This window comes from Rana temporaria, chromosome 1 (assembly GCF_905171775.1).
Source record: "Rana temporaria chromosome 1, aRanTem1.1, whole genome shotgun sequence".
NCBI classification, from domain to species: Eukaryota; Metazoa; Chordata; class Amphibia; order Anura; family Ranidae; genus Rana; species Rana temporaria.
Window position 1 is genome coordinate 501,635,544 of NC_053489.1, and position 288,358 is coordinate 501,923,901.

Consider the following 288,358-nt stretch of genomic DNA (forward strand, 5'->3'; position numbering starts at 1 on the left):
GTCTGTTGGCGCTAGTATGGAACTATCGCCACTATCTCGGCCTCCTCCCACCTGAGTCTCGATAGGAACTGGAGAGTGATGGGAACTGGGGGAAAGGCATAGGCCCTGCGGAACCTCCACTGATCTGTCAGGGCGTCCACCCCGAAGGCCTGGGGACAACGGCATCTTGTGTAGTACTTTTCCAGTTTGAAGTTGCACAGAGACGCAAACAGATCCACTTCCGGTACAATCCCCAGGGACAGAATCCAATTGAAGACTTTGTTGTGGAGAGACCACTCATTGGTGTCGAGTGATGTTCTTGAGGGAAAATCCGCCTGTAGGTTCTGAGCTCCGGGAAGATATACAGCTGTCAGATTTGTCAAATATGTCTGAGCCCATGACATGATTGGATCTACCTCCCTCAGTAGGGATAGACTGCGAGTGCCTCACTGCCTCCCTACCTCTTGATATACGATACTGCTGATGTGTTGTCCAGCCTTAGGAGAACTGAGGCCCCCTTTATCAAGTGAAGAAAGGCTTGTAGAGCACAAAAGGCTGCTCGGAGTTCTAGGATATTGGATACTATCCTTTGGGACGGGAAGTTCCACTTTCCCTGAGCTACTTCTTTCAGGCAGAGTGCTCCCCAGCCTCTGTTGCTGGCATCCGTTGCAATTGTGACCCAGGAGATGGGAGCTATGGAATGGCAGTTGGGAAGGCTTTCCCGCATAGACAGGGTTATCCGTATGAAATGATCCTGAGACCCCGGATTCCACTGCTGGAGAAAACCCTTCTGAAAAGGCTGCATCTCCCACTGTGCCCATTTCACCATGGGGGCTGTGGACACCATAGTACCTATTATCTTGAGACACTGCGAGGCTCTGAGGAGAGGAGAAGCCATTGCAAGACAAATTCTGTCCCGAATCACTGGAATTTTCTCCAGGGGCAAGAAGATGGTACTCTCTACTGTATTGAATTGAGCGCCGAGAAAAATCTGAGATTGTGTAGGCTCTAGATGACTCTTCTCTTTGTTCAACAGCCAACCAAACTCGGTCAGGATGGAGATGACCTGAGACCGATGTATTAACAGCTGCTCCCTGCTTTGAGAAAGTAATAGCAGATCTCCAGGTAGTGATGTAGCCAGATACCTCTGATTCTGATCAAAGCTACGACAGCCAGTAAGAGCTTTGAAAATACCCGAGGCGATGTTGTAAGCCCGAACGGGAGACATGTAAACTGGAGGTGAATACTGTCTACTGCAAACCGAAGATACTTTTGAAACTCTACAGCTATTGGGACATGGAAATAGGCATCCTTCAGGTCTATGGAGACAAGCCAGTCGCCTGGTTGAATCATCTGATGTATTGTGAGCAGTGACTCCATTTTGATTTTTTCCCTTTTGATAAATGTGTCAGGTCTATCACTGGCCTCCAGGAGCCGGTCTTTTTTAGAACCATGAACAAGGGTGAGTACATCCCTTGGAATCTTTCGGCAGTTGGTACTTGTATGGTGGCGCCCTGGGCCATGATAAAGTTTGTGTATGATAGAAGGATTTGTCTCTTCTCTTCTGAGCAGGGTAGGACTGTGAGTACGAACTGAAGTGTGGGTGGATTGACAAACGTCCAAGAATGACCCGAACAGACTGATTTGACAGTCCAGAAATCTTTTATCGAGGCTGCCCAGATGTGTCGGAACTGAAGTAACCGAGCTCCAACTTGTTCCGTCTGAGCCGACCCTATATCAAAAAGACTTGGGAGCCTCACATCCACCAGAAGAAGCTCCCTTTGTGGATTTTTGACCAGAAGGCTGGTTTCTTCTCCAGTTCTTTCTGAATTCACGACCAGGTTTGTAACGACAAGCATCTATTGTACGCTCCTGATCTTGTCTTGGTTGAGCTCTTCTCTGACCCAGAAGATGACGATCCTGGGGAAGGAACCCTGACTTACCACCTGTGGCACGGGTGATAGCACTGTCAAGCTTATTCCCGAAAAGGGAAGACCCTTGAAAGGGAATCCTGCACAATGCATGTTTAGAGGCAGGATCAGCTACCCAAGGGCGTAGCCACAAGGCCTGTTTAGTTGTTACAGAGAGCATGACACGTGCCACCAAGCGAATAATATCGAGAGAAGCTTCACCCAAAAAGACAGACGCCATTCTTCTTCTGGCGCGGCATGCTTCTGGCTAACTCTTCAGAGATGCTTGCCATGGAAGAATCTACTTCATCTGACCAGGCCTTCATTGCTTTGGACAGAGCTGCAAGGGCCAAGGCTGGCTTACAGGCCATGCCCACCGTAATATATATACGTTTGAGATCAGTATCTATTTTCTCTCTAATCCATCCTTGAAGGAAACTGTATCTTCCAAAGGGAGTGTAACGTGTTTTACCAACCTCATTGAGGCTGCACCAATCAGAGGGGCTGATTCAAGATGTTTTACATCCTCACTCTTGAATGGATACATTTTTGCCACTTTAGAAAGTAATGAGTTTTCCTTTCTACTCCAGCCCATTCATCTGTTTATGTGTATTCACAGTGACGGTTTGCCCCTTGACTATTTATCAATTTTCAGTTGTATTAAAAAAATGTCTGACACATCTAAAATTGAGTCATCTCATGATAACAACTCATTCTTTTTGAATCCGTGCAGCTACTGAAGCTGCTCGGATTGGTTTAGAAGAAAAAAACTATAAAAAAAATAGGTAGGGTTAAAACTCATTTAAATTGTAAATTCGTCCTTATTAATTCACTGTTCTATTTCAGGTAATCACTGTACAGTATGGATCTTGGGCCATTCTTATATTTTTTGGGTGCAGAAAAGAGCAGCCGCTAGAATTTATTCTGAGAATTTGGGCCTAGATCCTCCTTCTTTTTGCATTCATTGGCATGGACGTAGGGGTATGGTTTGGGAAGATTTCATTTTTGAGTTGGGCAGACTTTATGCCATTTTTCCTAATCCAGATATAGTTCACCTTGGTGGGAATGATATTAGGAAAATTAAGACATTTGAGTTAATTACCAATATGAAGGAGACATTTAAGCTCATTCGAGTAGCTTCTCCAAATACAGTTTTAGTGTTTTCAGAAATTATACCGAGATTGAGATGGTTAGAGTCTGTTATATTCAAGCCACTTTTGAAGGTGCGTAAAAGAGTAAATAAATCATTGTAAAAATTTCTCGTTTAGGATCTGTGAATCTCATTTCATCATCACAAGCTTGAAGGAGTATTGCAAGGTTTGTATAGACATTATGGAATACACCTATCAGACCTGGATTGGATATCTTTAACCTGGATATGAAAACATGCATAGAGTCAGATGTGGTTTGGGGGTGTTTTGACAGGAGGATTGCCATTGACAACCCTCCTGTCGGTTGGGAGATGTAAGGAAATGGTCAAAGATGAATGCTGAGTCAGCTTGAGTCTGAGTGGCTGGGCTGAGTATGGTTTATTTCTGAGTAATTTTGGTGAAAATATTATTTGATGTGAGTAAAGCTGTTTTAATTAAATATTTTGTTTAAACCAATAAAGTTTAATCCAATACGTGTTGGTTGTTTTTATCCTATTCATGATTGCTTGTCATTTTCTCTGTGCCTGCTATCCCATGGGGCTGCCTGCACGGGGAAGCATGGAACACAGTACTCTCACGGGTGTATGGTGTAGTACGCCAGTATAAATAAAGCCTTAAAGTTGGTACTAGTTTTATATATTGTGATGTTATATATTGTGATGTTATACAACATTACTTGAATTATACTTCTGAAGAACAATGAATAAAGGCCACCAATTTAACAAGGATGCTTCTCAGGCTTTTATTTCTGTTGGTGTGCCTGCTATAAAGATTTGTTACTTTTGTCTTGGTGACCATTGGTACTGGGTCTGAAAGTGATCGGAAATCTAAACTTTTAGGTTGCCGTGAGAACAAATATAGAGAATGGGAAATCTTTCAATGGGGACTTTTTCTCATAGTGTCTATATAGGAAAACAAATAAACGTTCTTGTTGTTACAAGCCACCTTACTGTCTTTTACCCAAATCCCACTAGTCTGTCCATCATTTGCTCAGAAACCCATACTGCCAATAAAAAAAACATCATCAGTGCCTAGCTTCAGTTCCATGTTATCTGGGCCAGCTCCCCAATAACATCTTTGCCTGATCTTGCACTTGCATTTTACAGGATTTGGCACCGTTTGCTACTGTTTCTACACTATTTTGCATGGCATCAACAAAAAAACCTGCATGCCCATCCCAAGATCTTGTGAGATTTGGAAAAATCTTGTGAGATCTTGCAGTTTACACCCAAGAATTCTCTGGAAGGCAATGTCGACACAAGTGCTTTGGAAAACCAGGAAGTCAAAAAAATTTAAGTGTAAGCACACACAAATTACTTTTAATCCACATATGCCAAACTGTTTTATAGAGTAGCATGCAGAGCTGTATGCACCTGCTCTTTTTTAGTTTTGGGGATTTTTCATATTTTGGAAAAAGGATTTTCCAAACTTCGGAAAGCTTTCCTCTTAGCTTCTGCTATGTTTTGTGAGTAAAGGTAAAGCTCCCCAATATGACAAGAAAAAATATAAAATATAACTGGAGTTTTAACCATTTCCTGCTCAATCAAAAATCAAAAATAAAGGGTTTAGCTTCAGATATAATTTATAGATAATATACTGGAAGGGAGAGAATAAGTGCTATCTCCTCCCCATATTTAACTTTTTTGAGATTTTACAGAGTCATCAGAAATTGTGGTTTTGACAACCTAGCTACCAGGAGCCATAATCTAAGCTACTTAGCCAGCATCTAAGTAGCGGGGACATGCACACATGACATTTTTAAGAAACTACATATGCTGTCATGTTGCCACAGACACAATATACTTTACATTATTTCTATGGATGGAAAACTGTCATGTGCGTATGTTTCCACCAGCATACAGACAGAATGATATACTGCCCAGGAGTGGCTGCATAGTTACTAAGTTGGTATACAGTAGATGTCACTAACTATTTCGACATGAGCAGACATGAGAGTGTACTATTAATATATATATATATATATATATATATATATATATATATATATATATATATATATATATATATATATATATATATATATATATATATATATATATATATGATTTATACATAGGAAATACTATTAAAGTATCAATAATAATAATAATGATAACAGTAAGATGTCTGTGTTGTGTAAAATATAAATATGAGCTTGATATGCAGGTTTTACTAGGTACTGGTGTACAATAAGTGCATTATTACAGCATTCTTTCCCCATTGTCTTTAATGTAATGCTTAATTGCACAAAGTCTCAATGTAATTTTTTTTTTTACTCTTTCCCATCCCTCTCCACAGTCCACAACATAATATGGTGGCCTGCTCTTTTTATTGAGCGAGTGGTTGTTCATTTTACCACTAACAAATGGCTGCTGCAGATGGTGAGAAAGTTGTTTTATGGGGTCAGAGGAGACATCAAGGATGATGAGGAAGCCTGCCGATGTCAAAGTAAATGCATATGTGGCAGAAATAATGGTATCACAAATCGATCATTATCTGTGGGCTTCCATCTTCAGCAAAGTGACCTGCTCCATTCTGCACTCTGACGTTGTGTTGGTTTGTTGTTACTAATGATGATGGGGATGGAAATTATGTGAATATGCATGAAGTCTACTACTTTTCTTGTATTTTTCTTCTCTGCAATTGCCAGTCTAACTAATGTTTAGATTCAGCTACTTTCTGGCATATTTTGTATAAACGTTTCAGCAAGCTTATGCAGTTGCTCTACATCAGAATTGAGATAAGGAATAGAATAATAGTCAACAGCACATTTTATTTACTAAAAAATGTGTTCTTTTTATGCAGACAGACCATGGGCATGATAATGGATCTGGACAGCAGCACTCATGTAAAATGTGTGCATTAAGTAAAATGGTACTGCTGACGCAAATTGCTCTGTATTCCTTTGTGTTACTAGAGCATGATTCACTTAGAAGGAAGTGCTTAAGTTTGTCCATTAATGGGCAGACACAGGTTATCTCTTGTGTGGATTATTCTGAGGGAATGCTAGTTATAATCCAGTTTTGTATTCTTTGGGAAAGCGTCATACAGCAGGAAAGATTCTGATATAAAACAGAGCACACCTGAATTTCTTAAAGGGTATTTCTACTTTTGCAATCAAATTAGAGAAAAGTCCACTATATGTTTCTTAGGAGAAGGTGTCAGGGCTGACTGCAAGGTTTCTTTAACAATGTCAGAAATAATCTGTCCTATGACTGTCACCATTAACATGCAATGAAAAATGCCCACCCTCTACACCTTTCACCGTTTGTTAGGACAGAGTGTTAAAATCTACCGTAATTACAGCAGATATTAAAGATCTGCCTGTACAGTACAGACAGGGTTATTTATGGCAGAGAATCAAACAAACAAAAGAATAGCATACTAAGTGCAGTCGAGTTAAAAGCTTTAATGGTAAAATCAAATGCAAATTGGCCAAATCACAACATTGAAAAACTTGTACTCAACACTTCCAACATGGGCTCCTCTCTGTGTTCACACATGTACTGTAGTCCTGAATAGCAATGCTGTCAGATGGAGGAATATCTGCAGCTAAAGGACAGATCAGAGCTCTGCACTTAGGGACACAGTTTGGTTTAAGGGATCTCCTGGGTGACATCACATGCAAGCAGAGCAGTGATCGTGGCTACACATTTTGAAGGACCTTCTTCTTTGTCAAGCCTACCTAGAGGGAATGATGTGATTGCTTTATACAGGAGAAGTGGAGGTGTGCATGCCACAATATTGCAACTGAACATTCTCAATGCTAACATGACAGAAGCTGGCAGACTACCATGTAAAAACATCTAACAAAAATAAATACTTTTTAATAGATGCACATGAAAAGGAAAAGCAGTGGAAAACTGAAAGGAACTGTCTAGCACACTTATGCCCCATACACCCGTTCGGAATTTCCAAAGGAAAAAGTCAGACGGACTTTTTCCATCGGAAATTCCGACCGTGTGTATGCCCCATCAGAGTTTACATAGAGAACACGTTCTCTTTTCCTCCGATTGAATTCTGATGTGAATTTGGTCAGACAAAGGGCCGTTCGTATGTACAGGGCATTACAGTATACTCGGCAGTAGCTAGTAGACTACATTATCTAGCAGACCCATTGAAAATATGTCTTGTTCAAAGATATAAAAACCTTGTTTGAATATCTATATTATGTATATTTAAACTTCAAAATATGCTTATAAATATCTAAAAACATAGGAATATGTCATTACTGTGTGTCAACACAAAACTTCAAATGTAAAACTTACATAAAAAACAGTAAAAGTACAGTGGCTAAGTGGCTAGCATATCTGTTTGGCAACACCAGGGCCAATGATTTAAATCCCAATCCCGATTCACCAACTGTAGTAAATGAACATAACAGTAATAATAACTTTCCCTACTGTTAATTTAAATGTATAATAATGATAGTAACTGTATACTGAGGGATTATTTATTCATGTAGATGTAGCTTCCTCCTAAGTAGGTGCTAGGATAGATAGATAATTGTTAGATTGTGTTTTTTTATGTGCATTTATTTATTGTGGATACATTTTACTTGGTAAGCAAACACGTATTCAGTAAAGTTGTAATCTGCTAGTTAGGTCTGTTCAGTGTTTTCAGCTGCTGCCAGTCTGGCCTATAGCTTCCACTGTATCCAGGAGGCTTGAGAAGTTCCTGGATAGTAGATATGAAGCTATGCAGATGGCAGCATGACTATGAATACAAATGGTAGATGGCTGCATGAATATGGATACAATCCCAGCCTGTCCAAGAGAAGCAGGCTCCGATGGTATGCTGGAAGACTGTATTTATTCAGTGAACACAGTGAGGCCTCGTACACACGACAGAGTTTCTCGGCAGAATTCGTCGAGAATCTCGGTGAAGAGCCGGATTCTGTCGAGAAACTCGGTCGTGTGTACATTTTTGGCCCGATGGAGCCGCCGAGGAACTCGTCGAGCAAATAGAGAGCAGGTTCTCTATTTTCTCGATGGCAGTGGATTTTGGCTCGACGAGTTCTTCATCGGGCTGTTTTTTAAACGAGAAACTCGGTCGTGTGTATGCTAAGAAACTTGTCAAAAACTTGACACTGGAGACCAACATAGGTAAAACTAGCGTTTGGATTGGAGATAGCACATTCGTGTCGCTTCCAACATTATTTAATCGTTTATTTGCAGCGCTTTACACAATTTTTCCTAAGGGCACAAAACTGCAATATACTAATTTTTTTTTTACGATATTCACACAGAGTTCCTTAAAATTAGGTGGAACCTTTTTCTTACTGGACTCAATATTTTTTTTTTTTTTTATTGTCACCTTATTTTGGTCGTGTGTTTTAAATCCTGCTTTTAATCACCTTATTTTTAAATTTTTAGAAAATGCTAATCCTTTTATTTTTTGTAATGTCAAGTTCCCCCCATAGAAACCTTATTGCTTTGTCTTATCTCATGTGTCCCTTTCAAATTACACCTTATATCCAATTTTTACAAAATAAGAACCTGCCTTCTCACTTGCAAAATTGAAATGTAAAAAAATACAAGGACAAGTATGAACTGTAAAAAAAAAATGTACCATTTATTTTGGTAATAAAAAAAAATTTGATATGCAAAAGTCAGCACTGGAGAGCTTGCTGCCATTTGTGCACAGCCAGGTGTGGCCTGATGTGACTGGTGATCAGTTGGAGGCCAAAATGGGGACTTGAGAGGTTCATTCAGGAAGTCACGCATCAAGGTCTTGGACTCCCCGAGGTCAGAAACTGGAGCAGGGCAGGCAGATGTCACCAGGTTGTGGTACTACAGCAGCCTGAACTCTGGTACACCACATGGAAGTAAGGGAGTCACTTTCTTGATTTCTTCAAGGCCTTCCTTGGTGGCTTCCCTGCAGCCTGCTCTTTCACCTTCTCTGCAGCCTTCTCAGCAGCCTTCCTCTTATGCCTGGCTGGAGGTGGTGCCACAGGGGTAGTACTCATGCCAGGAGGAGGAGTAGACGAAGGTGGTGGAGGATGAGTAGCCGACGGTGGTGGAGGAGGAGGTGGAGGAGAAGGAGGAGCAGTAGAAGGAGGAGGAGCAGTAGAAGGAGGAGTAGAAGGAGGAGGAGCAGTAGAAGGAGGAGGAGTAGAAGGAGGAGGAGTAGAAGGAGGAGGAGCAGTAGAAGGAGGAGCAGTAGAAGGAGGAGGAGCAGTAGAAGGAGGAGGAGCAGTAGAAGGAGGAGGAGTAGAAGGAGGAGGAGTAGAAGGAGGAGGAGCAGTAGAAGGAGGAGCAGTAGAAGGAGGAGGAGCAGTAGAAGGAGGAGGAGCAGTAGAAGGAGGAGGAGTAGAAGGAGGAGGAGCAGTAGAAGGAGGAGGAGTAGTAGAAGAAGAAGAGGAAGCAGAATGTTCAGATGGAGCAGGAGAAGAAGAGGAAGAAGAATGTTCAGATGGAGCAGGAGAAGAAGAGGAAGAAGAATGTTCAGAAGGAGCAGGAGAAGAAGAAGAAGAAGGTGGGGGAGCTTGAGAAGGAGCAGGAGAAGAAGAAGAAGAAGGTGGGGGAGCTTGAGAAGGAGCATGAGAAGAAGAAGAAGGTGGGGGAGCTTGAGAAGGAGCATGAGAAAAAGAAGAAGAAGAAGAAGAAGGTGGGGGAGCTTGAGAAGGAGCATGAGAAGAAGAAGAAGGTGGGGGAGCTTGTGAGTTATGTGGTGTGTGAGGATGGGGATGGCGGCAAATCACAGTGTCCTCTGTGAGAAGACCCCTCACCCCCTGATTTGCCAGGGTGATGAGTAGGCCCTCAAAGAGGAGGCGTTGGTCTAATGTCATTTCTGACATTTTGGCCAAAACAACTGTGACAAATCCCTCCTGAGCAGTGGGAGGCTGTTGCAGGGTTGCATGGGCATCCCGAATGAGGGCTAGTGAGGCGTCACGCACCCTTGTATCCCTCACCTGCCTTCTCGGACGCAGATGAAGAGGAGACACCTGGCATCTCGTGCTTGGCCCAGCAACCTCCTGCAACCCACTTGGGCCTGCCACCTCATCCGCTCCACTTGGGCCTGCCACCACGTTACTGCTACTTGGGCCTGCCAACACGTCCAAGATACTTGGGCCTGCAGCCTCCTCCAAGCCACTCACCCTGTCCTCCTCCTGCCTGGCATTTTCCTGATCCTCCTGCTGCCTGGTCTCGTCCTGTGTATGGAAAAAAAGTAAAGTTTTACTATTTTTTAAAATTTTTGGTTTATTTATTTAAGCTCCTGACTGTAGCATTTTTTTTGGTCACGACTTAGCTAAGCCAATCATTCTGACCCATGTTTTATGGTCAATCACACCACAAAAATTCATGGCCAATACTGACAAATTTTAGGAATAACACTTTTAGATTTAAATTTTTTTTACCTTTAATATCTTAATTTACATCTCTTTAACAACATTTGAACACCACATATTTGCACATTGAAAGTACTATATACCTGGCTCCAGCTGGGCAAATCTGGATCTTCATCCAGGATGGAAGGCTGCTGAGAGGGTTCTTCTGCAGAGGGAGCAGCAGGTTGGCTGGAGGGAAGGCTGGAGCTTCTGTGGCTTCTGGGGCGAAGGCTAGAAAGTGACTCCCTAACCTCCAGGTGTTCATCCAGGAAGCTCAGTTTGCTGTAGTACCACAACTTGGGTTGAAATACCCGCCCTGCTCCAGCTCCAGACCTCATCGAAGCCAAGACCTTGTTGCGTGCCTTCCTGTAGGTGCCTCTCAAGGTCCCAATTTTGACCTCCAACTGGTCAGTTGTCACATCAAACCCCACCTGTCTCCGCACAAGTGGGAGCAGGCTCTCCAGTGCAGTTTTGCGCAATTCTCTATTTCGAGAGATGGGGTCTTTGGTGGCCCACAGAACAGGAAGTTCTTGCCACCTATCAATAAAGATCTCCAAGAAGTCGGGTTGGTTAAAGCGATTCATCTTTTCCTGTCCAAAACCAAGGATAAAAAAATAATGTCACTACACAATCTAGAAAGTCAATTACTCTTTCTCACAAGCTAGCCCTTAAAGGGTCACTAATGGATAACTATATTTTTTGAGGAAATTACTGTTTACAGTGTCTAGAGACATACAAGTGCATACATATAATGTGCCTCTAGTTTCACTTTTGGTTTTAAATTTAGTTATTGTTTCTGTGAAGTAAAGAGACACACAGAACCAAAAAAAAATAAAAGCAGGGCATATTTTAATTTCAAAAATTATTAGCATTGTTTTGGTTGATTTTTAAACACACAGCTTAGACCACAGTGACAAGCTCCCCTGATAAATTTGAGAGGGAGCAGAACCAGGAAGTGATGATTTATGCAAATGATTACAGCTGCTTAAAAGCAAAAAGGGACAATGAGGACATGAAATCAATACTGATATAATGTAAAGTTAGTTATTTCTGCCCCAAACAATTTTGGCTTAGTGCTCCTTTAAATGTCTGTCTTTCCTGAATATGCCACTGCTGTCCCAAGTTCGAAGCATACCTACACGCTTGTCGTTCAAACGTCTTTCTTACGCAACCCGGTCGTATGGACGCTACATGTGTTCGAGCCTTATATACACTCCGCACACGACATCCGCCCATGCTTAAAAAAAATTGATGTTTCCCCCCCGCCCCTTATCTTCCGTCGCAAAAACGACAAGGTGGAATTGGCAAGAGATCATGTTGGGTCAGTTCCTAGGAAACAGATGACCAGTTGTGTCGAACTAATAAGCCAGATCTCATCCTCATTTGTGTATGAAACGTTAGTTAGATAAAAGCACTCCGATATAGTTTGGTCAAGACATAAAAGCGACCATTTGCATCATGTTTAAACCGACTTGTTTTTAGAAGACATCCTGATGAGAACCGAGATTGCCCACACAACAGTAGTTGGATCAAAATGCATAATCAAAGCGTTGTTTACGTACGACGGCACTATAGCGGACCATTACCTTCAAATTAAAAACTGGCTATGTTGTAATTTCTGAACCTAAGATGTAGGCCACAAAATCATTCAATCAAGAAAAACATGTAAAATGTAGTTACATACCGGTCTTTGACCCGATCGTTATCTCCGCCGTCTTCCACAAACTGTGAACGCCCCTTTTACTCACGTGGTAGCCCTTTATACACGCGCATGTGGGACTTTACGCACGTCTCCCCGCCCCTGACGTTCATGGTATCGTATTTTCCCCGCCCCTTTTCCATCTTTTTTTTGTTGGAAGCACATGTTGGAGAAGATGGCAGCACGGCGAATCAGGTGTAAGGCCTCCAACATGACCTTTGAGGAAATGGTGGAGATGGTCCTCATCCTCAAAGCAGAGGACTACGATGGGAGGCATGGGCCATATAAGTACCCTAATAAGGTCAAGGCCCAAATAATGGAGAAGGTGAGGAGGAGTCTCCATCAGAAATTTGGGGTGAAAAGGTCCAAGGAGCAGATCCGGAAAAGGTGGTGTGACCTTAAAAAACGGGAGCCGGAACAAATGAAGAGGATCAGGAGAGTGATTAGAAGAAGTAAGTTTGTTATATATTTTGTAAGATTTGTTCCGCGCCATGTGTTTTTGATTTCAGGTTGTACTGTAATATTTTTTTAGGCACAATAATTTGTCGTCAAACTGGACGTCCATTCGGAACGACTAAATATTGTGTTTAAAATCCTAGAAATTAGGACATTTTTTTAAAATTGTGGTGAGATCAATCGTGAAAATAATGTAGATGTGCTATTAAAACCACCAAACTTTTTTTATTAATTAAATATACAGTAAAAGGAGAGTCTGCTCAGCAGTCGGTGACACATGTGGACTCATTTGCATAATTGTTGTCCCCTTTAATAACCCATTTTGGGCTTCACACAGAGCTGAGGTGATCCAGTGTATACTTTGTTGGCTTACATGTTTAAAAGTAGACCAAAGCTACAAGATTTGTCAGGATCTTTGTGAATGCCTTCAATCCTGTGTTTTGCCCTGAGGGGTTTTTCAAAACATCAATAGTCCCAGAAATTGTCTAAAGTGAATCATATTCCTCTTTCAGGCCTATAAGCTAGAAAAAACCTGTTTCCATTTTCTTCATTCTCGTAGGGCGTCATGAAGCTTCGACACGGGAGCAAGAAGTCCAGCAAGCCACACCCCCGAGGGATGGTGATGATGCGCAGCCTGCCACCACATCAGGTAAAGTAACATATAACTAACCCAGCTTCAGGTAATGTAGATGTAGGCCTGCCTAATTTTAAAAAATGGTTTTGTCCCACATTTCAGGATCAGGTGGTGGCTTGGACAGGCATACAAAACAGATGGTTATATCTGAAATCTGGGCCTGCAGAGAAGAGGTGGAGGAGATTCATCTGGCCAACCGACAAATTAAAGAAAGAACAAGGAGGGTGGAAAATAAATTAAAAAATTTACTTGATGTTTTGGGGAGACTCTGAATCTAAAAAAAATACAAAAAAAAATTTTATATACCAGATTTTAATGTTTATTTAATAAAAAAAAAACCAAAAAAAAAATAAAACCAGATTTTCTACTTTATTTAATTAAAAAAAAACCAAAAAAATAATAAAACCAGATTTTCTACTTTATTTAATCAAAAAAAACCCAAAAAAATAATAAAACCAGATTTTCTACTTTATTTAATAAAAAAAAAAACCAAAAAAAAAAATAAAACCAGATTTTCTACTTTATTTAATAAAAAAAAAACCAAAAAAAAAATAAAAACAGATTTTATACTTTATTTAATAAAAAAAAAACCAAAAAAATAATAAAACCAGATTTTCTACTTTATTTAATCAAAAAAAAACCAAAAAAAATCCAAAAATGATTGTATATTGTATGAGAAAAATCACCCACAAAAATACAAAAATGATTGTATATTGTATGAGAAAAATCACCCACAAAAATACAAAAATGATTGTATATTGTATGAGAAAAATCACCCACAAAAATACAAAAATGATTGTATATTGTATGAGAAAAATCACCCACAAAAATGATTGTATATTGTATGAGAAAAATCAACCAAAAAAATACAAAAATGATTGTATATTGTATGAGAAAAATCACCCACAAAAATACAAAAATGATTGTATATTGTATGAGAAAAATCACCCACAAAAATGATTGTATATTGTATGAGAAAAATCACCCACAAAAATGATTGTATATTGTATGAGAAAAATCAACCAAAAAAATACAAAAATGATTGTATATTGTATGAGAAAAATCACCCACAAAAATACAAAAATGATTGTATATTGTATGAGAAAAATCACCCACAAAAATGATTGTATATTGTATGAGAAAAATCACCCACAAAAATACAAAAATGATTGTATATTGTATGAGAAAAATCACCCACAAAAATACAAAAATGATTGTATATTGTATGAGAAAAATCACCCACAAAAATACAAAAATGATTGTATATTGTATGAGAAAAATCACCCACAAAAATGATTGTATATTGTATGAGAAAAATCAACCAAAAAAATACAAAAATGATTGTATATTGTATGAGAAAAATCACCCACAAAAATACAAAAATGATTGTATATTGTATGAGAAAAATCACCCACAAAAATACAAAAATGATTGTATATTGTATGAGAAAAATCACCCACAAAAATGATTGTATATTGTATGAGAAAATATAACAAAAAATTTTGTAGGGTATTTATGAATAAATAAAAATAAAAAAATTTAGAAAATAAAGAGCTTTTGAACATCAAAAAAGTGTGTGGTGTTTTTCCTAAAATACGTAAAATTTTCTATGTGTTTGGTTTGGGGGTCACCTGGGAAATGTTTGCTAGTTGATAATGAAAATACACTTAGTTACACTTAGTAAAGAACTCCAAACAACACAAGCAAGACATAACAAGTTTAGAAAAAAAATTATGATTTATTTTTAAGAAAGCTACAATTAGGGCAAATTTGATTGAGATGGTATTGCCCCCCTACCCATGAAATAGTCCATGTATTTGTCCCGGACTTCACGGGCACTCTGGGGGGGCAGTCCTGTGTGGCCAGCTTCAAGGCCCGCCAAAGTTTCTGCAGGGGTCAAATGTTGTGCCTCGGGCCCAACCAGGGCCATATAATTTGGAAATTGTGGAGAATGCAGCAGGCAAAAATAATTGTATTCCACTTATATTCCGCCATGTGGAGAGAGGTGAGGAAAAGGCGGAACCGGCTGGCCATGATGCCGAAAGCGTTCTCAACCACTCTACGTGCTCGGCCCAGCCGGAAATTAAAGACACTCCTCTCTGGGGTGAGGGTGCGCTGAGGGAATGGCCTCATAAGATGGGGTCCCAGGGCAAACGCTTCATCAGCCAGGAAAACAAATGGCAGGCCTTCTACATTCTGGTCATCCGGTGGCAATGACAGATCATCATCCTGAAGGCGAAGCGCGAACTCCGTCTGCCTGAAGGCTCCCCCATCCGATACCCGTCCATTCATCCCGACATCCACAAAAAGGAATTCATACTGTGCTGACACCACCGCCATCAGCACAATACTGTTGAACCCCTTATAATTAAAGAACTGGGATCCTGAACGGGGTGGAGGCACGATGCGGACGTGCTTCCCGTCGATGGCTCCCCCGCAGTTGGGGAAGTTCCATCGGGTCTGGAAGTCCAAAGCCACAGACTGCCACTCCTGTGGTGTGGACGGAAGCTGGGGAAGAAAAAAATAAAAAATTAGCCACATAACCTTGCAAGCAGATTATACAAAGACATTATAAGCATTATAACATTTCTGGGAACTAGCATATTATATCTAAATATATTTAGCCAATTAACACATTAAACACCCCCTCTGATGGGCCAATGCCCAAGTTTGGGGGAGGGCTAGATGAGTTTGGGAGTACTAAAAAAAATTAATTTTGATTATTGGTGAACATAGACTTTACAACACATTTTGGAGGGGAGGGCTAGATGAGTTTGGGAGTCCTAAAATTAAAATCAAATAAAATTAAATATTGGTGAACATAGACTTTACAACACATTTTGGAGGGGAGGGCTAGATGAGTTTGGGAGTCCTAAAATTAAAATCAAATAAAATTAAATATTGGTGAACATAGACTTTACAACACATTTTGGAGGGGAGGGCTAGATGAGTTTGGGAGTCCTAAAATTAAAATCAAATAAAATTAAATATTGGTGAACATAGACTTTACAACACATTTTGGAGGGGAGGGCTAGATGAGTTTGGGAGTCCTAAAATTAAAATCAAATAAAATTAAATATTGGTGAACATAGACTTTACAACACATTTTGGAGGGGAGGGCTAGATGAGTTTGGGAGTCCTAAAATTAAAATAAAAAAAAAAAAAAATATTGGTGAACATAGACTTTACAACACATTTTGGAGGGGAGGGGGGGGACATTACAATGGATATAACACAATACATTGGGAAGTGACTAGACTAGGTAGGTTGGGGCCCAGGATAGCATGCTGGGGAGGTAAGTGATGGAAAATATGCATGTAGGCCAAAAAAGGGGCATCAAAGTTTACATCATGCATGGGGGCAAAGGGGACATTCACAGCATATTCCAGACATGGTAATTAGGGAAGGAGGAGATAACTACAAGACATTAGCATACATTATAGACATAAAATGTGATATTAAAGGAGAAAACTTACCCTCATATATTCCTCCTGCAGAACCTGGATGATGGCAGAGCAGGTGTCAGGAATGATGAGGCCCAGAGCCTGGGGGGAGATGCCCGTGGAGAACTTTAAGTCCTGAAGGCTTCTCCCAGTTGCCAGATAACGGAGGGTGGCAACTAGCCTCTGCTCAGCACTGATGGCTTCCCGCATAACGGTGTCCTGCCTGGTAATATAGGGGGACACCAAAGCCAACAGGTGCTGAAAGACGGGATCAGACATCCTCAGGAAATTCCTGTAATCAACAGGATTATTTTCCTGAAGCTCCCGCAGCAAAGGCATGTGAGAGAATTGGTTCCTACGGAGCAACCAATTCTTGGTCCATGAACGTGTCCTCCTCCTGTTCATGAACTCCTCATTGTCTAGGTCATAAACAAACAGACCTATAGACAGAAGATGCTTAGCACGAAGTCGGCGACGACTAGGTGCCTGCAACATGGCTACAAGGCTAGTTACGAACGACAAATCAGAATTGCACTAAACAGACCGCAGTGAAGAACAGCAAGACCTATGAAGAACGACCCTGACAATGAAAAACGCGGGGACAGGACCGCAATGTAAAACAATACGACCTGACCGCACGTCTCGATTGCCTAGATACGACCCACACAAGTACAAACTGAACGGCAGAGATCAATCTGAAAGCACAAAGACTGAAAAGCACGAATCGTCACTCACCAAACTTTTACTAACACGCGTAAACACGGAATCAGCAAAAGGAGCCCCAAGGGTGGCGCCAACAAAATCAAACCTCCCCTTTATAGTCGCGTCATACGTCGTGAGCGTCATCGCGCCGGAGAACGACCAGATTTTGGTATGTTACGTGTGTACGCAAAGCAAGCCTGCCGAGCTTCTCGACAAGTTCAACAAGGAACTCGTCGAGGAACTCGACGGGCTTTGCACGTCGAGTTTCTCTGTCGTGTGTACGAGGCCTGAGCTTTGGGTCTTGTCCCAGAGTGAAGGAATCCAGCCTGAGGGTGGGCATGCTGCCCTCTAAGGCACAGGCTGACATGTGGAGACCTCAGGTGGGTGACCTGAGGGAGGAGAGCAGAGACCCATATGCTTAGAAGGCATCCATCTGCCCTTGGGCCTTGTGAGTACAGATATTACTGGATCTTGGGAACCTCTAGCTATTCCTTTGGTGCCTAGTGATTATCAGATGTGGGTCTATTAAAGGGAACACGGCTGGTGTTCTGAAGAGCTCTGTCCAGATATTATCCACTAAAGAGAAGAGACGTTGCTGTACTTATTCTACTACTACTTAAAGCAGAAAGGAAAAGTCAGTCCTCAGTGCACATAATTCTCAGGCCTTGTACAGACGAGCAGACATGTCCGATGAAAACGGTCCGCGGACCGTTTTCATCGGACATGTCTGCTGGGAGGTTTTGGTCTGATGTGTGTACACACCATCAGACCAAAATCCCCACGGACAGAGAACGCAGTGACGTAAACGACACCGACGTTCTCTGACACGGAAGGTCAATGCTTCCACGCATGCGTCAAATCAATTTGACGCATGCGCGGGATTTTGGGCCAGCGGACATGTCCAATGAGACGTACTAACCATCAGACATGTCCGACGGACAGGCTTACAGCGGACAAGTTTCTTAGCATGCTAAGAAACTTTTGTCCGCTGGAAACCTGTCCGCTAGGCCGGAAAACTGTCCGGTAGGCCCTACACACGGTCGGACATGTCTGCGGAAACTTGTCCGACGGACCAGTTTCAGCGGACATGTTCGGTCGTGTGTACAAGGCCTCATTCTTGGAGTATCTTACCACTCACTACCCTTATCCCTATCCAAAAAACATCACCTAGACTGTTTTTTAGAGAAGAGTGAATGAGCCTGTTGTGTGCCTGGCACTGGGGCTGAAGTTGGGGAGACCTGGACAAGTAATTCCTGCGGCTCCTAAAGGAGTAGCGCTACATACATGTTCCTGAACCCAAAGTATTACAATATGGTGTTTACCTCTCATTCCTCTTTGAATCTCTTTGGTGCTAAAGGGTAAAAAAAATCCACTACGTATCACTTAATCTGGTAAACCTATCAGTAAATGATCCTCTTCTTCGTATCGATTCAATCTCCCAAATTTTGAGACCCTCTTTGGATTTACTGTGTTTTAAAGTAAATTTTCTAGGAACACTATGATCTATGTCTCCCTGTTGTATTAACCTTGCTTGCTGAACCTCCTACGTACTGTCCTAATTGTGCAAACTAAAAATAACAGGGCAAGGGGACAAGTAACATATAAAATATAGATGCGCTAATATTAACTTAAAAGGTGATAAAACGTACAAAGAAAACTAATCAGGGAGAACACTCCATAAACTGTGAATTACTAATATGTCCTTAATTAGTGCACAGTGATTAGCAGGATTCCATGCAGGGAAAAAAATCACTCTCTTCAATCTGAATGCTAATCCAGCCCTCCACTGCTGTGATCAGATGATACAGGCACTCACAGACAGGGATTGCATGAAAGAAAAGAGAAAAAACCTCATTGCGCAATATTCGATGACAGATCAAAAAATGTAATCAGAGCATTGACATATGCACTCACGAATCCCCGCTTTCAGTAAATCCCATGCTTTACTGAAAGTGGGGATTCGTGAGTGCATATGTCAATGCTTTGATTACATTTTTTGATCTGTCATCGAATATTGCGCAATGAGGTTTTTTCTCTTTTCTTTCATGCAATCCCTGTCTGTGAGTGCCTGTATCATCTGATCACAGCGGTGGAGGGCTGGATTAGCATTCAGATTGAAGAGAGTGATTTTTTTCCCTGCATGGAATCCTGCTAATCACTGTGCACTAATTAAGGACATATTAGTAATTCACAGTTTATGGAGTGTTCTCCCTGATTAGTTTTCTTTGTACGTTTTATCACCTTTTAAGTTAATATTAGCGCATCTATATTTTATATGTTTCACTGTTTGGATTTGGTATCACTCAAGATAGCAGCTATATTATTTGGTTTTTTATTTAGGTGCACGTGGAATTGATTATTTAATTAGCGCTGTAGTATATTTTTCACATTACAAGGGGACAAGTAAGTCAGTAGATCGCAAATCCAGAAAAGCAATTGTAATTTATAGCAGGAACAGCTGCCTAGCCCCTCATAAACAAAACCACAAAAAAAATTAAAAAAGGTAAGCTGTAGTTTTTAAATATTTGTCAAGCTATGCAATGTGAATGGGGACATGTAACAAATATAAAGTAAGTGTTATCCCAATTTGGCTGCAAAAATTTAATTACAGATGACTACAGATATTGATGGTTTTAAAATGTGTGCTCATCACACTCAAGAATCATTGGTTGTCGCTTTGCCTGAATTGAGTGGATGAAATAAATAAATAACAGCAACTGTTTCAATACACAGAGCTAAATACATTTCCTTATTATCATGTTTACTGTGTCAATGTTTTCATTGCGCTTCATACAGTGCAGTTTAAGTTTATTTAACATACTCGCATAACTGATAATTACATTTATAACCTCTTTGTTGCAAATCAATATTTGTATATTTACATATATTAGCACTGCATAAATATAAACAGTACAGAAACAGTAACAAGCATGTTTTCCTGATTTTGTTCACAAAGGTTTGCACATTATTGCTGTATTACAAAATATAAATATATGCAGTGCAAGGAAAAATGTCCTCTACCACCAAGGACAGCTGCCTGAACTTTTTTTCCAGCAATGACCAATCGTGCTTGCCTGTCCAAATGTACAGCGTAGGATGAAAAAATTAGATGTTGTCCATAAAAAAATGAACAGGAGGCATGTTGTTGCCTGGTAAAACCCAATGGGATTTAGTCAAAAGAATCTTGGTAACCAAAATGTGCTGTTCAACTTGGGAACTAAAATAGCTTATCATATTAATTACTAATTCTATTATGCAGTTGTTTCCTTTTATAAAGGCATTCAAATGTAGTTTCTGATCGCAAGCTAGGTGAAATTATTTCTAAATGAAATTGAAGCTTTTTGAAAAAAATGACTTTCACATAGTGTGTCTAAAAAAACTAAAACATGAAGGAATTGGAGGACCCTCAGCTGCACACATCCCTATGAACAATATTCAACTTTTTGGGGGCCACCTTAGACATTAATATGGTCAATGACATCACCCGTACTCCCTCATCCCTTATATTGGGACCAAGAGAATACATTGGGCCGGAGTCAAACAACATACCGTATTTATCGACGTATAAATCAGGGGAAAATACGGCGATCCCCGCTTTCTGAGCGCCACCGCCGACATATACTGAGTGCAGTACACTCGGGTACACTCGCTCCGCAAGCCGAGCATGGCCGAGCCCAGCCGAGTGTACCCGAGTGTACTGCACTCGGTATATGTCGGCTTTCTGAGCACCGCCGCCGACATATACCAAGTGCAGTACACTCGGCTGGGCTCGGCCAGACTCATCTCAGCCAGAGGAGCCTAGCGTGGCCGAGCCCAGCCGAGTGTACCCGAGTGTACTGCACTCGGTATATGTCGGCGGCGGCGTTCAAAAAACAGCACGGGAGAAGCGGGAAGAAGAGGGGAGGACACCACGAGGACACCATGAATGCTGCAGACGGACGCCGGACCGGACAAGGCCGCCGATGGACGCCGGGCAACTGTAAGTAACTGTATCTGTAAATTGTCAGTATTTCTTTTTTTCCCCTAGGATTCTCCTCTAGGTTTGGGGTGCGCGCTATACGCCGGTGCGCGCTATAGGGCGATAAATACGGTATTCAAACATGTCAGTGGGTGTATATGTGGGTGTACAGTATATATTTCTCTTTCAGCAATTTGGTAGTTATTGGGCACTGTAATTGACATCAGTCTGCATCAGTCTGCATCACTGGATAATGTGATTGACGGTTGGTTTACATTGTGGGACTTTTTTTTTATTAAAGGTCTGTGTTTTTTTACTATTAATTTTTTTTTTCGTGATTCAATTGGGCTACTATGTACCCCTTACTTATTTGTGTAGGAAGATAGCATTTGCAGGCCCTCTTATTTTTAAAGGGTGCTTCCAGATTCTGATAAGCCTCCCTGCCCACAGTCCTGTACAACCATCTGGACAGGATTGTGGGGAAGAGACCATTGTCCTCATTACCATGGGGAGAAGGTGCTTTGTCAAGGGGTCCCACCCGACAAATGACTCCCTGATGTTGAGGGCATGCTCTTATAAGGGTCTGGTATGAATTTTGGGAGGTACCTGTGCTTTTTTCTTGTTTATTTGCATGGAGTCCCATACCTAACTTGGAGGGTCTGGTATAGAATTTTTTTTTTTTGGGGGGGGGGGCACCATTTTACTTCTGGTCCTCATTAAATACATACCAGTCCTAAAGGGCCATACCAATTTTATTTTTTCAAACTATCCCCACTATCCCCAGAAAATAATCGGCTACTAAATTAACAAAAGGGTAAAATACTCATGTCCTAATGAAGCAAGTAAGTAAAAAGTCATATTGGCCAGCTGATCTGTACTTTGGTGGTACAGTATGAATGTACAATGCTTAGACGTATTAAGAATATTACATTTTTATTAAATATATTAGTTTAAAAAGGTCCCCCCAAAAAAGGGTCTAATGTACATTAAACAAAACACGGCAAAAAATAAAAAATAACAATAACATTTCTCTGATTAAGGCTAGAAAGGAGTGATGTAAATCAACCGAGGACAAGTGGATTGAATTCACATAATTCAAGTCATATTCTTAACATGTTTCGTGGGGGATCATTTCTTGAGGAGTATTAATCAGAGGAGGATTTGTTCTATGAAAAAAAAATATATACATAAAAATAAGAAATTTTCATATAGCACAACATAACAATAAATATAGATAACAGCATGGTACAGGGCATCCCAACGGACCAAAAAGACCAATAGATAAAACACCCTGCACCAGCTTAGTTAAATTAAATTAGTTAAAAACATGAATAGTGGTTACCATTTCTTCCTATCCACCAAAGGATTGTGAACAAAAAAGGGGGGCCACTATACTCACCGACAAGACCATAGAACCACCCAAGACACCTCAATGCCAACAATAAGTCAGATTGATGTATAACATCTTCTTCAGAGAAACTATTTCTGCATAGACGCAGATATTATGCAAAAGGTATACTCCTGATTAAAGGAGCGGGGTGGGAGCTTGATGCATGTAATAAAGTATTACCGCCATAAAGGACTACAGTATATCACCATTCTCATTGATTCTTGGTTAAGGATTAGTTTCCAGAGATAATGGGTCTCCCTAGAGGATTAGAGAGATCCTTGTGCACTTTGGGAAGTGCGTAAAAAGTAGCTAACCGGGGGAACTTAGGTATAAGAAAATTCTAGAGTCTTTTGGTCGATGAGTTCATCCACATAGGCACTGGTGCAAAGAATGCTGAGTTCATTTGTATAGATTGGAATCTGATCATTCCCAATAGGGCGGTACCACTGGCGGATTTTTAGAATATTAGGACACATCTTTATATATTGCGGGTGGGACATAATGACACCCTTATCTGATGGTTTAATAACAATATCAACCCGAGTTTGAAGAGATTTCAAAGCTCGGGATTGATCAGATGTAATATTCTGTTTGAGTCGTATCCATTGCTGCAATTTTAAATCCTTGATGGCAAGCTGGACAAACGCCCATACATTGGAACATGTCAAAAAAATCAGGAAAATGACAATATTTAGGTTGAAAACAAGTGCCCGAAGTAATGCCTCATATACACGATCGGTTTGTCTGATGGAAAACGGTCTGATGGACCGTTTTCATCAGACTAACCGATCGTGTGTGGGCCCCATCGTTTTTTTAACCATTGGTTAAAAAAATAGGAACTTGCTTTAAGATTATCTGATGGTTAACTAACCGATAGAAAAAAAACGATCATCTGTAGGCACGTCCATCGGTTAAAAATCCACGCATGCTCAGACTAAATTAGGGGACGGGAGCGCTCGTTCTGGTAAAACTAGCGTTTGTTATGGAGATAGCACATTTATCACACTGTAACAGACAGAAAAGTGCGAATCATCTTTTACTAACATGAAATCAGCAAAAGCAGCCCCAAGGGTGGCGCCATTGGATTTAAACTTCCCATTTATAGTGTCGTCGTACGTGGTTTACGTGACCGCGTTCTGACATGATCGTTTTTTTAACCAATGGTGTGTAGGCACGACTGATCATCAGTCAGCTGCATCGGATAACTGATGGAGAAATCCATCAGACCGGTTTCATCGGATGAACTGATCGTGTGTACAGGGCATAAGAGTATTATCGCCAGGGATTATCTCAGGCAGGGGAACCTCAATGTCAACAGTGTTCTCTTCATATAATAGTATTAAATCCCTCAATTGTCTGAACCCATCCATCGTGAAGTGTTTAATTTGTTCGGTAAGATCTATTTCTAACTTCTTCTGATTGTGTTCAGAGTCAAAAATACATTTGTAGGTTAGGTTGCAAGCGAATAAATATAAGTCCTTAATGGTTTCATAGACATTAATAGATTGTGCTGGACAGATCCCAAGACCGAGACGTAATACAGACACTTGTACAGGGCTAAGTGTAATGGTAGTAAGAATAATAATATTTAGCTCAGATTGGTCTGTAAGTTCTGTAGGTTCTGTGGGTTGGATGGTCGGAAGACAAAACTGCTCAGATTGCCTTGTTTCTTAGCCTCCTGTAGAGCCAGGTCTGGATCTAGAAAATCACCTATGGGTGTGGGTGGCATATTTAGGGCACTGATATTAGATGTAGCCTTGGACAAGATAGTCTGAAGTACAGGAGTTAAATTTAGTACTGGTAGCTTGTTCCCCTGGATGAGACAACGTCCGAAGACGTTTTTTTGTTTTTAGATTTAGAAGCTGAACACCCACCACTGTGCCGAGTACGCTTAAAGGCACGTGATGCTTGTGATCCTGAAGAACAATGGAGCGCCTGTGGAAGAGAAAACATAAATATTGACAAATCAGATTCCGTAGTTTAATCCATCTGCGACTGACTCAATGCGGTATGTTTCCTAAATTGACTCCTCCCACCATTTGTATTGGCCCACTTGTGTAACCTTGAAAGAAGGCCAAATGGTCCATATTGAATGTTTTATGTTTCTTAGCCTCAGTCCTTATTCATGGTTTCCAAGCGGCCTCTAATCTCCTTCCATTTGACACTAAAAGTAGATAAAGCAAAATAAGAGAATCAAATCCCTCTGTCAAGAAGATCATATCATTCATATCATATCATATACTGTTTAACCAGTAGCATCATAAACTTTTTACTACTAGTAGTCAGGACTTGTTCCCAGGATTTTTTAAACTCCTCAGTGGGATTCTCAATTGTAGGAAAGGTTTTAAGGCATAAACCTAAGGGATTGATATCTTCCCTAATATATTTTTGAAAGTAATCTATGTGCCAATGGAGGTGTGATTTGTGTTTTAGCAGGCCCTGAATTCGACCTAGATAGAGGGAGAGGTCACCATCATCTTTTTTACATGATTCAACACTTGACTGAATGTTGGACATAAAGCCGGTCCGGGTCGTACTATAAAGTTTCATAATGACCAAATGATCCGAAAACAGTGAATACCAGCACCGAATAGATAAATGATGGGGGAAAAAATACACACAAAAATTGTGCATATAATTGAAACAATTCGAATATATGTAAGTATTGATACTAGCAGACAAATAAAAACGTATCTGTTAAAAAAAATATGGATCATAGTAGCTCTGAAATATAGTATATGCTTCTGGGTGTGTGATCCACTCTATAATTCCAAATAGAAAATAATAAATTAACAAAAGGGTAAAGTACCTATGTCCTAATGAATCAAGCAAGTAATTAGGCAAATTGGGGGGCAGGACTGGACTTTAGTGGTAAGATTTAAACTTACAATGCTTAGACGTATTAAGAATACATTTTTATTAAATAGATTAGTTTAAAAAGGTACCCAAAAAAGGGGGCAAATGTACATCAAACAAAAAAAATACAATAGATTTCCTCTGATTAAGGCTTGAAAGGAGTGATGTAAATCAACCGAGGACAAGTGGATTTCAATCACATAATTCTAGTCATATTCTCAACATGTTTAGCGAGGGACCGCTTCTTCAGGAATATTAATCAGAGGAGTATTTGTTCTATAAAAAATATATACAAAAATAAGAAATTTTCATATAGCACAACATAACAATAACATTTATTTTTGTTTACAGCATAACAATAAATATAGATAACAGCATGGTACAGGACATCCCAACGGACCAAAAAGACCAATGTATAAAACACCCTGCATCAGCTTAGTTAAATGTAATTAGTTAATATCATGAATACTGGTTACCATTTCTTCCCATCCACCAAAGGATCGTGAACAAAAAATTGGGCCACACCCAAGACACCCAAGACACCTCAAGGCCACTAAGGCAATCCCTATATAACACAATTATTGTCCTAAATAGATATAGTCCATGTGACAAACACAGGACTACTACCAAAACCCCCACAACCCATAAAACTTTGTATGTGGGGAAGGAGTCAGAAAAGCAACAACAATAATAATGGTAATCATATATAGGGGCATAACATATGTACAGCAAAACATAATACACACCCAGAATAGTCTTGAAGATGTTAAATGGAGATGTGTGAATTAAAAATGAGGAGCTGAGAAGAAAAACCTTCAAATGACGAGCACTGAACTCATTGACAGACAACTGTAACAGACATTTCAGAGAAGAATATATAATATGTAAAAAATATCAGCCCATCAAAAGCTATGCATAAACATGTATGTATGTGTGTACATACATACATACACACATACGCGCAAGCACATTCACATATAGGGAAAAGCCATCAGCAATGCACTGACCTCATAATGACATAGCAGAATAGGAAAACTAAGTTCATTGCAAAGATTCCACAACTAAGCTGGGCACTATAAGGTGCATCAGATCATATAAAGAAACAATCAGCCAAAAAAGATGTCAAATAGTAACAGCTTAGCAGTCAGAATAAGCCCATGAATCTAAATCCAATTCAAAAGCCAGTAAAATGTCTCTGGGAAGACAAAAATATCTCCATTGTTTGTTTACATTTGCCTGCCAGTCAGGAATCTTCAGCTGACAGCTGCATGTGTTGGGTGGAGATGAATCACTGTTTTTTTTGGATGCCAGGGGGTACCAGATCCCTAACTACCAGGTGGAAACTGTCACAATTAGTAGTGGTAGTAATACCACTGCTAAATGTTTCACTTCACATTCCAGCTAGAGGTTTGCTTGACCAAAACACAATTTTTTTCACACTGAAGTCTTCATAGGCTGCACACAGTGCTGAGGTCTCCCTCAAATTATTTCCTGTTAGTCAAATGTTTTTAGCCTATAGCATTAGGCTATTTTCTCTATTGGTGAATGTTGGCGAATATTTTAGTTCCTGAAGATATGCTTGTTTTTAATATGTAGAATACGAGTCAGCAAGGGTCCCATTGTGGCACTAGGCATGGCAATCTCAACGAGACTCTCACAATGGTGCATAGATGCAATAGTGTGTGGGATCTCACAGTAAGTTTCAGCCGATCTTCTAAGAATTCCTCTGGGTTTTTGCCCTTGGGTCTCCTAGGAAAACCTAGTGTACTTCCAGATCTCTCAGTTTGTTAGCATATGTTTTTATGATCAGATGCAATGTCCCATAAAGTCATAATGGTCATAAAGGTCATAATGGTCATACAGTTTAAACAGTCTTTTAGAGTACTTATATGTTAATCTGTGTTGGAAACCTTCTTTCTGATTTTGTGAATATCACCCTTAAGGGTTTTCAGATGTGTTACGGGACATCTGCCACTGTCAGATTGCCTGCATAGACTGTGCAAGTGTTGGTTCTACTGTTTGGCCCTTTGCCCTCTTGGAAGGTCTTTGCCAACTGGAGAGGGAGACCGTTTAGCAGGACTAATGTCTGGATCAATTCATTCTGACTTATCTTTTATGCAGGGAAGGTATTCTTCTTCCTGAGTCTGGCTGCATGCAGTGGGTCACCTCTTGAGGGAAGGGGGCTAGGTGTCCTCCTGGGGATTTAAAAGAATCCCTGCTGATCTTCACCATAGTGTCTAGTCACCTGGGGTCTGGGTACTGTAGGCAGGCTGCCAAGCTGTAAATCATGACAGATGTTATTTTGGATCTGTTGTAGGTTTAACAGTGGCTACAGAGCTATGGTGTGGTTTACATGCTCATGCTGAGTACACCCTCCAAGTTCATTCAAATTTTCAAGTTATGGAAACAATTTTTTACAAAAGATATTTCAGAAGTCTGAATGGACATCTGACCATCATCTAATGTCTGCAGGTTGCTTTATACGTTATGCAATTTATATTTTATGTTTTAGTGTCATTTTTGTAATAGACTTAAAAAAATGTTTTCTAAATATGGCACAAAACAAAATGTACATTATTTTTTCCATCCTTAAATACCATTTAGCGGCTAGGAGAAACATTTTCCCAATGTAGTTTTGATACACCCATGTTATATCACACTGAGCTACTAATTATCCTTTAAAAATAAAGATGTTGCAATCAGCAGCAGTATTTTTCTGTTCAATGTTGCATTAGTGCTACAGGATGAATTGAAGTTTATATTATTTTTTAAACTTTGTGGAATAAACAATATTTTCAGTGTGGTTTTACCTTTCAACCTGCTTTGGTAATGTGTGTTCATGGCTAAATAATATTTAAAATGTAGGCCAAAACATAGTGAAATGTAGGCTTTAACCCTTGTGCTGCACAATCATTTTTCACACACATATTCAAATGCATATCTGAACTCAAGGCTTCAGTTTGTGAATTCTAAGTGAAATCATTATTATGATTCCAAAATTAGTTTCTTCACAGTTCAGGGCCGATCCTAGGGTCACAGGCGCCTGGGTGCAGAAATATTTCTGGCGCCCCCGCATAGGCGTGGTTATATTACTAACTTCTCCCCTTTACAAATGTTTCTATGGCAACAACTTCACCCCCCAACTTCAGCCCCACCACTTTGCTTTGACAATAACTTAGTCAACGGCTTTGACAAGTCAAAATAAATGTTTTATTTATTGACAATTCTGTGTCAAGTGCAAGTGTAAATCAAATAGTGTAGCAAAAAACAAAACTTGGACTATAAATATGAATTGAACAATATATAATTTTTGAACAGAAAATGAGGTAGCAGAAAATCTATAACTACAGATGCAAAACAATGCAAGATAGATTGATTCTGTACTTTTTACATTTTCAATAAATACAATCACTAAAGTGCAAATAACAGATTCATGCATACAATCACAAAACAGTGCAAATATCAATTAAATACAATTAAAGTGGCATCCTCCTTCTTAGCAATCAGCTATATACAGTGGGGCAGATCCACAGAACAATTACGTTGGCGTATCTATTGATACGCCGCGTAATTTCAAATTTTGCGCGTCGTATCTTTGTTTAGTATCCACAAAACAAGATACGACGGCATCTCGGCTAGATCCGACAGGCGTACATCTTAGTACGCCGTCGGATCTAAGCTGCAATTTTTCGGCGCCCGCTAGGTGGCGTTTCCGTTGAATTCCGCATTGAGTATGCAAATTAGCTAGTTACGGCGATCCACGAACGTCCGTCCGGCCGGCGCATTTTTTTACATTGTTTGCGTTCGGCTTTTTCCGGCGTATAGTTAAAGCTGCTGTTATGAGGCGTACTCAATGTTAAGTATGGCCATCGTTCCCACGTCGAAATTTGAAATTTTTACATTGTTTGCGTGTCGTTCGCGAATAGGGATTTGCGTAGAATGACGTCACCGTCAGAATCATTGGCTTGTTCCGGGTTAATTTCGAGCATGCGCACTGGGATACCCCCATGGAAGGCGCATGCGCAGTTAAAAAAAACGTTGTTTACGTCGGGTCACAACGTATTTACATAAAACACGACCCCCATTACATCCATTTAAATTCCGCACCCTTACGCCGCCAAAGATACACTACGCCGCCGTAACTTACGGCGCAAATTCTTTGTGGATTAGAAATAAAAAAATTAAGTTGCGGCGGCGTAGTGTATCTTAGATACGCTGCACCCGGCGGAAGATTACGCGCAGGTACGTGGATCTGCCCCAGTGTGTTTAAAGAGAAAACACAAAATGCATAAAAACTGCATGCAAAAAGGAGGGTTTAAAAACACAAAAAGCACTGCAAAACATGCCTGAAAAATGCATCAAGCACAGCAGCCTAGATGTAAATCTAGCCTTAGAGTGCTCTGATTAACCCCAAATAAAGTTCACTTGTTCTAGTAGGTCTTTCCTAACATTTTCTTAGTCGCATCCTACAGCAAAAGCCATGGTCCGCAGAGAGCTTCCAAAGCATCAGAGGGATCTCATTGTTAGAAGGTATCAGTCAGAAGAAGGGTACAAAATAATTTCCAAGGCATTAGATACACCATGGAACACAGTGAAGACAGTCATCATCAAGTGGAGAAAATATGGCACAACAGTGACATCACCAAGAACTGGACATCCCTCCAAAATTGATGAAAAGATGAGAAGAAACTGGCCAGGGAGGCTGCCAAGAGGCCTACAGCAACATTAAAGGAGCTGCAGGAATATCTGGCAAGTACTGGCTGTAAGGTGGTACATGTGGCAAGACGGAAGCCTTTTCTTATGAAGAAAAACATCCAAGCCCAGCTAAATATTGAAAAAACACATCTGCAGTCTCCCCAAAAATGTTGGTACATTATCTTCTAGTTGTGAGACACCACAAAAGGATGCATGCAGTGTGTACATATTGATTATTTTATCAAACAAAACAAACTCTTCGAGCCTTGGCAACAGCAACATTTCTAATCACATCATCTATATCCAAGTCTTCACAGAAGGATTTTTCAATGGATATAACGGATAAGTTGGTAAGTCTTGCCTGGGACATCGTGGAACGGAGATAATTTTTTATCAGCTTTAGTTTGGAAAATGAACATTCCCCAGCAGCTACGCTTGGTCAAGATATTCTCCACTAGATACTACAAGATGTCGGTGACTGTCATCTCCTGGGTTAGAAAAGGTCTAATGGTATCCAGTTCATCACAAAGATCTATTCCATTAATGTCAGAGTGGGATAACTGGCTGTCAGTTAATGTGTTTTGGAGATCCATGGAACACTTCAATATATCCTTTTTGTCCATCACAAGTTTTGGGATTTCATATAAAAATGCAAATGTGTCACAGTGGCTCTGAAGTGAATCTCTCATTTATGGACTGGATGGATGTGTCCAAAACGGCAAAGAAAAAATTCACTTTAAAATATTGTGTAGGGTCTGCAAGAGACTCATCTTCATATTCATAGTCAAAAATCGTCTTTCTCCGTCGAGGTCTAATTGTAAAGGCATCAGGAAATTTTGCTTCACAATCAAGCTTTTCAGCTATTTCTTTGGCATCAGATAGCACTTTCTTAAAGATTTCATCAGACCTGCATTCCATCAAGTGCTTGATCAACTTTTCCAGTTCCTGTACACAGCCTGATAGATTTGATGTTGCTTGCTGCAGTATTTTGCTGATTACATTAACCTTTGATAATAATTCATACCAAATGACAATGGAACAAATGAATTTGAATGATTTAATTTTCGTTGCCAAGGATTGAGCCTGATGTTTAGTGTTAATGTCCCTGTTGTCATCATCTGAGATGTCATACAGTGCACCAAATACCTCAGGTAGGAAATGTTGCAAGGGTTTAATTGCTGCAACTCTGCTTTCCCATCTGGTATTGGAGAGTGGTTTTAAAGTTAGATTTGTAACGTGCTCCTTGAGTACTTGCCACTGTTGGGTGGATGAGACAAAGAACACATAAAGTTCTTGAATGATGCCAAAAAAATCTATTGTCAGGTAAGAAATCTTTGCAGCGTCATTCACAACCAAGTTGAGAGTATGTGCACTGCATGGCACAAAAAAGGCTCTTGGATTGATATTGAGTATTTTTTCCTTTCATATTTGCGCCATTGTCATAGCCTTGGCCACATATATTCTCAATTGCAATGTGATTGTTCTTTAGGTAGGCCAGTAAAAAGGATGTCAGTCCTTCAGATGTTGTATTGTTTACTGGACAAAAATCAAGGAAAAGTTCTTGAATTTCAATTTTTTTGGCACTTTAATCTAGAACAACAAATCGGACAACAGTACTAATCTGCTCAATGTGGCTCATATCAGGAGTACAATCCAGGATAATGGAGAAATATTTGGACTCATTTAGGCTTCGTATAATTTTTTCTCTTATTTTTGTGCCAACTATGGCAATTATCTCATTCTGAATCTTGTAATCGAGATAATGTGGCATTTGTGAATGCTGTGAAATGGAGCACTGAATTCTCTGAATGTGTTCAGATATGATGGGATCAAATTTACCTATCATTTCAACCAATTTTAGGAAGTTACCATTATTGTTTTGAAACAAACGGGCATCACAGCCACGAAGCGCCAGATTTTGTCCTGCTAAATATTGGATAATGTAGATTATTCGCTGTATGACAGAATACCAGCATTTCTCTTCTTGTTTAATAATCTTTTGATTGATATAATCAATAGTTGTTCCCTTTTCCAGAGCTCTTGAAAGATCCATCCATTTCTTATAATTTGTGATATGGATTGTGGTTTTTTCATGTCGGCTTAAATGTCAGATGCTGCCAATCATTAAAGCCTTGTTTTGAGGCCAAAGCCATATTGTCACTGTTGAATATCCAGCAAGCAAAGCACTAGACTGAATTATTAGCTGTAGAATAGACCAACCAATTTCTTGGTATCTTCTCTCCATTATCCAGTACTCTTTGGTAGTAAGAGATAGAAAAGTTCCTGTTGGTATCATCTTTTGGAAAAGTAAAAGCTTTTTCTTGAACAGGACCAATTTTTATCAAAGTTATTCTGTGTTGGTCATCTATATTTTCAGGCCAGAAAGCAGGATCACTTGAGATTCAATGTGATGCTGTTGATGGCTCTTCAAGTTCCATTTCAGTTTCATCATCCATAAGTACAATAGACTCATTGTCTGACTCGGAGGAAACATCAGATATATCTTCCTCTTCAATGTCAAAATGCTCTGCTGCTGAAACAATGTAACCTGAAGTTACATCTCCAGTTGTTATTGGCTCAGTACAACACGCGGGATCCACGGGTACCAGATCATCTTCACATTCTGATTCTTCCAATTCTTTATTTTTATCTCCTTCTCCCGCATGTGAAATGTTTATGAGACTGGACCTTGTCAGGGACATGCCAATAGGCTCCGGCGTGCACGTGTGCGCACACATACTAATGACCAGAATCAGCATGAGTCATCTATTCATGTGCGCAGGCGCGCGCCAAATGCACATGTTTGGGCGCCAAATATGCGTGCGCATGCGCCTACTACATGCGCACGTGCGCAATGGTTGCACGCGCGTGCTCGTTAACACGCAATTGGCTCCACTCTGCCTTTAAAAAGCCTGCAGCTGCAGTGACACTTTGCTATCTGATCTGCAGCGTTGTATCTGTAAAACCTGTGACCTGTTGAACCTGTTACCCTAACCGACCCGGCTCTGTCTGACCATCCGAACCTCTCCAATCCGACCCTTGGCTTGCTCTGACTCCGCTCTGCTCTCCTGCCCACCGCTACCAGACCCTGCGCCTGAATCTGACCATGCTTGCATTAACCACCTGATTACCTGCTTGACCCGGCTTGTTGATCCTGACATCAGCTATTGTTCTGCATCTAACCTGGCTTGCTCCACCAGCTCCTGCTATCCAGTACCTGTGCTAGCTCCAGAGACGCTGTCTCCTGCACCAACCGTCCTGAAGGACCACTAACCATGCCGGACTGCTGTCATCACCATTCACTCCTACCTCGCCGCGCTCCCGAGCTTGCTGTCCCCACTCCAGCAGCTCCAGAGCCGGGGCTGTAAGAGAGGCCTCCTCCTGCACACTAGGCTCTGGCTACAAGGTACGTTCCACTACATAACAGACCTTAACTCTTGCTTGATGTTGATGCATCAGTGCAAAGGGAAAGGAGCTTGTGATAGAAGAAGTATTTTTTTTCAAAGCTTCTTCCTTTTTTTTTAGACGTTGCAGGTTTTGACATCCTGATAACTTTGTTTTTTGCTAGCCATCTAAGGGGAAAAGCAAATGTATACTGCACTGATCAGCCACAACATTAAAACCACTGACAGGTGAAGTGAATAGCATTGATTATATTATTACAATGACACCTGTCAAGGGGTGGGATATATTAGGCAACTACAATGGGGTCTAATAAATCCTGGAGGGGGACTCTCTAACAGAGGCCCTCTTTGTGACCAATGGAAAGTCTCTGATAGAAAAGACCTTTAAGATTCTGAGGCCACTTTGTAAAGGGTGTTATGGCCTGATGAGTCTAAAATTGAATTATTTGGCCTCAATACCAAACAATATGTCGGTCAGAAATCCAATACAACTCACCATGCAAATAACACCATTCCTATAGTAAACCATGGTATGGGGATGTTTCTCTGCAGCGAAAAATCTGCTGCCCACTGCCAGAAAGTTGTCAATGGGAAGAAGGTTTACCTTCCAACATGACAATGACACAAAGCACACAGCAAAAATAAGCACATAGTGGTTGAAGGAAAAAAAGGTGAGTGCCCTTGCATGGCCTAGTCAGAGCTAATACTTAAACGCCATTGAAAATCTGTGGAATGACTTTGAGACTGCAGCCCACAAACGGTCAGCATCAAATGTAACTGAACTTGAGCATGTCTTGCAGTGTAATAACGTCCTTACAGTATGTCTCCAACTTACAAGCCAACCTCAATGCTCTGTTTTATTGGGCAACTGTGTGGCAAAAAGAGGTTTAATGTTGATAAATGTAAAGTTATGCACTTGGGTCTAAGACTATGCATGCATCATACATACTAGGAGGAGATCAGCTGGGGGATCAATGATGAAGGATCTGGTATATCATAAGCTCAATAATAACATGCAATGCAGGGTGGATTTGATTTAAATCACTAGTAAAAAGGCTTGATTTAAATCATCTTGATCTAGGGGTGTCATTAACATTGTATTGACACCCGCATCGGTTTGCAGAAGGCAGTATGAACTGCCCTCTGGGGGAGAGATGTGATGAGGGACCCGGCACTGCAATCACGCTGGTTCCCGCATCGCTATAGTGTGAACCTGGGCTAAATGAGTTTACCTAAAATGTAAATATTGCAGAATATACAGCCTCATGCTACATAACTAAGCTCCATTTTATACCGAATAAACTAAATTATTAATGTATCTTAAATAGAAAACTATCTTTAGATCGATTTTTACTTCAATAGCATTTTATTAAAATAAATTTGATAAAAATAAATAAAAAATAAATCGATAAAAAAAAAAAGTTTTTTTTTTCATTTATTGATTTATATCCACCCTAATGCAATGCCAAGCAGCGGTTTCCAAATCAAGCAAAATCCTTTTTTGTATAAAGCCCCCGGCTAGATCAGCTGTGAGAACAGGTGAGTGAATGGTCTCACAGCCGCTACGTGCCCTGTTTCAGTATTACTGACGGCCACACTGTCCATAGAAAATTGCATATATGCGGTACTCAGTGTTGCCAACCCCTACGACTTTTTTAAAACCTAGAAAATGCACTGACAAGCTGTCATTTTTACTTACAACGTGAAATTTTACAGAAACTATTCAAAGCGATTGACATTTAAACAATATGTAAACTGTTTACAGTAAATATTAGCAACACATATACAGTAATAAATGATCTGTCTGACATTACAATTGAAAAGTCAGCTTGATAAAAAGTGGAGTGTGACAAAAATTATGAAAAACCTAGGAAAAATAGGTGGGGAAAGAAAATACATGCAAAGATTCATATAGCACAACGTGGAAAAATGTTAATATGGTCAGAACCTGGGCCTAGTCACTTTAGGCACTGCACTCCTATGCCACAATCCATTTACCAACACAATTCTCCTAATTACTGTACCACAACTGACAGCCTCAGACATACGCCTAGGGCTAGAGGATCCTTTTTTTAAACATTTTAATTTTCAATAACATTTGCACAAAGAATGAAATCACTTTGTCTGAGCCTACCTTACAGAAGAACTTTGTTAAAATCAGTAACTGTTGAGAGAATGAACACTTTGGTTAGGACTATGCAACATACAACATGGAGTATGGGAACGAGAGGGGGGGAGATAGAGAGATCTATGTAGTACGTGATCTGACACTACTGGGTCTGGGGAGTGCATGTGCGTTTTGATTGGCTGTGTTTTGATGGGCACAGCACAGTAGCTGTGTTTTGATGGGCACAGTGGCTGCATTTTAAATGGGCACAGTAGCTGCATTTAGATGGGCACAGTGGCTGAGTTTTAAATGGGCACAGTAGCTGCGTTTTAAATTGGCACAGTGGCTGTGTTTTTAATGGGCACAGTGGCTGCATTTTGATGCATTTTGATGGGCACAGTAGCTGCATTTTGATGGGAACAGTGGCTGCGTTTTGATGGGCACAGTGGCTGCATTTGATGGGCACAGTGGCTGTGTTTTTTGCGCGGGTTTAACCCCTTATGTTCCAGACCAAGCCTAAGAGCCTGGTATGCACCTGGAGGGAACCCACCTTATTTTTTTTTTGGGGGTCTGGAGTTCCCCTTCATGAACAGCGATCTGTCATTTACACATGTCAGTCCCACCCCCCCCTACAGTTAGAACACACCCAGGGAACATATTTAACCCCTCCCTCGCACCTAGTGTTAACCCCTTCCCTTCCAGTGGCATTTTTAGAGTAAGCAATGCATTTTTACAGCACTGATCGCTAGAAAAATGCCAATGGTTCCAAAAAAGTGTTCGATGTGTCCGCCATAATGTCACAGTACCGATAAAAATCGCTGATCGCCCCAATAACTAGTTAAAACAAAAAAATAAAATATTTTGTAGACGCTATAACTTTTGCCAAAACCAAACACTAAACGCTATTTGCGATTTTTTGGAACCAAAAAGATGTAGAATACGTATCGGCCTAAACTGAGGGTTTTTTTATTTTTTAGAATATATATTTTTGGGGATATTTATTAGAGCAAAAAGTAAAAATAATTTTGACATATGTGGGCGGGACTTACGCAAGTCCCGCCCACATATATAAACATCGTTCAAACCACACATGTGAGGTATTGACGCGTGCGTTAGAGCGAGAGCAATACTTTTACCACTAGACCTTCTTTGTAACTATAAACTGGTAACCTGGAAAAAAAAGAAAAAGGTCGCCTGTGGGGATATTCACGGAATTCATTTTGGCCCCATTGCAGGAGTGTTTCCAATAGTAAAGCGTGACATGTAAGGTATCTATTTACTCAGTGTAACATCATCTTTCACATTATCCCCAAAAATTGGGCTCACTTTTGTGTTTTGTTAATTTTTAACCACTTGAGCCCGGACCATATTTCTGGTCAATGACCGGGCAAGTTTTTGTGATTCGGCACGGCGTCGCTTTAACTGACAATTGCGCAGTCGTGCGACGTGGCTCCCAAACAAAATTGGCAACCTTTTTTTTCCCACAAATAGATTATTAAATGTGCGTGTTTACTTCTGTCTTTAACACCTCCCCTTCAGGCTGGAAAGCATCAGATCAGGGGAAACAAAAAAAAAAAAAGCTCTCATTCCATTGCAGCTTGGTTCCTACATGTGTGATGAACTGAGCATGCTCAAACACTTAGAAAAAAAATATCCTTTCTTTTTAAAAGGTGAAAAACACTCCTACACAGGGGGGCGGGTCCCAGGAGCGGGAACACGGCGGCCAAATCAAATTCAAACGCTGGGTCCGGGGACGAGAAGGCTGGCGGACCGAGAAGAAGACAGCAGAAGACACAAGATGCGGACGAGGAGGCTGGCGGACGGACGGAGAAGAAGACAGGACAAGACAACGGGCAAGATGCGGGACCAGAAGGCTGAAGGACGGACGGAGAAGATAGAAGAAGACGTCGGGCAAGATGTGGACAAGAAGACCCAAGAAAGAAGCAGCGGAAGAAACCCGAAGGAAAGAAGAAAAGAAGATTTTATTAAAAGATTTGTCAAAAACCGGCTACTGTCATTTTTAACACTTTGACATTTTTTATGGGGTGAAATGGTAGAGGTACAATGTACCCCATTACCATTTCACATAGGGGGGGGGGCCAGGATCTGGGGGTCCCCTTTGTTAAAGGGGTCTTCCAGATTCTGATAAGCCCCCCGCCCGCAGACCCCCACAACCACCGGGCAAGGGTTGTGGGGATGAGGCCCTTGTCCCCATCAACATGGGGACATCCTCCCCATGTTGAGGGCATGTGGCCTGGTGCGGTTCAGGAGAGGGGGGGGCCGCACTCTGTCCCCCCCTCTTTTATGCGGCCGGCCAGGTCAACGTGCTCGGATAAGGGTCTGGTGTGGATTTTTAGGGGGACTCCACGCCATTTTTTTTTCAATTTGGGGTGGAGTTCCCCTTAAAATCCACACCAGACCTGAAGGGTCTGGTATGGATATTTGGGGGGACCCCACGCCATTTTTTGGGGGGTTTTTACGGCGGGGTTCCCCTTAATATCCATTCCAGACCTGAAGGGCCTGGTAATTTAATTTGGGGGAACCCCTACACATTTTTTTGTTTGTTTTATGAATGAATCCCTTTAGAATTGTCAGAGCCGACAATTCATTATAGCCGCGTGTGAATTTTTAAATGACTTTTTTCCTTCTGAATGTCACTTTGTGCAGGGGGAGTTCTAAGTGCGGGAAAAATGCGCTATTTCACATGCTGACATTACACCCCCCCTAGGTACGAAATTTAAAGGAATATTTCACTTTTATTGTTTCACTTTAAGAAATATTAATTTCACTGCTCCCAAAAAAACGGCCGTTTTAAAAAATAAAAAAAGCATTGATACATGTTCCCTGGGACAGGACTGAGGTCCCCAAACACTTTTTAGGACAAAACTTGCAGATTAGCCTTTAAAATGAACACTTTTGATTTCTCCCATAGACTTCTATAGGGAGTTCGGCGCGGCTTTACATATTAGTTTCAATGCGCCGGCTGCTACGCTGGTTCATGCGCCCAATTAAGCCTCCACCCGGAGTACTAATTAACGCATGAACCAGCACAGCGCACAGAGCATAGTAAATCAGGCCCCAAGCGTCTACAATATTGAACTTTTTTTTTTACAATAGTAAAATTTTCTGTGATTCTGTGATTTTCTGTTTTCACTAGCTGTAAGCCATAATCATCAAAATTAAAGGAAAGAAAATATATCACATTGTGTGTAATGAATCTGTATAATATGAGTTTCACTTTCTGATTTGAATTACTGAATTAAAATAACTTTTTGATGACATTCACATTTTTTGAAGATGCACCTTTACAGTATTTTAAGGGTTGCAAGCCTACAATTAACACAGAAAGGCCTTGTACAAACACACCTTTATATGCATTTACAGGAAACTGCAGACAAATATAAAGGCCTGTCACAATTGTAAATGATATAATTCACACCTGTGTTTAACCATGCTTTTTCTTTATTGAATTTTGTACATCTAGGGCAAATTGCATACTTAAAATGCCAGTAAACATTTATACTTTCCAGATAATTTAAATAAACCAAATGTAGTAGGCTAGTGTGAATGTAGTCCAAAGTGTCTAAGTGCCAAGATATTTGTTTATCTGTGTACATGCATCTCTCACTGTCATAGAGACTGTGAGCTGTTCAAGGGTAGAAATGCATAGGTCATACATGCTCTATAGAGAAATGTGTAATGTATAATTAAAGGTTATAAGTAAATCAGTTATTCAAGATGGAAAATTTAAATTTGGGAACCGACAATTCCTTCATTGTAAAAAAGCTTTGTTAACACAGTACATACAGATTTAGCATTTCCACATTCAGCAGTTATACTATTCACCCTTTGTTAACACCACCCTTTTTTGTATTAAAATATGAAAAAAAAAAGAAGAGTATAAAAATAATGAAAAGAAAGGAACGCTGCTCATGGGAACAAAGCTCAAGGTCCAGTAAAGTCAGAAACACCATGAAAGAAATCACTTTGAGTCAGCACAGAAATATTGGTTTTGTCATGAGCTTATTTCATGCACCGTTCCTCTAAGGATTACAGTTAAGGTGGTAAAAGTGCACTAAATCTTTCTTCATCATTAGCAAAAAGAATGTCCATGAAAATATTAAATGAAAGTCATATACTGCTGTTTCCAATTAAAAGTTATTATGTGAAACAATCCACAACATTGGAAAGGTAATTAAGCAACTACTTTCACTGGGCTGATTGCTCTAAACTAACAAAGGTGAAACCTTATAGATTAATACAAGCTACTATACCATGGCTTTTCATCATGTTAAGTTGGTCTTATTTCATTTATTTTATGGTTTATTCTATTTTAGCTTTACTAATTGTATTCCATTGAGACATAATGTTCATGTTCATTATGCTTTTCTTAAAGCATAACTGCACTTAGCTCCACTACTAAACTTTACATGCTTGTCCCTGCCTTCCATCAGAAAAGTAAATAGTTTACTTATACTGAAGATCAACCCCCATTTCAGCAGCATAGCCTAGTTTGGGTTTTGCATCCTTCATTTACTAAATAAACAGATTATGGCCACCACTGGAAGGTGCTGTTTGTAGATGGAAGACCACTCTACACTGAGGTGTATTAGCAACCTGTCTCACAGAAGCATATTTATCTGAGCACAGCAGGGTGTACTCAAAGTCAGGAGGCTGCAGGCATTATCTGCTGAAAACACAAATTATTTTCAGTAAAGAAAATCATACTGACATTTTCGACATTGCTGGGACCAATACAAATGGATAACTTGAAAATATGGCTATATTTTAATGCGAAATATCTATTCTAGAAATCCACAGCAGAAAAGAAGACATGCAGAGAGGGCTGTAAGGAGGAGTTCTCTGTGTATAATCCCCCCCTCCTCAAGCTGCAAGTAATAACAAGATAGCAGCAGATATTCCCTCTAAGAGCATAAATCAGATACACTATCCTTCATTCAAACTTTAAATTGTGAAAGGCTTAATCATAGTTTAAATAACTAACACAAGAATCAGTTTTGTTAAAAGAATGGCCAACTTAAAACAACACGTGACATTTTAATGTCTCAAATATGCTGCTTAATTCGTGGTCAAGTGACACTATTGGGTTGATTTACTAAATTGGCTGCTCACTTTGCAAATTAAGTTGCATTTTGCTCAATGAACTTGGTGAAATTTCACTTTGCAGAGAATATCCAGTCACATGCATTGGAAATAATAAAAAAAAAAAAATATTGCACATAATTGGATGATAGAAATCACTAGCGCTTCATTAAATGTTCTAAGCTCTGGGGAAAATCACCTTTCAAAGTGAAACTTCCCAAAGTGATCAGCCTATTTGCCTTTAGTGAATAAACTCATTTGTCCCAAAACTGCTCTCTTTCTTCTTGAAGAGGAAGAGGGTTCTTTCTTTAAGCCATGGACACTTCCTATTTTTTGTCCTGTGTGGGGTCCTCTCAGGATGAAGTGGAGAGATGACATCAGAAAGAGGTGACTGGTTGTTTGGAATAGATTGCAGAATTGGATCCCTGGTTGTTATGCCTGGTATTGTTAAGGGATACAGACAGATGACTTAAGAGGGTATTATATAGGCTTCAGAAAGTTTTTTTTTTCTGTTTCCAACTGGTGAGTGGCTGAATGAGAGGTTAAAAGGAGGAATGGATAGGGGGGCCTGTCATGTCCAGCCTTAATTGTATGCATCATCATATTAACAATTCAGGAAATTTGATTAATTTTCTGTCTAGTACAAATATAATGTACTTTTTTTTTACTGTTTGCTGTGTTTGCAATTAGTACATTGGTGTCAACCCATGGCATTATTTTTCTCTGTAACAAATCACACTATATTGTTTGACTCAGCACAAGCTCACTAATACATATTTTTTCTTGTGTGAAAAGGGTCTATAAATGAACATCATAATAATTACTGTGAGATAGGACCTCTTTTGTAGGTTGGAGGGAGGGACAACAGAAGGCAGCTGTCAACCTCACATTGATTATGACAATGAAATCATTGGACACCTAACAATCTAGTTGCCATGTTCTATTGTATTTAGTTTTTGCAGAATCATCTAGTTATTCAAATTGCACTGTATGCTATTTCCTTTCGTTTATATTTTTGAATCTCCTTACCACAGCAAATTAAATTATCAAAGCCTATAAACATCCTACAGCTGTTGCAGGTTGTCAGTTAATAGTGGACTTAAAACAAATGTTGTTTTCTATTGGTAGCATGCCTATGTTTTTTTTTTTTGTTGCACATTATTTTTTAGAATAAATCATGCAATGCCAATCACACAGGTAATGCGTTTTAGGTGGAGAATGTACATTTTAAATGCATTAAGAAAAAAAAGTTTTTTTTTTTTTTTCAATATTTAGTGCATGCTTATGGTAGTTTTATGAAAACAAATAAAGCTGCGCTTATTGTTTAAACCCAAAACCAAATTCTCAAAGCTACACTCACAAAATACCTAATACCACCTAATATAGCAAATAAAATGTTGTGCTTTTGAGCTTAAATCTCGATAATAAATAACAACAAATACTGAAATATACAAAATACAAGCAAATGTTCTTTTACAAATATGTGCATAAGAAGGTGAGACAAATATTGCATAGGTGTCAGATAATAAATAATCATCACGAAATACAAAAAAAAATGGAAACAAATATACCTTTTTTAAATGTAGGGCATAAGAAGGTGACACCACCATATTATATGTTTCTACTTGTGAATATGAATAAGCGACCAGATGAAATCACTACCACCAATCGTAATAGCCTCTTACCAGACAGCGAGACCCCAAATTACAGGGAGTGCAGAATTATTAGGCAAATGAGTATTTTGACCACATCATCCTCTTTATGCATGTTGTCTTACTCCAAGCTGTATTGGCTCGGAAGCCTACTACCAATTAAGCATATTAGGTGATGTGCATCTCTGTAATGAGAAGGTGTGTGGTCTAATGACATCAACACCCTATATCAGGTGTGCATAATTATTAGTCAACTTCCTTTCCTTTGGCAAAATGGGTGAAAAGAAGGACTTGACAGGCTCAGAAAAGTCAAAAATAGTGAGATATCTTGCAGAGGGATGCAGCACTCTTAAAATTGCAAAGCTTCTGAAGCGTGATCATCGAACAATCAAGCGTTTCATTCAAAATCGTCAACAGGGTCGCAAGAAGCGTGTGGAAAAACCAAGGCGCAAAATAACTGCCCATGAACTGAGAAAAGTCAAGCGTGCAGCTGCCAAGATGCCACTTGCCACCAGTTTGGCCATATTTCAGAGCTGCAACATCACTGGAGTGCCCAAAAGCACAAGGTGTGCAATACTCAGAGACATGGCCAAGGTAAGAAAGGCTGAAAGACGACCACCACTGAACAAGACACACAAGCTGCAACGTCAAGACTGGGCCAAGAAATATCTCAAGACTGATTTTTCTAAGGTTTTATGGACTGATGAAATGAGAGTGAGTCTTGATGGGCCAGATGGATTGGCCCGTGGCTGGATTGGTAAAGGGCAGAGAGCTCCAGTCCGACTCAGACGCCAGCAAGGTGGAGGTGGAGTACTGGTTTGGGCTGGTATCATCAAAGATGAGCTTGTGGGGCCTTTTCGGGTTGAGGATGGAGTCAAGCTCAACTCCCAGTCCTACTGCCAGTTTCTGGAAGACACCTTCTTCAAGCAGTGGTACAGGAAGAAGTCTGCATCCTTCAAGAAAAACATGATTTTCATGCAGGACAATGCTCCAGCACACGCGCCCATATACTCCACAGCGTGGCTGGCAAGAAAGGGTATAAAAGAAGAAAAACTAATGACATGGCCTCCTTGTTCACCTGATCTGAACCCCATTGAGAACCTGTGGTCCATCATCAAATGTGAGATTTACAAGGAGGGAAAACAGTACACCTCTCTGAACAGTTTCTGGGAGGCTGTGGTTGCTGCTGCACGCAATGTTGATGGTGAACAGATCAAAACACTGACAGAATCCATGGATGGCAGGCTTTTGAGTGTCCATGCAAAGAAAGGTGGCTATATTGGTCACTGATTTGTTTTTGTTTTGTTTTTTGAATGTCAGAAATGTATATTTGTGAATGTTGAGATGTTATATTGGTTTCACTGGTAAAAAGAAATAATTGAAATGGGTCTATATTTTTTTTTTGTTAAATTGCCTAATAATTATGCACAGTAATAGTCACCTGCACACACAGATATCCCCCTAAAATAGCTAAAACTAAAAACAAACTAAAAACTACTTCCAAAAATATTCAGCTTTGATATTAATGAGTTTTTTGGGTTCATTGAGAACATGGTTGTTGTTCAATAATAAAATTAATCCTCAAAAATACAACTTGCCTAATAATTCTGCACTCCCTGTATAGGTAGTCACATATAGGCATATGTGTCAGCGGTCATCCCATCCACAGCTTCTAGAATCATATGGAAAGCCACAATAGCAGGTTTAAAGAATAGGCACTTTGGGAGATTCCAAGTACACCAGCAGAGTTTAGAGAGTTCACCGACACTCCACTCAGTATATTTGTTACATGTAAAAGATAAATGGTGATACCATAGCATGCACAAAGCCGTCTTGAGCAGGACATGTCTGCTTAGTGCTCCACACCTACTGGGACCTGGCAGCCTCTTCTCAGCGAGTCTCACTGAAATTCACTGTCGCCAGTCAGCTCAGCCTCTGCAACCCCCCTGGAACGATTTTTTGGGATGTATAGCAGCAAGAAAGCCAGGCAGAAGTCCAAGATGATTCAAGAAGCCCTGACTAGAGCCGCAGCTAAAATGGCGGCGCCGCCATCTTCCCGCTCTGCTCTGCTACACCCGTTGACACAATCACAGACCCTGGCAGCCACACAAGTCAGTGAGTCAGACTCCAAATTCAGGATGACCCCGATAGCCCTGCAGAACACCCTACACAGTTCTGACCTGCTCAGCCAATTTGAGTGGGTACTCCAGAAAGCCCTGTAGTATACCTCTAACACAAGCTCACACGTGAGATCTGTGAGGTGGACCACCACACCTCTATCCTTGAAGAGAGGGTAGAACTGCATGTCATATCCACCAACCATGAAGAAGAAATGGAGATCCTTATGCCTTGTACACACGATCGGTTTTCCCGGCGGTAAAAAGTCAGTCGGGAAAGTGTACAAATCCACAAAAAGTTGAACAAAGAAAAAAGGTGATGAGCGCAACCTCTAAGAACACTGTCTAAATGAGATATAAGGATCAATGCAGTGATCCAAATAAATAACCAAAAATGGTTTAAGTACCTAATGAATAAAGTGCAACAGTGCAATAAATTTAACTCAGAGGAGTGTGTATGGTCCGAAACCTTAATATCACAAAACCTCCTGGACATTTAACATGTGGGAGTGTCTGACGCACAGGACAGGTGCTGTCAATTATTTAAAAAGGTGATAACGCGCTCAAGAACAATAATTACATCAACCATAAAAACACAAAATTCCAAACATGACAGTGTAGTCAAACAGAGGTAACCAGTGAAGGTGGTAAAGAAAGATAAATGATCACTTGATAATGATCCAGTGTCTGTGGAACAATAACCTGAAAAGCAGTGACTGAAGTGAGTGGCAAGTAACAAAATAATTATATATATATAATGGTGGGATAAAAATGAAAACCCTAAACAGTGGTGGTAATAAGAAAGGAAAGTCCACATATATTGTATGTGTGTGAATCTTCAAATGGCCAATAAGTAGTACATAAAGAATGGTGTGCTATAGTAGATGATCTGGAACAATAAAGGAAAGCTCCCACCTGTCTCTCAGGACTCTCACCTCAATGAGATGGTAATAGGCTTGTACAGATCTCTGATATGTCAACCACAGGCTTCCATTCTAACCTCCTCCTTTTCCAACTCTATGTGCAATACAGTCTCCAGTTGGTACAGCTTTCCTGGTTTACGGTGATAGGTGCCTCTCCATAGGGGATAGTAAAATCTCAGAACATGCCACAATGGTGGAGGGGGGAGAGAAAGAAAAAGGATGCCTCCGATAGCGTATTACCAATAAATAAGGATGTTTATTAGCTAAAAATAGGACTCTTACATCAAGAAATAAAGGAATGAGCAAAGTAAACGAAAAAACAGCATCCCAGACGCCTTCTCATGTCAGTTCCTGTCACTTTCGGCATGCGTCAGCCTCACGTGCCCAACGTCATTACGTCACGCACCTCGTGACTTCATCAGGAAAACCTGATTGGTTGCCGAGGCCGTAATTATATAGTGTATTTTACAGAAATGGCGAGTCCGCCATTTTCTTAAAGACCGCTGTTAAATTCTTGACACCACCATGATATGGTAGTCCAAATGCAATTCACAGCTGCCATTTTTTGGAAGTCCAAGTGAGACATGAATATGCTATGGCTAAATGACTAGCGTGTATGCAACACACAAATCAAACGCTCCACATATGTGTGAACAGAATTAATACAATATCTCTATTATGTCACATATAGCCAGACCTCTTGGAGAAAGGGTATAAATATAAGAAATAAGAAGTCTATATGTTAAAATAAATAAAACTATGTGAGAAATTTATTTTGGTGTGCAGTGCTGGTGGATTGGTCCAGCAGTAATGCACATTATACATCCCTAACATGTAAAAACAACCTAAAAATAAACAATGAATAAAAGCTTAATGATACCAAAGTATCAATAAAGCAATGGTGACATATCCTAACGCCATAGACGGCTGTCGCAGACTGCAAGTGTCCGGAATATAATACATGAAAAAAACCAACATAGTAATGTATAGCATTAATAGGTAGAGTATGTGTAACCATGCAGTCACCATGACATAAAATAATTTCAAACCTTATGATAGAAGTTCAACTACAAGCCAAATCAAATACATTAAAGCGGGGGTTCACCCTATTGATAAAATAAAAAAAAAATTCCCTCTAGCATAAAATTCGGCATAGTAGCGCGAGCTACAGTATGCCTGTCTTTATTTTTTTATCCCCGTACTCACTGTGCACTCGTAGATAAAAGATTACGACTCCCAGCGGGGAATGGGCGTTTCTATGGAGAGAGAAGGTGATTGACGGCTGGCTCTGGCACGTCACGCTTCTCCGGAAATAGCCGAAATAGGACTTGGCGCTTCACGGCGCCTGCGCATAGTCTGTGCGCAGGCACCGTATAGCGCAGTGAAGAGCCGAGACCTGTTCCGGCTGTCTTCGGGGAGCGTGACGTGCCAGAGCCGGCCGTCAATCACCTTCCCTCTCCATAGGAACGCCCATTCCCTGCGGGGAGTCGTAATCTTCTATCTACGAGTGCACAGTGAGTACGGGGATAAAAAAATAAAGACAGGCATACTGTAGCTCGCGCTACTATGCCAAATTTTATGCTAAAAAGATGTTAGTAAGGGTGAACCACCGCTTTAATAATCTTAAATTAAACTCTCCATAAGGTCAGTGGGGTGCCATCTAGAGGTGAATGTAGGAATTAAAAAATTACTGAGAAAGCAATTTAAATGGAACTCCACATTCATTCTTCTTGGTGTGAGTGTTCTTAAAGTATGAATCCATCTTGATTCTTTTTGACGAATGGTTCTTCTCTTAAGGCTGCCTCTCCAACAACTTTTGTACTTTTTTATGCCCCAAAATTGGAGTTGTGTGGGATCCCTATTATGTTTTAATGCAAAATGTTGTGAAACATTGTGCTTGGGGAATCCTTTTACTCTATTTTGTATATGTTCTTGTACTCTAACTTTGAGTGCTCTTTTGGTTCTTCCTACATATTGTAGGTTACAGCTGCACTGTAAAACATATACAACTCCTTCTGTATGACACCCTATAAAGTCACGTATGTTATATAGTTGACCTGTGTTGGTGGAAGCAAATTCTGTTCTTTTGCCCTGGAATTTTTGGCATGTCGACAAGCATAGCAATTTCTACAAGGATAGAACCCTTTCCCATCAAAGAATGTTTAGCCAGGTTTAGGTGGTGTCCCACCAGTAGTGCGATTTCAAAGTAGCATCAATGTGAACCAGGGCAAAAAGCCATATAACACATGTACCTTGGTAAATACAAGTGTGCTTTTACACAGCCAGATGATTGACATGTCTTATGGAACACCATCAGAAAAAGGCCTGTTGTTTAACCCCTTTGTGCCTAAGGGTAAAACAAATCTAAAGACCTAAGCCCAATTTTTCAATTTTGACATGTGTTAGTAAAACCGTTGATATCATCAAAACTACTTTGTTATCAAAACAAAACTGTCCCAAAATAGTAAAAAATATATTATGTTTTAAATGTAACTGTATATTTATTGCTATTACCATAATCTATCACTAAAGAGCAACCCAAAATAAATTCTTCTAACCCTAATGATTGCATGACTATGCTCCTGGGGGCAAAGCAAAATGCATTGGGCGAGTGGCCTGACGGGACCCTGGGCTGAGATTGTCTTTTTCAACTTATTACTACTTGCATGGATGTGTGGCATTGGGGATTACTTCTCTCTTCTCTTCACCACGTATGTGTATGTTAGTTGTTGTTTGTACCTGTAGTAGAGCCCAGAAACAATAGTACGCATGTTGCTTTTTAATCCTGCCTAAAACACACCGACACTAACTGACACTGATACTAAATAAAATAAAAAATCCTGTCCAAAAAATACTGACCCTGACTTTTGTCCCTGACTTTGACCTTGACCTTTGACCCTGACCTTGACCAAAAGACTAACCCTGGCAATGACCTAGATCAAACCTTGATAATAATAATAATAATAAATTATTATTATTATTATTATTGCACACACACAGTTTTTTCTCTATCCCTGCAAGGACAGAGAGTGATACAATGTATCACTCTCGTCCATTAACAGAGACAGAAAACACAGGCGTGGGCCTCAAAGTGATCACTGTGATAGAGGCTAGATAGAGGCACAATCAGAGGCTATCACAGCTATCAGGTGACCAGGAATTGGACATTCTGGGTCCTGATTGTTAGAACGGAGCCCTGGGCATGTTGAGACCCCGCTCTTGGTGCTGGGAGTGCACCATGTGACCCACTCCCAACACAAAGGGAGATACGCGAATATTTGGCCACACAAAACAAAAGTCCAGACCAGTGGAGTCGCATATTTGCATACAGATAGTGTAAAGCGGTTAAAAAGATCAACATACGCACACACACACACACAAGAGAGGGGAGCATGGTAACGGCTTTTTCCTTATCCCTGCTCCCTGTCATATTCTTTCAATACCTACCTTTTTATATGCCGTCAAGCTGCTAACATGACATGCAGGGTCTTCTCTTGCTTTAGATCTTTGATGGGTGATCCTCATAGATGTAGGTACTGATGTGATGACCGTTTACATTTCCTTTTAAATAACTTTTTTTTTAATCCAGCAGGCATAGCAGAACCCATCACATTTGCCACACCAGGCATACATATTTAGCAACTAATTTAAATAACAAATGGCAAATGAACTTTGCATATGATCATTACTTTTTGCTTAGCCATAATGTTTATGATGTACTTCATTATATGATGAAACTGTTCTGAAAAGATCAGAGACCCAAGATGAAAAATAACAAAGGGAATATGTAGTTACAGCATTATGAATATCCCATTTTCAGTCACTGGTGAAATGTAAATTAATTAAAAGAATAATTAAAAAAGAAATCAAAGTATACATTTCCAAAGATACTGGGTATTAGGATCAAGAAAACCCAATAGCATGACCTCTCAATTGAGGATGGAAAAATGTACTGCAAGAGTCAAATGCTTTCAGACATAATTTCAAGTTTAGTAAAGAAAAAAGGTGAAAACATACTATCTTGCACCAAAGAAGACTTAATTAGACCATAGCATCCTCAAAAGACCACTATATGTCATTCTGAGTCAAGCAGTGTACATAGATGATATACAGTGTGATCAAACTAATGAAACAGTCTGTGAACTTTTACAACAGCCTAAGGCAACATCAAGATTTTGGAAAAAATATATGTTTTATTCTGCCAATTACAAATCAGTGTTTAAAAAGAGATTTAAGTTGAATCATCTCTTTGTATTTCTTTTTTGTTAATTATTAAAACAGGTGTTGAGATTGTTGTGCGCCCTTTTAAATAGGGGCATAATCTGTTGTTTGAAATGTTTAACTGATATTTTGCCAGTATTTGCACTGCTGGGAAACAGGAGAAATATGAAATAAAACACATTTTTAGTCTTTATCTAAAAAGCAATGCTAGCGGTATTTAATGCCTGAAAGACTTTATATCAAATGTGCTACCTTTTACATTATGAATGTTGTATTAGGGCAGTAATTAGGATGTGGCATATAAGCTGATTTGTTATAATCTAGTGATTTGTCAACTGCTAAAATATCGATATCAACATAATAAAAAAATCACAACTTTAATAATGTGCCTTTCTATGTTATGTGCAACTCAGTCATGTTCGGGAGTTAGTATTGATACTACACATTTTTTTGAATATCTTTTTTAACCATGTTGTTTTTATAATTCACAAAAAAATGCACATCTTACCTGTGTTTTGAACTAAGTCGAGTCAAGCCATAATTAGACACGATAGACACCTTCTGCTCTGACTCATCTTAAAGGAACACTAAAGGTTAATTTTTTATTAGATCAATTGATTGCTGTAAGCAAGAGCATTTAAATATCACTTACCTTGTTTTTCCTTTTGACCTCCAAAATACAGTAATCCAGGTTTGAAAATGCCATTTCCTGTCTCTCCTCTTCTTGCTTTCCACCAGCACCTGAGCCGTTTTGCATGGTGGAAAGCAGAATGTGCTCACCCCCTCCCTATGACTATAGCCCTGCGTGAAGATGCTCTCTTATCCCTCACAGGCATGGAGGCTAAGCCTAATGGGAACTGTAGTGGGAAATGGAGTAACTAATAGGGACTCCTTTCTACAATTGAGCTCAATATGCAAGAATGCTTTAAAAAAAACATCACAATTTTCATTCAGCATTACATTTATTTAGTCCAGTTATTTCTAAAACTGTAAAAATGTGTAAAAAGTATGTTTCATTAGACAATTGGCACAATGGCCTTCACTCTTGGTTCGGCAGATGTAATCTCCTAAAAATGTGTATCCTGCCAAAATTTCTCTATCAGTTTCAAGCCTTGCCAATTAAGATTCCCCTTACCTACTTTAGGCAGATCCACTACCTTTTTATTAAGTTAATTTGGGCCATTTATTATCTTTACCAAGAAATATGGTGGCCTAGCCCTTCCTAACATTCGGAAATACTACCAGGTGGCTCACCTTGGTAGAATTATAGACTGGTGTTGTCATCGATGCCTTAAATGATGGACACAACTAGAACAAGCCCAAACTGAAGTTCCGCTGCCGAAAGTACTGTGGTGCTATGCCCAATTGCCACCCTCTTTATAGTCACACCAACTAGTGGGCACGACGCTCCGCGTATGCTCCCAGGTCAAGATACAGGGTTACCTCTCGTCCTCCGATTCCCCTTTGTTCCAATCATGGGAAACCCACAGTTTTCCCCTGGTATGGAGGCCCACATGCTTCAGACTCTCTGCCAAATAGGACGGGTTTAGGCTTCCCACTTTCTTACAGGTGGACATTGGCCCTGCATAGAGGAGATAATGAGTGACGCTGGCCCCTTTAACCTTTTCTTTTGGACAGCATTCCAACTACGCCACTTTCTCACTACTCTACAGAGCCCTCAGAGATTTAACTGTCCCCTGACCACCTTTGAACACTACTGCTCTGATGAGGGCATCCTGTCACAAGTTATCTCTAAAGCATATGTCCTCCTGAACAGCCCAGACAAACAACCGCCCCTATGGTTCTTGAAAAAATGGGAGAAAAGGTTTAATTGTACATTTACCCCGGCTCAGGTACAACGTATTCTCAGATTTTCACTGAAATCTTCGATTTGCACGAAAATCCAAGAGACCAACTATAAATTGTTAACAAGGTGGTACCTTACCCACCACCTTTTACACAAATACTATCCTGCCACTTCTAATCACTGTTGGAGATGCCAGGGGGACAGAGGAACATTGATCCACGTATTTTGGTCATGCCCTAAATTGACCCACTTCTGCACGATAGTTAAAGAAATTTCCCGAAAATTCACAGACTATGAGATTCCTGTTGATCCGGCCTTTTTCCTGCTACATCTCTCCACGATTTTGGTCAAACTGTATAAAAAATCCATTGTTCACCACCTTCTGAATGCTGCAAAATCCTGCATCCTGCTCCAATGGAAGAAACTACCACCACCGTCCATTGTTAAATGACTTCATAAGGTGGAAGATGTTAAGAAAATGAAAGACCTAGTGCTCACTGCTCAACACCAGCAGGAGGGGCACTCTAGGACTTGGGGACTTTGGAACCAGTTTGGCGTCTCTGCGGAGGGTATGGCTCTCCTGGGAACATGATGTTACACTTAGGCATTGGAGCCCAATTAGCGTGCATTGGCCTGAATCCAATTCCATACTATCTCTCTCTCCCATCCCCTTCACAATCTTTCTGTTTATTTGTCCCCCCTTAATTTCCATGTCCTCCTTTTTCCTTGCACTTTTTTCTTGTACTCCAGAAAACTGGTCTTTTGAGAAAGATGGGGTCTTACATCAAAACATACTTGTTGTATCTTACATAACCCATAGACAGAAGTGAATAACATACAGTACTGGTCACTTTTTTTTTTCGTTTTTACTTTTTTCCTTGGATGTTTACTTCTCTGCACAATTTTATACATTCTATGGATGTTTCCCCAAGACCCTCTCTAGTAAAGTACATACAGTTAAACTGTTTGTGGTCACCTATGTTCATACTATGTCTTATGTTTTCAATGGCTGCATGTAGAGATGTAATGACTTGTTTTCGCCCATTGTGGGTGTTAATAAAAAATGATAAGTGAAAAAAAAAAGATGTTTCATTCAAATATAATAGAACTTCATGTAACTTCTTATTGAAGACTTCAGCACTTGGCTATAGGAGGAGGTATGGTGTTAATCATGGATATCTGTCATTCCTGGACGATTCCTTTAAACTGAAGACTAGAAACTGATCTCTACTATTGAGAAACTGAGCATATTTTCTCTGAAAATCAAATAGCTAATGATCGTATATGTAAACTACTAAATGTTCGATTCATCCGACAAAGACACTAGTGTGATTTTTTTTTTGCACATCTTGCAAATTACAATTTTAATTAGAACTTGTAATAAAGGTGTGGAATAGTAATGTGCTACGGGGACAATTATATATTAGGTGATAGACACAGTGCAGGTGCCAATTTTCAATAAACCTATTCTAATCTTAACTAACAATTTGTTTGCCTTGTTTCTAGAAATCCTGTTTTTTATCTTTGTTTTTGATTTTACAAGTTGCATAGTAACCACATAACCTAATTAATATCCATGAATCTAAAAACCTTATGAGTACATGCAAATCTTTTGTAACAAGACATTTATGATGCCGTTATTAACCACTTCCAGACCTGCGCACGACGATGTACGTCCTATTTTTAAAGACGGATATCTCGGTAACGGCAGCAGCTGCTGTCACAACCGAGGTATCCATCTTTAGTGTGCGCGGTCTGGAATCCAATAATGGCGGTCTCCGCGGCGGATTCACCGCGAGATCGCCGTTATCGGTGGCGGGAGAGGGCCCCCCCCCCTCCCGCCGCTCTCCCGCGCCCTCCGCCACTTACCGGAGCCGTCGGTAGCGGCGGAGGCGATCGGATGCTGTCGGCTGGTGAGCGGGGACGAGACTGAAGGAAAAATCTCCTTCGCCCGTCCCCATAGCTCGGCTGGGCGGAAGTGACGTCAAAACGTCAGTCCCGCCCAGCCTCTTAAAGAGACAAATTTTTTTTTTGGTCATTTGAAAAAATGACATTTTTTATTTTTTTTCTATTTTTTGCATTTAAGCCCAAATATGAGATCTGAGGTCTTTTTGACCCCAGAACTCATATTTAAGAGGACCTGTCATGCTTTTTTCTATTACAAGGGATGTTTACATTCCTTGTAATAGGAATAAAAGTGATAATTTTTTTTTTTTTTTTTTTCAGTGTTAAAAATTCTAAAATAAATAAAAATAAATGCGAAAAGCAAAAAAAAATTTTTTTAAAGCGCCCCGTCCCGACGAGATCGCGCGTAGAAGCGAACGCATACGCGAGTAGCGCCGACATATGAAAACGGTATTCAAACCACACAAGTGAGGTATCGCCGCGATCGTTAGAGCGAGAGCAATAATTTTAGCCTTAGGCCTACTCTGTAACTCAAAAAATGCAACCTGTAGAATTTTTTAAACGTCGCCTATCAAGATTTTTAAGGGTAAAAGTTTGACGCCATGCCACGAGCGGGCGCAATTTTTAAGCGTGACATGTTGGGCATCATTTTACTCGGCGTAACATTATCTTTCAAAATATATAAAACAATTGGGCCAAATTTATTGTTGTCTTATTTTTTAATTCAAAAAAGTGAATTTTTTCCAAAAAAAGTGCGCTTGTAAGACCGCTGCGCAAATACGGTGTGACAAAAAGTATTGGAATGACCACTATTTTATTCTCTAGGGTGTTAGAAAAAAAAATATATAATGTTTGGGGGTTTTAAGTAATTTTCTAGCAGAAAAAAATTTTTAGTCTTGCAAACACCGAATCTGAAAAACACCTAAGGTCTGGAAGTGGTTAATCACCCCATTTTGTGTTTAACTGTATATTTTACATATGAATGTGCTCTTTTGAGCAATTTTTAAGATGCCTGGTCACTGAAGAGCAATATTGCAGAATAAAATATAATGCAAGGTTTGAGGAATACGCACTTTCAACTAATGATTTGTATCTAAAAACAAAAGCCAGTCTAATAGTTTAAATAAATAGGGGGATCACAGGAGCCTTATAAGACAAGTTGTAGAATTAATTAAAGCACTAAAAATACTTTTATGGTGGTATTTCTAGAAATACCTGAGCCTAGGGATGCACTAGTCACTAGTTCACTAAAATGCCTCCATTAGATGAGACCCTTCCTACATTTGATCCCCTTCATCACATTCTCCACAGAGAACATACAGTACACGTGAGCCTCTAGACTGTACCTTTGCTCCATTTGTATGTATGTATATATATATATATATATATATATATATATATACACACACACTATATTTCCAAAATTATTTGGACGCCTGCCTTTACACACACATGAACTTTAATGGCATACCAGTCTTAGTCTGTAGGGTTCAATAGTAGGTTGGCCCACCCCCTTTGCAGCTATAACAGGTTCAACTCTTCTGGGAAGGCTGTCCACATGGTTTAGAAATGTGTGTATATAGGAATGTTTGACCATTTTTTCAGAAGTGCATTTGTGAGGTCAGGCACTGATGTGAACAAGAAGGCCTAGCTCGCTGTCTCCACCGTAATTCATCCCAGAGGTGTTCTATCGGGTTAAGATGAGGACTCAATGCAGGCCAGTCAAGTTCCTCCATCCCAAATTTGCTCATCCATGTCTTTATGGACCTTGCTTTGTGCACTGGTCCAAATCATTTGGTGGGGGGGGGGGTTATGGTGTGGGGTTGTTTTTCAGGGGTTAGGCTTGGCCCCTTAGTTTCAGTGAAGGGAACACTTAAGGCGTCAGCATACCAAGACATTTTGGCCAATTTTATGCTCCCAACTTTGTGTGAACATTTTGGCGATGGCTCCTTCCTGTTTCAATGTGATTGCTCACCAGTGCACAAACAAGGTCCATAAAGACATGGATGAGCAAGTTTGGGGTGGAGGAACTTGACTGGCCTGTATATAGTCCTGACCTCTAAACCTTTTGAACACTTTTGGGATGAATTGGAGCAGAGACTGTGAGCCAGGTCTACTCATCCATAAGTACACCCCTCACATTTTTGTAAAAAAATTATATTTTATATATATATATATATATATATATATATATATATATATATATATATATATATATATACATATACATATATATTATATATTTTCATGTAATCTGAAGAAATTTACAAATCTGAAGAAATTACACTTTGCTACAGTAGTGAGTGTACAGCTTATAATAGCTTATAACAGTGTCAATTTGCTGTCCCCTCAAAATAGCCAAACACACAGCCATTAATGTCTAAACTGCTGGCAACAAAAGTGAGCACACCCCAAAAATGTCCAAATTGGGCCCAATTAGCCATTTCCCTCCCCGGTGTCATGTGATTTATTAGTGTTGCAAAGTCTCAGGTGTGAATGGGGAGAAGGTGTGTTAAATTTAGTGTTATCCCTCTCACTCTCTGATACTGTTTGCTGGAAGTTCAACATGGCACCTCATGGCAAAGAATTCTCTGAGGATCTGAAAAAAAAAATTGCTGCTTTACATAAAGATGGGCTTGGCTATAAGAAGATTGTCAAAACCCTTAAACTGAGCTTCAGCATGGTGGCCAAGACCATACAGCAGTTTAACAGGACAGGTTCCACTCAGAACAGGCCTTGCCATGGTTGACCAAGGAAGTTTAGTGCACATGTTCAGCATTATATCCATAGGTTTTCTTTGGGAAATAGACATACAAGTGCTGCCAGCATTGCTGCATAGGTTGAAGGGGTAGGGGGTCAGTGCTCAGACCATACACCGCACACTGCATACAATTGGTCTGCATGGCTATCGTCCCAGCAGGAAGCCTCTTCTAAAGGTAATGCACAAATAGCCTGAAAACAGTTTACTGAAGACAATCAGACAGGGAATACTGGAACCATGCCCTGTGGTCTGATGAGACCAACGTATTTGGTTCAGATGGTGTCAAGCGTGTGTGGAGGAAACCAGGTGAGGAGTACAAAGAAATGTGTCTTGCCTACAGTCAAGCATGGTGGTGGGAGTGTCATGACCTGGGGCTGCATGAGTGCTGCCGGCACTCGGGATCTACAGTTCATTGAGGGAACCATAAATGCCAACATGTACTGTGATGTATTGAAGCAGAGCATGATGCCCTCCCTTCGAAGACTGGGCCACAGGGCAGTATTTCAACATGACAATGAGCCCAAACACACCTCAAAGATTACCACTGACTTGCTAAAGAAGCTGAGGGTAACGGTGATGTTCTGCCAAGCATGTCTCTAGACTTAAACCCTATTGAGCCTCTGTGGGACATCCTCAAATGGAAGGTGAAGGAGCGCAAGGTCTCTAACATCCATCAGCTCTGTGATGTCGTCATGGAGGAGTGGAAGAGGACTCCAGTGGAAACCTGTGAAGCTCTTGTGAACTTCATGCCCAAGAGGGTTAAGGCAGTGCTGTAAAATAATGGTGGCCATGCAAAATATTGACACTTTGGGCGCAATTTGGAAATTTTCACTTGGGTGTATTCACTTTTGTTGCCAGTGGCTTAGACTCTAATGGATGTGTGTTATTTTGAGGGGACAGCAAATTTACACTGTTATACAAGCTGTACACTCATTACATTACATTTTAGCAAATTGTAATTTTTTCAATGTTGTCACATAAAAAGATATATGTAGCACTACCCCCAGAGGAGCTGCTGGTTTGTTTTAGGTGGCACATTTTCCTCGTGGGTCTCCGAATTCCTAGGGGTATATGGTGCATATAGCAGTAGTAAAGGAATGTCCACGACAGGTGTCTTTTGCTGTGCTCTTTATTACCCAGCCGGGTAAAAACAATAAAACTTGTGGTGAAGAAGGTAGAGTTGGAAGGAGAAGAAACATAGCAGATTCAGGCGTAGTAATAGGGAAAACAATCCTGCTCCCACGTGTAACTCTTCTTGTGCCACTCCTGCTTGAGTGGGAATAGCGTAGCTGGACAGGCCTCTCTCACCGGCCTGGCAGCCAGGGTATCGCTCGAACCTTAAAGGATAAGTCTCTGCCACAGACCCTCCTGGAATGAACTGGAACCTTTAAGGGAAAAATATCTGCCACAGACCCTCCTGGAATGAACTCAGGGAAAAACCTCTGCCACAGGCCTTCCTGATTGTGATTGCAGAGATGACACTCCTTAATAGAAGTTGCTTTCAGATACCAACTGACAGGTGTCCAGCCTCTCAGTGTCTGGATACCTCGATCCCCGGTGGTTTGTCGAGACCCTATTGGATCGCCAGCCTCTCATTGGCTCTCCTCAGATGGTCTCCCCACCGAACAGCTATCTCGCTTGGGATATTCAAGTTTGGGAACCTAGTTGACCACTGGGCTCCCGGCCACAGCTCAATTGTCCTGGACCAACATGGTCCTGGAACCAGGAACACTGCTTGGCACGCACGCCCCAGCATGCACAGCGAGGCCCAGTCCTCCTGATTGGCTGCTGGGGAAAATCACCCAAATCTTTTTTTTTTTTTTTTACTCAATACATTTTTATTGAAAGGTATTATAGCGTACATATTTGATAATACAAGCATTTAACATTTTCCTTATATCAGCTGAGTAAAGACAGAGATAATAAGAACAATTCAGCATCCTAGACAATTCGGTGGAGCGCCTAGCCATGTATCCGTGTGGGAGTATACGGTACTTACAACAGATTGGTGGCCAGAGCGCTGGTCATGAGATTCAAACCAACAACATAGTAAAACAATTCACTCAAAAGGTGAAACAGTGTCATAAGCTCTTCTTTTGAGGGTGAGGAGAAGGCCTCTCCCCCTAAGCACCCCTTCCGGGAGCTATACTGTGCTCAGGGTAAGTACCCCCCCTCCCCTCTCCATTTGTCTCCGAAGCCCAAAGAGAGCTCAGAGAGAACTAAGGGTATTACCTGGTGCCATGCCGTGTGTCATTTAGACGTGTCATTCAAAGCGAAGAAGTAATCATGTTTTCTAAGTCCGAGGAACCTATCCAGTCAGTCCACAATTGCCATTTCCTGAGGTTTTGCGACTTATTACCGTGACGTAGTGCCAATGTTGTTTCATACGTGAAATGGGTATGTGTGGTATGGACAACATCACAAAGAGTGGGAGGTTCAGGGTCCTTCCACTTCCTAGTGATACTAAGGGGGGGAGCTAAGAGTATATGGATGATAATCATCCTCTCTGGGTTCGGGAAGTGAGTAACATTCAGTGATAGTAGTGCCAAGGACGGTTGTTTGTCAATATTCACCTTTGTGACGTCGCATAGGAGTTGAAACACTAAACACCAGTATGTGGTAAGTTTCGGGCAGCCCCAGAGTGTGTGTAGCAAGTCCCCCTTCATGCCGCAGTTCCGCCAACATGTATTGTCGAGTGAGGTGGCAAAATTGGATATCCTGTCAGGCGTCATATACCAGCGGTAGGTTATCTTAAAAGCAAGTTCCCACAAAGTGGAGCAGCATGTGGATTTATATGTGGAGCGGCAAGCCCTTTCCCACTGGTCTAGTGTGAATTCTTTTCCCAGGTCCCTTTCCCATCTAAATAGTGCAGTACAACTAGAAAAAGTAGTTTTGGAGCTGAGCAGATTGTAGAATATTGATATTCCCTTCATTTGGGACGTGGGAGATCTGTAATAGATCCATGCCTTTTGGGGAAGTGTACACGACCAAGTTGCAAGTGAGAGGAGACAGTGTCTGGTGTGTAGGTAAAGGAACAAGTCAGAGGCTGGGAGGTGGTATTGTGTCTGGAGATCTGAGAAGGGATAAAGGGTGTCCCCTGCAGTTAGGTTGGAAATGTGGGTCAGCCCCTTGGATTTCCAGCAGGTGAAACATGTGGAGACCATCAAAATCTGCAGAGTGTCTAGAGGGATAGGCAGTGTGGCGCGTATATCGTGAGTCACGGGCATCTGTGCGAATCGGGCCCAAACCTTAAGTGTCGCAAGTATTGTCGGGGACATATGAGAAGGGGTTTTAGCCCCCAGCACTGTTGCGAAGAGCCATGCGGAGAGGTTATGATGTGGGACCGAGGATTGTTCTATTCTACCCCATAATGTGAGGGGAGGGCAGGGTGAGAGCCATTCCTTAGTTTGTGATAGGATAGAGGCCATGTAATATTCTCGGAAGTTGACATAACCCACCCCCCCGGCCCGACAGCTTTTCACCAGTCGAGTGTGACTGCACCTAGCCCTTTTACCCTTCCAAACATAACGCGATAGTATCGATTGTAGTGACGCAAAGTATTTAAGGGGGATAGGTATGGGAATCGTCCGAAAGAGATACAATAGTTGGGGGAGGTGGAGCATCTTAAATGCCGCTAGACGGCCCAGCCACGAGAACTCAAAGGACGCCAGCCTGGTGAGATCTGCTTGCAATTTAGAGCGTATCGGAAGATAGTTAGAGGCGAATAGTGCTTTAGTAGAGGGAGTGAGTTGGATCCCAAGGTAAGTTATGCTATTGTCTGCCCAGACGTAGGGGAAATTAAGTTTAATCCGGGTCCTAGTGGCATCGTCCACTCCTAGGCCGAGGATGTAGGATTTAGTCTTGTTTGCTTTGTAGAAAGAGACATTACTGAACCAGGCAAGCGTCCTCTGGATCTCGGGCAGGGAACGATCAGGATCGGTGACCATGAGGATCACATCATCCGCAAATAAGCTGATTTTGTGTTCCTCTTCCGCAATATGTATACCGGAGATGCATTTGTTAGATCTAATAGTCTCTGCTAAGGGTTCCATCACAAGGTTGAAAATTAAAGGTGACAAAGGACACCCTTGTCTCGTTCCGTTCGTGATCTGAAAGGGTGTGGATAGGGCATCCGCTGAGAACACCCGAGCCGAGGGGTTGGAATACAGGGCCATTATGGCATCGTGGATGTTACCGACGAGACCAAATTTGGTCAATACTGCCGAGACGTATCCCCAGTGGACTCTATCAAACGCCTTCTCTGCGTCCAGGGATAGAAGCAGAGAAGGCGTTCCGGAGACCCCCACGTGGTGTATGATATTGACCATCCTGCGAGTGGCGTCTGACGCCTGGCGCCCCTTGGTAAAGCCCGATTGGTCCAGGGAGATAAGAGAGGGGAGAATGTTTTCTAGCCTGTTTGCTATAAGTTTGGCATATATTTTGAGGTCCACATTTAAGAGGGAGATAGGGCGAAAGTTTTTCGGGGAGACGGGGTCTTTGCCTGGCTTGGGTAGAGTTACCACCATAGCAGCAAGCATTTCAGCAGGGAAGGAGGCTGCGCTAGCAGCCAGATTAAAGGAGTGACTCATAGCGGGGGCTAGTATATTTTGAAAGTGTTTGTAGTATTCCCCTGTGAAGCCGTCCGGTCCCGGGGATTTGAAGGAGGGGAGGTTATTGATTGCTTTGAGTATTTCAGCCGTTGTGAAGGGGTCGTTCAATGTGGAGAGTTGCGCAGGCGTAACCAACGGGAGGTTAACATTGTCCAGAAACGTTTGGATCATGGCAGGAGAGGGCTGAGTAGTGGAGGGGTAGTTTTTGAGGTTGTACAGGTCCTCGTAGTACGTGCTAAAGGCATTCGCTATTAGTTGGGGCTTAATGAGTTTTTCATTAGAATGGGGGTGGCGTATGTAAGGGATCTTCGTTTTTTCCTATGTCCTTTGATTCGGAGGGACATGGCTTTGTTAGCCTTGTTCCCTGTTGAGTATGAAGTGGCTTTGAGCAACTTGTATGATTTCTCATGTTTTTCGAGAAGGATAGCTCGTAGGTCATGTCGTAAGGTAAATATTTTGGACTGCAGGGTCGGGGAGGGGTTAGTCTTGTTAAGGGCCTCTGCGGCGGTCAGGGCGGTGGTAAGGTCATCTATCTGTTGGGTCCTGTGACGTTTTGCTCTAGCCCCCATTTGGAGGAAGACCCCCCTCACTACAGCCTTGTGTGCAGACCACACCACCAGCGGATCAGATACGGAGGATTGGTTAAGTGAGAAGTACTCTTCTAAGCTTTGCTTGATGGGATTGGAGTAGCGAGGGGTATTGAGGAGGTAATTGTTGGCTCTCCAAATGTAGGAGATGGGATGGGAGGAATTGTCAGAAATAGTAAGGCTAATGGGGGCATGGTCTGACCAGGTGGTGGTGTGGATATCAGAGCCCGAAATTCTTTGCAACAACCAGTGATCAGCTAAAAAAAGGTCAATTCGCGAGTAGGTGTTGTGACGGGGCGACAAGAATGTGAAGTCCCTCTCGGTCGCATGACAACACCTCCACACGTCATACATATCATGAGAGGAAATAAATGCATCCAGAGTGGAAGCGCGCCTCTGGGGTCCGGCAGTGGAGTCCATTGCGTTATTAGGGACCTTATTAAAGTCCCCACAGACAAGCAGGTGTCCTGTTTGAAACTTTCGAACTGCCTTCCACGTTTTTCTGATAAAGGTCATTTGACCCTGATTCGGAACATACAGGGAAACCAGAGTGTAAGGGACGTTGTTGATCTCACAGTTCAAAAAAACGTAACGACCATCCGGGTCAGTGGTACATTGATGTAGTTGAAACTGGACAGAGTCCCTGATGGCGATCATCACTCCCCGTTGCTTTTTAGAAAAATGGGCGTGGAACACATGAGGGAACTGCTTGTGAGTACATTTGGGGGAAGCATTCAGGGCAAAGTGGGTCTCTTGGACGCATAGAATGTCACAGTTGTGGGCAAGTGCTGACTTCCATAAAGATGCCCCTTTCGCGGGGTGATTCAGACCCTTGGCATTCAGGGAGAGAATTTTGATCCCCATTTCCCGTGGTGAGAGAGTGTGTACAATAAAAAGAACTTACAGTTGCGGACGGGGTCAGCTCAGATCCGAGGAAAGTGGACGGTGAGGGCTGAGAGGATAGTGTTCGAGCAGGTCAGATTCCAGGGCAGTGCTGAAGAGCTAGAAGTCAGGAGACAAAGGCAAAGGTGAATACCTACAGCGATTCAAGTAAGGCAGTCTGTGCTTCCGGTGTAAGCGAGGTGGTCGCAGGTTTCAACGATGGGTGATCAATGCACAGTCGTCTGAGCTAGGGAGAACAGATACAGAAGTAGACACAAAAGGAAATATAAAAATAAAAATAAAAATAAAAATAAAAATGCAGATAAAACAGTAGAACGAGAGAACAATATGGACCCTCCAGGAGGGTTCAACCAAAAGTTCAGCAACAGACAGCTCTATTTGAGCAGCTGACTAAGTTCTGGGGAAAGTTCAGTGAGCGGTTGGTAAATCGCATGTCCAGACCGGACAGAAATGTTGCTCAGCGTGGCTGTCTCGGGTTGTGCAGCTTGGATTTCCCCTTGTCAGTTCCGAAAGTAAACGGATTGGGGAGCATGTTTTGTTCAGGTGTACCTTGTGGGGGTTCCGGCAGGATTCCCCAGGCATGTAGAAGCTTCATGCCCCCTTCCAGGGTAGAAATGGTATGAGGTATGCCGTTATGTGTAACAGTATGGTCGCCGGGTGTCGCCATTTGTAAATGATCTTGTGGTTGTGCAAGGCCTTAGTGACGGTCTTGAGCTGTCTCCTCATCTGGAGCGTGTACTGGGACAGGTCTGCATACAGCTGGATGTCTGAGTACGGTGCAGGAAGTGGGGAGAGCTCCCTCGCCTTCATTAGGATTTGTTCCTTAGCTTGAAAGAAATGTACTCTTAAGAGGACATCCCGGGGCACGTCAGCGTCAAGATGGCGGGGCTTAGGGAGCCTATGGATATGGTCAATAGTGAGTTCAATAGGTGTGAGGTCAGGGAGCATGCTGGAGAACATAGTGCTGGCAAAGACGTGCAGCTCTTTGGGTTGGACGGACTCAGGGACCCCGCGCATTTTAAGGTTGTTGCGTCTAGAGCGGTCCTCGAGGTCCGCAAGCTTCGCTTTGATCCAGAGATTGTCATCTTTTTGCTCAGAGTATGCGTCTACTAGCTCATTGACCGTTTCAGTACAGTCCGCCATCTTGTGTTCTATGAATTACACCCTGTTATCCATGTGCTTCATTTCTAGGGAAAATGTGTTAATCAGCGATGACAAGTTAGACATTAGGGAGGATTGCAGTGTCATAAGCATGTCCTTCATTGTGGTGTCCAGCACCGGTTGCCCTGTGGTTGGGAACTGAGCAATGGAGGATTGCAGGGAGGAGATGGCTGCGTCATTGTGTAGGCCCATACTCACTGTGACTGAGGCCTGTGAAGAATGATCCATCCGCATTTTCGACTTGGCTGGGCTCTGTGTCCCCGGCGTAGCAGGCGAGGTGTCAGGGGGAAAGGGATGCTGCAGCAAGAGGTTCCGATCTTGTGGATGGGCTGCAGGGAGATCTGTGTAGGCCAACATCTGCCGTGCTGAGGCTCCGTCGGCGCCATCTTGGGCTTTCCAGCGGGGCTGGAAGGAGAACGAATCCAGCTTCCGTGGGCCGCGTTCTTGCGACCGTTTGCGGGTCATCGTGCTGGCGGGACTCGGGGGAGACAAGTCCGGTATTGTGGTGCCTGAAATCGCGGCGGATTCACCCGGTAGTCACTGGATGCCCGGTCTGGATAGCGGAGCTCACCGATCAAGCGTCCATTCGCGTGCACGCGCAAGCCACGCCCCAAAATCACCCAAATCTTGACTCCACTGCTGCCACCTACTGTCCTGGGGTGGGAATAACACCATGGCATCAACAGAATGAGCCCACAGAACAGCCAAGTTGAGACAGAGACCTAAGTCTGAACACATTAACTGGATCAGAGTTTAATTAACACTCTGATCTCCCTCTAAATTTAGATAGCACCGGTACTTTGAAGTAACCAGGTGCTACATATATATATATATATATACAGTATATACAGTCTATATCTTTTCATGTGAAAACACTGAAGAAATTACACTTTTTTTAAATGTAAAGCAGTGAGTATACAGCTTGTATAACAGTGTAGGCCATGCAGTAGGAAAAGTGAATAGAATACTAGGATGTATCACTATCATTAGAAACTATTGTTTATAAGAGTAGTTGATGCTTGGAATAGACTTCCAGTAGAGGCAGAAAGTCATTCAACAGTGAGTAAAGTAAAGCATGTTATATATATATATATATATATATATATATATATATATATATATATATATATATATATATATATATATATATTTTTTTTTTTTTTTTTTTTTTTTTTTTACTTTACTCACTGTTGAATTACTTTCTGCCTCTACTGGAAATCTGTTCCAAACACTCTAATCTTATAAACAATAGTTTCTAATGATAGTGATACATTCTAACATTCTAATATTCTATTCACTTTTCCTACTGCATTGCTCTTTTTGCAGTCAGTTAAAATTAGTACTCCTGAATCTTTTTCCTCTGTAGCTCAGGCCAACACTGTACCTCCAAAACTGTTAGTCTATCAAAATAATTATTTTCCCTTAGGTGCATTATTTTACATTCCGAAGCTTTGAACTGCAGTTACAATAATTTGACCAATCTTTCGGCAATGCTAAATTATGTTCCATGTTACAGACACCTCCATGAATATCAACCCCTATTGCACACATATGTGTTATTAGCAAAAAGACATACTTTACCCAACCGCTGGCCTTCATTCTCAATTCTGCTGATTTATAAAGGTTCCCAGGTACGTACATCTAGGTAAAGCTATGTGTACTTAACATTTACCATTGCAGTTGGTGTTACTGTACTGATGTGCTGTCTTCACCTAACTCCTCCCACCAACAAGTGCAAAGCAGAAGGAAATGAAGCATGAAGGTTTTTTTTTTTCTCTTAAGGTAAAATACTTCAGATAAATGTTAAAATAAAGACATACCCCCAATCGCATTCTGCGATCCACCAATCAAAACCTACCGATCAAATACCCAAAGCCAGATACAAGTCCAAAGGAGATGCACTACCAACCACCATCCGACTGGAGTCGGACCACTTGGTCTTCAGGAGAAAGATTAAAACCCATCTCTTCTGAGGTCAAGGGGTTCCTTACCCATGAAATGGATACAGCGCCCAGAGGCGATTCAGTTCGCATGTGCTGCGCTTTACACGTTTCTCACTCACTCACTCACTCACATATAGCTGCACAGCAAGCAGAGAGGGTGGGGTGTAAAAATAAAGATTGCTGCATACTGGAGTTTCAACTTATATCAGGGATTTACTAGCAGTTCTGTTGGTTGATTCATACTTCATTAGAGGTTGATGGTGATAATAGAGTCTTCTTTTCGTCAGAGCACATGGATAGATGGTTACGTGTATATCCTTTTCTCACATGGCCTGTTGTGTTCTCACTCACTATGGGACTGCCCTCACTTCCTGCGTTATTCCTATGATTCCCCTAATGTCCTATCCACCTTGAATAGGGAATGAAAACTCAGCATTTGAATTAAGAAAGCTTTAACACAGTTGGATTGAAAACACAGATAACAACCTAATGAGAGCTACTTATGTTTTCCATATTTACAACTAAAACCCCTTAACCACCTCAATACTGGGCACTTTCACTCCCTTTCTGCCCAAGCCATTTTTTAGCTTTTAGCGCTGTCACACTTTGAATGACAATTGCGCAGTCATGCAACGCTGTACCCAAATGTAATTTCCCCCCCCACAAATAGAGCTTTCTTTTGGTAGTATTTGATCACCTCTGCAGTTTTTATTTCTTGCGCTATAAACAAAAGAAGAGTGACAAGTTTGAAAAAAAAAACACAATATTTTTTTACCTTTTGCTCTAATAAATATCATTTAAAAAAAAAAAAAAAATCCACAGTTTAGGCTGATATGTATTCTTCTACATATTTTTTGTAAAAAAAATCGCAATAAGCGTATATTTGTTGGTTTGTGCAAAAGTTATAGCGTCTACAACGATTTTTATCGTGGCTGCAATATTGCGGCGGACATATCGGACACGTTTGACACTATTTTGGGACCATTCACATTTATACAGCGATCTGTGCTATAAGCTTGAATTGATTATTGTATAAATGTGACTGGCAGGGAAGGGGTTAACACTGGGAGCGATCAAGGGGTTAAATATGTTCCCTAGGGAGTGATTCTAACTGTTAGGGGAGGGGACTCACAAGGGGAGGAGATCGATCAGTGTTACTCTGTACAAGGAACACACCATTGGTCACCTCTCACCTGACAGGACATGAATCTGTGTGTTTAAACACACAGATCCACGTCCTGCTCTGTTACTGGGCAATCACAGCCACCGGGCATGCGCATCGGGTTCCCAGTGACGCGGCGGGAGCATGAGTGCGCCGGCTGAGGAGAGCGTGCGCCCCCTAGTGGCACGGGGAGGCGAGGACATCATATGACGCCCGCCCAGAACGAGAGCATCACCGTCCGGCCGTCATATGATGGCTGGCGGTGGAGAAGCAGTTAAAATGTCGTACAATAACTTAGTTGTAAAAATAAATAATAATAGTATTAATATGTTTTGACCTTTCATGAATGCACAATTAAATAAAATTACATTATAAAATGTATTGTAAAATGTAGGCATTTTACTGTAGAAAGTAGTATATACTTGTGTATATGATTATAAACGTGCATGATATTAAATAGGTCTCATGCCACATACTTAATTTGTTCCTAACATGATTTGCATGCTTTTAAGGATGATTCTTAGTCCTATGAAAGAGATGAACAGAAAGATTATACTTTCCTTGGCTATATTTTTTTTCCAGCAATTCTTACACTTCTGGAAAACTTCATGGCTGATTATTATGACTATTTTTCAACACCCTTTGGGATGCTTCAGCTTAATAACCATAATATATTATTTACAATAATCATTACTAGACTTCCACAGTAGCAAGTCCTTATCGTCAGTTTTCTAGCTATTCATAACCTAAGAATGACCCTAAAAAAATTGTAATTTCCCTAATGCAACCAACAATATTTATATATTGTCTCTAAAGTCGGAGGATTATTAAATGTTGACTAATTATCGGATCTGCTCAGAGCATTAGTCTAACTTTCCCGTGCTGGCAGGAAGTGGAAACTGTCAAATGTTTTGGCAGTGCAGAGATCTTTACTGGTTTTTCTTAGCTGATTTAATGTCAGGCAAAAATAATATTCCACTATATAAGCAAGCCATGTTTTTAATATATACTGTATATGCACTTTCTTTATCGAATAAATCCAAGTTGTAGTAATCAGACAGTAAAGTTCCTTATGAAGGTATAATGTATGTCTATTGTCCAAAAAATATTTTGAAGTATTAGAAATGTGTTACAAATATAAACTTGGAATGCATGGCATATGTGCGCAAACACTGAGTGCATTGTATAGTACTTGTCTGATGGTTTTATCTATCAACAAAGTGAACCTGTTCAGAGGTAGCCTCTATTAGAAATAATTCACATAAGGATGAATTTTCTATGTAGAATGCTGAAAAAAAGGAAAAAAAAACAGTTTTTCTTGCTTGCATTTACCGCTTTATTGTATTTATGTACATTACTACATGTACTGTACACATATTTGTGTGTTTACATAGTTTTAATGCTTTTTCAAAAATGTTCATGCTACAATACTAGGATAGCAAGAGCACAAACACTTTATGTTACCTGCAAGAAGTTTTTTTAGCCAGGATCCTAGGACCAGGCTATACAAGGGGGTCATCTCCAACTGACAATGATGTGACTGTAATCTCAGAGTATCTCTCAGCCTTCCTTTGTTTACAGTGGCATGTGCTATGTAAGAGGCCAAGAAAACATGTTTTTTTTACATACTTTGGTGGCGTGGCATTTAAAACATTTCCTCCTTAATAGTCCTCGGATCTTGGCAACCTACAGTACGGTATATGCTCTATGGCAGAGACTCTCAATGATTAGTATTAGAGATCACATTACATAGGGGGGCCTAGGCAGTGTGGTCTTCACACATACAGTATTTGCACATTTTGCGTGACTAAAACTGCTTGCTTTTGAATGCAAGTTGGTAAACAGTGCAATTTTTTTTTAACTATCTGGTAGGTTTGCTGAAAAATCTGTTGTGTTTGTTCTGTGCAAAGCTCTTCCCTGTCCACCTTACTTTAAAAAGGTACTTTGACTGGAATAAATGTAATTTTTGTTAGCATTCAGATATGCAATCCATCACGTAACACTCAACTTCCTTTACAGACTTTTACCTATAATAAGACTTACCTATAGGTATTGTAAATATCTCCTAAACGTGCACTGCTTGGTAGATATTTACATTACATACAGCCAGGGACATCACTGGTGCATGCACGCTGAAGGAACGGCTACCCGCATGTGCGGGATTGATGTCATCGTGGCTCTGGCCAGTCACAAAGCGTGAGCCCGCAAACCCAGAAGCAAGATTGGTGAAGATAAGAGCCCCTGCAGTGCTGACAATGTGGTGCTGGAACAGCCTTGCTTTAAGGTAAGTTTCACATAATGTGCTTGTATGCGATGCATACTAGCACATTATGACTTTGCCTTGCAGGGGGAAAAATGTCCAGCGGCATACAACTGCTTTAACTTGCATGCAATAACTCTTCTCTTTAATAAAAGGGCCGATAAGCTTGCTTGTGCATGAGGCTGAAAATACTACATCTAAGGTCTGGTCTTGGGGATTGGGGGGTAGGTGGTGTTACATATGGGCTTTTCTTACTTCCTGAACTTAACATCCTTGAGCTTATTGCAGATAGACCAGGGTTAGAAAAGACCTTGAATCAGGAGAGCCTCTTTTCTTGGTGAGCCCAGGTCTGATGCCTTTATTAAACTATAATAAGGCTATTTCTCCTAGAAACATGAAGTCATTAGCAATCTACCTACCTAAACACTAATATTTAGACTAATACAAGTTCTTAAGCCACATGCCAAATAAGTGGTATACTGCAGGTTGACTTACAATCATTTTGCATCCACATTTGAATTCACTATTTTCTAAAATTTAGTATTATGTTGTTAGCAATCTAATGCCCTGTACACACGATCGGTTCATCCGATGAAAAGGGACCAATGGATTTTTCATCAGATATCCGATGAAGCTGACTTTCCTCAGTCTTGCCTACACACCATCAGTTAAAAATGCGATCGTGTCCAACGCGGTGACGTAAAACACAACGACGTGCAGAGAAAAATAAAGTTCAATGTTTCCGAGCATGCAATGGATTTCCCCACAGAGGATCGTTTTTTTTCTATCGTTTTTTTAACCATCAGAAGATTTTAAAACAGGTTCTATTTTTTTTCACCGATGGGAAAAAAACGATGGGGCCCACACACGATCGGTTCGTCCAATGAAAACGGACCGTTTTCATCAGACGAACTGATCGTGTGTACAGGGCATTAGAGTTACCTGGGTGTAGTCTGATGCTGTTCTCTGGTAACCCATAAAAAGCATAAAGTTCTGCATACTTAGTATAGGACTTACCATACATACCTTACCTTGGCACATGTGGTGAGATTACATAATCAGACCAAAATACAAACTACCTTAGTTTTTTGTGTTTTGGTCTTTATTGGAGTCCGTGTAAATATGTATTTGAAATGCATAACAGCCAAAAGGATTAAATACAATTAAAAAAATAAATAAACTTTAGTTAAAATTTGAACCTTTAATTTGGGGTCTCCCACATTACTTTATTTCAACCACTAGATACCATTATTTTTCTCAGTTGAATGACAGCCAGCATTACTCAACCCACTTCCTCTGAACCTATGCTAGTATGGATATGGCCTGTGACTGGACAGTGATGAAAAAGCAGCACAGTGATGAGCTCATTTATTTGCATTCTGATTTATCCTCCTATTGCTATGCTTCCTGAGAGCAAACTACAAATTTGTACATAGTTATATAGTCAGTCAGGTTGAATAAAGATACTAGTCCATCTACTGTAGCTTAACCAATCAAAAAAAAAAGGAAAAATAGGAAACTTCAATATACACAATCCTTTACAAACAATTGATCCAGAAAAAGGCAAAACAAATTAACTCATTGGCTCCTGTTGCTTCTGCTTCCGCTCCAACTCTGAGCTCTGCTGTACTGGGGACATAGGGAGGATGATAATAGTCCAATTCAGGTATTTAAACTGCTTGCATTGAAAAAATACATTTAACGATATGTCTTCTATAGCTCTTAAGGTGTTAGTTTTCAGTGCTAACCTTCATTGCCTGTCTAATTCCCAGAAGTAAATTTTAATGATATTGAGTTTTTTATTGACAAAATCTATAGTATCTTCCTTTAGTTCAGAATTTTGAATGATGTTTGACTGCTGTTTGCATGCTTTCTGTATGTAGTCATGTATGTTTATAATGTCTGCTCATTCTCTTTTAGGATTTGATGAGTGTTTGCCTTTTAAACAGTTAGGTTCTGTTATAGTGTTTTAGAGGGTTTAGTTCATGGATGTTCGCCTAAAATTGTTAATATATCTTTTCAAAGTCAGTTGGTTCTATGTCTAGGGGTCCAGGCTGATTTTTTGTCCTCACTCTTTTGTTTAGAGTAGGTTGTGTTTAGTCCTTCTTGCTCTAAATAGCTGCTTTCTAAATAAATACTTTATTAATAACATCAAAGCTAAACAATGGCTATAGAGTTCACCTGAGAGAATGCTCCTCTTAAATTTCACTATTTCCACTTTAGTTGGTTTCTATTAGGAAGGGTGGATGGCACATCTTGGTGTTTTTTTTTATATATATTTCTTTTGCATTGATGTATCCGGCTTTCTTGTGTTTGCAAGGCACAATAGAATGCCACATACTAGCAAAGCTGCAGTGTACTAGATTGATTGCCAAATGTTTTCTCTAAAAGTAGTTGCAGTATTCTACATATGTTAACTTGTACATCTGGACTCATCCATGGTGTCAGATCTCCCACCTATACAGACAGGGCAGTGCAAAGTTTTTCTGCCAGTGTGCTGAACATTTTTTTGTGAGATTGTAATTTACTGTATAGTGATATGGCTTTAGTATTAAAGTTAAATACTAGAACAGTGTGAGGTATCAATGATGGAATGGAAATACTGGCAGTTGACAGACCTGTTTAATAAATGAAAAAAGCGCAAATTAGATCAGTAAACTCCATGACTACTTTTGAGGAGTGGTGTGTTGACCTCTCGGAACCAGGCCATATGTTATCCCGGATGCACAGATTGGTTCAGAGTGCCCAAGATAAGATAATCCCATATTACATGCGTGAATGGGAAAGGGAGTTGGGCCTCAAATTTACAGCGGAACAATCAAATAGGTTGATGGAAACAACACACTAGTCCTCAATAAGTTCTTATATACAGGAGATGTCTTATAAGTTTCTGACTAGATGGTACCATACACCGACCCGTCTGGCCCAGATTTATCCATCAATGAATGCCAACTGCTGGAGGGGGTGCAATCAAAGAGGGTCATTTCTTCATATATGGTGGCAGTCTCCCAAGATCAGGAGATTTTGGGAGGAGATATCCCCGTGGATAAAAAAACTGACATTAAGACCTATTGAGCAATCCCCATTGCATTTCCTGTTTCATGAATGAATGAATGAATGAAAAATTTATATAGCGCGGCACATGCGAACTGAATCGCCTCATCTATAAAGTTCTCATCTGAATGCCATCATCTATAAAGTTCTATAAAAGAAGTGTCACACCACACTTGTTAAATGCAGAGAAGGCATTGATACCTAGATACTGGAAACAACCTAAAGTCCCCAATATAATGGAATGGAAAATGGAGGTAGGGAGGATAATGGAGGCAGAGAGATGGGTATATACGGTCAAGGACCAACAGGATAAATTTAAGGATGTATGGGCAGGGTGGATATATTACTCTCCTGAAATAGGGAAGGATTAGCTTGGGGTGGAGAGGCACAGGGGCGGGTGGAGAGGGAAGGGTGAGACTACGGATAACCTTTTTTTTTTTTTTTTTTTTGTGGGTGTTTTTTTTCTCCCCCCCCTCCCTTGGGGGCACCAGAGAGAGAGGAGATAGGGAGAGGGGAGATATTGCCCCCCCCTTCCTTCCTTCCTTACTTTTCACTGTTTTACTATGTAATTATTTTATATGGATATATATTTTTTCCCTTTTTTTTCCCCTTATTCCTCCTCTCTTTCACAACACTAATTTGGATCACTAAAGAGGAGGAATTAATTAATTAAATCAACATAGGAGGATAAACACAGAGGGTTCTCCTTAAGGAGTTTTTTTTTGGAGTCATAAGAACGGAAATTGGGGTTTTAAAGAGAGGTCACAGTCACAAAATAAAGAACCACTAAATTATTATTAAAAATTCCCTTTTTTTTTGTTTTTGTTTGAGGGGGTTATTCACGAAAGTAGTCACGAAATAGGGAATTTTTTTTTTCTTTCCCCTCCTTCCTGGCTCCGCCTTTTGTCCTATTAAGGATTCAGGTGGAAGGGGGTTAAAAGAAGGGGAAGTGGGGTTCCAGGAGTAACCACAGTCACGAAATTTAGAACAATTAAGTTTTGCACAAATCCTTTTTTATTCTATCAGGGTGTCATTGAGTCCCTCCTTCTTGTGTGGTATGGGGGTCATAAGGTGACGGGATTTAAAGAGTCACAAAGGAGGAAGGGAAGGGGAGAGAGGGTTGTTGTTTTGTCTTCCCTTTCCCCCCTCTTTCTTCTTTCTCTCCCTGGTGTCCCCCCCCTGCCTCTTGTAGGTGGGGGATGGGACGGGGGGGGGGGAGGGAGGGGGAGGTAGGAGATATAATCTGATGGTGCTCATGGGGGGGGGGGGTAATGTAATGTATGTAGGTATTTTTATTTAAATATGTATGGAGATGTTTTTTTATATTTCCTATGTATCAATGCAAAAAAAGTTTTAGAAACGGACGTTTTTAAGGGAGCAGTGATTTTAATTAAAAGTGAAACAATAAAAGTGAAATATCCCTTTAAATTTTGTACCTGGGGGTGTCTATAGTATGCCTGTAAAGTGGAACACACAGCTATAATGAATTCTCGGGTCCCGGCAATACAGATACAAGTTATTGAAAAAAAACGACATGGGTTCCCCCCAGTTCATTACCAGGCCCTTTGGGTCTGGTATGAATATTAACCACTTACCGACCGCCCACTGTATACTGTATGTACGTCCTCCTTTTAAAGATGGATATCTCAGTAACGGCAGCAGTTGCTGCCACAACCGAGGTATCCATCTTTTCAGTGGACGGTCCGGTAAACGATAACGGCGGTTTCCAGGGCGGGTTCACCGCGAGATCGCCGTTATCGGTGGTGGGAGAGGGCCCCCCTCTCCCGCCGCTCTCCCGCGCCCTCCGCCGCTTACCGTAGCCGTCGGTAGCGGCGGAGGAGATCGGGTGCTGCTGCCTAGTGTATGAGGACTCGAGTGAGGGCAAGATGGCCCCCACCCGTCCTCATAGCTTTGCTGGGCGGAGGTGACGTCAAAACGTCAGTCCCGCCCAGCGTCTTAAAGAGACAATTTTTTTGTTGTCATTTTATAAATGACAAATTTTCCTTTTTTTTTTTTTCCTTGCATTTAAGTCTAAATATGAGATCTGAGGTCTTTTTGACCCCAGATCTCATATTTAAGAGGACCTGTCATGCTTTTTTCTATTACAATGGATGTTTACATTCCTTGTAATAGGAATAAAAGTGATACATTTTTTTTATTATTTCAGTGTAAAAAATGATAACATCAATAATAATAAATAAGAAAACAAAAAAAAATTTTTTTTAAAGCGCCCCGTCCCGACGAGCTCACGCGCAGAAGCGAACGCATACACGAGTAGTGCCCGCATATGAAAACGGTAAGGTATCGCCGCGATCGTTAGAGCAAGAGCAATAATTATAGCCCTAGACCTACTCTGTAGCTCAAAAAATGCAACCTATAGAATTTTTTAAACGTCGCCTATCGAGATTTTTATGGGTAAAAGTTTGACACCATGCCCCGAGCGGGCGCAATTTTTAAGCGTGACATGTTGGGTATCATTTTACTCGGCGTAACATTATCTTTCACAATATATAAAAAAATTGGGCCAAATTTATTGTTCTCTTATTTTTTAATCCAAAAAAGTGTTTTTTTTCCAAAAAAAGTGCGCTTGTAAGACCGCTGCACAAATACGATGTGACAAAAAGTATTGCGATGTCCATCATTTTATTCTCTAGGGTGTTATAAAAAAAATATATAATTTTTGGGGATTTTAAGTAATTTTCTAGCAAAAAAACTGTTTTAGTCTTGTAAACGCCGAATCTGAAAAACACCTTCTGTCCTTAAGTGGTTAAACCCCGAAACAAAATGTAAAAAAAAAAATGCGTGGGGTCCCCCCAAATTCCATACAAGGCCCTTCAGGTCTGGTATGGATATTAAGGGAAACCCTGTGCCATTTTTTTTTATTAAATGGCGTAGGGGTCCCCCTCAAAATCCATACCAGACCTTTTAGGTCTGGTATGGATTTTAAGGGGAACCCCACACCAAAATTTAAAAATAAAACTCGAACATCAGGCTCATCCCTAGCTACCAACTCCCCTGCCCCCCATATACTGGAGTTGAAGAGATACAGACATGTTTATAGTCCATATCAGGGGAGAAACCTAGGGTGACAACCATGACTTCATCCATGGATAAAATGGTGGAGTAATGTAGCCACCTAGGGACAAGAAGTGTGTGATTTTTGATAAAGAAAATTTAAGAATTAGTAATCTGCAATATATTTTATTTTTGGTTTAGATACACATTCAAGTGGTTGTAAACCCCAGTCATGAAATTTGAACTAAGCACATACAGTATATCTGTTGTCTCTCTTCAAACCTCTAAGTGCTGTTTCTCTCTAGTGCTTAATTTCCGACCACATGGGATAACATGAGATAACATTTGTGTCGTGTGCTATTCAGAATACAGCTCTGCGTGTTCCTTTTATCATCTTCCTACATGGAGAGGGTGTGTATCCCTTTCCAATCAGCTCTCACACCGTGTCTCAGAGCTGTAACTGCAGTTCTCTTGTTCCTTCGCTGTACTACTCATATAAGGATTTTATCACTTTGAAGGGTTGTAGATAAGAGAAGGCTGCAGTTAAACATGTAAAACCTACGTAGAAGGATGTGTTTCATCTCTGTGTATCACCTGAGGCTATTCACTTCACTGGGTATATGTGAGGGTTTACAACCACTTTAAGGCATTCTACAACAGGCAATGTACAGTGTGAAATCTGGTGTCTGCAAATGATACCTTTGAGGAAGAAGACAACAATTAAAATCATTAACGTGGGAAACGGGAGAGTGAAAGGTTGCCCATCTGCTTGGTTCCTGGTCACAACACATGCTTTCTGCCACTCTGATCTAGATGTATGCAAAATAAACAAATAGCTTTGAATCTAAATGATGTACAAAGTCCAATTTTTTCAAACACTACAAGAGTTCTTATACAACAGAATACATAGATTTGGATAATAATGGCTTTTGTTGGGTTTTAAATACTATATGGTGATATAGGGCAGCACAGTGGTGCAGTGAGTAGCACTTTCGCCTAGCAGCAAAAGGGTCGCTGGTTCGAATCCCAACCACGACACCATCTGCCTGGAGTTTGCATGTTCTCCCTGTGTCTGCGTGGGTTTCCTCCGGGTACTCCGGTTTCCTCCCACACTCCAAAGACATGCTGGTAGGTAAATTGGATCTCGTCCAAATCGGCCCAGTATATATATGTATATATGTGTGTATGACTGTGTGTCCCTAGCGTGTCATGATCCTACGGGGTAAAAATGACCGCACCAGCCAAGCATATACTGGCTGGAAAAAGCGCCCAGAGGCGATTCAGTTCGCATGCGTTGCGCTATACAAGTCATTCATTCATTCATTCATAATTTGCACACAGAACTTGCATCATTTCAGTAAGTTGTGTAGAATGGTCTAAATGGTATATATATATATATATATATATATATATATATATGCATTATGTCCATTATATGGACAATATATATGTGATATGGGCAATATATACAGTGGGCCGGATTCAGATACATTGGTGTATCTTTCCGCAGGGCGTAACGTATCTCAGATACGTTACGCCGCCGTAAATTAGGGCGCAAGTTTCGTATTCAGAAAGAACTTGCGCCCTTAGTTACGGCGGCGTAACGTCTGTGGTCCGGCGTAAGCGCGCCAATTCAAATGTGGATGGTGTGGGCGTGTTTTATATAAATTCACTGTGACCCCACGTATTTTTTTTTTTCTCTCAAAAAAGGATGTTTATTGACAAATATGGCAAAAATACATGGGTACATACATCTTGTCTGTTACATAGTTTTTTTTTGTTATATACATCCATGTTTTACCATTCAGTGTAATAAAATAATATAAAACATCAAAAATAAAACAACAAAAGAAAGAACTTCTGAAATGCTACGTTCTCCTCCCATCTATCCCTTGCATTATACATTAATACATTCTTTAAGAGTACTGACATGCTCTCACACTCCGTATCCCCCTCCAGTGTATTACAGGGTCCACTCCCCTGTCCCTTTCCCCCTCCTCCTTCCATAGTACACTAATGACCCAGACTCGAGTTTTTTGCCCTCGGCCTTTTACATGAGCAGCCTGTCCAGTACCAACTCAAGAGGGGCCAATCCTGGGGAATTTAACCATGGGGCCCACAGCAACTCAAACCTTCCCCCCCGTTTCCTGCGCTGGTAGATATATTTCTCAGCTCGGAGAGTGAGTCCCATCTGGGCTATCCACTCCCCCAGCCTTGGTGGCTCTGCGTCCTTCCAGTGTCTAAGGATAAGTTTGCGGGCCTGGAACAGGGCTCTACCAACAGCTTTTTTTGGGTTATCTTCCAGTGGGAGGTCCTCTATAATACCCAAGACACACACTTTGGGGGTCTGCGGCACCTGAATCTTGAACACCTCGTTAAGAGTTTTGAGAACCCCTGCCCAATACATGTGCAGCTTGGGACATCGCCACAACAAATGAATAAGGTCACCATGGTCCCTTGCACATCTAGGACAGTTATCATCCTCTACCAGCCCCATCCTATACAGTCTGGCCGGGGTGAAATGAACTCGTAGGACGATGAATAGTTGGGACAGCCGTTGTGCTACATTGAGCGAGGCTCCCTGTATGGCTAGCAATGCCTCCTCCCACTGTTCCTCCTCAAAAACGCCCACGTCTCTCTCCCACGAGGTCACCACCTTTTCAGGGAGACCCGGCAGAAGTGCTGCTAGTAACATGGCATATGAATCTGAAATAAAGCCCTTAAAGCTAGTTATCCCAACCATGAAGTGAAAGATCGGGGCAGGGGACAATATCCAGGGGTTACTTCCCGCCTGGGCCCTAATGGCATGCTTCAGCTGTAAGTATTGGAAGTGCATCGTCTGGGGAAGACCATACCTCTCTCAGAGCTCCGCAAAAGAGAGCAGAGAACCCCCAGAAAAAATATGCACCAAGTGTGTAATTCCATATCTCCTCCAGTGTTCACTACATGTCAGAGACATCAATTCCTCATAATAGCGGTTGTTCCAAATTGGGCTGTGTCCTGTAAAACCCTCTATATTCTGTAGTTGTCGTGCCTTATTCCAAATTTTCTGCATTAGGGCGTATGTGGGGAAGAGTTTATTTGATTTAGCGCATTGTAACGACTCCAGACCAGACACCAGATTGTCCATGCCGGTCGTGTGGGTAACTATATCTACCACCGGGTCCCCCTGTCCCTTACTCATAGCTCGAGCTATGTGTTGTAATTGAGCTGCCAAGTAGTACACCCATGGATTAGGGAGAGCTAGCCCTCCCGCCTCCTTAGGTTTTTGCAATTGTTCCAATTTAATTCTGGGGGGTTTATTAAGCCAGAGGAATGCCCGGAATAGGGAGTTAATAATTCTGAAAATCTTTAGGGGGACAACCATGGGGGTGTTATGTAAGATATACAATAGTTGGGGCATAAACACCATCTTTGTGAGGTTCACTCTGCCTACCAGGGACATTTTAAATTTCGACCATATTTTAACTTTATCTCTAATCCTGTCTACTAAGGGGGTTAGGTTTAAAGTAACATACTCGAGCGGCTGGGGGGTAACCCATACACCCAAATATTTAAATCTAGTCGCCACTGGGATGTTCTGCAACGTGCTATCCTGCGGGTTCGACGAGTCTAGTAGCATAATTGCGGACTTAGTCCAGTTGATCAATAGACCCGAGAAGGAGCCGAATGTCTGAACTACCGACATCGCCTCCCGAAGAGAGCCCGACGTATCTCCTAGCAATAGCATGGTGTCATCTGCGTAGAGCATTATTTTTTCGTGCGTCAGTCCGTACTTAAATCCCGTAATTTGGGGGTTGGAGCGCACCAGAGCCGCCAGCGGTTCTATGGCAACCGCGAACAGCAAGGGTGAAAGGGGGCACCCCTGTCGAGTCCCCCTATGTAGCGGGAAGGGAGAGGACACTCTGCCTTCCTCCCCAATCACCGCCAGGGGGGAGTCGTACAGAAGCCTCACCCAAGACTGAAATACCGGCCCAAATCCAAATCTGGACAACGTCGCCCACAGGTACTGCCATTCAATGCTGTCGAAGGCTTTGTGGGCATCTAACGACAGCATTGCTCTATCCCCCACATTGTCCGCCGTCGACTGCATATTAACAAATAACCTCCTGAGGTTGATAGCTGTAGACCTCTCCGGTATAAAACCCGACTGATCCGTGTGTATAATCGCCGAGATCACTTTGTTTAGTCTTATCGCCAATACCTTAGCTAGTATTTTTATATCGCTTTGGAGAAGCGAAATTGGTCTATAGGATCCAGGATCCAATGGATCCTTTCCAGGTTTAAGTAGCAGAACTATGCTGGCCTGCCTCATGGAATCCGGGAGCCGTCCTCCCTCCCTGGCCGCGTTCAGGGTGTGAAGCAGTTTCGGGAGCACAACACCCCCATACTGCTTGTACACCTCAATCGGTATGCCATCATCTCCTGGGGCCTTGGCGTTGGGAAAAGAGTTAGTGGCCTCTATCATCTCCTCAATAGTAATGGGAGTCTCAAGGGACTCCGCCTGGGACTCCGTCAAACACGGTAGCACTATCCCCTGCAGATAATCCCGAGTCTCCTCTCCAGTATGTGTTTGCTTTGATTCGTACAGATCAGCATAAAATCTAACCAGTTCCTTCATCACTAAATCAGGAGTATTTACCATGCTACCTCCCTCTGTCCTAAGCGCACCTATGGACGGGGACGTCTGTTGTGATTGTACTATTTTAGCTAAGAGTTTGCCTGTCTGCTCCCCTTCCTCATAGAACGCCATTTTTGAGAAAAAGCGTTTCCTGTCAGCCTTAGATGTGTCCAGCCTGGTCAGTGCGTCCTGAGCAGCTATCCATGCCTCCCGAGAGCCTTCCCCCGAATTAGCTATGTACTCTGCCTCCAAATGCTTCACCATCTGTGCTACTTGTTCCCTTTGTGCATTAGTGTTATGTTTAATTGCATTTACCTCAGAAATAAAAATACCTCTCAGGAAGGCTTTAAAAGCATCCCAAGCAGTGTCTGTTCCAGGATGATCCGCGTGTCTCTGCCAGTATGCCACCATCTCCCTCTCAATTTTTTCATGAGAGGGGAAAAGGTTGAGCCAGAAGGCATTAAGCTTCCACGGTGCTCTGGGAAGTGTTGCAAGAGGTCTAACCCTCAATGAAAGTCGGACAGGAGAATGATCCGAGACACACCGGGGAAGGTACTGTACCTCCTCAATATACTGAATTGCCGGGGCCGAGCACAGACATAAATCTATCCTGGACAGAGACATATGTGTCTTGGAGAAGCAGGAGAATTGTTTCTCTAGGGGGTTTTTCCGTCTCCAGGGGTCCACCCAACCCACCTCCTCCATGAATTTGGCCAGAGCTGGTCTTGTCCCCCCAGGGGGTCCCACCGGGGCAGGGTGTTTATCCAGAAGCGGATCCATGATCCCGTTAAAATCCCCTACTGCCACTAAGGGGATCCCAGGGTTGGACAACTGAAAGGACAAGAGGTCCCGCAACACCTGGGGACTAAACGGAGGAGGGACGTATACTGCAGCCAGTATGAGCGTTAGTTGGTATACCCTGCAGAGCAAAAACACATACCTCCCCTCCTGGTCTACCCTAGAGTTTATGCACTGAAAATCCAGGGATCTATGTATCAGTACACTCACACCCCTTGAATAGGAGGTGTGGGTGGAGTGATAAGTCCAGCCTGCCCAAGCAAATCCCAGCCATGATATGGTATCAGGAGTCAGATGAGTCTCCTGCAACACACATATAGCCGGAAAGTGCTTCCTGAGGGATGTAGACACCATGGTTCGCTTAAGCGGATCACCCAGTCCCCTGACATTCCATGAAACTACATCAATTCCCGACAACATTGTACAATTTGACTGGCATCACATAGCATATTGAACCTCCACCCTCCAGAACAGCCGCCCCCACCACCAAGCCTGTCCAGTGGCATCACATTGTATTGCATTACAACAGAATAGTAGGCACTATACTTGGTGTTCAAAAATAGATAGGCAGAGCGACCACAAAAAAGGAATAACAATAAAAATGAAAAAAGAAAAAATAATGGTAATACCCGGGTCCTCAGTTTAAGAAACATCACCACACCCCATCTCAGAGTGGCAGGCCAAGTCCTTCCGCCTGGTTCGTTCCCAAAACAGTGAGTGAGGGAGTGGAGCAGCAGTCCTTCTGTGTGTGCGAGATAGGTAGCAGCATTCAAAGAATGGTAATGGGGAGAAGTCAGTAGCACCAGAAAAAACAAAACAAACTTTAACTGTGCAACAATTAGTTGCTGGGCAGAACTTGTGCCCTGATCATACCACTGACGCAACAGGCAGTCCGTGGTTCCGACCTTGCGCCTCTGCGGGCGCTCCACCTGTGTTCCAGGTCGCATATAGAACCAGATAAGTCTAGGGACAATGATATTGAATAAACAGTTCGCTCAGTTCCTGAATAGCATAAAAAAAACCCCATGCATATATTGTTCTCCCGGACCAGAGATCATATAGATAAGTGCTGAGTAACAATCGCCAGCCTTTGACAAGTAACCAGCTAAAAACAAAAAATATGAACCGGCTTACCAGCCAACTCTGCCGTCCATCAAATCAGGGTGCCTCAGTCCGCATCCGCCGCCGGGTCCCCGGCTTGGCGGATCAGGTGTTCATTCATATCCAGCCACGATGAGGCCTCGGCTGCCGACTCAAAGAACTGGGCTCTGCCGCCCGCGATGATTCGAAGCTTGGCCGGATACAGCATCGCATAGTTAGCACGCAGGCGTTGTAATCTTCTTTTCACTTCTCCAAATTTAGCCCTGCGCCTCTGCACATCCGCAGAGAAGTCGGGGTAGAAAGACACCCTCACTCCATTAAATTGAATGTTACGCCGTTCTCTGGCCATCCGCAGAATGATTTCCTTGTCCTTATAGTTAAGGAGTTTGGCCAGCATGGTACGTGGCGGGTTGCCAGGAGGGAGAGGCCTAGGAGGCACTCTATGCGCCCTCTCTACTGAGTAGAAGGACGTAAAGGCGTCTTTGCCAAAGACTTCCTGCAGCCAGGCCTCGACAAAGGCAGTGGGGTCCCGGCCCTCTGTCTTTTCAGGGAGGCCTACTATGCGGACGTTGCTCCTCCTCAAACGGTTCTCAATGTCCTCATTACGGTTCTCATTAGCTGTCGCCATCCTGGCCGTGACCTGCAATTCTCTTATGAGGGGGGCCATTCTATCTTCCACCTCGCTGACCCGACTCTCCACCGCTGTGGTGCGCTCTCTGATTTTTTGAAAATCATGGCGGATCAGTCCAACCTCCTCCTTTAATCCCCCAAAGTGCTGTTGCAGAGTCTGCACCGAGGCTGTGCATTTATTCACAGCTTTCAGTATCTGAGCCAGCGTGGGCTGTTCTGTGCCCTCCTCCTCCTCTATCTCCCCTGTATTCACCTCCAGTGTATTCCTGGTTGGGGCCTGCTGCGAGGCCTGGGCCCCCTGTGACAGTGCTTGGAAAATGTCTGGCGTGGCATCCAGCTCCTCGTCCGAGGGGCGGTCTGCCATGTTGTTCATCTTCTGTGCATAATACACCATATCTTTTGGGGCCTCTTTTGCTAGGGCTTTAGGTGTCTTGGGGGGGATCTTACCAGCATCCCTCTTGTCTCCACGTGTCTTCCAGGCCGCCGCGGCGCCATTTTGCAGATCCGGGAGCTCATCTCCTTTCTGCTGTTTGCGGGTCATCATGCCGTAGGTCGGGCCGATGGACAGATCGATACGTGCGGCGAGTGCTGTAGATCAGCTGGGTGGTGTCTGGTGCCGAAAACGAGCAGTGTAACGGCCGGGAGAAGGATCGCTGCAGTGTACTATCCGGGAGCTCTGTGAGACACGTCCGCTCACATGCCGCTCTTGGCCACGCCCCCGTGACCCCACGTATTTGACGTATGCGCCGTTCGTAAAAAAAAATCCCAGTGTGCATGCTCAAAATTACGCCGCAAATCGTCAATGCTTTAGACGTGAACGTAACTTAAGTACAGCCCTATTCGCGAACGACTTACGCAAACGACGTAAAATTTTCAAAATTCGACGCGAGAACGACGTCCATACTTAACATAGGATACCCCTCATATAGCAGGGGTAACTTTACACCGGAAAAAAGCCTAACGTAAACGACGTAACAAAATGCGCCGGGCGGACGTACGTTTCTGAATCGGCGTTACTACCTAATTTGCATATTCCTCGCAGAAATATACGGAAGCGCCACCTATCGGCCAGCGTAAATATGCAGCCTAAGATACGACGGTGTAAGACACTTACGCCGGTCGGATCTCAGGGAAATTCTGGCATATCTAGCTTTCTGAATACAGAAAGAAGATACGCTGGCGCTTCGTAGCACTTACGCAGCGTATCAATAGATACGCCAGCATAAAGGCTATCTGAATCCGGCCCAGTATGTCCATTATATAATAAAAACGTATAGTGTTATTTTTTATTTACATTGATATGTTAGATACAAAACAGTAAATCACGTATTCTGTAAACTGTTTCTTTTTACTGTATTACCATAAACTGGTGAGACAATTGCATTTCTGCAACAGCAGCATCTGCTAAGAGGCACCCCAGCCACTTGAAACTCATTAAGATATACTTGAGCTTGACAATGAGATGAGAACATCTGTCAGGCTTGGCCAAGATTTCAATCATTTCTGATGTTACTTTGTCACTTTGCTAAAACAGCTTAATAAATGAGCTTGACGCTGTCAAAGTTAAATACATAAATAAACAGAGGGAAAAGTAAACTCTAATTGTTCATCTGACATAATTTATTAATGAAAATATGTGGAAAATAAAATAAATATTTTAGATTTCTGTGTAGTAACATTGTTTGGATATATCCATGTATATTTGTTTTATTCTATCCCACATAGTATCCCTTACACAAAAACCCATGGATTAGATTAACTCATGATTGACATTGATCCTTACTCTGCTGTAACTGATGATAACCTTTGTAATATAAGTGCAACCTTAAATTTGATTTTAGTGCGGGTAGTATCTAACCCCAACCTATAACCTAACCTAATCTTTAGGTTGACACTATAACATAATTCCTCATTCCACCCAAACTCTAAAGCCCCATACACACCATCAGATTTTCTGCAGATTTTTGTCTTCAGATTTACCAAAACCATATAATATGAGGTCAAACCTTGAGGCCTTGTACACACGATCAGTCCAAACTTATGAAAACAGACTGAAGGCTGAAGTCTGATGGTCTGATGGACTGATGGTCTGATGGTCTGATGGTCTGATGTGCCTACACACCATCAGTTAAAAATCCGATCGAGTCCAATGTGGTGACGTAAAACACAACGTGCTAAAAAAAACGAAGTTCAATGCTTCCAAGCATGCGTCGACTTGATTCTGAGTATGTGCGGGTTTTGAACCGATGCTTTTGCGTACTAACCATCGGTTTTGACCGATCGGTCATTAATCCATCAGTCTGATTTTAAAGCAAGTTTTAAAACTTTGGTCTGAAGGACAAAAGTCTGATGGGCCATACACACGGTAGGTTTGGACTGATGAAACTGGACTTCAGTCCATTTTCATCGGTTTGGACTGATCGTGTGTACAGGGCCTAAGAGTTTCAATTTGTATGCAATCAGGCAGGCCCTTGTACTACATGGTTTTGGTAAATCTGAAGACAAAAAATTGCAGATAATCTGATGGTGTGTATGGGGCTTTAAACGTATCTGTGAAATGAACTCCTTACATTAAACATTCCCATAACACTTGACACTTAACCCTCATGGCCGTACACATGATCAGAAAATTGTATGGAAAAATGCTTTTGAATCGATCGTATGATAATCTGATCATAGTATACAGCTTTCGAGAGCCGATCATGACAGTTCATTTGATTAGACAAGCACAAAAAAAATTCTCATACAATTTTAGTTTAATCAGTTCAGTTGTCATTCGAAAATCCAATATAAATACACTGCAACACATTACACCACATCCAAATATTTATTCTGTCGTATGAGAATTTACGCCACTTTAATAAACTCTTTTTCGATATGGGACTAGCATGCAAAAAATGGTAAAACGGTAAAACGTTTTTTTTTTTAGTTTTGAAAACAGTGGAGATGGATTAGAACACTGTTAGATTTGTATTGCTACCTCTGCCCCTGTTAGGGAGATTCACTCTATTTGCCCTGTTTAGCATTATCATCAAAGGTAAAAGTTAAAGAAAATCCAGAATTTTGGGATGTCCCCAGAACAGTAATGTTCCAATGGGGACACTAGTTCTAATGATCTGGAGGGTCCCAGTGGATTACGTTAATTTTGCAGGGAGTTTCTCTAACTTCCTGTTTGACTATGGGACAGGAAGAGAATGTAAATCTCTCCAATGGGACAAACACAACTCCCCTTACTTTAACAAAAATTTAAAACAAAAAACATTTTGCCTATAGTTTTACTTTAACTTGACCCTAAACCCCAACCCATAATATTACCAAGTGTTGCTGAAAGGACCAATCAGTGTTCCTAGCTGCAACAGAGGAAAGAGCAATGGGAGAATGCTGGTAAAGTTAGTAAAGTGGATGGGGGTAAAGGGGGTGAGAGGAAGGGATTTTTTCAGAGATAATGTCATTTTTTCTAGCATTAGTGTGATTCTAACATGACTATGGAAATGTACCTATAACACTTATTCCTAATGCTACACCTAATGCCGCGTACACACAATCGGTCAATCCGATGAGAACGGTCTGATGGACCGTTTTCATCAGACCAAACTGATCGTGTGTAGGCCCCATCGGTTATTTATCTATCGGTTAAAAAATGTGAAACTTGTTTTAAAATTAAACGATGGATACCTAACTGATAGGAAAAAACAATTGTTTGTAGGCACGTCCATCGGTTAAAAATCCACGCATGCTCAGACTAATTTAGGGGATGGGAGCGCTCGTTCTGGCAAAACTAGCGTTCGTTATGGAGATAGCACATTCATCACGCTGTAACAGACAGAAAAGCGCAAATCAGCTAAAGCAGCCCCAAGGGTGGCGCCATTGGATTTGAACTTCTCCTTTATAGTGCCGTCGTATGTGGTTTACCTGACCGCGTTCTGACACGATCGTTTTTTTAACCAATGGTGTGTAGGCACGACTGACCATCAGTCAGCTTCATCGGTTAACTGATGGAAAAATCCATCAGACCGTTCTCATTGGATTGACCGATCGTGTGTACAGGGCATACATCTTTAAATCCAAATCATTAATCTTTAATGTGACCAGATTTTTTTTTTTTTTTTTTTTTAACAGAAAAGTTTTTATTAAGAAAATAAAAAATAAAGCAAAAGGTAAATCAACAAACTGTGGTACAGCAATGTTCGATATCTTAAGGGGTATTACATACAGACATATTGCATAGTAGGTACAGAGTAACACACTGGAGGTAGATCTGAGCGGGTCTGGGTCGGGTTTTCGGACAGGGCGAGGGCCAGCTAGTTAGGCTGCAGGACTTTGTGTAGTGCCTCCACCCACCGAAGGGGGGGGAAGTTCTCCCCCACCCCTCTGCTGGAGGAGAAGCGCCCTGGATCCCCAGGGCGTGCAGTGACAGGTACTATACAGAGAGTGCCCTAGCCGTTACCCACGCTCCCCAAACTTTGTCAAATTTCTGAGGGCACTTGCGGCCCATGTATGTCAGCTTGTAGAGAGGTAGAACAGAGTCCACCAGTGAGAGCCACTGAGTCACTGTGGGGGGGGTTGCCAGCTTCCATTGCCGTAACAGTGTTTTCCTGGCATAGACACAGAGAAAGAATAGTAACAAACCGGTGTGAGTAGACTGTGTCACACCCTCCGTGATACCCAGAAGGAGGATCTTAGGATCTAGTGGCACCTGAAGTCCGGTAGCCGTTTTAATTTTTTCCACCACTCCCTCCCAGTATCCTCGGATAACCAGGCAGTCCCATACAACATGGTAAAACGTTCCTGTCTCCCTCTGACATTTAGGGCACTGATCTGACTGGGCACTGAATATCCTGGCTAGACGCTGGGGGGTGTAATAGGCCCTGTGTAAGAACTTTAATTGAATGAACCTGTCCCTAGCAGATATGACCGTCGGTATATAATGGGTCAGCGCAGTCTCCCAGTCCTCCTCCGAGAGGTCAGGGATGTCTGTTTTCCAGACCCGATGGAGGGGAGAGTCCCCCCTCGAGTCGTCGCACGTGAGTCGGAGGTAGATGGAGGATACTAGTTTGTCTATTCCGCGGGATATAAGGAACCTCTCTATTCTATGCGGTTCGACCACCGTTGTCCTCGAGAACTGTGCCTGCGCCGCATGTTTCAGTTGCAAGTACCTAAAGAGCATCCAAGAGGGGAGCCCAAACGTCACGCGTAGGTCCGGGAAGGGGAGCAGCACCCCGGCCGGCATAATGTGCTGGATTTTCACTATTCCGTATCTGGCCCAGACACTAGGATCCGGGATGGACCTGAAATGCGAAAGTCGTGGGTTGCCCCACAGCGGAGCGTGGGGTGAGATGGAGTCAGAGCTTGCGACTGCTGCGGTGACTCTCTCCCAAACCTGAACCGTGGTACGCATCGGGAGAGTAACCTGCGGGGCGGCTCTAGGTCCCCTGTAAACCAGGTTGGTGAGGGCCGAGTAGGACCCCATAACCGCGGCTTCCAGGTTCACTGCTGGGTTTGTCCTGGTTTGTTTGAACCACCATCGGACCGTTACCAATACTGCTGCCCAGTAGTATTTTTTGAAGGAGGGTAGGGCCAGTCCCCCTGAGGACAGAGGAAGCTGAAGTTTGCGTTGTGCTATTCTGGGGGCCCCCCCACCCCAAATGAATGAGGAGACTACGCCATCCAGTTTAGTAAAGAAAGAGGCGGGAATAGGGACCGGGGTGTTTCGGAACACATATAATAGCTTGGGGAGAAACACCATTTTTAACAGGTTCACCCGCCCCACCGGAGTAAGGGGTAGCGTCTTCCAGGCCTGGCATTTTGCAATTAGCGTTTGTAGGACCGGGTAGAGGTTGTCTTGTAAGTAGCGCCCTAGGTCGTTTTCAATATCTATTCCCAGGTAGCGGAATTTTGAGACCCTGGTGAGTGGTGTCAGGTCCGCCGTGGGGGGTGCCAGATCTGATAGACGAAATAAACTGGATTTGCTCCAATTAACCCGTATCCCGGAGAACCCGCCAAACCTATCGACAATTTTGAGGGCTGCAACTAGGGAGTGAGAGTCATCACCGAGGTATAACAGGGTGTCATCTGCGTACAGTGACACCCTTTCGGTCAGCGGTCCTACCTCCAGGCCCCTCACCTCGTGCGTCGAGCGAAGCATGATAGCCATGGGCTCAATGGCCAAGGCAAAGAGCCCTGGAGACAGTGGGCATCCCTGCCGCGTTCCCCTGCATAATTGGAATGGTGCTGAGACGCTGCCCCCTGTGCGCACTCTGGCTGTGGGCGATCCATATAGTAATTTGATCCAGTCTATGAACTTGGGGCCAAACCCAAATTTAGTCAACACTCGCCACAGGAAGGCCCACTCAACTGAGTCAAAGGCCTTCTCTGCGTCGAGTGAGGCCACCGCCCCAGCAGTGTTCTTTTCGCGGAAGATTGCGATATTGGTGTGGAGCCTGCGGATATTTATATCCGTGCCTTTTCCCGGCATGAATCCCGTCTGGTCACCATGCACCAGTGAGAGGATCACTGTGTTCAGCCTATTAGCCAGGATCTTGGTCAGGATTTTGGCATCAACATTGAGCAGAGATATAGGCCGATAGGATGAACACAGCTCCGGGTCCTTCCCAGGTTTAGGTATTACAACAATCACTGCCTCCATCATGGAGGCCGGGAGACTTCGGCGCTCCAACGCTGCATTAAGCATGGAGTGGAGATGGGGGCCTATTACCTCAAGATTGGACTTGTAGAACTCCGTGGGGAGTCCGTCGGGACCAGGGGTCTTGCCTGCCTGCAGAGACTTAATAGCTTCCTGGACCTCCTTCAATGTGATGGGGGCCTCAAGCGTCTGAGCAGCCGCCGAGGTCAGGGAGGGGAAGTCCAGTGAGAGCAAGAAAGTGTCCAGCTCGTCTGGGGTATACGACGTTCTGGAAGCGTATAGTTCTTGATAGTATCTTTCAAATCTGGCATTGATCAATAGGGGGTCCGAGAGTAAGACACCGCTCTCATCTCTAATATTGGCTATGCATGAGCTGCCCGACCTCTCGGTTGCCAGCCATGCCAGTAGTTTACCTGCTCGTTCCCCCTGCTCAAAAATTCGCTGTGTCTGAGCGAGGAGGAAGCGGCGGCATGAGGCCGCACGGATGAGTGCCAACTCCCTGTAGGCAGTGAGCATGTCAGCGTGCGAGCTCTGGTCCGGTGAACTTGCGTATCTATTTTCTAATCGTGCAGCCCGCCTCTCAGCCTCTGAAAGTTCCAATTTAGACTCTTTCCGTATGCTAGCTATGTTAAATTGATACCTGCCTCTGGCGTACGCTTTAAAAGCGTCCCAGGTCACCTCAGGGGGAGCCGAGTTGTCATTGTGGACCCAATATTCCCCAAGCTCCGTTAGCATTAAAGGTTCTAGTCTGTCGTCAGTGATCCAGTATCTGGATAGTCTCCACAGACCCTGCGTAGCAGCAGAATCAGTGGAGAGGTCTAACATAACCGGTGCATGGTCCGATATTCCTCGTGGCAAGTGGGACACCGCTACCACCTTGGACAGGACAGGGTCGGTAGCATAGATCAGGTCAATTCGAGACATGGTCGCATGGGTCGCAGAGTGACACGTATAGTATTTGTCATATGGGTATTTCCATCTCCACACGTCTCTCAAGCCATATATCTCTGCCCAACGGGAGAGCGCCGAGTCGGTCGTCTGGTCGGGGTTCAGCCTGTCAATGCTAGGATTGGGGGCCATGTTAAAGTCACCAGCCCAGAGTACAGCCGCCGAGGGGAAGTCGGCAACTGCAGCCTGTGCCTTGCGTAATACTGACATACCTATCGAGGGGGGCAGATATAAGCCCACAATCACCACTTCTAGCCTGTCACACAGAGCGTGGATAATAACATATTGCCCATCCGGGTCTAGGCGGAGGTCCAGGAGAACGAACGGGAGCGCCTTGTGGATTAGAACACTAACCCCACGAGAGTGGGAGGAGTGGGTGGAGTGAAAATAAGATCCCACCCAGGGTTTCTTGAGCGCGAGCACTCTGGACCCAGTGAGGTGGGTCTCCTGAAGTATACAAATGTGGGGGTGGTATCTCTTCAAGTATGAGAACACCAGGGATCTTTTAAATTTAGAATTTAACCCGCGCACATTCCAAGATAACACTCTTAAGGGGGCCATGATAACAAGGTGAAAATATGCATTGCTCCATCGCCATCCGGACCCCCGCCCATCCCCGGACTCAGGGAGCATAGTGTCATCCCCCCCAGCAGCCCCCCCACCCCCACCGACAATAGTAGGATAGGGTAGTGCATGTGTCCATACCTAACACTGAGTAGTCCAAAGCCGTACCAAAAACAGAAAAAATAAAAATCAACATAAAAATTAACATTCCCTCCCCCCCACCCCACGCAACCCCCAAAACTTAGGTGCGTTTTGTTACCCAAACAGTGCATGACTATTAGTCTCTGGGGAGCAGTGCACCAACAGGGCGCCTAGGAGGCCAAGCAGAGGATGCCCGCCAGACGAACCAGCATCCTTGCCACCCGCTTTAATAACCAAACATAAAAAAAAAAAAGAAAAAAGAAAATATATAGTCGGAGAAATAGTAATTATAATCGTATTCCCTGCGGAGGAAGTCAATCACCCAGTTAGTACTGGGGGCACATTCTTGTAACGGTAAGCCGCGTGGCAGTTCATTAACGGTACAAATGATGCCACAACAAAGTTAGGTCCCCATTTTGATGAAGGAAGTTGTCCCTGATCCTCGGCATAGGGGATCGCTGGTGCCGGAGCACCCACCCCCCCCCCCCGGGCTCCCCCATACTCACAGGAGAGTCCTCGGTCAGCAGTCCCAGTGCAGGAAGGTCACTCCACCTAAAGAAAGACATCCAGGCGCGTTCATGAGGAGTGACATGGGGAGTGCCTCATCCGCAGCCAACATGAGGAACATGGACTACAGCCCTCGTCCCCCGAAAAGGGAGGGAGAGGTGCCACCCAAACATGGCATCATGTGCGCACGAGGCAGGCAAAGGGGACAGTCAGTTAAGGGGGCCCGGGTTAGCATATAAACAGTAGGAACTAAAGGACAAAAAGAGAAAAAAGAAAAACAGCGGTGCATTTGAAGGGGTTCAGTGGCGCGGGAGAGTTTCCAGCCACGCGGCCGCCTCGTCCGGTACCGTGAAGAACCTATGGGTCTCTCCATCCTGGACCCGTAAGCGGGCGGGGAAGAGCATGCTGTACTTCATACCTCGCTGGCGCAGGGCTTGCTTCACGTGGTCAAATGATTTTCTTTGCCTTTGCGTCTCCACTGAGAAGTCGGGGAAGATCATCAGGCGGGCCCCCTCGAAGCGCAGCATCTCTGTCTTCCTGCTCTCCCGCAGTATCGCGTCTCTGTCCCTGAAGTTCAGGAGACGTAGGATGAATGTGCGCGGGGGAGCTCCTGGGGGACCGCGAGCCGCCGGCATCCTGTGGGCCCGTTCCACGGCGAAGTATGGGGAGAAGGCAGCCTGGGGGAGCAGCTGGCGGAGAAGGCGTTCAGTGAAAGCGGTGGGGTCAGGATCTTCCGCTCGCTCTGGGAGGCCGATAACCCGGAGATTATTTCTCCTATTGCGGTTCTCCGCGTCTTCTGCGCGATGTTCCAGGGCTCTGACTTTGGTGGTGAGGGTGCGGAGAGAGGAAGCATGGTCTCCTAACACCTCCTCAACGTCCCCCACCCGGCGCTCAGCCTCCGTCAGCCGGGTCCGGACCTTGTCCATGTCCTTCCGAATGAAGCCCATCTCCAGCTGCATGGTGTCAATTTTTTCAGTCAGCGTGGACTGGCAGGTCGAGATGGCTTGCATCAGGGCATCAAAGTGGTCCTGGCCCTGGATCGCCGGATCAGCATCCTCGGTCTGCGACGCCATATTAGATAGCACGAGGAGTGCGGCCCTCCCGCCGCCGGAACTATCACAGGGTGTAGACGGCTTTTGATAAGCGTTTTTTTTTTCGCTTGTAGGGCATACCAGTCCAGGGGGTAACCAGCTCGCCCTTCAGGGCATCGGTGACAGGATAATCCGCAGGGAATCAGGATTTTTAGCAGGTATGGCAGCGGAGCTCCTTCACTAAGCGTCCAGTCCGGTCGCCATCTTGGACACGCCCCCGTGACCAGATTTTTGCCAACGCAGCCCAATGTAGGAAGCTCACTTTAGGTGACCATCCAGCTGCTTATACCTTCCCTTCTTTTGCTCCCCCAGTGCTCCATTTGCCTACCAGGAAAATAATAACGTTAGCATTTGTAACTTACAATGCGTTCCTGTCTGCTTGTTTCTGATTTTCAGGTCATTTTTCATAGGACTTGATGTTCTTCAGTGCGTTCTGTTTAGTTTGTTCGTTCTAATTAGTCGTTCGTTTCTAGTAAGTTGCAGGCACCTGCTCGTCGTCGAGTTCGTGTTATGCAGTCGGTGTGTGTTGGTCTTATTGTTTTAGACCTAGACGAGGCCATGAACAGGGTGAGGAGGCGTTCATGGACCAAGAATTGGTTGCTCCGTAGGAACCAATTCTCTCATATGCCTCTGCTGCGGGAGATCTAGGAGAATAATCCTGATGATTACAGGAATTTCCTTAGGATGTCTGACCCCGTTTTCCAGCACCTCTTGGCTTTGGTGTCGCCCTATATCACCAGGCAGGACACCGTTATGCGGGAAGCCATCAGTGCTGAGCAGAGGCTAGTTGCCACGTTACGCTATCTGGCAACTGGGAGAAGCCTGCAGGACTTGAAGTTCACGACGGGCATCTCCCCCCAGGCTCTGGGCCTCATAATCCCAGATACCTGTTCTGCTATCATACATGTTCTGCAGGACGACTATATGAGGGTAAGTTTTCTCCTTTAATATTAATGTATGCTAATGTATTGTATTTATTTCCTCCTTAATTACCATGATTGTAATATGCTTTGAATGTCCCCTTTGCCCCCATGCATGCTGTAAGCTTTTAATGCCCCTTTTTTGGCCTACATTCATATTCCCATTCACTTACCTCCCCAGCATGCTATCCTGGGCCCAAACACACCTAGCCTAGTCACTTCCCAATGAGTACACCTCCAGAGGCACAGCCTCCAGCCAAGCGGAGAAGGAAGGCTGCAGAGAAGGCTGCAGAGCAGGCTGCAGAGAAGGCAGCAATGAAGGCTGCAGGGAAGGCTACCAGGAAGACCAGGAAGTAATGGCCTTGCTTCAATGTGGTCTGACAGAAGGCAGTCTGTTGTAGTACCACAACCTTGGGACATATATCTGACCTGCTGCTGTTCCTGACCTCTGGGAGTCCAGGACCAGATTGGGCTCCCTCCTGTATGTGCCTCTCAATGTCCCAATTTTAGTGTCCACACAGAGTTGCACAAATGGCAGCAGGTTCTTCAGTGCTGCCTTGTATTTATTTTATTTCTATTCTTTACCAGAATAAATGGTCATTTTTTTGTTTACAGTTCATACTTGCCTATGTGTTTTTAATCAACCCAAAAATTTAGCTTGTGAATAGGCAGGTTAACTTTAAAAAAAAACTACAAAAGGTCTAATTATAAAGGGACAGATCAGATAAGACCAAACACTAATGTTACAATGGTGGTAACTTGACACAACAAAATAAAAAAATAAAAAATCATGGAGATGACTAGAAATTAAATAATAATTAAAAATGAAGATCTGTATTTGAAAAAAAAAAATATTTTCCGGGCTATATTAATTATTCAAAAATATTCATGAGATCAGCATGAAAAATGTTACAAAAAGTTAGTCAGAACTCTGAATATCAGCAGCAAAAGAGGATCATTATTGTTCATATTTAGACCTTTCTAAAGATGATTTAAATGCACAGCATTTAAACGATGCAATAATTTTTGCAGCGTGACAAATGTGCTATCTCCATTAAGAACACTACTTTTACCGAAGGTGAGCTCCAGTCTCATACTTTATTCTGAGCATGCACAGGTTTCTAAGCATACACACAAACATGTTTCTCGTCGTAAACCAGCCCGACGAGAAACACGACGAGGAAATTGAGACTCCCGACGAGGAAAAAGAGAACTTGTTCTCTTTTTTTCTCGTCGAGTTCCACAACAGTTTTCTTAATGAAAAACATACACACGACTGTTTTCCTCGGCAAAAAAAGCTCTGCCACCAAGTTTCTTGATGGATTCTGTTGAGGAAAACGGTCGTGTGTACGAGGCCTGGCAGTGGACTGAGGCCTCTTCCAATCTGGTGCTTGAGTGTCAGGGAAGTATAGTCTCTTGGTGGGACCTTTTTCATTATTTTTTGCTTAGTATTTCTATTGAGCTCCGCCAGCTTTTTTCATCTGCTGCCTCTCTACATGTGCACATTAGCATCAGCTGAATATCATCGCTGTGGATTGGTTCGGATCTTGCCTGCATTTTGTTATGGCCGCTAACAGTTACCACCAGAGGTTCATGGCATTTGACAAGATGAAAACACAGGAGCACAACTTGGAGACAATTGGCATGCCATAAAAAAAAGGACCCAGACAAGAATTACAAGATATTATCTTAAAAACAGCTGCATATTTAAAAGGATTAAAAACCATGTTTTAAATTACAGTAACATGTTAAATCATACATGAGATTTTGATGACTGGTTGTAAATCTACTTTAAATATGTAAGGTGGTTTAAGGTTATTGGTTGACATTAGAGGGCATAATGCATGGGCAAGCATTTTTCTTGATAAGGATATAGTTTTATAATGTTGGTTCAGGTTTATGAGTAATTCATTTGTTTATTGATTTACAGGGCATTGATTCATTGCATGGTTAACCTTAAAATTTGTTGATCTATTAAAATATATTTATAGTTAAAACGTTTTTTTTTGTTTTGTAGAAACGAGTTAACAACTTCATCAGGTTATTTTTGCTGACTGTGTCCTACTTAGAAGATATTTCTTTGGTGCCTGTCCAGGAGTCCAGGATACGCAATAGGAAATTATAGGAAATCTCTCCAAAGTGAGAGGAATACTTAGTCAAAGCTGTCACCAGAAAACATGTCCCCATTAGAAAATGTTACCTACACTCTTGCTCTGGTAACAATGCTAATATTCTGGATTTTCTGTCTCAGAGATGAAATTTGTAAAAACGAATAGAGTATGAATCTTTCCAGTGGGTACATAGAAATAAAAGAAACTATTACCCCCTGATTTTCTTTCACTCTGAACAACACACCATCATTTATCTAAAAAAAAAAAGAAAAATAATAGGTGCCATCAAACAATTACAAAAGCATACAATAAAATCCAGTCATTATTACAAAATAATTAAACAAAGTGATAAAGATGCTTGAACCATAATACATATACTTGTTCAGGTATGGACTCCAGATATCATCAGGTATCATGACACTTATCCATACTAGGCAGATATAAATCTTTAACCAGCATTCGTGGTTTTGACATGTGCTTTTCACTTCATCAGGAATGTTTATTTGTCTCTGGGGCTGTTGCTTAAAAAAAAAATATATATATATATATATATATATATATATATATATATATATATATATACATTGAATATTTGATTTGACTTTACTTGCATTTAAAGTTAAGCTAAAGTTGTTCTAGTAAAATGTGCTTATAGGTAGGATTTTTTTCTGACAGAATAGACTGTGTATGTCTCTTCTGTCATACATGTTTTTCCATGCACTTTTTATTGTAAGTGTACTTTAAGCTGCAGTGTACAATTTCAGCAGATGTTTTGCGTTGGGACCCATGAACATTAAAGGAAGTTATATCACCCTGGTCTGGCTATTCATGAGAAGACCAGGAGAAGATGAATCCATGGACAATAGAGGGAAGTGCTGACAATAAAGTGCTGGGGGAAATTGTTTTGCTGGGAAAAACTGCCATAATGTGAAATATATGCTAAATGTGCTAATTATGGCAAATTGCTCTTGGGGTTCAAAAAATGTTCACTTGATCTGAAAGTTTAGTTCATCTGTAACCTATACACATGGAACCTAACAAGTGCTAAATATTTTATGTTTAGGGTATTTGGGAGCATAATACTATGGATAAAAGATATTTAGCACTTTTTTCTAACCTTTCCCCATTTTCCATCCAAAAGTAAAAAAATAAATAAATAAATTAGAAGAATTTGACTGCAAAGATAATACAGTATCAGAAAATGAACCATTGAAAAGTCTCAGCCCTAAAGTCAAAATTTGCACTACCATCTGAGACATAAAAACAGGTAATCAGTAATCAAAAACCTTGTTCAAATTAATTTAAAAATAACAATTAGAATAACACATTAGTGGAAGAAAATATTTTTTTCATTTTTATAATTTTATGGCAGCATTACAGTGTTACAACATACCACACATTATGTCCTGTGGAGAGACTGTGAATATCAGTGTTTTTGCAAGGTAGATTTGATATTTTGGAATCACTAGACCTCTTTGAGCGAAGTATGGTGTCAGAAAATGAACCATAAAAATACCACCCTGTAAAAGAACATGTTTTATACTAGCCTTTCTAGTGGGTTATGTGTAAATACTCCACTCTTTTGAAAAGCTCAAGACACCATTGCTATCAGACATTTCTGAATATGTTGGAAAGTGTAATCCAAAAAAGTGTATACTTCAGCCATATAGCAAGTTCATATGTACGCAAACCTGCACAAATGGGAGGTCCTTATATTCAGTAAGTACATAGTCACATTATAAAGTGAGTACACAGTCAAAAAAAGATGCTAAATTATAGTCGTTTCAGATTCTAACGATTAGACATTATTATCAGGGATAGTTTACATGTAACAACCGAGTCAGGCCGGCAGTATATAACAAAGAACAACATTTTTTTTTCTTTGTGTGTAGAATGTAAACATTTGAGAAGGTAGACTAATACGGAATGGTTGCATTAAAGACTAACTTCACCTTTAGGAATGTGTTACATTACCCCTGTATTTAAGATGTAACATGTTCTTAATCACCCGCTTCCCACCCCAGGACCCATCCCCATGACTGCGTGTGGGGGTTTCTCTCCCCTGCAGCCACTGTCTGCATAGCCATGTCATTCATTCACAGAGGTCTAAGAATGAATAAACGAGAAGACCCAACAGCCACTGTAGCAGATGGATTACGAGTGTGGTAAACAGCGTACTTGTAATCCTGTCACACTTCCTCCAGCTCTGCAGCTGAAAGCCCAATGCAGGTAGAGGCAGAGAGCTGAAGAAAGTGTCTGCAGGAGCCTTACATCGCACCTGCCATCCACTGATTCCAGGTACAATGCTTTGCAGGCTCCTGTGGATAAAATAATAAATGCCCTTGTTTTTCACTACAAAAGTGCATCTATTATTTGTCCTTTAAGAGTATGCAAACTCAGCATTTCATTTTCCTGATATGTGCCTGCTGTACCATGTACTTGTATGAAAAATATCTTGTGCTCTCTATATTGCTTCCTTTGTGTGAAATCCCTGGTGTTCATGCCAGATCCTCTGCTTTCATAATAAAAACTGACCACACCAAGCAGGAGAAAACACAGTGGTCAGTTTTCTAGCTATGCTGGCAACTGAGCTTGCTCTCCTCCAATGATCAGACTTGTCATGACCTCCACCCAGCCTTGCCTTTATTGGGAGGATCAGTGTGCTGTTGCTTCTCCTCCCCTTTTTTTTATCTAGCTTTTAAATATCCAAAACCAGTAGAAATATGAATTTTATAGTTTAATGTACTCACAAGCGGAGGGCATGGAAGGTGTAGCTTTCCCATCCTTCTTCCCCAGATTTTTTAACATTTATGTGGGCAGCCCATGTAAATTCAATAAATTAATTGTATGGGAAAGAAGCATTAAAGGGGCTGTAAAGGTAAATGTAGGATGCATTAGGGTGAAAAAAAAATCCGAAAGCACCACCCCCCCGAGCCCCCGTTTTACTTACCTCACCCCTTGTCTCTACTTGTCTGGCCTGTCAGTTTAGGTGGATGGCCATGTCTTGGTAGGTTTACAGTTGTGCCATACTCTTTCCATTTTTGGATGATGGATTGAACAGTGCTCCGTGAGATGTTCAAAGCTTGTGATATTTTATTAGACCCTAACCCTGCTTTAAACTTCTCTAAAACGTTATCCCTGACCTGTCTGGTGTGTTCCTTGACCTTCATGATGCTATTTATTCACTAAGGTTCTCTAACATGTCTCTGAGGGCTTCACAGAACAACTGTATTTATATTGAGATCAAATTACACACAGGTGGATTCTATTTACTAATTAGGTGACTTCTAAAGGCAATTGGTTCCACTAGATTTTAGTTAGGGGTATCAGAGTAAAGGGGGCTGAATACAAATGCATGCCACACTTTTCAGAAATTTATTTGTAAAAATGTTTAAAAAACATTTACAATTATGTGCCCCTTTGTGTTGGTCTATCACATGAAATCCCAATAAAATACATTTACCTTTTTTGGTTGCAACTTGACAAAATGTGGAAAATTTCAAGGGGTATGAATACTTTCTTAAGGCACTGTAATGAAGCCATCTTGAAGATTTATTTCATTTTTTTAATTTGACATGTCTGGATTATAGAGTTATTGTTAATACAAACACATACCAGAATTTTGGTCTTGTAACCAAGAATTAATTATCTCTGGACATGAAAAGGTTAAAAAGAAAATGTCCCAAATACATAACAGGTAAATGTGTAAAAGACCAATGATAGCAATACAATTGCAGGAATAGCACGATGTGTGCTAAGTGACTTGGGGCATTACTACTAGAAAAGTAGTTAAACTGACTACTGCTTTGACTAGGTGCAAACTTTACACATTCAAAATAGTAAAATTGTCACACACAAATTTGCCACCAGCGTGACTGTCAACACCATCTTGCAGAACTAATTAGCAATTATTTTGGAGTCAAATGACATCTTGTTCAACTTTTTTAATCTTTAAAATAAACTTGTAAAGTTGCCTAAATAAATTATACGACAACTATATGTGGATTAAAATGAAGAAATGTTAAACAAACGGCACATCATTTCTTGTTGATTCCACTCTTGCATCTTTTTGAAGTTGCAGCAGTGCTGAAACGCAACATTTACATTTTAAGTTGGTTTGTAGACATAAAGTAAAGTGCTTTGTTATTCCAGTGAACGTTGTGACATTATAAAATGTGCTTTGTAAGCAGATTTCCTGGACGAGAAAACGATGCATAACCCTTCTGGACATTGATTAGATCATTAACATGATCCACTGGCAAACATAAGTCGCCTTATGGCTCTGTATTATACACAAAGGCACAACCTTGAACACTGTCCAGAAATGTCTGCATCTAGAAGGAAATTATGTTATGATACAAGTTATCTTAACTATAACTGAAAAGTATGATATTTTGTGAAAGAAGGAACAGTAAGCAGACAATATATAATTTATTAACAGGGTGGAACATAGAATATAGCCTTAATTATAATGCTGTTTTAGCATTTAATTTATCACTGCTCTCTGTCTGGATCATCATGTGCCCTCTGGGTGCATGGAGCATGAAGTTTTCATTAAGATAAAAAACGAAGATTTAAATAGAGAATGTGTGATATATAGTAACTAGTGTAATATATATAAAGTGTCTGTTTTAATTTTCCAATCTAACCAGTGGAAATCTAATTGGCTGTCATGGTCAACACTTACACCCCTGTATTAGTCATATATTAACCACAAATGGCCTTATTTACCACTTTATCTTATAAAAATAATGTTTTGACTATAGCCTCCAAGTTTAGTCATGCACTGATATTAAACAATTTCTCAGTGAAATCTTGAATGTGATTCATTACTATAACACAGTGCATACAGTTGTTCTCTTATAGATTATATGAAATCAGTCTAACTGAGTTTAGGTCTTGACTAGTAAAACTTTGAAATATATCACTCACTGCTTTATAAAATTTTGCCTTAGGCACCAGAATTACTAGAAACCACCCGAGGCTTTTCAGTGCCTGTAATGATGCAAGAATGGCACTTAAGGACTCAATTATTGTTTTTTTTTTATGACTGGTGGGTCCCTGGGGGCTTTCTTTTACCTTTTTCTGGACCAACAGCAATATAACATTAGACAGGTTGAACTGGATGGAGCTTGATATATTTTAGAAACCTTACTTACCAGGTTACTATGGTCTGCATATTATGGCCCAGATCCACAAAGAAATTACGCCGGTGTATCTATTGATACGCCGCGTAATTTCTACGATGCCCTGACATATATTTGTTTTGTATCCACAAAACAAGATACGACTGAATGTGGGCTTGATCCGACTGGCGTACATCTTAGTACGCCGTCGGATCTTAGGTGAATATTTACGCTGGCCGCTAGGTGGCGCTTCCGTTGATTTCCGTGTAGAGTATGCAAATGAGCTAGATCCACAAACGTACGTCCGCCCAGCGCATTTTTTTACGTCCTTTACGTAAGGCTTTTTTTCGGCGTAACGTTACCCCTGCTCTATGAGGTGTACGCAATGTTAAGTATGGACGTCGGGCCAGCGTCAAATTTTCCATTGTTTATGTTGTTTGCGTAAAACGTTCGCGAATAGGGCTTTGCGTAAATTACGTTCATGTCGAAAGCATTGACTATTTGCGACGTGATTTCGAGCATGCGAACTAGGATACCCCCACGGACGGCGCATGCGCCGTTCAAAAAAAATCATTTACGTGGGGTCAAGATGAATTACCATAAAACACACCCACATCTTATCCATTTGAATTGCGCGCCCTTACGCCGACACAGTTACACTACGCCGCCGTAACTTACGGCGCAAATTCTTTGTGGATACGGAAAATACGCTGTAAGTTACGGCGGCGTAGTGTATCTGAGATACGCTACGCCGGCCTTATAGATGCGCTGAGGTACGTGGATCTGGCCCTATGTGTCTACTGAGTCCTAGCTGCTACTTAATGCATAAATAATGGGACATTTTAAAGATTTCTAACAACATGGAAGTTTTATATCATTGTCAGGTGTTGGTGAAAACAGGCTTCAAAGTTGTTTAACAAACCAAATGAATAGGTTTAAAATCAAATATGAAATGAATACCAATAAAAAAACACATCATCGTTAAAAATCAGCCTAAAGGGACACTAAAGGAATTTTTTTTTAGTTAAATAGCTTCCTTTACCTTACTGCAGTCCTGGTTTCATGTCCTCATTGTTCGTTTTTGCTCTAATCCTTCTTAGTTCTGAACACTTCCTGGTTGTCTGTTTCCTGATGAAAAAAGTCATGGGAGCTTTCTCACTGTGGTCACTAATCAAGGAGGTGTAATTACTGTGGGCCATATCCACAAAAGAGATACTCCGGCGTAAGCCGTCGTATCTCTGGTTCTAACTTTGGAACTGATCCTCAGAAGCAGTTTTCCTAAGTTAGGCAGAAGATCCGACATCTGTAAGGGACTTACCCTGCCGGATCTTAGGATGCAGTACCGCATCCGCCACTGGGGGCATTTCGAGTCGAAATGCCTCTTCTAGTATGCAAATTAGCACTTAGGGCGATCCTCAAAGCTTTTGTGCCTAGTTTTTTCGCCGTAAGTGTTAGTTTGCCTGGTGTAAAACTAGGGCTGCTTTTGCAAAGTGTAAAGTTAGTCACACCTTGTAAAGGCCCATTCAAGCGATGGCATTTGGTATGCATTCCCGAGGGAGAACTCCACGGCAATTTGTAAAATCCAAACCGGCATGGGTTCCCCCCCAGGAGCATACCAGGCCCGTAGGTCTGTTATGGGTTGTAAGGAGACCCCCCCTCCGCCGAAAAATCGACGTAGGGGGTCCCCCTACAATCCATACCAGACCCGTATCCAAAGCACGCTACCCGGCCGGTCAGGAAGGGAGTGGGGACGAGCGAGCGCCCCCCCCCCCTCCTGAGCCGTGCCAGGCCGCATGCCCTCAACATGGGGGGGTTGGCACTGCGGGCCCCCCCACCCCAGAGCACCCTGTCCCCATGTTGATGAGGACAGGACCTCTTCCCGACAACCCTTGCCGTTGGTTGTCGGGGTATGCGGGCGGGGGCTTATCGGAATCTGGGAGTCCCCTTTAATAAGGGGGTCCCCAGATACCGGCCCCCCACCCTAAGTGAATGGATATGGGGTACATCGTACCCCTATCCATTCACCTGTAGGCAAAAAGTAAAAGTTAGTAAACACACAACACAAGGCTTTTTAAAATAATTTATTATTCTGCTCCGGATGCCCCCCCTGTCTTCGTTATTAGCTCAATTACCAGGGGGGGCTTCTTCTTCCACTCTCCGGGGGTCTTCTCCGCTCTCCGGGGGGGGGTTTCTTCTTCCGCTCTCCGGCGGGGGGGCTTCTCCGGACTCCGGGGGGCTTCTTCCATCTTCTCCCCTCTTCCGATGTTGCCTCGTCGCATCTTGTTGCTGTAATGATGGAAGCGCGCCTTGCATCCCATTTATATAGGCATCACCGTCCCATCATGCTCCGGTAGGTACCCACGTGGTGGGTGCACGTGGGTAGGCACCCACCATGTGGGTACCTGCCGGCGCATGATGGGACGGTGATGCCTATATAAATGGGATGCAAGGCGCGCTTCCATCATTACAGCGACAACAGGCGACGAGTCAACATCGGAAGAGGGGAGAAGAACAGAAGACCCTGACGTCACAGAAGACCGCGCCGGCTGCCTGTTACTAATTGAGCTAACACACAAACATAGCAGGCAGCCAGCGCTGAAGAAGAAGGCACCGGACAGCTGCAGAAGAACCGGGGTTCGCCGAGTCAACAGCGGAAGAGGGGAGAAGATGGAAGAACACCCCCGGAGTCCGGAGAAGCCCCCCCGCCGGAGAGCGGAAGAAGAAACCCCCCCCCGGAGAGCGGAGAAGACCCCCGGAGAGTGAAAGAAGAAGCCCCCCCTGGTAATTGAGCTAATAACGAAGACAGGGGGGGCATCCGGAGCAGAATAATAAATTATTTTAAAAACCCTTGTGTTGTGTGTTTAATAACTTTTACTTTTTGCCTACAGGTGAATGGATAGGGGTACGATGTACCCCATATCCATTCACTTAGGGTGGGGGGCCGGTATCTGGGGACCCCCTTATTAAAGGGGACTCCCAGATTCCGATAAGCCCCCGCCCGCATACCCCGACAACCAACGGCAAGGGTTGTCGGGAAGAGGTCCTGTCCTCATCAACATGGGGACAGGGTGCTCTGGGGTGGGGGGGCCCGCAGTGCGCCCCCCTGCCCCAGAGCACCCAACCCCCCCATGTTGATGGCATGCGGCCTGGCACGGCTCAGGAGGGGGGGGGCGCTCGCTCGTCCCCACTCCCTTCCTGACCGGCCGGGTAGCGTGCTTTGGATACGGGTCTGGTATGGATTGTAGGGGGACCCCCTACATCGATTTTTCGGCGTGGGGGGGTCTCCTTACAACCCATACCAGACCTAAGGGCCTGGTATGCTCCTGGGGGGGAACCCATGCCATTTTTTTCTTTGAAAATTGGCATGGAGTTCTCCCTCTCAGGAATGCATGCCGAACGACGCTGTCATTTTTTTTTATAATTATTTGTTTTCCCGGCGCGTCTTTTTTTTCACCCGTCGCAACTTTAGTGTCCCGTCGCAATCCACAAAGCCGCCCGGCGTCAATTACGTTCGCGCGCTGCACGTCGGGAAAATGACGTCACACGCATGCGCAGTACGGCCGGCGCGGGAGCGCGCCTCATTTAAATTGTAAACGCCGCCCGGAGAGGAGGAACGCCTTACGACGGCGGCACTTAAGTTACACGGCTTGAAATTTTTACGTAAGTGCTTTGTGGATCAGGCACTTAGGTAAAAACTATAAGTCAGTGTAACTTAACTGCTGAAAGTTAAGTTACGGCGCCTGGCTGAGGATTTGGCCCTGTGTGTCTAAAACCCCTCAACACCAATCACTTTTGTTTTACAAACCATCACTACCCTGTATTGGCTCTGTGTCTCTGTACATCACACAGCATGCAAAAACGAAACTGAAACTGTAGGTACATTATATGATTGATTTTTATCTATTTGTAATCATTTTTAAAAGGAATCAGTTAACTATTATGTCTCTATACCCTGTAAACAGTCATTTCAGCAAAAAAAAAATCCTTTACAACTCCTTTAAACTCAAAACCATAAATGCAATATATTGTGGCTTACCAATCATAAGATGTGGTGACTTCATCAGATTTCTTTTTTTTTTTCACCTGGTGATCTAGCCAGTAACACACCTCCTGTATTAGTGCTCCTACTCTGGAAGAAGAAACACAGGGGCACAGCAGAAAGCAGCATTGTTAGTCTGCGGAGAGGGGAGTGGACTAGCAGATTTAGATTCACTGACAAATTGAAGCCAATGTCCTCACACCGCAGTTACACATGCAGTTAGAACAACAGTTGTTTTTCTTTTGGGATAAAGGTTTTACATAAATAAATAATGGTTGATCATCGTAAGCCCCCCTTTTAGTGGTAAACAGTTTGTCTTAACTGATACATTTGTAAAATATTTTGCCCTTTTGGGAAACAAGAGACTTACTGGCCAGATCACCAGGGGGTAGGGATGAGCCGAACACCCCCCCCCCCGTTCGGTTTGCACCAGAACCTGCGAACAGACCAAAGTTTGTGTGAACCTTAGAACCCTGTTAAAGTCTATAAGACTTGAATGTTTGAAATCTAAAGTGCTAATCTTAAAGGCTAATATGCAAGTTATTGTCCTAAGAAGTGTTTGGGGACCCGCGTCCTGCCCCAGGGGACATGTATCAATGCAACTGCTGTTTTTTCGGGAGCAGTGATTTTAACCCCCCTGGTGGTATTCCCGAGTCTGACTCGGGGTGAGATTTTTTGGCTACGATCGGTAACCCCAAGTCAGACTCGGGCTTGTCACGCTGAATCCAAAGGCATGGTTTACTTACCTTGTCCCTGGATCCAGCAATGCCACCGTGCTGTGTGATTACAGTACTGTATGTAAAAAATACACACCCCCATTGTCCCTAGTGGTGTCTGGGTTCCACCTAAGAATGTGAGGTCACAACTATAAGGCCGGGTTCACACCTATGTGAATTGTGTGCAGCTTAAACCACATCCAATTTGCATAACATTATAAAATACATTGATTTTAATGAGACTGGTTCACATATGTGCGATGCATTCGCACTGCGCATTGCCTAAAAACGTGTGCGTTTTCTAGGCATTGCGGTGCAGCTCAGGTGTGAATTCAGGCCCAGCATCTTCTATGGGCACGTATCTGATTCGCAGATGTGTTCATTTCTCCTCAGGATTTCTCTCATTCTCCTCAATACACTTCCCCCCTCTCCCTCCCCTCTCCCATGTCTCCAAATTCACAGCTAAAACAGAGATGATCTGCTGAACATCTCTCTTATCTCTTTGCAGAGATAAGAGACCCGGAATTCGCACCGCACAAGTGTGAATCCAGCCTAAAGCATGTGGGGGATTTTGGTGAAGTGGACCTTAGGGAAGTTGCGATCCTTTCACGGGAGAAGGAATTTTGTGTGAAGATTCACATTGGTGAATGGATGACTTTTTGCATTCATACACTGAACTTTATTGCACTTTTTTTATATAAGCTGCAATTATATAATAGTAGAGCAATTTTTATGCAATATTTTCTAATGTAAAAATGTTCCTTGATTAGAAGTACGTTATATTATGTGGGATTTATAGTGAGCTAATTTTGTACTATTTGTATAGTTATGATTTGCTTATTAGCACTCTATTATTAGCCATATACATTTAAAAAAAATATGTATCTGGTATAAGAAAAGTGTTATACTATTTGCTTATATGTTGTGTTAAACAGAAACTGGATGTTGAGAAACTAGATAATGAAAGATACTCTGAGCAGGAGGATACATTTGTCAAAATGAAATAGGATGAGTTCAAGAATTACCATTACAAAAGAAAGCAACAACACTGATTTCTACCACTGTTGGTAATATTTCAATTAGTATATAGCAAACATCTACAAAACTAGAAGGGAGACTGTTATGGTAACTAAACAATGACATAGAAAAACCAGACTGAGAAAAAAGAAACAATTGCTCAACGGGAAAAGCTGGGTACACTTTCAAAAGTTTCAGTTTTCAGTATCTTATATATAAGGCAATTTAAACAAAACTGGGCAGAAATATGTGGGGAAATTGATTGTAAGTAACCACCCACAAAGCTTTTTTTTTCACTCAGAAGTTAGAATACACAAATCTTTTATTTTAGAGTCAATTGTGGTGAACAAAAGTGTTTCCAAGGACTAATGAATACTTTCCATTAAGAGGTATACACTTGCAGTGTTGCTGCGGATTATAGAACAAACACCAAGCAATGTCCTTCTATAGAGAAAACAGCATGGTGATTTTTTTCCTTTTAATTATTTTTATTTGCGACGCACCATAAAGCCATAATTTTTTTTATTCTGTGATGCTAAATGTTAAAATAAAAACAAATAAAACATTTTAATGCTCATTCTCCTCCTTTTTTTATTTCCTTTTATACTACTTCTCTAAAACTGCTACTCTGTAATTTTTGTTAAACTTTACTAACTGCTTTGTTCACTATAGATTAATGTGTTCTTGCCAACAAAACCCACAGCTGGGACCTGCCAAACATTGTTCATTTTTTAACAATTCTTATTTGTTTTTGTCTTGGTCACTAAAAAGCTACAAATATAATTTGCTGATTCTAGCTGTGCTTTGTATCACATTGTATGTCTCTCGAAGTAACTCCCTGAATGTATATGCTGCGAAAACAGTAAGTGCCACTTTCTTCATTCTTCTCTTTTGTTAGTGGCACTTAGACTTCAAAATTCTAATTTAATTTCAAAGGTAAGCAGTGGAGAAATAAGATAATATGCCCAGGCTATAGTTGACTATAACGTATTGCTGCACGACACTATGGGGGTTATTTACGAAAGGCAAATCCACTTTGCACTACAATTGCAAACTACAAAGTGCACTTGAAATTGCACTGAAAGTGCACTTGGAAGTGCAGTCGCTGTAGATCTGAGGGGGATATGCAAGGTAAAAACAGAATTTTTTGCTTGCACATGATTGGATGATAAAATCAGCAGAGCTTCCCCCCATTTGTAGTGCAAAGTGGATTTGCCTTTTGTCAATAGCCCCCTATGGGTCGTTTTTATAAAACAGTGATTTTCACCAAAAATTTACTGGTAAAGAATCACTGTAATTTAAAACACACTTTTAAGAAAAATTCGCTTGCATTAAATGTTTGATGATTGTCAAATTATCTGCTTTAAAAATGCAATAAATGACTGTTTGAAGCTGGGAAAAGACTACATGAGAAATGTCTGGTTAAAAGGACTTTTTTTAGTCTCAGTCACAAACAGGTCGATGGGTACAAGGACCTCATCCCCACAACCCTTGCACCCCAAATAGTGTAAAAAAAAAAAAAAAAAACAAGAGTCAGCTTGGGACAAGTCCTTTATTAAAAAATAAAATAGTCCAGCGATGTATATCCATCTCGCTCCTTCAGGACCGGAAAAAAAACCGCTACAGACTCGCCTCTCACCTCCACGGGAGGCTTCCGCCGAGTGACGCTTCTCTCGCTCTGACAGCTCTCATATAGCTGAGGGCGGGGCCATCCGGTGACATATACAGGTGACCCTGCGGTTTCCCTGTGGTTTCCCCATGGCATGAGAGGGGTCACCCTTGTACGTCACTATGTGGCCCTGCCCTCAGCTGTATAAGAGCAAGAGAAATGTTACTCGACGGGAGCCTCCTATGAAGGCGCATCTTTAGCGGATTTTTTTTTTGGAGTGAGATGGATCTACATAGCTGGACTTTTTTCTATTTTAATAAAGGACTTGTCCCAAGCTGGCTCTTGTTTTTCTTCCATTTTTGACACTTTTTTAAGCAAAATGGTAGGGGTACAATGTACCCCGTTACCAATTCACATAGGGGAGGGGGCTGGGATCTGGGGCCCCCTGCCCGCTGACCCCCACAACCACCACGCAAGGGTTGTGGGAATGAGGCCCTTGTCCCCATCAACATGGGGACAGGGTGCTTTGGGGGCCATTTTTTAATTTTGGTCTGGTATGGATTTTGAGGGGGAACACTTCGTAATTAAAAAAAATAAAATTGGCGCAGGGTTCCCCTTAATATTCATACCAGACCTGAAGGGCCTTGTATGGAATTTGGGGGGACCCCCACGCAATTCATTTTTTTAATTTTGGTTCGGGGTTCCCTTTAATATTCATAACAGGCCCAAATGGCCTGGTAATGGACTGGGGGGGAACCCATGGTGTTTTTTTCAGTGAGTTTTATCTGTATTGCTGAGACCCAATGATTCATTTCACCCTCGATGTTCTAAACACTGGGAAAATGTCCCACTTTAACCTCTTGCCGACCGCCCACCGTAGTTTTATGGCGGCAGGTCGGCTCGACTGCGAAAAATCACGAAATATAGCGTGATTTTGCATTGCGCGCGCCCCCTGCTCGTATTTGGTGACAATGCGAGTGCCCTGCAGGCACGATCACCGCCGGGCACCTATGATCACTCGTTACAGAGCAAGAACTGGGAGCTGTGTGTATAAACACGGTCCTTTCAGGGGGAGAAATGACTGATCGCATGTTCATACAATGTATGAACAGCGATCTGTCATTTCCCCTAGTCAGTCTCACCCCTCCTTCAGTTATAATACAATGAGGGAACATAATTAACCCCTTCTTTGCCCCTTATTGTTAACCCCTTCCCTGCCAGTGACATGTTTATAGTAATCAATGCATTTTTATAGCCCATATCGCTATAAAAATGCCAATGGTCCCAAAAATGTGTCAAAAGTGTCCGGCATAAGGTCACAGTACCGATAAAAATCGCAGATCGCCGCCAATTACTAGTAAAAAAAAAAATAGGAATAAAAATGCCATAAATCTATCCCCTATTTTGTAGACACTATAACTTTTGCGCAGACCAATCAATAAACGCTTATTGCGATTTCTTTTACAAATATGTAGAAGAATACGTATCGGCCTAAACTGAGGAAAAAAATAGTTTTTTTATATATTTTTGGGGGATATTTATTACAGCAAAAAGTAAAACATTTTTTTTTTCAAAATTGACGCTCTATTTTTGTTTATAGCGCAAAAAATGAAAACTACAGAGGTGATCAAATACCACCAAAAGAAATCTCTATTATGTGGGAAAAAAAAGGACGCCAATTTTGTTTGGGAGCCACGTCGCCCGACCTCGCAATTGTCAGTTAAAGCGATGCAGTGCCGAATTCTCAAAAAGTTGCCCGGTCATTGACCAGCAAAATGGTCCGGGGCTGAAGTGGTTAAAGACAGACTATAGACACCCCCCCCCCCAGACACGAAATTTAAAGGAATATTTTACTTTTATTGTTTCACTTTAAGCATTATTAAAATCACTGCTCCTAAAAAAAACAGTAGTTTTTAAAACTTTTTTTGCATTGACAAATGTCCCCTGGGGCAGGACTCAGGACCCCAAACACTTTTTATGACAATACCATGCATATAAGCCTTTAAGATTAGCACTTTTTATTTTTTATTTTATTTTATGGTCCAGCTTTGTAAGGGTGGCTGCAAGTAATCATAACATTGTTATTAATTTATCTTCCCCTCACAGTCAATCACATTTGTGTTTTTTACTTACTCTCTTACCTTTTGGTGGATGCAATGTCTTTAAAAGCAGCATTTTCCATTACAGGTCTGTAGGAACAGTATAAGTCAGGTAAGAGCCAGCTGAGAGGATCCATAAGAAAGACAGACAGAGGAAAGATCAAAGACTCACCCAGAGGATAATTTCTGAATTTCTGAGCTGGAGCAGAGACAGAGGTAAACAACGCCAGTTACTTGGGAACTGCACCAATTATTATTATTTTTTTTTAAATGGTACCTTACCCCATATCGCATTTCAAAATCTGCTCCTGGGACATCTTCAGAATGCTGGAGGAACTGTGGAGGAACTGGAACACTACTGCATATTATGTGGACATGCCCACGTATTGAAAAATACTGGTTTTGCATCTTACGTGTAATTGAGCAGGTCACGGGTAGAAAGGTTGCACCTTCCCCGGGTCTAGCACTTCTATCACTCAACATAGATCTAATTCCTACCCATATGAGAGTAAAAGTGTCTCACATCCTATTGGCAGCCAGACTCAACATAGTTCGACACTGGAAGGATAACACTCCTCCCACCATAGCAGAAACCCTGCAAATAACAAACACGCATAGTGTATATAAATTGCAAATTTCATTTAGCACAGGTAACCATCTGAGGACTTCTGAGCATTGGAGTTCTTACTAGAAGTGGTGCCCACAAGGCGTGGATTCATCAGCCCTTGGAATTAATAAATAAATGACTTGTGATAATGAAATGTGACTATGGTATTGGTATTAATAATATTCTACTCCGGTTGGTTGACAGACATATCCATTTGTTTATTGTTTATTTTCCCCATATTTATTTGTCATTCACTTTATGTTCAGTTGTAGAAATATATGAACTTTAAAAGTACACATTGTATGGACCACTAATACCTAACTGAAATGAGTGCCATCAAATGACACCATCTACTACTGTAATCTACTAAATGTAGAACAGAGTTGCATTATAGACACTGTCTCTTTATATATGCTGGACCATGTCTGAAGCCAAACATAGTAGTTGGGACCAACTACAAAGAGTCTAAAGCCCTGTACACACGTTCGGTTTGTCTGATGAAAACGGACCGATGGACTGTTTTCATCGGACAAACCGATCGTGAGTGAGCCCCATCGGTTTATTTTCCATCGGTGAAAAAAAATAGAACATGTTTTAAAATGTTCCTATGGATATAAAAACGATGGAAAAGAAGTATCATCTGTGTGGAACTCCATCGGAATGCTCAGAATCAAGTCGACACATGCTTGGAAGCTTTGAACTTTATTTGTCTGAGCACGTCGTAGTGTTTTACGTCACCGCGCTGGACACGGTCGAATTTTTGACTGATGGTGTGTAGGCAAGACTGATGAAAGTCAGCTTCATTAGATATCCGACGAAAAAATCCATCGGATTAGATTCCATCAGATATCCGATCGTGTGTACAGGGCATTAGGTGTCATGTAAGTCCTACTTATTCTTTATTCTTTGTAAAACAATAAAAAAACAAATTGAACCTAAAAACAGAGCAACACAAGCCTATGTCCCATTGTTACCATGTTTCATTTGTGATGTGGCAATCGCTATCAATAGATTGGTCATCACCTTGACTGAGGGCTAAACTCCTGCGATGGCCAAAAGTCATTAACCACTTAAGGACCTGCTCATGTATATGTACGTCGGTTTTTTAAAGATGGATATCTCGGTAACGGCAGCAGCTGCTGCCACAACCGAGGTATCCATCTTTAGCATGAGCGGTCCTGTAAACGATAATGGCAGTCTCCGCGGCGGATTCGCTGTGAGATCGCCATTATTGTCGGCGGGAGAGGGGCCCCCCTCCCGCCGCTATCCGGAGCCGTCAGTAGCGGCGGAGGCGATCGGGTCCTTAAGCCTGCTGTGTGGGGATGCAAGTGAGGGCAAGATGGCCCCCACCCTTCCCCATAGCCTAGCAGGGCGGAAGTGACGTCAAAACATCAGTCCCGCCCATGCACCCTAACCACTTAACCCCCGGACCATATTGCTGCCCAAAGACCAGAGCACTTTTTGCGATTCGGGACTGCATTGCTTTAACTGACAATTGCCCGGTCGTGCGACGTGGCTCCCAAACAAAATTGGCGTCCTTTTTTTCCCACAAATAGAGCTTTCTTTTGGTGGTATTTGATCACCTCTGCGGTTTTTATTTTTTGCGCTATAAACAAAAATAGAGCGACAATTTTGAAAAAAATGAATATTTTTTACTTTTTGCTGTAATAAATATCCCCCAAAAATAAATAAAAAAACATTTTTTTTCCTCAGTTTAGGACAATACCTATTCTTCTACATATTTTTCGTAAAAAAAAACGCAATAAGCGTTTATTGATTGGTTTGCGCAAAAGTTATAGCGTTTACAAAATAGGGGGTATTTTTATGTCATTTTTATTAATATATTTTTTTTACTAGTAATGGCGGCGATCAGCGATTTTTTTTCGGTACTGCGACACTTCGGACACTTTTGACACATTTTTGGGACCATTGGCATTTTAATAGCGATCAGTGCTATAAAAATGCATTGGATTACTATAAAAATGCCACTGGCAGTGAAGGGGATAACACTAGGGGGCGGGGAAGGGGTTAAGTATGTTCCCTGGGTGTGTTCTTACTGTGGGGGGGGGTGGCCTCACTAGGGGAAACACTGATCTTCTGTTCATACATTGTACGAACAGAGGATCAGCGTTTCCCCCCTGACAGGACCGGGAGCTGTGTGTTTACACACACAGCTCCCGTTCCCCGCTCTGTAACGAGCAATCGCGGGTGCCCGGCGGCGCACGCGCCCCTAGTGGCCACTAAAAGAGCCGACATATAGCTATGGGCTCTCGCCCAGGAGAGCCGACCTGCCGCTGTAGAATGACGGCGGCTGGTCGGCAACTAGTTAAAGGCACATTTTTTAAATGTCATTTTTTCAAATGACAACATTTCCATATTTTTTTTGCATTTAAGTCTAAATATGAGATCTGAGGTCTTTTTGACCCCAGATCTCATATTAAGAGGACCTGTCATGCTTTTTTCTATTACAAGGGATGTTTACATTCCTTGTAATATGAATAAAAGTGATCAAATTTGTATTTATTTTTTTCGGTGTAAAAAATAATAAAATAACTAAAAATAAATAAGAAAACAAAAAAAAATAATTAAAGCGCCCCGTCCCGATGAGCTCGCGCGCAGAAGCTAACGCATACGTGAGTAGCGCCCGCATATGAAAACGGTGTTCAAACTACACAAGTGAGGTATCACCGCGATTGTTAGAGCGAGTGCAATAATTCTAGTCCTAGACCTACTCTGTAGCTCAAAACATGCAACCTATAGAATTTTTTAAACGTCGCCTATCGAGATTTTTAAGGGTAAAAGTTTGACGCCATGCCACGAGCGGGCGCAATTTTTAAGCGTGACATATTGGGTATCATTTTACTCGGCGTAACATTATCTTTCACAATATATAAAATAATTGGGCCAAATTTATTGTTGTCTTATTTTTCAATTCAAATTTTTTTTCCAAAAAAAGTGCGCTTGTAAGACAGCTGCGCAAATACGGTGTGACAAAAAGTATTGCAATGACCGCCATTTTATTCTCTAGGGTGTTAGAAAAAAATATATATAATGTTTGGGGGTTTTAAGTAATTTTCTAGCAAAAAAAATGTTTTAGTCTTGCAAACACCAAATCTGAAAAACATCTAAGGTCCTTAACCTCCCTGGCGGTATGATTCTGTCTGGAATTATGTACCAAAAGCGGTACAATTATTTTGCAAGGAAATTTGGCGTTTTATACTGTAGGCCTGTAACTCACTTAAATCTGACCAAACAAGAGTCTTGTAGGCATCCCGGGTATGATTTTTTTTTTAAAACAAAATGATAAATTATAATATAATAAATAATTATAAATAATTATAAAAAATAATAATATAATTATAATACAAATTATTCAATAATGTAATCAACTCAAAATCAATGAAATTAGCTCAGTTGCAGAATTGTCGCTGTCATTACTTTTTTATGACGTATTTCCCCACAAATCACTATCGCACAATTCTGCAAGTGATTATAATTTATTATCGATGTTTTCTAGCTGCTCTAAAACCATTTTTGACATAAAGGGACACTTTTGGACAATCTACAGTTTTCAGGCAGAAAGAACAGTTTTTATTATATAAATGTACATGTTGGGCACTGGGCAGACCACTAGGGACAAGGGGGGTGTGTATTTTTTACATACAGTACTGTAATCTATAAGATTACAGTATACTGTATGTAATGTGTTTGTTTACTTTTTTTAATTTGGCGCCGTTCTCCGCCCCCCTGCGTCGTAACGTCACAGGGAACGGAGATCGGCGGCACACAGGGAGACTGTGAATCGAGCGAGGACCCGCTCGCTCACACAGTGGGGATGCATCGCTGGATCCAGGGACAAGGTAAGTAACTTGCCTGTGGATCCAGCGAGAAGGTAAGCCGCTGCACGCCGCTGCACACTCTGCACATCCACCCCGAGCGTGACTCGGGGATACCGATAATAGCATAAAAAATCCACCCCGAGTCACGCTCGGGTTTACCGCCAGGGAGGTTAAGTGGTTAAGAAAGGTTATGGGTGGTTCCGCACAAATGGCTAGATTGAATTGGTAAATGAGAGCTGCTGCGCCTACAGATACAACCACCTAGGCCACAAGTTATTAGCCCACACATGCAGAGTGCAATCCAAGGACTCGGGTATCATCTTGGAAAAGGTAAGTTCCAGGAAGGAATCATGGATGGGGAGAGAACAGTACAGGAATGTCAATGGATGCTGACAAGGAAGAAGCACAAATGCCTTTAACATAATCCAGTCCTGAGACACTGAGAACCGGACTCCCCAGCAAATGCCTCATTTGGAGACAGATTGCTGGACATCTCAGACCAAGAAAAGATAAACGCAGTTGTTAAGTCAACAGAAACACAAAACAACGGGTAGTGACAAAATAGGGATTTTAATTGAAAAAAGAGACAACCTGTCCATCCAAGGACAGAAACAAGAATTTTCTTTCTCAGCAGGCAAATTTATAGATAATCAAAATTATAAATATAAATACTGCCATTATGCGCCAATTGTAGATCATTTGTAGAGCAGGAAGCAGGAATAAAAGCTCTGTGGGTACATCTTAAAAAATAAAAAGATGTAACAAAGGATAGCAGAAAGGTAAGCAAAACTTTTATAAAAACGACTATTAACAAGTAGATTGCCTTCTATGGTATGTTTAATCACTGCTAAGATTAGGTTTACAGTGACAAAGGTGAACTAACCCTTTATCCTTGATTTCTGTTTTAATTTTACAGATAATGTGTTGGACTGTGGCTGAATTTGTATGAGGCTTGTAGCTCATTGTTCAGTTGATGATTCTATCTTCACCTGTGGTGTTAAGCTTAATGGCTTTAAAGCAAAAAATTATAGGTGCAAAATAAAGCTACTTTGGGCTTAGTACAAAACTTACAGCTGAGCTCATGCTGCCAGAAAGGATGAGCAACATTTCCTCTGACCAGCACATTAATGCTTTCTTACACAGCAAACAAAGCCATACTTGTTGGATTATCCTGAAAGTTGAAACTTACAATGACTGATCAACTAGCAAATAACTGAACAATAGTTAGCTGTAGCAAAATTCCAGCTGAAAATGTTTTTAAAATACTGTATATAATAAAAATGATACAAAGTACACAATTATTTCAAAATACAATTTAATGTATGGCTTTTAAGCAATTATAATTTTATGGTGTTTTAGGTTGTGTATTATGTTATGGTAACTACAGAGCAAGAGCGTTGCAAGGGAATATATTTATGTTTTATTCTGATGCATATTATTAGATGCTTAGCATAACTGCTGGCTAAGTTTATGCTGTAACCATAGTAACCAAGTATCTAATGTCTTAGTGCTTAAACGTATGTTTTATCTTATTCATTCATCATGTTGAATGGAAAAAATAGCTTTGCTTGAATGTATGCTGCTTGGCTTGAGCAGTACACTGTTTGTCTAAAACCGATGTCTATGCTACAGTTATATAGTTATGTACAATTTTGGATTCTAAAATAACGGAACCTTAGAGTGCTGCAACTTTCAACTTGGATTTCTAATGTTTAGGTACTTGGGTGTTCCTCTGTTGTTAGCACAGCTTGTGATTGCTGCAGTGCCTTTCACCCTTCATTGTGTTTCTCTCTCTGTCTGTACTTTTATTATTTATTTTACTTGACATCTTAGTTGAGGAATTGCTTGAGCCACTGAAGCTCGCTACATGGCCAACACTGTTAGGGACATATTCCTTTGTTACTGAAACATGAAAGTAAAATACATACAAGTTGACTACTAGTATGCTTTACATCTCTGTTACAACTCTAGGAAAAAACAGAAAGCAAGGTCTATACTTGCCAGCTGGGAGAAACATATGTGAGTATACTGTATATAAGTCTAAGTATCTTTATACATTTTTATGAGATGATAAATTTAAATGTATACATTGGGAAATTACATTTAGGTGATATATTTGATAGAAATAGTTGATACTGTACACTTGCCTAGCAAGGGATCACCTGCTCAAGAGTTCCAGGAGAATGTTTGTACATAGGTAAATAATTGATTAAAAGAATAAAGATAACAGTTATTGGCAAATAGACTAAACTTAGCTGTGGGCCCAGTTTCTCTACTTATTTATTAACATACAATATAAAATAGATAGTAATGTCTCCCTTTTTTGCTGAGAACACCAGAAAGATTTTAACAAAACAGAACATTTTATTTGATCCCACACCTTTTTTTTTGTGTGGAATTCCCCTTTAAAGTCCATACCAGACGCTCATCAGGGATAGGGTCTGGCATCGATTTTGGGGGGCTTTAAAGCCAACAGTCCAACTTTTTTTAATGGTTGCACAATGTAGGCAGAAGCGGCACTGTAGCAATAGTTTAAATAATTGTTATTGATTTTACAAAAGACATATATACTACATAACATTCACAAATCTTAACATACAAAATTACATAACCTACACAACACAATAGACGTAGTACATAACAATCCTAGAACCAAAGGATCTATTAGTTATTTAAAAAAAAAAATCCAGAATCTTGGCATACACAATTACAAACCCTTCACAATATGATGCCTGTGGAGATATAGGCAACTCCAGCATTTCATAGGGCCCTCCCAAAACCCCTCCGTTCTATTAAAGAACTTAGTCCATGGGAAAGACTCAGACCAAGGGGGAATAAATGGGTCATTATGCCTTTTGGAAAGTTGGGAGTCTGAAATAAATCAAACTATATCAGAACAAATGAAATGTAAAGTTATAGATTATGTATACTCTACGTCAATAGATGCGAGAATAAAATAAATGAATTATAAATTGTTAACTAAATGGTGCTATGTCCCAGTAAAACTTCATAAGATCAACCCAAAGGTATCACCTCTATGTTGGAGGGACTGTGGGTTAGAGGGTACGCATGCCCATATATGGTGGTATTGCCCCCTGATCCAACCAATATTGAAAATTATTAAGAAGATTAGTAGTGTTGAGATCAGGCAAGATCCCTGGCAGTGTTTGTTTAATGCTCCAGGAGTCGAGGAAAAATACAAAGCAACAGTGGTTCCATTTTTGTTGAATGCAGTGAAAGCCTTAACCCAGAGACAATAGAAAATAAAGAAAATTCTGTCAATAAAAGATTGGCTTAGGAAGGTGGATAAAATTAGATTGATGGAAGAATTATATCAATATATCTACACCGGTGCGTTCTTCCTTTTTAAGGATGTTCTAAACAGTTGATTTGGTCACACCTAATGTTTTTGCTATCTCTCTGATGGGTTTGTTTTGTTTTTTCAGTCCAATAATGGCTTGCTTCACTGTTAGTGACAGCTCTTTGGATCTCATATTGAGAGTTGACAGCAACAGATTCCAAATAGCACACTTGAAATGAACTCTGGACTTTTTATCTGCTCCTTGTAAAACAAATTTGGGGAGGAATCTGAGAAACCACCATATAGTAAAGGAAGGTAGTAATGATTAAGTGTCAAGGCATACTAAATGTTATATGTTATGTGTAAGGAAAAAAAATAATAAAGAGAGATTACATTTTAAAAAAATGGGATAATGAGGGAATAACACACACCTGGCCATGGAACAGCTGAGCAGCCAATTGTCCCATTACTTTTGGTCCCTTAAAAAGTGGGAGGCACATATAGAAACTGTTGTAATTCCTACACCGTTCACCTGATTTGCATGTAAATGCCCTCAAATTAAAGCTGAAAGTCTGCAGTTAAGTGGTGGTGTATAGAGCCAAAAAGATTAGAATTGTGTTGATGTCCCAATATTTATGGACCTGACTATATTTATATATATATATATATATATATATATATATATATATTCATGTTATGAGAACATTGGTAATCAGCATGTGACTTTCTACGCATATGGGGCCAAATTCTCAAAAGAGATACGCAGACTTAACTCCATTTTTCTAATTTTACACGGCGCGTATATTTGCGCGCGATCGTCAAAACGACTTAAGCAAAGATTTCCGTATTTTCAGCCGTACTTAAATTAGTTACACCTGCGCATTCCCGGGCGCAAATTACGCTAGGCTCGCCGCTGTTTTTGATAGGCAAAGATGCAAATGAGGGAGTTAGGGCGATTCTCAGAATTAAGTGTGTGTGCCGTATTTTCCGCCCTGTGCGCACCTATTAGTTTTTCTGACTAAATTTCCACATTATAAAACCAGCCCTAATTTTACACATGCTGTGGAAGGGTTTGCAGAAGGAAGTGACTAGAGGTTACAGCTCTAGTTGTGAAGGTTGTTGTTTAAAAATGCCAGGACCAGCAATGATTTTGACGGCACTTGCTGCCTTACAGGCACAAAGGAGGAGGAGGGCACAGAGGAGGAGGATGAGGGCACAGGCGCGTGTTTATCGGCCACGCCGTGATATTTGGCAAATGCCAGCTTATGAGGTCATGGGCAACTACCGATTTGATAGGGAGGCCATCCTGGAGATCACCCAACTCCTTCATGAGGATCTAATCGCCCCAACCCTACGTTCCCATGCCCTGACACCTCTTGAAAAAGTTATGGCAACCCTCCATTTTTTATCGAGTGGCTCATTCCAGCGAGCATCTGGAGGTGTGGCTGGGATGGTGCAGGCAACCATGAGTAAATGTCTACATCAGTTGGTCCCTGCCATACTGCGGCGCATGAGCCACCAGTTTGTCATGCCCACCCAGGAGGACCAGCGTGTGCAAGCAATGACAGACTTTTACAATATTGCTGGCTTTCCTAAGACCATCGGGGCGATTGACTGCACCCATGTGGCACTCCAGCCCCCCCATGATACTGAACACCTGTTCAGAAACAGGAAAGGCTGGCATTCGATCAATGTCCAGATGATCGTAGATGCACATGGCCTCATCTGGCACGTTTGTGCCAAGTTTCCCGGCTCGTGCCATGATAGTTTCATCCTAAGGCAGACCAAGATCTACAGAGACTTTGAGATGAACGTGTATGGAGACAGCTGGCTGATTGGTGAGTGACATTGGTGTCAGGTATGCCCCCCCCATGATGCAGACATCACAAGGGGCACATGCATAACTAATATCCTCCTGTCTTTTCCCTTACAGGTGACTCAGGATATGCATTGGGACCCCACCTGATGACCCCCTTTAGGAACCCCCAAACACCCGGAGAACGAAAATTCAATGAGGTGCACATCCAGACCCGGGCTATAGTAGAGCGGACTTTTGGCATGCTAAAGTCAAGATTCAGATGCCTGGACAAGACTGGGGGTACACTATTGTATTCCCCAGACTTTGTATGCAAAATTATTGGGGCATGTTGCATACTGCACAATTTTGCATTAAGAAGGGGCATGCATGTGGAGATATCTCCTGACCTAACCCCCCACCCAGGCAATCCCCCCCCCCAAACCCCTCTACCCGGTCTGCTGAGGGCCAGGCAATCAGGAGACAACTGTGTGAAGGCATCTTTGCCCAGTAAATGCATCCTAATTATATTTTTGTTTTTGATTTGCCAAGACCAAATCACAGAGATTATGTGACCTTTAAATCTTTATTTTGCTAAATAAATGCACATTACTTATATGCCAAAGAGAATGTTTATTTTTATTTACAAAACGCACATTAATTATCTCACAATGAGAATGCATGAATGCACGTCACTGTGGTCCCTAGCACAGACACATCACATGCACATCGAATTGGATTAGATCCAAGTACCCGACCCCCCCCCTTTGGTACTTGGGAGCAGTAACGCCCCGCGACGGCTCCAATTATGTCACTGTGCATTCATACACCATTCAGGAACCTAGGATGACTTCTCCCTGGTCCTGGGGATCCCTACTGCACCAAAACTGAGGGTGACACCCTTATGTTTTCAGGAATGCCATCCCCCCACATTCACACATCATTCACACACATAAACCAAATCATAAGTACAGTGTAAAAAAAAAAAAAAAAAAGTACCCCTGCAAATTAGGGATGTTGCCGAGTGCTCCTTCTGGGCTGCCCACGGGCACGGTCACGGGGACGGGCACGGGGACGGCCACGGCCGACTGGGGGATCTTCACGGGGGGGGTCTGTGCAGGGGAGGGAGTATTTTCAGGGGGGGGGGGGGACTGTGCAGGGGAGGGAGTATTTTCAGGGGGGGGGGGGACTGTGCAGGGGAGGGAGTATTTTCAGGGGGGGGGACTGTGCAGGGGAGGAAGCAGCCTCCCCTGGTGTCTGTCCTCCTGCTGGCCTTCCCTCCAAGGCAACGGCTATCCTTGTCAGACAGGAAGTTATGTCAGCCGTATTGGCCTGCACAGCCCGGGTATTGGCCTGCACAGCCTGGGTGAGGGCAGTCACCTCCTGGGCCACACCTGTTGTGGCGTTCCTCAGGTCCCACAAACAGGTGATGACCCCCACGGAGTTGGTGGCCACGTCACCCAGTGACTCCCTCATTGCACCCAGGCTGCGCTCCACCTTGCTCATAGTTTTTTGTATTGCAGACAGACTGCGGGTCTGCCGGACATTGTCCCTCAACAGACTGACCGGCAGACGCACCAACCCCCCCCTGTTTTCAGGGGTCGGCATCCTACTTGCCCCTGAGGCTTGTGGCCTTGGAGGAGGAGTTGGAGTGAGCCATGGGTGCTGCTGCATGTTGGAGGAGGGTTGGAAGGGGCGACCCATGATGGTGGCCTGACTTCTGGGCGCCTGTGGGGTTCCCTCAGGGGATGATTCAAAGGTCATATCTTGGCCCATCATTATTTCCTGCCCAATCAGAATATTGTCATCTTCCTCCCCCTCATCCTCCTCCCACTCAACATCCAAATTAGGGGAGTTGTGGGCACTCCCCTCCCATGGCGAATCCTTCTTGGGACTCTGCATGAGCCTGTCTTGGGGGTGGTGCAGCAGCCGGCCCTGATGGGCCTGCAACCTCCTGACCTGATGGGCCAGCAACCTCCTGACCTGATGGGGCTGCCACCTCCTGGGCTGATGGGGCTGCCACCTCCTGGGCTGATGGGGCTGCAACCTCCTGGCCATCTGGGGAGGACACAAAACAATCACAGGTTGTTGGATCCATACACTTGGCACATCTTCCCTTCCCCCACCCACACATGCTAATCACCAGATAGAAATTCCAAAAAATTACCTGTCCTCATAAGAGGATCATTGTCAAAGCCAGGCAGGCCCACCACCTGCTGTGGGTGGAAACACTGGGCCACTGCCCATTCCTCCTCACTCATCCTGACTGGGCAGGGTCCCCCTCCTCCAGTGCCCCTGGTATGGGCATGCAGCGTTGCCAGCTTGTTCCGGGACACGCTCCTCAAGTCATTTATTTTTTTTTGAACTCCAGCGATGGTCCTGGTCTCCCCCCCCCCGCCGCATTGATCCGATCGGTGATCTTTTGAAGGATCTCCTTCCTCCTGGCCGGGGTGGTGGTGTGGCTCTCAGGGCCATGGAGAAATCGCCCAAATTTAATGACGCCCTGAGCAAGTATATGCTTCTCTGTTGGTGTAAAATTTAGCTTCCTGCGCTTGGGAGCCATGACAGACAACACCCAGCAACAGGGAACTCACCCAAAAAACAAACAACAATACACACACACCAAAGAAAATACAAACAAGCCAAAATAAAAAATAGACAGACAGCTACTATTAATTCGAAAACAAACAGGCAAAAAAGGAAAACAAAAAATATAAACAAAACCCAAAAGAAAATATTATGAAAAACAAACAGGCAAACAATCAAAACAAAAAACAAATTAGCAAAAACAAACACCAACTATACCCTCCAACTCCACAAACACTTTTCTCACAAAACAATCTTACCAACAAACACTGACAAACGTTCAAAGCAGAAGCAACTTGCTTTAGGAAGGGAACACAGGGAAATACTTTTGCAATTGAAGTGTGTTTGACTGGGGCTATTTATACACAGGGCGATCTTCAAACTAAGTACGCTTGGCCTTTTACCTATCTCACTGATTGCGCTGACCAAAGTTCTGCACATGTGCATTGAGGTCCAGATTCGTGCGCGCATGCGCAGTACGGCCGGCACTTCATTTGCATGGGGTCACGGCTCATTACAATGAAGCACGCCCACTTCATTCCCACTTGCCATAACCACGCCTTAGGCATTGAAACTTAAGTTAAGGATGGCGCAGTTTTGTGCGCAAATGCACTGAGAATACGGTAGTTACGACACCAACTTAGGGCGCCGTAACTTAAATGACATAAGTTAGATAATCCTAAATTTACACATGGTTTTGAGAATTTGGCCCATAGAGCACTCCATACATGTTAGCTAGGATTTACAGTTATTGCTTAGAATCACAAATAACAAAAAATGAAATCCATGTATACACCATCTAAATGTAAGAGCTTACACTATTTACCGATCATGGTGCTCAATGTGTATTGAATCATTACATTCAGTTACTCAAAGAAATGAAATTATTTTCTGAGAAATTGTCTTGAATGTTTCTGATAAAAATTGGAAAGAGATTATGCATGTTTGAAATACCAATAGGTCAAAGCAACAGATATTTTCTATTTTTACCTGCTTGGAAAAATGTGAATGATTATTGGCATAGAATGTTGGGAAATGATACACACCTCATCTTATGTTGTATCACAAGACTTCATTGCAATAGTCCTAAAATATAAGTAAGTGCTTCTAAGCCTGCATCTAATGCACATCTACAGCTGAAAGGTTTGGAGCATCATAACAACTGCAAGTAGCAAACACACGTTCTTGAGATTTAAAGCTGAAAATTTAATGATTTTTCATAAGCACAGTGGAAAGAAACCAGGATCTATAATTCTGAAAACTCTGGTTTGATGTTAGAAACTAGAGCAACTAAAGTAATTTTTTCTGAGTAAAATGCTACTGGCTTCATCCTCTGGCTTTTAGGAAAAGAGAGAAGATGAAAGACAGCAGAATATTGGTAGCTGTGGAAATTATGAATCAGTTTCCTATAAACAGATCTTTATGGTTAACACTGTGCTTTTTGCCTGTACTATACTGTTCCACCCTATAGGATACTAAAGTCATATTGCATTATAAATAACACCATATTATATTATGTAAATACGCAAACTGTATTTGAAAGGAAACATAATTAAAGATACGTTTCATTATATGTAGCTAAAAGCTTCATTTAATTATGTTCTATAATAAGTAGAATGTACACGCTAAACACTTTAAAACTCTGTAATATGGTCAACTGATAAATGAAGTCTGGGAAAGAAAAGTAGGGCAAAGATAAAAAAGGACAAGTGGCTACATACAACGTGCCAATTCTGAAACAGGAGTTAAGTCAAGGCAAAGGCAATTCCCAGATAAGTGAATTCATAATGTTTTAGTGGTATAATTGGTATAATTAGGGAAACTGTGTTAAAAGGGTATTTTTCAATATTTTATAGGGACTGGGTTTATTGAGTTAAAGTTTAAGAGATAGGGCAACAGGTACAGAGGAGTATGAGGAATAATGAGGACTCCGTTAGACCAATTGTTAAACAAAAAGTGAGAGTTACCTTGAATATCAGTCATAAGATTAATTAAAGTGATTGTAAAGTCTAGAATTTTCATTTATCAAAATAACAAACATGTTATTGTTACCTGCTCTGTACAATGGTTTTGCACCGAGCAGCCTCAAACTTAATTTTCTAGGGTTCTCTGCTGCTTCTCCAGGCTCTCCCTCTATTCTGTGTGCACCTATAGCAAGCTTCTTCGAAACAATCCTTTCCAAGCAGTGCTACCTGTGTTCATAGACACACACAGTGTGGCTTGGCCCTACCCCTCCACTCTTTCCTTACAGCATGGGATTGACAGCAGCAGGAGCCAATGGCTCCTGCTGCTGCCCCAGTCCCTGTGAGAAGAAGAAAAGAAGGGAGATAAGACTGCAGCCGGGTATAGCGCTGGATCCTTGACATGCTCAGGTAAGGGTTTAGAGAGGGAGGAAGGGAAATAGTTAGTGGGGTGTTTTTTTACCTCAATGCATGCGATGCATTAGTGTAAAAACACCCAGCCTTTGGAACCACTTTAACTACATAGTATAAATAAATCACAGTTCCATAAAACAGTATAGTAAATGGGTAGTAATTTTAGAGGAAGGTGTACGGAGGGAAGGGAAGTTTGGAAGGATTTTTTAATTACGTAGCTATATTTTACAAAGACTGACAGCAATACACACAGGTCACCCACATTGTTTCCTAAAGAATTAAAGATGAACTCCAGAAAATGTAAAAAACAAAACAAAAAAACACTACCTTGAAGTGGGACTGTATCTGTACTGTAAAAACTCACTGTTCATGTGTGCTTAGAGACACGAAGCCCAGTTTTACTTCCCTGATCCTCTATTCCCGCAGGTTCCTGTGCGCTGCTAACCTCATCCCAGCAGGGTTTTCTCTCTTGCACTCCAGCAGTCTCCACTTTTGCTAGGAAAGGGGCAGATACGATAAATACAAGAGTTTTTCCCATTCCCCTAGAGAGCAAAGAGCAGTTAACTCTTGCATTGTGGGAGCAGCCCCACTGAAAGAGAGGACTTATTAGTTCCTGATTTTTAGGTATGATTTTTATTGCATACTTACACTGGTCCTGCTTGGACCAATGTAAATATGCATATGACATACCTGACCAATGATCACTACAGTGACTTGTAAATCACTATAGTAGTCGCTGCTGAACGGCTGCACTTTTGCATAGTAACCACAGGGGGTCGCTCTCTATGCACTGCTGCCATTCAGAGAAAATCTTTAACAAATACAAGGCATTTTCTAATTGGCCGAGGTACAGAGGCAGGGCAATGACATTGTGATCTCCACCTCCATTCTCCAAACAGAGAATTCTGTATTCTCAGTGAAAAAAATTCAAGGCATTCTGTAAATGACACTTTCACTTATAGGAAAATCTGTCCAGCGATGTCCACAAGTGTCTCCGCCATCCGGGACTTTCCCTCCTGATTGGCTGAGACAAAGCAGCCGTGCCATTGGCTTCCACTGCTGTCAAAGTCAGTTAGCCAATCAGGAGAGAGAGAGGGGGCGGGGCAGGGTTGGCCTAAGCTCCGTGCCTCGGCTTGGGTGCCCCCATAGCAAACTGCTTGCTGTGGGGGCACTCAACAGGAGGGAGGGGCCAGGAGCACAGAAGAGGGAACCAAGAACAAGAGGATCCAGGCTGCTCTGTGCAAATCCATTGCACAGTACAGGTAAGTATAACATGTTTGTTTGATATTTTTATAGAAAAAAAACCACAAGACTTTACAAGTACTTTAAGCTGAATATTAAAACTTATAAGGATTACCTCAAGTTGGAGGTATTTACTTTAATTTACTGTTTTGGCTATGGGACATGAAGTGAAGGGAAATCTCCCCAATGGGTTACAGATGGCAAAAAAGGACATCACAAAAAAAGAGGGATTTCCTTTCATTTACTCTTTTGGCTATGGGACATGAAGTAAAGGGAAATCTCCCCAATGGGACACAGATGGCAAAAAGGGACATGTTTTTATTTTTATTTTGTTATAGCTCTTTGTATACATAATAAGAAAAAATAAGTCATCCCATTTACATTATACTGAATGATAGAAAATAGAAAAATACAATCCAATCCAATATTATAAAAGTTATCTTTTCCATCAGACTAACGATAGTACAAATGGAAAAAAAAATAACTCAACAACATTTAACATCTAACAAGACAATACACCAATAAGCATACACATTAATTTCAGTCTTTACTTCTAGATTTATTACGGGGCTATCTCCTACCTCCGTTCCCCCTCTCCCACCTCCTCTCCCAACTCCCTGCACATATTGTCGTAAAACAAATTGCCAGGATCAAGCCAGTAGGATCATATTCTATTAAATTTATGGGGAACTCCCCTATGTTGATAAGCCGATTTTTCTCTTTTTATTATAAAGTTAACCTTATCACACCATTGTTTATGGGTTGGTGGTGCAGTATGAATCTATTTATGTAAAATAACCTTACGAGCTAAATAAAGGGTTCTAGTTCACCTACTATTCATCTCTATAGGCAAAGCTCCAGCTGGGATTATGCCCAATATTGCTATTTTAGGTACACAAGGTATTACTGTAGAACATAGTGTATTTAGTGTCTGAAATACTTTCTCCCAGTACTTATGGAGCTTCGGACAACACCAAAGCATATGGATTAAAGAACCATTAGATATAGAGCATTGAGGACATAGAGGGAATGTGTATTTTCCCCAAGCATATCATTTTTGTGGGGTATAATGTGTTCTATGTATTATAAAAAGCTGTGATAATTGCTGCGATAATGAAATAGAAACTTTAGGTAAAACCTCCATAGCCTCCTTCTATTCCTCCTCACTAAGATCTACCAGGTTTTTTTGCCAGCGTACAAAGCTATTCACCTGCCCATCTAGCCTCTCCACATTTAGGAGCATCATGTAAAGATCCCCTATTAGTCCTCATTTCATAGAACGTAATGAGGTTGCCTTCGTCAATATCTCTAAAGGGGTTTATATTGTAGAAAGTTGAAGTCTGACTTTGTAAAGCGTGTCGTATTTGAAGGTACTGGTAAAAGTTCTTATTTGTCAATCGGAAACGTTCCTTCAATAAATCAAAAGATAATAACACATCACCCTCAAACAATTGGTGTAAAAACATTAGTCCTACACTTTTCCATTCTAGAAATTTATTTAACTCAGGTAGGCAGTAGTTATCCCATATTGGCATGTGTTTAGTATATCCCATATGATGTGTAATAATACGTATCGTTTCCCAAAGCCTATGTATTAAGAAAAAAGTTGGAATGTTTCTCGTCTTATAGAATTGATGGGGTACTATTTGTTGTACCAATGGAAGCGGTTTAAATTGAGTCATTAAAATATTCTGTATAGGGTCTTGATTATCTACCGCCTCCCATCCACTCCAATGCTGAAGTTGTGCTGCCATATAATAGAATCTCGAGTTAGGGATCACTATTCCTCCTCTATCTTTTGCTTGTTGCAGGGTTTCCAGTTAAATTCTTGGTTTTCCATATTTCCATATAAAATCTCTAAAGGTCGCATCAATTGTTCTAAATAGTTTTAATGTTAACCAAACTAGACAATTGTGTAGAAAATATAGCAATTGGGGCAACCACACCATTTTCACCAAGTTTGCCCTTCCAATCATTGTTACTGGGAACCTGCACCAGATTTGACCTTGTTGTCTAAATCTTGCTACAAGGGGTAGAATATTATTCTCTATATAGTTATTAACCTGTGGGGTTATTATCACCCCTAGATATTTAATAGATGTAACATACTTCATTTGGTGATTTTGGTGCAGAAGCTCCAATTGCAATGGGTCAATAGGATCGATAGGCATAATCACTGATTTATCCCAGTTAATTTCAAACCCTGAGAATGTTCCATAAGTGTCAATAAGTTAGGTGGCTGTAGTCAAAGATTTGTATGTATCTCCTAGAAATAATAGAGCATCGTCAGCAAAAATAGCTATTTTTTCCTCTACCCCATTTCTATGGAACCCTACGATATCCGGACATTTTCGAATAGCCTCTGCCAATGGCTCCACAGCCAACGCAAAGAGGAGCGGAGACAGGGGACAACCCTGTCTCATCCCTCTTTCCAGAAGAAATGGAGAAGACACAAATCCATTAATCTGTACTCAGAGCACTATATAACAGTTTTATCCACCTTATAAATCATGGTCCTATTTCAAATTGTTCTAAACAGGCCCATAGGAATTCCCATTCTATACTATCAAAAGCTTTAGTTGCATCTAGAGACATGATGGCTCTATTCCCTTTATTATCTACAGGTAATTGTAAATTTAAGAACAGTCGTCTAATATTATTAGCTGCTGATCTGTTTGGGATAAAGCCCGACTGATCTAGATGTATTCATTTGCCAACATATTTTGATAGTCTGATTGCTAATATTTTTGCCAGGAGTTTGACATTAGTTGTCAACAATGAAATTGGATAATATGCATCAGGCTTAGTCGGATCTTTTCCTGGTTTCAAAATCGAGATAATCACTGCTTCATTCATCCTCTTCAAAAGAGTGGTTCAAAACTGAAAGTAAATCAGACAGCAACAGCTCTCCATATATTTTATAAGTTACAAAAAAAATCTGATAGGGGTTTTTAACCTCCCTTACTCTATCCAAAAAAAAAAAAAAGTTTTGCCTTTAGTTCTACTTTCTAATAGACTGTTTTTTGCCATGATAGTTTCCATCGTTTGCCCTAATTTATTGTTGGAGCCTATTCTGTTAACTCTGGAAGGGAAGCAAGGCCTGGATTGACAATTGGCTATCTTCAACTCGCTTACGACACTCTGGGGACCTACTTATTAGTTTAAGTTTTCATTTGGATTGGTGAGTTTATTTCTTTTTGGTGGAAGTATGTGGAGGTGGAAGACTGTGTTTGGAACACCGATGTAAGTACTCAAGTGGAGGAGTTAGGCCTCATTCACAACGTATAATGTATGATTGTGTACGCTGTGTGAGGACCACTTTTACTCACACTTGCAAAGATGTCAAAATGGGAGCAGCAGCTGTGTTCATGCAGCCGCTGCATCCCAATAGATATCAGTGGGACTGGACCAATGTAACTAAGCAATAAAGTCCATATGAAAACTATAGTATTGTAACAAACTCCTGAGGGAGCTGCTTTTGTTTGTTCAGTCCGTTACTCTGCCTTTCAACCCCAATGAACTGTCCCAGCCCATCTGGCACACCTAGCAATGTGATTAATGGAATAACTCAGCAGTAATACACAACACAGTTCTTCAGGTAGTTTACTTGAAGAAAAGTAAAATTCAGGTTAACATTAGTCAGCCAGGACCTGTGTAAGTACCCAGGACATGATTGAAACAGTTTAAAGAAAACAGTCAAAAACACTATGCAAACAACGAAAGCAATAGGTAACAATATGTACAGATTAAATAGACTCCCCAATAACTTTTGGTGTGTGTGGGATGCTGTGGCTAAAGGGGAACCCCAGGCCGGCCTACGATGCTTCTAGTACACACCCAGTGAAATTATCTCAATACCCATGGTGTGCCCCCTTTAAGAGCAACCGCGGTATTGTCCTGGAGGCAAAGCTTTGCATTTTATTATCTTCACTGACAATGTAGGAGCTCTGTGGACAATATTTGGATGTAGTATTCTATGAGAAGCATTAAAGGTTCTTGGGCAAAGCCCCCTCACCAAATCCTGTACACAGTCAGCAGTACTCCCCTGAGCGATCGATCGATCTTAGATGCAGGTGTGTCGCAATGGCATTCAGTCCTTGAGCTGTTGCAGGGTGTCCTTCTTTATCATGGACAGTCTGTTCCTCTGGGCTGGAGCTGCATGAACAATCTGTTCCTCTGGGCTGGAGTTGCAGGTTGTGTGTCCCTTGGTAGGCCGCGATTCCACACACACATAGAGTGCAGGAGATGCTCTCCTGACGGGGTGCAGGCACAAAGAGGCTCCGGCCTAGTTTCTCTGTCTTTTTATCTCCTCCACCACAGTCCTTTGCTAATGCCTGATGATGGGCTCAGGCTCTTCCAATAGGGAGTTTACAGACAACTTCCAATAGGGAGTTTACAAACAAGCAGTTCTGAGAGTCTGTGTGTGAAGAGGGAAAGGGGGGCACACTGCTGCAGCAGACAGCTGCCCCCTAACAGATTAGATCAGTCTGGAGAAGTACCTGCTGCAGTAGGAGCCTCGAGCCAAAATGTTTATTTTAGTTTTGAGTGAAGAAAGGTTAGTATGTCGGTTAGGTTTTTATTGCTGTTTGTGACCCCAATGTGAATATTTCTTCTCACCATCTTTCACCATGGCACCAAGACTAGAAATTAGGGCACATGTCTCACTAGGGAAGTAAAACAATTACATTAATAAATCTGGCCACAGTTTTTAACCTGTATCCACTTTAACAAAAAAAAATTATTTTTCTTGTTTATTTTTCTTGTTTTTTATTGTTCTTTGCTATAACCAGAAATGAGGGGATATATCATCAAGGGGGGAGAAGACAGCAATAAAAACCTGACAGAGAATTGCAAAAGCCTGGTAGTATGACACACTAAATATCACAGAAGGCAAAAACAGGATAATCCAAGCCATGATGATACACAGAAAAGTTGAAACATCATTTGCAGATAGAAATATAACAAAATGGGGCCCTCGTTGGTGGACCACTTCTAACTCTCACATTTTGACTTTTCCTTCCTGCTGTCCAGGCCTGAATAGTTTTAGGTATGTTCCAAATTTTAAAATTATAGCTTATTATTTTGATAACATTCAAGCTGCTGCCCTATTGGCCTTGCATGTAGTTGCATGTATCTCCTGGGGCAGATCTGGCTCTGGTTGGCAAATTGTAGGGAATGATGATTGTTTTTAAAACTATTCTGGCTGGTTTGGCTGTGTCTGACATATCTTGTATGAAAGTACATCATGTCTGGTCATGTACAGGAATACAACCTGCTAAGTGAATATATGTTATTCTTGTTTAACTTTATTTTAGACCCATTCCAACTTGTATACCCCTGGTGAAGAGGAGAAAGAGACTACCTAAAAATGAATAGGGTGAAAATTGGATTAGGGATCAGTGTGAACTAGACACATATCTTTTGCTGTTATGATATCTCTCAATAGAGATTTCAGGATATTCTTGCGACATGATGTATTGTGTGGCCTTTAAAATACTATCAGAAATGGAGATTTGTATCATATGTTTTACAATTTGGATGCTTTGCAGATAAGTGACCTCTGGAATCCCCTCTCCTTCCCCTACTCACCCCTCCCCATCTTTCTACTCTTTCAGTTCCTTTACCTCTGCTGCCCTTTATCTTTGATACTGGTCCACTATTCTATTAAGAGTAATTATCTTGAACCCAAACATTGAAGTGGATGTAAATCCACTCTCATCATTGCTAAACTACTGCCATAGTGCTTTACTCTGCCTCCTGCATGTATCCCTAACTGTCAAATATCTCAAATTTTTCTGTTTGAAGCCCTTCAAAACTCTGGATTCTGTGGGCAGAGCTGTGGCATCAGTATACCCACTACCCACCCCTGCACTCCCCTTGGCAATATATATTTTTCTTGTGTATTTCTTACACTGAACTTCTGCTGGTCTTGTGGATTATGCCCCATGATCAATAACATCCAGTTAAAACCCAGGAAAGGCATCACATGACTTCAACATGCCCAATCATGCTGAGGTGTGGAGCAGCCAATCCTGGTAGAGCTGGAGAAGAAAGTAGGGGGATGTGAAGTACACAGAATGCCTCTCTCTTGCTCATTCATGGGAAAAGGAAATCACATGTCTGTCACAGTAAAGAGGAAGAATGGACACCTATTTCTCTGTGTGTCCATTTTTATCTTACTGAAAAATTATAAATCCATTGCTGAGCTTGATTAACTCTCTTTGTCAAAACTAGGCACAGATGACATGAAATCATATACAGTACTCTAAAAGAAACAAGCCTTAATTTAAAAAAAAATGGGTTTACAACTGCTTTAAGTGAAGGTATTCAATGATTGGAACATAATGGGGCAGATCCACAAAAGAATTACGCATAATTTTAAAGTTCCCGCGTTGTATCTTTGTTTTGTATCTACAAAACAAGATACGACTGCATCTGGGATCGATCCGACAGGCGTACATCTTAGTACGCCGTCGGATCTTAGGTGCACTTTTCGGCCGGCCGCTAGGTGGTGTTTCCGTCGAATTCCGCGTCGAGTATGCAAATTAGCTAGTTACGGCGATCCACGAACGTATGTCCGGCCGGCGCATTTTTTTACGTCGTTTGCGTTCGCCTTTTTCCGGCGTATAGTTAAAGTTGCTATTATGAGGCGTACTCAATGTTAACCACTTCCATACAGGGCACTTACGCACCTTCCCGCCCAAGCCAATTTTCAGCTTTCAGCCATGTCGCACTTTGAATGACAATTGCGCGGTCATGCTACACTGTACCCAAACAAAATTGGCGTCCTTTTTCCCCCACAAATAAAGCTTTCTTTTGGTGGTATTTGATCACCTCTGCGATTTTTTGTTTGCGCAAAAAATAAAAAAAGACTGAAAATTTTGAAAAACAATTAAGTTTTTATTTTTTTCTGTTAATTTTTTTGTAAATAAGTAAGTTTTCTCTTTCAATTACGGGCACTGATATGGCGACACTGATGGGCACCGATGAGGTGGCACTGATGGGCACCGATAAGGTAGTACTGATGGGCACCGATGAGGTGGCACTGATAGGCGGCGCAGGTATGCGGCACTACTGGGCGCTGGTATGCGGCACTGATGGGCACTCATATGCGGCACTGATGGGCACTCATAGGCGGCACTGATGGGCGGCACCGATGGGCACTGATGGGCGGCACTGGGCACTCATAGGCGGCACATATGGGCACTCATGGGCAGCACATATGGGTGGCACTGATGGGTACTTATGGGTGGCACTGATGGTACTTATGGGTGGCACAGATGGGCACTGATAGGTGGGCACTGGGCATGGATTGGCACTGTGGGGTGGCACTGATGGACATTGTGGGGTGGCACTGATGGACACTGTGGGGTGGCACTGATTGACACTGAGGTGTGGCACTGATGGATCCATGTTGCCAATCAGTGCCCATTTGTGGGCACTAATTGGCATCTTTTTTTTTTACTGTCTTTTTTTTATTTATATTTTTTTTACTATTTTTTTGCCCATTTTTTTTTTTTATTCCCTGTTGGTCCAGTGTGGTGATCCGAGGGGGGGCTGCGCTGATAAACAATCAGCGCGAACCCCCCCTGTCAGGAGAGCCGCCGATCGGCTCTCCTCTACTCGCATCTGTGAGACGCGAGTGAGGAAGAGCCATCAACGGCTCTTCCTGTTTACATTGTGATCAGCCGTGATTGGACATGGCTGATCACGTGGTAAAGTGTCTCCGTGAGAGACACTTTACCTAGATCGGTGTTGCAGGGTGTCAGACTGACACCCCGCAACAACGATCGCCGCGATGCGCGCCCCCGGGGGCGCGCATCGGCTTAATATCCTGAGGACGTCATATGACGTCCAGTCAGGATTAAGCAACCACTTTGCCGCCGTCAATCTGTCATTGGCGGGCGGCAAGTGGTTAAGTATGGCCATCGTTCCCGCGTCAAATTTTGAATTTTTTACGTCGTTTGCGTAAGTCGTTCGTGAATAGGGATTTGCGTAGAAAGACGTCACTGTCATAAGCATTGGCTTGTTCCGGTTTAATTTCGAGCATGCGCACTGGAATACCCCCACGGACAGCGCATGCGCCATTAAAAAAAATGGTCTTTACGTCGGGTCACAACGTATTTACATAAAACACGCCCCATCACATCGTTTTGAATTACGCGCCCTTACGCCGCCAAAGATACACTACGCCGCCATAACTTACGGCGCACATTCTTTGAGGATTTGAAAAAGAAAAAAGTTACGGCGGCGTAGCGTATCTAAGATACGCTACGCCCGGCGGGAATATGCGCCGCGCTACGTGGATCTGCCCCAATGTCTTTTCAATCACATTTAAGACTACTTGAGATGATAGCATAGAAAATATGTGACTGTTTATTCCAGGCATTTGTTATGATAACTGTATTTTCTAAATTGGTTGTACAGTACTGCATTTTTGTACTTCTTGTATTCTATAATGTTTTAATGAAAAAAAAAAATAACAAAAAAAAAAACACTTATAGAGGTTCTAACCTTTCCCTCCATTCAAAACATGTAAATATAATTCAGCTTTAAAGCCCCACCATCACTAGTAGCATTATAGCAAGTCATGCAAGGTATATCATCTTTCAGATGGTGTGAGACAAGTGAACTGAGGCAGTAATATTAGTGGAGGCTCAAGCTAACACTGGGCAGCTTTTTCAGATCTTAGGGGTTGATTTGCTAAAGGAAAATAGTCTGTACACTGCAAGTGCACCTGCAAGTGCACCCACAAGCGCACTTCAAGTGCACTGCAAGTGCAGTTACTCTAGATCTGAGGGGTACATGCAAGGAAAAAAAAATTCTTGCACATGATTGGCTGATAGAAATCAGCAGAGCTTTCCCTCATTTCAGAGCTTTACATTTGATCCATATGATATAGAGCAGCTGCACTTCCAGTGCACTTACAGTGCACAGTATATTTGCCTTTATTAAATCAACCTCCAAGATCTGACCCCTGATACTGTCATCAATGTAACCAATAGTCACCCAGATGTGGGAAGAATATGTCTCTGATGAAGTCAAACTCCCAACAAACTTTTTTGAGCCTAGAATTTCTCAGAGTGACAATGTACTGCCATGTTAAAAATTGCTCTTCTGCTTCTAATCGAGTATTATATGGGTAAGGGTGTATTTAATTACCTCATTTATCACATTCAATTATGCTAATTAATTCCTGTTTGACAGACAGATTTTTACTATAGTCAGTCATATGATAATATAAAACCAAAACATACAAATTATTAAAGAGATGCTGCCATCTGGCCAATGCAGGGCAAACTGACAGTGTTTCTGCAAAAGTTCCCCTCCACACTGACCCCCAGGGCACCTGCACTCCCCCAGGGCACGCACATGAAGTGCAAAGTACTCTTGTTGGCAAATTAATTGGTAGGAGGGGGAGGAAGAACAAGCAGGGTGAGTATAAGGGGGTTGAGGATGCCATATGCAGAGACACTATCACTTTGTCCTGTATGAGCACGTTGATAGTGTCTCTTTAAGTTACCATAGGATCAATGCAATTTTTATTTTTATTTTAGCCATATAACTATAATGATGAAATCTCACTGAACACAGCTAAAAATAACTGTCACTTTTTTTTTTTTTAGAATAATGATCCCTATCCTAGTGTGCAGCTTTGTGAATTGAGTCTTTTGCATGCATGATTGACAAGTGCACAAACAAGAACAGAGCTGCAGCTAGCACTAGCAGCAGATTAGAAGGTCCTCAAAATATGAAGGATAAGAGCAATGCCACATTTAACTGTCTGTGTGTATAGAGGAGCTTTCAGGGTGATAGACCATGAATAAATGATTATGATTTCAATGGACGTGTTGGTGCATACTCACTTTTTAACTGTCATTTTATTCAGTTTGCAGTGCTGAGAAGCAAGCAATGCAATGAATCATGTGGTTGATTAACTGGATCTTGTCCAAAACTAGAGGGAAACATGCCTTTTATTAAAACACATTTTATCCATCGAAAGTAGCAAATTGGCTTAATTATCAAAATTATCCAATTAATTTTATTTACATTTGTTTAAACATTTGTGAAGCATTTGGCCCATTAAATCATACATTTTGGATATCTGTAACGCAGGGGATGCATATCTTTCTAACCATGAATATTCCAAAAGAAATACTTCACAGACTGCAGAAATAGTTTGTAATGCTTACACAGTAGAAATCTGACAAAAACTAGTTTCATTCAGTCATATGTTGAAATACTTCAAAGGCTTGGACAAGAGAGAGGATAAAAAGATCAAATTCTCAAACACATCTGTTTTAATCACATATATTTAAGATTGACAAGGAAAGTGAAAAGGTCATGTTAAAGAACAGAATTTGACTTTGACAAGATTAAAAACGGATACCATTTTTTTTTTTGCCAAAAGCCTTCACCTCATGCTAGCACAAATGTAAAAAAAAAAAAAAAAATCCCTAAAATGAAAAGTAATGATCAACACAAAAAAGACAGAAAGCAGTCCTTGACATTTATGGGAAGATGCACTACTTTGTTCTACGATTTTACTGTGAATGAGATCAAACCGAACGTTATCATGAAGACTGTTTAACGATCTTTGTCAAAACTGAATACATTAATGTTCATAAAAGATTTCATACTTTCCAATAGCCAACCTCCCTTTTTACTATCTTCACTTCACATGGATGCTAATTCAAGGAAATAATATGTGGGCTGTTTTCTGGGTGCTGGCCACATTATATAGAATTGATCTTTTTTTTTGTCAGTAATGTATTCTTAAGCTACCTATTGGAGGTATTCCTCAGCATATCTTAGACTTTATAAAGGTTTTTCTTTGCACCATACTCGTATGTGTTTTCTTCTGCTTTTTTGAGTTTTTAAAATCACTTTTTGACTGTGTTACAATAGTGAGCCAATATAAACATTCATTGTACAAGTTACCATAACAAGCTGATTATGTGTTTGTGAATGGCGACGTGCGTAACGTACTTACGCCAAAAAAAAGTCCCATTATGCCTCAGCCTTTGGGAGTCATGCTTGTTTACCTGACAGCCTTGCATGGCCTCATGGGACTAGTAGTTCCGCAACAGCTGGAGGGCCACAGGTTGAGCACCCATGAATAAAGCATTGGCAATAAAACCTGGAAGCTGATTGCTTTCTATGCAGTGAGCCTGTTTTTGCGCTATCCAGCTTTAAAGAACCCCAATAGGTGAACATTGTCATCCTAGGACAGTAAATGTGTTAATGGTAGGAGTAAAAATAAGGGGGGGGAAGCTTAATCTAATGTACAGTAGCCACCACATTTAAGAACTGGTAAACTGCACTGTAGTAGGGCTCCACTCACATCTGAGCGAACTGGGATTGCGGGCAGAATCACGAGATTCTGCCCATGATTCCAAAATCGCGTCAAAACTTGGGATGCGTTTGTGAGGCCATTATTTCTTAATGGCACCCCAATCACAGTGCAATTTTGCCACGATTGTTGAGCGACAAAGCGTGCTAAAATTGCTGCAAAAATTGCTGCAAAAATCACACTGACAAACGTGCCTGGCTTTGTGCCAAAATTTGGTACATGAGCTTCCTTGAAGCATTTTTGAAGTGGAGGGGGGCCCATTTAAATGAATAGTGCCGCCCAAAAAACGCATGACATGAACACACAAAAAAGCTAAAAAAAATGTGATGCAGCAGGTGTAGCTGAATTATGCTTATAGGTGTGAATAGAGCCTAAATGTATTATTTTCCTCATTTACTAGGGTGTAATGTGACTGCAAAGTCATTGCGCCTCTGTGTACCTGTAATCTGCGGCTCCCTCTGAAATATAATTTCAGTGCCAATTTAACTAAGATACATTTAGAATAAATGTATACTTCTCATTTACAGTAAAACATTTTTTTTTAAAAACTATCACTGGTCAAAATAGAATATATATATTTTTTTTCATTTGTCTTCATCTTTTCGTCAATAGATCTATAGAAAGACAACACTGCCAAAAGTAAGGCTAGTTTGTCCCAAAAAAGCGCAATGTATGGATTACTTTTACCTTAAGTTACTGCCAAAAAACAGGTCCCATAGTGGAAATATAAAAATGAGACTGGCTTATTAGGATTATCAAGCCTAGTACACTGAGGGTGACATTCAGCCCATGTATATGGCAGCTGGTCTCACAGACCGGACAAGCATGCTGGAAAACCAGCAGCAGAGCAGACAGCCTCCCGATCAGCACTCTCAGCCAATGGGCAGGGGCTGGGGGCCATTAGGGAGCTGGTTTAGCCACAGGAAGACTGGTTTGACCAGAGAGAACCTGTTGCTATTGAGTAGCAACCAGTGACTTGATTGCTTGTTTTTATATACATATATAAAAAATACAACAGGACTTTAAAGGTACCAGCCCATAATAACATAAAATGACATATTATATTCATATCATTAGAAATATTGAAATAAAATACATGTAAGCTTCATATACTGTACATCAATGCATCCCAGATATCCCAATACACATTTTCAACTATATTGATTAATTCACAATACATAATTCCATTATTTTAAGTAGATATACAACTAACTTACGTATATGATTTTATGTTCTATATATTGGTTTACATGTTAGTACAATACTTTATTCACCAGTCTATAATAATATATAAGTATTTCACCACCAGACCTAAAAGTATAATATCATTTTCTATATTATAGCATTATAAAGGCCTTTTTGGTGCATGCTGTCCTCTATTTGGCTGGTTGGTAAGCCTGTTTTTGGTCAATATGCTGGATACCTATGACTAAGTAGTGTTGATCTGCTACGCAACGCGTCAGGTGAAGGAGAAGTGCCGTCGGTGACGTCATCTCCGCTCGCGGCCGAGAGCGGAGATCTGCTGCCTATCTACAAACAGTCGCTGTAAACCATCTGCATGCTGTTTCCAGCTATTTTAAATGTGAGTGCTTATTTTTTCTATTAAATTTTGCTGAATTTACTGCACTATGGAGTTTGCACTTTACTTTCATTGAGAGTGGTCTGGATGAACCCTCGGTCGGATGATTAGGAGTGACCTGAGCCTTCCTGGATCCAGAGTGTGTGCTGCTGGGCTTTATATACATCTAACAGGCTGGTTTAACCTGTTCCGAGGTGAGAGGCTATTATTACCTTCATTTTGGTCTGCACAAACTACACTGGAAGATTGTGCGGTGAATTGCAGCACCTTTCTTTGTATAAACACTACTGCACCTTTTGGGAAACTGTGAAATCAAGCATCTTATCAACTTCATTCTATATACACTTTTGGTTTGCACTGTTAGAACACTTTATCAAGTGCTGCAACCTACTTTGAACACTGTATTAATTTGAACTCTATGTATTTATTTTTGCTTGAACATTATTGATTTATTTTCACTTTGCACATAATTTTTGGTGCACTAACATTTTATATAAAAAACTTTTTTTGTTTTTTCACAACAATTTACTGAGAGTTTTTACTTTGTATTTTTTGGATCACACATGACTATCATTATCCACGTTATCACGTTTTTGCCTATTTGGTGATGGCATTGGAGTTCATTCAGTTGGGGCTGGGTTTGCACCTAGGGCCCTGTTGGATCATTCCCCATGTTGGGCACAGCTATCCCTTTTGGGGGAGGCCCCTAAAAGGGTGTGGAGACTCAATCCTTATTGGCTAACTGCCTTGATGGATCATGATAGTATAGCAAGGGAGCTGTAATTTTTCCTTCCTTCCTGAGGGGACTCCGCCCTAATTAATTCCCAATGGGATGCGTTCAAACTTCACGCACGTAGAGTATTGGACAATAGGATAAATAGGCTCAAAACATCTTCGAATGTTGTGGTAAGCATGTCTGAAGATACCCTATAAGATTTAGAGGAGGCCTACAATGCTCAGCCCTCCCTGGAAAACCTCACCAGGGTGAAGCTGCAGTCTAGGGTAGTCTCACAATTACACTTAGCGAAAGCTAAACAACATGTATTCTTCTGTAAAATGAGGGTGTATGAACATGGCGAGAAGGCAGGAAAGATGCTGGCATATTTGGCGCATCTGGAGCACAGACCCCCGGTGGTGGTTTCCTTGGTAGAGTCGGACAGCTCAGTGTAGCAGACAGGTTTAGGAGATTTTATGGAGAACTATATAGGTCCCAGTGCCAACACACGCTACAAGAGATCCAAGCATTTCTACATACGTTACAATTCCCTCGGTTTAACTCAGAACAGTCGAGAGTACTGGAGGCTATGTAAACAGGGGGGAACTAATGCGCAAAACCAAACTAACCAAACTAACTATGGGCAACTATACTGAATAGATTAAGATTAATAAAATTTTGATATAGCAGCAGCCACTACTAAAACGGTGCTCACGCACCCAATGACATATGTAAAACAGGGAGTGTAATGGCGCTTGCTAGTGAGAAGTTTCAATGATAAATAATAAATAATATAATAGACAACGCACAGCAACGTATAATTTAATTTAATCCTTAGGCCGGGTACACACGAACAAACATGTACGGTGAAAGCGGTCCGTCGGACCGTTTTCACCGTACATGTCTGCCAGAGGGCTTCTGTACGATGGTTGTACACACCATCGTACAGAAGTCCGCGCGTAAACAATACGCGGGCCGTGTCCGCGTCGTCGCCGCGACGATGACGCGGAGACGTGGGCGGGCCTGCCATTTAAAGGCTTCCACGCATGCGTCGAAGTCATTCGACGCATGCGAGGGACGGCGGGCGCCTGGACATGTACGGTAGGTCTGTACTGACGACCGTACATGTCCGAGCGGGCAGGATTCCAGCGGACGGTTTTAAAACACGTCCAGGAATATTTGTCTGCTGGGAAAAGGCCTGGCGGGCAAATGTTTGCTGGAATTCGGCCCACACACGACCGAACATGTATGCTGAAACTGGCCCGCGGACCAGTTTCAGCATACATGTTTGGTCGTGTGTACGGGGCCTTACACGTTCAATGATTTTGATAATTTCATTGTAGCTTTTAATTCACCCATTATCCCCACTTTTCCTACCCTTTACATTCCAGTTGTGGATGTTATTAAGGGCCTTCAAGAGTGGAACACGTATATTATCGCATATTGATCAGTACTGGAGGCTCCCATTACCACTCAGGACATAAATACTGCGGTGTCACAGCTGGCCAAATCTAAGGCTCCGGGGCTGGATGGTCTGCCCTTGGAGTTCTACACTACATACTCTGAGTTGTTAGTCCCTAGACTTAAGGCCCTGTTTCACTCCATCTTGTACCTGGGTGTGCTCCCCTCTTCAATGCAGGAGGCACAGATAATAGTTCTTCCTAAGCCGGGTAAGGATCCACAGCAACCAGAATCATACAGACCTATATCTCTGTTGCCAGTAGATATTAAGATCTTGGCCAAAATATTATCCTCTAGATTAAACACGGTAATTCTTTCCTTAATACACCCGGATCAGACCGGGTTTGTGCCAGGGAAGAATACGGCAATGAATATAAGAAGGTTGTTTATGAACATCCAGGCTCAACACGAAAATGTGGAGACCAGGGTAGTGGTGGCTTTGGATACGGCCAAGGCCTTTGACCCAGTCAATTGGCTATATTTATGGGAATGCCCGAGATGCTATGGGTTCGGCCCGAATTTTATCAAATGGGTTCAGCTTTTATATCAGACCCCCAAGGCTAGGATTTTTGTTAATGGGTGGCTGTCAGATCAGATCTCCCTGGAGCGGGGTATGAGGCAGGGTTACCCACCGTCGCCACTGCTATATGCCCTGGCGGCAGAACCACTGGCTATTGCCATTAGAATGAACCCAGAGGTGGTAGGCCTTAGAAAAGGGGACACATGGGAGAAGATAGGGTTGTACTTGGTGGTCCTGTACTTGGCGGATTAGGGTCCATCGCTGCGGGCGGCATTGAATATTATTGAGGAGGTAGGCCGGTTCTCGGGCCTGAGGATTAATTGGGACAAATCTAGAATTCTCCCGCTAGATCAGTTTCCCCCTCTGGTAGTGTCCCCAGAGTTACAATTGCAGAGAGTAGCGGAGGGTAAATACCTAGGAGTGAGAGTCACTAGGAACTTGCAGGATTATGTTGTTTTCAATATAGACCCCCTGTTTGCAATTATTAAATCCAGATCCCAGGCCTGGTCGAGGTTACCACTGGGGGTAATGGGCAGAATCAATTTAGTGAAAATGATACCCAAAATTGTATATATGATTTGGCACGCTCCCTTGTATATTCCCTTGAAAGTATTCAAACAGATGGAAGCAATACTAAATTCCTTTGTCTGGGGCTCGGGTCGGCATAAATTGGCCTGGCATGTACTTAAGAATCCCACACTTGAGGGGGGTTGTTCCCTTCCAGATGTTCAGGATTACTATATAGTGGCACAACTCTCCCACTTATATTACTTAGATTGAGTCACAGAGATATAGATCACTGGTATGTAACAGACCTGGTAGTGCTTTTCACACTCCTAGTCAGGCGGTGTTTAGGAAGGGACAGGGAGGATGCAGGGCACCACACTTTGGGGCCGGAATGCTACAGCACCATCAAAAAGTCTGGGATATAGCACTTAAAAAGCAGGACCGGACACACATTCACTCACACACTCCACTATGGGTCAATGGCGGCCTGCCAGAGTTGAATACAGTACCTGATCCACAGACTTGGGCTTCATACGGGGTGCTGTATTTGTCCCAGATTCTGGTGGAGAGCGGAGTTAAGCCCTTCTCGGTGCTAAAGAAAGAATTTCTCTTCCGCAGCATTTATTGTTTCGGTATTTGCAGCTTAAGCATGCGATTAGGAAACAGATGACCTCCGTCACTGTGGATCTTAGTACTCCACCGGTGCTTGACGTTATCTTTGGAGCAAAATCACTCAAACTCATATATAACATATATTACATTATCAGACAGCGTAGGATAAATAAAGTGTCCCAGACAGCAAAGATACAGTGGGAACAGGATGTGGGACCTATTGAGGAAACAGATTGGGGAGAAATTCTGGAGGGGGTCAAGACTGCATCCCCTAAATTATTGAATAGACTGTCACAACTGTATATACTTCACCGGGCATACCTTACACCCCCGAGACTGGCGAAGTTTCAATCTACAAGGAGTCTCTTGTGCCCCATGTGCTCTTTGGTGGAAGGCACTGTATATCATCTGTTGTGGCAATGTTCTGACATGCAGGCTTACTGGTTACAAGTGACACGATTTCTACATGATAATATGGGATCTCCCGTGGAAATGGACCCGAAGCTTTGTCTGCTGGGTCTATTGCCAGACATAGAGGTAGACAAGTATCAGGCTATATTTATATACGAGCAGTGCTTTAACTGGGCCGGAACGCGGCGGTACTCAGTACCGCCACTTCCAAAAATGGCCCTGGAGAGTACCAGCACCTCTCCGTGCGCCCAGTACGTGGGTTTCCCGTACCGGAACGCAGCCCCAGGCACGGGCGTAGGAACCGGGGGGGACGCATCCCCCCCAGGAAATAATGCGGGGGGGACGGGTATGGTAAAATCCCCCCCAGATGTGACAGCGCAGTCACTAAACTGTATGCCCGCTGGCGCCGACTCACTGGCTGCCGCGTGCGCTCCTGGCTGGCTCCCGTTCCTCCTGTGCGTCTCCTCGCCCCCCCATGGAGGATTGGTGGAGGCGCCGGAGGTGAGAGGGGAGGAGGGAGCGAGAGTGACTGTCGGCGCCAGTCAGAGAACAAGTCGTGACTCACAAGGAGCCTGCTGCTGCGCCTGGGCCTGGCCTGCCTGCAGTAAAAACTCTGCAAAGAGTAAGAAAGTATTGTGTATTGGGGGGGGGGGGGGTTGGACTGAGCTGAGGACCTCAATGTTTTTATTTTTTTCTTTAGTCAGAGAAGGCAAGCTCAAAATAACAAACATTTTTTTAAACTGCTATTTTTTATTTAAAAAATTATGGTCACCTCAGCCTGAGGTGACCATCATTTTTTTAATAAAAAATAGCAGTTTAAAAAAATGTTTGTTATTTTGAGCTTGCCTTCTCTGACTAAAGAAAAAAAAAAAATATTAATTGCAGCCTCACTGTGCCACCAAACGCAGTCACTGTGCCATCATATGCAGCCACTGTGCCCATCAAACGTAGTAGCCACTGTGCCCATCAATTGTCGCCACTGTGCCCATCACACGCAGCCACTGTGCCATCACACGCAGCCACTGTGCCATCACACGCAGCCACTGTGCCATCACACGCAGCCACTGTGCCCATCAATTGTCACCACTGTGCTCATCACACGCAGCCACTGTGCCATCACACGCAGCCACTGTGCCATCACACGCAGCCACTGTGCCATCACACGCAGCCACTGTGCCCATCAATTGTCACCACTGTGCTCATCACACGCAGCCACTGTGCCATCACACGCAGCCACTGTGCCATCACATGCAGCCACTGTGCCATCACATGCAGCCACTGTGCCCATCAATTGTCGCCACTGTGCCCAAAGGCATCCACTGTGCCAATCACACACAGCCACTGTGCCCATCAATTGTCGCCACTGTGCCCATCATACGCAGCCACTGTGCCACCATTTTTACTGATGCCATGTGGGTTGATTTTTACTAATGCCATGTGGGTTAATTTTTACTGATGCCATGTGGGTTGATTTTTACTGATGCCATGTGGGTTGGTTTTTGCTATACCGGTTGAGTTTTACTGATACTATCAGGAGGACATCAGTAAAAATCAACTAAAATTTCAGCATAGCATTGCTTGATTCATTGGTTTTTACTAATGCTATATGTCGGTTTATTTTTACTAATGCTATGATGGTTTAATTTTTTTATTGCTGGATATTGCTCTTCGCATTACCCTCTCTGGATTGCTTTAATAGTTTGATTTATTGGCTTGAGATACGAATATACCTGGCGAGTAAAAATGCTGTCCCCCCCAGATTTGTAAGGGTTCCTACACCCATGGCCCCAGGCCAGGAATATGATGATCATCCTATTCAGTGCTGGACTGGACTGGGCTGGCTATTCTCTAGCTGCAGCATACAAGGGCCTGATACTAGTATCAGGCCCTTGTATGCAGAGCAGCAGCGGCCGCGGCGCTAAAACTTCCTGCTCCCTCCTCCCGGCCCCGTCACTCACCCTCCTCCAGCTCCTCCTCCCCGGCGCCTAATAGAGTACCGGCACCTCTTTTGGCCCACTTAAAGCACTGTATACGAGTCACTGTTCCTAGCCAGAAAGGTAGTGGCCAAGGCCTGGCTTCAGGTGGCGGCCCCATCGTTGAGAGACTGGAAGAAGGAAATAAACGCGGTCCATCCGTACAGGAAAATTATCTATATTCATAGGGGGCACCCACAGAAGTTTGCCAGTGTGTGGGACAGGTGGCTGGAGGATGGGGAAACTTGAACTGTGTGATTACAAAGACGTTATCTTGAAGACGGGCTGCAGAGAGTAGAAGTCTAATTTCAGAAAGTGTGGCCAATATATGTTTATCTGTTTATGCCTATCACAGCTGTGCCTACTATGCTTACTAGTACGTGAGCTTATACGGATTATGTTAATAGTTTATGAAAACAGAATTGCTGTTAGTATCTTCTGTGTATCGGAATAGGGTGGATTTTCTGTATTGTATAGTTGTATGCCTTGATTACATCTCAATAAACTTGTTTTTTCTGGTTAAAAAAAAATGGTTGTGTATATGCGGCATCATGGTAATGTTGGGCACTGAATTGGCATTTTTTGCACAAATAAACAGATTTTTTTAGTCATCTCGGACTGAGTCCCACCACATCATCAGACCCACCCAGGAGCACCTGCAGCAGAAGGCAATGGCAGATTTCTACAGAATTGACAGATTCCCACGCACTGTGGGGGCCATTGATTGCACACATATGGCACTCCAGCCCCCCCGTGACACAGAGCACATATCGCAATCGGAAGCATTGGCATTCCATCAACGTACAGGTGATAGCCGATGCCCAATGCCTCATATGGCACGTCCGTGCCAAACACCCCGGGGCCAGCCACGACAGCTACATATACCGTCAAAGCACCATCCCAACAGAATTTGAACAGAACGTGTATGGGAACAGCTGGCTGGTTGATGAGTGACATGGGAGTCAGGCATGACTGTACCTCCCCATGATGCAGACATCATGAGGGGCACATTCACGACTTATATCCTCCTGTCTTTTCCCTTCCAGGTGACTCTGCATATGCACTTGGACCCCATCTCATGACTCCATTCCGGAATCCCCAAACCACAGGAGAGAGAAGATACAATAAAGCAGTGGTGGAACGCACATTTGGCCTCCTGAAGTCCCGTTTCCGATGCCTGGATAAGTCCGGGGGACCCTGTTGTATTCCCCAAACTTTGTGTGCCAGATCATCGGTGCATGTTGCATTCTACACAACTTCGCCATGAGAAAGGGCCTGGAGATTGACATACGTGATGACCTGACCCCCGAACCAGACAATCCCTCCCTAACCGAGGCTACCCGGTCTGCTGAGGGAACAGCAGTCAGGAGATGCCTCACAGTAGGCATCTTTGCACGTTAAACACACACATTCATCATGGCACAAGGAGAATGCACGCATGCACACCACTGGGGTCCCTAGCACACACACACATCACATCCTCATCAAATTGGATTAGCCCAAGTCCACCATTCAGGACTTGGGAGCAGCAACGCCTGGCCAAGGCTCCAATTATGTTGCTGTACATTCATTCTACATAAAAAAAATAAGACTCCTAACATGAGTATCATAATAAAATAATAAGACTCATAACATGAGTATCATAATAAAATAATAAGACTCCTAACATGAGTATCATAATTAAATAATAAGACTCCTAACATGAGTATCATAATTAAATAATAGAACTGGCACTCATTTGCCCTGACGTGGGCTACGCCTAGTGCCAAGGCTCCTGATCCTCTGTTGCCTGGGGGGAGCCGCGGGTGGGGGGGGGGTGGGTCATTGGGAGGAGGATCATCCCCCGGTCTCTCCCTGGCTTGCTGGCTTCCCTCCAAAGCCAGGGCTATGCGTGTGAGGACAGCATTTGTCTGATTCCCCACCGCCTCAATGGCAGCTGTATTGGCCTGTATGGCACTGCCAGGCTCCTGACCTCTGCCACAAGGCCTGAATTTGTAGCCTCCAGGTCCCTCAGGCAGGTCACTATTGCTGTGCTGTTTACACTGACCTCCTGCACACTTTCCGTGATGGCGGTAGTGTAAGCAGCCTGCTGGGTAAGGGCCTGCTGGACTGCCAGTGTGCAGGCAGCCTGGGTCTGGCCCAAGGAGGCCAGGCTGTCTGCCACCCGACACATGTCACACGCAACAGAACCAACATGGCGGGTCTGCCTGGTCCCTCGACAAAGTGGCTTCTAAGGCCGCTGGATCACCCTTCGTCTTCCTCGTAGCCTTCCTGGGTGCAGGTGAGGCTTGGGGCCGACTGTATGGGGATGCCCTCGAGGGTACTTCCCTTATAGCAGAGGAGTAGGAGGGGCTTCGCATAATGTTGGAGGCCCTTGGGGGGCTTCCCATAATGGTGGAGGCCCTTGGGGGGGCTATCCCCTATGGAGGTGGAGGTATGGGAGGGTCCTGGGATGGTGGTCTCGTCCCCAAGGTAAATTCCTTCCTCCAGGTCACCATGCTCCTCCTCTACTTCCTCTAAATGAGATGTGTGGACACTGTCCTCATGGGATGGGGTTGGTCGCCCAGCAGCCGAGGATGGGCCCGCTCCCTCCTGGACATCTGTGGATGACACAAAACATTCACATGTTGGTGGACCCACACACTTGTCACATGTTCCCTTCCACCCCCACACATGATACACATCAGATAAGAGATAAAACACACTTACCTGTCCTCAAGGGCTGATCAACAGAATCAAAGCCCTCCAGGCCCTCCACCTGCTCCCTCTCCAGGCACCTGGCTATGACCTGCTCATCAGGAGTCAGCGAGATATTCAGGGCTGGCCCACCTCCGGTGCCCCTGCTGTGCCTCCTCATCTTGGCCACCTTCTCTTTCACGAGACGCCGCAGGTCGTTTATTTTCTTGCCTATCTTGTTTGCGGTCCATTCCTCATGGCCAAGGGCATTGACCTGTGTTGCTATCTCAGCAAGGATCTCATCCTTACGGACCTTGCTGGTCATGCCACTCTCCGAACCATGGAGGTACTTGTTGTGCCTTGACATGGCATCAATTATTATAGCCTTCTCCTCTCTTGTGAAATTTTTCATCCTCCTGTCCTTAGGCCTAGGCACTGGTGCAGACATGGCTCTGAAATAAGCAAACAAAAGTAACAACACCAAACCAACCAAAGCTGCTGGTGTACTTTTGCACTCGATGGGCGCATGTCTGGGCGTATTTATGCCCTGGGCGTAAACAGTGGGCCGGCTTATCTTGGGGGATACACCGGGCGCAGTTGTGAGCATGCGCAGAGGGACGCGGAACATGCGATCACGTGATGGCGCATGCGTCGTTCGTTTGGCCCTTAATTTGCATGGGGTCACGCTTCATTTAAATGGATCACGCCCACTTCCTTTCCACTTTGAATTACGTTGGCTTACGCCTACGAATTTAAGTTACGCCGGCGCAACGCTGCGAGCATTTGCTCTGAGAATATGCTGCTTGCCTCTCGAAGTTACGACGGTGTAGCGCATCTTCGATGCGCTACGCCGGCATAAAGATGCGCCGAGCTACGTGAATCTGGCCCAAGGTATATTTATTGTATACCATGCAAGTTCATACAATTCAAAAAATAATGTCACGGTAAAATTCATCTATATACAAAAAGGAACATGATAATACATGACAGTGGAAAGGGATCAAGCCTACACAACCTGAGAACTTTCTGTTGCAAAAATTCATTAAAACTCATGATCATATAAAACTGTATATATGAATCATGTTGATGGCACAGTCGGTGTAAACATTGCATGTACAAAGGCTCTACGCGTTTCCTGATTTTCAGCTCGTTCTTCACAGGCCTTTCTGTTCTTCAGTGCGTTCTGTTAGTTCGTTCTGACCAGCCAACTGTTTTCTAGCCATGCTGTGGCTACTTACTCGTCGTAGAGTTTGTGCTGTGCGGGGGCTTGGGGTTCTTGCTTTGACCCAAGCCCAGTCCATGAACAGGGTGGGGAGGAGTTCATGGACGAAGAATTGGTTGCTCCAGCGTGACCAATTCTTGCATATGCCTTTGCTGCGGGAGATCCAGGAGAATAATCCTGATGATTTTAGGAATTATCTTTGGATGACAGCCTTCCGTTTTTCACCGTCTGTTGGCTTTGCTGTCCCCTTATATCACGAAGCAGGACACCTGCATGCGGAAAGCCATCACTCCTGAGAAAAGGCTAGTCGTCACGTTGCGGTACTTGGCAACTGGGAAAAGTCTGCAGGACATCAAGTTCACGACAGGCATCTCCCCCCAGGCTCTAGGGATCATTATTACAGAGACCTGTTCTGCCATCATACAAGTCCTGCAGAAAGACTATATTAAGGTAAGTTTTCTCCTTTAACATCACATTATATGTATTTAATGTATGCTAATGTGTTGTATCTCTTTCATCATTCCCTAATTACCATGATTTTAATATGCTGTGAATGTCCCCTTTGTCCCCATGAATGCTGTAAGCTTGCCTTAAGCTTGTCCTTTTTTTGCCTACTAGCAAATTTGCCTTCACTAACCTCTCCAACATGCTATCCTGGGCCCATACACACCTAGCCTAGTAACTTAACAATGTATTTTGTCAGTTCTGTTCAATTCATTGTAGTGCTTTACACTAAACACCCCCTAAAATGTGTACAAATGTTATTGTTGTCATTAAATTCAGGCAGAGTGCCAGAGGCTTTTTTTGGGGTCCTGGACTCATTTAGAACCCTCCCCCCCTAAAATGTTTACAATGGACCATCAGAGGGGGTGAGGAATCTGATAAGTGGACCTTATATTTTTGTCTTTAAATACTCCTTAAAAATGTTTTATACTGATGTTGGTCAAGAATGTTTGTGTCTAATCTGCTTGCAATGTTATGTGCAAAAGTTTTTTTTTTTCTGGTTTGAATCCAACTGCAGAGAGGCAATCGATGGGAAACACGTCCACATCGTTCCACCACCCCAGTTAGGGTGGTGGGACATAATATTTTAACTATAAGGGGTTTCATAGTATCGTGTTGATGGTGGTGGTGTCAGTGACATAAGAGTTTTTATATGTGGACGTGGGGAAGAATGTCCGGATGTCGGATAGTGGAGTCTTTGTCCAGACCGAGTTTTCCAGATGGCTCCAGAGTGGTGGCTTGGGATTGCCACATGCTGAGGATAATGTGGAAGGACTCCCGTTTGTCTTTGTCTCTGATGAAGCGTTTGGTCTGGGTGATCACTTGATGAGGCCATTCCTCATGCGAACCCTCATACCCTGGAGAAGAGAGTTTTTAACTACCGGCTGGCCAGAAGAGTCATGGAGAATGCCTTTCGGGATAATGGCTGGCCGGTTCCGCCTATTCCTTACGGCAATCAACATGGCGGAGTATAAACTGAATCACAGAGTGCTTTCGTGCTGCATACTTCACAACTTTTTAAGGAGAAATCCTCCAAATGATGTGGCCTCAGTTGGGCCTGAGACCGGACTCCATTAAATAAATACCCTGACGGCCCTGGAAGCTGGCTGTCCTGGCTTGCCCCCCAAAGTGCCGGTGAAGTGTGTCAAAAATATGTTAAACATTTTACAGGTAGGGGGGCCATTGTCATGCCAGCAAATTTCTGATTCTTTTATAAAATAAAAAAGTTCAAAGTAGAAAAACTGAAAGCAATATCAGACAAAATGTGTTGATCTTGCCTTTATCGGATGGGGTGATGTCACCCCTGTAAAAGCCAAATTTTGAAGATGCACACAAATTGTGAGTCAAAATGGGGATTTCCCTCCTGATCCCATGCCCAATGTCAACATGTGCTATCTCCCATCATGGGGGATCAATGGGTGTGTTTTGGGGGTGCAACCCCCTCCTCTCACCTACTTGAGTTCCGAGGAAGGGGTTGCACCCACAAAACGCGTACATTGATATCCCCTGATGGCAAATAGCACAAAATTGTGATTTTAAAATGCTTCTAAAATTGTTGGGACCAAAAAAAATTAAAACAATTTCGAATTTTTTGGTGATTTAGATTCTGCCTAAAACATCAATCATGTTCTTTATTTTTTGTTCAATATCATTGATCTTTTGCTTGATCAGGTCTAAATCCCGATTGCACACCTATATGTCCTGGATGAGGATTTGTGCACTTGCACTGGTGAATAGTGTTGCTCAAGAATATTCGTATTGCGAATATTCGGCTCGAATTTGGCATATTCGAGTATTCGCCAATATCTCGAATTTCGTGGCCAATATTCGTTATTCCGAATATTCGTATTTTTTCTATTTTATTTTTAAAACAGATCACATCCTAGTGATCTCCATCGACGTCTAAAAGCATTGCTGGTATGATTAGAGACCCTGGGCCGAGTAGCTGAAGCGATCATTTTATATTGCCGAATATTCGCAATGCGAATATTCGGCAAAAGCAATATTGCGCGATTATTTTCTCCGCCCTTCTTTTGCATCAGAGCCAATCAGAGTTCTCCTACCACACTTGCCAGAGGTTAGCAACCTCCATAGCAACCAATAGGAACCTGCCTGCACGACCATTATATAAGATCACTCCCAGCAGTATTTCAGTGCAGATTCACAAGGTGGCTAGAGAGAGTGGAGTGTTTCTGTGTGATCTTACAGCTTACAGCATCAGCATTGTGCTTCCTTGCTATACTGATTTCAGTTCATATTCTCCTGATTCTAAACTGCTTTGTTCAAAGCAAAAGACCCAACAGCTTTTTTAAAAGCTAAGATTTGTGTTGTTTTGTCCAGCTTAGTGTAGCTTAGTGTTAAATAGATTTCTGTGTAGTTAGTGTAAGTGTACATTGTGTAAGTGTACATTTCTTTAAGGTAGCTTAGTTTAGTGTGTGTTTAGTGTCTGTGTTTTGTGTAAAAAAAAAAAAAAATGTAGCTTTAGTTTATAGTCATATAAATTTGTGTAAGTAGTTAGTGTTTGTTTAGTGCATATATTTTTTTATTTTTTGTAGTCCTTGTCTTTGTCCTTGTCAGTCAGTGTAAAAAAAAAAAAAAAATTTAGGTGTACTAGTTTTATTATAGTTTAGTAGCTGTCTGTCTACGTCTTTGTCTGCGTGCCTGTCTTTTAAAAAAAAAAAATCCTTCCTCACATTTTCCCCCCCAATAAAGTTTACCCCCCCCCCCCCACATCAGCAAGTATGAGCAGCATACGTGGCAGCAGGGGTAGGGGAGTTACTCCCAGTGCTGGGTCGCTGCCAGCACAGGGTACCTCTCGCGCCCCTACTAGTGGTAGAGAATCAGGTGGAAGGGGAGTCCGCCTCATCCGTGAGTTTTTTCCATCGGGCAGCCGCCCGATATTGCCTTCTCAGGCTCCAGTAGTGGTGGACTATATGGGGCACAGCAGTGCCACTGAGTCGTCAGTCCCGACTCCCAGTAGCACCACCAGTACACCGGTGCCTTTAGTACCCACCCCCAGCCCCCAAGAGTCCAGCCTCTTACTGTTTGACAGCGACAGTGAGAGGGATATCTTGGGGGAGGCCATGCATCAGGCAGACATCCAGTTCTGCCCTGATGGTCAGGACCTTTTTGAAGGGATGATAGAGGAGGAGGATGGGGTACCTGCTGTCAGAGACATCCCTTCCAAGTGGTGCTGGTGTTTTTGTGCAGGAAACACCCGCACCTAGTCAGACCCAGGCGTCGGTGAGGGGACAGCGGAGCCAGGCTAGCGGCTCCATGTCAGCTGGTTCCCTCAGACCACCACATTTCAGCCCTGGGTCTGACATATCTGGGGGCGAAGACGATGGTGACACAACATGGGTGCCACCTGCCAGTGCCTTGTTGGTTCACAGCAGCAGTGACGACGAGGAAGGTAGGCACCCTGGAGAAAAGGTGCGCCAGGTCACCAGGGAGACCAGCATCAGGGTCTCCACTGGTGATGGCAGCAGGAGGTGTCAGCAGCAGCAGCAGGCAGCTCCACCTGTGCGCACCGAGTCCCAGCAGGTGTAAGTCAGCGTCACCCCATCTGACAGGAGGGTGGCGCTGAAGTCACCTGTCTGGGCCTACTTCACCCTGGTAGCAGATAACCCTACCGTGGCCATCTGCCAGATCTGTCGTGCCAGGGTGAAGAGAGGGAAGTGCTTGGCTCGGGTGGGTACCACAGCCCTGAACCAGTACCTGAGAATAAATCACTGGCGGGAGTATGACCAGATGAAGCGTGGTGGTGGTAGCAGCGCCACCACCACAAGTGAGCAGGGTACAGCAGCCCCTGCCACAGCTTCATCTGTTCCCAGCAGGTCATGCCCCCCGCTCCCTCTAGTAGAGGTACTGGTACCGGCAGCCAGACCTCTACTTCCACAGCACCCTCCTCGTCTGTGTCCTGCACTGCCGTCCGGCGCCAGGCATTGCTTTCCGACGCCTTTGAACGCACCACTCCCTTCCATCCTGGAGACCGATGGGCTCCTGGCAAGGGTTATTGCCCAACATCTGCTGCCCTTCAACATCGTTGACTGCAACCCCTTCAGGCAGATGTTGGAGCAGGCCCAACCCCAATGGCGTGTCCCCAGCCGCCATTTCTTTGCCAGGACTGGTGTCCCTGCCCTACACCAGCACATTGTGCAGAATGTAACCCTGTCGCTGGATCACACTGTCAGCGACAGGGTGCATCTCACAATGGATGGCTGGACCAGCAGGCATGGGCAGGGCCGGTACATCAGTTTCACGGCCCATTGGGTTTTCCTCCGAGGCGCCGGGGAGGGATCAGCGGCATCAGATTTTGTGGTGCCGCCCCGGGGTTTCCAGGGGAGAACTGCTGGTCTCCGTCAATCCACTGTCTCCGCAGCTGCTGAGCCTCCCAGCAAGCACCCCCGTAGCTACTCAAGTGTGGGGCACGTGCGCTGTCAGGCCGTGCTCCAGCTTGTTAGTTTAGGGGACCGGAGACACACTGGACAAGAAGTGCTTACCGCACTTCAGGCTCAGGTCCAGAAGTGGCTGACACCCCGAAGGCTCCAGGCAGGTATGGTTGTCTGTGACAACGGCAGCAACCTACTCTCCGCCCTCCAGGCTGGCAGTCTGACCCATGTGCCCTGTCTGGCACATGTCCTCAACCTTGTGGTGCAGAAGTTCCTGCGCACCTATCCCGGGTTGAGTGACATTGTGCTAAGGGTGCGTAGGATTGCCAGCCACTTCAGGCGCTCCCCAACCGCTACCGCGTCCCTGTCCAAGTTGCAGCGGGACAACAGCCTGCCCCTTCACAGGCTGATTGTGGACAGTGTGACGTGGTGGAACTCCACCCTCCACATGCTGGAGAGGTTGTGGGAGCAGCGAAGGGCGGTGAAGGAATACCTGCTGGATCAAGGCACTGCCGGGCCATCACAAACCCTCCCGTACATCACCAGTGCAGTGTGGGGGCAGATACACCAGGTCTGCCATGTGTTGGCCCCTTTCGAGCAGGCGACCAAGATGGTGAGCAGGGAGCATGTCGGCCTCAATGACGTGCTCCCTATAGTGTTCCTGCTGGACAGGGCACTAGATCGCCTGCTCGAAGCTGGGGAGAGTGCCTTGGTGGAGCAGGAGGAGGCAACACTGCTCCACTAAGACCAGGCCCAGGACGAGGAGGAGGAGGATGATGATGATGAGGAGGTTACTGGTGTCGTCCTGGAGTCAGGGCCTGGTCAGGAGGGAGAGCCGGTGTTGGGGGCACCGATAGTCCGGGGGTTGGGCATCTCTGAGCGCGAGCAGCAGCGCCTCCAGCATGAAGAGTCGGACGTCATGGACCCGGGCAGCCATGAGGAGTCACAGCGGGCTGTGCTCTTCCCCATGGCTGCCCACATGCTGAGATGCCTCAGGAGGGACCCCCGGGTTCAGACTATCAAGGAGAGGGATGAATTTTGGATGGCCACCCTTTTAGATCCAAGGTGCAAGGGGAAACTGGAGCAGTTCCTCCCAGCCAGCCGGAGGCAGCGCCGGATGGAGGAACTGCAGGCACGCATAGTCAGCCGGTTGGAGCAGGCAACTCCCCGGCCTCCAGTTGTCCCCCCTCATCTCACCCAGCAGGTGGCTGCACCCAGCAGCAGCAGCAGCCGAGCAGGGGACCTAATGGGTGAGATGAGGATGTTCTTCCAATCTGAGCGACCCAGTACCAGCAGCAGCAGCAGCAGCAGTCACCACCAGCGGCTGGCCCACATGGTGCCAGACTACATGGCGTCCGTCGGTGCTTCTGACAGTATGAGCACCGACGACCCCATGGAGTACTGGGTTTCCAGATTGGACACCTGCCGCGAGCTCGCTCAGTATGCGCTGGAGTTATTGTCTTGCCCCCCCTCCAGCGTACTATCTGAGCGGACATTCAGCGCGGCAGGTGGGGTGGTCACAGACAAGAGGACCCGTCTGTCCGCAGACTCCGTGGACAGACTCACATTCATCAAGTCGGTTCAGGGCGCTGAAGGATCCCTATTCATTCATTCCCTGATGTATTTACAGTGATGAAAATAAGTATTTGAACACCTGAGAAAATCAATGTAAATATTTGGTACAGTAGCCTTTGTTTGCAATTACAGAGGTCAAACGTTTCTTGTAGTTTTTCACCAGGTTTGCACACACAGGAGGAGGAATTTTGGCCCACTCCTCCACACAGATCTTCTCTAGATCAGTCAGGTTTCTGGGCTGTCGCTGAGAAACACGGAGTTTGAGCTCCCTCCAAAGATTCTCTATTGGGTTTAGGTCTGGAGACTGGCTAGGCCACGCCAGAACCTTGATATGCTTCTTACAGAGCCACTCCTTGGTTATCCTGGCTGTGTGCTTTGGGTCATTGTCATGTTGGAAGACCCAGCCTCGACCCATCTTCAAAGCTCTAACTGAGGGAAGGAGGTTGTTGCCCAAAATCTTGCAATACATGGCCCCGGTCATCCTCTCCTTAATACAGTGCAGTCGCCCTGTCCCATGTGCAGAAAAACACCCCCAAAGCATGATGCTACCACCCCCATGCTTCACAGTAGGGATGGTGTTATTGGGATGGTACTCATCATTCTTCTTCCTCCAAACACGGTTAGTGGAATTATGACCAAAAAGTTCTATTTTGGTCTCATCTGACCACATGACTTTCTCCCATGACTCCTCTGGATCATCCAAATGATCATTGGCAAACTAAAGACGGGCCTTGACATGTGCTGGTTTAAGCAGGGGAACCTTCCGTGCCATGCATGATTTCAAACCATGACGTCTTAGTGTATTACCAACAGTAACCTTGGAAACGGTGGTCCCAGCTCTTTTCAGGTCATTGACCAGCTCCTCCCGTGTAGTCCTGGGCTGATTTCTCACCTTTCTTAGGATCATTGAGACCCCACGAGGTGAGATTTTGCATGGAGCCCCAGTCCGAGTGGACCTTTTTTCACCAAGCTGCTTGGCAATTTCCCCGTAGCCCTTTCCAGCCTTGTGGAGGTGTACAATTTTGTCTCTAGTGTCTTTGGACAGCTCTTTGGTCTTGGCCATGTTAGTAGTTGGATTCTTACTGATTGTATGGGGTGGACAGGTGTCTTTATGCAGCTAATGACCTCAAACAGGTGCATTAGGATAATAAATGGAGTGGAGGTGGACATTTTAAAGGCAGACTAACAGGTCTTTGAGGGACAGAATTCTAGCTGATAGACAGGTGTTCAAATACTTATTTGCAGCTGTATCATACAAATAAATAGTTAAAAAATCATAAATTGTGATTTCTGGAAAAAAATTTTTTGATTATGTCTCTCACAGTGGACATGCACCTACGATGACAATTTCAGACCCCTCCATGATTTCCAAGTAGGAGAACTTGCAAAATAGCAGGGTGTTCAAATACTTATTTTCCTCACTGTATACCTTTAAAACTCATAGTGGGCAGGTAGTGTTAAGGGCATAAATATTTCCATGCTGTGTCATTAAGCCACTATAAGGAGTCCTGATGCTGCTGCCACATTATTTTGAAAAGTAATTGCTCATCATGAATTTAAAAAGTCACGTATAGCATAGAAATAACGTTAATCAAACTTTTAAATTATGAGTCACTATGGTATAGTCAGGCTACAGCTACTTAAGGCCTGTGTCATTCTGCTTTTCAAATTTAATCACCATGCTACTGCAACTTCAAGCTTTTGTAATTTTGCCACCATATGGGCTCCTACTGCTAATTCCAAAAGGCTGAGTGATTATGTACCGATATATTACTCATACGGCTGCTGTCACCTTTTTCTCATTGAGATTTGCCACTTTCTATTACTACTGCTGCTGCTGATGGCACCTCTTGCCCGAGCTATTTGCCATTTTTATTACTCTTACCGCTGCTGCTGCTGCTTATGATGGCACCTCTTGCCTGAGTGATTTGCCATTTTTATTATTTTTACCACTGCTGCTGTTCATGGCACCTCTTGCCCGAGTGATTTGACACTATATTGTCTAATATTACTACTACTGCTGCTGCTCACGACACCTATGTCACGAGTTATTTGCCACTCTATACTACTATTACCACTACTGCTGCTGCTGTTCATCATGGCACCTCTTGTCCCAGTGATTTGGCACTATATTGTCTAATATTACTACTACTGCTGCTGCTCACGACACCTATGTCACAAGTTATTTGCCACTCTATACTACTATTACCACTGCTGAGGCTACTGTTCATCACGGTACCTCTTGCCCGAGTGATTTGACACTATATTGTCTAATATTACTACTACTGCTGCTGCTCACGACACCTATGTCACAAGTTATTTGCCACTCTATACTTATATTACCACTGCTGCTGCTGCTGTTCATCATGGCACCTCTTGTCCCAGTTATTTGACACTATATTGTCTACTACTACTACTGCTGCTGCTCAGTCACGACACCTATGTCACAAGTTATTTGCCACTCTATACTACTATTACCACTGCTGCTGCTGCTGTTCATCATGGCACTTCTTGTCCCAGTGATTTGACACTATATTGTCTAATATTACTACTACTGCTGCTGCTCACGACACCTATGTCACGAGTTATTTGCCACTCTATACTACTATTACCACTACTGCTGCTGCTGTTCATCATGGCACCTCTTGTCCCAGTGATTTGACACTATATTGTCTAATATTACTACTACTGCTGCTGCTCACGACACCTATGTCACAAGTTATTTGCCACTCTATACTACTATTACCACTGCTGAGGCTACTGTTCATCATGGTACCTCTTGCCCGAGTGATTTGACACTATATTGTCTAATATTATTACTACTACTGCTGCTGCTCACGACACCTATGTCACAAGTTATTTGCCACTCTATACTACTATTACCACTGCTGCTGCTGCTGTTCATCATGGCACCTCTTGTCCCAGTGATTTGACACTATATTGTCTACTACTACTACTGCTGCTGCTCAGTCACGACACCTATGTCACAAGTTATTTGCCACTCTATACTACTATTACCACTGCTGCTGCTGTTCATCATGGCACCTCTTGTCCCAGTGATTTGACACTATATTGTCTACTACTACTACTGCTGCTGCTCAGTCACGACACCTATGTCACGAGTTATTTGCCACTCTATACTACTATTACCACTGCTGCTGCTACTGTTCATCATGGTACCTCTTGCCCGAGTGATTTGACACTATATTGTCTAATATTACTACTACTGCTGCTGCTCACGACACCAATGTCACAAGTTATTTGCCACTCTATACTACTATTACTACTGCTGCTGCTGCTGTTCATCATGGCACCTCTTTCCCGAGTGATAAAACACTATATTGTCTACTATTACTACTACTGCTGCTGCTGCTCAGACACCTATGTCACAAGTTATTTGGCACTATATACTACTATTACCACTACTGCTGCTGTAAAGTCTTGCCCAAGTGTTTAGATGCTATCTAGTACTATTACCACTACTGCTTGTAAATGTTGCCTGTGTGATAATTACATTATATTTTAATACTACTGCTGCTGCCTTCATGCTGAGTAATGCTTCATGACCTCTCTGGCACAGCGGATCCACCAACACCCTCCGCTACAAGCTACCAGACCGGATCGTAACAGCAAGTGTGACTAAAACACTGTACTTTATGTTAAACCCTGGTTTGCGGCCTTTATACTGCAACCATTAGCCTGTCTGCAAGAGGAAATCTGCACTCTCTCTCTCTCTTTCTCGCTCTCTCTCTCTCTATATCTATATATATATTGTTGCTTTTGTTATATTCATTTTTCAACAGTTTAGTTTGTGTTAGTCGTGTCTGTGTCCGTGTATTTTAGTTTGTCTTAGGTTTGTGTTAAATAAAATAATAGTATAAAATGTTTTTGGTTATTATGAAGTTAGATGTGTTGATGTTGATGTTGATGTTGATGTGTTAGATGTGAAGTTAGATGTGTTGAAAAACCTACCAATCTCAATAAGAAAGGAAACATTTAAAAAAAAAACATTTTTTATTAAAAGAAAAAAAAAATCAAATGTAATTCTGCATGAGCTTCTGAAGCTCTGCCATCTCAGCAAAATTCTTTCTCTGCTGTTGCTCCAGCTGCTGATTTTGGAGGTCCAGAAAACGCATTTTCCGCTGATTTGCGAGAATTTTGTCTTGGGTCCTCTGGATGACACTTTGTTTTTCCATCATCTTATTCAAAGCTGTTAGGATATAAGAAAAAAACATTTGGATTTCAAAGACCGTTACCAAGTAAATAAAATATTTATGTTGCTTATTAAACAATCATTATCATGTATACACAATTGTTATGTGTCTAGCACATATACTTCTATCATAAATACCATATTATTGTTCTGAAATCTGAAGGGTGCGCTTTAAATGCTGTCCATTTTTATATCTACATCTTATTGTTGAAATGTTATTAATCTTTGTGCACATATTTACCCTCCTGACTGAGGCTCACAGGAACCGTCTCATCCTCCTGCTCCTCTTCTCCTTCACCCGATACACCACCAGAAGTTGGGGGGGGGTTGCAGCTCCTCCTCTTGCTCCTCAACAGGAGCTGGGGGTGGCGACTGGGAGGGCCCTGGGTGCTCCTCATCCCTCTCCTCCTCTGCATCCTCCTCCTGCTCCTCCTGCTCCTCCTCTTCATCCTCCTCCTCTGCGGCCTGTCGCCTTGTGTGCTTGGGGCGCACAGATGGTAGAGGAGCTCCTATAATAACACAATGTTCATGTATGTAAAAAAAAATTCTAATAACGTATGCAAATTCTGTGTACTCTGCTATATTGTATATGAATAAAAAATTAATTTATATACACAGTTAACCAATGGGATAATGTTATATTAAAGGGTCTTGCGGGCACTACAGGGGACTGAGTGTGAGCTGGGCTGCCACCATGGTAAAATTAGCTGTTTTTGTTTCCTTTGTTTTGTTCAGACAATCTCATGTTAAAAAAAGGGCCTGATGGAGTACACGGGATTACTATGTTAACCCCACGCCTACCACAGGAATTTAGTGGTAATCTATATATATAAAACTCAACGTGTGTGTGTATGTATGTATGTATGTATGTTCCAGCATCACGTCCAAACGGCTAAAGATATTAACATGAAACTTGGCATACATGTTACTTATATGTCAGCAACAAACATAGGATAGGTGGTTTAACCCTTACCCACCCCCATTTGCCATGGTCAGGGTTTTTCTTTAAAGTCCCATTCAACTCTATGGGAAATACATGTTACTTCATAACGGCTGTAGATATTTCGATAACACTTGGTCACATGTTACTTATATGTCCACTTAAACTATAGGATAGTTAATTTATCCCTTAACTACCCCCATTTGTGAGGGTCAGGGTTTTTGTTTAAAGTCCCATGCAAATCAATGGGAAATGTATGTCCCCACATAACTTCTGTACGCCTGGAGATATTTCAATAATACCTGGTACACATATTACAAATAAAAATATATGACAGTTAAATTAACCCTTACCTACACCCTTATATAAAAGATGGGTTTTTGTTTCAAGTTCCATGCAAGTATATGGGACTGTGGTCTCTTCATTTTCCTACCCAAAAGGTTAAGATAGGAAGACCGGGCAACGCCGGGTATTCAGCTAGTTGAGTTATAAAATACCACCCCTTCCCCTTTAACCCACCACACCACCACTTTAATTCCATGGTTTAACTTGATGGAATAATGATAGAAAAGGGGGAGAAGGTTTCAATTCCCCCTTTTCTCATGGGAAAGCGGCAGGACTTAATAAAATTAGTAGTGACGGTTTCAAGTTCCCCTTTTGGAAACCTAATAGGGCTCTTTAGGTGTAAGCTGGTCCTCGCGTGGCCTAGTTAGCTGGAAAACGTGTTTTTCCCGTTTTTTTGGTGAACACGAGGTGATCACGCGGCCTACACATGCTTTTCCCGCACTTTTTAGGCCTGTGGGCCTGCTACCAGTTGGTTCAGGAAAAATCCAGTGTTAGTTAGGGGTATATAAGTAGGGTTTCCGTCAGCCTTGCTCTCAGTCGCCTCAGTAGACGGGTAAACGGGACTGTGGTGTTCCCCTCCCCCCTTTTTTCTTTTCTTTTTGTCGCGGCTGCTAATTATGTGGGATGGTCACCTTTGTTTTAAAAAAAAAAAAAAAAAAAATAAATTATACAAAGGGTGACAAATCTATTTAGTTTAGTTGTTGTTGGATAAATTTTAAAGTTGGAATATATTTAGGTACAGCCTGAGCCGTAGTGACTAGTCTGTTTTTTAAGTTATTAAAGTATTTATTTAAAATATATGTCTGAAATCCAATAATAAAGCAGCCTCGGCCAGTATTAGTACATTAATGGGGAGTCTTGTTTATTTAGTTTAATTATAGTTAATAAGTGTTCCTGTCTGCTGTCCCATGTCTTTTTTCAACAGTACTATGAATACCTTGGGTGGTGATATATGTTACCACAACATGGCGTCTGGGTTAACAACATCTGCCCTAAGGTTAATTACATATGACCTTACATAACTGTCACCAATAACTTACCTGGATAAAATTCATCCCGGATCTTTGTGACCTGGCTCATGTGGCGCCTCTTTAGGTCCGACCACTTTTTTAAGATGGCCATGCGGTCATGTGTGCCGCCATGCACATTGCGTAACTCCCGCATTAGGGAGCTGACTATTTTTTTTTCCTGCTGCCTGCGGATCTGGTCATATCCCTGTTGCAGGAACCTCTGCAAGATGAAGAACAAAGTATATTATAATACTTTTGTTTAAACCCTTATGGATATATGACGTAAATGTATGGTAATCAACAATTGGAAGCATTCTCGCCTTATTAATCAATGACAGGGGTAACATGACAGATTTTATATCTTGCCATTTTGGTCGCCACCTTTTTTGCATAAATATAGCAGCCATTATCATTTGCATAATTATGTATATATGAGTAACAACAACACAGGATACACGTATAGGGGAGAAATTAGTTGCTATTCATCTGACCGCTATAATTATTTTTTGACCCTTATGTACCCCTGTAAAATAGATTTTTTTTTTTCATCCCTATCTTTATATAGGAACAATAATATGTTTGTTTCTTTTGACTTTATGATGAATTAATTATGAATAAATAATGGAGTTGATGTTATTTAAAAACTACAACTACCAGCATGCTCTGATACACCATGTAGCTCACCGTCACCAGCTGTACAACAATTATACTTTAACTCCCAGCATGCCTGGACAGTTAATGGCTGTCCGGTAATACTGGGGAGTTGTTTTGCAACAGCTGTAGGCTCCGTTTAGGAAACAGTGCCGTACCAGACGTTTTTTTTTATTGTGGAGGGGAGGGTGGCTATGTAGGGGTATGTGTATATGTTGTGTTTTTTAATTTTTATTTAGTGTGGTGTAGTGTTTTTATGGTACAGTCAGAGGGGCGTGGGGTTCACAGTAGTTTCCCACTGAGGGTTTGAGCTGCAGCGCCAAATTTGCTTCAGCTAGAAGCAGACTGTAAGCCCCAGCCCATGTGAATGTACCCTGTACATTCACATTGGGGGAGAGGGGGGGTTATTGCAGCCAGTTGCATGCAGGGAGTTGTAGTTTTGCAACAGCTGGAGGCACAATGGTTGCAAAACACTGCGAGTTTGTTACCTAACTCAGGGTTTCAAGACCAGTGCACCTCCAGCTGTTGCAAAACTACTACTCCCATCAGGCATGGTCTGTCAGTGCATGCTAAGAATTTAACTTTTGCTGCATCTAGAGTGCCACAGTTTAGAGACCTGTGTATAGTGAAAAACTGAGCTTTTGCTGATCGGCCCACAGGCCAACTCTACCTTTTTACCTGCCTGGCCATCCTCGTTTGGCCCTGCCCCAACTCCAGCTAAGCAGGTAAGAAATCTGGGTATAATTTTTGATGCTGAACTAAGCTTCGTACCTCACGCAAAATATTGCATAAAATCAGCCAACTATCATCTGCAATTTTTACGGAAAATTAAGAATCTTTTCACTCAGCACAACCGTATGATCTTAGTTCATGGTATTATCCACTCTAGGTTAGATTGTTCTAATGTTTTCTTTCTAGGGCTCCCACAGAAGTGGATAAAACGATTGAAGATTACACAGAATCATGCTGCAAGACTAGTCACAAACTGCCCAAGGCAGAATCACATCTCCCCGGTGCTTAAGAATCTACACTGGCTCCCGATAGCAAAACGGGTTGAGTTCAAGGCACTCTGTCTGGTGTTTCGGGCCTATTGGCAACTAGGTCCGATGTACTTATTGAATATGACACAACACTACTGTCCACCCAGAGAGCTTCGCTCTACTGACGCCCTGTTAGCAATTATTCAATCTAGTCGATCAGCTTCAAAAGGTGGCCGCCGGCTCCAAACAATGGGGAACTCTCTTTGGAACCAGCTCCCTCATCAGCTCCGAGCATCCTCCTCCTTGATGGCCTTCCGTAAGGGCTTGAAAACACTTCTTTTTTCACAAGCCTACAGATAGAGACTTGACCTTCCAAGCCCTTAGCAGGACGCTGCCTTAATCCCAGGCTGCGGTCCATAGTCAGGGAGTAGGGATAGGCTTTTTGTGCCATGACACCCCCCCCTTCTTTTTATATTTCTATTTATTTCTTGTCTGTTCCCCTCTTTTACTTAGATGTCCTAGTTTCTTCTTTTTGCTCTTGGGAACTGGATACCCCCAGCTTGTTGGTAAGCGCTTATACGCGAGTTTCACAACTCGCATTCGGCGCTCTATAAGTATTTATTCTAATCCAATCCAATCCAATAGTGGTCTGAAAAATGTGGGCCTGCAGAACTTGCAAAACTAGAAGTCCCAGCATGCCCAGGCATGCTGGAAGTTGTAGTTCTGCAACATCTAAAGGGCAATATGTATTCGAACGTCCTTGGGCCTTAAGGACCCTGAAGTCAGGACGTTCGCATACGTCCTATGTCCACAACATGTTAATTGTGCTAAATAGCAAGGAAAGTGCAAAAATACACATTTACCAACCAGGGTGTCTGCAGCTGTCCAGGCATGCTGGGAGTTGTAGTTTTGCAAGAGCTGGAGACACACTGTTTGGGAAATACTAATATCTGATCTTATATCCTAACTTTTAAACTAGTCTAAAATGCAGTTAAAGATAATGAAAAAACAGTGGTGAAATTACTTACATTAATCAGCAGTTTTTCCTCACTGGATGAAAAGTTACTCCCCACCATCTTCGCTTCGCAGTGAAGCACAAAATCGCGATCCGAAATTCGACTGGCAAAGATCCAGGAAATGATCTCCGTTTTCGCGTGTTGTTCACGCGCCTGCGCATGCGCGGACGAGAATTTTGCAATCATTTTCGCATTCGCATTAGCGAAATTTTGCAATATTGTTTATTCGATAAAATATCACGAATATTCGATTTTGGCGAATATTTATCGAATATTCTTCTATATATTCGTGATATATCGCGAAATCGAATATGGCGTATTCCGCTCAACACTACTGGTGAAACAAGATTCTTCATCCACATCACCTATAATAAAAAAATAATTATACATTTAGAAAAAAAAAACACACCATGTATTATAAATATGCAGGCATGCACCTATTACCTGAAGCTGTGGTGTCAGACACTGACCTGATGTGGTCACTATTTCTCCCACTTCATACACCTCTCCTCCCTCCACATCTTCAGGTTCTGGTGTCATCAGTTCCCCTTCTTTCTGAGGCGTGGGGTTCCTGGTGTACTCATATTTTCCGAGTCTTTTCTCCCCTATGTGAATGAAACAAAAGGTATACTTAGCACACAGATATTTGAGGCCAGCAATAGGAATAGGAAACATTGCTTGGAAGTGTGGTACAATTGTTTGTTTTGGCAGAGTTCCAAGCTGAAGACATGATTTTTACCCTTACCAAAGCTGGAATACCTACCTTGTTTGGACAAGTTTCACACATGGAGACACCCCAAGTATCCACTGGAGCACCTGTGTGGGACCCCCCAAAAAGGTTGTTCTGGTGTCCCACACTAGTGCTCCTGAGTCCAGATGTAAAAACAGCTGCTGAGTGTCCTCTTCTTACACTGAATCAAGTTTGCATTTCATTCTAGTTACAAACACATATAGACAACAATGTACTACACTTTTTTTAATACAAATAGGCATGACCAAATGTAGTTAACCTGTATCTGCTAAAACCTGAAAGATGCCATTTTAAACTATACAACAGTAAAGAAAAGCACATGGAGCAACATGCAAGTAATAATAATAATAATAATAATAATAGGAACACAGGACAAATACTATTTATAAGCAGTTTCCCGATCCTTCTGTACTGATCGTGCTCCCTCAATTTCAGGTCTGACCAGCGTTTCCTCAATTGCACATTGGATCGTTGTACCCCAAAATTCCTGTTCAGACTTCTCACACCTTTAGACATAATCTTGGCCTTTCTTACATTTGGGTTGGGGTATGATCCATACTTCCCATCATAGTCGGTCCTCTTCAAGATGTCCACCATCTCTACAAAGGACATATTTGAGGCCCTAAATCTCCTCCTCCGGGACGTTTCTGGCTCCGGACTTTCCTTCTTGTTAGTGCTATTATCACGCACCTGCTGTGTCTCTGCCATGTTCCTCTCCCACTGCGATGAAAGAGAAGGGGCGGGGAATATACTAGAAAGAACGTCAGGGCGACGTGTGCAGAGTTTCACGCATGTGCAGTGTATATAAAGCTAACACGCGTGTGTCGTAACTGCGATCTGTGAGTGGAGGAAGGAGTAACGGAAGCGCCGTTCGTGAGAACGAAGGTAAAATTTAAACTTGGGGCATCAGTGGCCTATACTGCTTATAGATTGAACCCTATATTGGGATAAGATTAGGAGAGTTTAGCCTGACATTAGGGTTTTTGGCTTGTGTTTTGTCTTGCAGAGAAATTTATATATTTCCGGACCCTGATTTCATGGGTCAGTTCATAGATTTTTACAGGAAGCTAAGCAATTTGTGGGAGGTCAAACACCCTTTATACAAAAATAAACCAGCTAGGGAGGCAGCGAGGCAGAAACTGCTGGAATTTGTGAAGCCGCACGTCCCCAAAGCAGACATCAACTTTTTGAATGCCAAAATTGGTAGCTTGAAAAGTACATATAAGAAGAAGCATAATAAGGCACTGGCATCCCAAAAATCAGGAGCAGCAGCAGAATACATGTATGTACCCAGTCTGTGGTACTACAACAGAATGCGTTTTCTGGAAGACCAAATTTAAGTCAGGGAATCACTTTCAACACTTCCTTCCCCCCTTCCTTCCACTCTTCCATCAACCCCAGCTGAGGCTTCCGAGGACCAACCTTGGCCTTTCATCCAGGAAGAAGTGGAGAAGCCCAGCTTGAGTCAGGTATAGTATTTTTCTACATATTTATTGTACTAAAAATAATGATGTTAACTAAATGTTATTAGTGATAACAAATAATGATTTAACAAAAAATGTTTTACATGTCAATAGACAGTAGTGGCCAAAAATTATTGGGACAAGAATGAAAAATGCTGGGGTCAGAATGATAGTCTTTTCTATTTATTAACATTCAATTTGCAACAGTCATGAGCTGAAAATTGTGTGTGATTGATGAACCAAAAACGAAAACGATGTGCTTTTTTATACACATGAAGACCTCAGCCAGGACGAGGCTCTGGAATGTGGCAGCCAGGAGGAGGCAGAGGTCAGTGTCAACCAGGTGGAGGCAGGGTTAAGTGGCAGCCAGGAGGAGGCCAGCCAAGTAGCCTCACAGAATCCCAGGTGCCTCCCCTCCGCCTTCAATCCAAAAGGGCCAGGAAGGGGAGGAACTTGGAAGCGGCAGCACTGGGCCTCATTAAGGAGGCTAATGTGGCCCTGAGAACCCCCCCGGCATTGAAGAGTCATATGGCTGCTTGGTAGCTGCTAAAATGCAGAAAATGGAGGAAGGCCAATGCCTCTTCTGTGAGTAAATTATTTTTATGGCCCTTAATAAGGGGATGAGGGGCCAACTGACACCAACAACCCACTTATGTGAGCTCGCCCATCCTCCCTCTTCCTCCTCCTCCTCCTCCTCCGTCTTCTCCTCCTCCTGCCACAACTCCACCACCAGAGCCACAGTATCCAAGGTAGTGTGTAGAGAAGACTGTAGAGAAGGCTGCAGGGAAGGCTGGAGGGAAGGCTGTAAAGAAGACAAGAAAGTGATGGCCTGGGTTCAGTCTGGTCTGACAGAAGACGCAGGCTGTTGTAGTACCACAGACTTGGGACATATATGCCATCTGCTGCTGTTCCTGATCTGTCGGAGTCCTGGACCAGATTGTGCTCCCTATTATATGGACTTCTCAGGCTAACAATTTTGTTTTGCAAATAGTTGATGTCTGCCCTGGGGTCCAAAGGCTTTGCAAATACCAGCAGTTTCTTCATCATTGTCTTCCTCTTTATTTGGTTATGAGCCAGAGTAAATTGATATTTTCTTTTCAGCAAATACTTGCCTATGTGTTTTTCTTCAAAAAGGACAGTTTGTTTGTGATTAGGCAGGTACATTTCAAAAATACAAAGTCAAATTAACAAGGGACACCAACCTCCTTAAGGTTAAAAAATACAAGATAATAATGCTGTTGTGGTAACTTGACACACACAAAAAAAATGGAGATCACTAGAAAATAATTTTGTGATAATAAAAAAAGGAGATCTTGATTAAAATAAAAAAATGAAAAACAATGACTATTAAAAAAAACTTTATTATGGAGATCTGGCTTTAAAAAAGAAAAAGATTATTCATGAGATCACAAGAAACAATAAAGAAATAAGTTTGTCAGAGCACTGTGTGAATATCAGCATCAAAACAACTTGATTATTCTAGCATTATAAAGAAGAAAAGAATGCGCTGCATTAAAAGATGCTAAAATTTGCAAAACTACGAACGCTAGTTTTACCAGACCTATCGCTTCCGTCTCGTACTTGCTTCAGAGCATGCATGTTTTTTGCGCGTTAAAATTGCATGCAGACGATCAGTATTTCCACCAAGAACTTTTCCCGTCGGAAAAATAAAGAACCAGCTCTCAAATTTTTCTTGGCAGAAATTCCGACAGAAAATTCCGATGGAGCCTACACAAGGTCCGAATTTCCAACCAAAAGCTCACATTGCACTTTTCCTGACGGAAATTCCGATCGTGTGTACGCGGCATACGTGTGCAAATATAGGTGCATATCATAAAGTTAGAATATCATAAAAAACGTAATTTATTTCAGTAATTCAGTTCAAAAAGTGAAACTCGTATATTATATATTTGCATTACACACTAAGTAGTCTATCACTACTGTGTGTAATGCAAATATATAATATATGAGTTTCACTTTTTTAGTAGTAGTATAGTATAGTATGCACTTAATACTTGGTCGGGGCTCCTTTTGCATGAATGCATGAATTACTAGACATGTGCATTCGTTTACGTCCGAATGCATTTTCGTCCGAATTTCAGGTATTTTCGTTATCATTTTAGCAAACAATAATGAAAGCACAGAAAACGAAAAACGAAAGATCCGACATAAACAAATGCTTTATTTTCATTTTCGTCGCGGTCGAATGTGCCTAACCTTAAGGCCCCATACACACCATAGAATCTATCCGCAGATAAATCCCATCAAATGGGTTTCTGCGGATAGATTCTATGGTGTGTACACTCCGTCGGATATCTATCCGCAGATAAATCTCCCCTGGGATGGATTTCCAGCAGATGGATATTTGCTGACATGCTCAACAAATCCATCTGCTGGAATCCATTCCAACGGATGGATCCGCTCGTCTGTACAGACTTACCGGATCCATCCGCCCAAAGGGATTCCCCGCACGCGTCGTAATGATTTGACGCATGCGTGGAATTCCTTATATGACAGCGTCGCGCCCGTCGCCGCGTCATAATAGCGGCGACGGCGCGACACGTCATCGGCAGAGGATTTCAGCGGGGATTTCAATGCGATGGTGTGTACACGCCATCGCATAGAAATCTTCTGAAATCCTCGAGAGGATTTATCCGCGGATACGGTCCGCTGGACCGTATCTGCGGATAAATCCTCTCGTGTGTATGGGGCCTAACTCTATTAGTCCAATATTATTCTACATAAAGAGAAAAGATTCGACATAGAGAAAAAAGATTCGACATAGAGAGAAAAGATTCAACATAGAGAGACATAAGGATTCAACATAGAGAGACATGAAGATTTGACATAGAGAGACATGAAGATTCGACATAGAGAGACATGAAGAGTCAATTTATTTTTTATTTTTATTTTTTAAAGATTCTGTCGAATCTTCTTTTTTTTTTCTTAGAACATTCAACAGACACCATAAGCCTTCAATGACAGATTCAACCCTAATTTGGATTTTCGGACGAATGCATTTTTTTAACGAAAAACAAAATAAAAAAAAATTTCGGGAGTAACTAAATAAATGTATTTTTCGTCCGAAAACGAAATTACGAAAGAAAATATTTCAGTGTGCACATGTCTATGAATTACTGCATCAATGCAGCATGATAAACTGGATTAACTTTGCATTAATGGGGTGTTATCCCTGTTGGATGACCCCTGCTTCATCGAGTGGGGGGGAGGGCAGTGCTCAGCATGTTCTGACAAGCCATACTGACAGACAATTATAATGAGAAATAAAACACCTGATCTTTAATAGACCAATTACAGTACAGTATAATATGCACTTGATACTTGGTTGGGGCTCATTTTCCATAAATGGCTGCATCATGTGGTGTGGCATGGTGGCAATCAGCCTGCGGCACTGCTGAGGGGTTATGGAAGCCCTGATTGCTTTTATAGTGGCCTTTAGATCTTCTGCATTGTTGGGTCTGGTGTCTCTTATATTCCTCTTGACAATACCGCATATATGCGCTATGGGGTTTAAGTCAGGTGAGTTTGTCTGCAATCACAGTGATACCATGGTCATTAAACCAGGTATTGGTACTTTTGGGAGTGTGGGGAGGTGTCAAGTCCTGCTGGAAAATGAAATTGGCATCTCCATAAAGTTGGTCAGCAGAGGGAAGCATGAAGTGCTCTAGAATTTCCCAGTAGAGGGCTGCGTCGACTTTGGACTTGATAAAACAGTGGGCCAACACCAGCAGATGACATATCTCCCACAGTCATTACAGACTGCAGAAAATGTTACACTTAATTTGTAAAATCAAGGTCCCAGAGTCTGGAGGAAGAGTGGGGAGGCACATAATCCAAGTTGCTTGAGGTCCAGTATGAAGTTTCCACAGTCAGTGATAATTTGGGGAGCCATGTCATCTGCTGGTGTTGGCCCACTGTTTTATCAAGTCCAAATGCAGTGCAGCCCTCTACCAGGAATTTCTAGAGAACTTCATGCTTCCCTCTGCTGACCAGCTTTATAGAGATGCTGATTTCATTTTCCAGCAGGACATGGCACCTATCCAGACTGCCAAAATTACCAATATCATGGTATCACTGTGCTTGATTGGCCAGCAAACTTGCCTGACCCAAACACCATAGAGAATCTGTGGAGTATTGTCAAAAGGAAGATGAGAGACACCAGACCCAGTAATGCAGACAAGCTGAAGACTGCTATCAAAGCAACCTGGGTTTCCATAACACCTCGGCAGTGGCACAGGCTGATCGCCTCCATGCCACGCCACATTGATGCAGTACTTTATGCAAATGGAGCCCCAACCAAGTATTGAGCGCATACTATACTGTACGTGGACAAACTTTTCAGTAAGCCAACATTTCTGTATTCAATTTTTTTTTTTATTGGTCCTATGTAATATTCTACTTTTCTGTGATACTAAATGTTGGGTTTTCACTAGCTGTAAGCCATAATCATCAAAATTAAAAGAAAGAAATGCTTGAAATATATAACTCTGTGTGTAACATATATATATATATATATATATATATATATATATATATATATATATATATATATATATATATATATATATATATATATATATATAATAAAAAATATATGAGTTTCACTTTTTGAATTGAATTACTGAAAATGTTTAACTTTTTTATGATATTCTAATTTTATGATGTGCACCTGTAAATCTGTAGACAAAGAGTAAGGTATAACGAAATAATAACACTACAGTAGATGACTCCAGACTAAGCAGTTTATGGCAAAACATATTGATCATCAATGATTACTTTTCTAACATAGTTTTGGACACCCCATTTAACTTATTTTTATTATTATATAAATATTATTACTATTATATAAATATAGCACAACAGTTACTTTCATAGTTCTATCAGAATTCTGATCAAGTGAGGATACAATTAGATCATTTGATTGGTAGTCATGCTGTAAAAATGTTCAGAGACATTAGACAAGTTTGGACGTGTGTACCGGAAGTGATGAGGGAGAAAAGGGTATCAATACTAAGACAGGAAACACAATTCAGATAAGATGAGGTTTTCTAACAAACCTGATCAAGTTGTACCCCAAAAACAATGGTTCACAATTGTGCTGTTTTATAGACATTGGGTCATAACCCAGTTTGCCCTGATCATGAACCTGTCATATAATGTGTGTGGGCATTTAAGAGTAAGGTGTATTTGTTCCTCTTTACACTGGTAAATACAATTATGCTATATCAAATTAGCATGCATGTTATATATAAAATAAAATTTGTTCTTTCATGTTTTTTTTTATGTTTAACTTTGATTTTATAACTAAAACATGAAATCGTTCATTCCTGTCTGATGAAATAAGGCTGCATTGTTTTTAAGGCAGGTTCTGAATTTGGAAATAGTTCACTGTTGTTCCTTCTGTGAAAAGCACCATTAAAACTCTTGAATACAAGTTGATTATAATTTATGGTCTTTATCTGTGTATGCTGTAATGTGTGATGATCAATTTCATCACAGGTGACAGCAGTAACTATCAATAGATACTTCCACTTTCTGAAGTTGAATAGAGCCTGATTTTATAGCCGAGCACCTGGAATAATGTTTCAGGGCTTTCTGAACTTGAAATTTATTAAAGAACTAAATGAAAATTAGTGGATTAGGAACTCCGTTTTGTGCTAGATAAAAGACATACGGCACTTATAAGTTCTCTTGATAGGCTGCTATTTTGTATGCCCCTTTGTCATTTTAGGCAGTCAATTTAGTGCCAGATATAGCGCACATAATACAGTCTGGATAACCCCATCATGTCTGGTTCTTTAAGATGCATGGTTTGAAAGACTACATAGACAGGGAGAGTAAATTATTAGTAGAACAATGACACTTTTCTATATTTCCTCATTACACTGCCCAATTACATAATATTTTAAAAATAAGAAGCTAAAAAATCTTCATGACATATTAGCAACTCATAGATTCAATTTATTTTTCAGCAACAACAATGTAGTAACTCACAGGCAGGGTTTATGTGCACTTGCCTAACTAACATTGGTGAGATGCTTGACCAAGAGTTTGACCCAAACCTGAGCTGTTCAAAGTTTGCTCAAAGGGTAAAAGAGTTGACCAGATGTGGCCAATTTGCCTGCCCACCTGAGCCTCTGCAGCCAAAAGTCATTAATTTAACTGTGGTAATTACTACTAAATGAAGCTTCTGGCCACTGACCCGACAGATTGTTTAAAATTGTAAATGAGCTTTAGGTATATCAGCTAAAGTCTCATGACCAAATATGGTCATGACAATATGTGGTCAATGACTGTCAGTTGCGTCCAGATGATGCCGGCAGAATGCCAGCAGGAGAGGGGCATTGTGCATTTGGGTCAGTGGATCATGACTAATAAAAGTTCTACATCACTGGACAACATGATTGAATTTGCATTTACAACAAGGAACTTGTTTTTAACCTTTTCCCACAAAGCATGGGTATGTTTATATGTGTTTATTTTATTTATGTTGTAATTTTTTTGTGATTGAGTAACAAGGGGAACTATGTACCCTTTGCTCATTCAAATGGGGGGGGGGCATCAGAGAGTCCCTTTTTTAAAGTCCCCCCACAGACTCCCACATTCACCAGGCCAGGGATGTGGGGATGAAGTTCATGTCGCTATCAACATGTGGACAAGATGTCATCCCGGTTTTGAACATATGTACAGTAGTCTGTTATGATTCATGCCCAAGGAGCACTCTTACTGCTGCTCCCTATTTCTAGCCAGTCAAGCTACAAGCCAAGATAAAGGTCTAGTCTTGATTTCTGGGGACCCTCTGACAAACCATACCAGACCCCTATCTATAGTAAAGGTCTGGTATGTTTTTTTTTTTCACTTTTTTTATGTAGGATGCCCCTTAAAAATCCATATCAGAGGTATGCTCCCTGCCCCCTCTTTCTATACCACCCAGGCTGCATGCCTGGAATAAGGTGTGTATTTTGAGGGGAAATACACAAAAAAAAAAAAGAATTGATATGGGGTTCTGACAAAATCTATACCAGACCTTGATCCTAGATATGGGGGTTGACATGAATTTCCCCATAATGTCCATGTAGTCTGGCTGGCCAAGAAAGGGAATGTGTGCCCACCCCTCCTGAACCATGCCAGGCCAAATTACCTCAACATGCAAGTGGTACCATGTTATTGTGGGCAAGGACATCTTCCTCACATCCCTGGCTGGTGGATGTGGGGGTCTGTAGGGGAGACTTATTGTAATCTTGATGCCCCTTTAAGATATTTTTAAGAGACAAGTTAGAAAGCAAATAAACAAACACCACTCTTGCCAAAAATGTACAGGTCCCTGCCTGTCCTGCTGATGAATGGCAATAGTAATAATAATAATAATAATAATAATAGTAGTAATAATAATAATAATAATAATAATAATAATAATAATAATAATAATAATAATCTAATCAGGGATGCTAGCTGACTTAAAGCGGAGGTTCACCTCAAAAAAAAAAATTTAACATTACATTCAGCCGAGTTGTCAGAATGACATTCGGCTGTTTTTTTTTTTTCTCCACGTACATACCATATTTTCACCGCCGCTTCTGGGTATGTCTTCTGCGGGACTGGGCGTTCCTAATTGATTGACAGGCTTCCGACCGTCGCATACTGCGCGTCACGAGTTGCCGAAAGAAGCTGAACGTTGGTGTGCAGGCGCCGTATAGAGCCGAATGTTAAAAAAAATATTTTGGGTGAACCCCCGATTTAATTGATTATGTTGTATATGATCATATATTTTTTTTTAAATGTCACTCTTGCTGGAGTACATCCTCCAAGTGCAACACTTCCCATGTAGATTAATGCTCGGTTCACATATGACCCGCATGCAGGTCACAGCAGGGGTCTGGTGCGTTCAAATTCACAGTTTCAGGTCCGATTTAAGCTTGAATTTTGGGCTGAATTCAGACCTGAAACGGACCAAAAGACACAGAGCGTTTTTCTGCAAAACGCACCGGACCTGCTGCGGAGATATGTGAACTGGCTCCATAGAGAGACGGTCAAAATCTCCTGCTATTGTGAATTGGATGCGGGGATCCCGTAGTGCACTTGCAGTGCACTTGTAGTGCAAAGTGGATTTGCCTTTTGTAAATAACCCCCATGGTGTTCTACTTCACATAACCAGAAATTATCTCCTGTTGTTTATACCATGTGAATTACCTCCACCTTCACAGCTCACTTACCAATTCTACTGACCCACCAATCCTGGGCCAGCTTGGGCTCAATAGCCAGAGGTTTCCTTCACTCCTCCTTTTGATCTACACCAGAGGTTTCCACCACCCCTTTAGATCTCCACCAGATATTTCCAATACTCCTTCACTCCTTAACCACCTCCTTCCCGCCATATAACATAATGATGCCAGGAAAGTGGTTGCATTATCCTGGCTGGGCGTCATATGCAACCAGCAGGCTAAGCCGCTAGCACGTGCCCGCGGGGGTGTGCAGCGCTGTGATCTGGGATGACGCATGTCCTCCAGACACAGCCCATCCCTAATCAGGGTAAACAGCCAACAAAATTGTCTGCTTACCACGTTATTGGCTGTGTCCCATCATAGCCGGTCACAAGTGTAAACAAAGAGCAGTTACTAGGAGATCTCTGCTTTTTCTCCTCACACACCGATCATGTGAGGAGAGAGCAGGAGATCAGTGAAAAGATTGCTATTTTACAGTTACTGTTACACTTTCCTGTGCACCACATGCCCCCCCAATAAAGAGAACCTGTCACCAGAGTACTGTCACACAGCCCATCTGGATCTGTCACACAGTCCATCTGTCACATAGCCCATCAGTCACACAGTCCATCTGGATCTGTTACACAGGCCTGCCAACAGTACCACCATCGGTACCACCACCAATACTGCCATCAGTACCGACACACAGGCCCACCATCAGTCACCTGTCAGTATCACCAGCAGTATCGTCACACAGGCCCGCCATCAGTACTGCCATCAGTATGATCACACAGGCCCGACATCAGTGACCCGTCAGTGCCACCAGCAGTACCATCAGTGAGTCGAATTCATGAGCAACATTTTCACTATAACATTGTAAATGGCGCTGTTCACCGTATTGCGTTCCATGCTGGAACGCATACGCCGACCGCGCGATGATGTCATCGCCCGGCGCCGTGTGCGTTCCAACTTTGAAACCCGGAAGTGCCGAGCGCAATCAGCGCTGCATTTGGCACACATGCCTCTTAGGTATAAACAGAACAGTATTACACACGCCGTTCTATTGTTGTCAGCTGTAGCCGGCCATGCTACAACTACTGGCACCATCGTTCCCCATCCTACAAGACATGCCTTGCTGGACTCTATGGACATCTAGCTAATGCCTTCACTGCGTTCATGCTGCCATTGCTGGGGACATCTTAAAGATATTTACCTTCCTGACACCCCACACTACGGAATCCCATTGCTGCTAACTTTCAACAAGACTCAGCCTCTGCAAACGTATAAGTAGCAATTGTTTCGCTTGTAGTGCTTTACAATTACCTGCTACATATATTGCTTCTAATCAATTGCTGTATATAACTCTGACTTACTAAGTACTAACATACTGCTTGGGATTGTCTGTTAAGTCATCGGCTGCTTGCTGTAGAGTATCTTATAGGAACATACACTCTCAAATTAGCTGAGCTATAATTGCCTCTCTTATGCAACTATTGGTTGCCTATTCTTATTTACTATGTGCTTGACATAAGTTATTATTTGTTATTGGGCCCATGCCCTAAGTTACTGAACATGTTTTCCTTAACTTTTCTATGCTAAGGGTTGAAGGTATTTCATACCTGCACCCTTAGTGGCCTAATGCATTTCTTTATGTTAAAGTGATATGATGTGAGAACCCCCAAACTCCTGTTCTCTGATTGGAGTGATGCCTGGGGTCCGGTACTGATAATCACTTGCATACAGAAGTGCATTGGAATCTACATGTGCCTTATATTCTTTTAACGCTAGGGGTTGGATGCATGCTGTAATACATCCTCCCTTAGTAGCTCAACGCATTCCTATATGTGAGAGAGATGATGTAGTGAACCCCCAAACTCCCGTTCCCTGATTGGAGTGACGCCTGGGGTCCAATATATATAGCAATTGTTTAACTTGTAGAGCTTTACAATTACCTGCTACATATATTGCTTCTAATCAATTGCTGTATATAACTCTGACTTACTAACTACTAACATACTGCTTGGGATTGTCTGTTAAATCATCGACTGCTTGCTGTGGAGTATCTTAACCACTTAAGACCCGGACCAATATGCAGGTAAAGGACCAGGCCCCTTTTTGCGATTCGGCACTGTGTCGCTTTAACTGACAATTTCGCGGTCGTGCGATGTGGCTCCCAAACAAAATTGGCGTCCTTTTTTTCCCACAAAAAGAGCTTTCTTTTGGTGGTATTTAAGCACTCGTAGTGCAAAATGTATTTGCCTTTCGTAAATAACCCCCTATGGGTCGTTTTTATAAAACAGTGATTTTAACAAAAAATTCACTAGTAAAGAATCACTGTAATTTAAAAATGCAATAAATGCCTGCACTATTAATGTTACCTTTGACTGTGTCTATACTTCAAAAATTCAAAAGCTTGTTTCCAAAGGTATTTTCTAGCCTGAGCAAACAAAGTCCAGATAATGTTCTTTAGAAATGTAGCCCATCATTTTCACTAGCAGAAAAAAAATGAGGTTTGAAAGAATTTATTACATTTTTTTCAGTGGTTTATTTATTTTTGAAATTGAGACATAAAAAAAAAAACTGTACATGCTGTACTGTTTTGATAAGAAACCTTTTAAATTCTCTCATAAAAAACTGTGAAAGTAAAACTTTACAATCAATAAAGATTGTAAATCAGTAATAGAGACATGAAGCATGTTCCTTTCAATCTATTGTAGAGCGCCCTGGGCTCCTGAAGGACCCTGAATTCAGTATTTGAATATAAGATATCCCTGGGTACTGGGCGTTCTGGGATACTTGATAATGGTGTGTGCAGGCACATGTACTTTTGCTCTAAAATCTTCATTGATTGTAAAGGTTTGCTTTAACCATTAACCAGACCAATTTTCAGTCATACAACACTGTACCAGTATGAAATAGTTCTCCTTGTTTTTTCACACAAATAGAGCTATCTTTTGGTGGTATTTAATCACCGCAGTTTTTTTTGTTGTTTTTTTGGCGCTATATCGGGTGAATGGGTCCTTAAGTGGTTAACATGTACATTTTTTCCACACATTTTTGGAAAATGTGAAAAGAAAATGAAAACACATTTTTTACACAAAGTTGTCAATTTATATAATATTTCTAACACATAGCATGTACATAGCAAAAAGCAAACCCCAAAATATATTCTGCTACTTCTCCTGAGTATGGCGATACCACATGTGTGAGACTTTTACACAGCCTGGCCACATACAGAGGCCCAGCATGCAGGGAGCACCATCAGGTGTTCTGGGGCATACATTCATACATTTTGAATCTAATTTGACTACCTACTGTATTACACTTTTGTGAGGCACTGTAGTCGCCATAGGCGTGCACACAGGGTGTGCCAGGTGTGCCTGGGCACACCCTAATCACCCTGTGTTGGACAGATTTTCCCTGCTGCTTGGCTGTAGAGAACGAGACTGGGGAATCTTTGTCCTCAGTCCCTTTCTCTGTTCCAAAAGCGAGACATCAGGGGTCTGTTTAGACCCCTAATATTTTACCAAAGCCCCCCAATGGGGCTCCCAAAAAATTGTAAAAAAAATAATAATAATAATACATTATCGTAAAGAAATATTGTAACAATTAAAAAAAAATATTGTAAAAAAGTAATAATAAAAAGTAATACTGCTCTACTGCGATTATATATATATATATATATATATATATATATATATATATATATATATATATATATGGGGTACACACCCTAATGCAATAGGCTGTGCACACCTATGGTAGTGGCACTGATGGGCACTGTAGTGGCATGGATGAGAACTGATGTGGCTGAATGTGCATGAATGAGGCATACATGAGTCATGGATGGGGATGGATGATTGTACATGGATGAGGATGGATGAGCCGTGGATGGGGATGGCTGAGCCATGAATGTGGATAGATGAGCCATGGATGGGCATAGAAGAGCAGTGGATGAGTATGGATTGGGATGGCTGAGTATGGATGAGGATGCTGAGTGTAGATGGGGATGGCTGAGCATGGATGGGATGGATGAGCATGAATGTAGATGGCTGAGTATGGATATATGGATGAGGCAGAATTGGGCACAGATCAGCACTGTGGGCATTACAGATCCAGCCCACAGTGCTGCTGCACCCAATCTCTTTCCCTCTCCTCCCACACTGTACCGATTGGTAGCGCCGTCGTATCTATGCGACTGATTCTTAGAATCAGTTACGCATAGATATTCATTAGATCCGACAGCTGTAAGTCTCTTACGCCGTTGGATCTAAACTGTAATTTTTTTTGCCCGCTAGGTGGCGCTTCCGTCGATTTCCACGTTGAGTATGCAAATTAGCTAGATATGCAAATTCATGAACGTACGCGCGGCCGACGCAGTAAAGTTACGACGTTTACGTTAGGCTTTTCCCGGCGTAAAGTTGCCCCTGGGTCTATGAGGCGCAGCCAATGTTAAGTATGGCTGCCGTTCCCGCGTCGAAAATTTTAAAATTTACGTCGCTTGCGTAAGTCGTCCGTGAATGGGGCTGGACGTCATTTACGTTCACGTCGAAACCAATGTTGTCCTTGCGACGTCATTTGGAGCAATGCACACTGGGATATTTTAGGGACGGCACATGCACAGTTCGTTCGGCGCGGGGACGTGCTTTATTTAAATGAAACAAGCCCCCTACCCGCCAAATTTTAATTCTGACGAGTGATTTACGCTACGCCGCCGCAACTTTGTGAATAAAGCACTTGCCTGAAAAACTTGCGGCGGTGTAACGTAAATGAGATACATTACGCCCGCACAATTTTGCGCCCATCTACGTGAATCTGGGCCAAAGAAAACCATTTTTTTTTTAAATCTGTCTTTTTTTATTTGTTTAGCAAAAAATAAAAACCGCAGAGGTGATCAAATACCACCAAAAGAAAGTTCTATTTGTGGGAACAAAATTATAAAAATTGTTTGGGTACAGTGAAGGATGACCACGCAATTGTCTTTTAAAAAGTGACAGCACTGAAAGCTGAAAATTGGCTTGTGCAGGAAGGGGGGGTTAATATAGGTCTTTTCTTTTTCTAAATTTATTTTTGCTGTGAATTGTTTGGAGTACTGTTCAATATTGCATTCACTTACAAGTTCAAATGGTTTATGTATATATTCATGAAATTTATGTTTGGTTTAACCTGAGGCACTTTAGCACTTTCTATTCACTTTTCAGTGATCTTGATACTACGGTATTGAGGATGCATTCACACAGCGCTGCATTATTTTGATTTAATATTTTTAGCAAAAATTATGGGAGTGTGATCAATGATTAGCGGCTGTATATTAATTTCACATTATTGTACATTTTATATATTTTTTTATACTTGTATCACACATGGGTTTAGTGTGACTATGTATTGATCAATTCTTTGGTTTATATGGTTACAATTGGTAGTTAAAGAATATGTAAACTCAACATTTCATGTTCCTAATATGTGCTGGTTGTATCATGACATGTACTTATATGAAAAAATATCCTGTTTTCTTTGTATTGCTTCCTTTGTGTGAAATCCCTGGTGTTCTTGCCAGTTTCTCTGCTTTTCTATTAAAAACTGACCACACCAGGTATGAGAGCTCTAGCTATTCTGGGAACTAAGCCTGCTCTCCTCCAATGTTCAGACTTATAAAACCACACCGATAAAAGGGGGGATGTGTTTAAAATGTTTTTTTTATATCTATACACAAATGTTTTGCCTTTAATTTTTATTTAAAACTGGATGAGTTGTTTTGTAAGGTGAGGGTTTACATTCACTGTAATAATCAGTAGCGGCTGGTGTTTTGTGTGTGTGTGTGTGGGGGGTGGACAACCTCCTCCCTTAGCCGCTGTTTGCTGGTCGGCCCGGCACTTACTCCATTTAGGCAGGTAGCGTGCATGCCCTCTCCTCCATCACAGTGGCTTCCAGCGTGCGGCTCCTCCTCTCCTCCTAGGCTTCCAAAAGTATTGCCTGTCCTTTCAGCCAATCAGGTGATGGGTCTCAAAACCCGCTTCCTGATTGGCCAGGAGGAGGATCAGTGTTACATTAGCGAATATTCATTCACTGTTGTAACACACCTGGGTGGGCTCCATTTGCATTCTCTGCGCCCTGTCCACCCTATTTTGAAGCCTATTAGAGCCTATGGCTCTAATGCCTTAGGGCGTCGAGGAGGTCCTGGAGGCCGAGGCTGGGTGGACCAATATGGCCGCCACGGCCGAAGCTAGGCCGCAACTGCGGTCTGTCCTGATGGACCAGCAGCTGGTGCGACTTTTGTGAGGCTTCTGGAGGCCTGCTGCATGACTGGGGGGAGCTCCAGGAGTAGGGGGCAGCAGAGCGGGCCCGCTGGGAGAGTGTATGTCGGGGAGGAAGGGATCCCTGTATGGCGGGGCTAGGCCACAGCCTTTCCTGCCAGCGGCTGTGGGTGAAAGAGGGGTGCCGAGTAGGTGGCGGGTGACAGCCCCGGCGGCGACTGGTGAGCTGGGGGGGCCCCTAGTTGTGGAACCTTAACTGCCGCTGAGGGGGGGAGAAACAGACTTGCCTGTCGCGGCTGCAGGTGAAAGAGGGTGCTGAGAAGGCGGCGGGTGGTGGCCTCGGCGGGTGGTGACCTCGGTGGCGCCTGCGTGAGAGCTGGGGGACCTGGGCTGGTCTTAGCCCATGAGGGAGCCACTGCTGATGGGGATCAAAATGGGAGAAATGGGGGGGGGTCAGTGCAGCCCTGGATAGCAGGAGCTCTTGCACATACGTCTGCTCAGAACGAGGGAACATAATAAAAAATATTCTAAATAAATTTACAAAAAACACAGTATTTGTGGCTCTTTATATTTACAAAGGTCTTCTATTTAGACCTAAAAAATCAAAAAGGTGCCAAGTTAAACATGCAAAGTTTGTTTAAGAAGATGTTAAGTGAAAAGACTGAAGCCAAGGAAAGATGTGAAATAAAACTTGTGAACTTTGACTCTACATACAAATGATAAACAAAAGCCGTCAGACCCGGTTCACACAGGGGAGACAGGACTTTGGGGGCAACTCGGCAAGGCGATCTTAAGATGACTTCAGAGGCGACTTGCAAAATTACTTCTGTATTGAAGTCAATGCAAGTCGCCACAGGTCCCCCCCAAAGTCATGCAAGAATTTTTTTAGAATGGTTCAATTGAACAGAGTGGAGCGCTACTTGTCAGGTGGCTGAGTCGCCTGACGAGTCGCCCCTGTGTGAACTGGCGCTCAAGCTCATTAGTCTGTATATTTCCATAATATGTACTTGACTATCTCTAATCTGGTTGCTAAACAGAACCAGTTACCAGTGGATTTTTGTAATAATCAAAATCTACACACTTAAATTGTAATAAAAGTGCAGTCCTATCCCTCAAGGCCCAATCGCACCAGTGTGTTAGGTAACTAGTATGGTAACGTGTGCATTGCCGTAATGCATTGTGAGTTGGTATGATGCAGTGCCATTTATAACAACACCTCAATGCAGTTTTATAAAGCACTGCACTGGAGTAAATGGTGAATGTACGATTTCCGGTCCATTGTGGTAAACTGGGTAGCACATTCAGTTTGAGTAACTGCAACAGACCTTTTTTTTGTTTAAATAAGCTTAAAAACAAAATACATTAGTAAACCTGAGCTATTAAAGTGACTCTGTTGCTATAAAAATGAATAAAAAGTGATTCAGCGCTGGAAAATAAGTACAAATTAAACTAAATTGCAAGCCAGCACTGCAGATATAACTCAAAAATATCTCAAAGTGAATATGTAAAAAATTAGTGCAGCGCAAATAAAATATTTAAATAAAGCAATAAATCAATAAATCAATTAAGTAGAGTCCATAAAGTGCAAAGTGATAAAGTGCTCCAAAGAAACAATGGTGATAAATAGTGCAGCAATCTTCAACAGATCCGTGACCCACAGGACAGGATTATCCTCCACCAAGGCTAAAGGGTGGCCTCTCACCTCAATACTTCGACCTGTGGCTAGGTCAAAAGGCAAGAAGCAAATCCTCCAAAGAAAAGTAATCAGCTTTACATGGGCTCAACTCCAAAGAATCCACCAAATGGAACCAGCGGGCAATAAGCAAGGCAACACTCTCCCATAGAGCATTTAAATGGACCGAAAAGGGAGTAAGAAAAACAATTCTAAGTGCTCACTGCTTAAAAACGTTTAATATTGGTAAAACATAAGATATAAAACTCACATTGTCCTGCACTCATGAACCGAGTGCAGGCATGACAGCAGATTCCGGAGCGGAGCGTCCGGATCAGTGTAAACAGCTTGTGAGGTCTCTGTGAGGCAAACGCGGGTGACGTCGACGTAGCTCCTCCCCCTCGTACGCGTTACGTCCCAAAAGTGGGCGGGACTTCATCAGCGTGGGGCGGGGATCTCCGTGAACGTCCCGCAGCACAAAATATACCATGCGGTTGCCATAGCAACACTAACATGGGACTAATTAGCCAGCGCCATCTTGTGTCAACACAGCAGAACACAAGATAGAAGATAAAAAATATATCTTAAGGGCCAAAAATTATATTAAAATTAGCCTAAGGTTAGCGCCATCTAGTGCTTAGAGGAAAAACACCAGACAAAGGATAATACATCCTAATGGACATCAGCCAGGCATTCAAAATTAAAACAAAATTAAAACAAACATGAGTAACAGCATAAATTAGACGTCAACCGCCTTTACCTCATCCAGACCTCAAATATCACATATTCATCATATATAACTGCATTAAAATTTATACAATATCAAAGCAGTTAATAAATACATAGATAATTCAATAAAAATATATATAATAAAATTATCAAAAATTACCATAAAATCCCCAATAAATTTCTCAACGGTTAGATATAAAACAGTTAAGATCGAACTCAACGTTCAATCCCAACGGCACAGAAACCTTCATCTCATAGATCCAATAGGATTCTCGTCGACTTAATTGTCGAATATAGTGACCCCCTCTCCAGTGTCTAGAGACCTTCTCAATACCCCAGAATTTGAGGCATTTGGGGGCCCTCTGATGATGGTCTCTAAAATGTTTAGATACACTGTGGGTCTTAATGCCGTGTTTAATGTTGCTCACATGCTCGCCCACTCTCACGTGCAGCTCACGTGAGGTGCGCCCTATATACTGATACGCCGGCATACTTTCAAATTTCCTGCATTGTATCTTTAGTTTAAATCCTCAAACCAAGATACGTCGGCATCTGGGTAAGATCCGACAGGCGTACGGCTTCGTACGCCTTCGGATAGCAGATGCAATACTTTGGCGTCCGCTGGGTGGATTTTGCGTCGTTTTCTGCGTCGGGTATGCGAATGAGCTTTTTCCGATGATCCACGAACGTACGCGCGGTCGTCGCATTCTCTTCGTCAAAGTATGGCCGTCATTCCCGCGTCAAAATTTGATTTTTTTTTTGCGTAAGTCGTCCGTGAATAGGGATGGACGTAAGTCACGTCTAAGTTAAAAAAATTACGTCTTTGCGACGGCATTTAGCGCAATGCACGGCGGGAAATTTAGGAACGACCCAATGTGCATTTCATTCGGCGCGGGGACGCGCTTCATTTAAATGAAACCCGCCCCCAACTTGCCCAATTTCAAATACGCCACCAGAAAAACACTACGCCGCCGTAATCTATAAGATTACAGTATACTGTTTGTAAAGTGTTTGTTTACTTTTTTGAATTTGGCGCCATTCTCCGCCCCTGTGCGTCGTAACGTCTCAGGGAACGGAGATCGGTGGCACACAGGGACACTGTGAATCGAGCGAGGACCCGCTCGCTCACACAGCGGGGATGCATCGCTGGATCCAGGGACAAGGTAAGTAACTTGTCTGTGGATTCAGCGAGCAGGTAAGCCGTGCCGCTGCACATTCTGCACAGCTACCCCGAGCGTGACTCGGGGATACCGATAGTAGCATTGAAAAACAACCCCGAGTCACGCTCGGGGATACCGCCAGGGAGGTTAAGCACAAAATCACTTACCTGTATGTCATTGCTGTTGTCAGCTCTGGGGTGCACACCCACTCTTGGAGACACACTCCTGCTGTGATTGAACACAACAGGAGCCAATCAGGGGTCCAGTGGCCACGATGTCTGCTGGCCACCCGCAATCTTTCAGAGGAGAGACAGAACGGCGGTCTGCCTATTTAAATATGGCAGCCTGATGCTCTGTGAGGGAGGAAAATTAAGATCATGCAGAAACTAGGTTCTCTGTTAACCTCCAGTGTCAGGATGCCCCCCCCCCCAGTTAGAACGCACTCTATAGGAGCACACCTAACCCCATGATCGCACCTGATGTTAACATCTTCCCTGCCAGTTTTATTTATGCAATGACAGTGCTTTTTTAGCACTTTTCACTGTATTGATGTCACTGGTCCCCAAAAAGTGTCACTTAGGCCCCGTACACACGACCAAACATGTCTGCTGAAACTGGTCTGCGGGCCAGTTTCAGCAGACATGTTCGGTCGTGTGTAGGCCCGAGCATGCAGGATTCCAGCAAACATTTGCGCGCCGGGCCTTTTCCCAGCGGACAAATATTCCTGGACTTGTTTTAAAACAGTCCGCTGGAATCCTGCCCGCTCTGACATGTTCGGTCGTCTGTACAGACCTACCGTACATGTCCAAGCGCCCGCCATCCCTCGCATGTGTCAAATGACTTTGACGCATGCGTGGAAGCATTTAACTGGCAGGCCCGCCCACGTCGCCGTGTCATTGTCGCGGCGACACCGCGTCATCGTCGCGGCGACACCGCGGACACGCCCCGCGTATTGTTTACGCGCGGATTTCTGTACGATGGTTAGTACAGCCATCGTACAGAAATCCCCAGGCAGACATGTACGGTGAAAACGGTCCGGCGGACCGGTTTCATCGTACATGTTTGCCCGTGTGTACACGGCCTTAGTGTCAGAATTGTCTGCTGCAATGCTGCAGTCTCGCAGTCCCGCAAAAAAAAAACCCAGCTTAAAAAAAAAAAAAAAAAACAGCTGGTTCCACCATTACTAGTAAAAGCAATGATAAAAAAAAGTCCATAAAAAATATCCCATAGTTTGTAGACGCTATAACTTTTGTGCAAACCAATCAATATACACTTATTGGGATTTTTTTTACCAAAAATATGTAGCAGAATACACATTGGCCTAAATTGATGAAGAAATTCGCTTTTTTTACATTTTTTATTGAATAGGTTTTATAGCAAAAAGTAAAAAAAAAATTAGTTTTTTTTCAAAATTTGCTTTTTCTTTTGGTTATAGAGGTAATCAAATACCACCAGAAGAAAGCTCTATTTATTGGGAAAAAAAGGCATACCGTATTTATCGGCACGTAACATGCACAGGTGTATAACACGCACCTTCATTTTAAAAGGGAAGTTTCAGGAAAAAAATTAAATGTGAAAAATAACTTTGAAGCAAAATAAGGGTCAGTGCCCATCAATGCAGCCTTATTAGTGCCCATATGCAGTATCACCAGTGCCTATATGCAGCCTCACTAGAGCCCATCAATGCAGCCTTTTAGTGTCGATCTGCAGCCTCACAATTGCCCATTAATGCAGCCTGATCAATGCTCATCTGCAGCCTCACCATTGCCCATCTGCAGCCTCACCATTGCCATCAATGCAGCCTGATCAATTCCCATCTGCAGCCTCACAAGTGCCATCAATGCAGCCTGATCAATGCCCATCTGCAGCCTCACATGAGCCATCAATTCCCATCTGCAGCCTCACCTCAGATTACTTCTGCCCCAGAGGGGACAGGGAGGGGGCGGGACGAGTTGGATTCAGATTACATACAGAATACATACAACGAAAAGCTCCTGTTTACTTTAATAAAGTCCCGCCTCCTGGACTGGATTAGACAGAACACTGGTCCAATGTCGGTCCAGGAGATAGGACTTCCTATTACAGAGGCTGCTGAGTAAACAGCAGATTCTAGCTGTATGTAATCTGACAGAGCTTGTCTCACCCCCCCCCCCCCCCATCACCTCTGAGGCGGCCCAAATTGAAGTAGTGTCGCATAACATGCACCCATATTTTAACCCGATTTACAGGGTGAAAGTGCATGTTATATGCCGATAAATACGGTTAATTTTGTTTGGGTACATCATTACACGACCGCACAATTGTCAGTTAAAGCAATGCAGTGCCATATAGCAAAAAATGGTTTAGTCAGGAAGCTGAAGTGGTTAAAGAACACCACTCTCCAAAACATGTGAATCAGGTCCTCCTCTACATCACCACACCTGGGGCAACTAGTGTGCGGTCTACGACCAAACTGAAAAAGTTTATATGGAGTGTAATAGGTTCTTTATAATAAAAACAAGTGTGGCATCCTCTGGGAGGGGGACAGCGATACCATTGGGGCATGTTCCAGGACTCTATTCCACTGTATTTCGGTTATGTTTCCCACATCTTTTTCCCACTTTCTCCTATACGAGGGGGTCTCTATCCCTCCCAGTCTCTCTTTATTTATATGTGGATATATTTTCGAAATTAAGCCTTTCCCTGTTTTTGCATTGAAAATCTTTTGGAGCACAGTTATCGTACTCCGTTTCAGAGTCCTCCCTCTAAACTGTTCTGCCAGTGTGTGCCTGATCTATAAATACCTAAAAAAAGACTTGTTCGGTAGTGAAAATTGGTCTTTCCTGACAGCCTCCATGGCAGACTATGTGTGGGTTAACCCCGCCTCCTCTCCATTGCTATAAATTTGAGCTCACCTTCCTGGACTGTGTTCCTTTTCTGTCCTCCTCACATGGACTATACTTCCCATTGTTCTGTGTGTGTCCAGGATGTCCGTCGGATCGGTGCTGTGCTTCTGCAGTGCACCCAGGGCCCAGCTATGAGCGGGCGAGTGGTTCCATGACTGATAATACCCCTATGGTGGAGGGACGTGGCCTTGCGTACAGGGATGGACGTCTGGATGAAGTCTTGGCTGGCAATGTCTGAACATTGTTACTTTTTTGCATGGCAGACTGTTTTTGTGTGTATCGCCATTCCCTGTTCTAAAAACATCATGGCCGTGTCTTCCGGCGTGTGGAACGCCTCTGCCTTCCAAGGGCCTCTGTACTCCTTCCAGATCCTTCCGTTGATCTGCACATGTGTGGACCTCGGCGATACCGAGGCTTTGTTTCGCACATGCGCAGCTAGGCAGAGGGGTCCGAGGCCGCACAGGCGCGGTGTGTTTTAAGCTTCACGGCGCATGCGCGTGACGTAGAAGCTAGTGATGTCACCCAGAGCAGGATATTAAAAGCTAAAAAAAAGCCCAAACAGGTGGGATAAAAGGGAAAAATATTGCGCTGATCTAAATGAAATAAAGTGAAATAAAAATTAAAACTAAAACGGCCACACTACAATGTGACAAATATTGAACAGTGATGTGGAGAAAAAATGCAGCGCTGAAGTGACATAGAGACAAAAATGTATCTAAACATAAAACAAATTAGTAGTCACTGTACTGAAACAGTGATAAAGTGACAAAACAAAAACAGTATTGGGGTGAATGAATAAACAAGTGCTATAAGCAAACACAACCCAAAATAACAGTGAAAGTCCATCAAAAAACTTGTGAGTGAATAGATGAACGATGGAATGACCACGTAGATCCTTAATGGCAAACAATAATTTCTTTAAATTCAAATGAAGATATGAATGCACTTACCAGAAGGTGTGGATCTGCCTGTCGGCGACAACAGATCAATAAGGCATGAACCCTCTCAGGGCACAATCTGCTCGGCCTCCTCGAACTGGATCAACAGGTAGGATGAATCTTCAGTGGAGGGCCAAGGATACACGATGTCCCGGAATTATGTCCCGGATAATCCAAAAATGGGTAGAACCCCTTGGTGCTCTTTGGGCTTTCCCCTCTCAGTGGTCTATCATCCGCCTTGGGGGCGGTACCAGATGAGTGATTGGCTAGATGACACAGTGTTAATTACATCTACCCGAGGCTGGAGGAGGGGCGGAGATGTGGGTGGTTATCACCGCGTGCTCTCCCCTCCTACCATGCTTGGGCAGTTTGTTTCATGATTACTTATTGGTGCAATTGCACTCACCCCCCGCAATTATGTGAGTGGTTCCCATTTGCGTTTTCTGATTGGTTTATTTTTGGAGGTTGCGAGCCCAGCAGGTCACATGCTGGCTCTCCTCCAATCATACACCATGATTAGCAAACAGGTGGGATACCTGTAGGGAGATAAAACGGCAGCATCCTGGAATGCAACATTGCTTGGGGCAAGGAAGGCACAAGGTTCTGGCTTAAAAGGGACATGCAAAAAAAAAAGGGAAAGATAAATATTTTTTTTTTGTTTGTGGCTATAACTGGTTCTTTGCTTGTCCCTAGCCCTTGGCAGTGCTTGGTTCTCTGTTGGATCTGCTACCTTGGTACTTAACGTCATGGACACATCTCTGCTGTCAGGTGGCCAGCCCTCTCGCACAAGGTATGTGCAGAGGGGAAGGGGGATAGTTTTTTTTTTACGGTGGTTGTTTCTTCTTTTCCCCTTCCTCTGCATTGTCTTTTCTTTTGCAGCCCTGCTAGATCAGACCATCAATCACGGGACAGGGACCTTGCTAGGCCACAACGGCATCACTCATCTTCCAGGTCCAGACGCGACACTCCGTCTGGGACCCATCATCATAGGGGACGTTCACATTCCCCCTCTAAGTATACAAGATGTTCCCATTCCTCCTCTAGTCACCACTACCACCACCACGATAGTCGCTCTGACCATAGAGCATGCTGGGGATGTAAGTCCAGAGTCCCAGAGGGCAAATTGCTATGCGACCCATGTTATGCCCGAGCGATCGGTGAGAAAGAGACAGAAAAACAAAACCTTGAGTCTCTTGTTAAATGTGTGGTACAACAGTCTATGAAGGAAATAGACACCTCCCACACGAGGAGCCAGTCCACCACCTTTTTTGGCTCCATGGCTGACGAGGCACAGGAGGATCCCAGCCAATTCCAGCCTCATGATGCCTCCCATGATTCCTCGCATAGAGGGAGATGAGTTCACGTTGGGCTTCGACTATGCCTTATTCTCTCCACTAATTAAAGTGGTCAAGGAGACCCTAAAATTGGAGGATACTGCTGCTCCTCCAGAGAAACAGAGGAAGCTTTTCAAACAATTAGGGAAAGAACGTTCCAACTTTCCACTTCCCTCTGAACCTAAGGACATTTTTGAGGAAGAATGGAGCAAAGGGGATAAGAAAGTTTCAATGCTAAACAAAACTTCAAAACTCTATCCCTTTAAAACTGAGGATGTAAAGCATCTAGAGAATGCTCCCCTCATGGATGCAGCAGTAATGCGCCTAGCGAAGCATGTCACCCTTCCGCTAGAGGATACGGTATATTTTAAAGATGGCCTGGAACGTAAAATTGACCAAGACCTAAAAAGGATCTACAGCTTAGCCGGAATGGCCTGCAAACCAGCCCTGGCCTTTGCAGTTACTTCCAAAGCTATGGAGGCCTGGGTTGAAAATGTGGATTCCGTTCTGAAGGGAGTTTCAGAAGAACTAGTATAAGGATCAGCAGTTCAAGAACTTAATTTGGCAGTTGCCTTTTTGGGGGAGGCATTGATTGACCTCATTCGCCTGCTGGCTAGATCGATGTTGTCTTCAGTCACGGCCAAACGGGCATTATGGCTACGCCCCTGGCTTGCTGACCCAGCCTCTAAGCAGGAATGGTGTAAAATCCCCTTTGAGGGGTCATCCTTGTTTGGTAACAAACTGGATACCGCTATTTCAAAAGCCAAGTCGGGGTTCCTTCCCCAGGACAGGTGCCTGTTTAACCAGAGAAGACCTCAGCGTAGACACAGTACAGAACGCTCGAGGGAAGCGTGCTCCTATAAACCCGGGTGGGATTTCAGGAGAAGTTGGAATTGGAACAAAGGACAGTCATCCTTTCAAAAGTCCGCCAAGAAACAGACACCAGGTGGGCGCGAGCCAACAAAATCCTTTTGAGATTGGGCCCGCCCAGGCGGGTCAGGTAGGGGCTCACTTACGTCTCTTCCAGCACGTCTGGGTGGCCTCGATCTCAGATTACTGGACCATCAAAACAGTCTCCACAGGCCACACATGGTCCTTCACCAAGATTCCTCCCCACAGACCAATGTCCACGTCACTACCACGATCAGAAGAAAAACGACAAGGCCTGCTGTCATACGTAAACACTCTGAAAGATCAAAGAGCAGTGGTGCCCATGCCAAAGATCAAGGAGTTCCAGGGAGTATAATCCCCCTCTTTCTAGTACAGAAAATAATGGCTCCTGGCACCCGGTGATAGACCTTACTTTTCTCAACAAGTTAATAAGGCACGAGAAAATCAAGATGGAATCACTTTCGACCATCCAGAAAATAGTTCAACCAGTCGACTGGTTAATTTCAATAGATCTAAAGGACGCGTACTTTCATGTTCCAGTGTCAGAAGCATTCCACAAATATCTTCGGTTCCAAGTCGTACAAGAGCACTTGCAGTTTATATGTCTTCCGTTCGGATTGACGACTTCTCCAAGAGTCTTTTCAAAGGTTCTGTTGGCAGTAGTGTCTCTTATCAGAACAAAAGGGGTAAGACTGTACCACTACCTGGACAATCTGTTAGTACTATCTCAAGACAGGCAACAGCTTCTAGTTCACAAGAAACAAGTAATTTACACACTAATGGAGTTCGGATGGCTCATAAACTGGGAGAAAAGTCAGCTAGAGCCGTCCCAGTGCCTAATCTATCTAGGAGCCCAGTTCAACACCATAGGGAACACTATCTCCCTTCCGGAAAAAAAAATCCTGGTCATTCGGGAAATAATCTCTCTAGCCCTAGACTCCTCACACCTGAGGGCTTCACAGTGCCTAAAGATAATCGGCACACTGGTGGCCACAGCCCCTATGGTCAAATAGGCAAGCGGGTTTCCTTCAGCAATGGAGGTTGGAAGACATCAGTCAGTGGATTCGGATCACTCAGTTAATGAAGAACAGTCACCTTTGGTGGCTTCAGCGCAGAAACCTGTTGACATGCCACTCTCTTGTTCCCATCCAATGGGTGATTGTTACGTCCGATGCCAGCAATGCGGGCTGGGGGGCCCATTGTGGGGCAGGACTAGCACAAGGCAAGTGGGATGCCCATCTCCACATTCCAAGTTCAAACATTCTGGAACTTTGTGCGGCATGGTGTGCCCTTCAATCATTTTCCCATCTCCTGAAAGGGAAATCAGTCCTACTCAAGATGGACAACACCACAGCCGTGGCATAAGTGAAAAGACAAGGGGCACTCGGAGCTCCGCCCTACTCCAAGAGGTCGAGCCCATCATGACCTGGGCTCAGAGGAATTTGCTCAATCTGTCAGCAGTTTTCATTCCAGGGGAGCAGAACATTCAAGCAGACTTCCTGTCTCGCAACAATCTAGACAACAACGAATGGTCACTGCATCCACAGACCTTCAAGTGGATCCTATCGTTAGGAATCGATCCAGAGGTGGATCTGTTTGCATCCCCCTGCAACTACAAAATCAACAAATACTACACTCGAGTTCGTTGCAGTCAAGCTTTCGGAGTAGATGCATTACCGAGTCAGTGGAACTTCAACAGGGCGTATGCCTTTCCTCCACCTCCAATCATTCTAAAATTCCTTCAGAGGCTTTAGTTAGAGACAGTCGAAGTGGTGACAATAGCACCCTACTGGCCGAGGAGGCCATGGTTTCCCCTCCTGAACAAGATGAGCTTCCGGGACCCGTTGCCTCTCCCCCTCAGGCCAGACCTTCTTTCTCAAGGGGCGACCCTGCACCCCTGTCCAGCGATACTGAGACTGATTGTCTGGTTCTTGAGAGGGAGAGGCTAGAGTCTCTTGGGTGTGCTTCAAGGGTAATTTCCACCCTCATGAGTTATAGAAAGTCAAGTACTAACAGAGTCTACAGTAGAATATGGGCCAAGTTTGTTAACTAAGAGAAGTTAACAAACTTGGCCCATATTCTACTGTAGACTCTGTTAGTACTTCTGCAGGAAAATCATGTAGAGACCCTGGAATCCAAGACATCCTCAGTTTTCTCCAGTCGGGCCTGGATCTTCCTTTATCCGTTAGTTCATTTAGGGTGCAGGTTTCGGCTCTGTCAGCATTCTCAGGAACATCATGGGCAACTCACCCACCGATATGGCAGTTCTTTCGTGGGGCATCGAGACTCAGGCCTCAGAGGAAACCTAGGTTCCCCAAATGGGATCTTCCACTTGTCCTTGATGCATTGTCAGCCCTCAACAATAAAGAATTTTCCATTAAAGACTTATCAATAAAACTGGCCTTTCTGGTGGCCATCAATTCGGCCAAAAGAGTATCAGAAATAAGCTTTCTAGGATGTCAGGAACCGTTCCTGACTTTCTTTCGGGACAGGTTGGTCCTTATTCCCATGCTTGAGTCTAAGTCAAAAGTCACTTCCGTGTTTCACGAAAACCAGGAGATAGTGCTCCCTACATTCAAATCTCCAGAATCCACAGAAGTCCATCCCTTGGATGTGGGTGAAACGCTGAGAGAATACTTACAAGTTACTTCGTCATTCAGGTGTTCCAATCATGTTTTTCTGTTACACTCTGGCAACAACAATGGAAAATGTGTTTCTTCTAGAACAATAGCGGCCTGGATTGTTCAATCCATTCAACAAGCTTGCAGGGCGAAGGGCTTGGCTCCTCCAGAGGCGGTGATGGCTCATTCCACCAGAGGCATGGCAGCTTCATGGGCAGCAGCTCGACATGTGCCTCCTGATGTGATATGAAAGGCAGCCTTGTGGTCTTCGATCAACACTTTCATGTCTCATTATTGTATGGAACCTGCTTCCCTTTCTTCTGTTAATTTTGGCCTGAGAATCTTGTCAGTTGATGGGAAAGATAGCATATTTTTTTTTTTTAAAGCATACCCTCCCATGTGGATTGGCTAGTTATTTCCCACACGTAGCCTGCTTGTGGGCTGTCAGGAAAACGGAAAATTCATTGCCAGATACTTACCGTAATTTTCCTTTCCTGATAGACTCCATGGCAGACAGAGTTCCCACCAATGAATAAGAATATGAGAATTGTACTGAGAGTCGGCTAGTTACGGAACGCAGTCCAGGAAGGTGAGTTCAAATTTATGGGTAGGGAGTCCTATAGCAATGGGGAGGAGGCGGGGTTGACCCACACGTAGTCTGCCATGGAGTTTATCGGGAAAATTACAGTAAGTATCTGGCAATAAATTTTTCATTTTTAATATCTGAAAGGTTTTCAAGGTACCATCTTGATATAGCTGGGTAATAAAGTTTATTCCACATCTCTACCATTCCCTTATTATCCCCATATTCTGTATTTATCCTAATTTTCTGTTTTCCCATAGTGGGGTATACTCTGTTAATCCTCTGTACTTCAATATTGCCTTCGCTGTATCCCATACTCTCATCATCAATCCCAGAGTGGGGAGTCCCGGGGAAAAGATCCCGCTTCCAAATCTTCCACTAAAGATCTATGTGGGGTGTTCTGTAGCAACATTTTCCTCCCAGCTTCTCCCCCCTCCAGATTGCACCCACCCATATACTGAAGTTGTGACGCTAGGAAGTATCTAAAGGGGTGCGCTACTCCACCTTCCTGTTTCTGTAATTACAAAGTAGCTAAACGGATTCTTGCCGGGCCACCCTTCCAAATCAATTTTCTAAAAAAGGTATATATCTTTTGGAACCACTTTTTATACAACCAAACCAGGGAATTATGTAATACATACAAAAGTTGTGGCATCCATATCATTTTAATTAGGTTGCAGCGACCTGCCACAGATATTGGAAGTCGTTTCCATATTCACATGTTTTGGAGATGCCCAAAACTGTTTCGCTACTGGAGGGAGGTGTTAGGAATTATTGACCGGGTGTTCGGAACCTCTATAGATTTAGAGGTGAAGCATTGCGTCCTGGGATTGGTAGAAGGAGTGGGAAACCCAGGAAACACCCAGGTCTCAGTCCTGAGATGTCTATTCCAAGCAAGGAAGCTGATTGCCCAGAGATAGCAATCAGTCCTACCTCCGTCTGGTAGGGAATGGAAAAATGGCATGATTGAGATAATTCTGAAGGAGAAATCGTTATATGTAAGACAAGGGGGATTAACCTCCCTGGCGGTATGATTCTTTCAGAAAAAAGGTGCTGAAAGCGGTACCATTATTTGCAAGGAAATTTGGTGATTTGTATTGTAGGCCTGTAATTCTTAGGAATAACTCATTTAAATCTGACCAAACAAGAGTCTTGTAGGCCTCCCGGGTATGATTTTTTTTTAAAAACAAAATGATATATTATAATATAATAAATAATTATAAATAAGTATAACAAATAATAATATAATTATAATAAAAATTATTCAATAATGTAATCAACTCAAAATCACTGAAAGTTGCTCAGTTGCAGAATTGTCGCTGTCATTATTATTTTTTTTTGTATGACGAATTTCCCCACAAATCACTATCGCACAATTCTGCAAGTGATTATAATTTTTATCGCTGTTTTTTAGCTGCTCTAAAACCATTTTTGACATAAAGGGACACTTTTGGTTGCTATGGACAATCTACAGTTTGCAGGGAGAAAGAACAGTTTTTATTTTATAAAAGAACATGTAGAGCACTGGGCAGACCACTAGGTACAAGGGGGTGTGTGTATTTTTTACATACAGTACTGTAATCTATAAGATTACAGTATACTGTATGTAAAGTGTTTGTTTACGTTTTTGAATTTGGCGCCGTTCTCCGCTCCCGTGCGTCGTAACGTCGCAGGGAACGGAGATCAGCGGTACAGGAGGACGCTGTGTGAATCGAGCAAGGTCCCGCTCGCTCACACAGCGCGGTGGCATCGCTGGATCCAGGGACAAGGTAAGTAAAAACTGTCTGTGGATCCAGCGAGGCAAGCCCGAGTCTGACTCGGGGTTACCGATCCTAGCACAAAAATCTAACCCCGAGTCAGACTCGGGAATACCGCCAGGGGGGGTTAAAGAAATATGACAATATCTGGAAATCTTGGTGGGCGGCAAGAGGAATTAACGTCTAAATAATAAAAAGAGAAGAAAAGTATAGAGATAATGTGAAGTGATCTAGTAAAAACTAAGATTAATATACAGGAGCGTGTAAGGGATGGATGAAAGGGTGAAGTGGATGGTGGTGAAAGGGAGAAATGTCTGGCTAAGAATATGGAGACGAGTGGGGTATCAGAATGATTTATGTGTATGATGATATCCCCCACTCAGGAAACACTCAGTGCATTGGATATTAAACAGTTTATTTATATTCTTTATAGATGGGTGGGAAGAATGGGGGAGGAGGGGTTAGAAAACCTGGAGTATAAATGTTAAGATGGATAATGTAATAAAAAAAATTTCAATAAAGAAATAAAGTAAAAAAAAGAACACCACTCTGAAATAGAAGATGTACTTCTCACCTCTTTAATACAGTGAACACTCTTCAAGTGAACCTGTTATAAGGCTAATATAAGATATCCTTTTAGACATTCTAATTGTCTGCCTATTATGTTAAGACACTAACTTCAACACTTTTTGAGGCAATAGGTTGAAAGAAGTGTTTAAATCAAAGATAATCAGAAAAAAAGTCAAAAGTCCATATTGGCATATTTGAAGCAGGGTAAGCATGGCAGCCAGACAAATAGAATTTTCAGTAAGAGAGGTCAACAAATTCAGGCTGGATGGTTTTCTCATGACTGGTGTGATCTGGTGAACATCACTCAAGTGTACAACTGTTAAAATGAGTTTTGTGAACACAGGAGCTACAGTATGTTTGAGGGCAGATTGACCCACTTTTATTAAAAACAAAAGAAAGTCCAAACAAAAAACGTTGCGCACACAATAAACTATCAGTATTGCATAAGTCCAACAAAAAATTGCTCAGCCTCTTGACTTTCTAGACTTTCTGAGTTGGTCTCTGTATAGACTCCCCACACAGTCTCCTTTAACCTTCAAGCAAACAAAAATGTGCCTCTCACAGCCTCCTTGGCTCTCTTATTTGCAGCTCTATGCCACACTGACCCACACCTGTCTCTTATGCTGAAACCTTGTGTCTCCTGGGCAGAGAACCCTGTACTGCTGCTATGTCTTTTATTATAAAAGGTGTGCACACCCACTACTGGTCTCTGGTAACACCCTGAACACAGGGAAAGTTGCTTCTTTCCTCTCAAAGCTCTTTGAAACCTTTGGACTTCAGACCCTGATACAGTAACTACAAAACTCAAAGAAAGATGAAAAAAACTACTTTTTCTGCTCAGAATTTAGATTTTGGAGCCCCTCAAACTATATCCTTGAGAATTCTGTGTTGAATTCCATCTTACCGTAAAGTGGCAGGGCCTTATACTGTCACACTCCGTAAACTGGAGTATGAAAAAGTAATGAAAAAAAAAACACGTAGGTATATTTATTTTGTGAATAGATTGAAGTATGGAGCAAAGTAAAAGTTGGGGACAAAAAAACTTACCATACAGAGAGCTGCACACCTTTATAAATAGGCTTCTGTAAAGTAATTTTTACTATGTGAGGCTCTATAGTGAATATCTGATAGCTGGGTGAAATGCGAGGAGATGTGACTCAAAAAGTAGGCAACTAAAACAGAGTAGAAAAAATGTATGCCTTTTATGGGTTATGCAGGCACTGCCTTTCATCAAACTAAGATAATGATGTGATTGCTACTAACAGTAACATGCTACCGGGGGGCCCTACTGACCTCCCTCCGGAGACACTCATTGCCCCCCTCCATGTAGCGGGCAGTTGTCGTGGTGATTCCCAAACCGGGGAAGGACCCTGCACTCTGCTCGTCGTACAGACCGATTTCGTTATTGAACGTTGACGCAAAGATATTTACTAAGGTATTGGCGAATCGGCTTGGTACAGTGATACTTTCTTTGATTATTGGGGACCAGACCGGATTTATGCCGGGCAAAGGGACGGACATAAATTTACGAAGGCTGTTCACGGTTATTGATCGTGTGGCCGGGAGGGGGGGAGAGGAGGTTATTGCCTCCCTCGACGCCGAGAAGGCCTTTGACTCGGTGGAGTGGGAATACTTGTGGGAGGTCTTACAGAGATTCGGCCTGGGTCCACAGTTCATCTCTTGGCTCAGGATGTTGTACGCCAATCCGATGGTGAGGGTTCGGACAAATGGCTCCCTCTCTGCATCCTTCCCACTCCATCGAGGTACAAGACAGGGGTGCCCTCTCTCCCTGGTCCTGTTCGCCCTTGCCATCGAGCCACTGGCTATTGTGCTTCGCTCCACCCCTGAGGTTACCGGTATTACGGTCTGCTCTGTTGTCGAAAGGGTGTCTATGTATGCGGACGACACTCTCCTCTACCTTAATGACTCACACAGCTCCCTGTCCGCTGCGCTTTCAGTTATTAACACGTTTGGCAGGTTTTCCGGTATTCGGATCAATTGGGACAAGTCGGTCCTTTTTTCTCTGACGCGATCGCCCCCTCCCGATGATCTGCCGGCTCCGCTTCAGTGGGTCGACAGTTTTAAGTATCTGGGCATCATGGTTCGCAGAAACCTGTCTGAATACATCGAGGCCAATGTGAACCCTGTTCTCCAGAAGTTTCTCCATAGATGCGCGGCCTGGAAGACCCTGCCTCTCACACCTGTTGGCAGGGTTAACTTGGTTAAAATGTCCTTCCTCCCTAAGTTTCTATACGTCTTCAGACATACACCAGTGACTATCCCTAAGTCATTTTTTGATAGACTGGATCAGGAGGTGGGTATGTTTGTTTGGCAGGCCTCGGTCCCGAGGGTGGGAAGGCCCATACTTCAGCTCCCCTTGTCGGGGGGCGTTTTAGCCCTTCCGAACTTTAGAAAGTACTATTGGGCGGCAGTGTTGGTATCCGTTAGATGGTGGTTTGCTCAGGATCACAATAACCCGTCTGTTAACCTTGAAGCAGCAATAATGGGATCCTATGCTGGACTGAGCAACTTGGTTTACCGGGGTGTTAGAGTTAACACCCAGATTACTGCACCAATAAGGGCCACAGTGGTGGTATGGAGACAGGTCTCGAGGCTACTGGTTGAGCCCGGATCTTTCTCCCCCCACGTCCCTTTGTGGGGCAACCCATCCTTGTCCCATCTGGGGACTATGCCGGATCCGCAGCTGTGGGCGCGATATAACATTAAGACACTGAGAGACGTCATGCCGGAGGGTCGTTTGCTCTCTTTTGGCGTGTTAAAAACTAAGTTTGGGCTTCCCCCCTGGATGTTCTTCAGATTTCTTTAGCTTCGGCATGCGGTCCGGGCGCAGTTTCCGGACCCTATCAAGGTGGAGCCACACTCGGTGGAGAGGCTCCTTACCTCCCGTATAGTGGACAGGGTGCTCTCTTCTGTCTACCTTCGGTTGGCCTGTGCTGGGGGGGCCGGGGCCTCGTGGGCATTTTCGGCCTGGCAGCGGGACTTGCCGGCCCTCACATCGGAGGACTGGTCGGAGGGATTGCAGCAGTACATTCCCTTCATGATATCGGCAAGGGAGCGTTTCATCCAGTTGAAATTTATTCATAGGGTCTACTATACGCCTCAGAGGCTGGCGGTTATTTACCGCACCTCTGAGGATAAATGTCCCAGATGCAACCAGGACGTGGGGAATTTCATTCACATGGTCTGGCTCTGCCCAAAGATCCAGGAGTTTTGGCGGCTGGTGGCGGCGGAGATTGAGTCGATTGGCGGCGTGGCTGTTGGGCTGAACCCCTTAATCCTACTGCTGGGTATTACTGATAACCTCCCCACCTCCACACACAAAAAGCTTTTTATCTTCTATACAGCTTTCTACGCTCGTAAAGCGATCCTACTCCAATGGAAGGCGGCTGACCCGCCTGGTCAACCTGCCTGGCGGAAACTGGTGAATGACATCCTCCCCATGTATAAGCTAACGTACATGGGGCGTAACTGCCCCAAGAAGTTCGACAAGGTCTGGGGGGCTTGGGTGGCGGCCAAGAGGCTGACGGTATAATGAGCTTGGGTCTAGCTGTTTGCCCCCCTCTTCCCCGGGGCGGTCCCGGGGTTCCCCCTTATCCCTCCTGGGTCCGTGATTTGGGTTAGCGGAGCCCCCACGATTGGGTTCTTTGGTAGGGGTGTTATGCTTGGGAGACACAGTGGGTGCACGGTGTGTTCTGCGGTATGGTCACCTCATATGGCTTGCTGGATGGGATGTGCCCCCCCCCCTCCCTACCTCTCCCCTTTTCCCCTTCCTGCCCTCCTCTCCGGTCTGGATAAGTTTTCATGATGTCCTCTAAATGCAATTGTTTTTTCCTGCACTGTCTGTAACCAATGGTTGGGCCTTGCGGCCCTCTTTGTATTATTTGAATGATATGAGCATGTAACCGTTTGATTTTCTTGAATAAATATTCCTTCTGTTAAAAAAAAAAAACAGTAACATGCTAAAATACAAAAAAATGCTATTTTAACTGTGCTCAATGCTTGTAAATCAACCATTTGGGGTATAGTTATTACTGTGTTTATCCAATATTCACCAATATTCACACAACTGTCTCCCAAGAGAATTGCCCCCAATTCATTTAATTTTACATAGCCAATTTTGCAATTTTATTTATAAGATATGCGCATTTTTATTCAAGATTTTCCCTACAGGTGGGCAAGTAGTTATTCACACCCTTCTGGGAAACTATGTTTCTCCGTTGACCCAGATCAGGTGGCATGGGACATCTTTGGAAATCGTTGGAATCAATATAGGTAAATATTAGTTGCGTTGCAATGCATTGTTCCAATGATGAAAGGCATGTGAGCTAGCATCAGAATACCAGGGGGGACTGCATGTTTGCTGCATGCCTGGTGTGCAGGGGTGGCTCAATTAGGAGGGGGTGGGGGGCATGCTGTTTTTTTTTAACATATATATATATTTTATTACTTTAAACTCTTCTAGTCCTGAAACTGTATATAAACACAGTATTGACACTATGAAGAGCATGTTGGGGGAAAAAAAGCAGAACATTAATGTTATTTATTAAGATTTGCATTCCAAAATGCAATCAAAAATAAGAAATAAAGTCTACTGTATTTAGCATTTGAAGGACATTTGATTCTGCAATACTCTATTTTTACAAAGTTCTTTAATCAGCTGCCTGCATAATAAATCGGGGGAATTTGGTCAATCCTGTCAAATCTTGGAACAAATGTTTGGAATAAATATTCAATGGGCCAATTGCCCAGTGAATCTTTGATAAATCTTTGCATTGTCTATACCATATATTTAGCAGGTTGACTGGTGTGATTTCAACACATCTTTTCATTTAATTCGCAAGAGACCAAAACACACAAAACCAGAAGCTATTAGTTTGTATGTTGGCTAAAACATGTAAAGTCACTAGCCATGCCAATTGTCCTCATGTCTGGAAGTCCTACATTAACACTTCACAGAGTACAAAAAGCTCATACTTTTTTATGGGTTACCTGAACATGGTTCCAGATCAAACTCAGGTTAGCTCTTAGTTGACAATAGCAACATAACCAAATCTAAAAATTGGAAATTCAATTGTGGATGTAAATGTTTGTAAATTGGCAAATATAACATCCTTGAAAGAGTTGTCTCTAGCAATGGGTTACTGCGTGTGCTAAAGTGGAGTCTAGTGAGGAATTCTGGCAATTGAAACCTGAAAGACTTGTCTCGGGCTTAGGTGGAACTTTTTCGCACCTGTTCAGCAACTTTATGATTTTAGAGGAGACACATCATCATGGATTTTAACAAACTGTATTACAGCATTCAGAAAGTTTCCATAAACTATGGCAAATGAAATCAGTACATACTCATATGAATCTTGTATAAGGCTGTCGCAAAGCTCAAACTCACTAGGGCATTTCAGCTTGACGTCTTGGGAATTTGTTAAAAGAAATATAAATTCCTAATGAATAATCAAACTTTAATTGCTCAGTTAAAAACTATATTAGTCATTTTAAAGGAACTATGATCTCAAAATTAGAAAAACATCTTTTTACTTTGCCCAAACAATAATGGTCTTTCAAAACTTATTCATGATTTAGGCAGTTTCAAAACTTATCATTTATGATTCAGGCAGTGTCTGTTACTATAAAATGTCTACCTTTAACCTTGTGGTTACATTATATAGGGGGAAAGGTAATTGTGCATTTACCTGCAGGTTGCTCACATGCTTTCCATGAAAATTACAATCCAGTTTTATTCAGTAGATACAGCCTAAATCAGATACCATCTGAGTGAATTGTTGACATGCACATTATTGACGCACCCATAGCAGAGATGCTTATGATATGTGTCAAGTTAATTGGCAAATGAATGTCAGGGAATTTGTTGAGACTAAGAATAAATTATCTGCCAACATCAACCTGGCACACAGAATAGTACACAAGATGATTTGCTGTTACAGGTGCTTCTATTAGCATAAAGGTTGAATTTCTAATACATTTTGTTTTTCTAATAAATGCTAGTTAGCTGACAATATGTGTATTCATAGAATAGCTAAAGTTATCCACAATTAGTTGCTTACACACTAAGCAAATTGCACATAGTGCTAAGCCACAAAAAGATTTGAATAAATGAATAAACCACAAGCATACTATCTATGATTAAAATATTAATAATAATATTACTAGTAATAATAGTTAAAAACTATAAACATCTGATATTCCAATTTTCCTGTTAGCTAGTTATTAGTGTTAATAGGATAATTATTTAAAAATAAATGTATTCCCTAAATTGAACATGTGGTCAAACAATTCAGTTATTTACCTATTCCTAATAGACAGTAAATGCACTCTGTAGGCACTGTGGAAAAGCCATCCTCATATTTAATATCATAATCAAAAACATCAGAGATAATATTCTGTTTTTCTGCACTAAAATCATTTTAGTGTATTTTTTCCCCTGAAAATATAGATTTGATAAACAGTTGTGCAAATACTGTGAAACATAAAAAAATCATACATGAGATGCAGCACAAATTGCCATTGAAGCAACCCTATTCAAAGTCCCAAAATATGGTAAGAGTCCATCCCATTCAACATAAAGTTGTGAACATTTTTTGGTGCTTTCTCAAATATTTATTCTTGTCCCTACGCAGCCATTCCAGTGCAATCTATATGCTCACCTTTATAAACACATGTGTAATCTTATCCCACATCATATTCAGCACTTATTCTTCCTTCTTCTCTTCATCCACTCTCATATGATATGATTATATGTAAAAACAAGTATAAAGTGCTCTCTGTACACACAGTGTGATGCTCCAATACACCCCAAAAAAACACACTCATGTTGACATACCACAGAACTCATTAATCCTTCATACGTCTTTAAAATATCATATATCATAGTATATGTGCTGGTTAACCATTCACCTCCCCTTCTCACTTTTGTGTATAGACTTCAAGTTTTTCTCCACTCCCGTCCTCGTGGGTATAGTAACATGCAAAAAAAAATATATATAGTGCTTTCTGTACACACAGTGTAACGCTCCAATGAGTCCAAAAATTGCACTCACATTCATGAATACCAGCAACCCATCAAACCTACATTCATATCTGACATGCAACACTCCAAATTTATATGCTGATTAACTAATCACATCCCAAAGTGGACCCCAAACATACAGTCAAGGTCAAGCAGGCTTGTTTTAAATGATAACCTCCACTCCATTTTACTCTGCTATGCTCTATCCTCCAGCTGAACACATCCGATGACATGTGAATACAGAAATGGGTCCAATATCGCTCTCTGTTTAAAATACTGGGGAAGCCTTATTGGGGTAATGCGTACAGGGGCGCATCCATGTACGCGCAAGCTTATGGTCCTGACGTTTTTTATATGCAGCGTGGCGTTTTAAAGTTGGTATGCCAGGGGTACTGAATTAAAATTCATGGAGGTTCGGTGGTAACATTTTCTTTCTACAGAGGTCCGAACCTCATTTTTCTTCTATGACTCGGGTATTTTACGTCACAGCTCCCCCATGTCACAGCTCCCTCCTCTCAGATAACAGCTCAACCATACTATAGCTCCTCCTTCTCACATCACAGCCCCCCCATATAACATCACAGCCCCCACATCACAGCTCCCTTTTCTACCATCACAGCCACCCACATCACAGCCCCCCACATCACAGCCCCCATATCACAGCCCCCCCTCTTGCATCACAGCCCCCCCATGTCACAGCTTCTCCCTCTCACATCACAGCTCCGGCTTCTCACATCACAGCCCCCACATCATAGCGCCTTTCTCACATCACAGTCCCCCATATCACAGCTTGCCCTCTCGCAACACAGCCCCCCATAAGACAGCTTCTCCCTCTCACATCACATCTCCCTCTTCTCATATTACAGCCCCCCAAATCACATCACAGCCTCTCACATAACATCACTGCACCCAATATCACATCACGGCCCCTCATATCAGATCACAGCCCCATATCCCATCATAGCCCCCATATCACAGCTTCACCCTCTCACAGCCCCTAATATAAAAGCCCCCCCCCCATTCTCAACACAGCCCCTTATATCACAGCTCTCCCTCCCACATTACAGCTCCCCTTCTTACATCACAGCCCCCTATATCATATCACAGTCCCCCGTGTTACAGCTTCTGCCTCTCACTTTGCAGCCCCCTATCACAGCCCCCCATAATTTCCTCCCTACCTTAATGCAGTGTTGTGGAGGGCAGAGAGAGTGATGGGGTGGACTCATCTCACCTGCCACTGCTGCACAGCTCTGTGTCTCCCGCCTTCCTCCTTGCTGTGGGTTCAATGGCAGCCAAGTGCATTAGGGGAGGGATTGGGCAGCTGTACCTCCTCCTGTAGACCTTCTGTTCCAGGCGAGTGCATGCAGGGGGGGGGGATCTGGGTCCTCCTTGCTGTGGGTTCAGTTGCGGGTGGGTGACTCGGGTATTTTACGTCACAGCTCCCCCATGTCACAGCTCCCTCCTCTCAGATAACAGCTCAACCATACTATAGCTCCTCCTTCTCACATCACAGCCCCCCCATATAACATCACAGCCCCCACATCACAGCTCCCTTTTCTACCATCACAGCCACCCACATCACAGCCCCCCACATCACAGCCCCCATATCACAGCCCCCCCTCTTGCATCACAGCCCCCCCATGTCACAGCTTCTCCCTCTCACATCACAGCTCCGCCTTCTCACATCACAGCCCCCACATCATAGCGCCTTTCTCACATCACAGTCCCCCATATCACAGCTTGCCCTCTCGCAACACAGCCCCCCATAAGACAGCTTCTCCCTCTCACATCACATCTCCCTCTTCTCATATTACAGCCCCCCAAATCACATCACAGCCTCTCACATAACATCACTGCACCCAATATCACATCACGGCCCCTCATATCAGATCACAGCCCCATATCCCATCATAGCCCCCATATCACAGCTTCACCCTCTCACAGCCCCTAATATAAAAGGCCCCCCCCCATTTTCAACACAGCCCCTTATATCACAGCTCTCCCTCCCACATTACAGCTCCCCTTCTTACATCACAGCCCCCTATATCATATCACAGTCCCCCGTGTTACAGCTTCTGCCTCTCACTTTGCAGCCCCCTATCACAGCCCCCCATAATTTCCTCCCTACCTTAATGCAGTGTTGTGGAGGGCAGAGAGAGTGATGGGGTGGACTCATCTCACCTGCCACTGCTGCACAGCTCTGTGTCTCCCGCCTTCCTCCTTGCTGTGGGTTCAATGGCAGTCAAGTGCATTAGGGGAGGGATTGGGCAGCTGTACCTCCTCCTGTAGACCTTCTGTTCCAGGCGAGTGCATGCAGGGGGGGGGATCTGGGTCCTCCTTGCTGTGGGTTCAGTTGCGGGTGGGTGCATGTGCAGTGGGGGGGTCTGGGTCCAGGGCCACCCTACTGTTTCTCCTGCCCTGTACAGGGCAGTGATCCTTAACAGCTGCAGTGGCAGGAGGAGAGGAGTCCGCATCTGCCATTTAGTGATACCTGTTGTATACCATAGCACTTAGAGTGCTTTCTTAATGTGAGTATTTTACTGGGAAATTTTTAATAAATAAATAATTTTTACTATATGAAATTGGGTGGATTTACTAAATGTAATGGGGTGGATTTACTAAAGGCACATAGACTGAGCACTTTGCAAGTGAAGTTGCTCCAAAGCTTAGTAAATGAGGGGAAGCTCTGCTGACTTCCATCATCTAATCATGTGCAAGCTGTTTTTTTGTGATTGGGATTTATTTGGGGATTAGCGTTTTTAGACCTTACCCTTGTGTAGGTCTAAATGGGAGGTACGGGGAAAGAATGGGAGGTGGTGGTACAGGGTGTGCAAGAGTGTTGTTTTGGAGCACTTTCTTCACACAAGACTCTGCGGAAATTATTCACAATTGTTTTGACAGAGCATTGCTCATAGGTTTTACTATTATTATTTTCTGTACAGGAATCTATGTTATCAAGTTGTAGCACTATTTATGTGGAGTACAGGCGACCCCCTAGTTACAAACGTCTCCTACTTACAAACAGAGGAAGACAACAGAAAGTGAGAGGAAATCTATCCCTAAGAAGGGAAATTAACTCCTGTAAGGGTTATTATGGAAAAAAAAAGGTACCTCAACTGATGCTTTATCACCAAGGCTTGTTTCAGAACAACCCAAAATTTTTCTAAATTTAATTGTCATTGGGACAGAAAGTGAGGTGAAATCTTCTGAACAGGGGCACAGACAGCAAAATAAACTTTACATGGGTGTTAACCTTTCACTATGCTATACAAAAAGCTTAATAATTGTTTTTTTGTCTGAAACTACACCTAAAAAATTTACCTGTTCCGTCCTACAAACATATTTAACTTAAGAACAAACCTAGAAACTAGGGTTGTCCCGATACCACTTTTTTAGGACCGAGTACAAGTACCGATACTTTTTTTCATGTACTCGCCGATACCGATTACCAATACTTTTTTTAAAAATGCAGCCATGTCTCCCCCCAAATGCAGCCATGTTTCCCCCCAAACGCAGCCATATCTCCCCCCAAACGTAGCCATGTCTCCCCCCAAAATGCACCCATGTCTCCCCCCAAACGCAGCCATGTCTCCCCCCAAAATCCAGCCATGTCTCCCCCCAAACACAGCCATGTCTCCCCCCAAAATGCAGCCATGTCTCCCCCCAAAATGCAGCCATGTCTCCCCCCAAAATTCAGCCATGTCTCCCCCCAAACACAGCCATGTCTCCCCCCAAACTGCAGCCATGTCTCCCCCCAAACTGCAGCCATGTCTCCCCCAAACTGCAGCCATGTTTCCCCCCAAACTGCAGCCATGTCTCCCCCCAAATTCGATGTAGTGTCTCCCATTATCGGCTTTGTGTAGGTCTCCCCCACTGTCTAGTTGTTCGGCGCTCAGGGAACATAACAGCTTTCATTTGAATAGCTGTGTGTTCTCCGCCGCGCGTCATCATAGCCCATCCCCCTTGTCTGGGCACTTTGATAGACAGATCACCCATCCAATCCGGGACAGGTGTTCTGTCTATCAAAGTGCCCAGACAAGGGGGAGGGGCTATGACATTGCGCGGCGGGGAACATGAAAGCTGTCATGTTCCCTGAGCGCCGAACAACTAGACGGCGGCAGCGGCAGCAGTTCTCCTACAGTGGCATGTTATACATACCCGAGGACTGCTCTGCTCTCCGCCTCCCTCTCCGCCTTCCTCTCCGCCCCCTCAGTCTCCTCTCTCCTCTCGGTCTCCTCTCTGACCGCTCCCCGTCCCCTCTCCGCCCCCACTCAGAGAAAAAAAATCGAACTTCCGCTGCCATTGTATGTGTTGTACGTCACCGCGTTTGAGAACGAGGAGATTTTGTCTTGACAGTGTGTACGCAAAGCAAGCTTGTCGAGTTCCTCGACAAGTCTAACAAGGAACTCTTTGAGGAAAACGATGTTTCTCGCCCAACGAGTTCCTCGGTCGTGTGTACAATGCCTAAGTCTTTATTCTTAGGAGATTTTGGCAAGTGTGGAGCAATTGTTGTTTTTTAGTCTATAAATTACCATGCTGTTCAATAAGTTAGACTAAGTGCTCTCAGTAATCAGCACTGGGTAACTAACATACCTTATCAGACCCACCCTCTCTATCCCTGTACAATACACATCTGTGGAAGGACACTTGAGCTGCTGAGTGTAGTTTTTACGTATCTATACCATAAAAGAGCACCAAGTGGGAAGCGGATATTATAATTTCTAAACAAAATAAGTCCTTAATCAAAATTTGCAGGAGTGCAAAACTCTAAAGAGATAAAAAGTTGTGAGGCTTTAATTGGGCTTTAATTTGTAAATCAATCTACTTTTGGAGCCTGTTCATACTATAGACTTGACAGGAAGATTTAACCCTCTGAATATTGCAATTAGGGTGACTAGGTTTGGTAAAATATGTGCACTAGTCTTACAACTTTTGTAGCATAAGGAATGGAGCAAAATACTTGAGAATGTAATCACGAAGAAGTACTTAGTTTGCAAGTAAATTGAAAAACAAGATCTAAGAGTGCCATCTAATTGTTCTTATAACCTCTGCCTAATGAGAGATGGTGGAATGAACGCTTCTGGCATCTCATTATTTAAAAATCTAATAATGCAATGGACTAATATTGCTGAGCATAATCATTAGTTTTCTGTTCCAGATTAAAGATCCATTCTAGTTGAAAGGTTATGATCTTGGGCACAATTCTTCTTGAAAACTAAAATAACAAATGCAGAGTTTGTTTATAAAGAAAAAAAATTGTGGAGATTTCAGGTATCTATTTTTTGTGCAACTTAAAATCCACAAATGTTGTTTCCATCCATTGATACACAGTACCTTGCATACTGTATATAAATGATGCTGCTCAATAATATTGTTTATAATAGATCTACCACTTTTGGTAAGAATTTTTTTTTTTTTTAGTGCAACAACCTGTGACATGACATCTACAGAATAAAAAAAAACGAATATGCAGCAATTAGTTACATAGTCAGGCTGAAAAAAAGACATATGGGCTGATTTACTAAAACCGGAGAGTGCAAAATCTGGTGCAAATCTGCATAGAAAGAAATCAGCTTCTGTTTTTTTTTTTGTCAAAAGCTTAATTGAAGAAGCTGAAGTTAGAAGCCGATTGGCTACCATGCACAGCTGCACCATATTTTGCACTCTGCAGTTTTAGTAAATCAACCCCATAGGTCCATCATGTTCAACCAATAGAAAATAAATAAACAAATACCCGCATGACCCAATTTTCTCCAGCGTGGGAATAATACATTTGGTCTTGATTCCTCAGGAGGCTGTCAGGGGCATGAAAGGCTCCTGATCATGGCAGCTGCTGATCACATTCTAGAATCCCGAATCCCAGGCTGAGCTACACTCTGAGGCCATGTACACACGGTCATTCCAAACCGATGGCCTGAAGTCCAGTTTCATCGGTCCAAACCGACCTTGTGTACGGCCCATTGGTCCATTGTCCTTCGGTCAAAAATGTTAGAACTTGCTTTAAAATCGAACCGATGGACCGCTGCCCGATAGGTCCAAACCAATGGTTAGTACACAAAAGCATCGGTTCAAAACCCGCGCATGCTCAGAATCAAGTCGACGCATGCTTGGAAGCATTGAACTTAGTTTTCTTCAGCACATCGTAGATTTTTACGTCACCGCGTTCTGACCCGATCGGGTTTTGAACTGATGATGTGTACGCACATCAGACCATCAGGCCACTTCAGCGGTGAACCGATGAAAACGGTCCGTCGGACCATTCTCATTGGTTTGGATCGACCGTGTGTACGCGGCCTCACTGTCTGAATTTCCACCTGCAAGATGATTGATGTAGGCGCAGCCTCTGGGTGGAGACCAAACCTGTTTTAAGCTCGCAAGCCCTTAGTGTCATGCTTGTGATAGTATTTACCAGTGGCAGAACTACCAGGGTTGCAAAGGTCGCAGTTGCCACTGGGCCCCAGTGTTCTACCACTGTGGGGGGCCCCAATCACGACGTCCTGAGGGAAATGTAAACTCAGAGGGCCTGGCAGTCCTGGGCCGGAAGTTGTAATATTTTCCTGCAGACAGGATGGGCGCTGTGGTAGAAGATGGACTACTACAGGCATACCCCACTTTTAAGTACACAATGGGTTTTATTTACTAAAGGTGGAAAGTGCAAAATCAGGCTCACTTCTGCATAGAAACCAATGAGCTTCTAACCCCAGCTTGTTCAATTAAGCTTTGGTAATAAAACCTGGTGCATTGGTTTTTATACAGAAGTGAGCCTGATTTTGCACTTTCCAGCTTTAGTAAATAAACCCCATTGTGTACATAAAATTCTGGTATGCCTGTATTCCCCTAGATACTTTGTGTTGGACTTACGGAATTAGAATTGCTGTGGATGACTGAAGGTCTCATCCAGCCAAGAGGAGGCATCCGTAGGGAGGTAAAAAAAAGTGTGCCTTGCCTACAGAGAAGACCTTGAGCTTCATCAGGTGCAACATGTAGTGTTGAAGAACTTGTTCCTGCAGTCTGGCCTTAACCCCTCTGGCGGTATTCCCGAGTCTGACTCGGGGTGAGATTTTTGGGCTACGATCGGTAACCCCGAGTCAGACTTGGGCTTGTCTCGCTGAATCCACAGGCTTGGTTTACTTACCTTGTCCCTGGATCCAGCGATGCCACCGCGCTGTGTGAGCGAGCGGGACCTCGCTTGATTCACACAGTGCCTCTGTGTGCCGCGGATCTCCGTTCCCTGCGACGTTACGACGCACGGGAGTGGAGAACGGCGCCAAATTCAAAAAGGTAAACAAACACAATACATTCAGTATACTGTATGTAAAAAATACACCCCCCCTTGTCCCTAGTGGTCTGCCCAGTGCCTTACATGTACTTATGTATAATAAAAACTGTTCTTTCTGCCTGCAAACTGTAGATTGTCCATAGCAACCAAAAAGTGTCCCTTTATGTCAAAAATGGTTTTAGAGCAGCTAGAAAACAGCGATAATAAATTATAATCACTTGCAGAATTGTGCGATAGCGATTTGTGGGGAAATTCGTCATAAAAAAAAGTAATGACAGCGACAATTCTGCAACTAAGCAAATTTCAGTGATTTTGAGTTGATTACATTATTGAATAATTTTTATTTTAATTATATTATTATTTGTTATAATTATTTATAATTATTTATTATATTATAATTTATAATTTTGTTTTTAAAAAAAAATAATACCCGGGATGCCTACTAGACTCTTGTTTGGTCAGATTTAAGTGAGTTATTCCTAAGAATTACAGGCCTACAGTATAAAACACCAAATTTACTTGCAAATAATGGTACCACTTTCAGCACCATTTTTTTTAAATAATCATACCGCCAGGGAGGTTAACAGTAGTAAAGGAGGTTCGCTGACTTTGTACTTCAGCAGAGAAATCTGGAAATATGAAAATCTCCCTACTATTAAAGCAAAGTTCACCTGATAGACCTGGTTTACACTGGTGTGACATACTGTAAGCTCCAGCTTTGAGCACATGTCGCATGACGCGTAAATATTAATAATTCCCCACGAGAACCATCACACAACCGTCACACAGGCGACACAAGTCGGTCCAACTTTGAATAAGGTTCCTGCACTACTTTGGTCCATGTTTAGCCCATTCAATATAATTGAAATTGGATCAAAGTCGGATCCTCGTCCTTATCAAATTTGTGGCAACCGACATGGTCATTACAACAGCAGGAAAGGGAATTTTATGTCACGCTGGGATTTTTTTAATTGGTCAAAGGATAAGTCAGAATATCTAGAAGTCAGAGCAAAATCATATCCTGTTAATTCAAGTCAGATGGAAGTAGCACTGATGTAGGACCGATGTTGCAGGGCAAAGTCGGATCAACAGTTCTACAACAGTCGTGTCATACTAGTGTGAACCCGGTTATACTCTTTCAGCTCATAGGATGGTGACTTTATCCTGGAAATTATGGATATATGAATGAGTATCGGGTAAATAACCCCCTACCCATTCACCAAAAAAGTGTCAGAAAGAATTAAAAACAGAGAGACAGTTTTTGACAATTCCTTTATTAAAAAACAATGTCTCCCGATGCAGATCCATCATCAATCAGGGTGCTGCCACCGGCCCCCAAAAAAAACCTCTCAACTAAAGCGAATTGCCAAATGCCTGGCTTGCCGTTTGACAGTTCTTATATAGGTATGGGTCGGAGCCACCTGACGACATCATCTGGTGGCACCATCCCCCTTGTGATACCACCCACCAGTGTGTGTACAAGGCCAGAATTTGAATCACTGCTGTATGTAGTAGAAATTATGTAGAGGAAATGATTATGTAAAGAAAAAGATGCAGAATTATGTGCTTGGCATGTCCTGCCCAAGATGTGAGGGGCAGATGGGACAAACAAGGGTAGCTGTAGCCCTGTTTTACCTCTCTTATGTGCTACTTTGAGCCCAACTTAGATAAAAAATGTGGAATACCATTACAAAGACTGGGGTTCATTTAGGCCCCTTTCAGACGTCTGCTCCGCCTGTCCGTTATTACTAGTCTGTCAACGGACTTGTTACACATCCCTATGGGATTGCGTCCGTTAGCGGATGGAGCATCCGCTAACGTCCGCGTCCGTCGGGATCCGGTTTTCGGATGGAAGAAAACCCTATTTTTCTTCCGTCCGGCGGAACGGATGCAGACGGACAGACGGTCCGTCTGCATCCGGTTCCCCATATGGCAGAGCGGAGCTGAGACAGGGCGGTCCCTGCACTGTGTGCGGGGACCGCCCTATCCGCCGACAGCTCAGCGGGGATCCCCGCTGAGCCGACGGAGACCCAGAAATGGTCCGCTCCGTGTGAAAGAGCCCTTATAAGACTAGAGTTAGTTATCAATGAGTTTAACTTGGTTTGATTTGATTATTTATGTACTTGTAATTTCTAGTAATAACTGCATTGAAGGCATTTCACTTAATATTGTTTCACTGACTTCAGGATACTTTTACATGCAGCTATTTTTTTTAGATTATCTTAATGACTTAGCTACTTCATTCTCTTGTGTTAAGAAATTCCACCACCTTTTCTCACATACACACTCTCTGCACTCTCTTGAGAACAAATAATTTGTCTGACAAATGTTTATATTAACCTAGGAATTATTTTTACATATTAATACGGTTTCCTGGAAACTGCCTTTTCCCAAAGTAAATACACCTAATTTGAAACTCTCTACATTTTAACCTTGTTGCCCTTTTGTTAGTGAGTTTCATTGTCTCTGAAAGCTGACTATTTCTGAAAGCTTTCCAGTGCAATAGTAAAGTATGAAAACAGAATGCCTTATTAGTGATATAATTAGAGACTTTATTGTACTAAAGCTATTCTGTCATAATATTCATCCAAGATAGTGCTATACATGCAAACAAAGATGTACTTTGTAGGAGGCTTGATGTAGGTCTTCCTCTAGGACACCAATTGCATGATGGTAACTTTGTGTTTGGAAAAGCAACGACCTTGTTTAATTTAGATCACTGATGAAATTAAACAAAATGACCGATTTTGCCATAGATAATGTTGTACTAGAAGAATTTACAGTAGTCACCACCACTACATATAATTGAATCTGGAGAGTTGGCAGTTTTTCACTTTTGATTTCCCTGATTATTTGCATTTAATATTGTCTAATTTGTAAAAAAAAAAAAAAAAAAAAAAGGAGGTTTTAGGTAACCAGGCAATCAAAGTTCATTAATTGAATGGACAAATCTAAATGCATATATTCAAATGAATGCAAAACATTGAAATGCACAGTTCTGAAACTAGGAAATTCAGTTTGCAAATTGATTTGCTGGTTTCTCTACTGATTAGGATTAGGGCACCCTATTCATTTTGTACAACTGTGATAGTCATGGAAGATCTAAAAGTGCAGGTTTTAAAGTCAAGGTCAGTTATTGTTCTGTAGGAGCAAAACCATTCTGCAAAATATAGTGGGGTAGATCCACGTACATCGGCGCATATATAGACTGGCGTAGCGCATCTCTTTTCCGCTACGCCGGCTCAACTTAGAGAGGCAAGTACTGTATCCTCAGAGTATTTGCGCCCGACAATGCGCCGGCACAACGTAAATTCTAAGGCGTAAGCCGGCGTAATTGAAAGAAGGAAGGAAGTGGGCGTGTTCCATTGAAATGAGCCGTGACCCCATGCAAATGAAGGGCCGAACGGATGGCGCATGCGCAATGACGCTGACTCTGTTCAGCGCCTCTCTGCGCATGCTCAGAACTCGGCCCGGCGTAATCAGTGAGATACGAACTAGGCCCGGCGTAATTAGTGAGATACGCCCAGGGCATAAATACGCCCAGACATGCGCCCGTCCAGTGCAAAAGTACATCCTCTTGTTTCCCCCCCTGAAGCAAGGTACTTTTGTTCTGTGGTTTGTTGCTTTTTGTTTTAGAGCCATGTCAGCAGCTCGGAAGAAGAGAAAGCTTAATTTCTCCCCACAGGAGAGGGCTACCATTATCAGGGCCATGACCCAGTATGATAGGTATCTCCATGGGGAAGAGAGTGCCAGTACCACCCAGGCCAGGAGGAGGGAGATCCTGGCGCTGATTGCAGATGATGTGAATGCTTTGGGGAGTGAGGCCAGGACCCCCAATGAGATTTTAAAAAAGATCAACGATCTGCGGCGCGTGGTCTGAGGTAAGCTGGCCAGGATGACTACTCATGCCAGGGGCACTGGAGGGGGACCAGCAACTAGGGAGACGCTCACTGCTGAGGAGCAGGTGATTGCCCAGTGCCTCCACAGGCATCAAGTGGAGGGAGTTCCTGGCTTTGACTCCATTGAGGAGGTCTTGAGGACAGGTAAGTGTTTTTTATTTTCTATCTGGTGTGTGGCATGTGTGGGGGTGGAAGGGAACATGTAACAAGTGTGTGGAGAAGTGATCCCTAGGTCCGTGTGAATGGTGTATGAATGTACAGCAACATAATTGGAGCCTCGTCGTGGCGTTTCTGCTCCCAAGTCCTGATTGGTGGACTTGGTCTAATCCAATTTGATGAGGATGTGGGGTGTGTGTGCTAGGGACCAGAGTGGTGTGCATGCGTGCATTCGCCATGATGAATGTGTGTGTTTAATGTGCAAAGATGCCTACTGTGAGGCATCTCCTGACTGCTGCTCCCTCAGAAGAGGGGGTAGCCTCGGTCAGGGGGGGATTGTCTGGATCGGGGGTCAGGTCATCACGTAGGTCAATTTCCAGGCCCTTTCTCACAGCGAAGTTGTGTAGCATGCAACATGCACCGATGATCTGGCACACAAAGTTTGGTTAATACAACAGGGTACCCCCAGACTTATCCAGGCATCGGAAACGGGACTTCAGGAGGCCAAAGGTGCGTTCCACCACTCCACGGGTACGTGCGTGTGCTTCATTGTATCTTTGCTCTCCTGGGGTTTGGGGATTCCGATATGGAGTCATGAGATGGGGTCCAAGTGCATATGCAGAGTCACCTGAAAGTGAAAAGACAGGAGGATGTTAGTTGTGCATGTGCCCCTCGTGATGTCTGCATCATGGGGTCGAACAGTCATGCCTGACTCCCATGTCACTCACCAACCAGCCAGCTGTCCCCATACACGTTCTGTTCGAATTCTGTTGGGATTTGGCTTTGACGGTATATGTAGCTGTCGTGGCTGGACCCTGGGTGTTTGGCACGGACGTGCCATATGAGGCATTGGGCATTGGCTATCACCTGTACGTTGATGGAATGCCAGTGCTTCTGATTGCGGTATATGTGCTCTGTGTCATGGGGGGGCCGTAGTGCCACATGTGTGAAATCAATATCCCCCACAGTGCGTGGGAATCCTGCAATTCTGATGAAATCCTGCATTGCCTTCACCCGCAGATGCTCCTGGGTGGGTCTGATGATTTGGTTGGCCATGCATCTGAGGATTGCGGGGACAACCTGGTGCACACATCTGCTAATGGAGGAATGTGCCATCCCAGCCACAACTCCACTTGTAAGCTGGAACGAGCCACTGGCAAGGAAATGGAGTGTTGCCAGTACCTTGACCAGTGGCTCCACTGCATGTGAGCAGTGTGTCTGGCTGGTGATGTCATCTTTCAGGGTTGTGGTTAATTCCAGGATGGCAGCAGGGCTGAATCTGAAGATGCGATACACCTCAGAATCCATCATGCCAAAGACGTTTATGCACGGTCAGTATATTCGCTCCCGTGCCCTCCTCCGTGCCCTCCTCCTTCTACGCGCATCTAAAGCCAGTAGTATAGCTATGACCATGGATGCCCCTGGCATGTTGGCATACAGATTGTTGTCCTGCAAGTGTGGATGCTCAGCTCGTCCCTAACGGTGCTGCTGAAGCTGACCTGCACACATCTGGTGCAAAGTTAAAGCTGCTTTTATGAGGGGTAACTTTAGACCGGACGTATGTCTTATGTGCGGCGTGCGTAGCCCGCGTCGGGCGCACGTGCATTCGTGGATCGCCGTATCTCCCTCATTTGCATATTTGAATAGCAAAACAATGGTGCGTCTAGCGTATATTTGCGCCCACGATGCGCCAGCGCAGAAAAATTACGTCAGTCGGAAAAACCTATTTTTCAGGCGTATCTCGTTTTGTGGATACGGCGCATAGTTACGACGGCGCATATTTACACTTACGCCGCGCATCTCGAGATACGCCGGCGTAAGTGCTTTGTGGATCTGCCCCATACTGTTTAACCAGATCATCCCAAGACCTTTGTATGCTAAAATTGTTGTCAAATATATCAATCTTGCTCAAGTATTAATTAAGCATACACATTGAAGACATTTAAATAGGTTAATTAGTGACTGTATATAACTGCACAGTTCAGTCTCATTACCCCTCCTAATTTCAATAAGGCATTATGAGGTTTTGTAATGTTAAAAAAAAAAAAAACATACTTCGAGATCAGATTTTACATGGCTGAACTTAAACATTATTATAGACCAGTCACCTCCTTGATAATACGTGTTTTCTATCCTGGTGTCAAATCCTGTGTGATGTGTGCACTGTAAGTTTGAACTTGCTAAGATACCTTGCCCTTCAAGCTGCTATAATGGACTTTAATTAGTGACTCTGAGGCCTTGTACACACGGCCGAGAAACTTGACGGGCAAAACACATAGTTTTGCTCGTCGAGTTCCTTGTGAAGCCGCTGAGGATCTCGGCGAGCCAACTTTTCCCATTGCCATCGGAGAAAAAGAAGACATGCTTTCTTTTTGGCCCAACGAGATCCTCGGCGGTTTCCTCGTTGGAAAGTGTACACACGACCGGTTTCCTCCGCAAAAAAAAACCCCAGCAAGCTTCTTGCTGGTTTTTGCAGAGAAACTCGGCCATGTGTATGAGGCCTGAGAGCTATAGTTATGTATGCTCTTTAATGTTATATGCATTATCAGAAATTATTTCACTTGTCCCATGGCTGCACTTGTGTCTCCTTTGTAGTGGGTCCATGCATGATTTCTCAAAATTCTTTCTTCCATATGGATTGAATAGTCCAATTATTACACCCTATTACGGGCTACAGATTGATTTTTGACACATATCAGCCTTTCATTTTAAGATTTATTGTTGTTTTTTCTATTTTATTCAGAATGTATGCCTAAGCTCCTGAAGAAGCGTATATATACACATAACATATAGAGCCAAGCTACTGCACAACATGATCAACTCTCATCAAGACTAACATAAAAACTATTTGTTACCGTAACATGAACACTGTTATGTTTATTCAGGATCCATTCCTTGGTGTATGAGTTGTGTGGAGTATTAGTATCTAGGCAATCTTTACTTTGCAAAGTTTTTAATCATTGTTTGCCTGATTGCTTCTTGTTTTTAATCAATCTAATAAAAATATTTGTATCTATAATATTGTGTACCTCAGTGCTTATAAAGTCCAGTACCAATTTCTTACTATACCATGAGAGACATTCCAGTAAAATCTATACTAACAATTGAAATGTCAAGAACTACAACCTTAGCACCAGATACAAAAAGACCATCAGCAAGCAGTAAGAAAATGTGCACCAAAGTGCAAGAATTCTGATTCAACAACTTGACTGCTGTTCATCTTCACAGGATGATGAATCTGAAACTGACTTTATGAAGGCACACTGGTCATCAATTGTCCTTCACTTCCTGTCAAAATGTTCTTCTTCACAGTAAAGTTTCATCTGTCTTTGTTTTATTAGATGGTAATAATGTAGTGGTTGATAGGATGAAGTAAAGAGAGGGGATGTTAAAGAAGATAAAACTGCAAAATATTACTAAAGATTACATTTTCCAGAAGTCTGGATGCTTCTAAAAAAAAAAAAGATAAATTTGATATGAGAATGCTGCTTTTGGTAACTCTATAAAGCTGTCCACATAAGAGCCAATTTGAATCCCTCCATTGCTGCCTCTAACTCCTATTTATTCAGACACACACATCTTATGCCCTGTACACACGATCTGTCAATCCGATAAGAACGGTCTGATGGATTTTTCCATCAGTTAACCGATGAAGCTGACTGATGGTCAGTCGTGCCTACACACCATCAGTTAAAAAAACGATTGTGTCAGAACGCGGTGACGTAAAACACAACGACGTGCTGAAAAAAAAGAAGTTCAATGCTTTCAAGCATGCGTCAAATTGATTCTGAGCATGCGTAGATTTTTAGCCGATGGATGTGCCTACAAACGATCAGTTTTTTTCTATCGGTTAGGTATCCATCGGTTAATTTTAAAACAAGTTTCAAATTTTTTAACCGATGGATAAATAACCAATGGGGCCCACACACGATCGGTTTGGTCTGATGAAAACGGTCCATCAGACCATTCTCATCGGATTGACCGATCGTGTGTACGCGGCATTAGACGTTTCAGTTCTCATGAAAGTTATGAAACACCATCCAAAACTCAAACGTGAATGGAAAAAACAGTGGTCATTAATGGCAACATCATCATCTCCAATCTCTTCATCATCAATACCTTTTCCTTTCAAGCCCTTCCCTTTTTAATCTTTGCTGCCACTGTTGCCAACAATGCAAAGTTTTATTCTGGCATAAAATCCCCGTTTTGCTGATGGAGGCAAAATATTTGGCATACTACACTTAAGCAGATTTTACACCACCAACATTGTTCTTCAAGCACTACAAAGACAGAGCACTTTCTTTCCATTTAATTTCAATATGTGATGGGTGCCTACCCAGCAAATGCTTGACTATCTCAATGGACAATATACTGTAAACAAGACTACATTATTTACTATATGGAGAGGGTTGCTTCTTTCATCCTAGCAGTCAATAAAAGATCTATGACCCCCCTACCAAAGATCTTTGAAAATACCAGATTAAACAGTATGGACAACTGTCATACATAATGCCACCTGCCTCATATTTATATTAAGGAAATACATTATTGGCAATGTGAGGAATAAGACCAATTTCAGTGTTTGATACACAACCAGGCTAAAGGCACAAAACAAAACCTGCATGGGGAAGGGAGTGGCATAAAAAGGGGCAGAGGATAGGGAGGATCATTTAATGCATGTTGAGATGGAAAGAGGAGACAACATGCTGGATTATAATAATACAGAATGAGGTTAGGGGTAATTTATCAGACATCTAAAAAACAAAAAGCAGAGCATTCTGGATAAAAATAATTGTAATAAATACCATAAAATAAAAATAAAAGATCAGCATTAGAAAGCCTATAACAAATCCATAAATGATTCCTTCAATGATGCAAGAAAATGGTGGTAATACACCAAGCTGGTGTTATAGCAGCCTGAGGATGATTCAATCTTAAACTTACCAACTGAAGAATAGTAACTGTCAACCTTTCAACATTGTCTGATATTCCTCTGCCACTTCTGCCCCATCACAAACATACTGTACATACTAAATGCTGATTACATGGATATTAGATGGTAGAGGCTGTTCCAAAGAAAATCTTTTAAGGAGCCATGTCTTGTCTTTTTCAGACTGCACTTGTAGTCGTTTGTAGCGATGTATCACTCTTAACCTCCCTGGCGGTGTTCCCGAGACTGACTCGGGGTTAGATTTTCCTGCTACGATCGGTAACCCCGAGTCAGTCTCGGCTCGCCTCGCTAGATCCACAGGCACTTTTTACTTACCTTGTCCCTGGATCCAGCGATGCCACCGCGCTGTGTGAGCGAGCAGGACCTCGCTCGATTCACACAGTGCCTCCGTGTGACGCCGATCTCCGTTCCCTGCGACGTTACGACGCACGGGGACGGAGAACGGCGCCAAATTCAAAAACGTAAACAAACACCTTACATACAGTATACTGTAATCTTATAGATTACAGTACTGTATGTAAAAAAAACACACCCCCCCCCTGTCCCTAGTGGTCTGTCCTGTGTCATGCATGTCATTTTATATAATAAAAACGTTTCTTTCTCCCTGCAAACTGTAGATTGTCCATAGCAACCAAAAGTGTCCCTTTATGTCAAAAATAGTTTTAGATCAGCTAAAAAACAGCGATAATAAATTATAATCACTTGCAGAATTGTGCGATAGCGATTTGTGGGGAAATTCGTCATAAAAAAAAAAAAATAATGACAGCAACAATTCTGCAACTGAGCAAATTTCAGTGATTTTAATTTGATTACATTATTGAATAATTTTTATTATAATTATATTATTATTTGTTATAATTATTTATAGTTATTTATTATATTATAATTTATAATTTTGTTTTTAAAAAAATGTCATACCCGGGATGCCTATTAGAATCTTGTTTGGTCAGATTTAAGTGAGTTATTTCTAAAAATTACAGACCTACAATATAAAATGCCAAATTTCCTTGCAAATAATGGTACCGCTTTCAGCATGTTTTTTCTGAAAGAATCATACCGCCAGGGAGGTTAAAGGAGTTGTAAAGGAAAACATTTTTTTTTCATAATAAGCATCCTTTACCTGCAGACATTCCTATTTTCACTTCCTCGTTGTTTGTTTTTGCTCAGAAGTTGCTCTATTTCTTCTCTGTTCTGTTCACTTCCTGCTTGTCTGATTTTACTCACCACCGTGATGGGAGGCTTTACTGCGGTGGTCAGTGACGTGCTCACCCCCTCCTGGGAACTACATCTGTGCGGCAGGACGCTCTCTATGTGTTAGAGACCTCAAGGAGGTGTGAATTACTGGGCGCGCCGCAATTCATACTGGGAAATGTAGTTCTTACATGAACAAACGATGGAAACCAGGAAGTGAATGAGAAAACAGAAACTAAAATGCTGGAGGTGATATAGATGAAGGAATATAATAGGTATTTACTCGTTTTTTAACAGAATCATTACACTATTCTGTCTGTCTACCTTGCAGACATTAATTTTAGGGAACACATTTTTTTCCTTTAGTGACCCTTTAAGCTACTGTATAAGAAAATAGTGATCAGCGCGACTACCTAAAATGAACATCTGACTCTAAAGGTAAAGCCAATGAAGTATGTGTAACATGTGCAAATTGCATAAGTGCAAAAGTCCACACTAGAACTAGATCCAAAAGGGAGGTCTTCACAATCCCAGAAACCCAATTGATCAATGAAAGTTCTTCTAAATAATGGCCCAGATTCAAGTAGAATCGCGCAATATTTGCGTGGGCAAAGAGCAAATTTTTTTCTCTGCGCACACGCAAATATTGCGCTTTGCCCGCGATTCACGGAGCAGTTGCTCCGTAAATTGCGCGGGCAATATGCTAAGCAGCCAGGCGCAAGGCTGCCTAATGTAAATGATCCCGCCGGGGGCGGGAATCATTTAAATTAGGCGCGCTCCCGCGCCGAGCGAACAGCGCATGCTCCGTCGGGAAACTTTCCCGACGTGCATTGCGGCAAATGACGTCGCAAGGACGTCATTTGCTTGTAAGTGAACGTGAATGGCGTCCAACGCCATTCACGGTTCACTTACGTAAACGACGTGAAATTTGAACGTCGCGAGCGGGAGGCGCAGCTATACTTTAGCATTGGCTGCGCCTGCTATTAACAGGAGCAGCCTTATGCTAAAGGCGCCGTACGGAAACTCCGTACCTTGCGTGAGAAGGGCCCGCGCAACTTTTGTGAATCGGTGGTAGTATGCAATTTGCATACTACACGACGATCACAAAGGCCGCGCCCCCTAGCGGCCAACGCAAGAATGCAGCCTGGGATGTGAAGGCATAAGGAGGCTTATGTTTGTCACATCCTAGGCTGCATTCGGTGTAACGAGGTTCCTGAATCAGGAGCACTCGTTACACCGGAGCAAGTAAGCACTTGCGCCGCGCAACTATGGTTGCGCGGGCGCAAGTGCTTCTTGAATCTGGGCCAATATGTAGTGGGTGTCACCATTACACTACATATTATTTAGAAGAACTTTCATTGCCCAATTGGGTTTCTGGGATTGTGAAGACCTCCCTTTTGGATCTAGTTCTAGTGTGGACTTTTGCACTTATGCACTTATGTAATTTGCACATGTTACACATACTTCATTGGCTTTACCTTTAGAGTCAGATGTTCATTTTAGGTAGTCGCGCTGATCACTATTTTCTTATATCTTAATTTTGTGAACATGTAAACTTTAAGATTTAACAGCGACTTCCGTTAACTTATTGTATTTATATACTTATTTTAACACTTATTTCACTTTTACACACCCTACATGTGGCAGCGCAAAAGATTTTTTCTTAATTTTTATTTGATATATCACTCTTGCTGTCCGCGTCTACATATTCTTATAAACAAATTTCAAATAATCCTAGATCAGCAATAGGCAATCACATTGGACCCTAATTTATACTGGTGCTAAAAGCAATGGGTGGCATTGGGGTTTTATTACAGACAACGCTTGTGGTGTTATGCCCTCAACTCCTCCCTCTGCTTTGCTGTTCACAAAGCATGGACCTCAGTTTTGACACATGTGCTTGTCTCCCAAACCAATATGCTGCAGGAGAAAGGTTAACAAACCAGATTAAGAAAATATGTACAGTTCAGTGTTAAAATGACAGAGCATATAACCTTGGTTGTCAAACTACAAATAGAAATGTTTACTCACTTCTAAAAACACCAATTCTGATTTAGGTTTTAAATGCCTTTAGATTTTTTTTTTTACATTGTTAGATCACACATAAGTAGGACAGAGTCATAGTCATGTTTTTGTTACAAAGCATTTAATGATTTTTGCATGCATACACTTGTTTTTCAAAGAATGTTTTATTATTTCACTCCCAAGGACAGTAACATGCAAAACAGCCCGAGAGGTTACTTAATTGCCACCCCATTCTGCATTACTTAGTCACAGCAGAATGTAATTGTATTTCGGATAATGGAAACAAGGGCATATAAAGCTTTTATTTGCCCACCAAAAAAAAAAAAAAAAAAAAGAATTAAGCCTTATGCTAAAATAAGCCAATGTTTTCACTTATACTAAAAAGGGGTATAGTGTAATTCTCATTTGAGCACAGTGAATGGCATTTGAAAAAAGTTATTATTTTTGTGCCCCTGTGGTGGACTGTGCTTCCAAGACTGCTAATGTACAGTATAGCAGAGGCAGCCTAAATCTATTTGGTCAGTTTTTACCTGCATGAAAATGACTCAATAAAGTGAGGCTCCTGCTCTCTTTTTGAGGGTTTGAGTTCCAAACCATAATATGTCAGTATATTCAATGTTTTTTAAAATATTAGTTATTGTGACGGTATTAGAATGATATCCCCGTCAAAGTCTTCCCTTCTTCCCATAAAGATAATCACCCAATATTCCACAAGGGGGGATATTCCTGGGATCGCCCAATAAGCCACACATGCCAAGCTTACTGCTGGAACAACACACACTTTAATGGTTTTCTTCTCAGCTTTTTATACAGTCCAAGACATTCAAGCAACAATGAAATCTCCACCCCCCCTAATCACACACTAAGGCTAATTACTAAAACATTCTAGACAGGTCGGCACCGACCGATAATCATCATGTCTAATCACAGCACATTCCTTAAACAGCATAACAATAAACCACCTTCACACACTTGAGTTTAGTAGGCAGACGTTTCGTCTGCATCCAGTTTGACACCTATTAACACCTCTGAGCTGTAGACAGCGTTATCACACAATTAAAGGCCTTTCAAAAGCTAGCCTTATTTAACATATGAACAGTCTTTACAGAGAGAGATGAGTCACACATGAAAACACCTGTTACCTCTAAGGCCCCATACTCACGACCAAACATGTCTGCTGAAACTGGTCCGCGGGCCAGTTTCAGCAGACATGTTTGGTCGTGTGTGGGCGCGAGCGGGCCGAATTCCAGCAAACATTTGCCCGCCGGGCCTTTTCCCAGCGGACAAATATTCCTGGACTTGTTTTAAAACAGTCCGCTGGAATCCTGCCCGCTCGGACATGTACGGTCGTCAGTACAGACCTACCGTACATGTCCAGGCGCCCGCCGTCCCTCGCATGCGTCGAATGACTTCGACGCATGCGTGGAAGCATTTTAAAGGCGGGCCGCCCACGTCGCCGCGTCATTGTCGCGGCGACACCGCGTCATCGGCGCGGCGACACCGCGGACACGCCCCGCGTATTGTTTACGCGCGGACTTCTGTACGATGGTGTGTACAACCATCGTACAGAAGCCCTCTGGCAGACATGTACGGTGAAAACGGTCCGACGGACCGCTTTCACCGTACATGTTTGTCCGTGTGTACCCGGCCTTACCCACAGCATTAAATTAGCAGGGAGAATTAAACTGAGACATATAGGCAATTGCATCACAATGGCCCCCCTTTTTCTCCCTGCTCCAGCAAACCCGTTTGGACCTTTCCTGGTCCAGTAGGGTTGACGGGTTCAGAGCTTTTAGTCCGAGGTTAACTCCGTTTGGCGTAACTGACCTCCCTTGGCAACTGCTCCCGACTCAGGTATGCCACCGGGTCGTCAGATCACACGCCGGTCAGTCCCCAAGTCTTTATGCGATCTGCAGAGTCACCAGAAGTCAGTGTGAAGACGGCGAATGGGTCTGTGCGCCGCCATCTAGGTGTCCCGCTATTGGAGGGGCAGGTTATGGCTCTGAAGTGACAATCACAGGAGATTCATAAAAAGAAAAAGTTATATTTGTTGAAATGCTGTAGCACTGGTGCTCAGAGTCCGGGGGGGGGGATCAGTGCCCCATAGGGTCAGCCACCCTCTGCTCCCTCCGCAGCCGCCGGTTCTCCTCTTTGAGCTTCTCCAGCTCCATCTCCAGTTCATGGAGCCTGGGGGGGTCAGCCCGCTGTGACCTCAGGTGGTTGTTCTCCTCCTCCATGCGGCTTATGCACTCCTCCAGCTCTATGTACTCACGGATCAGATCCTGCTTGCTCATGTCCTGCAGGCTCTCCACGTGGTCCATCATCAGGAACTGGGTGGTGGTTTAAGGGGCCACCGGTGGGCCCTTGGCGAACATCTCGGCCCGCATCTGGGACGCCCGCTGCGACTCCCTCTCCTCCAGTCGCTTCTTCCCCTCCCAGGTCAGCTTGTTATACGGCTTCCAGGACCTCTTCTTCTTGGGGGGTAGCCGGCGGTGCCTCTTTCTGCCCAGCTCCCTCCAAGGCCCCTCCGGCTCATGGCTGTCGCCCATGACCGGCTGACAATGGTGTTCCCTGTTGTCCGTAATAACAGATTGTACCGTGAGGACTTTGTAAAGGGTGTCCAATGGTTCTTCCTGACCCAGCTCCTGGAGATCCCAAGCCGAGTCTACACAATGGGCTGCTGCTGGTGGGCGGTACCCAGGTTGAGACCAATTTGACCAGGTGTTGTCATTCATGGGGCAATTCTGCTTGAAGTGACCCAGCTGTTTGCACCGGAAGCAGCGTTGTTCGTTGTCCTTCTGGCGTGGATAGCGAGGGCTAGATGTCACCGGTCTGTTAGGAGGTTGGTATCTAGCGGCTGGTGGGTGTGAGGGCGCCGTTGGTCGTGGAGGTTGTACCTGTGGTGTGACCTGGTTCGTCTTGCGAGTATCCGCATATTCATCCGCCAACTTAGCGGCCTCTGGTAGAGTCATGGGCCTGCAAACTCTCACCCAGTCTTTGACGTCCGTCTGGATGTGATTGTAAAATTGCTCCAGGAGCATTAGTTGCAAAATGTCCTCTGCGGTGGTGGCCTGGCTGCTGTTAACCCAGTTAGAGGCCGACAGGGATAACTGGCATGCCCATTCCGCGAAAGAGTCTTTCGTGGTTTTGCGTGAGTCCCTGAACTTCTGTCGGTGGGACTCTGGGGTTACTGCATAACGAGCCAGGAGCACTTCTTTAACCCGGGCGTAGCTATGGATATCTTGATCTGGCATGGTCCGGAAAGCAAGCGGCTGCTTGTCGGACTGCTGCCAGTTTTAACTGTAGTTCTGCGTCTCTTATTTCTTTGTCTCTTATTTGTTTAGCCTCCTTCGCTAACAGGTCCATCACTTTCAGCACCACATCCGCTGTTGGGTTCGGACCGAACCATGCTAGCTTCTCTCTCATTAGCTTGTTGGCTGGTGATTCCTCTTCCTGAATCACTGGTGTCTCCATCTCTTGTACTGCTGGCGTTGCTGCAATCCCGTCCTCCTGGTCTATCTCCATTAATTCTGCTATGATGACCCGCTTGGTTTTGTTGCTAGCAATCCTTCCACGAACTTCCAATAGTTCTTCCAGTGTCTGCTTGGAATCCGGGTGTAAAAGGGAATAGAAGGGAAAATCCCGCTGCTGCCAACCATTTGTGACGGTATTAGAATTATATCCCCGTCAAAGTCTTCCCCCTAATCACACACTAAGGCTAATTACTAAAACATTCTAGACAGGTCGGCACCGACCGATAATCATCATGTCTAATCACTGCACATTCCTTAAACAGCATAACAATAAACCACCTTCACACACTTGAGTTTCCTAGGCAGACGTTTCGTCTGCATCCAGTTTGACACCTATTAACACCTCTGAGCTGTAGACAGCGTTATCACACAATTAAAGGCCTTTCAAAAGCTAGCCTTATTTAACATATGAACAGTCTTTACAGAAAGAGATGAGTCACACATGAAAACACCTGTTACCTCTAACCCACAGCATTAAATTAGCAGGGAGAATTAAACTGAGACATATAGGCAATTGCATCACAGTTATGTTGTACTGTTTCTTCAGCATGCAATTCAAAGTCAAAGCGTACACATATGTTGCCTGTTAGATGCTCATTGCTAAAGCTTTAAACTCTATGGTTTTCACTAAAGTGTAAAAAAAGATATTATCCAGGATGGATAAAGGCATTGTTTTGTGCAAGTTTACACATGTATTCATGGCATTCATGGAGTTTAAAAGCATTTAAAGAGAAAATGGTTAAAGCCCAATATCAGTTTAGGCAAATCTACATTCTCAGTCCCCCACAGCTCTTTAACCACTTAAAGACCGCCCACCGCATATATACTGCGGCAGGGCAGCGCTATTGCGCGAAACAATGTACTTGTGCATTGTCTCATGAAATAGATAGTGTGGGCACTGCATGAAGGAGGAGCCACCGGCCACCCGCGATCGCTCACAGAGTAAACAAGGCAGATCCCCGTTCTGACAGGGGAGAACTTGAAGATCTTCCTAGTAATTAGGAACAGCGATCTCTGTGTTCTTCCTGTCAGTACTTCCAAACACTTGGAAACACGCTGAGGGAATACAGTTAATCCCTTGATCGCCCCTGTAGTTAACCCCTTCCCTGCCAGTGTCATTTATACAGCAATCACTGCATTCTTTTAGTACTAGTCACGGTATTGGTGTCACTGGCCCCCAAAAAGTGTTACTTAGGGTCAGATTCGTCCTCTGCAATGATGCAGTCCCGCTAAAAACACTGATCATCATTATCAATAAAAACAATAAAAAAAAATGAAAAGTTCATAAATCAATCCCGTAGTTTGTAGACGGTATACATTTTGCACAAACCAATCAATATACACTTATTGGAATTTTTTACCAAAAATATGTGGCAGAATACATATTGGCCTAAACTGGTGATATTATTTGTTTTATTATTTGGGATATGTATTATAGCAGAATGTAAAAAAAAATATATATATATTTTTTTTCAAAATTGTCGGTTATCTTTTGTTTACAGTATAGTGCAAAAAATAAAAACCGCAGAGGTGATTAAATACTACCTAAATAAAGCTCTATTTGTGTGGAAAAAGGGACATCAATCTTATTTGGGTACAGCATCGCACGCCCATGCAAGTGTCAGTTAAAGTAATGCAGTGCCATATCGCAAAAAATGTTTCTTCAGCATGCAATTCAAAGTCTCTACGTCGGCTCTCTCGCAGGCCACTAGGGGCGCGCGCGCTCCCCGCTCGCCCCCGACTCCCGTGCGCGTGCCCGGGGGGCGCAATCGCCGCCGAGCACACGCGATCGCTCATTACAGAGCGGGCCTGGGAGCTGTGTGTGTAAACACAGAGCTCCCGGTCCTGTCAGGGGGGGAAATGCTGATCCTCTGTTCATACAATGTTTGAACAGAAGATCAGTGATTTCCCCTAGTGAGGCCACCCTCCTACAGTTAGAACACACCCAGGGACATACTTAACCCCTTCCCCGCCCCCTAGTGTTAACCCCTTCACTGCCAGTGGCATTTTTATAGTAATCCAATGCATTTTGATAGCACTGATCGCTATAAAATGCCAATGGTCCCAAAAATGTGTCAAATGTGTCCGAAGTGTCCACCATAATGTCGCAGTACCAAAAAAAATCGCTGATCACCGCCATTACTATTAAAAAATATATTAATAAAAATGCCATAAAAATACCCCCTATTATGTAAACGCTATAACTTTTGCGCAAACCAATCAATAAACGCTTATTCCGGGTTTTTTTACGAAAAATATGTAGAAGAATACGTATCGGCCTAAACTGAGGAAAAAAATATTTTTTTATATTTTTGGGGGATATTTATTACAGCAAAAAGTAAAAAATATAATTTTTTTTCAAAATTGTCGCTCTATTTTTGTTTATAGCGCAAAAACTAAAAACCGCAGACGTGATCAAATACCACCAAAAGAAAGCTCTATTTGTGGGAAAAAAAGGACACCAATTTTGTTTGGGAGCCACGTCGCACGACTGCGCAATTGTCAGTTAAAGCGACGCAGTGCCGAATCGCAAAAAGTACTCTGGTCTTTGACCAGCAATATGGTCTGGGGGTTAAGTGGTTAAGTATTACCTTGGGAGATGCAGACTAGAATACTGTAATCACTGAGCAGCAAATTATACCACCTGTGATGTATTTCAGTTATCTTGCAAATCTTGCCTGTTAGTGGGTCCTGAGGACAGGGTTGAGAACCACTGATCTATGGCCTGTCTTAGGCTGCATTCACACCTGAGCATAGCGTTTTCGGATGTTTTGTCGCACGTTTTGTCGCACCTATTCGCGCGTTTGCATACAGCGTTCTCCGACGTTTTTGAGCTTCGTTGTTTTTTATTTTAGCCAATAGGAAAAATGATCATCTCTTTCATCATTTGTTGCTATGTTTTTAGATTTGTTTATCTTCTTCCTGGGTGAATATTCTATTTCACAGAACGGATTAAAGCGACAAAACGCCCGTAGAAACGCTCGTTTTCGCGCTAGACGCTTGAATCGAGCGTTTCCATTCGTTTCTATGGGAATACAAACGTTCAAAAACGCCCAAATCAGCCCGATTCGCGTGTCCAAAAAGGGTCCAGAACTTGTTTGAGCTTCAGGCGTTCGGCTTCAGAAGTTTTGGAGTGGAGATGTGAACCATCACCATTGAGAATATTGGATTTTTTCCCCTCTAGCGTTTTGGAGCTTCATGATTGTGTATGAGGCCTAATGCGGCGTATACACGGTTTTCAGCATGAAAAAAAACGTCATTTTTCAGCATGTCCTAAAAACGAAGTTTTTCCAACTTCATCATTAAAAACGATGTTGCCCACACACTATCGTTTAAAAAAAATGATGAACAAAGTGCGGTGACGTACAACACGTACGACGGCACTCTGAAGGGGAAGTCCTTTTCGGCTTTGGGCTGCTTTTAGCTGATTCCTTGTTAGTAAAAGACGATTTGCGCTTTTTTGTCTGTTACAGCGTGATGAATGTGCTTACTCCATTATTATCAGGTAGTTTTACCTGAACAAGCGCCCCCATCTCATAACTCGCTTCTGGGCATGTGCGGGTTTAAAACATTGTTTTAGCCCACACACAATCATTTTTTACAACCCGAAAAATGACATTTTAAAAAACGACGTTAAAAAATACAGCATGTTCGAATTTTTTTTTGGTAATTTTTCAGTAGCTGAAAAACGATGTGAAGCCCACACACGATGATTTTAAATTACGTTTTTAAAAACGTCGGTTTTTTTCATCCCGAAAAACGACTGTGTGTACGCGGCATAAGACTTACCACAAACCACAGCAGTTTTTTTACTGATTTGACTAGGTATGATACACGTGCCTTGACTAAATATGTAATGGCAGATATTCAGTAGATTACTAAAATGTTATCCTTTACTATGTTGCAATGTTTTGCTGAATAGATCAAATAGACAGCACAATGCTCATAGAAAAATATTTACATTACATTTATCAAGACTCAAACAAGAAAAATAAATAGTAAATGCATCTGATTCAGCCCTGCAAGTATATATCTACTTAAAAAAGAACTCTGACACATTAGCTTTCTTGACTCATTGATTAACGGTTATCAAGATCCCACTCTCCTGATATGACATTATGTAATAAACTGTATGCAGTATTGTGCCTTCTGCAACTTGAATCATGTCAATTTTGCCGCGTACACACGGTTGTTTTTTGTGATGAAATAAAACAAAGTTTTTTATCATGAAACAAAACAACGTTTTTCAAACTTCATTTTAAAAAACGACGTTGCCTTCACACCATCGTTTTTTCAAAATGCTCTAGCAAAGTGTGGTTACGTTCAGCACGTACGACGGCACTCTGTTCCATTCAACCTCGCGTCATAACTTGCTTCTGAGCATGCGCGGGTTTAAAAACTTTGTTTTAAACGTCGTTTTAAACGTTGTTTTAAACGTCGTTTTACCCACACACTATCATTTTAAATTACACAAAAAACGACGTTTTGAAAAACGACATAAAAAATTGAAGCATGTTCGAATTTTTTTTTGTAATTTTTCAGAAGACATAAAACAACGTTTTCCCCACACACGGTCATTTTAAATGACGTTTTTAAAAACGTAATTTTATTTCATCACAAAAAACGACCGTGTGTACGCGGCATTATAGTATAATATGATATTAAAGTAAATGTAAAACTTTTTGGATACCATAGGGGAGGGTTAAAAGTGGTGTCATTTGTTTCTCATTAGAGGCACTTCCCCTCACCTCCTTTACTGCAGGAAAAAGGATATATTTCCAATGTAAGGGATATTCCCTCTGAGACAGTCGCCATTGGAACACATGTCCCCATTGGAAGATTTTCCCTATATTCCTGTCTTGCTGGCAACTCAACATTTTGGATTTACCACTACTTTCATTCCTGGTAACATTCGTGATTAGGACAATTATAGAATGAATCTCCCTAATGGAGACAAAGATAATCAAGATAGTGTTAAATTACTTTTCTAGACACTCTTGTTTGTCAGACAGTTCAAAGACGCTGTAATGGAAAAAAAATCTTACTTCCCAACGCCAGTATTTTTGATAGAGTGAAGGGGTTGGAACCTATTTCAGGTTTTATTACTGTCTTTCTTTGTAATGGGGAATTTTTTTTTTTAAGTGTATTTTGTGCGTGTACTCAAGAGAGGAGCCGGACTGCAGGAGTTGGGAGGCCTCCCCCAGAGGCAATCTGCCACCTTTCTCCATGCCCCGGGTGGAAATGGAGGGTGTGTGAGGGGGTCCTCCCACACAGCCCGCCCTACCTGCTCCGCTTTGAAGCCCAACGGGGCAGAGGATTTGCCTGCTCAACCAGCCCCGTTAGTCCTTCACCTCTCTTTTTTAGAGACCGCGTGGTCAAAGTGCGTGCATGTTAACCCAATTTAGAGTGCGTGTAAGTGTGGTGGTTTTTGTGGGAGGTGGGTGGGCGTACTAAACGCAGGCTTACCTCGCATAGCACACCCACCGGGAGCCGAGCTGAGACCACCAAACTCAATTCACATGTAGCCGAGACCGGGATCCGAACCGTTAGCTGCAGAAGTGAATGGCTTATCAGCGCAGTGCCAATCGCGTTGAGCCACCGCAGGTCCCTGAAATGGGGACATTTCCCCTACTTCCTTTCAATACTGAAAGGTAGTCTGTCCTTGAATGGGACAGCCCCAGCAGCAAAAATTCTAAATGGGTAAAAACCTTTCTGCATGTTCCTTAAAAGTCCTCTTGACCCCAACCCCCATTCCTTGTCTTGAAGCTAAAGGGGTAAAGTAAGTAAGTATAGATGTCCTTAATAGAGTCATAGAGAGCAACACAATCCTGACAGATAGATCATCTGACACTTTATTTAAAACTAAAAATACAAGGTTTTGGTTGGAGTTTAAGGGTTACAGTAGGACGATGCAGTTATTTCCACTAAAGTGGTGTTTAAACAAAATACAAAAAGCTGTACAAATTTAGGATAATTTAAGCCAACACAAATGTAAATCATAAACAACAGCACAGCTCAGCAAGAGAGGTAATGATTACAAAGTAGATCCCTGCTCAAAAACAAACTCATTGAATCTCATTAATGAAATCATGAGTTTGAGCCTTGATTATGTTCAGTAATTCTATCTCACACACTGCAAAAACCATCATCACCATTCTTAAATGACACTAATTTAGTCCTCAGTACTCCTGAAATGACTGCATGATTGAAAGTGGAGATTTTAATGAGCCTTTGATAACATTGCGTCTCCAAATAAATGTAAAATCTGCTTCTTAACTTGAGCTGTTACTGCTCTTAACTACTAAAGAAATGGCGTATTCTTTAGTAAAGTCTAAAATATTAATCACTGAACACTGTCAAATGTAGTGCCATGGTTCCTTTGTATTGATATATCTCAGAACAATACTTAAGTGTACCACTGCTGTAGACTACTTATAAAGTATAGTGCTCTCAGAGCTAGGTAAGGTCCATTTTATAATTATTTCTTTAACCCTTTCCCTTTCAATGAGTAAAGGATATATACCATTCTTAGCTGCTCATTTACAGTAAATGTTACATAGTTACATAGTTGGTGAGGTTGAAATAAGTCCATCAAGTCCAACCTGTGCTTTTATTACAGTATTACATTGTATATCCCTGTATGTTAAGGTCGTTTAGGTGCCTAATAGTTTTTGAAATGATCAATTCTCCATGCTGAAACCACTGCTTGTGGAAGAGAATTCCACATTCCTACCGCTCTTACAGTAACAAACCCTCTATGCAGGTTAAGGTTAAACCGCTTCTTCTCTAATTTTAGTGAATGGCCATGTGTCTTTTTAATTTCCCGGAAATGTTTTTTCCCTATTATGGGTCACCAGTACAGTTTTTGTACATAGAAATCGTATCCCCTCTCAAGCGTCTCCTCTCCAGAGAGAATACATTTGATGCTTGTAACCTTTCCTCATAACTAAAGTCCTCCAGTCCCTTTATTAGCTTGTCGCCCTTCTCTGGACTTTCTCCAGTTCTAGCACATCCTTCCTGAGGACTGGTGCCCAAAACTGGATGGCATACTGCAGGTGCGACCAGACCAGAGTCTTGTAGAATGGAAGAATGATTGTTTTATCTCTGGAGTTTATACCCTTTTTATTGCATGCCAATTTTCTGTTGGCTTTGCTTGCAGCAGCCTGGCATTGCATGCCATTGCTGAGCCTGTCATCTACTAGGACCCCCAGGTCCTTTTCCATCCTAGATTCCCCCAATGGTTCTCCCCCTAATGAGTAGATTGCATTCATATTTTTGCCACCCATATGCATTATTTTACATTTTTCTACATTAAACCTCATTTGCCATGTAGTTGACCACCCCATTAATTTTTTCAGATCTTCTTGCAAGGTTTACACATTCTGTAGAGAAATTATTGCCCTGCTTAGCATAGTATTGTCTGCAAATACTGATATTGAGCTGTTTATCCCATCCTCCAGGTTGTTTATGAATAAATTAAATAGGATTTGTCCCAGGATAGAACCCTGGGGGACCCCACTTTCCACACCAGACCATTCCGAGTACTCCCCATTTATCACTACCCACTGAACTCGCCCCATAGCCAGTTTTTAATCCATGTACTCACCCTTTGGTTTATGCTGACAGACCTTAGTTTGTACAGTAAACATTTATAGGAACTGTATCAAATGCCTTTGCAAAATCCAGATAGACCACGTCTAAGTGCCTTCCTTTATCTAGGTGGCTGCTCACCTCCTCATAGAAGGTTAATAGATTGGTTTGGCAAGAATAATTTCCTCAAGAATCCATGCTGATTTCTGCTAATGATACAGTTTTCATTACTAAAATCTTGTATAAAATCCCTTATCATCCCCTTCAAGAGTTTGCAAATTATTGACGTTAAAGCGGGGGTTCACCCAAAAAAAAATTCTAACATTGCATTGAGCCGAGTTGTGATAATGACATTATGCTGACCTTTTTAATTTTATTGCCGTACATACCGTTTTATCTATATTTTCACCGCGGCTTCCGGGTATGTAATCTGCGGGACTAGGCGTTCCTATTCACATGCTAATTGATTGACATGCTTCTGACTGGCGCATACAGCGCGTCACAAGTTGCGGAAAGAAGCCGAACGTCTGTGCGCAGGCGCCGTATAGAGCCGACTCGCAGTCCGGCTTCTTTCGGCAACTCGTGACGCTCTGTATGCGCCGGTCGGAAGCATGTCAATAAATTAGCATGTGAATAGGAACGCCCAGTCCCGCAGAATACATACCCGGAAGCCGCAGTGAAAATATGGACGGTATGTACGGCAATAAAATTGAAAAGGTCAGCATAATGTCAATATCACAACTCGGCTCAATGTAATGTTAGAATTTTTTTTGGGGTGAACCCCCGCTTTAAGCTAACTGGTCTGTCGTTCCCAGAGATTTATCTATGTTTTTTTTTAATTATTGGTGCTACATTGGCTTTTCTCCAGTCAGCTGGTACCATTCCAGTCAGTAGACTGTTTTTAAAAATTAGGAACAACGGTCTGGCAATTACTTGACTGAGTTCTTTAAGAACCCATGAGTGCAAGCCATCTGGTCCCGGTGACTTATTAATGTTACATTTTTCAAATCTATTCTGAATTCTATCCTCTTTTAACCATGAGGGTGCTTCCTGTGACGTGTCATGAGGATAAATCTTGCAGTTTTGGTTACTGAAGCCCCCTTTTTCCCTCGTGGAGACTGAGGAGAAAAATAAATTCAATACCTTCACCATCTCTCCATCCTTTGTAACCAAATTCCCTTCAACATTCTTTATGGGGCCAATATGATCTGAAATCCCTCTTTTATTATTTATATACTTAACCCCCCTGGCGGTATTCCCAAGTCTGACTCGGGGTTACATTTCTGTGCTGCGATCGGTAACCCTGAATTCGACTCGGGCTCACCTCGCTGAATCCACAGGCATGGTTTACTTACCTTGTCCCTGGATCCAGCGATGCTACTGCGCTGTGTAAGCGAGCGGGTGCTCGCTCGATTCACACAGTGCCTCTGTGTGCCAACGATCTCCGTTCCCTGCGACGTTACGACACACAGGGGTGGAGAACGGCGCCAAATTCAAAAAAAGAAACAAACACCTTACATACAGTATACTGTAATCTTATAGATTACAGTATTGTATGTAAAAAATACACACCCCCTTTGTCCCTAGTGGTCTGCCCAGTGCCCTACATGTTCTTTTATATAATAAAAACTGTTCTTTCTGCCTGCAAACTGTAGATTGTCCATAGCGATATATATATATAATAAATTATAATCACTTTCAGAATTGTGCGATAGCGATTTGTGGGGAAATTCGTCATACAAAAATACAAGTAATGACAGCGACAATTCTGCAACTGAGCAAATTTCAGTGATTTTGAGTTGATTACATTATTGAATAATTTTTATTATAATTATATTATTATTTGTTAGAATTATTTAGAATTATTTATTATATTATAATTTATCATTTTGTTTTTAAAATGTTTTAATACCCAGGATGCCTACTAGACTCTTGTTTGGTCAGATTTAAGTGAGTTATTCCTAAAAATTACAGGCCTATAGTATAAAACGCCAAATTTCCTTGCAAATAATGGTACTGCTTTCAGCACCTAAAATCTGAAATAATCATACCGCTAGGGAGGTTAAGAAATTTCTTGGGATTTTTTTTACTCTCCTCCACTATGTGCCATTCGTGTTCTATCTTAGCCACCCTGTTTGCACCCTTACATTTCTTATTGCATACTTTGTAATTTTTGAATGCTGATGATGACCCTCAGCCTTGTATTTTTTGAAGACCTTCGCCTTTGCTTTTATATGCATTTTTAGATTTTTAGATTTGAGTTAAGCCACCCAGGACTTTTATTAGTTCTTTTAAATGTATTTCCCATTGGGATGCACTGACTAATACCCTTATTTAACCTCCCTGGCGGTATGATTCTTTCAGAAAAAACATGCTGAAAGTGGTACCATTATTTGCAAGGAAATTTGGCGTTTTATATTGTAGGTCTGTCATTTTTAGAAATAACTCACTTAAATCTGACCAAACAAGCTTCTAATAGGCATCCCGGGTATGACATTTTTTTAAAAACAAAATTATAAATTATAATATAATAAATAATTATAAATAATTATAACAAATAATAATATAATTATAATAAAAATTATTCAATAATGTAATCAAATCAAAATCACTGAAATTTGCTCAGTTGCAGAATTGTTGCTGTCATTATTTTTTTTTTTTTATGACGAATTTCCCCACAAATCGCTATCGCACAATTCTGCAAGTGATTATAATTTATTATCGCTGTTTTTTAGCTGATCTAAAACTATTTTTGACATAAAGGGACACTTTTGGTTGCTATGGACAATCTACAGTTTGCAGGGAGAAAGAAACGTTTTTATTATATAAAATGACATGCATTACACAGGACAGACCACTAGGGACAAGGGGGGTGTGTTTTTTTTACATACAGTACTGTAATCTATAAGATTACAGTATACTGTATGTATAGTGTTTGCTTACTTTTTTGAATTTGGCGCCCTTCTCCGTCCCCGTGCGTCGTAACGTCGCAGGGAGCGGAGATCGGCGTCACACGGAGGCACTGTGTGAATCGAGCGAGGTCCTGCTCGCTCACACAGCGCGGTGGCATCGCTGGATCCAGGGACAAGGTAAGTAAAACTCCCTGTACATCCAGCGAGGCGAGCCCGAGTCTGACTCGGGGTTACCGATCCTAGCCCAAAAATCTCACCCCGAGTCAGACTCGGGAACACCGCCCAGGAGGTTAATAGGCTCTTAGAGCACACCCATGTTTTCCTCCTTGTTCTTTGTACATTTAATATCTTCTAGAAAGGAGCGTACTTCAGGGAAGTTGGCTCTTTTGAAATTCAGTGTCTTTGTATTCCCCTTATGTTTCTTTTTTGTGTGATTTATACTGAAACAATGTTACCTGGGATCGCTGTTTCCTAAATTGCCCCAGATTTCCACATCTGTGATCAGGTCTGTATTGTTGGTAATCAGTAGGTCTAGTATTGCTTTATTTATTGTTCGTGCATTTACCATCTGACCCATGAAATTGTCTTGCAAGACATTTAGTAAATGGCGAGCTTTAAATGAATGCGCGGTTCCTTCCACCCAGTCTATGTCTGTATAATTAAAATCCCCCATTATAATGACTCCTTTCCGCCATTCCAAACTGTGATAGGAGGTCTGCCTCCCCCTCCTCCCTCTGGTTAGGGGGCTTATAGCATACTCCCAGTATTACTTTCCTCTTAGTTTCCTCCCTTTGTAGCTCTACCCATAAGGATTCCACCTCCTCCCTTGATCCATTAGTGATGTCGTAAAAGAAGAGGACCTATTTTAATGTGCATATATCTTGTGGTGACACCGCGAATGCACCTGTAAATAATGTGCCAACGCCCCGATATAACGAGAATAGAGATAGACACAAAGAATTTTTCTTGGTTTTATAAATTGTTTTTGGTTTTCTTTTATTTATTGTGTTATGCATATGTTTTATTGTATGTGTTGTATATATACAAAAAAAACTTTTTTATATATATATACTTGTGAACTCATTGTTTTCTTGTATATATGTTTCAGTAGATGCAATATCTTATGCTCCCGAGGAAGCGCTAAGCGCGTAACATGTAGAGCAAGCTCTTCACCAAACCTTTGGAATACTACACTGGATACACAACTCAACGTTGTACCTGTAACTGTGCTCTCTAACGAAGCCTTTATATGACATGATTGTATATTGTTGTAATCACAGCTGTGGTATTAGTTGCTGACTTAATTTCGTAATTTTTTGATTTTATGTCGTTCCACTTTTATGATATTTCATACTAAATAAATCTCTAGTTTTCTACATCTATTTGTACTGTGTGCCCTTAAAGCCCAACTTATTAGTCCTTTCCTCAATTCCCATTAGTGATGTCGTCCCTTACATTCACTTGTAAATCATTTTTTATATACAGGCATACCCGTCCCCCCTGTGATATAGGGAATACCCTTGAATGGTTGCCAGACAATCATGAGAGCTGTTGAACCAGGTTTTTGAAATTCCCACAAAATCGAAATCCTCCTTGTACAATAGCAGCTCTAGTTCTCCCATTTTGTCCGCCAGACTCCTGGCATTGGTGAACATGTCACATTTAGTCTGGATGCATACTCTCCCTATTGGGTGGTCTGAGGTAGCAAATAGGACTTGTTACTGTCCTTACCTCAGGTTTAGGTGTTTTAGTCAACCCACCACTAATGCCCTCAATACTATTCTCTGGAATTTGTTTGCGCTGACTAACTCTTCATCTGGACCCTCCCCACCCCATTGCCTAGTTTAAAGGCCCCTCTAACTTGGCGGCCATATTCTCTCCCAGCTGATCTGCACCTTCCCCATTTAGATGCAGTCCATCCACGCTAAAGAGCTGGTAACCGACTGAGAAGTTGATACAGTTCTCCAGGAACCAAAACCCCTCCTTTCTACACCAGCTCCACTTGTTTACTTCCCTAATCTCCTGCTGCCTTTCTGGTGTGGCTCGAGGTACCGGTAGTATTTCTGAATTTCCTAAATTTAACTCCTAAGTCCCTAAAATCGTTTTTTAGGACAATCCATCTTCCTCTGACTTTGTCATTGGTGCCAACGTGCACCATGACAACTGGTGTCTTCCCCAACGTTAGGAGGAAACGCATACACAACATTGGTATAATATTCAGTGCTAAACCATATTATGAAAAAGATTAAAGTTTAAAAAAAAAAAATTTTAAATAGTTTTTATTAGGTTTTTTACAGATATATGAACAGAGCGCTCAAAAACATATTCCAGTTTTCCGTCAAGACGGTACAAGAATGGTAACAGGTTACAATCATTTGCAAGAGTACAGTGCATAAATCACGTGTATCAAAAGAGAGAGAAATCTTGCAGTTCCTAAATAAATGCACAAGAGCTAAAATAACCCAAACTAAAGAGAATAAGAGACATTTTGACCAGAAGACTAATATGGACCAAAACAGATGCCGGGGTCACAGAAAGGTCGCCGCCCCGGTCCAACTGGACCACGAACGCCACCTCTCGTGTGTCTCAGCATACCTTCCCGTAGTGGATGCCATTGTCAGCTCGTAGTTGTAGTGTAGGTTTACCAAGTCAATAACACTATCAATCGTCGGGGGATGGGTGTCCTTCCATAGTCTAGTTATACTCAGTCGAGCTGCGAGCAATACATTGGTGACTACCAGTCTCATGTTGCAGGGGATCAGGTCAATATGCATGTTGAGTAGTGCCATTGCCGGGGAAGGAGATACAGTGGTACCCGTGTCTCAAAAATGGTCACCCAGTATGGTCTGAGATATGAGCACGTCCAAAGAATGTGGACTATGTCACCCCTGGTCGCGTTGCATCTCCAACAGGAGTCGGGGATATCTTTACCGAACGTAGCTATTTTAGCAGGTGTGAGGTACCAGCGGAGAGAGATTTTTATTGTGAGTTCCCATAGCGTCGCATTGCGTGTGGATTTGTATACGGATCTGAGCGTGGAGCGCCAATGTGTTTCAGTAAGCGTTTGCCCTGTGTCTATGTCCCACTGGTCGTGAGGTTTAGCCTTGGTGAACACTTATTTTTGGCGGAACATATCATAGAAAACGGAAATTCCTTTCTGTTTGGATATTGTGTCATTCAAAAATGACCATATTTTAGGAGGAATGGAATAGCATGGCTTGGGCATCTGAGAGAGACAGTGTTTAACCCTAAGATATGTGAAGAGTTCCCCGGATCTAAGGTTAAATTTTTCTTGTATCTGAGGGAACGTGAGCAAAGAGGTGTTGGAAAAGATGTCTTGTATGTGGAGTATACCAGAAGACGTCCAATGAGACAGCCTGAGGTCTTCTGTGCAATGTTCTAGAACTGTTAGTGGGAGAGGAGGTTGAAACTGATGTGTATGTATTTCACCCTGTTGGACCAGAAATTTCCAGGCCGAAGCCGAAGCTTTCATCGTGGGGGGAAGTGAGTCAGAGACTAGCGATCCGTATGGGACCCCTAGAATCCAATTTCATAGTGTGCGGTGCTTGACCGCCGTGGATTCCAACTGTCCCCAACGTGTAAGGGGGCGAGGAAGAAACCAATCTTTAAGTTGGGTAAGTATTGCTGCCCAATAGTATTCTTTAAAGTCGATGGACCCTGCCCCACCCGCTAGTTTGTGTTTAGTGAGTAGCTGTTTAGCGCACCTTGGTGTTTTGCCTTGCCACAGTAGTTTATTCAAGATAGTTTGGAGGGAGTGAAAGTAGGACGATGGGATGGGTATGGGGATTGTCCGAAACAAGTACAATAGCTGGGGGAGATGTAACATTTTAAACGCAGCCAGTCTTCCTAACCAGGAGAGTTCGTGTTTTGCCAGTTTTTGAGTTTCAGTTTGGAGTGTAACTAGGAAGGGCTTGAAGTTACTTTTGAATAGTTGTTTGGTGGATCTTGTCAATTGAACCCCAAGATAAGATATTTCGTGATCCGCCCATGTGTAGGGAAATTGTGTTTGCAGGAGGTTTCTTGTGGTGGCGTCTAGCCCTAAGTCAAGTATAAATGATTTGTTGGCATTAACTTTGCAGTAGGATACTCTACTGAACCACTGGAGGGTGTTTTGCGCCTCCTTCAGCGATGAAGACGGGTTGGTCAGCATCAGGATGACGTCGTCTGCAAATAGACTGATCTTGTGGGAGATAGGTCCTATTTTGAATCCAGTAATGTTTGGGTTTTGTCTTATGTGTTCCGCGAGTGGCTCAATGAGCAGATTAAAGATCAGCGGGGATAAGGGACATCCCTGTCTAGTACCATTCGATATAGTAAATGGCTGGGAAAGCATGTCCGCTGAGAACACACGTGCTGACGGGGATGTATACAGTGCAAGTAAGGCATTAAGTATTTGACCTTGAAAGCCAAATTTCTGGAGGACTTTCCTAAGGTAACCCCAGTGGATCCTGTCGAACGCCTTCTCTGCATCCAAGGCTAGGAGCAGAGAAGGCGTTCCACTAGTCTCAGCATGGTGTAGTATGTCTATAACCCGTCTCGTGGCATCGGATGCCTGTCTCCCGGTGGTGAAACCTGATTGATCCCTGTGGATCAATAGAGGCATGATATGTAGAAGTCTCGTGGCTATCGTTTTCGCATAGATCTTAAGGTCTAGGTTTAGAAGTGAAATTGGATGGAAATTTTGGGGCGTCGTCGGATCCTTCCCCCGGTTTGGGTAAGGTTACAACGAGAGCTTGTAGGGATTCTGATGGGAAGTTCGAGGTATTGGCCGCGGCGTTAAATAGCTTGGTCAGTGCTGGCGCTAGTTGGTGGACAAATTGTTTATAATATTCCCCTGTGAGGCCGTCAGGGCCAGGGGATTTGCCCGAAGGCAATGAGTTGATGGTAGCTACAACTTCTGCAATGGTAAAGGGATCATTTAGTTTGGACAGCTGATCTGAGGTAAGGGACGGGAGTTTAATGTGGCTAAGGAAGTCGTTTATTTCAGTAGTTGTAGGCTGGTGCGTGTCTGGGTCAGTGTGCAGGTTGTACAGGTCACTGTAGTAAGCGCTGAATGCATCAGCGATTGCTTGCGGGTTCGTAAGTTGTTTCTTCGTATGCGGATGAAAGATGTGGTCAATTTTATTTTTTAACCTCCTCCCCTTAATGCGTTGTGCCAGGACTTTACCCGCTTTATTGGATGTGGAATAAGAGGACGCCTTTAGTTTCCTTTGGGTACGTTCAAAGGACTGCAGTAAAAGGAGTCTAAGTTCCTGTCTCAGGGACATTAGTCGCGCGGAAGTGTTCGGGTCTGGGCTGGCTTTATTGAGTCATTCTAAGGAGTCTATTTGTGATACCAGAGCATCTATTCTTAACGTTCTATTCTTTTTATGGACTGAGCTTAGTTTAATCAGTATGCCTCTAACGAATGCCTTATGCGCGTTCCACACCACGCCTGGATCTGGCACAGAGCCCGTGTTAGTGTCAAAGTATTCTTTTAAGTGACCAGAGATTTCCGGAGAAAAGGAAGGGTGTTGCAAAACATAGTTGTTTGCTCTCCAGACATAGGTAGGTCTTACTGGCTGTGAGTCAGAAATATTGATAGTTATGGGGGCATGGTCCGACCAGGTCGTGGCGTGGATCACAGATGTGCTGACAGACTGCAGAAGCCACTTGTCAGTAAGAAACAGGTCAATGCGTGAATATGTTTTGTGGAGGGGAGAAAAGTATGTGTAGTCACGCTCAGAGCCATGGTAGCACCGCCAAACGTCAAATAGATCATGCGAGGTGATACATTTTTTAAGAGGAGATTCTCTGCGTTTAGAGGCTGTGGTGGAATGCAGGAGGATTTCCGGTACTAAATTGAAGTCTCCACATAGGATAAGGCGCCCTTGTTTAACCGGGAGTGTAATTCTCATTACTTTGCGAAGGAACTTGATCTGTTTGACGTTGGGGGCGTATATGTTAACCAGAGTGTAATCATTGCCATTCACATTACATACAAGTACAATGTACCTGCCGTCAGGGTCTAGTTCAACATGTTTCAGAAGGAATTTCACAGAATCTCTAATAGCTATAAACACCCCTCTTTTTTTGGAAGTGAAGGAGGCCGAAAATGTATGAGGGAAATGTCTATTGGCGCAAGCAGGTGCCCCAGTAGAGATAAAATGTGTTTCTTGGACACATAGTATGTCACATTTCAGATCTACCGCTGTCTTCCATAAGGAATGTCTTTTTGCCGGATGGTTCAACCCATTAGCGTTGAGGGACAAGACCTTGATCGCCATTAGGGATCAGCTGTGGGTGCACAATGAGAAGGGAAGTCACTTACAGTTCGGGGAAGAGTCTGAATTGGTCAGGTCGACTTTACCAAAGAACGATGTGGAGGTCACCTTCAAGTGTAGATCTCCGGAGTGCAGGTCCCTGCACACGTGTTGTAGTAGCTGTATAGGTAACACAGTTAGTAACAAAACTTATTAAGCAAGAAAAACTGGAGTTCAAATAGGTGTCTGTCCACCAGATCCGTGATGTAAATAATGATGTGATGTAAATAAATACAAAGACACCATTGAAAAAGTATTTTCAATTAAAAAAAACAACAATAACAAAACATGTCCCATTGAATAAATCAAACAGGGAACAAACAGGGGGGCAAGCTCAGAGTTGGTCTCTAATATTACAAAAAGACTCACAAGAACAGTTTTTTTCATTGTATGTTTTTTTAATATTAAAAACTGTCATTCTCTATATTCCTTTGCAAAACAACATGTTCTAGGACAGCCATGCTAGTAGCCATGCTAGTATCTTCAGTCTTGCTGAACTGATTGCTGAAACAACATTCATAGCGTTTTTTCTAGTCAGTTGCTCAGAAATTCAAAAATTTGCAGGACAGCCAATAAAGTTGTAGCCAGTGACAAAAACTGGCTAATCATCATTTTCATGGGAGCCATTCACAGAGGTATGACTCACAGTGGCAGATTTCATATCACCAATATAAAATATGACGTTTTCTTTAAGCTTTATAAGTATGTCATCCTTATGTCATCTTTTGTACCCTTCCACATCTTCACACACACACTTTTCCACCTCTTTCTGTCCTCTCCATGAGGATATAAGACCCCCTTACGGAGACTATACTTGTAAATGGATAGAAAAACCAGGAGATTTGATGACCTGTCATGTCAGTCAATGGAAATTCAAATGTTAATGCAATATATCCACTTTTTTAGATTGAACCATCCATTTTTAGCCAATTTAAAATACATGATTACAATGATTACTGCAATTTAGTCTTTTGGAAAAAGTGCACTTATACATTGATTGCTGTGAAGTTAATTATTAGGGTCATATCTGTTTACACTACATATTAATGAACCACTTTGTTCTGCGCAGATGGCATTAACCTGTAAAAGGTCATATGAGGAGTATGTGAACTGATTATATACAGAAGAGCAAGCACTTGAATATATCTTCAGGGTTCATAGATAAAAAATGTGAAATGCACTGTAAAATTTATAAATCAGTACAATATAGAAAATGCCCTGGATATAGGCAATCTAATTCCTATGTTATTACATTTACATTAGTACATTAGAAGGTCATCATCTTTTTAAAATAGTCTTTGTGTCAATGAAATACCTACTTTAACCTTTATATAAGGAAGTCTATGTGCGAGTCTCTAGTTTAAGTATGTTTTCTATGATCCATGACATGTATGAAAACTGTGATGTCAAAGCAAACATTTAGAAGGAAATGATAGCAATGGCAGCCTTCATGTTTTTATCAGCATTGACACAATTTCCTTTAACTGGCTTGTGCTATTATTGGGCTAGATACAAGTAGTCAGCAATGTCTATGTGAACTTCTTAAACCTGCGGGGGTCAGCAACCAGTAGATCGGTTGCAGGTGACTGGTAGATTGTGGTCTGGGCTTGCTGACCTGCCATTCCAGAGATTCAAACTGAGTGCAATTTAGAGGGACAACTTGCAAGGTTGGATCTGTAGTAAGGAATAAGTGCTGCATAACCAATGCCTCCTCTATTGCTGGCTCTTGTCCCATGTGGTGTGATACCAACTGCACTCCATCTCTTATTCCAGCTAGCGGTGAGTGGTGCCAGTAGTAAAAAAGAGACCTTCAGGTCAGTGAGGAGCAATACACTGGGCATAATAGTATAGGGCTGTTTTACACTAATGTGCTGCTGTTTACCCACACCACAGGAGCAGTGCAGTGTGAAAGTAGCCTTATAGGGGGCTCAGAACAGTAAGGGTTCATTTCATTTGCAGTTTGGTGGTTGGTAAAACCTCATAGTTAAAACGTGTTTATATCAACCGTGCCCCAACAGCACCCTCTTTAGCTGCAGTGGCCAGGGGTGTACACATTTTGCAGCCACAGCAGGAGTTATATGCCCTATTATAGTTGGTGGGTGTAGCACCTGCCAGGCTTGATCAATTTAAGTGAATGGGGCCACTCTGCAAGTGCCCTTCAACCTTGTGCAGTACAGAAAATGGGGTTAAAGCAGGCAGTGTTGTGTTGTTTTCTCAATACCTGCTTTAACCCCTTGGACCCCGCTGAAGCATGCAGTTGTGGGGCACTTGAGTAGCCCCATTTACGTGAATGAGTCAAGATCGGCAGGTGGTAGCACCCACCAAAAGAAACAGGGGGCCTAATTCCTGCTGTGGCATGTGTACACCTTTAGCTACTGCCTCAGCAGCTAAAAGGGGTAGGGATTGGGTGTGGTAAAACCACAACTTAACCACAGGGTTTTACCCCCCCCCCCCCCCGCCCCCGCCCTTCCTAACTTTACATTAGGGTGCCACTGCCAAATGCATCTAAGGGCTCATTCACAAGTGCAGCAGTCACTGCTGCTCTCCTGAAAAGCGATCCAAGGGTGTTTGACAGGTGGTAAGGTGGTGATATGCTGTCTCCTCACCACCTGATTTAAACCTAAAATTTCCGTGCAATGCACGCAATTCCGACAGGGTCCAATCAGTATTAAAGATGGCCCTGCACAACAGTCACTTACAAAGATGGTAAAGGTCTCCCCTCTATAAACAGGTCTGACTTTAAGTGGCTAATATTTGAATCGTTTCCTTTTTAACTTGTTTCAATAAAAGAACATAACAAAACAAATTTATAAACTTAATTTAAGTTGCTAAGATTGCACCCTAATAACTCATAGCATTAGCTTGCATTAAAAAATATATTTATTGCAAAACAGAGATAGATGGATACGATGAATCACGTACATGTTTTCATATAACTGAAAAAAGTCAAAGAGAATAAACTTTTTGGTAGGAATTTACTAAAGGTTAATATAAATAAAATTAGTGGAAAATATATTTTTCTGGGGCGTGGCCTGGCGAGCGGCTGAGATGGCAGCACACTGAAAGAGCTCCGGCAAATCCACAGCCTAGAACCCGTATTTCTGCAGCATAGCACTGGATAATGAGCAAGCTGAACTACAGACCGCCTCAGTCCAGACCTAGACGCTCATCGGCGGCATACAAAGGGAATAGCATATCGGACATTTTTAAGAGACAAGCTCTTTCCCTGAGCGGCGGCCTGAGTGGCAAGATGGCGCCGACACGTGCACTGGAGGACTTCAGTGACGACTCTCAATCCGCGGCCGAGGACAATGCAAGGGGACATCAGAACCCAAATTTACCCCTCACCTACGCGGACATGTCGATATTCGCAGCGGATATAAAATCAACCTTCTCGGCAGCCATCACAGACCTCAAGTCTAACCTCCTTGTACTAAACGACAAGATGGCGACGGCCGAGGCAGCGGGGAAGCAGAGGGAGAAAGCCATACGCAGGCTGGAGAAGGTGACGGCATCGCACTCTAACCACTTCATTGAAATGTCGAGGCACATGGAGGACCTCGACAACAGAGGGAGAAGGTGCAACATCCGCGTGAGGGGAATACCAGAGTCGGTTGAACCAGACCAGATAACCCTAGCCCTCAGACGCTTGTTTAACAACCTCCTGGAAAGGCCCGAAGACTCTGAGATCGAGTTCGTGAGGGCACACAGGGCCCTGAGAGCGCGCGGCCCTGATAATCAGCCACCGAGGGATGTAATCTGCTGTCTGCAGAGCTTCGTTCTTAAAGAGGAAATAATGCAGAAAGCCAGAAGAAACGATCGGATTGTCTTCAACGGTGAAACGATTCTGCTCTTCCAGGACTTATCGCAAATTACCTTAAGAAACCGCAGAGCTCTACGTCCCCTCCTAGACGAGCTTAGGAACAAAGGCATGCGGTACACCTGGCGCTTTCCTTTTGCGCGCCTAGTTACACACACCGGCCGACAGCATGCCCTACAAACCCCGGAAGATCTAGAATATTTTTGCTCCAATTTACAGCTCACCCAAGTGGAGCTCCCGGAGTGGTACCAGGAGTATCGGTTGCCTCCTCCGACCAGAAGTCCCCCATGCTCACCGATGGCTTCACCAGAAGGGAAAGATCCAAATATATTTTTCTATATACAGTATTCACAATAAAATAAAATACAAAGAAGTCAGAAGATTCTGAAAACCTTGAAATTTGAGGCACTTGCTTGCAGACTCATTACTATATAATTGACCAATCAAATATGAAGATGTTTGCTGATTTTCTCCAAACTCCACAACAGTATGCAGCTGGCCTTGTATTCATTGTGTAAGAAATACATTGGCTTTGTTGATGAGCGTACAATGCCAAGAGCACTTAAAATTATAAATGTAAATAAATTAGTGCAATCTGCTTACCCTAAAAGCATTTTCCCCAAGTAAATTGCACTGGAGTCCCATATTAAAATATTACAATGTTCCTGTCAGTTTCTCAGAATTCAAGTGTTTTGTGGTGATTTTCCAAATTCTTATGTCAGCTTCTCAGAAGCAATGTCTTTTTTTTCTTTTGATTAAGTTTTGGCTATAAAGAATCATTTACTTTTGTAGTACTTAGCGAACCTTCACGGAAACATATTTAAACCATGGGACAACAAGGATTTATTAGCATTTAGATGCCAGAATTGTTAATTTAAGGCTCAAAGTGTCTTCATTTAGATGGACTATTTAACACAGAAAAGTAGAATTATGATCAGGACGACATAATAAAGCAGTTGGTGAAGAAGATTAAGAGATTTGGAAAAAATCAAGTGTAGGATCTGACACTGTATTTTAGTTGAAAATGTGTGAACTTTTTCCCCCTTTTTTCCTATTAAGCGTGAGTTAGTGTGTTTCATATGTTATACACCTGCCCACAGTCAGATTCCAGTAGGGGAGGGGGGGGGCAGGAGGGACCTGTTTGGTTTGTAATGGCTTTTCAATGCTTCTCCTTTATGCACATTATTTGCACTTTTTGTAAAACTTGTTAAAAAAAAAAAAAGATTGGGAAAAAGGTCAGTAATGGTTCATAGGTCATACAAATAAACATTATTACATAAACATTATGATGTCATTATTACAATGAACTTACTCCCTCCTCTGCGGGCCCTCTGCGGCACACGCGGGGAATGTTAATAGCAGGACGTCCAGGAACGTCCACCCGGCACTTGAGAGCCGTGCTGTGGACGTCTTTCATCTACAGCGTGGGTCTCAAGTGGTTAAATCATGATTTAGCTCTGGTTTAAACAGGCTCCTAGCAGGCTTTCATAAGCTTCAGCACTACTTGAAGCTTGTTGGAAGTCTGCTAGCTACTAGTTTAACCACTTAAGGACCGCCTCCTGCACATATACGTCGGCAGAATGGCACGGCTGGGCACATGTACGTACAGGTACGTCCTGTACTAGAACCCAGCTGTGGGTCGTGGACCCGATCACCGCTGGAGTCCCGCGATCGGTCCCCAGAGCTGAAGAACTGTTCTTCACTGTCGCTGCAGCATCGATCGTGTCATCCCTTTTATAGGGGGACACAATCGATGACGTCACACCTACAGCCTCACCCCCCTACAGTTGTAAACACATTTCAGGGAACACATAAACCCATCAGCGCCCCCTAGTGGTTAACTTCCAAACTGCAATTGTCATTTTCACAATAAACAATGCATTTTAAATGCATTTTTTACTGTGAAAATTACAATGGTCCCAAAAATGTGTCAAAATTGTCCAAAGTGTCCGCCATAATGTCGCAGTCACGAAAAAAATCGCTGATCGCCGCCATTAGTAGTAAAAAAAAAATAATAATAAAAATGCAATAAAACTATCCCCTATTTTGTAAACGCTATAAATTTTGTGCAAACCAACCGATAAACGCTTATTGCGATTTTTTTTACCAAAAATAGGTAGAAGAATACGTATCGGCCTAAACTGAGGAAAAAAATGTTTTATATATTTTTGGGGGATATTTATTATAGCAAAAAGTAAAAAATATTGCATTTTTTTCAAAATTGTCACTCTATGTTTGTTTATAGCGCAAAAAATAAAAACCGCAGAGGTGATCAAATACCACCAAAAGAAAGCTCTATTTGTGGGAAAAGAAGGACGCCAATTTTGTTTGGTAACCACGTTGCACGACCGCACAATTGTCAGTTAAAGCGACGCAGTACCGAATCGCAAAAAGGGGCAAGGTCCTTTAGCTGCATTTTGGTCCGGGTCTTAAGTGGTTAAAGTGACAGTTAACACTTCCATTAAACTCTAGGTTTAACATTACGCTAAAAAATAATAAAGAGAGTCGTGTACCATAGTAGGAACCCACTTTTCAAGGCCACCTCAATGGCTTATTCATGGCTACAGCATTCTAAGGCCGTCGAGATGGGTGGACACAGGATGAAGTGGTCGAAAAAATTGCAGATGAAAATAACAGATAAACAATGGAGGAATGCTTGCATCTAAGCACATAAGTGTTTCATGAGGGCAAAAATGCAGGGAACAGGTTATAAGATGTTGACACACTGGTATAATACCCCGGAAAGCTAGACAGGTGGAATCCACAAAACTGGCTTCTTGCTGGAGATGTCACAAAGTATCGGGTACACTGACCCACATATGGTGGCATTGCACCCTAATCACAACCTTCTGGGATAAGGTCAGGGAAGTGGGCAGGGCGAAACATGGCAGCAGCGTGGGCTGGATGGAAGCGGGCTGAAACTGTGTTTACTATCTGACAGTTGAACTGTGCTAACATGGCACAATCATGGCATGACGTGTGATCTTGTCATCCATAAATAGAAAATGTATATATGATAATTAAAATGTGGTCATGAATGCAAAAGCCATGCATAAAAATCAATCACCATCCATAAACAGTAAATGGATATTATAAATCTAAATAATTGTGCAAAAAATATATATGTATAGTTACACACAAAGCTTAACATAAAAGTGTTTGTTTTAAAATAATCACTGTGCAATATGCAAAAAACCTTTCTTCTCCACACAGTACCACATTCCTCTTTGCATACTACCTTTTCTACCCAGTACTCTTCAGTTGAACTCTTACCTTTTCAGATGGTCCTCAGTTAACAAACCAATAAGAGGTCATAAAACATTAGGTATATGATATACCACACCCCTAATAAATAAAACCTGGTCATACATAAAAAAATAAAAAAAAATAAAAAAATAAAAATAAAAAAGCAGGTGTGTATCCCCTGGTGATATGACACTTCTCCGCTCTGGTTCCCCACTGTACATTCTACATGTAGTATATTAAATTAGAATAAGCAAAGCCACTCTCATATTTACAAACATATTTGGGGCGTTCGAACAGGTATAAACGTGACACTGAAGTCTTTTTTAAAAGGTTCTACAAAGCTGTTTCAAATACTTTGCAAAGGCTTTCTGCTCATACAGCTCTAACACAAACTAAAACCCCAATGAACAAGGCCTAGTTTAGTAGTGCACTCCACTATAGGAAACTAATTCATTTATAGGACATATAACATCTGTTATCGAAGCAAAACATGAATACAGGCTCTTTTCAAGTCCATGAAACGGACCTTCGTTAAAATTTTCCTAAACTTTATTTGTTTTACCTTAATACATTCTACTACTTATCCTACCCACCTCTATTTCTAAACATTTTCCTGACTTCTGTCATGGCTCCAGTGCTGTCTCAGCTACAGCTCTGCTACTCTCACTTCCTGGTCCTACAGAAAACACTGAGAGCAGAGGGAGCCATAGGCTCCTGTTGTTGTGGATCATACTTCTGTGAGGAGGGGTGTGGCTTACTAGTTCTGTGTGTGTCTATGGATGCATACAGTCCAACACATCAGCACACACACAGATGCCTCCTTAGCACTTAACTTGCCGAGGAGGCGCTCAGAGGAGGGAGGAGTTGATATCGCTGGTGGGGGACTGGCAAAGAGGATGCAAGGGACCGCTCTTTGCAATATATTTGCACAGAGCAGATATGTTTAATACCTGCTATTCATTGCACCTCCTGCCTGACCTTGCTATACCTGATGATTCCCCTTACTTTGCAAATAGTATATCATAGTTTGTTGGTTAGGTAATTCCTCACTTGGTATCACTTGTGCCACTTTTGCTTGTATACTGTTTGTGGGATTGGATGATTTTTGCTGTGCTATTAATAAACACTACTATAATTGCACTTAGTTTGGGTCTGGTTTCCTTTGTACGGCTACACACTACTAGTCACCCTTGCCTTTGCAGGATACCAGCACTTGGTATCCTAACTGATATGTAAATGTCAAGATTTGTTAGACAAATGTGCAATTTCTTTGGCAGGTGAAACAGTGTCTATATAATAATTTCAACTGTTTTTCGGTGTCTAGCTTTAAATAAAAAGCTCTGTACAAAATTAATGTTCCATCTTTGTCGTTCCTTATAGCTTTTTGCAAAGCACAGTTTCTTGACTGTTAAAAAAGAAAATGCAGTATATGATAGACATGTTGTAAACACATAACCAAATTGCATTAGGAAGTGGGGCAGGTTTCTCCAAATTATGTTTACTAATTATGGATAAACTGTTTAGCTAACAACTTAAATAATGGCAAAGCATAATTATAGATAATTCCTTTCAAAACAAGAGAAAGAGCTTTGAACCATAACACTTAGTGAAAGATTGTTGTCTGTTTTAAAATAGATGAGTGAACTCAAGATGCATCTGTAGTTTTTACAACAGTTCAAACACTTCATTATTGCTCATTACAACATGTCATGTAACGGAAAACCAGTGTTTCTAGTGATCTAAGCAAAATAAGAGATGAAAGATAAATCTTAAGACAGAACTAAAGCATAGATCTTTGCAGAAAAAAATCTAGTCACCCATGAAATATAGATAAGTAGCACTTTTTTCTGGAAATCAAATGCATCATAACTAAAAGATATCTAAGTGTATTAACATCATTTTTTACTAGACACAAACATGATTTTTACTTGGCTTTGTCAAGTTGCCTGCAGTTTAAAACACTAAGCTTTGCTGAGTGCTCTAAAGTTTTTAGAACTTGCTATACACATGAGACTGTCATATGAGTTTTTACAGTATAATATTATACACCATCACTTAAAAATATATCTTTATATATTATTTATAAATGTTGGGGCTTTCAAGGTGTGAGTTCTGATATATAAACCATATACATGTATCTTGGCAAAAAAAGCTTAATATTTATTTTCATCAGTTACATTTTGTATTGATTTTAAAAATAGTAAAGTGCTTTATCAGGCCTCATAAAGCCAACATAGTTCAACATTTGTTCTCTACCAAATCAATTGTGTGTATGTATAAATTTTGTAAATATTAAACGTTTTATGTCAAGATAAATGTGTATGGTTTATATATCAGAGCTAGAACCATGAAAGTCCCAGCCTTTAAAAATAATGGGTAGTGATTACTTGATTGGGATGTAGAGTATTACAATGCAAGGTTAGCTGTTATGAAAACTAAATGTAACACTTATATGTTTTCTCTATAATGTTGTACAGTAAGGGAATAAATGAAAACAATAAGTTGTGTTACCGAGAACAATTGACATGGACCTTAAAGGGGTTGTAAAGGTAAAAAAAAAAAAAATCCCTAAATAGCTTCCTTTACCTAAGTGCAGTCCTCCTTCACTTACTTCATCCTTCGATTTTGCTTTTAAATGTCCTTATTTCTTCTGAGAAATCCTCACTTCCTGTTCTTCTGTCTGTAACTACACACAGTAATGCGAGGCTTTCTCCCTGGTGTGGAGAAAGCCTCTTGAGGGGGGAGGGGGCGAGAAGGCAAGTCAGGACACTCTCTACTTTCCAGATAGAGAAAGGAACTGTGTTAGTGGGCGTCCTGACTCTCCTGTAGTCCAAGGGAGGGGGTGAGTGCGACACTCCACACCAGGGAGAAAGCCTTGCATTACTCTGTGTAATTACAGACAGAAGAACAGGAAGTGAGGATTTTTCAGAAGAAATAAGGACATTTAAAAGCAAAATCGAAGGATGAGGTAAGTGAAGGAGGACCGCACTAAGGTAAAGGAAGCTATTTAGGGAAGCATTTTTTTACCTTTACAACCCCTTTAATTAAAAAATGTTTATAGTCTAAGTTTAGTCTTTTTTTTTTATCAGCACAAGGGATGTTACTTACAGTCAATTGATAAGTGTCCTGTGGGCTGCAGTTATAATTGGAATCTGGCACACACCACAATACATACAGCACTCATTAACAAGCAGTTCATGTTAATTTTTGATTTGGGTCCCGTAAAAAATTACATAGATCTTAATTATGGTACCTCCCCCTATAGACATGATAAGACGGTTCCCCCATACTGCCTCTGCAGTATAGTGGGCCACAGGGTCACCATTAAAGATTTTGATGACCCTAAGGCCTACCTAACAATGCCCCCCATTGATCACACACACACACACACACACACACACACACACACAAGAAATATCAACATCCCACATACACACAGAGAAGACAGAGATCTCACACATACACACAGAGGAGACATAAATTATATATACTAGGGTTGGCGTTGATACCAAGCATTTGCATGAGTATCGGTACTTGTGTTGTTTTGGACCAGGCATTCTCATTGTAGCAGGGGGAGGCAGGCAGCCTCACAGGTGATCGATGTGGAGGCAGTTACAAGCACTGATCCACTGTATAGCCTTTAAATAAAGCAGCTGACAGCAGCTTCTCCCTCTCTCCCTCTTGCGGCTGTCAGCTGCTTTATAAAAGGTTATACGGGGAGATCGGTGCTTGTAACTGCCTTCACCGCCACACTGATTACCCCCGACTATCTCCCTGTGTCCTCCTGCCTCTCTCTTGGGTGTCCTTATCCCTCCCTCTGGTGTCCTCCTCCTTCTCTCTGTGACCTCCTCCAATCCCTGTCCTCCTCAGAGTCCCCCTCTGTGCTCTGTGGGTTCTCCTCTGACCCCCATCCTCCTCGGGGTCCCCCACTGTGCTCAAAAGGTCTTCCTCTGGTCCCCATCCTCCTCTGGGTCCCCTTGTGTGCTCCGTATGTCCTCCTTCGCCGCCCCTCCCAGATCTGTCAGGATGGAGAGCAGAGGGAGGAGCCTGTATATATATGTAATGTACCGGCTCCTTCCTTTTCCGAATGCACTCTGTTCATTCATAACTGAACATTGTAAACCTGTGTTTATGCTGTTTCAGTTTATGAATGGAGAGGAGCCTCTGTCTCCTGTCCATTCATCTTTAGTGCAGCTGAGGCTGCAGAGAAAGTGACTGTGTAATCTGTGTCATCCGTCCCCTCCATGTCTCAAAGGGGAGATGTCAGGGGTCTGTTTAGACCCCTGATATCTCACTGAAGCCCCCCCCCCCAACATGGCTAATAAATACAAAAGAGAATAATAAATAAGTAACGGGTAAATTGTAAAAATAATAAAAAATAAAATAAGCATCGTAAAAGCATTGTAAAAATAATAAAAAAAATATATATATACATTGTAAAAAATAATATAAAAATAAATTGTAAAATATACAATTGTAAAAAAAATAAAAAAAAAATAAAACAAATAACACAGTTCTCGCCTCATCAATGCCCAACAGTGCTGCATATTAGTGCCACTGTCACACGACATTAAAAAAAAAGTATTGGTAATCAGTATCGGCGAGTACTTGAAAAAAAGTATTGGTACTTGTACTCGGTCTTAAAACATGGTATCAGTGCAATCCTAATATATACACACACAGGGGACAACAATCATACATATACACAAGCATAGAGAACAGCAGTATCACACACATAGAGAGAAAAGTGATCACACACAGAGAAGACCAAAAATTGGACACACACACGGAACAGCAAACACACACACGTGCAGTCATTTTACTCAGTCATCTCACACATGCAGAAACTAGGGGATAGAAACCCTGCAGAATGATAACAGTATTGCACAAAGGCCCCCTTCAACCTAACCACGTGTATCCTAGCTAGAGTTGAGCGGACACCTGGATGTTCGGGTTCGGGTCCGAACCCAAACTTTAAAAAAAAAGTTCGGGTTCGGGAACCCGAACCCGAACTCCGAACCCCATTGTAGTCAATGGGACACGGACTTTTAGAAAAAAAAATGCGCGGAGGTCCCCGCAAATTCAATAAGCAGACCCTTTAGGTCTGGTATGGATATTCAGGGGAACCCCGCCGTCAATTTAAAACAAAAATGACGTGCGGTTCCCCCTAAATATCCATAACCAGACCCGTTATCCGAGCACGTTGACCTGGCCGGCCGCAGAAAAGAGGGGGGGACAGAGTGCGGCCCCCCCTCTCCTGAACCGCACCAGGCCACATGCCCTCAACATGGGGAGGATGTCCCCATGTTGATGGGGACAAGGGTCTCATCCCCACAACCCTTGGCCGGTGGTTGTGGGGGTATGCGGGCGGGAGGTTTATCAGAATCTGGAAGACCCCTTTAACAAAGGGGACCCCTAGATCCTGACCCCCCCCTGTGTGAAATGGTAATGGGGTACACTGTACCCCTACCATTTCACGAAGGAAGTGTAAAGTATTGTAAAAAAACACACTGACACCAAAGAATAAAGTCCTTTATTAAAAAAAAAAAAAAACTCCAGCGGTGAGAAATCCACTCGATCCCGGCTTCCTGCGTTGTCCTGATCCTCCAACGGCTGCGGGTGATCTCCAGCGATGAGAAGATCCTGTGTCGGGTGATCTCCGCTCCAGCGCTGAGAAGATCCATCCATCCGGCGCAGCAGCATCCCGGACCTCCTCTCAGCGCTGGACACAGCCCAGCGAATGACGCGCTGCAGCTGTGACATTTCTTATATAGAGGAGGCAGGGCCACCCGTCACGTGACCCCGCCCCCTCTGACGTACCCTCTGCTACATCACTGGGGAAGCCCAGGAAGAGGGATTACCCAGTGACGTTTTTTTTTTCCCGAACTCCGATCCCGGACCCGAACTTTTTTCAATTATTCGGGTTCGGGTCCGGGTTTGGGAAAAACCCAAAGTCCGTACCGAACCCGAACTTTTCGGGTTCGCTCAACCCTAATCCTAGCACTTAACCACTTCCATACAGGGCACTTACGCACCTTCCCGCCCAAGCCAATTTTCAGCTTTCAGCACTGTCGCACTTTGAATGGCAATTGCACGGTCATGCTACACTGTACCCAAACAAAATTGGCGTCCTTTTTTCCCCACAAATAGAGCTTTCTTTTGGTGGTATTTGATCACCTCAGCGATTTTTTTTGTGCAACAACTAAAAAAAGACTGAAAATTTTGAAAAAAAAAAATGTTTTTCTTTTTTCCTGTTAATTTTTTTGTAAATAAGTACGTTTTCTCTTTCAATTACGGGCACTGATATGGCGGCACTGATGGGCACCGATGAGATGGCACTGATGGACATCGATGAGGTAGTACTGACGGGCACAGATGAGGTGGCACTGATTGGCGGCGCTTGTATGCGGCACTGATGGGCACACATAGGCGGCACTGATGGGCACACATAGGCGGCACTGATGGGCACACATAGGCGGCACTGATGGGCACTCATAGGCGACACAGATGGGCACTCATGGCACTTATGGGTGGCACTGATGGCTACTTATGGGTGGCACAGATGGGCGCTGATAGGTGGGCACTGGGCATGGATGGGCACTGTGGGGTGGCACTGATGGACACTGTAGGGTGGCACTGATGGACAATGTGGGGTGGCACTGATGGACACTGTGGGGCGGCACTGATTTACCTATGTTGCCAATCAGTGCCCATTTGTGGGCACTGATTGGCATCTTTTTTTTTTATGCTTTTTTTTTTTTACAGACTTTTTTTTTTGGGCTTTTTTTTTATCTGCCCTTCCCTGGTGGTCCAGGGTGGGCTTCCCTGGTGGTCCATGTGGCGATCCGAGGGGGGGCTGCGCTGATAAACAATCAGCGCGAACCCCCCCTGTCAGGAGAGCCGCCGATCGGCTCTCCTCTACTCGCGTCTGTCAGACGCGAGTGAGGAAGAGCCATCAAAGGCTCTTCCTGTTTACATTGTGATCAGCCGTGGTTGGACACGGCTGATCACGTGGTAAAGAGTCTCCGTGAGAGACTCTTTACCGAGATCGGTGTTGCGGGGTGTCAGACTGACACCCCGCAACAACGATCGCCGCGAAGCGCGCCCCCGGGGGCGCGCAGCGGCTCAGAATCCTGAGGACGTCATATGACGTCCAGTCAGGATTCTACAACCACTTTGCCGCCGTCAATCTGTCATTGGCGGGCGGCAAGTGGTTAATAATAATAGATACCCGGGCGGCAGATCCAACCATCAGTGTCATAGTTATAATCAAGCAACAGACAGGCTGGGGACATTTATAAAAATAGGGACACATCTGAGGAATCTTTGTATCTAGGGACAGCCTTCTGAAATCTGAGACTGTCCCAGGAAATCCTGGACATCTAGCCAGTTTAACCTACAAGTGGTTTAAAGTCCAATTTAAGCCACAGAATCGACATTGTACTAACAACCCCAATTTTACTAATTTTAACTCTACTCTTAATGGGTTAGTTCACCTTTACCAAAAAACTGTATATGCAGGTAGGGGGTGTCTGTAGATAAAAACAAACTGTGCAGCTTCGATTAAAGTTTAATAATGCCCTTGCGATAGGTGTAGACCATTAACATACCTACTAAGGCCTGACTGGAACATTCCCAGGACATTGCTAGAAAGTTGTTGATGTGAACATTACGGCCCACCTTCATCATCACATGAGTGAGCTTTTTTTCTGATCAAACCCCCTCACATTCTGTTTCTCTCCCCTGATGCAGTAGCTCTGAGCTCAGAGTATGAGAGTTCACTCTTATAATGGTAGAGGTGAGCAGTAATGACTAGGGCACCCCTGGGGTATTCCAGTAAGGCTTCATGAGGTATGCCTATAGCAAGTGCATTTTTCAACTTTAGTTAAAGCTATACAGTTTGGGCCAAATTCCCAAAAGAGATACGCAGACTTAACTCAAGTTTTCTAAATTTACACGGCGCGTATATTTGCGCACGATCTTCAAAACGAGTTAAGCCCAGATTTCCGTATTTTCAGCCGTACCTAAATTAGTTACACCTGCGCATCCCCGGGCGCAAATTACGCTAGTCTCGCCGCTGTTTTTGATAGGCAAAGATGCAAATGAGGGAGTTAGGGCGATTCTCAAAATTAAGTGTGTGCGCCGTATTTTCCGCCCTGTGCGCACCTGTTAGTTTCCCTGACTAAATTTCCACATTATAAAACCAGCCCTAATTTTACACATGCTGTGGAAGGGTTTGCTGTAGGTAGTGACTAGAGCTTAGAGCTATAGTTGAGAAGGATCTTTGTTGAAAAATGCCAGGGGCATCTATGATTCTGACGGCACTTGCCGCCTTACAGGCACAAAGGAGGAGGAGGGCACAGAGGAGGAGGATGAGGGCACAGGCGAGAGTTTATCGGCCACGGCGTGATCTTTTCCAAATGCCAGATTATGAGGTGTATGGCAACTACAGGTTTGATAGGGAAGCCATCCTGGAGATCACCCAACTACTTCAGGAGGATCTTATCACCCCAACCAGACGCTCCCATGCCCTGACACCTCTACATAAAGTGATGGCAACCCTCCATTTTTTATCCAGTGGCTCATTCCAGCGTGCATCTGGAGGTCTGGCTGGGATGGTGCAGTCGACAATGAGCCGATGTGTCCATCAGGTGGTCCCTGCCATACTGCGGCGCATGACCAACCAGTTTGTGATGCCCACCCAGGAGGAGCAGCGTCTGCAAGCCATGACAGACTTCTACAGCATTGCTGGCTTCCCAAGGACAATCGGGGCGATAGACTGCACCCATGTGGCACTACAGCCCCCCCATGAAACTGAACACCTGTTCAGAAACAGGAAAGGCTGGCATTCGATCAACGTCCAGATGATTGTAGATGCCCATGGCCTCATCTGGCACGTTTGTGCCAAGTTTCCAGGGTCGTGCCACGACAGTTACATTCTACGGCAGACCAAGATCTACCAAGATTCGGAGCAGAATGTGTATGGAGACAGCTGGCTGATTGGTGAGTGACATTGGTGTCAGGTATGCCCCCCCCATGATGCAGACATCACAAGGGGCACATGCATGACTAATATCCTCCTGTCTTTTCCCTTACAGGTGACTCTGGATATGCGTTGGGACCCCACCTGATGACCCCCTTTAGGAACCCCCAAACACCAGGAGAACGGAAATTCAACGAGGTGCACATCCAGACCCGGGCAATAGTAGAGCGGACATTTGGCCTTCTCAAGTCCAGATTCAGATGCCTTGACAAGACTGGGGGTACACTCTTGTATTCCCCAGACTTTGTCTGTCAAATTATTGGGGCATGTTGCATCCTCCATAATTTTGCTCTGAGAAGGGGCCTGCATGTTGAGTTATGTCCTGACCTAACCCCCCACCCAGGCAATCCCCCCCCCCAAACCCCTCTACCCGGTCTGCTGAGGGCCAGGCAATAAGGAGACAACTGGCTGAAGGCATCTTTGCCCAGTAAATGGACCCTAATTATCTATATTTTTTTGCTTTGCCCAGAAAAAATCACAGAGATTATGTGACCTTTAAATATTTTCTTTGTACATAAAATGCACATTACTTATATGACAATGAGAATGTTTTTTTGGGTACAAAACGCACATTAATTATCTCACAATGAGAATGCATGAATGCACCCCCCCCACATTCACACATCATTCACACACATAAACCAAATCATAAGTACAGTATAAAAAAAAAAATCAAAAGTACCCCTGCAACTTAAGGATGTTGCCGAGTGCTCCTTCTGGGCTGCCCACGGGCACGGGCACGGCCACGGGGACGGCCACGGCCGACTGGGGGATCTTCACGGGGGGGGTCTGTGCAGGGGAGGGAGTATTTTCATGGGGGGGGGTCTGTGCAGGGGAGGGAGTATTTTCATGGGGGGGGGGCTGTGCAGGGGAGGGAGTATTTTCATGGGGGGGGGGTCTGTGCAGGGGAAGAAGGAGCCTCCCCTGGTGTCTGTCCTCCTGCTGGCCTTCCCTCCAAGGCAACGGCTATCCTTGTCAGACAGGAAGTAATGTCAGCCGTATTAGCCTGGCCAGCCCGGGTATTGGCCTGCACAGCCCGGGTATTGGCCTGCACAGCCTGGGTGAGGGCAGTCACCTCCTGGGCCATGCCTGTTGTTGCGTTTTTCAGGTCCCACAAACACGTGATGACCCCCACTGAGTTGGTGGCCACGTCACCCAGTGACTCCCTCATTGCACCCAGGCTGTTCTCCACCTTGGTCATTGATTTTTTGATTTCAGCCAGACTGCGGGTCTGCCGGGCATTGTCCCTCAACAGACTGACCCCCCCCTGGTTTCCGGGGTCGGCCTCCTACTTGCCCCTGAGGCTTGTGGCCTTGGAGGAGGGGTTGGAGTGACCCATGGGTGCTGCTGCATGTTGGAGGAGGGTTGGGAGGGGCCACCCATGATGGTGGCCTGACTGCTGGGCGCCTCTGGGGTTCCCTCAGGGGATGACTCAAAGGTCATATCTTGGCCCATCATGATTTGCTGCCCAATCTCAATATTGTCATCTTCCTCCCCCTCATCCTCCTCCCACTCAACATCCAAATTAGGGGAGTTGTGGGCACTCCCCTCCCATGGCGAATCCTGCCCTTCTTGGGACTCTGCATCAGCCTGTCTTGGGGGTGGTGCAGCAGCCTGCCCTGATGGGCCAGCAACCTCCTGCCCTGATGGGCCAGCAACCTCCTGACCTGATGGGGCTGCCACCTCCTGACCTGATGGGGCTGCCACCTCCTGACCTGATGGGGCTGCCACCTCCTGGGCTGATGGGGCTGCCACCTCCTGGGCTGATGACCCAGCAACCTCCTGGGCTGATGGGGCTGCAACCTCCTGGCCATCTGGGGAGGACACAAAACAATCACAGGTTGGTGGATCCACACACTTGGCACATCTTCCCTTCCCCCACCCACACATGCTAATCACCAGATAGAAATTCAAAAAAAATTACCTGTCCTCATAAGAGGATCAGAGTCAAAGCCAGGCAGGCCCACCACCTGCTGTGGGTGGAAACACTGGGCCACTGCCCATTCCTCCTCACTCATCCTGACTGGGCAGGGTCCCCCTCCTCCAGTGCCCCTGGTATGGGCATGCAGCGTTGCCAGCTTGTTCCGGGACACGCTCCTCAAGTCATTGATCTTTTTTTGAACTCCAGCGATGGTCCTGGTCTCCCCCCCCCCCGCCGCATTGATCCGATCGGTGATATTTTTAAGGATCTCCTTCCTCCTGGCCGGGGTGGTGTTGTGGCTCTCAGGGCCATGGAGAAATTGCCCATATTTAATGACGCCCTGAGCAAGTATATGCTTCTCTGCCACTGTAAAATTTAGCTTCCTGCGCTTGGGAGCCATGACAGACAACACCCAGCAACAGGGAACTCACCCAAAAAACAAACAACAATACACACACACAACAAAGAAAATAAAAACAAGCAAAAAAAAAACAGACAGCTACTATAAATTCAAAAACAAACAGGCAAAAAAGGGAAACAAAAAACAATCACACACCAAAAAAGACACACTTATCAAAAACAAACAGGCAAAAAAGGGAAACAAAAAACAATCACACACCAAAAAAGAAACACTTATCAAAAACAAACAGGCAAACAATCAAAACAAAGAACAAATTATCAAAAACAAACACCAACTATACCCTCCAACTCCACAAAAACTTTTCTCACAAACAAATCTTACCAACAAACACTGACAAACGTTCAAAGCAGAAGCAACTTGCTTTAGGAAGGGAACACAGGGAAATACTTTTGCAATAGAAGTGTGTTTGACTGGGGCTATTTAGACACAGGGCGATCCTCAAACTAAGTACGCTTGGCCTTTTACCTATCTCACTGATTGCGATGACCAAAGTTCTGCACATGCGCAGTGAGGTCCAGATTCGTGCGCGCATGCGCAGTACGGCCGGCCCTTCATTTGCATGGGGTCACGGCTCAGTACAATGAAGCACGCCCACTTCATTCCCACTTGCCATAACCACGCCTTACGCATTGGAACTTAGGTTAAGGATGGCGCAATTTTGTGCGCAAATGCGCTGTGGATACGGTACTTACGACACCAACTTAGGGCGCCGTAACTTAAATGACATAAGTTAGATAATCCTAAATTTGCACAGCTTTTTGAGAATTTGGCCCTTTGTTTTTATCTGTGATCACCCCTTATCTGCCTAGGCAGTTTTTTGGTAAAAGTACACTAACTGAATAAATTGCAACAACTGTGCAGACTATCTCAATATGAGTCTGCAGTCCAAAAGGGACTAGAGTTAGACCCAGTATGCTCTGTAATGTAGTAAACATAGTCAGATGTACCCCTTTCCTTCCTGTCTGAACAATACTTTGAGGGAAAGTTCATTCCAATAAATGTGGTTGTTTTATAGCTCTGCCAGGTGAGCACAAAACTGGAATGTGCTGGAAGCAGCATCTTCACTGAGAGAGAAAGGTATAGTAAGGTTTCTTTAAAAAATCAGTCAAAGAACTTTATGTGGGTGTAAGATTATAACAGTCTGAGATTTCAATTGGTATTTAAACTGGGGAAATGGAAATAGTAATTAACAAAAATATGAAATAAAAAGAGAAATAAATAGGTAGTGTGATTTACAATACCACCAAGTATCAAATACAAGCACAATTGGCTAGTAATAGGTGTAGTCCCTCATCCAAGGTGCAACAAAAATAAAAAAAATGATACCCATTTATAAAATAAACACTTTTTGCAAATATATGTAGCCAATTCTTTTAGGATGCTCAAACACTGGGAAGAGTCAAGGATTCTGTCCCTGGTTACATTAGCCATAGACTGTCATGTTGGACATTTCAGTGTAACATTTACAGTATCCTCTTTGTTTATGTATGCAATGTCTCCCTGTGTCTGTGCCATAAAAAAATAATGCAATACATACCTGTTTACAGAGCACCGATCGGTGCTCCCATGACCCACTGCTGACGTCAGTCAGGAGGGGAGAAGGAGAGGAGGAGAGAGGTGGCGGTTCACATGAGCACCATTTGGCACGCTGTAAACCAGTATATACTCCACTATTTCTATAAGGCACAGACACAGGAGGACATTACATACATAAACAGAGAGGATAGTGTAGGAAAATAACAGTAATTTGAGCATCAGAAGCGGAGTGGGCAGGCACAGACACAGTGCTGACAGGCAGGGAGGGGAGGAGAGGATGAATGAGAGGACAGAGGAGAGAACGAATGATGGAGGCACGTAAACTGACCACAGTGTCAGGGCTCAACAGCAATGATACACTGTGGTCAGTTTACATAGGGGAGGGCAGAAACTGGCAGGGTCAGACAGGTATTTCAGGTGATACAGGGGGCACTGTGCTATATAACATGCTTTAAGGGAACAGGATCTTTATTTCTTTTTTTTGGGTTAACAAACACTTTAAATACAGGAATCTATTCTTAGCATTTAAATTGTATCTGAGCCCAAAAACTGAAAAAAATAAATATAATGCAGCTTACCAGTACCTAAATGTGGCAGCTGGATTTGTCTTTTTTTTCAGGCTTTTCCTTTACTTTCACAAGGTGATCCTGCCAGTAACACTTCCCGTCTTAGTCAGGGCCATGTTTAATATTTAATGGACCCTGAACAAATATTTCCTTGGGCCTCCGCTATGCAATTTCGCTCCCCATCTCTGAGACATGCAATAAATGGCAGATTCAAAATAAGTTTCCTGCAGCAGATCAGGCAGTGACTGCAATTGGTTGCCAGAGGTTACAGCATAGCATTACCACTCATAGACTGGTTGCTAGAGGTTACAACACACATCATGGTTTACTGATTAGTTGCTAGAGGTTACATCATATCATTATCGCTAACTGATTGGTTGCTAGAGGTTACAGCTCATCATTACCACTCACTAATTGGTTACAGCATATCATTACTTCTTGCTGATTGGTTGCTAGAGGTTACAGTATACCATTGCTGCTTGCTGACTGGTTGCTAGAGCTTAAAACACACATTACGGCTCACTAATTAGTTGCTAGAGGTTACAGTACATCATTACTGCATCAGTACATCTTTGGTAGAGGTTATAGCACATCAGTAACATGCACTGACTGATTGCTAGAGGCTACCACACATCATTACTGTTTTCTGATTGGTTGATAGAGGTTACCACACATAATTTCTGCTTTCTGATTGGTTAATAGAGGTTACCACATATCATTTCTGCATGCTGATTGTTTGATAGAGGTTACCACACATCATTACTGCTGATTGGTTGCTAGAGGTTACTGCAAATCATTTTAGCTTGCTGATTGGTTGCTAGAGGTTACTGCACATCATTATTGCTAACTCATTGGATGTTAGAGATTACAGCACATCATTACCACTCACTGATTGGTTGCTAGAGGTTACAGAATATCATTACTGTTCACTGATTGGCTTCACTGAGAGGTAACAGCACAGCATTACCACTTGCTGACTAGTTGCTGGAAATTACAGCACATTAGTTAAGCTTGCTGATTGGTTGCTAAATGTTACATCACACATTACAGCTCACTGATTAGTTACTAGAGGTTATAACACATCATTGCTGATAACTGATTGGTTCCTATATAGAATATGCTACAAACTCACACAGCAAAGTTGGAGCCCAGGGAAGCTTCCCCTTTTCCCCCGCCTTAAAGACAACCCTGGTCTTAGTGTGGCAGAGCTCACCGTCACTCAAGGGCAGGGCATTTATCAGGACTACAGAACTCCTCACTCTCTTTGCTTCTGTATAGTTTAGTGGGGTGTGTTTTGTATTCCACATACAGAGCTGTTAATAATGCTAACTGATAACAGTGTAGCATCGGCACAGTATATCAGCAGTCTAGAGTTCCGACAGGATCAACAGGTATTTTTTTTGCATTATCAAAGAAACAGCAAAACACTTTTAATGGGATACTTACAGACCAAAATGGAGAAAATATGTGCATTGTTATGATATACATACACTTTCCCCAAAAAACTAAATGCTACATAAAACATACTTTAATTAAAAAAATTAAATATAGAAGGATATTCACTTACTAAGTATTCCAAACATAATGCAAGAACATTAAAATTAGTGATTTAATGTGAAAAATGCATTCTGTTGAATGCATGAGTACAGTGGTACATTAAAACATAATCATTTCCACTTGCATAAAGCACAATAACATTGGAGCCCACCATGATCTTCATGCGGACATGCTAGCTTGTATTACAGCAGGAATCCTCTTCAGTGTCCTAGATTTAAGTCTCAAATTATTATAAAACATGTTAGCATCTCTTTGTGTTAAGTAATTGCAATTATTTCAGAAATTAACAGCTTTAAGAAATAAAATGTCTTTCAAAATTCATCCAAACCCTGCATTTTCCAGTTAAATGTGCACTATGTATGAGCTTCTATTAGTTTAAATGTAAATACCTAATGTATATAATATGATCATGTTGTGATATCATAACACTGTCTGCTTTTGTAATGTTCTTTTTATTCATTTAACTGCATGACTCCAAAATGATGTACATTTACTTAACATAATAATTGTATTATGTAAATGTTGCATATGTATATTTAGATAACTTTGGGATATAAAAAATGGAAACCAAAAAAAGCAAAAGCATACAAAAATATAATTATCTGACACTGATTTTCTTCACATTGCATTACTGTAAATTCATTTTTAAGAATGAGTTATTGCATGGCAAATTCACAAAGGTGAGCTGTGCATTGTTCAAGCTTTGGCCTTGTGTGATTGATGCCTAATCCTTTTTAATTCAAATGTCAAGTCTTGCTGAACATTGCTTTTTTGTCTCTATACATGCAAATACTCCTTCACATGCATGCAAACATGACACCTACCAATTAGGTGCTAAAGTGACAGTCCAAAATCGGTTCATTAATTACAGATATGGATGGACTCTGTCATACTGAATCATCCATAAGCTTCCAAAATCTCTTCGGGTGGACCTTTAGTAAATTTACAAGTCTGCATTAATACACATCTGACATGATACAATAAAGCAACAAAATACTTTTTTGACTTTGCCTAGACTGAGATGATGTCATTACCTGTTGAGGATAAGAGGAATTATTTCCTCTGTCTCCTCTCCCCCCCATTGATAATATTGCAACATTGTAACTTTGTACCAAGGTCGGAAGCTGCAGCAGAGGCTGTTCTATAACCAATAATATGCAGCACTTGACATGTGCACAACAAAAAAAAAAATTTTTTTTTTTTGTTTCGTCTCGTTCCGTAGATTCGTAAAGATTCGTAATTTCGGAAGACTCAAGTTTTAATATTCGGACACGTTTGTATTTCATAAGACGAAAGTTTTCCTATTCGGACCCGTTCGTATTTTCGTAACAGTTTAATTTTCGTTTATACTGAATGATTCGTAATTCTGTCTAATTTATTTTCGTTGATTCGAAATTCGTAATTTTGTTAGATAATAATTTTCGATTAATGGATTCGTAATTTTGTACTTTAGTAAATACATTGCGGCGCGATCATTCGCAATCTCGTATTTTAGTTTCATTTTCAACACGTGGCTCATCCATATTAAGATAGACTTTCTCTTAACCCCCTTACATACAGACGGACCTTTTGTCAACAAACTTAAAAATTAGCATTTTCCAAAAAATCTGACCGTGTGTACGCTCCATCGGACAAACTTTTTTGGTTTCAAAAGTCCGGCCAACTCCCTTCAGACAAAAATCCACGGAAAAGTTTGTTTGAAGTCCGATCGTGTGTACGAGGCTTTACACTGTCCAATGTGATTCAGCACAAAAAAGATAAGCTGATTGGCTGTAAAGGTAAAGGTTTGTCTTTTATTTTCAAAATCGGTTCCTTGAATTGTTTGTTCACTTACCTTTTTCTTCGATTTCGCTTCTAAATGTTTTTTTTCTTTGTTTGAATTTCTCACTTCCTGTTTCTCCTCAGTAAGCTTTCCACCATCATCTGAGCGGTGGAAAGTCATTTAGAACAGCTTAATGAACACCTTACTGAGTAGGAACAGGAAGTGAGAAATTCAGACAAAGAAAACAAAGGAAAAAAAAAACATTTAGAAGGGAAATCGAAGGAAAAGGTAAGTGAACCAACAATGCACTAGCTTAAAGGAACCTAGAAAATAAAAAACAAACCTTTACAACCCCTTAAAGCAGTGTTTCTCAATTCCAGTCCTCAGGCCCCCCCAACAGGTCAGGTTTTCAGGATTTCCATTATTTTGCACAGGTGATTTGATCAGTTTCACTGCCTTAGTAATCACCACAGCCTTTTCATCTGAGGGAAATCCTGAAAACCTGACCTGTTGGGGGGGCCTGAGGACTGGAATTGAGAAACACTGCCTTAAAGTAAGATACATCACTCACTAACTACACTGCCCAGTGCCCATTCGAAAGAACAATACAAGTACACAAATTTACGAACAGACAAAGAAATGGATTTGCAAAACACACAAATGAAAATACAAATATATGAAATTACGAACAGAAAAAGGATTTAAAATACGGAATGCAAATCGTTCGTTATAGATGTCATTTTCGTTTATTTGCTGTTTCGGTGTTTCGTATTTTAGTAAGATTGTCCAATCGTACGTTCGTATTTTCGCTTGTTCATTATTTTGCTTATTCTTAATTCCGTAATTTTCGTATTTTGGTTCTTTCAGCTATTTGGATGTTTGAATTGATCCAAATGTACGAATACTAACAAATTCGTACGAAAATCCATTCATTACGAACAGGAACACAAATGTCTATGCAGCACCTCTATACAAATATATATTCCGAACGTCAAGAACACGGTCACGTACAACACTACTGCGAGCCGAGAAAAACTAAGTTTAATGATTCCAAGCATGCATCTAATTTATTCCGAGCATGTGTAGGATTTTTGTGTGTCGGAATTGCATACAGATGATTGGAATTTTCGACAAGAATTTTTGTTGTCTGAAAAATTGAGAACCAGCTCTCAAACATTTGTTGTCGGAAATTCCAACAGCAAATGTCCAATGGAGCATAGACACAGTCGGAATATCTGACCAAAAGCTCACATCGAACATTTGTTGTCTGAAATTTCGACCGTGTGTATGGGCCAATACATGAGGGCTGATGTAGCAGGGAGCATCAGCATTTGGTTGCAGGATCCAGATGACTGTGGATAATCACACAGGGAACAGAGACCAGTATATGGTGACACTTGATCAGTAGACAAGATCAAAGCAAGGACACAAGCCAAAAGGTCATTAACATATAAGTAGGAAGGTACAGGAACATCAGGTAGAGACACAGGCAGGCTACAAGCCAGGGCCAGTTTTCAACCAGGCAACAAGGTATAGGAACAGGAACATAAGGCAGAAGCAGAGTCAGGATACAAGCTGAGGTCACAACAGGTATACAGGAATCCAAAGACATGTCAAGGGCAAACTGTGTCATGCACAGGAAGGGAAATATAACTGAAGACCACTCAATTTTTTTCACGTCACTTAGCGGGTACACTAATACTTTTGTGCATGCAATCTAATGCCCATCTTGCAGTGAACCTTTGCTCAGAATTATGAGTATGTAGACGTGCATGAGAATGCAGTAGTCTTCTAGTTCTGTTACATACTGGGCTTTCCTTAGAATGGCTGTGCATGCAGCAAGTGGAGTAATTGGCAGGGCCAAGGCTCAGTAGTCATCAATCAATGGACATCAGGTCAAGAGACATCAGGAATGAGACAGGATGCAGCAAGAACAGACTACTAAGAAAGTAATGGGAGTCCATAGGATGTGGGGTTTATGTGGGTGTCAGAAAGAGACAGGGGAGGGTTTAGGAAGGGCAACCCCCTTGCCTGATAAATACTGCATTAAGATGACTAGAGTTGTTGCCCCTAGAAACCAGTCAGATCCTCTAGTTCCTCAATTTGTTGTTTGCTATGGACAGACATTTGCTCATGTGCATGTGTTTTACCTCTGTCTTGTCCAGTGATATTCCCTAATATGAAACCCTGATGGATGGTAGACCTGGAGCTACTCAGTGATGTTGAGACAAGCTCCAGTTCCATCCAGCTTTTTTTCCACTGATCAATCTCACTGCAGTTTTCTATTTACTGTATATATACAGTGCTGTGAAAAAGTATTTGCTCCCTTCCTGATTTATTTTTTTGCAGATTTTTCACTCTTAAATGATTCAGATCATCAAAAAATAATAATATTACACAACAATAACCCGAGTAAATCCAAGATGCAGTTTTTAAATTATTTATTTATTAAGGGAAAACATCTGTTCAAACCTGCCTGGCCCTATGTGAAAAAGTAATTGCTCCATCCCATGCTGAACCATGAATAAACTGTGATTAACCACAATTTTTTGGAAAGCTGAGTTAAATTTCACTTGCCACACCCAGGCTTGATTACTTCCAGACCTGTTGAATCAAGAAATCACATAAATAGAAGCTGTCTGACAAAGTGAAGCATGTTAACAGATCACAAAAAGCCACATATAATGCTACAATCTAAAACAATTCAAGAACAGATTAGAAAAAAAAAACATGTATCGGTCTAGGAAGGGTTTCAAAGCCATTTCTAAGGCTTTGGAACACCAGCGACCCACGGGAGAGCCATTATCCAAAAATGGAGATAACTTGAAACAGTAGTGAACCTTCCCAGGAGTGGCCAGCCTACAAAAATTACTCCAAGAGTATGACGAGGACTCATCCAGAAGGTTATAAAAGAACCCAGAAAAACAAGAACTGCCGGCCTCACTTGCCTCAGGTAAGATCAGTGTTCATGATTCAACAATAAGAAAGAGACTGGGCACACATGATATCCATGGGAAAGTTCCAAGGCCAAAGCCACTGCTGACCAAAAAGAACACAAAGGCTCATCCCAAATTTACCAAAAAACATTTTGTTTATCCACAAGACTTTTAGGCAAATATTCTGTGGACTGATGAGACAAAAATGTCACATTTTGGAAGGTGTGCATCCCGCTACATCTGGCATAAAGCGAATACAGCATTTCATAACAAGAACATCATACCAACAGTCAGACATGGTGGTGGTAGCGTGATGGGTCGGGGCTGCTTTGCAGCTTCACGACCTGGACGACTTACCATAATTCATGGAACCATGCATTCTGAGCTCTAACAGAAAATCCTTAAGGAGAATATCCGGCTATCAGTTTGTGACCTCAAGCTTAAGTACACTTGGGTTATGCAGTAGGACAATGATTCAAAACACAACAGCAAGTCCACCTCCAAATTGTTCAAACAAAAAAAAATGTAGGTTTTAGAGTTGCCTAGTCAAAGGCCGGACTTAAATCCAATCGAGATGCTGTATCATGACCTTACACATGCCGTTAATGCTGGAAAACACTCCAATATGGCTGAATTATAACAATTCTGCAAAGAAAAGTGGGACAAAATTGCTCCGCAACAATGTGAAAGAGTCATTGCCAGTTATTGAAAACGCTTTATTGCAGTTGTTGCCGCCAAGGGTGGCACAACCAGTTATTTGATTTAGGGGGCATTTTACATTTTCACATAAAGCCAGGCAGGTTTGGACAGCTTTTTTACCTTAATAAATAAAACCATAATTTCAAAACTGCATTTTGAATTTATTCGGGTCACAAGAATTCAGTCTGATTGTCTCAACATTTGTGATAAGGGGTGTTTCCATTACTCAGCTCTGCCAGCACAGAACACTGCAGTCTGGAGGCAGGAAACTGTGTTTGCACTATGAGAAAACTATATATTTAAGCTATTTTCAATTAAATATATGTTACATGTCATAACATGCAGTAGGTGGACATTGTCCCAGCCCTGCTTAGGGTCATTAGATAAATGTTGATATTTGTCCTCACGTGAGCCTGACATGAAAAGTATAAAAAGTGATTCAAAGGCATGTGGATGAAAATATAGAGGCTTTATTAACACTGCTTATAATTACATATGACAGTAATAAGTAGAAAGAACTTTTAAAAATGCTGTACACTATTAAGTAATAAACAAGGGACTGGAGAACAATAGATGTTTTACTGAGAATACAATGGGACAGATGCTGCTTCATTTATAAAGAATCTTCTTTAGGCTGTTAATTATCTTTGTCACTCAGCTGTCACACATCCCATTATTGAGTTCTTCCATATTTGTGATTATTTAAACTAACATCTTGACTTTGCCGGCAGGTGTGTTAATATTCTGGTGACATGAGAAGAATGTATTATCTTTCATGTAGCTTTTTGTGAAATGTAGTAGGAGCTACTGTATGTTTAGATTACCAAAACATTGTCTGAGGGACACTTTCAACTGAGAAAATGCTTCCAGCTCTTACCATAAGTACCAACTTTAATTGCAATTTAATAGGTATGGATTATATATATATATATATATATATATATATATATATATATATATATATATATATATATATAAAAAAAAAACATAAAATAAATATACTGTACATAGGAATTGATTTACTTAAACTGGAGCGTGAGAAATCTGGTGCAGCTGTACATGGTAGCCAATCAGTTTCTAAATTCAGCTTGTTCAATTAGGCTTTAATAAAAAATAAAAAAAAAAGCTGATTGGTTACTATGCAGAGCTACAGCATATTTTCCACTCTCTGTTTTTAGTAAATCAACCCCACAATATACTAAATAAATACATACAGGGGAATTAATAAAGAGTATCGTTTACACACTTTGGAATTCCCTTGCACCTCTGCACTGAATTGACAGTGTAAAATAATCTATTTTAAGAGGTGTCAGTAGTGAGACCAGAGAGTCCGTATTGAATTGCAGCTCTGTATTACTGACCTCCCTCCCCAGCCACTGCCATTGTCACAGGCAGGTGCATGGCGGAGGAGTTTTGTAGTGAGGTAGGTACAGTAGGTGTTTGTGATATTGTGTTTTTAGCACGACAGCATCGCGCTAATTCTCGGCGACATGGTGCCGAGATCTCACACTCACTGGAATAGTGACAGCACATTCCAACGTGCGCGTCATAGAAGCGACGGGAGATCCGACTTGGATTCCCGCCAATTCTACACGTGTGCGGCGTTTGTTATGAATCCTGAGGGGGAAGTCCCCGCCGGATTTTAAATAAAAATTTGGCATGGGTTCCCCCCTCAGGAGCATACCGGGCCCTTAGGTCTGTTATGGGTTGTAAGGAGAGCCCCCCTACGCCGAAAAAACGGCGTAGGGGGTCCCCCTACAATCCATACCAGACCCGTATCCAAAGCACGCTACCCGGCCGGTCAGAAAAGGAGTGGGGACGAGCGAGTGCCCCCCCCCTCCTGAGCCGTACCGGGCTGCATGCCCTCAACATGGGGGGGTTGGGTGCTCTGGGGCAGGGGGGCGCACTGCGGGGCCCCCCCACCCCAGAGCACCCTGTCCCCATGTTGATGAGGACAGGGCCCCTTCCCGACAACCCTGGCCGTTGGTTGTCGGGGTATGCGGGCGGGAGGCTTATCGGAATCTGGGAGCCCCCTTTAATAAGGGGGCCCCCAGATACCGGCCCCCCACCCTAAGTGAATGGATATGGGGTACATCGTACCCCTACCCATTCACCTGGAGGAAAAATGGTAAAAACACAAATAAAAAACACAGGGTATTAAAATATTTTATTAGTCTGCTCCGGAGGCTCCCCCTGTCTTCTTTAGCTCTTTTACCAGGGGGAGCTTCTTCTTCCGATTTCCGGGGGTCTTCTCCTGCTCTCCGGGGTCTTCACCACTCTTCTGTGACGTCTTCTCCGCTCCGGGGGGTCTTCTTCTATGTTCGCCGCTCTCCGCTCTTGACTCGGCGCACCCCGGTTCTTCCTCCCGCTGTCCGGTGCCTTCTCCTTCTTCCGCTGTTCTGTGACGTCTTCTCCTCTTCTTCCGCTGTTCTGTGACGTCTTCTACTTCTCCCTTCAGGCCGCTGTGCTGTGACGTCTTCTCTTCTTCTCTTCTCCCGATGCTGACGCGTCGCCTCTTCTCGCTGCAATGACGGGTGCGTGGCTTGCATCGGATTTATATAGGCCTCACAGTCCCATCATGCTCTGGTACCTACCCATGTGATACCTACCCACGTGGTACCTACCGGAGCATGATGGGACTGTGAGGCCCATATAAGTCCGACGCAAGCCGTGCACAAGTCATTGCAGCGAGAAGAGGCGACGTGTCAGCATCGGGAGAAGAGAAGAAGAGAAGACGTCACAGAACAGCGGAAGAAGAGAAGACGTCACAGAACAGCAGAAGAAGGAGAAGGCACCGGACAGCGGGAGGAAGAACCGGGGTGCGCCGAGTCAAGAGCGGAGAGCGGCGAACATAGAAGAAGACCCCCCGGAGCGGAGAAGACGTCACAGAAGAGCGGTGAAGACCCCGGAGAGCAGGAGAAGACCCCGGAAATCGGAAGAAGAAGCTCCCCCTGGTAAAAGAGCTAAAGAAGACAGGGGGAGCCTCCGGAGCAGACTAATAAAATATTTTAATACCCTGTGTTTTTTATTTGTGTTTTTACCACTTTTCCTCCAGGTGAATGGGTAGGGGTACGATGTACCCCATATCCATTCACTTAGGGTGGGGGGCCGGTATCTGGGGGCCCCCTTATTAAAGGGGGCTCCCAGATTCCGATAAGCCTCCTGCCCGCATACCCCGACAACCAACGGCCAGGGTTGTCGGGAAGGGGCCCTGTCCTCATCTACATGGGGACAGGGTGCTCTGGGGTAGGGGGACCCCGCAGTGCGCCCCCCTGCCCCAGAGCACCCAACCCCCCCATGTTGAGGGCATGCAGCCCGGTACGGCTCAGGAGGGGGGGGGGGGCGCTCGCTCGTCCCCACTCCTTTCCTGACTGGCCGGGTAGCGTGCTTTGGATACGGGTCTGGTATGGATTGTAGGGGGACCCCCTACGCCGTTTTTTTCGGCGTAGGGGGGCTCTCCTTACAACCCATAACAGACCTAAGGGCCCGGTATGCTCCTGAGGGGGGAACCCATGCCGAATTTTTATTTAAAATCCAGCGGGGACTTCCCCCTCAGGATTCATAACAAACGCCGCACACGTGTAGAATTGGCGGGAATCCAAGTCGGATCTCCCGTCGCTTCTATGACGGCTCTGTCTCCATCGCGGCAAGCCAGCTCACCGCTGGCTCCCGCGATGGGGCTCGTAGGTGCTCAATCTCGCCGAGAAAGGGAGCGAGATTGACACAATATCGCGTGCACCTACTGTAGATCCTTAATCTGAATAGAGAGACTAGTTTACCAACAGGTTCACTTTGCCTGTGATGGACAGCTCATGTCAGTGAGAGGAGTAGAATTGAGTGGGTGGCGCCTGATGTGGGAACTTGTTTCCCATCAGTCCTGCCTTCTGTGATGATGGGGTTGACAGTAATGGCTGGGAGTGTATTATCAACAAGGCAGGATGGAGGGGTGCTATCTCTGGGAGTTTTTTTAGACAGGTGTCGGGAGGTATGTTAATGGCCTACACCTAGTGCAAGGGCATTGGTCAACCTTAGACAGTTTTTTGGTAAAGGCAGTGAACCCTTTAAGAAAATAGCAACAGGTTCATAAAATGAAATTAGTATGACCTACCTGAACTTGTCTCTATTGTTACCGAAAATGTTGTAAATGCTTGTCTGAACTAGGCTCCTGTAGTTTCAAAGGGACATACTTTCAAAAAAGTTGTAAATACATTATTAAATTCCCCAAATTATATTGTGCCTAGTTTATACATACTTTTCAGCAAACCTAAATGCATGTTCTTACCCCAGACAAGAAAATTATATTTGGTGCCACGTCCCAACTCAATAATAAACAATAAGGCCACTTTCAAACTGAGGCATTTTACAGGCATTTTTGCGCTAAAAATATCGCCTGAAAAGCGCCTGTAATCTGCCTCTTATGCAGCCCCAGTGTGAAAGCCTAAGTGCTTTCACACTGGGGAGGTGTGCTTGCAGGACAGGAAAAAAATGACTCCAAGCAGCATCTTTGGGGTGGTATACACCACTCTCGCACCGCCCCTGACATTACTAGAAATGGCGACGATCAGTGATTTTTAGCGGGACTGCGACATTGCAGCAGACAGATTGGACACCTAACTGATATTTTTGACACTTTTTTTGGGAACCAGTGACATTACTACAGTAATCAGTGCTAAAAATGTGCTAAAAATATGCACTGTTATTGTATTAATGACACTGGCTGGGAAGTGGTTAACATCAGGGGCGAACTAGGGGTTAAATGTGTTGCATCACTGTGTGGTCTAACTGTATGGGGGACTGTGTGACTGGGAAACACAGATAGTCAGGATCTGTGTGATCTTCCCTGTCAGAATGGAGATTTGCCTTGTTTACACAGATAGATCCCTGTTCTGTCACTGCGGGGAACGATCGTGGGTGGCTGGCGGACATTGAGTCCACCCCACCCACTGATTGGCTCCCCCGCTGGCCAGTGGGTGTGTGCAAATACACCTATGGTGATTTGCAGGATCAAGCCACATTGCCGCAGTATAACTGCAGCGGCTGGTCCTTAAGCGGTTAGGTTTAGTTCTGATTTAACTTCAAATGTAGCAAAAAAAAAAAAATACAAAATTAATTAGGATTGTATTTTCATGTCAGTGTTTTTTGCCATGGATCTTTACATTTTCTCAGAAATTATGGTGTCACATGTTATTGTAAAAGGAAAAGTTGTTTCCAGGAAGAACTTACAGAAAATGAATAGGATAGCATTAATTCCTATACTTACTGTATACAGCCTTTTTAGAGTGTATTGTATATGGTTATGGAAACACTTTATCAAATGCTGATAGGCAACCTGATTTATTATGCAGTCTCTACCAAGTGCCACCTTATTTTAACCACTTGCCGACCGCCGCATGCCGATGTACGTCGACAACATGGCACAGGCAGGCATATTGGTGTACAGGTATGTTCCTTTAAATTTTCTGCCCAGCGGGCGCGGTGTGCTTTACGGGTACAGCCACGGGTCCCGGGAACTCAACCACAACTATTAAAAAAAAAAAAAAATGCCATAAAACAGTCCCCTATTTTGTAGAAGCTATAACTTTTGCGCAAACCAATCAATAAATGCTTATTGCGATTCTTTTACCAAAAATGTGTAGAAGAATATGCATCGGACTAAACTGTGGAAAAAAATGTTTTTTTTTATACATTTTTTGGGGATATTTATTATAGTAAAAAAAGTAAAAAATATAGATTTTTTTTCAAAATGTTATTTTTTTGGTTCATAGCGCAAAAAAATAAAAACCGCAGAGGTTATTAAATACCACCAAAATAAAGCTCTATTTGTGCGAAAAAAATGACGTCAATTTTATCAATCGATAACTAAGCTCTTGTAAGTAAAATGTGTCAGAGGGTAAAGACTTTAAAACAGTATAAATATAAAAACTGGAGAAAAATATAGAACTGTTAATCATAATAACCAATCAGATTCAATTTCAATAAACAATTTGCCAGCAATGAAACATCTCAACTTTTGTGTCCCAGTGCTGAAAAATATATAAAAGAGATTACAATTAGTAATATAATTAATATCACTTAGGAAAAAACACATTTCTACAACATTAAAGTATATTTATTTTTGCAAAGATTTCAGGTTTTTAGAAACATTTTCATTGTTTCAGCTCCTGAAACATTCTGCTTTATGAGACCTTCTGGCACCCGCCTGGATATGCAATCACATTAGGTATATAAATTACAAGATTTCAGGTAGATTTCAAAAGTTTCCTTTTTTTATACATACAGCAAAATGCTTCTTTTTTTTTTTCAAATATTTTTTCAGTAGTCATTATTCATGGGACATAAAATGCATTGCTATCAATGTCCTTGAGATAACATGAATGACAATATTAGTGACTTTTAAATTGCAATTATAATGAACTCATTTTGGAGTGACACTCCATTAGAGTCAGCGAGGACAATGTTGGTATTATGAGTGACACTCCTTCAAAATGAGTTAATGTCACCTGAGACGAGTAGCAAATTTGCAGATCTGGTAATATCATTCAGCAAAATGCATCCTACATATGGTCTAACCTTTTGTTCACAAACAGCAACTTTACAATAATACTGATAAATGATACACATGCCAATAGAATTTGCAATCTATATATGAAAATAATTCAAAGTACAGATTTTCTTTCGACTGTTATTTAAGTCTTACATAATATTTATTATTTAATTATTTTAGTGCTGAACAAGGATGTCACTGTCTACATTTACTTAGCAGTTGTTCAGAAGTAAAATACTGAAGGTTCACAGAATTGTTGTTCTCAGTAATTTAAATAGACTGAATAATTATGCTAATATGAGATAGATAGATAGATAGATAGATAGATAGATAGATAGATAGATAGATAGATAGATAGATAGATAGATAGATAGATAGATAGATAGATAGATAGATAGATAGATAGATAGATAGATAGATAGATAGATGTGCCATTTGTTTCTTTACAAATCTAAATTTGGACAACATTTTCAATATTTGGAGATTTGGATGTTTGCAGAAGTCACACAACTTTGGGGTCTCAGCATTGTGAACCAAGCCTTAGCCCTAGTTCACTCTGCTGCAACTTATCATACACATAAAGTCACATGAAAAGTCAAAACATATTCATTTAAATGGATTCCATCTTTATCAATGCAACATAAAAAGAAAGGTTCCTGCACTACTTTTTTGGGACTTTGGTGTCACCGGAGAGCGATGGACCGCAATGATATATCACAAAATTCTCAAGCAAGATACAAGAAAGTCCAAAGGAAATCGCAAGCAGGTCACGCAACATTGGGGTTGCAGCAGTGTGAACCAAGCCTTTATGTTTGAAGCATCTGAAATAACATAACGACCTAACGGATGAATCCAAATCTTCCAAAATATCCTTTGAAAATATGAATTGACTTGGAACAAGGAAAATACTAAACAAATCGGAATATACAAAACAAATTCCGAAAACAAATCATGACAAATGTGATGATACAAAATAATAAACTTAAAGGGGTTGTAAACCTTTATGTTTTTTTATCTTAATGCATCCTATGAATTAAGGTGAAAAAACACCATGCAGTGTCCGGCCCCCCAGCCCCCCATTTTACTTACTTAAACCCCAAATGTCCGTGGGTGCGATCCCGCCGTTGCTCTCTCCACGAGTCCTCGGCTCTTCATTGGATAGATTGATAGCAGCGCAGCTATTGGCTCCCGCTGCTGTCAATCATATTCAATGATGTGGGTGTTGGGGCAGGGCCAGGTCCTGCATTCGGTGGCTATGGACCCTAAATGCTGGACACAGGAGCACACCGGCAAGGTAACCCCTTTGGGAGAGTGTTTCCTAGAGGGGGTTATCTGATTGCTTGAAAGAGCCGAGAGAGCCGCCTTGGGACCCCAGAAGACCAGGATCAGGGCCACTCTGTGAAAAACGAGATGCACAATGGGGGTAAGTATGACATGTTTGTTATTTTTCTTTTAACAAACCTATAGTATCGTTTTAACGAATGAATCCAAAACAAAGCAAAACTATTTTTTTAATGCATATCTTTATAAATGATAGGCAGTACACAATATTCAGCTTGATAATGAATGCAAATGCCACACACATTCCTCTTCACCAATACATGTGCACATAACTATGACATTGACAGCTATACCCCAAAACATAAAAAAAGGTGCTTGGATTACTCCTAAAGAGGTGGTGTGAATGTGTTAAATGCATTAGGGCTTCCTTTACTTCTAATGACCTCCATTACTCCACTGGTTACATTCAACCAAGTAGAGTATGCACTGTCTTTATCTATACTGTATCTGCCTCTTTCAGCACCTCTTTTGTTAGGGGTTTCCCTTGGTTTTACTATTCTTTCTTGTGTTGTTTCCATTAATTGTTTATGTTTATCATTTTCCTCGTTATCCCAGCCAAGTTATGATTCTTCTATTGAGTGTATCATATTTTTCTCCTTCATGTTTCCTTGAACACTTTTGTCACATATACACCACATTGCCAAAAGTATTGGGACACCTACCTTTACAAGCACATGAACTTTAATGGCATCCCAGTCTTAGTCCGTAGGGTTCAGTATTGAGTTGACCAACCCTTTGCAGCTATAACAGCTTCAAATCTTCTGGGAAGGCTGTCCACAAGGTTTGGGTTTTTATGGTGTTAGTATCAAGTTGCAGCCCCCAGGGTCGTGCCACTGGGGAAGGGAGGGGGGATGAGCAGGGACAATGAGGCTACAGTGTGGAGACTCAAGCATAGCTGGAGAGAAGGCAGAAGATAAGATGAAGGTTAGACAATTAGTGTCAGCAACAACAGGAAAAAAGCTTCAGTATTTTAGCTCTTGCTCTCAGGTAGTTAATTTGAAGACAAAGAACAAGTCTGTTTAACCAGTTCCTGCCCACTCTATAGCAATTTGACGGCGAGTGGGACTTTCATCGTTCTGGGTGGACATCATATGAAGTTCTCCCTGAACCGGCCATGTTGCAGGTGCAATCTGTCACCGGAAGTGTCCACTGGACACAGCTGATGACTGATCAGTGTACCAGCCCTCTGCCGATACCATGTGATCATTGTGACCAAATATATCAGATCACATGACATTTGTAAACAATGAATGGCTTTGATTCATGCCATTCATTGTTACAATTGTGTTGTAAGCTGTGATTGGTCACAGTGATTACATGGTACAGACAGGGTCAATCACAGCCCATCTGTGCCATGTGATTAGCCGTGGCCAATCACGTCTAATCACAACAAAACAAACAAAATTAATCAATTTAATTCAGTAAAATGCTTGCTTATAGCAATGAAATTAACTGTTATAAGCGATCATAAAGCAATCATAATGTGCAAAAAAAAAATCCTGATCATTACCCTACCCCAGAGTAGTACAATGTTACTATGATAACATGTTATTGCTCTGGTCACAGTTGTTGTTTTTTTGTACCGTCAGTGTCGCTGATCAACTCCACACCATGATGTGATACTGCACAGTTGACAGTATGTTTAAAAAAAATTCATTTCTTAATTTTCCCCAAAATTATGACAAACAATTATAACTTCAAAAAACTCGCCATAAATACTGTGAACTGCCTACTTTCCAAAACGAGGTAATTTCAGCGAAAATAGAAAGAGTAAGACACAACTACAAACCTACCAAGTCATGGCCATACACCTAAACTGACAGGTCAGGCAAGGAGAGCATTAAATAGAGAAGCAGCCAACGGTAGGAGGAGCTGCAGAGATCCACAGCTCAGATGGGATAATCTGTCCACAGGACAACTATTAGTCATGCACTTCACAAATCTGGCCTTTATGGAAGAGTGGTAAGAAGAAACCATTGTTGAAAGAAAGCCTTAAGAAGGCCCGTTTGCAGTTTGTAAGATGGCATGTGGGGGACACAGCAAACATGTGGAAGAAGGTGCTCTAGTCAGATAAGACCACAATTTTACTTTTTGGCCTAAAAGCAAAAAGCTATGTGTGGTGACAAACTAACACTTCACATCACCCTGAACACACCACCCCACCCCACCCCACTGTGAAACATGTTGCATCATGTTGTGGTGATGCTTTTCTTCAGCAGGGACAGGGAAGCTGGTCAGAGTTGATGGGAAGTTGGACGAAGCCAAATATAGGGCAATTTTAGAAGAAAACCTGTTAGAGTCTGCAAAGACAACAACCCTAAACATGCAACCAGAGCTACAATGCATTGGTTTAAATCAAAGCATATTCATGTGTTAGAATCGCCCAGTCAAAGTCCAGACCTAAATCTAATTGAGAATCTGTGACAAGACTTGAAAATTGTTGTTCACAGACACTCTCCATCAAATCTGACAGAGCTTGAGCTATTTTGCAAAAAATAATGGGCAACAATTTCACTTTTTAGATATGCAAAGCTGGTAGAGACATATTCAAAAAGACTTGCAGTTGTAATTGTAGTGAAAGTTGGTCATGCAAAGTACTGAATACAAATGCACGCCACACTTTTCACATATTTATTTAAAAAAAATTAAAATCATTTACAATTTTCCTTCTACTTTACAAATATGTGTCACTTTGTGTTGGCCTAACACATACAATCACAATAATGGGTTGTAACGTGACAAAATGTGGTAAATTTCAAGGGATATTAATAATTTTTCAAAGCACTGTATATACCATAGTTTGTGGACTCTATAACATTCCTACAGACTAAATAATATACACTGATTTGGGTTATTTTCACCAAAGAAATGTAGCTAAATGCAGTTTGGCCTAAAGCTTACAGTCTAGCAAACGAGGAAAAACTGAGACAAACTTGAAAGTGCTCAGTATATTGTGCAAATGTGTAAAAATAAAAAACACTGTATGTAAATAATAAATTCTTCAAGTATAATTAAAGGTAAAACTTTTTTAGACATGGTGGAAATAGATTAGAACACTTGTTTTTATTGATTATTCCAACCCTGTTTGGGAGAGGCACCCTCCCTATTTTTCCTGTTTACCATTATCATAAGTGAAAGTAAAAGAAAATCACAAACTGTGGGTTGTCCCCAGAACAGTTATCTTCCAATGGGGACATTAGTTCTGGTGACCTGGAGGCCCCAATGGATCCCCTTGAATGAAAAACTTATATAGCGCAACACATGCAAACTTAATCGCCTTAATTTGCAGGGATTTCCTCTCCTTTCCTGTTTTGGCAAAGGGACAGGAATTGAAGGTGGATGTCCCCAATGGGACACATATGGCAAAAAAAAAAAAACTGACAGGGGTTATAACCCTCCCTTATGCCTCGTACACACGATCAGGTTTCCCGGCTGACTTTTTACCGCCGGGAAACCCGAGGGTAAAATTGCCATGAGAGCTTTGGCCGGGAAACCCGGCCGTGTGTATGCTCCACCGCAGTGTTTCCCATAGTTCATCTTTAACAAACTTTTTTTTTTGCTGTGCTAACTCGGTGGCTGGTTTACATTGAAGGATATTAGGATGTTTGTCCTTGACTCAACATTGAAAAGAAGCCTGGTAATGCAACATGAGATTGATCTTAAAACCTAACACAGTACATATTCATAAAGCCTTTTTTGTTGTATTACATGACTTTGATTTTAAGACCACATGGGATGTAAAAAAGGAAATGGTATACAGTATGATAGATGACTATCACACGTATTTAGACATTAAACATTTATCACAAGAATCAACGTTCAATTTACTTGTGGACATTGTACAACAGAATCCGTGTTCAAAAGTCTATCATGTGCTTTATATTGAATCAATTTAGAATTTGGACATTCTATTGAGGTTCTCAGTTAAATAATATTATACCAAATGTCTGACATGTTTTGCTCAGTTAAATTGGTTTATTATTAAACGCAATAAATCTTTTCAGTAGATTTTTATTAAACTTGAACTTCAGTGACAGAGATACCCTTGGCTATTCCAAGACCTTTGTGATGCCTACATACGTGTACAATATTATGCAGTATGTGCGAATATTCCTTAATTTACAGACTCCTTTTTTTTAACCAATGCAGGATTGCCTTTATACTCTGTTTCTTGAAATGATACCAGCGATATCATTGGACCCATGAACTATTCTGTGGTATCCTGTATTATTCTGCAATGTTGTATTGGTGAAAATAAATATAATATTCTGTTACCACCTCTTCTAAACATTACAGTTTACAGCAGGGGTCTCACACTGGTAGCCCTCCAGCTGTTGCGAAACTACAAGTCCCATGATGCATTGCAAGGCTGACAGTTACAAGCATGACTGCCAAAGGAAGGTGCATGATAGGACTTGTAGTTTTGCAACAGCTGGGGGGGGGGGGGTCACCAGTTTGAGACCCCTGGTTTACAGGGTTTCTAAAAATACTCTTTGCAGTTTTGAAAATATGTATCAATTCAGCCCACCATATTAAGTCAGGACTTATTGTGGGTAACCCTAATCACCCTGTGCAGTACAGATTTCCTCTACTGCCCTCGCTCCCATCTTTCCCCCCGCAGTGCTGCCAGCTTCCCTCCTCTCCTATCGGCTGTTGCTGCTGGAGTGTTTTAGAAGTGGGGAAGGGGCCAGTAAATATGTAATTTACTGGCCCCTTCCCTTTCTGAATGAGCACCATAAGCGATCGGTAGGGTGTGTTTGGGCTTTGGGGTGCACACCCTAATGCCATAGGCTGCGCACACCTATGACTAAATTACTCTATCTTTCCAAAAATGTTATGCTGTGTAACCACGCTGGAAAGTCTGCATCAGCAGAACTACTTAGCCATATCCTTTCCCTGTGCAGTATGCAGATAGGTAATTTGTGTGGGAAACAGTATCTTCCTTGCTTTGTGATCTGAATGACAAGCATTGCAATGGATATGTAAAAATTAAAGTGATATTTTTCATTTCACACAAAGACAATATTTTGAGATGCCAGCTTTAGAAAACATCTAGGTCTATGTATGAAATAAATTGCATAACTATTTGTCTGATGAAAATGGGCACATTTGAATGTTTTCATGCTATTTACTCTACAGGTTAAATGTTTCCCATTTATGAAAAATGACTGAAACATTATGAATTATGGCCACTAGATGACTTTGATGATCATAAGATATAAATACTTGCTTCTTATGATCCTTAGTGCCATCTAGTCACCAAAATATTTTTGAGATGACAGCTTTAGAAAACATGTATGTCTATGTATGAAATAAATTGCATAACTATTTGTCTGATGAGAATGGACACATTTGAATGTTCTCAGGCTATTTACTCTACAGGTTAATGTTTCCCATTTATGAAAAATGACTGGAATATAATAAATTATGGCCACTAGATGGTGTTGATGATCATAAGAAATAAATAGTTGCTTCCTATGATCCTTAGTGCCATCTAGTCACCAAAAGGGGGTATAGAGGAAATAACCAGAACATATTTGATTTTGCCAGGTTTACACAAAATGAACGTATGTGAGTTTTACCAAATGACTTGCTAAATGGAATATTTTCCTGAACCACTCTTTTTTCATGAATTAGAAAAATTTGACCAGTAAAGGAAATAACCAGAAAACATTTTGCCAGGTTTACACATAATAAATGTGTGTGAATTTTACCAAATGACTTGCTATGTGAATTTTTCATGATGAACAGTCCCTTGTTATTTTCTTTTTTAGGTGTGATAATGCCTGAAGAAGAACTACTATGTGTAGCTAGCATGGTACAACACTTTACTTAAAAAAATTGTAATGAAAGCAGTCAAAATATAATAACACCTAAGTCCCATTCAAACAATTATGTTGTCAGTTCACAGGCATTAAGGTGCATTTTGTCACAGTTTAACTAGCATTACATTAAGTCTGCCAATTCATTTGAAAGCTTCAGACAAGAAAAATGGGCAGAACACATCCCGCTATAGTGTGTACTAACCCGAATCCAAAGCACTGAACCTGGTTCCTCTCGGATCTCTTTTCTCTCTGCTATCTGCATGATTCACTCCTAATAGATTAAAATAATACAAAGATCCTATTGGATAGTAATGGGACTTTCAAGTTGCTATTAATGTATCAAACTACAAATATTATAAAATATATATTTTATTATACATACAAAGAAAATAAGAAAATATACAGACAAGCAATTTCTCCATACAAATGTTCCACACTTATCGTTCTACATGTTTTGCCATAAGGCATCCTCAGGAACAAACGTGGACATTCTTTTCTATTATATAGATACAAACAAAAATAGCATTTTTACAAATTTACGTCCACCACATCAAATATTTATATTTTAGATAAAAAAAGACATCATGCATTTATTAATAAATATTAACGCAGAATCTGTAATAATCTAGGAGACTTTAAAGAAAGTCGCTCTGAACTCACATGATGGATGTTCAGAGTTTGATTCATATTTTCAGATTAAATTATCAAGCACAACTTCTTGGATATTGAGCTGAGCACTGGTCCAGTCAAAAAATCTACAAGTGAGGGGTATTTCTCTTAAAAGTTGTATGGCCCTTTAAATATCTTTAATTTCCTATGGACAATAGTAAATTAATTAGTATATATATAGCATATGGTATGTTATCCCTTGTCTCCATAGGGTTCATATCTACATAATTACAATTCTAGCTATGAATTATATTAAGTTAGGACTGATGCTTACAAAATAAATGATCACTCAGAGCTTGATCTAGGAGCCTGTATAATCCTGTGTATCGACAGCTGCAGACTTATGGATCCTATTATGTGTGTTAACATTCAGATAGGCTGATCTGATTAAATTAATAAATACAAATATGATGGTAAAAGTATATGTACGGAGCATTTAGACAGGATGTAATATAGCAACATGTGGTTCACTATTGTTATCATTTATATATTTACCTCCTTAGTATTTATATAACGTTGATTTGTGTTGTATTCTGCGACTGCAGAATCATAAAGGATACCATGGTGGTTTAAGGGTATCTATGTTTAAATAGATATTATGCCCTGTACACACGATCGGTTCGCCTGATGAAAACAAACCGATTGATTTTTTCATCAGATATCCGATGAAGCTGACTTTCATCAGTCTTGTCTACACACCATCGGATAAAAATCTGATCGTGTCCAACGTGGTGACGTAAATTTAACACAACGACGTGCTGAGAAAAATTAAGTTCAATGCTTCCGAGCATGCGTCGACTTGATTCTGAGCAGGCGTGGATTTTTGACCGATGGATTTCCCCACAGACGATCGTTTTTTTCTATCGATTTTTTAACCATAAGAAAAATTTAAAACAGGTTCTATTTTTTTTCACCGATGGGAAAAAAACTGATGGGACCCACACACGATCGGTTTGTCCGATAAAAACGGTCCATCGGTCCGTTTTCATCAGACGAACCAATCGTGTGTACAGGGCATACGAGTAATGCATTAGACTGTCCCTTAACATATAGCTTTGTAGTCAATATAAGCATCCATCTAATTTCAGTGCGCTCAATATAATTCCCTTTTACCTGTCTGCAGCTGTGTGGATAGTGTGGCTCCTAGAAGACCCTGCCGTGTGTGTACTGTCACGCGGGTCTATTTATACTCATCACCTGTACGTCATGCGCAATGTGGCGTGTAACATCACTGCGCTCAGATGTATGACCGGACACAAATGGGTGATGCGGTGTACAGAGATGGTATCAAGTCCTCCACTGAATGGCCTGGATATGTGACATGCATGCGAGAAGGGGGAGGTGGGACCCATGTCCCCCGACCAGCGAGCGAACCCAATCACAGTGGTAACAACAAACACAGTGTTGCTGTATGCCGTGGAGGAAAAGGGGAGGCACAGAGATGTTAGGCGCCAACCTGTCTATGCACAGGGGTGGACTGGCCCAGGTGGAAAAGAGGACATTGCCCCCCAGGCCGCTCACATTATATTTAAAAGGGCCGCGGTCCGCAGTGCTGTTTTTTTTTTTTTTCTTTCAAAACTCGGAAGAGGCGGCCGCCGATTGGCTGGCTGCTGCCGCGCTGCATTGTGGGAGTTGTAGGAAGCCAGGTCATGTGGCACGTCAGGGGAGGGTCAGGGCGAGCGCCGTACATCGTGGGCTGGCTGCAGAGAAGAGACCGAGTCAGAGAGACTGCACACAGCTGAACCAAAAGTAAAGTAAGGTGCCGTGTGATGTCTGAGTCTGACTGTGAATGTAATGATGACATGCCAGTCTTTAGCAGTGCTGTGATATCAGCTCTCCTCCCTGCATGATCTTCCATCAACCTCCATAAGTTTGTGACCCCTCCTCCTTCTAGATACTTGTCGTCTTGCTCACATATTCTCCCTCACTTGTTCCCAGGACAGTCTCAATGCAGTCACTCCTGTACTCTCCTTCTCTGCCCCATAGTGGATTGTTCCTCCAACTCACTGCCCCCAGGCTGTGTATTCCGTTCTGCCCCCCCCCCTCCCATTCTGTCACCTAGATTCAGGTCTTCTATCTTATCTTATCGAGTGCAACTTCTCACTCTCTCTTCTAGTCTCATTTCCCCCTCAATTCTGCTATAAATCTCCCATTCCCCTATCCAATGTAACTTCTACTCCCCCCTCTACACTATCATCACCCCCTTACACACTCCATCCCCCTCTACAAATCTACAAATCTACAAATCTACAAATCTCTATCAGACTGCCCAGAAACCACTAATTAACCCTTTACTGACTGATCTGGTTAATGTGTCATTTTCTATCACCTATAGTTTAGATCTGCCATTATAGGATTCTTAATGGAGTCTGAGCACTAGTCCAATTGCATCCATAATTTCACATTCACACTTGTGCAATCACAGACATTGCATGTGATCCGCACCGCATTGCCATGCACATTACATGCGATGTCTGTGCAACTGTATGGCTGAAATCCTATCACATTTACACCAGAATGGTGCAGGACTATTTTTTTGTGTCCACACTGGAATAGGATCTCATTGGGTGTTGACACCCATGCGATCCGATTCCTGTACCATTTTATAGTTCACACTGCAACCTGCGAACCAATCAGGGGGTGTCATTTTCTATTGACACCCGCAGTGGTTCGCAGATGTCAGTGTGAACCATCTGTGATTCAGGTGTGATGCGGGAACCCGCACAGGATTCGCAGGGTATCCCACATCACACCACTGTGAGCCCATTTAACTACATTTCAATTGTTTTTCATAATTGTTATTAAATATCCATTGATTTTTTAAGCATTAATCTGTGTGTGTGTTTGGGGGAGCTCGCAATCTCCAAAACCAATCTCTCTATGGGATCAGCCATGATCCTTCTCCTTGTCCAGGATTCAACTCTCCCACCCCCCTCCAGCAGACCTAATCCCCCTGTGCACCCAGCAGCTTCTCTTCTCTCAGCACACAGGGGGATAGTTTCAGGATAGGGGCGAGGGTGCCTTCCTGAACCTTGCACTCTGTATGTAGCATCCTCCTGAGCCCTGCACTGTGTATGTAGCATCCTCCTGAGTCCTGCACTCTGTACGTAGCATCCTCCTGAGTTCTGCACTCTGTACGTAGCATCCTCCTGAGCCCTGCACTCTGTACGTAGCATCCTCCTGAGCGCTGCACTCTGTACGTAGCATCCTCCTGAGTTCTGCACTCTGTACGTAGCATCCTCCTGAGTTCTGCACTCTGTACGTAGCATCCTCCTGAGCTCTGCACTCTGTACGTAGCATCCTCCTGAGCCCTGCACTCTGTACGTAGCATCCTCCTGAGCCCTGCACTCTGTACGTAGCATCCTCCTGAGCTCTGCACTCTGTACGTAGCATCCTCCTGAGTTCTGCACTCTGTACGTAGCATCCTCCTGAGTTCTGCACTCTGTACGTAGCATCCTCCTGAGCTCTGCACTCTGTACGTAGCATCCTCCTGAGTTCTGCACTCTGTACGTAGCATCCTCCTGAGTTCTGCACTCTGTACGTAGCATCCTCCTGAGTTCTGCACTCTGTACGTAGCATCCTCCTGAGCCCTGCACCACCAATATGCTGGGCCAGTGGTTACCTTTTATTTATCTCATGGATGAAATGTGAGAAATAACGTGTATGTGTATATATATATATATATATATATATATATATATATATATATATATATATATATATATATATATATATAAAATCATAAATCATTCCATAAACACAT